This window comes from Somniosus microcephalus, chromosome 10 (assembly GCF_052327205.1).
Source record: "Somniosus microcephalus isolate GS21.2 chromosome 10, FLI_Smic_1.0, whole genome shotgun sequence".
Classification (NCBI taxonomy): Eukaryota; Metazoa; Chordata; class Chondrichthyes; order Squaliformes; family Somniosidae; genus Somniosus; species Somniosus microcephalus.
This window is the reverse complement of record NC_140996.1, coordinates 68,060,792-68,319,114: the sequence shown is the minus strand read 5'-3', so window position 1 is coordinate 68,319,114 and position 258,323 is coordinate 68,060,792.

The following is a 258,323-nucleotide window of genomic DNA, read 5'->3' as shown; positions in this document are numbered from 1 at the left end:
TTTGGAGTTTGGAGTTAGGAGTTTGGAGTTTGGAGTTTGGAGTTAGGACTTTGGAGTTAAGAGTTAGGGGTTAAGAGTTAGGAGTTAGGAGTTTGGAGTTAGGAGTTAGGAGCTTCGAGTTAGGAGTTAGGAGTTTGGAGTTAGGAGTTAGGAGTTAGGAGTTTGGAGTTTCGAGTTAGGAGTTAGGAGCTGGAGTTTGGAGTTAGGAGTTAAGAGTTAGGGGTTAAGAGTTAGGAGTTAGGAGTTTGGAGTTAGGAGTTAGGAGTTAGGAGTCTGGAGTTTGGAGGTTGGAGTTTGGAGTTAGGAGTTTCGAGTTAGGAGTTAGGAGTTTGGAGTTAGGAGTTAGGAGTTCGGAGTTTGGAGTTTGGAGTTAGGAGTTTGGAGTTAGGAGTTAGGAGTTTGGAGTTAGGAGTTAGGAGTTTGGAGTTTGGAGTTAGGAGTTAGGAGTTAGGAGTTTGGAGTTTGGAGTTAGGAGTTAGGAGTTTGGAGTTAGGAGTTAGGAGTTAGGAGTTAGGAGTTTGGAGTTAGGAGTTAGGAGTTTGGAGTTTGGAGTTAGGAGTTAGTAGTTTGGAGTTAGGAGTTTGGAGGTTGGAGTTAGGAGTTAGGAGTTTGGAGTTAGGAGTTAGGAGTTTGGAGTTTGGAGTTTGGAGTTAGGAGCTTGGAGTTTGGAGTTTGGAGTTAGGAATTTGGAGTTTGGAGTTAGGAGTTAGGAGTTTGGAGATAGGAGTTAAGAGTTAGGAGTTTGGAGTTTGGAGTTAGGAGTTTGGAGTTAGTAGTTTGGAGTTAGGAGTTTGGAGTTTGGAGTTTGGAGTTAGGAGTTAGGAGTTTGGAGTTTGGAGATAGGAGTTTGGAGTTAGGAGTTTGGAGTTTGGAGTTTGGAGTTACGAGTTTGGAGTTTGGAGTTAGGAGTTTGGAGTTTGGAGTTAGGAGTTAGGAGTTTGGAGGTTGGAGTTTGGAGTTTGGAGTTTGGAGATAGGAGTTTGGAGTTAGGAGTTTGGAGTTTGGAGTTAGGAGTTACGAGTTTGGAGTTAGGAGTTTGGAGTTTGGAGTTAGGAGTTAGGAGTTAGGAGTTTGGAGGTTGGAGTTAGGAGTTAGGAGTTTGGAGTTAGGAGTTAGGAGTTTGGAGTATGGAGTTTGGAGTTAGGAGCTTGGAGTTTGGAGTTTGGAGTTAGGAGTTAGGAGTTTGGACTTAGGAGTTCGGAGTTAGGAGTTAGGAGTTTGGAGTTTGGAGTTAGGAGTTTGGAGTTTGGAGTTTGGAGTTAGGACTTTGGAGTTAAGAGTTAGGGGTTAAGAGTTAGGAGTTAGGAGTTAGGAGTTTGGAGTTAGGAGTTAGGAGCTTCGAGTTAGGAGTTAGGAGTTTGGAGTTAGGAGTTAGGAGTTAGGAGTTTGGAGTTTCGAGTTAGGAGTTAGGAGCTGGAGTTTGGAGTTAGGAGTTAAGAGTGAGGGGTTAAGAGTTAGGAGTTAGGAGTTTGGAGTTAGGAGTTAGGAGTTAGGAGTCTGGAGTTTGGAGTTTGGAGTTTGGAGTTAGGAGTTTCGAGTTAGGAGTTAGGAGATTGGAGTTAGGAGTTAGGAGTTCGGAGTTTGGAGTTTGGAGTTAGGAGTTTGGAGTTAGGAGTTAGGAGTTTGGAGTTAGGAGTTAGGAGTTAGGAGTTTGGAGTTTGGTGTTAGGAGTTAGGAGTTAGGAGTTTGGAGTTTGGAGTTAGGAGTTAGGAGTTTGGAGTTAGGAGTTAGGAGTTTGGAGTTTGGAGTTAGGAGTTAGGAGTTTGGAGTTTGGAGTTAGGAGTTAGGAGTTAGGAGTTTGGAGTTAGGAGTTAGGAGTTTGGAGTTTGGAGTTAGGAGTTAGTAGTTTGGAGTTAGGAGTTTGGAGGTTGGAGTTAGGAGTTAGGAGTTTGGAGTTAGGAGTTAGGAGTTTGGAGTTTGGAGTTTGGAGTTAGGAGCTTGGAGTTTGGAGTTTGGAGTTAGGAATTTGGAGTTTGGAGTTAGGAGTTAGGAGTTTGGAGATAGGAGTTAAGAGTTAGGAGTTTGGAGTTTGGAGTTAGGAGTTAGGAGTTTGGAGTTAGGAGTTAGGAGTTTGGAGTTTGGAGTTAGGAGTTAGTAGTTTGGAGTTAGGAGTTTGGAGGTTGGAGTTAGGAGTTAGGAGTTTGGAGTTAGGAGTTAGGAGTTTGGAGTTTGGAGTTTGGAGTTAGGAGCTTGGAGTTTGGAGTTTGGAGTTAGGAATTTGGAGTTTGGAGTTAGGAGTTAGGAGTTTGGAGATAGGAGTTAAGAGTTAGGAGTTTGGAGTTTGGAGTTAGGAGTTTGGAGTTAGTAGTTTGGAGTTAGGAGTTTGGAGTTTGGAGTTTGGAGTTTGGAGTTTGGAGTTACGAGTTACGAGTTTGGAGTTTGGAGTTAGGAGTTTGGAGTTTGGAGTTAGGAGTTAGGAGTTAGGAGTTTGGAGGTTGGAGTTTGGAGTTTGGAGTTTGGAGATAGGAGTTTGGAGTTAGGAGTTTGGAGTTTGGAGTTAGGAGTTACGAGTTTGGAGTTTGGAGTTAGGAGTTTGGAGTTTGGAGTTAGGAGTTAGGAGTTTGGAGGTTGGAGTTAGGAGTTAGGAGTTTGGAGTTAGGAGTTAGGAGTTTGGAGTATGGAGTTTGGAGTTAGGAGCTTGGAGTTTGGAGTTTGGAGTTAGGAGTTAGGAGTTTGGACTTAGGAGTTTGGAGTTAGGAGTTTGGAGTTTGGAGTTAGGACTTTGGAGTTAAGAGTTAGGGGTTAAGAGTTAGGAGTTAGGAGTTAGGAGTTTGGAGTTAGGAGTTAGGAGCTTCGAGTTAGGAGTTAGGAGTTTGGAGTTAGGAGTTAGGAGTTAGGAGTTTGGAGTTTCGAGTTAGGAGTTAGGAGCTGGAGTTTGGAGTTAGGAGTTAAGAGTGAGGGGTTAAGAGTTAGGAGTTAGGAGTTTGGAGTTAGGAGTTAGGAGTTAGGAGTCTGGAGTTTGGAGTTTGGAGTTTGGAGTTAGGAGTTTCGAGTTAGGAGTTAGGAGATTGGAGTTAGGAGTTAGGAGTTCGGAGTTTGGAGTTTGGAGTTAGGAGTTTGGAGTTAGGAGTTAGGAGTTTGGAGTTAGGAGTTAGGAGTTAGGAGTTTGGAGTTTGGAGTTAGGAGTTAGGAGTTAGGAGTTTGGAGTTTGGAGTTAGGAGTTAGGAGTTTGGAGTTAGGAGTTAGGAGTTTGGAGTTTGGAGTTAGGAGTTAGGAGTTTGGAGTTTGGAGTTAGGAGTTAGGAGTTAGGAGTTTGGAGTTAGGAGTTAGGAGTTTGGAGTTTGGAGTTAGGAGTTAGTAGTTTGGAGTTAGGAGTTTGGAGGTTGGAGTTAGGAGTTAGGAGTTTGGAGTTAGGAGTTAGGAGTTTGGAGTTTGGAGTTTGGAGTTAGGAGCTTGGAGTTTGGAGTTTGGAGTTAGGAATTTGGAGTTTGGAGTTAGGAGTTAGGAGTTTGGAGATAGGAGTTAAGAGTTAGGAGTTTGGAGTTTGGAGTTAGGAGTTTGGAGTTAGTAGTTTGGAGTTAGGAGTTTGGAGTTTGGAGTTTGGAGTTAGGAGTTAGGAGCTTGGAGTTTGGAGATAGGAGTTTGGAGTTAGGAGTTTGGAGTTTGGAGTTTGGAGTTACGAGTTTGGAGTTTGGAGTTAGGAGTTTGGAGTTTGGAGTTAGGAGTTAGGAGTTAGGAGTTTGGAGGTTGGAGTTAGGAGTTTGGAGTTTGGAGTTTGGAGATAGGAGTTTGGAGTTAGGAGTTTGGAGTTTGGAGTTAGGAGTTACGAGTTTGGAGTTTGGAGTTAGGAGTTTGGAGTTTGGAGTTAGGAGTTAGGAGTTAGGAGTTTGGAGGTTGGAGTTAGGAGTTAGGAGTTTGGAGTTAGGAGTTAGGAGTTTGGAGTATGGAGTTTGGAGTTAGGAGCTTGGAGTTAGGAGTTTGGAGTTAGGAGTTTGGAGTTAGGAGTTGGAGTTCGGAGTTTGGAGTTTGGAGTTAGGAGTTTGGAGTTAGGAGTTTGGAGTTAGGAGTTGGAGTTCGGAGTTTGGAGTTTGGAGTTAGGAGTTTGGAGTTAGGAGTTAGGGGTTAAGAGTTAGGAGTTAGGAGTTAGGAGTTTGGAGTTAGGAGTTAGGAGATAGGAGTCTGGAGTTTGGAGTTTGGGGTTTGGAGTTAGGAGTTTGGAGTTAGGAGTTAGGAGTTAGGAGTTTGGAGTTTGGAGTTAGGAGTTAGGAGTTTGGAGTTAGCAGTTAGGAGTTAGGAGTTTGGAGTTTGGAGTTAGGAGTTAGCAGTTAGGAGTTTGGAGTTAGGAGTTAGGAGTTTGGAATTTGGAGTTAGGAGTTAGGAGTTAGGAGTTAGGAGTTTGGACTTTGGACTTTGGAGTTAGGAGTTAGGAGTTTGGAGTTAGGAGTTAGGAGTTAGGAGTTTGGAATTTGGAGTTAGGAGTTAGGAGTTAGGAGTTGGGAGTTAGGAGTTAGGAGTTTGGAATTTGGAGTTCGAAGTTAGGAGTTTGGAGTTAGGAGTTAGGAGTCTGGAGTTTGGAGTTAGGAGTTTCGAGTTAGGAGTTAGGAGTTTGGAGTTAGGAGTTAGGAGTTAGGAGTTTGGAGTTTGGAGTTAGGAGTTAGGAGTTAGGAGTTTGGAGTTTGGAGTTTGGAGTTAGGAGTTTGGTGTTAAGAATTAGAGGTTAAGAGTTAGGAGTTAAGAGTTTGGAGTTAGGAGTTAGGAGTTTGGAATTTGGAGTTAGGAGTTAGGAGTTAGGAGTTTGGAGTTAGGAGTTAGGAGTTTGGAATTTGGAGTTAGGAGTTAGGAGTTTGGAGTTAGGAGTTAGGAGTCTGGAGTTTGGAGTTTGGAGTTTGGAGTTAGGAGTTTCGAGTTAGGAGTTAGGAGTTTGTAGTTAGGAGTTAGGAGTTTGGAGTTAGGAGTTCGGAGTTAGGAGTTAGGAGTTTGGAGTTTAGAGTTAGGAGTTAGGAGTTTGGAGTTTGGAGTTTGGAGTTTGGAGTTAGGAGTTTGGAGTTAAGAGTTAGGGGTTAAGAGTTAGGAGTTAGGAGTTAGGAGTTAGGAGTTAGGAGTTTGGAGTTTCGAGTTAGGAGTTAGGAGCTTGAGTTTGGAGTGAGGAGTTTGGAGTTAGGAGTTAGGAGTTTGGAGTTAGGAGTTAGGAGTTAGGAGTCTGGAGTTTGGAGTTTGGAGTTTGGAGTTAGGAGTTTCGAGTTACGAGTTAGTAGTTTGGAGTTAGGAGCTAGGAGTTTGGAATTAGGAGTTTGGAGTTAGGAGTTAGGAGTTAGGAGTTTTGAGTTTGGAGTTAGGAGTTAGGAGTTTGGAGTTAGGAGTTAGTAGTTTGGAGTTTGGAGTTTGGAGTTAGGAGCTTGGAGTTTGGAGTTTGGAGTTAGGAGTTTGGAGTTTGGAGTTTGGAGTTAGTAGTTTGGAGTTAGGAGTTTGAAGTTAGGAGTTTGGAGTTTGGAGTTTGGAGTTAGGAGTTAGGAGTTTGGAGTTAGGAATTTGGAGTTTGGAGTTTGGAGTTAGGAGTTTGGAGTTTGGAGTTAGGAGTTAGGAGTTTGGAGTTCGGAGTTTGGAGTTAGGAGTTAGGAGTTTGGAGTTAGGAGTTAGGAGTTTGGAGTTTGGAGTTTGGAGTTATGAGCTTGGAGTTAGGAGTTTGGAGTTAGGAGTTTGGAGTTAGGAGTTGGAGTTTGGAGTTTGGAGTTAGGAGTTAGGAGTTTGGAGATAGGAGTTAAGAGTTAGGAGTTTGGAGTTAGGAGTTTGGAGTTTGGAGTTAGGAGTTAGGAGTTTGGAGTTAGGAGTTTGGAGTTTGGAGTTAGGAGTTTGGAGTTTGGAGTTAGGAGTTAGGAGTTTGGAGTTAGGAATTTGGAGTTTGGAGTTAGGAGTTAGGAGTTTGGAGATAGGAGTTAAGAGTTAGGAGTTTGGAGTTAGGAGTTTGGAGTTAGGAGTTTGGAGTTTGGAGTTAGGAGTTAGGAGTTTGGAGTTTGGAGTTAGGAGTTTGGAGTTAGGAGCTGGAGTTAGGCGTTTGGAGTTAGGAGTTTGGAGTTTGGAGTTAGGAGTTAGGAGTTAGGAGTTTGGAGGTTGGAGTTAGGAGTTAGGAGTTTGGAGTTAGGAGTTAGGAGTTAGGAGTTTGGAGTTTGGAGCTTGGAGTTAGGAGCTTGGAGTTAGGAGTTTGGAGTTAGGAGTATGGAGTTAGGAGTTGGAGTTAGGAGTTTGGAGTTTGGAGTTAGGAGTTTGGAGTTAGGAGTTAGGGATTAAGAGTTAGGAGTTAGGAGTTAGGAGTTTGGAGTTAGGAGTTAGGAGATAGGAGTCTGGAGTTTGGAGTTTGGGGTTTGGAGTTAGGAGTTTGGAGTTAGGAGTTAGGAGTTAGGAGTTTGGAGTTTGGAGTTAGGAGTTTGGAGTTAGCAGTTAGGAGTTAGGAGTTTGGAGTTTGGAGTTAGGAGTTAGCAGTTAGGAGTTTGGAGTTAGGAGTTAGGAGTTTGGAATTTGGAGTTAGGAGTTTAGGAGTTAGGAGTTAGGAGTTTGGACTTTGGACTTTGGAGTTAGGAGTTAGGAGTTTGGAGTTAGGAGTTAGGAGTTAGGAGTTTGGAATTTGGAGTTAGGAGTTAGGAGTTTGGAATTAGGAGTTAGGAGTCTGGAGTTTGGAGTTAGGAGTCTCGAGTTAGGAGTTAGGAGTTTGGAGTTTGGAGTTAGGAGTTAGGAGTTAGGAGTTTGGAGTTTGGAGTTAGGAGTTAGGAGTTAGGAGTTTGGAGTTTGGAGTTTGGAGTTTGGAGTTAGGAGTTTGGTGTTAAGAGTTAGAGGTTAAGAGTTAGGAGTTAGGAGTTTGGAGTTAGGAGTTAGGAGTTTGGAATTTGGAGTTAGGAGTTTGGAGTTAGGAGTTAGGAGTTTGGAATTTGGAGTTAGGAGTTAGGAGTTTGGAGTTAGGAGTTAGGAGTCTGGAGTTTGGAGTTTGGTGTTTGGAGTTAGGAGTTTCGAGTTAGGAGTTAGGAGTTTGTAGTTAGGAGTTAGGAGTTTGGAGTTAGGAGTTTGGAGTTAGGAGTTCGGAGTTAGGAGTTAGGAGTTTGGAGTTTGGAGTTAGGAGTTAGGAGTTTGGAGTTTGGAGTTTGGAGTTAGGAGTTTGGAGTTAAGAGTTAGGGGTTAAGAGTTAGGAGTTAGTAGTTAGGAGTTTGTAGTTAGGAGTTAGGAGCTTCGAGTTAGGAGTTAGGAGTTTGGAGTTAGGAGTTAGGAGTTAGGAGTTTGGAGTTTCGAGTTAGGAGTTAGGAGCTGGAGTTTGGAGTTAGGAGTTTGGAGTTAGGAGTTAGGAGTTTGGAGTTAGGAGTTAGGAGTTAGGAGTCTGGAGTTTGGAGTTTGGAGTTTGGAGTTAGGAGTTTCGAGTTACGAGTTAGTAGTTTGGAGTTAGGAGCTAGGAGTTCGGAATTAGGAGTTTGGAGTTAGGAGTTTGGAGTTAGGAGTTAGGAGTTTGGAGTTAGGAGTTAGGAGTTTGGAGTTTGGAGTTAGGAGCTTGGAGTTTGGAGTTTGGAGTTAGGAGTTTGGAGTTAGGAGTTAGGAGTTTGGAGATAGGAGTTAAGAGTTAGGAGTTTGGAGTTTGGAGTTAGTAGTTTGGAGTTAGGAGTTTGGAGTTAGGAGTTTGGAGTTAGGAGTTTGGAGTTTGGAGTTAGGAGTTTGGAGTTTGGAGTTAGGAGTTAGGAGTTTGGAGTTTGGAGTTAGGAGTTTGGAGTTAGGAGCTGGAGTTAGGAGTTTGGAGTTAGGAGTTTGGAGTTTGGAGTTAGGAGTTAGGAGTTAGGAGTTTGGAGGTTGGAGTTAGGAGTTAGGAGTTTGGAGTTAGGAGTTAGGAGTTAGGAGTTTGGAGTTTGGAGCTTGGAGTTAGGAGCTTGGAGTTAGGAGTTTGGAGTTAGGAGTATGGAGTTAGGAGTTGGAGTTAGGAGTTTGGAGTTTGGAGTTAGGAGTTAGGAGATAGGAGTCTGGAGTTTGGAGTTTGGGGTTTGGAGTTAGGAGTTTGGAGTTAGGAGTTAGGAGTTAGGAGTTTGGAGTTTGGAGTTAGGAGTTTGGAGTTAGCAGTTAGGAGTTAGGAGTTTGGAGTTTGGAGTTAGGAGTTAGCAGTTAGGAGTTTGGAGTTAGGAGTTAGGAGTTTGGAATTTGGAGTTAGGAGTTTAGGAGTTAGGAGTTAGGAGTTTGGACTTTGGACTTTGGAGTTAGGAGTTAGGAGTTTGGAGTTAGGAGTTAGGAGTTAGGAGTTTGGAATTTGGAGTTAGGAGTTAGGAGTTTGGAGTTAGGAGTTAGGAGTCTGGAGTTTGGAGTTAGGAGTCTCGAGTTAGGAGTTAGGAGTTTGGAGTTTGGAGTTAGGAGTTAGGAGTTAGGAGTTTGGAGTTTGGAGTTAGGAGTTAGGAGTTAGGAGTTTGGAGTTTGGAGTTTGGAGTTTGGAGTTAGGAGTTTGGTGTTAAGAGTTAGAGGTTAAGAGTTAGGAGTTAGGAGTTTGGAGTTAGGAGTTAGGAGTTTGGAATTTGGAGTTAGGAGTTAGGAGTTAGGAGTTTGGAGTTAGGAGTTAGGAGTTTGGAATTTGGAGTTAGGAGTTAGGAGTTTGGAGTTAGGAGTTAGGAGTCTGGAGTTTGGAGTTTGGAGTTTGGAGTTAGGAGTTTCGAGTTAGGAGTTAGGAGTTTGTAGTTAGGAGTTAGGAGTTTGGAGTTAGGAGTTTGGAGTTAGGAGTTCGGAGTTAGGAGTTAGGAGTTTGGAGTTTGGAGTTAGGAGTTAGGAGTTTGGAGTTTGGAGTTTGGAGTTAGGAGTTTGGAGTTAAGAGTTAGGGGTTAAGAGTTAGGAGTTAGTAGTTAGGAGTTTGTAGTTAGGAGTTAGGAGCTTCGAGTTAGGAGTTTGGAGTTAGGAGTTAGGAGTTAGGAGTTTGGAGTTTCGAGTTAGGAGTTAGGAGCTGGAGTTTGGAGTTAGGAGTTTGGAGTTAGGAGTTAGGAGTTTGGAGTTAGGAGTTAGGAGTTAGGAGTCTGGAGTTTGGAGTTTGGAGTTTGGAGTTAGGAGTTTCGAGTTACGAGTTAGTAGTTTGGAGTTAGGAGCTAGGAGTTTGGAATTAGGAGTTTGGAGTTAGGAGTTAGGAGTTAGGAGTTTGGAGTTTGGAGTTAGGAGTTAGGAGTTTGGAGTTTGGAGTTAGGAGTTTGGAGTTTGGAGTTAGGAGTTAGGAGTTTGGAGTTAGGAATTTGGAGTTTGGAGTTAGGAGTTAGGAGTTTGGAGATAGGAGTTAAGAGTTAGGAGTTTGGAGTTTGGAGTTAGGAGTTTGGAGTTAGGAGCTAGGAGTTTGGAATTAGGAGTTTGGAGTTAGGAGTTAGGAGTTTGGAGTTAGGAGTTTGGAGTTTGGAGTTAGGAGTTAGGAGTTTGGAGTTAGGAGTTTGGAGTTTGGAGTTAGGAGTTTGGAGTTTGGAGTTAGGAGTTAGGAGTTTGGAGTTAGGAATTTGGAGTTTGGAGTTAGGAGTTAGGAGTTTGGAGATAGGAGTTAAGAGTTAGGAGTTTGGAGTTTGGAGTTAGGAGTTTGGAGTTTGGAGTTTGGAGTTAGGAGTTAGGAGTTTGGAGTTTGGAGTTAGGAGTTTGGAGTTAGGAGCTGGAGTTAGGAGTTTGGAGTTAGGAGTTTGGAGTTTGGAGTTAGGAGTTAGGAGTTTGGAGGTTGGAGTTAGGAGTTTGGAGTTAGGAGTTAGGAGTTAGGAGTTTGGAGTTTGGAGCTTGGAGTTAGGAGCTTGGAGTTAGGAGTTTGGAGTTAGGAGTATGGAGTTAGGAGTTGGAGTTAGGAGTTTGGAGTTTGGAGTTAGGAGTTTGGAGTTAGGAGTTAGGGATTAAGAGTTAGGAGTTAGGAGTTAGGAGTTTGGAGTTAGGAGTTAGGAGATAGGAGTCTGGAGTTTGGAGTTTGGGGTTTGGAGTTAGGAGTTTGGAGTTAGGAGTTAGGAGTTTGGAGTTAGGAGTTTCGAGTTAGGAGTTAGGAGTTTGTAGTTAGGAGTTAGGAGTTTGGAGTTAGGAGTTTGGAGTTAGGAGTTCGGAGTTAGGAGTTAGGAGTTTGGAGTTTGGAGTTAGGAGTTAGGAGTTTGGAGTTTGGAGTTTGGAGTTAGGAGTTTGGAGTTAAGAGTTAGGGGTTAAGAGTTAGGAGTTAGTAGTTAGGAGTTTGTAGTTAGGAGTTAGGAGCTTCGAGTTAGGAGTTTGGAGTTAGGAGTTAGGAGTTAGGAGTTTGGAGTTTCGAGTTAGGAGTTAGGAGCTGGAGTTTGGAGTTAGGAGTTTGGAGTTAGGAGTTAGGAGTTTGGAGTTAGGAGTTAGGAGTTAGGAGTCTGGAGTTTGGAGTTTGGAGTTTGGAGTTAGGAGTTTCGAGTTACGAGTTAGTAGTTTGGAGTTAGGAGCTAGGAGTTTGGAATTAGGAGTTTGGAGTTAGGAGTTAGGAGTTAGGAGTTTGGAGTTTGGAGTTAGGAGTTAGGAGTTTGGAGTTTGGAGTTAGGAGTTTGGAGTTTGGAGTTAGGAGTTAGGAGTTTGGAGTTAGGAATTTGGAGTTTGGAGTTAGGAGTTAGGAGTTTGGAGATAGGAGTTAAGAGTTAGGAGTTTGGAGTTTGGAGTTAGGAGTTTGGAGTTAGGAGCTAGGAGTTTGGAATTAGGAGTTTGGAGTTAGGAGTTAGGAGTTTGGAGTTAGGAGTTTGGAGTTTGGAGTTAGGAGTTAGGAGTTTGGAGTTAGGAGTTTGGAGTTTGGAGTTAGGAGTTTGGAGTTTGGAGTTAGGAGTTAGGAGTTTGGAGTTAGGAATTTGGAGTTTGGAGTTAGGAGTTAGGAGTTTGGAGATAGGAGTTAAGAGTTAGGAGTTTGGAGTTTGGAGTTAGGAGTTTGGAGTTTGGAGTTTGGAGTTAGGAGTTAGGAGTTTGGAGTTTGGAGTTAGGAGTTTGGAGTTAGGAGCTGGAGTTAGGAGTTTGGAGTTAGGAGTTTGGAGTTTGGAGTTAGGAGTTAGGAGTTTGGAGGTTGGAGTTAGGAGTTTGGAGTTAGGAGTTAGGAGTTAGGAGTTTGGAGTTTGGAGCTTGGAGTTAGGAGCTTGGAGTTAGGAGTTTGGAGTTAGGAGTATGGAGTTAGGAGTTGGAGTTAGGAGTTTGGAGTTTGGAGTTAGGAGTTTGGAGTTAGGAGTTAGGGATTAAGAGTTAGGAGTTAGGAGTTAGGAGTTTGGAGTTAGGAGTTAGGAGATAGGAGTCTGGAGTTTGGAGTTTGGGGTTTGGAGTTAGGAGTTTGGAGTTAGGAGTTAGGAGTTAGGAGTTTGGAGTTTGGAGTTAGGAGTTTGGAGTTAGCAGTTAGGATTTAGGAGTTTGGAGCTTGGAGTTAGGAGTTAGCAGTTAGGAGTTTGGAGTTAGGAGTTAGGAGTTTGGAATTTGGAGTTAGGAGTTTAGGAGTTAGGAGTTAGGAGTTTGGACTTTGGACTTTGGAGTTAGGAGTTAGGAGTTAGGAGTTAGGAGTTAGGAGTTTGGAATTTGGAGTTAGGAGTTAGGAGGTTGGAATTAGGAGTTAGGAGTCTGGAGTTTGGAGTTAGGAGTCTCGAGTTAGGAGTTAGGAGTTTGGAGTTTGGAGTTAGGAGCTAGGAGTTAGGAGTTTGGAGTTTGGAGTTAGGAGTTAGGAGTTAGGAGTTTGGAGTTTGGAGTTTGGAGTTTGGAGTTAGGAGTTTGGTGTTAAGAGTTAGAGGTTAAGAGTTAGGAGTTAGGAGTTTGGAGTTAGGAGTTAGGAGTTTGGAATTTGGAGTTAGGAGTTAGGAGTTAGGAGTTTGGAGTTAGGAGTTAGGAGTTTGGAATTTGGAGTTAGGAGTTAGGAGTTTGGAGTTAGGAGTTAGGAGACTGGAGTTTGGAGTTTGGAGTTTGGAGTTAGGAGTTTCGAGTTAGGAGTTAGGAGTTTGTAGTTAGGAGTTAGGAGTTTGGAGTTAGGAGTTAGGAGTTAGGAGTTTGGAGTTTCGAGTTAGGAGTTAGGAGCTGGAGTTTGGAGTTAGGAGTTAAGAGTTAGGGGTTAAGAGTTAGGAGTTAGGAGTTTGGAGTTAGGAGTTAGGAGTTAGGAGTCTGGAGTTTGGAGGTTGGAGTTTGGAGTTAGGAGTTTCGAGTTAGGAGTTAGGAGTTTGGAGTTAGGAGTTAGGAGTTCGGAGTTTGGAGTTTGGAGTTAGGAGTTTGGAGTTAGGAGTTAGGAGTTTGGAGTTAGGAGTTAGGAGTTAGGAGTTTGGAGTTTGGAGTTAGGAGTTAGGAGTTAGGAGTTTGGAGTTTGGAGTTAGGAGTTAGGAGTTTGGAGTTAGGAGTTAGGAGTTAGGAGTTAGGAGTTTGGAGTTAGGAGTTAGGAGTTTGGAGTTTGGAGTTAGGAGTTAGTAGTTTGGAGTTAGGAGTTTGGAGGTTGGAGTTAGGAGTTAGGAGTTAGGAGTTAGGAGTTTGGAGTTTGGAGTTTGGAGTTAGGAGCTTGGAGTTTGGAGTTTGGAGTTAGGAATTTGGAGTTTGGAGTTAAGAGTTAGGAGTTTGGAGATAGGAGTTAAGAGTTAGGAGTTTGGAGTTTGGAGTTAGGAGTTTGGAGTTAGTAGTTTGGAGTTAGGAGTTTGGAGTTTGGAGTTTGGAGTTAGGAGTTAGGAGTTTGGAGTTTGGAGATAGGAGTTTGGAGTTAGGAGTTTGGAGTTTGGAGTTTGGAGTTACGAGTTTGGAGTTTGGAGTTAGGAGTTTGGAGTTTGGAGTTAGGAGTTAGGAGTTTGGAGGTTGGAGTTTGGAGTTTGGAGTTTGGAGATAGGAGTTTGGAGTTAGGAGTTTGGAGTTTGGAGTTAGGAGTTACGAGTTTGGAGTTAGGAGTTTGGAGTTTGGAGTTAGGAGTTAGGAGTTAGGAGTTTGGAGGTTGGAGTTAGGAGTTAGGAGTTTGGAGTTAGGAGTTAGGAGTTTGGAGTATGGAGTTTGGAGTTAGGAGCTTGGAGTTTGGAGTTTGGAGTTAGGAGTTAGGAGTTTGGACTTAGGAGTTCGGAGTTAGGAGTTAGGAGTTTGGAGTTTGGAGTTAGGAGTTTGGAGTTTGGAGTTTGGAGTTAGGACTTTGGAGTTAAGAGTTAGGGGTTAAGAGTTAGGAGTTAGGAGTTAGGAGTTTGGAGTTAGGAGTTAGGAGCTTCGAGTTAGGAGTTAGGAGTTTGGAGTTAGGAGTTAGGAGTTAGGAGTTTGGAGTTTCGAGTTAGGAGTTAGGAGCTGGAGTTTGGAGTTAGGAGTTAAGAGTGAGGGGTTAAGAGTTAGGAGTTAGGAGTTTGGAGTTAGGAGTTAGGAGTTAGGAGTCTGGAGTTTGGAGTTTGGAGTTTGGAGTTAGGAGTTTCGAGTTAGGAGTTAGGAGATTGGAGTTAGGAGTTAGGAGTTCGGAGTTTGGAGTTTGGAGTTAGGAGTTTGGAGTTAGGAGTTAGGAGTTTGGAGTTAGGAGTTAGGAGTTAGGAGTTTGGAGTTTGGTGTTAGGAGTTAGGAGTTAGGAGTTTGGAGTTTGGAGTTAGGAGTTAGGAGTTTGGAGTTAGGAGTTAGGAGTTTGGAGTTTGGAGTTAGGAGTTAGGAGTTTGGAGTTTGGAGTTAGGAGTTAGGAGTTAGGAGTTTGGAGTTAGGAGTTAGGAGTTTGGAGTTTGGAGTTAGGAGTTAGTAGTTTGGAGTTAGGAGTTTGGAGGTTGGAGTTAGGAGTTAGGAGTTTGGAGTTAGGAGTTAGGAGTTTGGAGTTTGGAGTTTGGAGTTAGGAGCTTGGAGTTTGGAGTTTGGAGTTAGGAATTTGGAGTTTGGAGTTAGGAGTTAGGAGTTTGGAGATAGGAGTTAAGAGTTAGGAGTTTGGAGTTTGGAGTTAGGAGTTAGGAGTTTGGAGTTAGGAGTTAGGAGTTTGGAGTTTGGAGTTAGGAGTTAGTAGTTTGGAGTTAGGAGTTTGGAGGTTGGAGTTAGGAGTTAGGAGTTTGGAGTTAGGAGTTAGGAGTTTGGAGTTTGGAGTTTGGAGTTAGGAGCTTGGAGTTTGGAGTTTGGAGTTAGGAATTTGGAGTTTGGAGTTAGGAGTTAGGAGTTTGGAGATAGGAGTTAAGAGTTAGGAGTTTGGAGTTTGGAGTTAGGAGTTTGGAGTTAGTAGTTTGGAGTTAGGAGTTTGGAGTTTGGAGTTTGGAGTTAGGAGTTAGGAGTTTGGAGTTTGGAGATAGGAGTTTGGAGTTAGGAGTTTGGAATTTGGAGTTAGGAGTTAGGAGTTAGGAGTTTGGAGTTAGGAGTTAGGAGTTTGGAATTTGGAGTTAGGGGTTAGGAGTTTGGAGTTAGGAGTTAGGAGTCTGGAGTTTGGAGTTTGGAGTTTGGAGTTAGGAGTTTCGAGTTAGGAGTTAGGAGTTTGTAGTTAGGAGTTAGGAGTTTGGAGTTAGGAGTTAGGAGTTTGGAGTTTCGAGTTAGGAGTTAGGAGCTGGAGTTTGGAGTTAGGAGTTAAGAGTTAGGGGTTAAGAGTTAGGAGTTAGGAGTTTGGAGTTAGGAGTTAGGAGTTAGGAGTCTGGAGTTTGGAGGTTGGAGTTTGGAGTTAGGAGTTTCGAGTTAGGAGTTAGGAGTTTGGAGTTAGGAGTTAGGAGTTCGGAGTTTGGAGTTTGGAGTTAGGAGTTTGGAGTTAGGAGTTAGGAGTTTGGAGTTAGGAGTTAGGAGTTAGGAGTTTGGAGTTTGGAGTTAGGAGTTAGGAGTTTGGAGTTTGGAGTTAGGAGTTAGGAGTTTGGAGTTAGGAGTTAGGAGTTAGGAGTTAGGAGTTTGGAGTTAGGAGTTAGGAGTTTGGAGTTTGGAGTTAGGAGTTAGTAGTTTGGAGTTAGGAGTTTGGAGGTTGGAGTTAGGAGTTAGGAGTTTGGAGTTAGGAGTTAGGAGTTTGGAGTTTGGAGTTTGGAGTTAGGAGCTTGGAGTTTGGAGTTTGGAGTTAGGAATTTGGAGTTTGGAGTTAGGAGTTAGGAGTTTGGAGATAGGAGTTAAGAGTTAGGAGTTTGGAGTTTGGAGTTAGGAGTTTGGAGTTAGTAGTTTGGAGTTAGGAGTTTGGAGTTTGGAGTTTGGAGTTAGGAGTTAGGAGTTTGGAGTTTGGAGATAGGAGTTTGGAGTTAGGAGTTTGGAGTTTGGAGTTTGGAGTTACGAGTTTGGAGTTTGGAGTTAGGAGTTTGGAGTTTGGAGTTAGGAGTTAGGAGTTTGGAGGTTGGAGTTTGGAGTTTGGAGTTTGGAGATAGGAGTTTGGAGTTAGGAGTTTGGAGTTTGGAGTTAGGAGTTACGAGTTTGGAGTTAGGAGTTTGGAGTTTGGAGTTAGGAGTTAGGAGTTAGGAGTTTGGAGGTTGGAGTTAGGAGTTAGGAGTTTGGAGTTAGGAGTTAGGAGTTTGGAGTATGGAGTTTGGAGTTAGGAGCTTGGAGTTTGGAGTTTGGAGTTAGGAGTTAGGAGTTTGGACTTAGGAGTTCGGAGTTAGGAGTTAGGAGTTTGGAGTTTGGAGTTAGGAGTTTGGAGTTTGGAGTTTGGAGTTAGGACTTTGGAGTTAAGAGTTAGGGGTTAAGAGTTAGGAGTTAGGAGTTAGGAGTTTGGAGTTAGGAGTTAGGAGCTTCGAGTTAGGAGTTAGGAGTTTGGAGTTAGGAGTTAGGAGTTAGGAGTTTGGAGTTTCGAGTTAGGAGTTAGGAGCTGGAGTTTGGAGTTAGGAGTTAAGAGTGAGGGGTTAAGAGTTAGGAGTTAGGAGTTTGGAGTTAGGAGTTAGGAGTTAGGAGTCTGGAGTTTGGAGTTTGGAGTTTGGAGTTAGGAGTTTCGAGTTAGGAGTTAGGAGATTGGAGTTAGGAGTTAGGAGTTCGGAGTTTGGAGTTTGGAGTTAGGAGTTTGGAGTTAGGAGTTAGGAGTTTGGAGTTAGGAGTTAGGAGTTAGGAGTTTGGAGTTTGGTGTTAGGAGTTAGGAGTTAGGAGTTTGGAGTTTGGAGTTAGGAGTTAGGAGTTTGGAGTTAGGAGTTAGGAGTTTGGAGTTTGGAGTTAGGAGTTAGGAGTTTGGAGTTTGGAGTTAGGAGTTAGGAGTTAGGAGTTTGGAGTTAGGAGTTAGGAGTTTGGAGTTTGGAGTTAGGAGTTAGTAGTTTGGAGTTAGGAGTTTGGAGGTTGGAGTTAGGAGTTAGGAGTTTGGAGTTAGGAGTTAGGAGTTTGGAGTTTGGAGTTTGGAGTTAGGAGCTTGGAGTTTGGAGTTTGGAGTTAGGAATTTGGAGTTTGGAGTTAGGAGTTAGGAGTTTGGAGATAGGAGTTAAGAGTTAGGAGTTTGGAGTTTGGAGTTAGGAGTTAGGAGTTTGGAGTTAGGAGTTAGGAGTTTGGAGTTTGGAGTTAGGAGTTAGTAGTTTGGAGTTAGGAGTTTGGAGGTTGGAGTTAGGAGTTAGGAGTTTGGAGTTAGGAGTTAGGAGTTTGGAGTTTGGAGTTTGGAGTTAGGAGCTTGGAGTTTGGAGTTTGGAGTTAGGAATTTGGAGTTTGGAGTTAGGAGTTAGGAGTTTGGAGATAGGAGTTAAGAGTTAGGAGTTTGGAGTTTGGAGTTAGGAGTTTGGAGTTAGTAGTTTGGAGTTAGGAGTTTGGAGTTTGGAGTTTGGAGTTAGGAGTTAGGAGTTTGGAGTTTGGAGATAGGAGTTTGGAGTTAGGAGTTTGGAGTTTGGAGTTTGGAGTTACGAGTTACGAGTTTGGAGTTTGGAGTTAGGAGTTTGGAGTTTGGAGTTAGGAGTTAGGAGTTAGGAGTTTGGAGGTTGGAGTTTGGAGTTTGGAGTTTGGAGATAGGAGTTTGGAGTTAGGAGTTTGGAGTTTGGAGTTAGGAGTTACGAGTTTGGAGTTTGGAGTTAGGAGTTTGGAGTTTGGAGTTAGGAGTTAGGAGTTAGGAGTTTGGAGGTTGGAGTTAGGAGTTAGGAGTTTGGAGTTAGGAGTTAGGAGTTTGGAGTATGGAGTTTGGAGTTAGGAGCTTGGAGTTTGGAGTTTGGAGTTAGGAGTTAGGAGTTTGGACTTAGGAGTTTGGAGTTAGGAGTTTGGAGTTTGGAGTTTGGAGTTAGGACTTTGGAGTTAAGAGTTAGGGGTTAAGAGTTAGGAGTTAGGAGTTAGGAGTTTGGAGTTAGGAGTTAGGAGCTTCGAGTTAGGAGTTAGGAGTTTGGAGTTAGGAGTTAGGAGTTAGGAGTTTGGAGTTTCGAGTTAGGAGTTAGGAGCTGGAGTTTGGAGTTAGGAGTTAAGAGTGAGGGGTTAAGAGTTAGGAGTTAGGAGTTTGGAGTTAGGAGTTAGGAGTTAGGAGTCTGGAGTTTGGAGTTTGGAGTTTGGAGTTAGGAGTTTCGAGTTAGGAGTTAGGAGATTGGAGTTAGGAGTTAGGAGTTCGGAGTTTGGAGTTTGGAGTTAGGAGTTTGGAGTTAGGAGTTAGGAGTTTGGAGTTAGGAGTTAGGAGTTAGGAGTTTGGAGTTTGGAGTTAGGAGTTAGGAGTTAGGAGTTTGGAGTTTGGAGTTAGGAGTTAGGAGTTTGGAGTTAGGAGTTAGGAGTTTGGAGTTTGGAGTTAGGAGTTAGGAGTTTGGAGTTTGGAGTTAGGAGTTAGGAGTTAGGAGTTTGGAGTTAGGAGTTAGGAGTTTGGAGTTTGGAGTTAGGAGTTAGTAGTTTGGAGTTAGGAGTTTGGAGGTTGGAGTTAGGAGTTAGGAGTTTGGAGTTAGGAGTTAGGAGTTTGGAGTTTGGAGTTTGGAGTTAGGAGCTTGGAGTTTGGAGTTTGGAGTTAGGAATTTGGAGTTTGGAGTTAGGAGTTAGGAGTTTGGAGATAGGAGTTAAGAGTTAGGAGTTTGGAGTTTGGAGTTAGGAGTTTGGAGTTAGTAGTTTGGAGTTAGGAGTTTGGAGTTTGGAGTTTGGAGTTAGGAGTTAGGAGCTTGGAGTTTGGAGATAGGAGTTTGGAGTTAGGAGTTTGGAGTTTGGAGTTTGGAGTTACGAGTTTGGAGTTTGGAGTTAGGAGTTTGGAGTTTGGAGTTAGGAGTTAGGAGTTAGGAGTTTGGAGGTTGGAGTTAGGAGTTTGGAGTTTGGAGTTTGGAGATAGGAGTTTGGAGTTAGGAGTTTGGAGTTTGGAGTTAGGAGTTACGAGTTTGGAGTTTGGAGTTAGGAGTTTGGAGTTTGGAGTTAGGAGTTAGGAGTTAGGAGTTTGGAGGTTGGAGTTAGGAGTTAGGAGTTTGGAGTTAGGAGTTAGGAGTTTGGAGTATGGAGTTTGGAGTTAGGAGCTTGGAGTTAGGAGTTTGGAGTTAGGAGTTTGGAGTTAGGAGTTGGAGTTCGGAGTTTGGAGTTTGGAGTTAGGAGTTTGGAGTTAGGAGTTAGGGGTTAAGAGTTAGGAGTTAGGAGTTAGGAGTTTGGAGTTAGGAGTTAGGAGATAGGAGTCTGGAGTTTGGAGTTTGGTGTTTGGAGTTAGGAGTTTGGAGTTAGGAGTTAGGAGTTTGGAGTTTGGAGTTAGGAGTTAGGAGTTTGGAGTTAGCAGTTAGGAGTTAGGAGTTTGGAGTTTGGAGTTAGGAGTTAGCAGTTAGGAGTTTGGAGTTAGGAGTTAGGAGTTTGGAATTTGGAGTTAGGAGTTAGGAGTTAGGAGTTAGGAGTTTGGACTTTGGACTTTGGAGTTAGGAGTTAGGAGTTTGGAGTTAGGAGTTAGGAGTTAGGAGTTTGGAATTTGGAGTTAGGAGTTAGGAGTTAGGAGTTGGGAGTTAGGAGTTAGGAGTTTGGAATTTGGAGTTCGAAGTTAGGAGTTTGGAGTTAGGAGTTAGGAGTCTGGAGTTTGGAGTTAGGAGTTTCGAGTTAGGAGTTAGGAGTTTGGAGTTAGGAGTTAGGAGTTAGGAGTTTGGAGTTTGGAGTTAGGAGTTAGGAGTTAGGAGTTTGGAGTTTGGAGTTTGGAGTTAGGAGTTTGGTGTTAAGAATTAGAGGTTAAGAGTTAGGAGTTAAGAGTTTGGAGTTAGGAGTTAGGAGTTTGGAATTTGGAGTTAGGAGTTAGGAGTTTGGAGTTAGGAGTTAGGAGTTTGGAATTTGGAGTTAGGAGTTAGGAGTTTGGAGTTAGGAGTTAGGAGTCTGGAGTTTGGAGTTTGGAGTTTGGAGTTAGGAGTTTCGAGTTAGGAGTTAGGAGTTTGTAGTTAGGAGTTAGGAGTTTGGAGTTAGGAGTTCGGAGTTAGGAGTTAGGAGTTTGGAGTTTAGAGTTAGGAGTTAGGAGTTTGGAGTTTGGAGTTTGGAGTTTGGAGTTAGGAGTTTGGAGTTAAGAGTTAGGGGTTAAGAGTTAGGAGTTAGGAGTTAGGAGTTAGGAGTTTGGAGTTTCGAGTTAGGAGTTAGGAGCTTGAGTTTGGAGTGAGGAGTTTGGAGTTAGGAGTTAGGAGTTTGGAGTTAGGAGTTAGGAGTTAGGAGTCTGGAGTTTGGAGTTTGGAGTTTGGAGTTAGGAGTTTCGAGTTACGAGTTAGTAGTTTGGAGTTAGGAGCTAGGAGTTTGGAATTAGGAGTTTGGAGTTAGGAGTTAGGAGTTAGGAGTTTTGAGTTTGGAGTTAGGAGTTAGGAGTTTGGAGTTAGGAGTTAGTAGTTTGGAGTTTGGAGTTTGGAGTTAGGAGCTTGGAGTTTGGAGTTTGGAGTTAGGAGTTTGGAGTTTGGAGTTTGGAGTTAGTAGTTTGGAGTTAGGAGTTTGAAGTTAGGAGTTTGGAGTTTGGAGTTTGGAGTTAGGAGTTAGGAGTTTGGAGTTAGGAATTTGGAGTTTGGAGTTTGGAGTTAGGAGTTTGGAGTTTGGAGTTAGGAGTTAGGAGTTTGGAGTTCGGAGTTTGGAGTTAGGAGTTAGGAGTTTGGAGTTAGGAGTTAGGAGTTTGGAGTTTGGAGTTTGGAGTTATGAGCTTGGAGTTAGGAGTTTGGAGTTAGGAGTTTGGAGTTAGGAGTTGGAGTTTGGAGTTTGGAGTTAGGAGTTAGGAGTTTGGAGATAGGAGTTAAGAGTTAGGAGTTTGGAGTTAGGAGTTTGGAGTTTGGAGTTAGGAGTTAGGAGTTTGGAGTTAGGAGTTTGGAGTTTGGAGTTAGGAGTTTGGAGTTTGGAGTTAGGAGTTAGGAGTTTGGAGTTAGGAATTTGGAGTTTGGAGTTAGGAGTTAGGAGTTTGGAGATAGGAGTTAAGAGTTAGGAGTTTGGAGTTAGGAGTTTGGAGTTAGGAGTTTGGAGTTTGGAGTTAGGAGTTTGGAGTTTGGAGTTAGGAGTTTGGAGTTAGGAGCTGGAGTTAGGCGTTTGGAGTTAGGAGTTTGGAGTTTGGAGTTAGGAGTTAGGAGTTAGGAGTTTGGAGGTTGGAGTTAGGAGTTAGGAGTTTGGAGTTAGGAGTTAGGAGTTAGGAGTTTGGAGTTTGGAGCTTGGAGTTAGGAGCTTGGAGTTAGGAGTTTGGAGTTAGGAGTATGGAGTTAGGAGTTGGAGTTAGGAGTTTGGAGTTTGGAGTTAGGAGTTTGGAGTTAGGAGTTAGGGATTAAGAGTTAGGAGTTAGGAGTTAGGAGTTTGGAGTTAGGAGTTAGGAGATAGGAGTCTGGAGTTTGGAGTTTGGGGTTTGGAGTTAGGAGTTTGGAGTTAGGAGTTAGGAGTTAGGAGTTTGGAGTTTGGAGTTAGGAGTTTGGAGTTAGCAGTTAGGAGTTAGGAGTTTGGAGTTTGGAGTTAGGAGTTAGCAGTTAGGAGTTTGGAGTTAGGAGTTAGGAGTTTGGAATTTGGAGTTAGGAGTTTAGGAGTTAGGAGTTAGGAGTTTGGACTTTGGACTTTGGAGTTAGGAGTTAGGAGTTTGGAGTTAGGAGTTAGGAGTTAGGAGTTTGGAATTTGGAGTTAGGAGTTAGGAGTTTGGAATTAGGAGTTAGGAGTCTGGAGTTTGGAGTTAGGAGTCTCGAGTTAGGAGTTAGGAGTTTGGAGTTTGGAGTTAGGAGTTAGGAGTTAGGAGTTTGGAGTTTGGAGTTAGGAGTTAGGAGTTAGGAGTTTGGAGTTTGGAGTTTGGAGTTTGGAGTTAGGAGTTTGGTGTTAAGAGTTAGAGGTTAAGAGTTAGGAGTTAGGAGTTTGGAGTTAGGAGTTAGGAGTTTGGAATTTGGAGTTAGGAGTTTGGAGTTAGGAGTTAGGAGTTTGGAATTTGGAGTTAGGAGTTAGGAGTTTGGAGTTAGGAGTTAGGAGTCTGGAGTTTGGAGTTTGGTGTTTGGAGTTAGGAGTTTCGAGTTAGGAGTTAGGAGTTTGTAGTTAGGAGTTAGGAGTTTGGAGTTAGGAGTTTGGAGTTAGGAGTTCGGAGTTAGGAGTTAGGAGTTTGGAGTTTGGAGTTAGGAGTTAGGAGTTTGGAGTTTGGAGTTTGGAGTTAGGAGTTTGGAGTTAAGAGTTAGGGGTTAAGAGTTAGGAGTTAGTAGTTAGGAGTTTGTAGTTAGGAGTTAGGAGCTTCGAGTTAGGAGTTAGGAGTTTGGAGTTAGGAGTTAGGAGTTAGGAGTTTGGAGTTTCGAGTTAGGAGTTAGGAGCTGGAGTTTGGAGTTAGGAGTTTGGAGTTAGGAGTTAGGAGTTTGGAGTTAGGAGTTAGGAGTTAGGAGTCTGGAGTTTGGAGTTTGGAGTTTGGAGTTAGGAGTTTCGAGTTACGAGTTAGTAGTTTGGAGTTAGGAGCTAGGAGTTCGGAATTAGGAGTTTGGAGTTAGGAGTTTGGAGTTAGGAGTTAGGAGTTTGGAGTTAGGAGTTAGGAGTTTGGAGTTTGGAGTTAGGAGCTTGGAGTTTGGAGTTTGGAGTTAGGAGTTTGGAGTTAGGAGTTAGGAGTTTGGAGATAGGAGTTAAGAGTTAGGAGTTTGGAGTTTGGAGTTAGTAGTTTGGAGTTAGGAGTTTGGAGTTAGGAGTTTGGAGTTAGGAGTTTGGAGTTAGGAGTTTGGAGTTTGGAGTTAGGAGTTTGGAGTTTGGAGTTAGGAGTTAGGAGTTTGGAGTTTGGAGTTAGGAGTTTGGAGTTAGGAGCTGGAGTTAGGAGTTTGGAGTTAGGAGTTTGGAGTTTGGAGTTAGGAGTTAGGAGTTAGGAGTTTGGAGGTTGGAGTTAGGAGTTAGGAGTTTGGAGTTAGGAGTTAGGAGTTAGGAGTTTGGAGTTTGGAGCTTGGAGTTAGGAGCTTGGAGTTAGGAGTTTGGAGTTAGGAGTATGGAGTTAGGAGTTGGAGTTAGGAGTTTGGAGTTTGGAGTTAGGAGTTAGGAGATAGGAGTCTGGAGTTTGGAGTTTGGGGTTTGGAGTTAGGAGTTTGGAGTTAGGAGTTAGGAGTTAGGAGTTTGGAGTTTGGAGTTAGGAGTTTGGAGTTAGCAGTTAGGAGTTAGGAGTTTGGAGTTTGGAGTTAGGAGTTAGCAGTTAGGAGTTTGGAGTTAGGAGTTTGGAATTTGGAGTTAGGAGTTTAGGAGTTAGGAGTTAGGAGTTTGGACTTTGGACTTTGGAGTTAGGAGTTAGGAGTTTGGAGTTAGGAGTTAGGAGTTAGGAGTTTGGAATTTGGAGTTAGGAGTTAGGAGTTTGGAGTTAGGAGTTAGGAGTCTGGAGTTTGGAGTTAGGAGTCTCGAGTTAGGAGTTAGGAGTTTGGAGTTTGGAGTTAGGAGTTAGGAGTTAGGAGTTTGGAGTTTGGAGTTAGGAGTTAGGAGTTAGGAGTTTGGAGTTTGGAGTTTGGAGTTTGGAGTTAGGAGTTTGGTGTTAAGAGTTAGAGGTTAAGAGTTAGGAGTTAGGAGTTTGGAGTTAGGAGTTAGGAGTTTGGAATTTGGAGTTAGGAGTTAGGAGTTAGGAGTTTGGAGTTAGGAGTTAGGAGTTTGGAATTTGGAGTTAGGAGTTAGGAGTTTGGAGTTAGGAGTTAGGAGTCTGGAGTTTGGAGTTTGGAGTTTGGAGTTAGGAGTTTCGAGTTAGGAGTTAGGAGTTTGTAGTTAGGAGTTAGGAGTTTGGAGTTAGGAGTTTGGAGTTAGGAGTTCGGAGTTAGGAGTTAGGAGTTTGGAGTTTGGAGTTAGGAGTTAGGAGTTTGGAGTTTGGAGTTTGGAGTTAGGAGTTTGGAGTTAAGAGTTAGGGGTTAAGAGTTAGGAGTTAGTAGTTAGGAGTTTGTAGTTAGGAGTTAGGAGCTTCGAGTTAGGAGTTTGGAGTTAGGAGTTAGGAGTTAGGAGTTTGGAGTTTCGAGTTAGGAGTTAGGAGCTGGAGTTTGGAGTTAGGAGTTTGGAGTTAGGAGTTAGGAGTTTGGAGTTAGGAGTTAGGAGTTAGGAGTCTGGAGTTTGGAGTTTGGAGTTTGGAGTTAGGAGTTTCGAGTTACGAGTTAGTTGTTTGGAGTTAGGAGCTAGGAGTTTGGAATTAGGAGTTTGGAGTTAGGAGTTAGGAGTTAGGAGTTTGGAGTTTGGAGTTAGGAGTTAGGAGTTTGGAGTTTGGAGTTAGGAGTTTGGAGTTTGGAGTTAGGAGTTAGGAGTTTGGAGTTAGGAATTTGGAGTTTGGAGTTAGGAGTTAGGAGTTTGGAGATAGGAGTTAAGAGTTAGGAGTTTGGAGTTTGGAGTTAGGAGTTTGGAGTTAGGAGCTAGGAGTTTGGAATTAGGAGTTTGGAGTTAGGAGTTAGGAGTTTGGAGTTAGGAGTTTGGAGTTTGGAGTTAGGAGTTAGGAGTTTGGAGTTAGGAGTTTGGAGTTTGGAGTTAGGAGTTTGGAGTTTGGAGTTAGGAGTTAGGAGTTTGGAGTTAGGAATTTGGAGTTTGGAGTTAGGAGTTAGGAGTTTGGAGATAGGAGTTAAGAGTTAGGAGTTTGGAGTTTGGAGTTAGGAGTTTGGAGTTTGGAGTTTGGAGTTAGGAGTTAGGAGTTTGGAGTTTGGAGTTAGGAGTTTGGAGTTAGGAGCTGGAGTTAGGAGTTTGGAGTTAGGAGTTTGGAGTTTGGAGTTAGGAGTTAGGAGTTTGGAGGTTGGAGTTAGGAGTTTGGAGTTAGGAGTTAGGAGTTAGGAGTTTGGAGTTTGGAGCTTGGAGTTAGGAGCTTGGAGTTAGGAGTTTGGAGTTAGGAGTATGGAGTTAGGAGTTGGAGTTAGGAGTTTGGAGTTTGGAGTTAGGAGTTTGGAGTTAGGAGTTAGGGATTAAGAGTTAGGAGTTAGGAGTTAGGAGTTTGGAGTTAGGAGTTAGGAGATAGGAGTCTGGAGTTTGGAGTTTGGGGTTTGGAGTTAGGAGTTTGGAGTTAGGAGTTAGGAGTTAGGAGTTTGGAGTTTGGAGTTAGGAGTTTGGAGTTAGCAGTTAGGATTTAGGAGTTTGGAGTTTGGAGTTAGGAGTTAGCAGTTAGGAGTTTGGAGTTAGGAGTTAGGAGTTTGGAATTTGGAGTTAGGAGTTTAGGAGTTAGGAGTTAGGAGTTTGGACTTTGGACTTTGGAGTTAGGAGTTAGGAGTTTGGAGTTAGGAGTTAGGAGTTAGGAGTTTGGAATTTGGAGTTAGGAGTTAGGAGGTTGGAATTAGGAGTTAGGAGTCTGGAGTTTGGAGTTAGGAGTCTCGAGTTAGGAGTTAGGAGTTTGGAGTTTGGAGTTAGGAGCTAGGAGTTAGGAGTTTGGAGTTTGGAGTTAGGAGTTAGGAGTTAGGAGTTTGGAGTTTGGAGTTTGGAGTTTGGAGTTAGGAGTTTGGTGTTAAGAGTTAGAGGTTAAGAGTTAGGAGTTAGGAGTTTGGAGTTAGGAGTTAGGAGTTTGGAATTTGGAGTTAGGAGTTAGGAGTTAGGAGTTTGGAGTTAGGAGTTAGGAGTTTGGAATTTGGAGTTAGGAGTTAGGAGTTTGGAGTTAGGAGTTAGGAGTCTGGAGTTTGGAGTTTGGAGTTTGGAGTTAGGAGTTTCGAGTTAGGAGTTAGGAGTTTGTAGTTAGGAGTTAGGAGTTTGGAGTTAGGAGTTTGGAGTTAGGAGTTCGGAGTTAGGAGTTAGGAGTTTGGAGTTTGGAGTTAGGAGTTAGGAGTTTGGAGTTTGGTGTTTGGAGTTAGGAGTTTGGAGTTAAGAGTTAGGGGTTAAGAGTTAGGAGTTAGTAGTTAGGAGTTTGTAGTTAGGAGTTAGGAGCTTCGAGTTAGGAGTTAGGAGTTTGGAGTTAGGAGTTAGGAGTTAGGAGTTTGGAGTTTCGAGTTAGGAGTTAGGAGCTGGAGTTTGGAGTTAGGAGTTTGGAGTTAGGAGTTAGGAGTTTGGAGTTAGGAGTTAGGAGTTAGGAGTCTGGAGTTTGGAGTTTGGAGTTTGGAGTTAGGAGTTTCGAGTTACGAGTTAGTAGTTTGGAGTTAGGAGCTAGGAGTTTGGAATTAGGAGTTTGGAGTTAGTAGTTTGGAGTTAGGAGTTTGGAGTTAGGAGTTTGGAGTTAGGAGTTTGGAGTTAGGAGTTTGGAGTTTGGAGTTAGGAGTTTGGAGTTTGGAGTTAGGAGTTAGGAGTTTGGAGTTTGGAGTTAGGAGTTTGGAGTTAGGAGCTGGAGTTAGGAGTTTGGAGTTAGGAGTTTGGAGTTTGGAGTTAGGAGTTAGGAGTTAGGAGTTTGGAGGTTGGAGTTAGGAGTTAGGAGTTTGGAGTTAGGAGTTAGGAGTTAGGAGTTTGGAGTTTGGAGCTTGGAGTTAGGAGCTTGGAGTTAGGAGTTTGGAGTTAGGAGTATGGAGTTAGGAGTTGGAGTTAGGAGTTTGGAGTTTGGAGTTAGGAGTTAGGAGATAGGAGTTTGGAGTTTGGGGTTTGGAGTTAGGAGTTTCGAGTTACGAGTTAGTAGTTTGGAGTTAGGAGCTAGGAGTTTGGAATTAGGAGTTTGGAGTTAGTAGTTTGGAGTTAGGAGTTTGGAGTTAGGAGTTTGGAGTTAGGAGTTTGGAGTTAGGAGTTTGGAGTTTGGAGTTAGGAGTTTGGAGTTTGGAGTTAGGAGTTAGGAGTTTGGAGTTTGGAGTTAGGAGTTTGGAGTTAGGAGCTGGAGTTAGGAGTTTGGAGTTAGGAGTTTGGAGTTTGGAGTTAGGAGTTAGGAGTTAGGAGTTTGGAGGTTGGAGTTAGGAGTTAGGAGTTTGGAGTTAGGAGTTAGGAGTTAGGAGTTTGGAGTTTGGAGCTTGGAGTTAGGAGCTTGGAGTTAGGAGTTTGGAGTTAGGAGTATGGAGTTAGGAGTTGGAGTTAGGAGTTTGGAGTTTGGAGTTAGGAGTTAGGAGATAGGAGTTTGGAGTTTGGGGTTTGGAGTTAGGAGTTTGGAGTTAGGAGTTAGGAGTTTGTAGTTAGGAGTTAGGAGTTTGGAGTTAGGAGTTTGGAGTTAGGAGTTCGGAGTTAGGAGTTAGGAGTTTGGAGTTTGGAGTTAGGAGTTAGGAGTTTGGAGTTTGGAGTTTGGAGTTAGGAGTTTGGAGTTAAGAGTTAGGGGTTAAGAGTTAGGAGTTAGTAGTTAGGAGTTTGTAGTTAGGAGTTAGGAGCTTCGAGTTAGGAGTTAGGAGTTTGGAGTTAGGAGTTAGGAGTTAGGAGTTTGGAGTTTCGAGTTAGGAGTTAGGAGCTGGAGTTTGGAGTTAGGAGTTTGGAGTTAGGAGTTAGGAGTTTGGAGTTAGGAGTTAGGAGTTAGGAGTCTGGAGTTTGGAGTTTGGAGTTTGGAGTTAGGAGTTTCGAGTTACGAGTTAGTAGTTTGGAGTTAGGAGCTAGGAGTTTGGAATTAGGAGTTTGGAGTTAGTAGTTTGGAGTTAGGAGTTTGGAGTTAGGAGTTTGGAGTTAGGAGTTTGGAGTTAGGAGTTTGGAGTTTGGAGTTAGGAGTTTGGAGTTTGGAGTTAGGAGTTAGGAGTTTGGAGTTTGGAGTTAGGAGTTTGGAGTTAGGAGCTGGAGTTAGGAGTTTGGAGTTAGGAGTTTGGAGTTTGGAGTTAGGAGTTAGGAGTTAGGAGTTTGGAGGTTGGAGTTAGGAGTTAGGAGTTTGGAGTTAGGAGTTAGGAGTTAGGAGTTTGGAGTTTGGAGCTTGGAGTTAGGAGCTTGGAGTTAGGAGTTTGGAGTTAGGAGTATGGAGTTAGGAGTTGGAGTTAGGAGTTTGGAGTTTGGAGTTAGGAGTTAGGAGATAGGAGTTTGGAGTTTGGGGTTTGGAGTTAGGAGTTTGGAGTTAGGAGTTAGGAGTTAGGAGTTTGGAGTTTGGAGTTAGGAGTTTGGAGTTAGCAGTTAGGAGTTAGGAGTTTGGAGTTTGGCGTTAGGAGTTAGCAGTTAGGAGTTTGGAGTTAGGAGTTAGGAGTTTGGAATTTGGAGATCGGAGTTTAGGAGTTAGGAGTTAGGAGTTTGGACTTTGGACTTTGGAGTTAGGAGTTAGGAGTTTGGAGTTAGGAGTTAGGAGTTAGGAGTTTGGAATTTGGAGTTAGGAGTTAGGAGTTTGGAGTTAGGAGTTAGGAGTCTGGAGTTTGGAGTTAGGAGTCTCGAGTTAGGAGTTAGGAGTTTGGAGTTTGGAGTTAGGAGTTAGGAGTTTGGAGTTTGGAGTTAGGAGTTAGGAGTTAGGAGTTTGGAGTTTGGAGTTTGGAGTTTGGAGTTAGGAGTTTGGTGTTAAGAGTTAGAGGTTAAGAGTTAGGAGTTAGGAGTTTGGAGTTAGGAGTTAGGAGTTTGGAATTTGGAGTTAGGAGTTAGGAGTTAGGAGTTTGGAGTTAGGAGTTAGGAGTTTGGAATTTGGAGTTAGGAGTTAGGAGTTTGGAGTTAGGAGTTAGGAGTCTGGAGTTTGGAGTTTGGAGTTTGGAGTTAGGAGTTTCGAGTTAGGAGTTAGGAGTTTGTAGTTAGGAGTTAGGAGTTTGGAGTTAGGAGTTTGGAGTTAGGAGTTCGGAGTTAGGAGTTAGGAGTTTGGAGTTTGGAGTTAGGAGTTAGGAGTTTGGAGTTTGGAGTTTGGAGTTAGGAGTTTGGAGTTAAGAGTTAGGGGTTAAGAGTTAGGAGTTAGTAGTTAGGAGTTTGTAGTTAGGAGTTAGGAGCTTCGAGTTAGGAGTTAGGAGTTTGGAGTTAGGAGTTAGGAGTTAGGAGTTTGGAGTTTCGAGTTAGGAGTTAGGAGCTGGAGTTTGGAGTTAGGAGTTTGGAGTTAGGAGTTAGGAGTTTGGAGTTAGGAGTTAGGAGTTAGGAGTCTGGAGTTTGGAGTTTGGAGTTTGGAGTTAGGAGTTTCGAGTTACGAGTTAGTAGTTTGGAGTTAGGAGCTAGGAGTTTGGAATTAAGAGTTTGGAGTTAGGAGTTAGGAGTTAGGAGTTTGGAGTTTGGAGTTAGGAGTTAGGAGTTTGGAGTTAGGAGTTAGGAGTTTGGAGTTTGGAGTTAGGAGCTTGGAGTTTGGAGTTTGGAGTTAGGAGTTTGGAGTTAGGAGTTAGGAGTTTGGAGATAGGAGTTAAGAGTTAGGAGTTTGGAGTTTGGAGTTAGTAGTTTGGAGTTAGGAGTTTGGAGTTAGGAGTTTGGAGTTAGGAGTTTGGAGTTTGGAGTTAGGAGTTAGGAGTTTGGAGTTAGGAGTTTGGAGTTTGGAGTTAGGAGTTAGGAGTTTGGAGTTCGGAGTTTGGAGGTGGGAGTTAGGAGATAGGAGTTTGGAGTTAGGAGTTAGGAGTTTGGAGTTTGGAGTTTGGAGTTAGGAGCTTGGAGTTAGGAGTTAGGAGTTTGGAGTTAGGAGTTGGAGTTTGGAGTTTGGAGTTAGGAGTTAGGAGTTTGGAGTTAGGAGTTAAGAGTTAGGAGTTTGGAGTTAGGAGTTTGGAGTTAGGAGTTAGGAGTTAGGAGTTTGGAGTTTGGAGTTTGGAGTTAGGAGTTAGGAGTTAGGAGTCTGGAGTTTGGAGTTTGGAGTTAGGAGTTAGGAGTTTGGAGTTAGGAGTTAGGAGTTTGGAGTTAGCAGTTAGGAGTTAGGAGTTTGGACTTTGGAGTTAGGAGTTAGCAGTTTGGAATTTGGAGTTAGGAGTTAGGAGTTTAGGAGTTAGGAGTTAGGAGTTTGGACTTTGGACTTTGGAGTTAGGAGTTAGGAGTTTGGAGTTAGGAGTTTGGAGTTAGGAGTTTGGAGTTAGGAGTTTGGTGTTAAGAGTTAGAGGTTAAGAGTTAGGAGTTAGGAGTTTGGAGTTAGGAGTTAGGAGTTTGGAATTTGGAGTTAGGAGTTAGGAGTTAGGAGTTTGGAGTTAGGAGTTAGGAGTTTGGAATTTGGAGTTAGGAGTTAGGAGTTTGGAGTTAGGAGTTAGGAGTCTGGAGTTTGGAGTTTGGAGTTTGGAGTTAGGAGTTTCGAGTTAGGAGTTAGGAGTTTGTAGTTAGGAGTTAGGAGTTTGGAGTTAGGAGTTTGGAGTTAGGAGTTCGGAGTTAGGAGTTAGGAGTTTGGAGTTTGGAGTTAGGAGTTAGGAGTTTGGAGTTTGGAGTTTGGAGTTAGGAGTTTGGAGTTAAGAGTTAGGGGTTAAGAGTTAGGAGTTAGTAGTTAGGAGTTTGTAGTTAGGAGTTAGGAGCTTCGAGTTAGGAGTTAGGAGTTTGGAGTTAGGAGTTAGGAGTTAGGAGTTTGGAGTTTCGAGTTAGGAGTTAGGAGCTGGAGTTTGGAGTTAGGAGTTTGGAGTTAGGAGTTAGGAGTTTGGAGTTAGGAGTTAGGAGTTAGGAGTCTGGAGTTTGGAGTTTGGAGTTTGGAGTTAGGAGTTTCGAGTTACGAGTTAGTAGTTTGGAGTTAGGAGCTAGGAGTTTGGAGTTAGTAGTTTGGAGTTAGGAGTTTGGAGTTAGGAGTTTGGAGTTAGGAGTTTGGAGTTAGGAGTTTGGAGTTTGGAGTTAGGAGTTTGGAGTTTGGAGTTAGGAGTTAGGAGTTTGGAGTTTGGAGTTAGGAGTTTGGAGTTAGGAGCTGGAGTTAGGAGTTTGGAGTTTGGAGTTTGGAGTTAGGAGTTAGGAGTTAGGAGTTTGGAGGTTGGAGTTAGGAGTTAGGAGTTTGGAGTTAGGAGTTAGGAGTTAGGAGTTTGGAGTTTGGAGCTTGGAGTTAGGAGCTTGGAGTTAGGAGTTTGGAGTTAGGAGTATGGAGTTAGAAGTTGGAGTTAGGAGTTTGGAGTTTGGAGTTAGGAGTTAGGAGATAGGAGTCTGGAGTTTGGAGTTTGGGGTTTGGAGTTAGGAGTTTGGAGTTAGGAGTTAGGAGTTAGGAGTTTGGAGTTTGGAGTTAGGAGTTTGGAGTTAGCAGTTAGGAGTTAGGAGTTTGGAGTTTGGAGTTAGGAGTTAGCAGTTAGGAGTTTGGAGTTAGGAGTTAGGAGTTTGGAATTTGGAGTTAGGAGTTTAGGAGTTAGGAGTTAGGAGTTTGGACTTTGGACTTTGGAGTTAGGAGTTAGGAGTTTGGAGTTAGGAGTTAGGAGTTAGCAGTTTGGAATTTGGAGTTAGGAGTTAGGAGTTTGGAGTTAGGAGTTAGGAGTCTGGAGTTTGGAGTTAGGAGTCTCGAGTTAGGAGTTAGGAGTTTGGAGTTTGGAGTTAGGAGTTAGGAGTTAGGAGTTTGGAGTTTGGAGTTAGGAGTTAGGAGTTAGGAGTTTGGAGTTTGGAGTTTGGAGTTTGGAGTTAGGAGTTTGGTGTTAAGAGTTAGAGGTTAAGAGTTAGGAGTTAGGAGTTTGGAGTTAGGAGTTAGGAGTTTGGAATTTGGAGTTAGGAGTTAGGAGTTAGGAGTTTGGAGTTAGGAGTTAGGAGTTTGGAATTTGGAGTTAGGAGTTAGGAGTTTGGAGTTAGGAGTTAGGAGTCTGGAGTTTGGAGTTTGGAGTTTGGAGTTAGGAGTTTCGAGTTAGGAGTTAGGAGTTTGTAGTTAGGAGTTAGGAGTTTGGAGTTAGGAGTTTGGAGTTAGGAGTTCGGAGTTAGGAGTTAGGAGTTTGGAGTTTGGAGTTAGGAGTTAGGAGTTTGGAGTTTGGAGTTTGGAGTTAGGAGTTTGGAGTTAAGAGTTAGGGGTTAAGAGTTAGGAGTTAGTAGTTAGGAGTTTGTAGTTAGGAGTTAGGAGCTTCGAGTTAGGAGTTAGGAGTTTGGAGTTAGGAGTTAGGAGTTAGGAGTTTGGAGTTTCGAGTTAGGAGTTAGGAGCTGGAGTTTGGAGTTAGGAGTTTGGAGTTAGGAGTTAGGAGTTTGGAGTTAGGAGTTAGGAGTTAGGAGTCTGGAGTTTGGAGTTTGGAGTTTGGAGTTAGGAGTTTCGAGTTACGAGTTAGTAGTTTGGAGTTAGGAGCTAGGAGTTTGGAATTAAGAGTTTGGAGTTAGGAGTTAGGAGTTAGGAGTTTGGAGTTTGGAGTTAGGAGTTAGGAGTTTGGAGTTAGGAGTTAGGAGTTTGGAGTTTGGAGTTAGGAGCTTGGAGTTTGGAGTTTGGAGTTAGGAGTTTGGAGTTAGGAGTTAGGAGTTTGGAGATAGGAGTTAAGAGTTAGGAGTTTGGAGTTTGGAGTTAGTAGTTTGGAGTTAGGAGTTTGGAGTTAGGAGTTTGGAGTTTGGAGTTAGGAGTTAGGAGTTTGGAGTTAGGAGTTTGGAGTCTGGAGTTAGGAGTTAGGAGTTTGGAGTTCGGAGTTTGGAGGTGGGAGTTAGGAGATAGGAGTTTGGAGTTAGGAGTTAGGAGTTTGGAGTTTGGAGTTTGGAGTTAGGAGCTTGGAGTTAGGAGTTAGGAGTTTGGAGTTAGGAGTTGGAGTTTGGAGTTTGGAGTTAGGAGTTAGGAGTTTGGAGTTAGGAGTTAAGAGTTAGGAGTTTGGAGTTAGGAGTTTGGAGTTAGGAGTTAGGAGTTAGGAGTTTGGAGTTAGGAGTTAGGAGTTAGGAGTCTGGAGTTTGGAGTTTGGAGTTAGGAGTTAGGAGTTAGGAGTCTGGAGTTTGGAGTTTGGAGTTAGGAGTTAGGAGTTTGGAGTTAGGAGTTAGGAGTTTGGAGTTAGCAGTTAGGAGTTAGGAGTTTGGACTTTGGAGTTAGGAGTTAGCAGTTTGGAATTTGGAGTTAGGAGTTAGGAGTTTAGGAGTTAGGAGTTAGGAGTTTGGACTTTGGACTTTGGAGTTAGGAGTTAGGAGTTTGGAGTTAGGAGTTAGGAGTTAGGAGTTTGGAATTTGGAGTTAGGAGTTAGGAGTTAGGAGTTTGGAGTTAGGAGTTAGGAGTTTGGAATTTGGAGTTAGGAGTTAGGAGTTTGGAGTTAGGAGTTAGGAGTCTGGAGTTTGGAGTTAGGAGTTTCGAGTTAGGAGTTAGGAGTTTGGAGTTTGGAGTTAGGAGTTAGGAGTTTGGAGTTAGCAGTTAGGAGTTAGGAGTTTGGACTTTGGAGTTAGGAGTTAGCAGTTTGGAATTTGGAGTTAGGAGTTAGGAGTTTAGGAGTTAGGAGTTAGGAATTTGGACTTTGGACTTTGGAGTTAGGAGTTAGGAGTTTGGAGTTAGGAGTTAGGATTTAGGAGTTTGGAATTTGGAGTTAGGAGTTAGGAGTTAGGAGTTTGGAGTTAGGAGTTAGGAGTTTGGAATTTGGAGTTAGGAGTTAGGAGTTTGGAGTTAGGAGTTAGGAGTCTGGAGTTTGGAGTTAGGAGTTTCGAGTTAGGAGTTAGGAGTTTGGAGTTTGGAGTTAGGAGTTAGGAGTTAGGAGTTTGGAGTTAGGAGTTAGGAGTTTGGAGTTTGGAGTTTGGAGTTTGGAGTTAGGAGTTTGGTGTTAAGAGTTAGGGGTTAAGAGTTAGGAGTTAGGAGTTTGGAGTTAGGAGTTAGGAGTTAGGAGTTTGGAATTTGGAGTTAGGAGTTAGGAGTTAGGAGTTTGGAGTTAGGAGTTAGGAGTTTGGAATTTGGAGTTAGGAGTTAGGAGTTTGGAGTTAGGAGTTAGGAGTCTGGAGTTTGGAGTTTGGAGTTAGGAGTTAGGAGTTTGGTGTTAGGAGTTAGGAGTTCGGAGTTAGGAGTTAGGAGTTTGGAGTTTGGAGTTAGGAGTTAGGAGTTTGGAGTTTGGAGTTTGGAGTTTGGAGTTAGGAGTTTGGAGTTAAGAGTTAGGGGTTAAGAGTTAGGAGTTAGGAGTTTGGAGTTAGGAGTTAGGAGCTTCGAGTTAGGAGTTAGGAGTTTGGAGTTAGGAGTTAGGAGTTAGGAGTTTGGAGTTTCGAGTTAGGAGTTAGGAGCTGGAGTTTGGAGTTAGGAGTTAAGAGCTAGGGGTTAAGAGTTAGGAGTTAGGAGTTAGGAGTTAGGAGTTTGGAGTTAGGAGTTAGGAGTTAGGAGTCTGGAGTTTGGAGTTTGGAGTTAGGAGTTAGGAGTTAGGAGTTTGGAGGTTGGAGTTAGGAGTTAGGAGTTTGGAGTTTGGAGTTTGGAGTTAGGAGCTTGGAGTTTGGAGTTTGGAGTTAGGAGATTGGAGTTTGGAGTTAGGAGTTAGGAGTTTGGAGTTAGGAGTTAGGAGTTTGGAGTTTGGAGTTTGGAGTTAGGAGCTAGGAGCTAGGAGTTTGGAGTTTGGAGGTTGGAGTTAGGAGTTAGGAGTTTGGAGTTTGGAGTTTGGAGTTAGGAGCTTGGAGTTTGGAGTTTGGAGTTAGGAGCTTGGAGTTTGGAGTTTGGAGTTAGGAGATTGGAGTTTGGAGTTAGGAGTTAGGAGTTTGGAGTTAGGAGTTAGGAGTTAGGAGTTTGGAGTTTGGAGTTTGTTGTTAGGAGCTAGGAGCTAGGAGTTTGGAGTTAGGAGTTTGGAGTTAGGAGTTAGGAGTTTGGAGTTTGGAGTTTGGAGTTAGGAGTTAGGAGTTTGGAGTTTGGAGTTAGGAGTTAGGAGTTAGGAGTTAGGAGTTAGGAGTTTGGAGTTTGGAGTTAGGAGTTAGGAGTTTGGAGTTAGGAGTTAGGAGTTTGGAGTTTGGAGTTTGGAGTTAGGAGCTTGGAGTTTGGAGTTTGGAGTTAGGAGTTTGGAGTTAGGAGTTAGGAGTTTGGAGATAGGAGTTAAGAGTTAGGAGTTTGTAGTTAGGAGTTTGGAGTTAGTAGTTTGGAGTTAGGAGTTTGGAGTTTGGAGTTAGGAGTTAGAAGTTAGGAGTTTGGAGTTTGGAGTTAGGAGTTTGGAGTTAGGAGTTTGGAGTTTGGAGTTAGGAGTTACGAGTTTGGAGTTTGGAGTTAGGAGTTTGGAGATAGGAGTTAGGCGTTTGGACTTCGGAGTTTGGAGGCTGGAGTTAGGAGTTGGAGTTTGGAGTTTGGAGTTAGGAGTTAGGAGTTTGGAGTTAGGAGTTAAGAGTTAGGAGTTTGGAGTTAGGAGTTTGGAGTTATTAGTTTGGAGTTTGGAGTTAGGAGTTAGGAGTTAGGAGTTAGGAGTTTGGTGTTTGGAGTTTGGAGTTAGGAGTTTGGAGTTAGGAGTTAGGAGTTTGGAGTTAGGAGTTAGGAGTTAGGAGTCTGGAGTTTGGAGTTTGGGGTTTGGAGTTAGGAGTTTGGAGTTAGGAGTTAGGAGTTCGGAGTTTGGAGTTAGCAGTTAGGAGTTAGGAGTTTGGAGTTTGGAGTTAGCAGTTAGGAGTTTGGAGTTAGGAGTTAGGAGTTTGGAATTTGGAGTTAGGAGTTAGGAGTTTAGGAGTTAGGAGTTAGGAGTTTGGACTTTGGACTTTGGAGTTAGGAGTTAGGAGTTTGGACTTAGGAGTTAGGAGTTAGGAGTTTGGAATTTGGAGTTAGGAATTAGGAGTTAGGAGTTTGGAGTTAGGAGTTAGGAGTTTGGAATTTGGAGTTAGGAGTTAGGAGTTTGGAGTTAGGAGTTAGGAGTCTGGAGTTTGGAGTTTGGAGTTAGGAGTTTGGAGTTAGGAGTTAGGAGTTCGGAGTTAGGAGTTTGGAGTTTGGAGTTTGGAATTAGGAGTTTGGTGTTAAGAGTTAGGGGTTAAGAGTTAGGAGTTAGGAGTTTGGAGTTAGGAGTTAGGAGTTTGGAATTTGGAGTTAGGAGTTAGTTGTTAGGAGTTTGGAGTTAGGAGTTAGGAGTTTGGAATTCGGAGTTAGGAGTTAGGAGTTTGGAGTTAGGAGTTAGGAGTCTGGAGTTTGGCGTTTGGAGTTTGGAGTTAGGAGTTTGGAGTTAGGAGTTAGGAGTTTGGAGTTAGGAGTTAGGAGTTTGGAGTTTGGAGGTAGGAGTTCGGAGTTAGGAGTTAGGAGTTTGGAGTTTGGAGTTAGGAGTTAGGAGCTGGAGTTTCGAGTTAGGAGTTAGGAGTTTGGAATTTGGAGTTAGGAGTTAGGAGTTTGGAGTTAGGAGTTAGGAGTCTGGAGTTTGGAGTTAGGAGTTTCGGGTTAGGAGTTAGGAGTTTGGAGTTAGGAGTTAGGAGTTAGGAGTTAGGAGTTTGGAGTTAGGAGTTTGGAGTTTGGAGTTTGGAGTTAGGAGTTTGGTGTTAAGAGTTAGGGGTTAAGAGTTAGGAGTTAGGAGTTTGGAGTTAGGAGTTAGGAGTTTGGAATTTGGAGTTAGGAGTTAGGAGTTTGGAATTTGGAGTTAGGAGTTAGGAGTTTGGAGTTAGGAGTTAGGAGTCTGGAGTTTGGAGTTTGGAGTTTGGAGTTAGGAGTTTGGAGTTAGGAGTTAGGAGTTTGGAGTTAGGAGTTCGGAGTTAGGAGTTAGGAGTTTGGAGTTTGGAGTTAGGAGTTAGGAGTTTGGAGTTTTGAGTTAGGAGCTAGGAGCTCGGAGTTTGGAGTTAGGAGTTTGGAGTTAGGAGTTAGGAGTTAGGAGTTTGGAGTTTGGAGTTAGGAGTTAGTAGTTTGGAGTTAGGAGTTTGGAGGTTGGAGTTAGGAGTTAGGAGTTTGGAGTTAGGAGTTTGGAGTTTGGAGTTTGGAATTAGGAGCTTGGAGTTTGGAGTTTGGAGTTAGTAGTTTGGAGTTTGGAGTTAGGAGTTAGGAGTTTGGAGATAGGAGTTAGGAGTTAGGAGTTTGGAGTTAGGAGTTAGGAGTCTGGAGTTTGGAGTTTGGAGTTTGGAGTTAGGAGTTTGGAGTTAGGAGTTAGGAGTTTGGAGTTAGGAGTTCGGAGTTAGGAGTTAGGAGTTTGGAGTTTGGAGTTAGGAGTTAGGAGTTTGGAGTTTGGAGTTTGGAGTTTGGAGTTAGGAGTTTGGAGTTAAGAGTTAGGGGTTAAGAGTTAGGAGTTAGGAGTTAGGAGTTTGGAGTTTCGAGTTAGGAGTTAGGAGCTGGAGTTTGGAGTTAGGAGTTAAGAGTTAGGGGTTAAGAGTTAGGCGTTAGGAGTTAGGAGTTTCGAGTTACGAGTTAGTAGTTTGGAGTTAGGAGTTAGGAGTTTGGAGTTTGGAGTTTTGAGTTAGGAGCTAGGAGCTCGGAGTTTGGAGTTAGGAGTTTGGAGTTAGGAGTTAGGAGTTAGGAGTTTGGAGTTTGGAGTTAGGAGTTAGTAGTTTGGAGTTAGGAGTTTGGAGGTTGGAGTTAGGAGTTAGGAGTTTGGAGTTAGGAGTTTGGAGTTTGGAATTAGGAGCTTGGAGTTTGGAGTTTGGAGTTAGTAGTTTGGAGTTTGGAGTTAGGAGTTAGGAGTTTGGAGATAGGAGTTAAGAGTTAGGAGTTTGGAGTTTGGAGTTAGGAGTTTGGAGTTAGTAGTTTGGAGTTAGGAGTTTGGAGTTAGGAGTTTGGAGTTTGGTGTTTGGAGTTAGGAGTTAGGAGTTAGGAGTTTGGAGTTTGGAGTTTGGAGGTTGGAGTTAGAAGTTAGGAGTTTGGAGTTAGGAGTTTGGAGTTTGGAGTTTGGAGTTAGGAGCTTGGAGTTAGGAGTTTGGAGTTAGGAGTTTGGAGTTAGGAGTTGGAGTTTGGAGTTAGGAGTTAGGAGTTTGGAGTTAGGAGTTAAGAGTTAGGAGTTTGGAGTTAGGAGTTTGGAGTTTGGAGTTTGGAGTTAGGAGTTAGGAGTTTGGAGTTAGGAGTTAGGAGTTAGGAGTTTGGAGTTAGGAGTTTGGAGTTTGGAGTTTGGAGTTAGGAGTTAGGAGTTTGGAGTTAGCAGTTAGGAGTTAGGAGTTTGGACTTTGTAGTTAGGAGTTAGCAGTTTGGAATTTGGAGTTAGGAGTTAGGAGTTTAGGAGTTAGGAGTTAGGAGTTTGGACTTTGGACTTTGGAGTTAGGAGTTAGGAGTTTGGAGTTAGGAGTTAGGAGTTAGGAGTTTGGAATTTGGAGTTAGGAGTTAGGAGTTAGGAGTTTGGAGTTAGGAGTTGGAGTTTGGAATTTGGAGTTAGGAGTTAGGAGTTTGGAGTTAGGAGTTAGGAGTCTGGAGTTTGGAGTTAGGAGTTTCGAGTTAGGAGTTAGGAGTTTGGAGTTTGGTGTTAGGAGTTAGGAATTAGGAGTTTGGAGTTTGGAGTTAGGAGTTTGGAGTTTGGAGTTTGGAGTTAGGAGTTTGGTGTTAAGAGTTAGGGGTTAAGAGTTAGGAGTTAGGAGTTTGGAGTTAGGAGTTAGGAGTTTGGAATTTGGAGTTAGGAGTTAGGAGTTAGGAGTTTGGAGTTAGGAGTTAGGAGTTTGGAATTTGGAGTTAGGAGTTAGGAGTTTGGAGTTAGGAGTTAGGAGTTGGAGTTTGGAGTTAGGAGTTTGGAGTTAGGAGTTAGGAGTTTGGAGTTCGGAGTTAGGAGTTAGGAGTTTGGAGTTTGGAGTTGGGAGTTTGGAGTTTGGAGTTTGGAGTTTGGAGTTAGGAGTTTGGAGTTAAGAGTTAGGGTTTAAGAGTTATGAGTTAGGAGTTTGGAGTTAGGAGTTAGGAGCTTCGAGTTAGGAGGTAGGAGTTTGGAGTTAGGAGTTTGGAGTTAGGAGTTAGGAGCTTCGAGTTAGGAGTTAGGAGTTTGGAGTTAGGAGTTAGGAGTTAGGAGTTTGGAATTTGGAGTTAGGAGTTAGGAGTTTGGAGTTAGGAGTTAGGAGTCTGGAGTTAGGAGTTAGGAGTTTGGAGTTAGGAGTTAGGAGTTTGGAGTTAGGAGTTAGGAGTTTGGAGTTAGGAGTTAGGAGTTTGGAATTTGGAGTTAGGAGTTAGTTGTTAGGAGTTTGGAGTTAGGAGTTAGGAGTTTGGAATTCGGAGTTAGGAGTTAGGAGTTTGGAGTTAGGAGTTAGGAGTCTGGAGTTTGGCGTTTGGAGTTTGGAGTTAGGAGTTTGGAGTTAGGAGTTAGGAGTTTGGAGTTAGGAGTTAGGAGTTTGGAGTTTGGAGGTAGGAGTTCGGAGTTAGGAGTTAGGAGTTTGGAGTTTGGAGTTAGGAGTTAGGAGCTGGAGTTTCGAGTTAGGAGTTAGGAGTTTGGAATTTGGAGTTAGGAGTTAGGAGTTTGGAGTTAGGAGTTAGGAGTCTGGAGTTTGGAGTTAGGAGTTTCGGGTTAGGAGTTAGGAGTTTGGAGTTTGGAGTTAGGAGTTAGGAGTTAGGAGTTAGGAGTTTGGAGTTAGGAGTTTGGAGTTTGGAGTTTGGAGTTAGGAGTTTGGTGTTAAGAGTTAGGGGTTAAGAGTTAGGAGTTAGGAGTTTGGAGTTAGGAGTTAGGAGTTTGGAATTTGGAGTTAGGAGTTAGGAGTTTGGAATTTGGAGTTAGGAGTTAGGAGTTTGGAGTTAGGAGTTAGGAGTCTGGAGTTTGGAGTTTGGAGTTTGGAGTTAGGAGTTTGGAGTTAGGAGTTAGGAGTTTGGAGTTAGGAGTTCGGAGTTAGGAGTTAGGAGTTTGGAGTTTGGAGTTAGGAGTTAGGAGTTTGGAGTTTGGAGTTTGGAGTTTGGAGTTAGGAGTTTGGAGTTAAGAGTTAGGGGTTAAGAGTTAGGAGTTAGGAGTTAGGAGTTTGGAGTTTCGAGTTAGGAGTTAGGAGCTGGAGTTTGGAGTTAGGAGTTAAGAGTTAGGGGTTAAGAGTTAGGCGTTAGGAGTTAGGAGTTTCGAGTTACGAGTTAGTAGTTTGGAGTTAGGAGTTAGGAGTTTGGAGTTTGGAGTTTTGAGTTAGGAGCTAGGAGCTCGGAGTTTGGAGTTAGGAGTTTGGAGTTAGGAGTTAGGAGTTAGGAGTTTGGAGTTTGGAGTTAGGAGTTAGTAGTTTGGAGTTAGGAGTTTGGAGGTTGGAGTTAGGAGTTAGGAGTTTGGAGTTAGGAGTTTGGAGTTTGGAGTTTGGAATTAGGAGCTTGGAGTTTGGAGTTTGGAGTTAGTAGTTTGGAGTTTGGAGTTAGGAGTTAGGAGTTTGGAGATAGGAGTTAAGAGTTAGGAGTTTGGAGTTTGGAGTTAGGAGTTTGGAGTTAGTAGTTTGGAGTTAGGAGTTTGGAGTTAGGAGTTTGGAGTTTGGTGTTTGGAGTTAGGAGTTAGGAGTTAGGAGTTTGGAGTTTGGAGTTTGGAGGTTGGAGTTAGGAGTTAGGAGTTTGGAGTTAGGAGTTTGGAGTTTGGAGTTTGGAGTTAGGAGCTTGGAGTTAGGAGTTTGGAGTTAGGAGTTTGGAGTTAGGAGTTGGAGTTTGGAGTTAGGAGTTAGGAGTTTGGAGTTAGGAGTTAAGAGTTAGGAGTTTGGAGTTAGGAGTTTGGAGTTTGGAGTTTGGAGTTAGGAGTTAGGAGTTTGGAGTTAGGAGTTAGGAGTTAGGAGTTTGGAGTTTGGGGTTTGGAGTTAGGAGTTTCGAGTTAGGAGTTAGGAGTTAGGAGTTTGGAGTTAGGAGTTTGGAGTTAGCAGTTAGGAGTTAGGAGTTTGGACTTTGTAGTTAGGAGTTAGCAGTTTGGAATTTGGAGTTAGGAGTTAGGAGTTTAGGAGTTAGGAGTTAGGAGTTTGGACTTTGGACTTTGGAGTTAGGAGTTAGGAGTTTGGAGTTAGGAGTTAGGAGTTAGGAGTTTGGAATTTGGAGTTAGGAGTTAGGAGTTAGGAGTTTGGAGTTAGGAGTTGGAGTTTGGAATTTGGAGTTAGGAGTTAGGAGTTTGGAGTTAGGAGTTAGGAGTCTGGAGTTTGGAGTTAGGAGTTTCGAGTTAGGAGTTAGGAGTTTGGAGTTAGGAGTTAGGAGTTAGGAGTTTGGAATTTGGAGTTAGGAGTTAGGAGTTAGGAGTTTGGAGTTAGGAGTTAGGAGTTTGGAATTTGGAGTTAGGAGTTAGGAGTTTGGAGTTAGGAGTTAGGAGTTGGAGTTTGGAGTTAGGAGTTTGGAGTTAGGAGTTAGGAGTTTGGAGTTCGGAGTTAGGAGTTTGGAGTTTGGAGTTAGGAGTTTGGAGTTTGGAGTTTGGAGTTTGGAGTTAGGAGTTTGGAGTTAAGAGTTAGGGTTTAAGAGTTATGAGTTAGGAGTTTGGAGTTAGGAGTTAGGAGCTTCGAGTTAGGAGGTAGGAGTTTGGAGTTAGGAGTTTGGAGTTAGGAGTTAGGAGCTTCGAGTTAGGAGTTAGGAGTTTGGAGTTAGGAGTTAGGAGTTAGGAGTTTGGAGTTTGGAGTTAGGAGTTAAGAGTTAGGAGTTTGGAGTTAGGAGTTTGGAGTTATTAGTTTGGAGTTTGGAGTTAGGAGTTAGGAGTTAGGAGTTAGGAGTTTGGTGTTTGGAGTTTGGAGTTAGGAGTTTGGAGTTAGGAGTTAGGAGTTTGGAGTTAGGAGTTAGGAGTTAGGAGTCTGGAGTTAGGAGTTAGGAGTTTGGAGTTAGGAGTTAGGAGTTCGGAGTTTGGAGTTAGCAGTTAGGAGTTAGGAGTTTGGAGTTTGGAGTTAGCAGTTAGGAGTTTGGAGTTAGGAGTTTGGAATTTGGAGTTAGGAGTTAGGAGTTTAGGAGTTAGGAGTTAGGAGTTTGGACTTTGGACTTTGGAGTTAGGAGTTAGGAGTTTGGACTTAGGAGTTAGGCTTTAGGAGTTTGGAATTTGGAGTTAGGAGTTTGGAGATAGGAGTTTGGAGTTAGTAGTTTGGAGTTTGGAGTTAGGAGTTAGGAGTTTAGAGATAGGAGTTAAGAGTTAGGAGTTTGGAGTTTGGAGTTAGGAGTTTGGAGTTAGTAGTTTGGAGTTAGGAGTTTGGAGTTTGGAGTTAGTAGTTTGGAGTTTGGAGTTAGGAGTTTGGAGATAGGAGTTAAGAGTTAGGAGTTTGGAGTTAGGAGTTTGGAGTTAGTAGTTTGGAGTTAGGAGTTTGGAGTTTGGAGTTTGGAGTTTGGAGTTAGGAGTTAGGAGTTAGGAGTTTGGAGTTTGGAGTTAGGAGTTTGGAGTTAGGAGTTTGGAGTTTGGAGTTAGGAGTTACGAGTTTGGAGTTTGGAGTTAGGAGTTTGGAGTTTGGAGTTAGGAGTTAGGAGTTTGGAGTTAGGAGTTTGGAGGTTGGAGTTAGGAGTTAGGAGTTTGGAGTTAGGAGTTTGGAGTTTGGAGTTTGGAGTTAGGAGCTTGGAGTTAGGAGTTTGGAGTTAGGAGTTTGGAGTTAGGAGTTGGAGTTTGGAGTTTGGAGTTAGGAGTTTGGAGTTAGGAGTTAAGAGTTAGGAGTTTGGAGTTAGGAGTTAGGAGTTTGGAGTTAGGAGTTAGGAGTTAGGAGTCTGGAGTTTGGAGTTTGGGGTTTGGAGTTAGGAGTTTCGAGTTAGGAGTTAGGAGTTTGGAATTAGGAGTTAGGAGTTTGGAGTGAGGAGTTAGGAGTTTGGAGTGAGCAGTTAGGAGTTAGGAGTTTGGGCTTTGTAGTTAGGAGTTAGCAGTTTGGAATTTGGAGTTAGGAGTTAGGAGTTTAGGAGTTAGGAGTTAGGAGTTTGGACTTTGGACTTTGGAGTTAGGAGTTATGAGTTTGGAGTTAGGAGTTAGGAGTTAGGAGTTTGGAATTTGGAGTTAGGAGTTAGGAGTTAGGAGTTTGGAGTTAGGAGTTGGAGTTTGGAATTTGGAGTTAGGAGTTAGGAGTTTGGAGTTAGGAGTTAGGAGTCTGGAGTTTGGAGTTAGGAGTTTCGAGTTAGGAGTTAGGAGTTTGGAGTTTGGTGTTAGGAGTTAGGAGTTAGGAGTTAGGAGTTTGGAGTTAGGAGTTAGGAGTTTGGAGTTAGGAGTTAGGAGTCTGGAGTTTGGAGTTTGGAGTTTGGAGTTAGGAGTTTCGAGTTAGGAGTTATTGTTTGGAGTTTGGAGTTAGGAGTTTGGAGTTAGGAGTTAGGAGTTTGGAGTTAGGAGTTAGGAGTTAGGAGTTTGGAGTTTGGAGTTTTGAGTTAGGAGCTAGGAGTTTGGAGTTAGGAGTTTGGAGTTAGGAGTTTGGAGTTTGTGGTTTGGAGTTAGGAGTTAGGAGTTTGGAGTTAGGAGTTTGGAGTTAGGAGTTTGGAGTTTGGAGCTGGAGTTAGGAGTTAGGAGTTTGGAGTTTGGAGTTAGGAGTTAGTAGTTTGGAGTTAGGAGTTAGGAGTTTGGAGTTTGGTGTTTGGAGTTAGGAGCTTGGAATTTGGAGTTAGGAGTTAGGAGTTTGGACTTTGGACTTTGGAGTTAGGAGTTAGGAGTTTGGAGTTAGGAGTTAGGATTTAGGAGTTTGGAATTTGGAGTTAGGAGTTAGGAGTTAGGAGTTTGGAGTTAGGAGTTAGGAGTTTGGAATTTGGAGTTAGGAGTTAGGAGTTTGGAGTTAGGAGTTAGGAGTCTGGAGTTTGGAGTTAGGAGTTTCGAGTTAGGAGTTAGGAGTTTGGAGTTTGGAGTTAGGAGTTAGGAGTTAGGAGTTTGGAGTTAGGAGTTAGGAGTTTGGAGTTTGGAGTTTGGAGTTTGGAGTTAGGAGTTTGGTGTTAAGAGTTAGGGGTTAAGAGTTAGGAGTTAGGAGTTTGGAGTTAGGAGTTAGGAGTTAGGAGTTTGGAATTTGGAGTTAGGAGTTAGGAGTTAGGAGTTTGGAGTTAGGAGTTAGGAGTTTGGAATTTGGAGTTAGGAGTTAGGAGTTTGGAGTTAGGAGTTAGGAGTCTGGAGTTTGGAGTTTGGAGTTAGGAGTTAGGAGTTTGGAGTTAGGAGTTAGGAGTTCGGAGTTAGGAGTTAGGAGTTTGGAGTTTGGAGTTAGGAGTTAGGAGTTTGGAGTTTGGAGTTTGGAGTTAGGAGTTTGGAGTTAAGAGTTAGGGGTTAAGAGTTAGGAGTTAGGAGTTTGGAGTTAGGAGTTAGGAGCTTCGAGTTAGGAGTTAGGAGTTTGGAGTTAGGAGTTAGGAGTTAGGAGTTTGGAGTTTCGAGTTAGGAGTTAGGAGCTGGAGTTTGGAGTTAGGAGTTAAGAGCTAGGGGTTAAGAGTTAGGAGTTAGGAGTTAGGAGTTTGGAGTTAGGAGTTAGGAGTTAGGAGTCTGGAGTTTGGAGTTTGGAGTTTGGAGTTAGGAGTTAGGAGTTAGGAGTTTGGAGGTTGGAGTTAGGAGTTAGGAGTTTGGAGTTTGGAGTTTGGAGTTAGGAGCTTGGAGTTTGGAGTTTGGAGTTAGGAGATTGGAGTTTGGAGTTAGGAGTTAGGAGTTTGGAGTTAGGAGTTAGGAGTTTGGAGTTTGGAGTTTGGAGTTAGGAGCTAGGAGCTAGGAGTTAGGAGTTAGGAGTTAGGAGTTTGGAGTTAGGAGTTAGGAGTTAGGAGTCTGGAGTTTGGAGTTTGGAGTTTGGAGTTAGGAGTTAGGAGTTAGGAGTTTGGAGTTTGGAGTTTGGAGTTAGGAGCTTGGAGTTTGGAGTTTGGAGTTAGGAGATTGGAGTTTGGAGTTAGGAGTTAGGAGTTTGGAGTTAGGAGTTAGGAGTTAGGAGTTTGGAGTTTGTTGTTAGGAGCTAGGAGCTAGGAGTTTGGAGTTAGGAGTTTGGAGTTAGGAGTTAGGAGTTTGGAGTTTGGAGTTTGGAGTTAGGAGTTAGGAGTTTGGAGTTTGGAGTTAGGAGTTAGGAGTTAGGAGTTTGGAGTTAGGAGTTAGGAGTTTGGAGTTAGGAGTTAGGAGTTTGGAGTTAGGAGTTAGGAGTTTGGAGTTTGGAGTTTGGAGTTAGGAGCTTGGAGTTTGGAGTTTGGAGTTAGGAGTTTGGAGTTAGGAGTTAGGAGTTTGGAGATAGGAGTTAAGAGTTAGGAGTTTGTAGTTAGGAGTTTGGAGTTAGTAGTTTGGAGTTAGGAGTTTGGAGTTAGGAGTTCGGAGTTTGGAGTTAGCAGTTAGGAGTTAGGAGTTTGGAGTTTGGAGTTAGCAGTTAGGAGTTTGGAGTTAGGAGTTTGGAATTTGGAGTTAGGAGTTAGGAGTTTAGGAGTTAGGAGTTAGGAGTTTGGACTTTGGACTTTGGAGTTAGGAGTTAGGAGTTTGGACTTAGGAGTTAGGCGTTAGGAGTTTGGAATTTGGAGTTAGGAGTTTGGAGATAGGAGTTTGGAGTTAGTAGTTTGGAGTTTGGAGTTAGGAGTTAGGAGTTTAGAGATAGGAGTTAAGAGTTAGGAGTTTGGAGTTTGGAGTTAGGAGTTTGGAGTTAGTAGTTTGGAGTTAGGAGTTTGGAGTTTGGAGTTTGGAGTTAGTAGTTTGGAGTTTGGAGTTAGGAGTTTGGAGATAGGAGTTAAGAGTTAGGAGTTTGGAGTTAGGAGTTTGGAGTTAGTAGTTTGGAGTTAGGAGTTTGGAGTTTGGAGTTTGGAGTTTGGAGTTAGGAGTTAGGAGTTAGGAGTTTGGAGTTTGGAGTTAGGAGTTTGGAGTTAGGAGTTTGGAGTTAGGAGTTACGAGTTTGGAGTTTGGAGTTCGGAGTTTGGAGTTTGGAGTTAGGAGTTAGGAGTTTGGAGTTAGGAGTTTGGAGGTTGGAGTTAGGAGTTAGGAGTTTGGAGTTAGGAGTTTGGAGTTTGGAGTTTGGAGTTAGGAGCTTGGAGTTAGGAGTTTGGAGTTAGGAGTTTGGAGTTAGGAGTTGGAGTTTGGAGTTTGGAGTTAGGAGTTTGGAGTTAGGAGTTAAGAGTTAGGAGTTTGGAGTTTGGAGTTAGGAGTTAGGAGTTTGGAGTTAGGAGTTAGGAGTTAGGAGTCTGGAGTTTGGAGTTTGGGGTTTGGAGTTAGGAGTTTCGAGTTAGGAGTTAGGAGTTTGGAATTAGGAGTTAGGAGTTTGGAGTGAGGAGTTAGGAGTTTGGAGTGAGCAGTTAGGAGTTAGGAGTTTGGGCTTTGTAGTTAGGAGTTAGCAGTTTGGAATTTGGAGTTAGGAGTTAGGAGTTTAGGAGTTAGGAGTTAGGAGTTTGGACTTTGGACTTTGGAGTTAGGAGTTATGAGTTTGGAGTTAGGAGTTAGGAGTTAGGAGTTTGGAATTTGGAGTTAGGAGTTAGGAGTTAGGAGTTTGGAGTTAGGAGTTGGAGTTTGGAATTTGGAGTTAGGAGTTAGGAGTTTGGAGTTAGGAGTTAGGAGTCTGGAGTTTGGAGTTAGGAGTTTCGAGTTAGGAGTTAGGAGTTTGGAGTTTGGTGTTAGGAGTTAGGAGTTAGGAGTTAGGAGTTTGGAGTTAGGAGTTAGGAGTTTGGAGTTAGGAGTTAGGAGTCTGGAGTTTGGAGTTTGGAGTTTGGAGTTAGGAGTTTCGAGTTAGGAGTTATTGTTTGGAGTTTGGAGTTAGGAGTTTGGAGTTAGGAGTTAGGAGTTTGGAGTTAGGAGTTAGGAGTTAGGAGTTTGGAGTTTGGAGTTTTGAGTTAGGAGCTAGGAGTTTGGAGTTAGGAAGTTTGGAGTTAGGAGTTTGGAGTTTGTGGTTTGGAGTTAGGAGTTAGGAGTTTGGAGTTAGGAGTTTGGAGTTAGGAGTTTGGAGTTTGGAGCTGGAGTTAGGAGTTAGGAGTTTGGAGTTTGGAGTTAGGAGTTAGTAGTTTGGAGTTAGGAGTTAGGAGTTTGGAGTTTGGTGTTTGGAGTTAGGAGCTTGGAATTTGGAGTTAGGAGTTAGGAGTTTGGACTTTGGACTTTGGAGTTAGGAGTTAGGAGTTTGGAGTTAGGAGTTAGGATTTAGGAGTTTGGAATTTGGAGTTAGGAGTTAGGAGTTAGGAGTTTGGAGTTAGGAGTTAGGAGTTTGGAATTTGGAGTTAGGAGTTAGGAGTTTGGAGTTAGGAGTTAGGAGTCTGGAGTTTGGAGTTAGGAGTTTCGAGTTAGGAGTTAGGAGTTTGGAGTTTGGAGTTAGGAGTTAGGAGTTAGGAGTTTGGAGTTAGGAGTTAGGAGTTTGGAGTTTGGAGTTTGGAGTTTGGAGTTAGGAGTTTGGTGTTAAGAGTTAGGGGTTAAGAGTTAGGAGTTAGGAGTTTGGAGTTAGGAGTTAGGAGTTAGGAGTTTGGAATTTGGAGTTAGGAGTTAGGAGTTAGGAGTTTGGAGTTAGGAGTTAGGAGTTTGGAATTTGGAGTTAGGAGTTAGGAGTTTGGAGTTAGGAGTTAGGAGTCTGGAGTTTGGAGTTTGGAGTTAGGAGTTAGGAGTTTGGAGTTAGGAGTTAGGAGTTCGGAGTTAGGAGTTAGGAGTTTGGAGTTTGGAGTTAGGAGTTAGGAGTTTGGAGTTTGGAGTTTGGAGTTTGGAGTTAGGAGTTTGGAGTTAAGAGTTAGGGGTTAAGAGTTAGGAGTTAGGAGTTTGGAGTTAGGAGTTAGGAGCTTCGAGTTAGGAGTTAGGAGTTTGGAGTTAGGAGTTAGGAGTTAGGAGTTTGGAGTTTCGAGTTAGGAGTTAGGAGCTGGAGTTTGGAGTTAGGAGTTAAGAGCTAGGGGTTAAGAGTTAGGAGTTAGGAGTTAGGAGTTAGGAGTTTGGAGTTAGGAGTTAGGAGTTAGGAGTCTGGAGTTTGGAGTTTGGAGTTTGGAGTTAGGAGTTAGGAGTTAGGAGTTTGGAGGTTGGAGTTAGGAGTTAGGAGTTTGGAGTTTGGAGTTTGGAGTTAGGAGCTTGGAGTTTGGAGTTTGGAGTTAGGAGATTGGAGTTTGGAGTTAGGAGTTAGGAGTTTGGAGTTAGGAGTTAGGAGTTAGGAGTTTGGAGTTTGGAGTTTGGAGTTAGGAGCTAGGAGCTAGGAGTTAGGAGTTAGGAGTTAGGAGTTTGGAGTTAGGAGTTAGGAGTTAGGAGTCTGGAGTTTGGAGTTTGGAGTTTGGAGTTAGGAGTTAGGAGTTAGGAGTTAGGAGTTTGGAGTTTGGAGTTTGGAGTTAGGAGCTTGGAGTTTGGAGTTTGGAGTTAGGAGATTGGAGTTTGGAGTTAGGAGTTAGGAGTTTGGAGTTAGGAGTTAGGAGTTAGGAGTTTGGAGTTTGGAGTTTGTTGTTAGGAGCTAGGAGCTAGGAGTTTGGAGTTAGGAGTTTGGAGTTAGGAGTTAGGAGTTTGGAGTTTGGAGTTTGGAGTTAGGAGTTAGGAGTTTGGAGTTTGGAGTTAGGAGTTAGGAGTTAGGAGTTTGGAGTTAGGAGTTAGGAGTTTGGAGTTAGGAGTTAGGAGTTTGGAGTTAGGAGTTAGGAGTTTGGAGTTTGGAGTTTGGAGTTAGGAGCTTGGAGTTTGGAGTTAGGAGTTTGGAGTTAGGAGTTAGGAGTTTGGAGATAGGAGTTAAGAGTTAGGAGTTTGTAGTTAGGAGTTTGGAGTTAGTAGTTTGGAGTTAGGAGTTTGGAGTTTGGAGTTAGGAGTTAGAAGTTAGGAGTTTGGAGTTTGGAGTTAGGAGTTTGGAGTTAGGAGTTTGGAGTTTGGAGTTAGGAGTTACGAGTTTGGAGTTTGGAGTTAGGAGTTTGGAGATAGGAGTTAGGCGTTTGGACTTCGGAGTTTGGAGGTTGGAGTTAGGAGTTAGGAGTATGGAATTAGGAGTTAGGAGTTTGGAGTTAGGAGTTAGGAGTTAGGAGTTTGGAGTTTGGAGTTTGGAGTTAGGAGCTTGGAGTTAGGAGTTTGGAGTTTGGAGTTAGGAGTTGGAGTTTGGAGTTTGGAGTTAGGAGTTAGGAGTTTGGAGTTAGGAGTTAAGAGTTAGGAGTTTGGAGTTAGGAGTTATTAGTTTGGAGTTTGGAGTTAGGAGTTAGGAGTTAGGAGTTAGGAGTTTGGTGTTTGGAGTTTGGAGTTAGGAGTTTGGAGTTAGGAGTTTGGAGTTAGGAGTTAGGGGTTAGGAGTCTGGAGTTTGGAGTTTGGGGTTTGGAGTTAGGAGTTAGGAGTTTGGAGTTAGGAGTTAGGAGTTTGGAGTTAGCAGTTAGGAGTTAGGAGTTTGGAGTTTGGAGTTAGCAGTTAGGAGTTTGGAGTTAGGAGTTAGGAGTTTGGAATTTGGAGTTAGGAGTTAGGAGTTTAGGAGTTAGGAGTTAGGAGTTTGGACTTTGGACTTTGGAGTTAGGAGTTAGGAGTTTGGACTTAGGAGTTAGGAGTTAGGAGTTTGGAATTTGGAGTTAGGAATTAGGAGTTAGGAGTTTGGAGTTAGGAGTTAGGAGTTTGGAATTTGGAGTTAGGAGTTAAGAGTTTGGAGTTAGGAGTTAGGAGTTTGGAGTTAGGAGTTTGGAGTTTGGAGTTTGGAATTAGGAGTTTGGTGTTAAGAGTTAGGGGTTAAGAGTTAGGAGTTAGGAGTTTGGAGTTAGGAGTTAGGAGTTTGGAATTTGGAGTTAGGAGTTAGGTGTTAGGAGTTTGGAGTTAGGAGTTAGGAGTTTGGAATTCGGAGTTAGGAGTTAAGAGTTTGGAGTTAGGAGTTAGGAGTCTGGAGTTTGGCGTTTGGAGTTTGGAGTTAGGAGTTTGGAGTTAGGAGTTAGGAGTTTGGAGTTAGGAGTTAGGAGTTTGGAGTTTGGAGGTAGGAGTTCGGAGTTAGGAGTTAGGAGTTTGGAGTTTGGAGTTAGGAGTTAGGAGCTGGAGTTTCGAGTTAGGAGTTAGGAGTTTGGAATTTGGAGTTAGGAGTTAGGAGTTTGGAGTTAGGAGTTAGGAGTCTGGAGTTTGGAGTTAGGAGTTTCGAGTTAGGAGTTAGGAGTTTGGAGTTTGGAGTTAGGAGTTAGGAGTTAGGAGTTAGGAGTTTGGAGTTAGGAGTTTGGAGTTTGGAGTTTGGAGTTAGGAGTTTGGTGTTAAGAGTTAGGGGTTAAGAGTTAGGAGTTAGGAGTTTGGAGTTAGGAGTTAGGAGTTTGGAATTTGGAGTTAGGAGTTAGGAGTTTGGAATTTGGAGTTAGGAGTTAGGAGTTTGGAGTTAGGAGTTAGGATTCTGGAGTTTGGAGTTTGGAGTTTGGAGTTAGGAGTTTGGAGTTAGGAGTTAGGAGTTTGGAGTTAGGAGTTCGGAGTTAGGAGTTAGGAGTTTGGAGTTTGGAGTTAGGAGTTAGGAGTTTGGAGTTTGGAGTTTGGAGTTTGGAGTTAGGAGTTTGGAGTTAAGAGTTAGGGGTTAAGAGTTAGGAGTTAGGAGTTAGGAGTTTGGAGTTTCGAGTTAGGAGTTAGGAGCTGGAGTTTGGAGTTAGGAGTTAAGAGTTAGGGGTTAAGAGTTAGGCGTTAGGAGTTAGGAGTTTCGAGTTACGAGTTAGTAGTTTGGAGTTAGGAGTTAGGAGTTTGGAGTTAGGAGTTAGGAGTCTGGAGTTTGGAGTTTGGAGTTTGGAGTTAGGAGTTTCGAGTTAGGAGTTAGTAGTTTGGAGTTAGGAGTTTGGAGTTAGGAGTTTGGAGTTTGTGGTTTGGAGTTAGGAGTTAGGAGTTTGGAGTTAGGAGTTTGGAGTTAGGAGTTTGGAGTTTGGAGCTGGAGTTAGGAGTTTGGAGTTTGGAGTTAGGAGTTAGTAGTTTGGAGTTAGGAGTTAGGAGTTTGGAGTTTGGTGTTTGGAGTTAGGAGCTTGGAATTTGGAGTTAGGAGTTAGGAGTTTGGACTTTGGACTTTGGAGTTAGGAGTTAGGAGTTTGGAGTTAGGAGTTAGGATTTAGGAGTTTGGAATTTGGAGTTAGGAGTTAGGAGTTAGGAGTTTGGAGTTAGGAGTTAGGAGTTTGGAATTTGGAGTTAGGAGTTAGGAGTTTGGAGTTAGGAGTTAGGAGTCTGGAGTTTGGAGTTAGGAGTTTCGAGTTAGGAGTTAGGAGTTTGGAGTTTGGAGTTAGGAGTTAGGAGTTAGGAGTTTGGAGTTAGGAGTTAGGAGTTTGGAGTTTGGAGTTTGGAGTTTGGAGTTAGGAGTTTGGTGTTAAGAGTTAGGGGTTAAGAGTTAGGAGTTAGGAGTTTGGAGTTAGGAGTTAGGAGTTAGGAGTTTGGAATTTGGAGTTAGGAGTTAGGAGTTAGGAGTTTGGAGTTAGGAGTTAGGAGTTTGGAATTTGGAGTTAGGAGTTAGGAGTTTGGAGTTAGGAGTTAGGAGTCTGGAGTTTGGAGTTTGGAGTTAGGAGTTAGGAGTTCGGAGTTAGGAGTTAGGAGTTTGGAGTTTGGAGTTAGGAGTTAGGAGTTTGGAGTTTGGAGTTTGGAGTTAGGAGTTTGGAGTTAAGAGTTAGGGGTTAAGAGTTAGGAGTTAGGAGTTTGGAGTTAGGAGTTAGGAGCTTCGAGTTAGGAGTTAGGAGTTTGGAGTTAGGAGTTAGGAGTTAGGAGTTTGGAGTTTCGAGTTAGGAGTTAGGAGCTGGAGTTTGGAGTTAGGAGTTAAGAGCTAGGGGTTAAGAGTTAGGAGTTAGGAGTTAGGAGTTAGGAGTTTGGAGTTAGGAGTTAGGAGTTAGGAGTCTGGAGTTTGGAGTTTGGAGTTTGGAGTTTGGAGTTAGGAGCTTGGAGTTTGGAGTTTGGAGTTAGGAGATTGGAGTTTGGAGTTAGGAGTTAGGAGTTTGGAGTTAGGAGTTAGGAGTTAGGAGTTTGGAGTTTGGAGTTTGGAGTTAGGAGCTAGGAGCTAGGAGTTAGGAGTTAGGAGTTAGGAGTTTGGAGTTAGGAGTTAGGAGTTTGGAGTTAGGAGTTAGGAGTTAGGAGTCTGGAGTTTGGAGTTTGGAGTTTGGAGTTAGGAGTTAGGAGTTAGGAGTTTGGAGGTTGGAGTTAGGAGTTAGGAGTTTGGAGTTAGGAGTTAGGAGTTAGGAGTTTGGAGTTTGGAGTTTGGAGTTAGGAGCTTGGAGTTTGGAGTTTGGAGTTAGGAGATTGGAGTTTGGAGTTAGGAGTTAGGAGTTTGGAGTTAGGAGTTAGGAGTTAGGAGTTTGGAGTTTGGAGTTTGTTGTTAGGAGCTAGGAGCTAGGAGTTTGGAGTTAGGAGTTTGGAGTTAGGAGTTAGGAGTTTGGAGTTTGGAGTTTGGAGTTAGGAGTTAGGAGTTTGGAGTTTGGAGTTAGGAGTTAGGAGTTAGGAGTTTGGAGTTAGGAGTTAGGAGTTTGGAGTTTGGAGTTAGGAGTTAGGAGTTTGGAGTTAGGAGTTAGGAGTTTGGAGTTTGGAGTTTGGAGTTAGGAGCTTGGAGTTTGGAGTTTGGAGTTAGGAGTTTGGAGTTAGGAGTTAGGAGTTTGGAGATAGGAGTTAAGAGTTAGGAGTTTGTAGTTAGGAGTTTGGAGTTAGTAGTTTGGAGTTAGGAGTTTGGAGTTTGGAGTTAGGAGTTAGAAGTTAGGAGTTTGGAGTTTGGAGTTAGGAGTTTGGAGTTAGGAGTTTGGAGTTTGGAGTTAGGAGTTACGAGTTTGGAGTTTGGAGTTAGGAGTTTGGAGATAGGAGTTAGGCGTTTGGACTTCGGAGTTTGGAGGTTGGAGTTAGGAGTTAGGAGTATGGAATTAGGAGTTAGGAGTTTGGAGTTAGGAGTTAGGAGTTAGGAGTTTGGAGTTTGGAGTTAGGAGCTTGGAGTTAGGAGTTTGGAGTTTGGAGTTAGGAGTTGGAGTTTGGAGTTTGGAGTTAGGAGTTAGGAGTTTGGAGTTAGGAGTTAAGAGTTAGGAGTTTGGAGTTAGGAGTTTGGAGTTAGGAGTTAGGAGTTTGGAGTTAGGAGTTAGGAGTTAGGAGTCTGGAGTTTGGAGTTTGGGGTTTGGAGTTAGGAGTTAGGAGTTTGGAGTTAGGAGTTAGGAGTTCGGAGTTTGGAGTTAGCAGTTAGGAGTTAGGAGTTTGGAGTTTGGAGTTAGCAGTTAGGAGTTTGGAGTTAGGAGTTAGGAGTTTGGAATTTGGAGTTAGGAGTTAGGAGTTTAGGAGTTAGGAGTTAGGAGTTTGGACTTTGGACTTTGGAGTTAGGAGTTAGGAGTTTGGACTTAGGAGTTAGGAGTTAGGAGTTTGGAATTTGGAGTTAGGAATTAGGAGTTAGGAGTTTGGAGTTAGGAGTTAGGAGTTTGGAATTTGGAGTTAGGAGTTAGGAGTTTGGAGTTAGGTGTTAGGAGTCTGGAGTTTGGAGTTTGGAGTTAGGAGTTTCGAGTTAGGAGTTAGGAGTTTGGAGTTAGGAGTTTGGAGTTTGGAGTTTGGAATTAGGAGTTTGGTGTTAAGAGTTAGGGGTTAAGAGTTAGGAGTTAGGAGTTTGGAGTTAGGAGTTAGGAGTTTGGAATTTGGAGTTAGGAGTTAGGTGTTAGGAGTTTGGAGTTAGGAGTTAGGAGTTTGGAATTCGGAGTTAGGAGTTAAGAGTTTGGAGTTAGGAGTTAGGAGTCTGGAGTTTGGCGTTTGGAGTTTGGAGTTAGGAGTTTGGAGTTAGGAGTTAGGAGTTTGGAGTTAGGAGTTAGGAGTTTGGAGTTTGGAGGTAGGAGTTCGGAGTTAGGAGTTAGGAGTTTGGAGTTTGGAGTTAGGAGTTAGGAGCTGGAGTTTCGAGTTAGGAGTTAGGAGTTTGGAATTTGGAGTTAGGAGTTAGGAGTTTGGAGTTAGGAGTTAGGAGTCTGGAGTTTGGAGTTAGGAGTTTCGAGTTAGGAGTTAGGAGTTTGGAGTTTGGAGTTAGGAGTTAGGAGTTAGGAGTTAGGAGTTTGGAGTTAGGAGTTTGGAGTTTGGAGTTTGGAGTTAGGAGTTTGGTGTTAAGAGTTAGGGGTTAAGAGTTAGGAGTTAGGAGTTTGGAGTTAGGAGTTAGGAGTTTGGAATTTGGAGTTAGGAGTTAGGAGTTTGGAATTTGGAGTTAGGAGTTAGGAGTTTGGAGTTAGGAGTTAGGAGTCTGGAATTTGGAGTTTGGAGTTTGGAGTTAGGAGTTTGGAGTTAGGAGTTAGGAGTTTGGAGTTAGGAGTTCGGAGTTAGGAGTTAGGAGTTTGGAGTTTGGAGTTAGGAGTTAGGAGTTTGGAGTTTGGAGTTTGGAGTTAGGAGTTTGGAGTTAAGAGTTAGGGGTTAAGAGTTAGGAGTTAGGAGTTAGGAGTTTGGAGTTTCGAGTTAGGAGTTAGGAGCTGGAGTTTGGAGTTAGGAGTTAAGAGTTAGGGGTTAAGAGTTAGGCGTTAGGAGTTAGGAGGTTCGAGTTACGAGTTAGTAGTTTGGAGTTAGGAGTTAGGAGTTTGGAGTTTGGAGTTTTGAGTTAGGAGCTAGGAGCTCGGAGTTTGGAGTTAGGAGTTTGGAGTTAGGAGTTAGGAGTTAGGAGTTTGGAGTTTGGAGTTAGGAGTTAGTAGTTTGGAGTTAGGAGTTTGGAGGTTGGAGTTAGGAGTTAGGAGTTAGGAGTTTGGAGTTTGGAGTTTGGAATTAGGAGCTTGGAGTTTGGAGTTTGGAGTTAGTAGTTTGGAGTTTGGAGTTAGGAGTTAGGAGTTTGGAGATAGGAGTTAAGAGTTAGGATTTTGGAGTTTGGAGTTAGGAGTTTGGAGTTAGTAGTTTGGAGTTAGGAGTTTGGAGTTAGGAGTTTGGAGTTTGGTGTTTGGAGTTAGGAGTTAGGAGTTAGGAGTTTGGAGTTTGGAGTTTGGAGGTTGGAGTTAGGAGTTAGGAGTTTGGAGTTAGGAGTTTGGAGTTTGGAGTTTGGAGTTAGGAGCTTGGAGTTAGGAGTTTGGAGTTAGGAGTTTGGAGTTAGGAGTTGGAGTTTGGAGTTAGGAGTTAAGAGTTTGGAGTTAGGAGTTAAGAGTTAGGAGTTTGGAGTTAGGAGTTAAGAGTTAGGAGTTTGGAGTTAGGAGTTTGGAGTTTGGGGTTTGGAGTTAGGAGTTTCGAGTTAGGAGTTAGGAGTTTGGAGTTAGGAGTTTGGAGTTTGGAGTTAGGAGTTAGGAGTCTGAAGTTTGGAGTTTGGAGTTAGGAGTTTCGAGTTAGGAGTTAGGAGTTTGGAGTTAGGAGTTTGGAGTTTGGAGTTTGGAATTAGGAGTTTGGTGTTAAGAGTTAGGGGTTAAGAGTTAGGAGTTAGGAGTTTGGAGTTAGGAGTTAGGAGTTTGGAATTTGGAGTTAGGAGTTAGGTGTTAGGAGTTTGGAGTTAGGAGTTAGGAGTTTGGAATTCGGAGTTAGGAGTTAAGAGTTTGGAGTTAGGAGTTAGGAGTCTGGAGTTTGGCGTTTGGAGTTTGGAGTTAGGAGTTTGGAGTTAGGAGTTAGGAGTTTGGAGTTAGGAGTTAGGAGTTTGGAGTTTGGAGGTAGGAGTTCGGAGTTAGGAGTTAGGAGTTTGGAGTTTGGAGTTAGGAGTTAGGAGCTGGAGTTTCGAGTTAGGAGTTAGGAGTTTGGAATTTGGAGTTAGGAGTTAGGAGTTTGGAGTTAGGAGTTAGGAGTCTGGAGTTTGGAGTTAGGAGTTTCGAGTTAGGAGTTAGGAGTTTGGAGTTTGGAGTTAGGAGTTAGGAGTTAGGAGTTAGGAGTTTGGAGTTAGGAGTTTGGAGTTTGGAGTTTGGAGTTAGGAGTTTGGTGTTAAGAGTTAGGGGTTAAGAGTTAGGAGTTAGGAGTTTGGAGTTAGGAGTTAGGAGTTTGGAATTTGGAGTTAGGAGTTAGGAGTTTGGAATTTGGAGTTAGGAGTTAGGAGTTTGGAGTTAGGAGTTAGGAGTCTGGAGTTTGGAGTTTGGAGTTTGGAGTTAGGAGTTTGGAGTTAGGAGTTAGGAGTTTGGAGTTAGGAGTTCGGAGTTAGGAGTTAGGAGTTTGGAGTTTGGAGTTAGGAGTTAGGAGTTTGGAGTTTGGAGTTTGGAGTTTGGAGTTAGGAGTTTGGAGTTAAGAGTTAGGGGTTAAGAGTTAGGAGTTAGGAGTTAGGAGTTTGGAGTTTCGAGTTAGGAGTTAGGAGCTGGAGTTTGGAGTTAGGAGTTAAGAGTTAGGGGTTAAGAGTTAGGCGTTAGGAGTTAGGAGTTTCGAGTTACGAGTTAGTAGTTTGGAGTTAGGAGTTAGGAGTTTGGAGTTTGGAGTTTTGAGTTAGGAGCTAGGAGCTCGGAGTTTGGAGTTAGGAGTTTGGAGTTAGGAGTTAGGAGTTAGGAGTTTGGAGTTTGGAGTTAGGAGTTAGTAGTTTGGAGTTAGGAGTTTGGAGGTTGGAGTTAGGAGTTAGGAGTTTGGAGTTAGGAGTTTGGAGTTTGGAGTTTGGAATTAGGAGCTTGGAGTTTGGAGTTTGGAGTTAGTAGTTTGGAGTTTGGAGTTAGGAGTTAGGAGTTTGGAGATAGGAGTTAAGAGTTAGGAGTTTGGAGTTTGGAGTTAGGAGTTTGGAGTTAGTAGTTTGGAGTTAGGAGTTTGGAGTTAGGAGTTTGGAGTTTGGTGTTTGGAGTTAGGAGTTAGGAGTTAGGAGTTTGGAGTTTGGAGTTTGGAGGTTGGAGTTAGGAGTTAGGAGTTTGGAGTTAGGAGTTTGGAGTTTGGAGTTTGGAGTTAGGAGCTTGGAGTTAGGAGTTTGGAGTTAGGAGTTTGGAGTTAGGAGTTGGAGTTTGGAGTTAGGAGTTAGGAGTTTGGAGTTAGGAGTTAAGAGTTAGGAGTTTGGAGTTAGGAGTTTGGAGTTTGGAGTTTGGAGTTAGGAGTTAGGAGTTTGGAGTTAGGAGTTAGGAGTTTGGAGTTTGGGGTTTGGAGTTAGGAGTTTCGAGTTAGGAGTTAGGAGTTAGGAGTTAGGAGTTTGGAGTTAGCAGTTAGGAGTTAGGAGTTTGGACTTTGTAGTTAGGAGTTAGCAGTTTGGAATTTGGAGTTAGGAGTTAGGAGTTTAGGAGTTAGGAGTTAGGAGTTTGGACTTTGGACTTTGGAGTTAGGAGTTAGGAGTTTGGAGTTAGGAGTTAGGAGTTAGGAGTTTGGAATTTGGAGTTAGGAGTTAGGAGTTAGGAGTTTGGAGTTAGGAGTTGGAGTTTGGAATTTGGAGTTAGGAGTTAGGAGTTTGGAGTTAGGAGTTAGGAGTCTGGAGTTTGGAGTTAGGAGTTTCGAGTTAGGAGTTAGGAGTTTGGAGTTTGGTGTTAGGAGTTAGGAGTTAGGAGTTTGGAGTTTGGAGTTAGGAGTTTGGAGTTTGGAGTTTGGAGTTAGGAGTTTGGTGTTAAGAGTTAGGGGTTAAGAGTTAGGAGTTAGGAGTTTGGAGTTAGGAGTTAGGAGTTAGGAGTTTGGAATTTGGAGTTAGGAGTTAGGAGTTAGGAGTTTGGAGTTAGGAGTTAGGAGTTTGGAATTTGGAGTTAGGAGTTAGGAGTTTGGAGTTAGGAGTTAGGAGTTGGAGTTTGGAGTTAGGAGTTTGGAGTTTGGAGTTAGGAGTTTGGAGTTTGGAGTTTGGAGTTAGGAGTTTGGAGTTAAGAGTTAGGGTTTAAGAGTTATGAGTTAGGAGTTTGGAGTTAGGAGTTAGGAGCTTCGAGTTAGGAGGTAGGAGTTTGGAGTTAGGAGTTTGGAGTTAGGAGTTAGGAGCTTCGAGTTAGGAGTTAGGAGTTTGGAGTTAGGAGTTAGGAGTTAAGAGTTAGGAGTTTGGAGTTAGGAGTTAGGAGCTTCGAGTTAGGAGGTAGGAGTTTGGAGTTAGGAGTTTGGAGTTAGGAGTTTCGAGTTAGGAGTTAGGAGTTTGGAGTTTGGTGTTAGGAGTTAGGAGTTAGGAGTTAGGAGTTTGGAGTTAGGAGTTAGGAGTTTGGAGTTAGGAGTTCGGAGTTTGGAGTTTGGAGTTAGGAGTTTGGAGTTAGGAGTTAGGAGTTTGGAGTTAGGAGTTAGGAGTTAGGAGTTTGGAGTTTTGAGTTAGGAGCTAGGAGTTTGGAGTTAGGAGTTTGGAGTTAGGAGTTTGGAGTTTGTGGTTTGGAGTTAGGAGTTAGGAGTTTGGAGTTAGGAGTTTGGAGTTAGGAGTTTGGAGTTTGGAGCTGGAGTTAGGAGTTAGGAGTTTGGAGTTTGGAGTTAGGAGTTAGTAGTTTGGAGTTAGGAGTTAGGAGTTTGGAGTTCGGTGTTTGGAGTTAGGAGCTTGGAATTTGGAGTTAGGAGTTAGGAGTTTGGAGTTAGGAGTTAGGAGTCTGGAGTTTGGAGTTAGGAGTTTCGAGTTAGGAGTTAGGAGTTTGGAGTTTGGTGTTATGAGTTAGGAGTTAGGAGTTTGGAGTTTGGAGTTAGGAGTTTGGAGTTTGGAGTTTGGAGTTTGGAGTTAGGAGTTTGGTGTTAAGAGTTAGGGGTTAAGAGTTAGGAGTTAGGATTTTGGAGTTAGGAGTTAGGAGTTAGGAGTTTGGAATTTGGAGTTAGGAGTTAGGAGTTAGGAGTTTGGAGTTAGGAGTTAGGAGTTTGGAATTTGGAGTTAGGAGTTAGGAGTTTGGAGTTAGGAGTTAGGAGTTGGAGTTTGGAGTTAGGAGTTTGGAGTTAGGAGTTAGGAGTTTGGAGTTAGGAGTTCGGAGTTAGGAGTTAGGAGTTTGGAGTTAGGAGTTAGGAGTTTGGAGTTAGGAGTTAGGAGTTGGAGTTTGGAGTTAGGAGTTTGGAGTTTGGACTTAGGAGTTTGGAGTTTGGAGTTTGGAGTTTGGAGTTAGGAGTTTGGAGTTAAGAGTTAGGGTTTAAGAGTTATGAGTTAGGAGTTTGGAGTTAGGAGTTAGGAGCTTCGAGTTAGGAGGTAGGAGTTTGGAGTTAGGAGTTTGGAGTTAGGAGTTAGGAGCTTCGAGTTAGGAGTTAGGAGTTTGGAGTTAGGAGTTAGGAGTTAAGAGTTAGGAGTTTGGAGTTAGGAGTTAGGAGCTTCGAGTTAGGAGGTAGGAGTTTGGAGTTAGGAGTTTGGAGTTAGGAGTTAGGAGCTTCGAGTTAGGAGTTAGGAGTTTGGAGTTTGGAGTTAGGAGTTAAGAGTTAGGAGTTTGGAGTTAGGAGTTTGGAGTTATTAGTTTGGAGTTTGGAGTTAGGAGTTAGGAGTTAGGAGTTTGGTGTTTGGAGTTTGGAGTTAGGAGTTTGGAGTTAGGAGTTAGGAGTTTGGAGTTAGGAGTTAGGAGTTAGGAGTCTGGAGTTAGGAGTTAGGAGTTTGGAGTTAGGAGTTAGGAGTTCGGAGTTTGGAGTTAGCAGTTAGGAGTTAGGAGTTTGGAGTTTGGAGTTAGCAGTTAGGAGTTTGGAGTTAGGAGTTTGGAATTTGGAGTTAGGAGTTAGGAGTTTAGGAGTTAGGAGTTAGGAGTTTGGACTTTGGACTTTGGAGTTAGGAGTTAGGAGTTTGGACTTAGGAGTTAGGCGTTAGGAGTTTGGAATTTGGAGTTAGGAGTTTGGAGATAGGAGTTTGGAGTTAGTAGTTTGGAGTTTGGAGTTAGGAGTTAGGAGTTTGGAGATAGGAGTTAAGAGTTAGGAGTTTGGAGTTTGGAGTTAGGAGTTTGGAGTTAGTAGTTTGGAGTTAGGAGTTTGGAGTTTGGAGTTTGGAGTTAGTAGTTTGGAGTTTGGAGTTAGGAGTTTGGAGATAGAAGTTAAGAGTTAGGAGTTTGGAGTTTGGAGTTAGGAGTTTGGAGTTAGTAGTTTGGAGTTAGGAGTTTGGAGTTTGGAGTTTGGAGTTTGGAGTTAGGAGTTAGGAGTTAGGAGTTTGGAGTTTGGAGTTAGGAGTTTGGAGTTAGGAGTTTGGAGTTTGGAGTTAGGAGTTCGGAGTTTGGAGTTTGGAGTTAGGAGTTTGGAGTTAGGAGTTAGGAGTTTGGAGTTAGGAGTTAGGAGTTAGGAGTTTGGAGTTTGGAGTTTTGAGTTAGGAGCTAGGAGTTTGGAGTTAGGAGTTTGGAGTTAGGAGTTTGGAGTTTGTGGTTTGGAGTTAGGAGTTAGGAGTTTGGAGTTAGGAGTTTGGAGTTAGGAGTTTGGAGTTTGGAGCTGGAGTTAGGAGTTAGGAGTTTGGAGTTTGGAGTTAGGAGTTAGTAGTTTGGAGTTAGGAGTTAGGAGTTTGGAGTTTGGTGTTTGGAGTTAGGAGCTTGGAATTTGGAGTTAGGAGTTAGGAGTTTGGAGTTAGGAGTTAGGAGTCTGGAGTTTGGAGTTAGGAGTTTCGAGTTAGGAGTTAGGAGTTTGGAGTTTGGTGTTATGAGTTTGGAGTTAGGAGTTTGGAGTTTGGAGTTTGGAGTTTGGAGTTAGGAGTTTGGTGTTAAGAGTTAGGGGTTAAGAGTTAGGAGTTAGGATTTTGGAGTTAGGAGTTAGGAGTTAGGAGTTTGGAATTTGGAGTTAGGAGTTAGGAGTTAGGAGTTTGGAGTTAGGAGTTAGGAGTTTGGAATTTGGAGTTAGGAGTTAGGAGTTTGGAGTTAGGAGTTAGGAGTTGGAGTTTGGAGTTAGGAGTTTGGAGTTAGGAGTTAGGAGTTTGGAGTTAGGAGTTCGGAGTTAGGAGTTAGGAGTTTGGAGTTTGGAGTTAGGAGTTAGGAGTTTGGAGTTAGGAGTTAGGAGTTGGAGTTTGGAGTTAGGAGTTTGGAGTTTGGAGTTAGGAGTTTGGAGTTTGGAGTTTGGAGTTAGGAGTTTGGAGTTAAGAGTTAGGGTTTAAGAGTTATGAGTTAGGAGTTTGGAGTTAGGAGTTAGGAGCTTCGAGTTAGGAGGTAGGAGTTTGGAGTTAGGAGTTTGGAGTTAGGAGTTAGGAGCTTCGAGTTAGGAGTTAGGAGTTTGGAGTTAGGAGTTAGGAGTTAAGAGTTAGGAGTTTGGAGTTAGGAGTTAGGAGCTTCGAGTTAGGAGGTAGGAGTTTGGAGTTAGGAGTTTGGAGTTAGGAGTTAGGAGCTTCGAGTTAGGAGTTAGGAGTTTGGAGTTTGGAGTTAGGAGTTAAGAGTTAGGAGTTTGGAGTTAGGAGTTTGGAGTTATTAGTTTGGAGTTTGGAGTTAGGAGTTAGGAGTTAGGAGTTAGGAGTTTGGTGTTTGGAGTTTGGAGTTAGGAGTTTGGAGTTAGGAGTTAGGAGTTTGGAGTTAGGAGTTAGGAGTTAGGAGTCTGGAGTTAGGAGTTAGGAGTTTGGAGTTAGGAGTTAGGAGTTCGGAGTTTGGAGTTAGCAGTTAGGAGTTAGGAGTTTGGAGTTTGGAGTTAGCAGTTAGGAGTTTGGAGTTAGGAGTTTGGAATTTGGAGTTAGGAGTTAGGAGTTTAGGAGTTAGGAGTTAGGAGTTTGGACTTTGGACTTTGGAGTTAGGAGTTAGGAGTTTGGACTTAGGAGTTAGGCGTTAGGAGTTTGGAATTTGGAGTTAGGAGTTTGGAGATAGGAGTTTGGAGTTAGTAGTTTGGAGTTTGGAGTTAGGAGTTAGGAGTTTGGAGATAGGAGTTAAGAGTTAGGAGTTTGGAGTTTGGAGTTAGGAGTTTGGAGTTAGTAGTTTGGAGTTAGGAGTTTGGAGTTTGGAGTTTGGAGTTAGTAGTTTGGAGTTTGGAGTTAGGAGTTTGGAGATAGAAGTTAAGAGTTAGGAGTTTGGAGTTTGGAGTTAGGAGTTTGGAGTTAGTAGTTTGGAGTTAGGAGTTTGGAGTTTGGAGTTTGGAGTTAGGAGTTAGGAGTTAGGAGTTTGGAGTTTGGAGTTAGGAGTTTGGAGTTAGGAGTTTGGAGTTTGGAGTTAGGAGTTACGAGTTTGGAGTTTGGAGTTAGGAGTTTGGAGTTTGGAGTTAGGAGTTAGGAGTTAGGAGTTTGGAGGTTGGAGTTAGGAGTTAGGAGTTTGGAGTTAGGAGTTTGGAGTTTGGAGTTTGGAGTTAGGAGCTTGGAGTTAGGAGTTTGGAGTTTGGAGTTAGGAGTTAGGAGTTAGGAGTTAGGAGTTTGGTGTTTGGAGTTTGGAGTTAGGAGTTTGGAGTTAGGAGTTAGGAGTTTGGAGTTAGGAGTTAGGAGTTAGGAGTCTGGAGTTAGGAGTTAGGAGTTTGGAGTTAGGAGTTAGGAGTTTGGAGTTAGCAGTTAGGAGTTAGGAGTTTGGAGTTTGGAGTTAGCAGTTAGGAGTTTGGAGTTAGGAGTTTGGAATTTGGAGTTAGGAGTTAGGAGTTTAGGAGTTAGGAGTTAGGAGTTTGGACTTTGGACTTTGGAGTTAGGAGTTAGGAGTTTGGACTTAGGAGTTAGGCGTTAGGAGTTTGGAATTTGGAGTTAGGAGTTTGGAGATAGGAGTTTGGAGTTAGTAGTTTGGAGTTTGGAGTTAGGAGTTAGGAGTTTGGAGATAGGAGTTAAGAGTTAGGAGTTTGGAGTTTGGAGTTAGGAGTTTGGAGTTAGTAGTTTGGAGTTAGGAGTTTGGAGTTTGGAGTTTGGAGTTAGTAGTTTGGAGTTTGGAGTTAGGAGTTTGGAGATAGGAGTTAAGAGTTAGGAGTTTGGAGTTTGGAGTTAGGAGTTTGGAGTTAGTAGTTTGGAGTTAGGAGTTTGGAGTTTGGAGTTTGGAGTTAGGAGTTAGGAGTTAGGAGTTTGGAGTTTGGAGTTAGGAGTTTGGAGTTAGGAGTTTGGAGTTTGGAGTTAGGAGTTACGAGTTTGGAGTTTGGAGTTAGGAGTTAGGAGTTTGGAGTTTTGAGTTAGGAGTTAGGAGTTTGGAGTTAGGAGTTTGGAGGTTGGAGTTAGGAGTTAGGAGTTTGGAGTTAGGAGTTTGGAGTTTGGAGTTTGGAGTTAGGAGCTTGGAGTTAGGAGTTTGGAGTTAGGAGTTTGGAGTTAGGAGTTGGAGTTTGGAGTTAGGAGTTACGAGTTTGGAGTTTGGAGTTAGGAGTTAGGAGTTTGGAGTTTGGAGTTAGGAGTTAGGAGTTTGGAGTTAGGAGTTTGGAGGTTGGAGTTAGGAGTTAGGAGTTTGGAGTTAGGAGTTTGGAGTTTGGAGTTTGGAGTTAGGAGCTTGGAGTTAGGAGTTTGGAGTTAGGAGTTTGGAGTTAGGAGTTGGAGTTTGGAGTTTGGAGTTAGGAGTTTGGAGTTAGGAGTTAAGAGTTTGGAGTTAGGAGTTAGGAGTTTGGAGTTAGGAGTTAGGAGTTAGGAGTCTGGAGTTTGGAGTTTGGGGTTTGGAGTTAGGAGTTTCGAGTTAGGAGTTAGGAGTTTGGAATTAGGAGTTAGGAGTTTGGAGTGAGGAGTTAGGAGTTTGGAGTGAGCAGTTAGGAGTTAGGAGTTTGGACTTTGTAGTTAGGAGTTAGCAGTTTGGAATTTGGAGTTAGGAGTTAGGAGTTTAGGAGTTAGGAGTTAGGAGTTTGGACTTTGGACTTTGGAGTTAGGAGTTATGAGTTTGGAGTTAGGAGTTAGGAGTTAGGAGTTTGGAATTTGGAGTTAGGAGTTACGAGTTAGGAGTTTGGAGTTAGGAGTTGGAGTTTGGAATTTGGAGTTAGGAGTTAGGAGTTTGGAGTTAGGAGTTAGGGGTCTGGAGTTTGGAGTTAGGAGTTTCGAGTTAGGAGTTAGGAGTTTGGAGTTTGGTGTTAGGAGTTAGGAGTTAGGAGTTAGGAGTTTGGAGTTAGGAGTTAGGAGTCTGGAGTTTGGAGTTTGGAGTTTGGAGTTAGGAGTTTCGAGTTAGGAGTTAGTAGTTTGGAGTTAGGAGTTAGGAGTTAGGAGTTTGGAGATAGGAGTTAGGAGTTAGGAGTTTGGAGTTTGGAGTTAGGAGCTTGGAGTTTGGAGTTAGGAGTTTGGACTTAGGAGTTAGGAGTTAGGAGTTTGGAGTTAGGAGTTACGAGTTTGGAGCTTGGAGTTAGGAGTTAGGAGTTAGGAGTTTGGAGGTTGGAGTTAGGAGTTAGGAGTTAGGAGTTAGGAGTTTGGAGTTTCGAGTTAGGAGTTAGGAGCTGGAGTTTGGAGTTAGGAGTTAAGAGTTAGGGGTTAAGAGTTAGGAGTTAGGAGTTAGGAGTTTGGAGTTAGGAGTCTGGAGTTTGGAGTTTGGAGTTTGGAGTTAGGAGTTTCGAGTTAGGAGTTAGGAGTTTGGAGTTAGGAGTTAGGAGTTAGGAGTTTGGAGATAGGAGTTAGGAGTTAGGAGTTTGGAGTTTGGAGTTAGGAGCTTGGAGTTTGGAGTTAGGAGTTTGGACTTAGGAGTTAGGAGTTAGGAGTTTGGAGTTAGGAGTTACGAGTTTGGAGCTTGGAGTTAGGAGTTAGGAGTTAGGAGTTTGGAGGTTGGAGTTAGGAGTTAGGAGTTTGGAGTTAGGAGTTAGGAGTTAGGATATTGGAGTTTGGAGTTTGGAGTTAGGAGTTAGGAGTCTGGAGTTTGGAGTTTGGAGTTAGGAGTTTCGAGTTAGGAGTTAGCAGTTAGGAGTTAGGAGTTTGGAGTTAGGAGTTAGGAGTTAGGATATTGGAGTTTGGAGTTAGGAGCTTGGAGTTAGGAGTTTGGAGTTTGGAGTTAGGAGTTGGAGTTCGGAGTTTGGAGTTAGGAGTTAGGAGTTTGGAGTTAGGAGTTAAGAGTTAGGAGTTTGGAGTTAGGAGTTAGGAGTTAAGAGTTAGGAGTTTGGAGTTAGGAGTTAGGAGTTTGGAGTTAGGAGTTAGGAATTTGGAGTTTGTGGTTTGGAGTTAGGAGTTTCGAGTTAGGAGTTAGGAGTTTGGAGTTTGGAGTTAGGAGTTAGGAGTTTGGAGTTAGCAGTTAGGAGTTAGGAGTTTGGAGTTTGGAGTTAGGGGTTAGCAGTTAGGAGTTTGGAGTTACGAGTTAGGAGTTTGGAATTTGGAGTTAGGAGTTTGGAGTTTAGGAGTTAGGAGTTAGGAGTTTGGAGTTTGGACTTTGGAGTTAGGAGTTAGGAGTTAAGAGTTTGGAGTTAGGAGTTAGGAGTTAGGAGTTTGGAGTTTGGTGTTAGGAGTTAGGAGCTAGGAGTTTGGAATTTGGAGTTAGGAGTTAGGAGTTTGGAGTTAGGAGTTAGGAGTCTGGAGTTTGGAGTTTGGAGTTTGGAGTTAGGAGTTTCGAGTTAGGAGTTAGGAGTTTGGAGTTAGGAGTTAGGAGTTAGGAGTTTGGAGATAGGAGTTAGGAGTTAGGAGTTTGGAGTTTGGAGTTAGGAGCTTGGAGTTTGGAGTTAGGAGTTTGGAGTTTGGAGTTAGGAGTTAGCAGTTTGGAGTTAGGAGTTACGAGTTTGGAGTTAGGAGTTAGGAGTTTGGAGTTAGGAGTTTGGAGGTTGGAGTTAGGAGTTAGGAGTTTAGAGTTAGGAGTTAGGAGTTAGGATATTGGAGTTTGGAGTTAGGAGCTTGGAGTTAGGAGTTTGGAGTTAGGAGTTGGAGTTTGGTGTTAGGAGTTAGGAGTTAGGAGTTTGGAGTTAGGAGTGAAGAGTTAGGAGTTTGGATTTAGGAGTTAGGAGTTAAGAGTTAGGAGTTTGGAGTTAGGAGTTAGGAGTTTGGAGTTAGGAGTTAAGAGTTAGGAGTTTGGAGTTAGGAGTTAGGAGTTTGGAGTTAGGAGTTTGGAGTTTGGGGTTTGGAGTTAGGAGTTTCGAGTTAGGAGTTAGGAGTTTGGAGTTTGGAGTTAGGAGTTATGAGTTTGGAGTTAGCAGTTAGGAGTTAGGAGTTTGGAGTTTGGAGTTAGGGGTTAGCAGTTAGGAGTTTGGAGTTAGGAGTTAGGAGTTTGGAATTTGGAGTTAGGAGTTAGGAGTTTAGAAGTTAGGAGTTAGGAGTTTGGACTTTGGACTTTGGAGTTAGGAGTTAGGAGTTTGGAGTTAGGAGTTAGGAGTTTGGCATTTGGGGTTAGGAGTTTGGAGTTAGGAGTTAGGAGTTTGGAATTTGGAGTTAGGAGTTAGGAGTTTGGAGTTAGGAGTTAGGAGTCTGGAGTTTGGAGTTTGGAGTTAGGAGTTTCGAGTTAGGAGTTAGCAGTTAGGAGTTAGGAGTTTGGAGTTAGGAGTTAGGAGTTTGGAGTTAGGAGTTAGGAGTCTGGAGTTTGGAGTTTGGAGTTAGGAGTTTCGAGTTAGGAGTTAGCAGTTAGGAGTTAGGAGTTTGGAGTTAGGAGTTGGAGTTAAGAGTTAGGAGTTAAGAGTTTGGAGTTAGGAGTTAGGAGTTAGGCGTTTGGAGTTTGGAGTTAGGAGTTAGGAGGTAGGAGTTTGGAATTCGGAGTTAGGAGTTAGGAGTTTGGAGTTAGGAGTTAGGAGTCTGGAGTTTGGAGTTAGGAGTTAGGAGTTTAGGAGTTAGGAGTTAGGAGTTTGGAGTTTGGACTTTGGAGTTAGGAGTTAGGAGTTAAGAGTTTGGAGTTAGGAGTTAGGAGTTAGGCGTTTGGAGTTTGGAGTTAGGAGTTAGGAGGTAGGAGTTTGGAATTCGGAGTTAGGAGTTAGGAGTTTGGAGTTAGGAGTTAGGAGTCTGGAGTTTGGAGTTTGGAGTTTGGAGTTAGGAGTTTCGAGTTAGGAGTTAGGAGTTTGGAGTTAGGAGTTAGGAGTTAGGAGTTTGGAGATAGGAGTTAGGAGTTAGGAGTTTGGAGTTTGGAGTTAGGACCTTGGAGTTTGGAGTTTGGAGTTTGGAGTTAGGAGTTTGGAGTTAGGAGTTACGAGTTTGGAGTTTGGAGTTAGGAGTTAGGAGTTTGGAGTTTGGAGTTTGGAGTTAGGAGCTTGGAGTTTGGAGTTAGGAGTCTGGAGTTTGGAGTTTGGAGTTAGGAGTTTCGAGTTAGGAGTTAGCAGTTAGGAGTTAGGAGTTTGGAGTTAGGAGTTGGAGTTAAGAGTTAGGAGTTAAGAGTTTGGAGTTAGGAGTTAGGAGTTAGGCGTTTGGAGTTTGGAGTTAGGAGTTAGGAGGTAGGAGTTTGGAATTCGGAGTTAGGAGTTAGCAGTTTGGAGTTAGGAGTTAGGAGTCTGGAGTTTGGAGTTAGGAGTTAGGAGTTTAGGAGTTAGGAGTTAGGAGTTTGGAGTTTGGACTTTGGAGTTAGGAGTTAAGAGTTTGGAGTTAGGAGTTAGGAGTTAGGCGTTTGGAGTTTGGAGTTAGGAGTTAGGAGGTAGGAGTTTGGAATTCGGAGTTAGGAGTTAGGAGTTTGGAGTTAGGAGTTAGGAGTCTGGAGTTTGGAGTTTGGAGTTTGGAGTTAGGAGTTTCGAGTTAGGAGTTAGGAGTTTGGAGTTAGGAGTTAGGAGTTAGGAGTTTGGAGATAGGAGTTAGGAGTTAGGAGTTTGGAGTTTGGAGTTAGGACCTTGGAGTTTGGAGTTTGGAGTTTGGAGTTAGGAGTTTGGAGTTAGGAGTTACGAGTTTGGAGTTTGGAGTTAGGAGTTAGGAGTTTGGAGTTTGGAGTTTGGAGTTAGGAGCTTGGAGTTTGGAGTTAGGAGTTTGGAGTTAGGAGTTAGCAGTTTGGAGTTAGGAGTTAGGAGTTACGAGTTTGGAGTTAGGAGTTAGGAGTTTGGAGTTAGGAGTTTGGAGGTTGGAGTTAGGAGTTAGGAGTTTGGAGTTAGGAGTTAGGAGTTAGGATATTGGAGTTTGGGGTTAGGAGCTTGGAGTTAGGAGTTTGGAGTTAGGAGTTGGAGTTTGGTGTTAGGAGTTAGGAGTTAGGAGTTTGGAGTTAGGAGTTAAGAGTTAGGAGTTTGGATTTAGGAGTTAGGAGTTAAGAGTTAGGAGTTTGGAGTTAGGAGTTAGGAGTTTGGAGTTAGGAGTTAAGAGTTAGGAGTTTGGAGTTAGGAGTTAGGAGTTTGGAGTTAGGAGTTTGGAGTTTGGGGTTTGGAGTTAGGAGTTTCGAGTTAGGAGTTAGGAGTTTGGAGTTTGGAGTTAGGAGTTATGAGTTTGGAGTTAGCAGTTAGGAGTTAGGAGTTTGGAGTTTGGAGTTAGGGGTTAGCAGTTAGGAGTTTGGAGTTAGGAGTTAGGAGTTTGGAATTTGGAGTTAGGAGTTAGGAGTTTAGAAGTTAAGAGTTAGGAGTTTGGACTTTGGACTTTGGAGTTAGGAGTTAGGAGTTTGGAGTTAGGAGTTAGGAGTTTGGAATTTGGGGTTAGGAGTTAGGAGTTTGGAGTTAGGAGTTAGGAGTTTGGAATTTGGAGTTAGGAGTTAGGAATTTGGAGTTAGGAGTTAGGAGTCTGGAGTTTGGAGTTTGGAGTTAGGAGTTTCGAGTTAGGAGTTAGCAGTTAGGAGTTAGGAGTTTGGAGTTAGGAGTTAGGAGTTTGGAGTTAGGAGTTAGGAGTCTGGAGTTTGGAGTTTGGAGTTAGGAGTTTCGAGTTAGGAGTTAGCAGTTAGGAGTTAGGAGTTTGGAGTTAGGAGTTTGGAGTTAAGAGTTAGGCGTTAAGAGTTAGGAGTTAGGAGTTTGGAGTTAGGAGTTAGGAGTTTGGAGTTTGGAGTTAGGAGTTAGGAGTTTGGAGTTTGGAGTTTGGAGTTAGGAGTTATGAGTTTGGAGTTAGGAGTTAGGAGTTTCGAGTTAGGAGTTTGGAGTTAGGGGTTAGCAGTTAGGAGTTTGGAGTTAGGAGTTAGGAGTTTGGAATTTGGAGTTAGGAGTTAGGAGTTTAGAAGTTAGGAGTTAGGAGTTTGGACTTTGGACTTTGGACTTAGGAGTTTGGAGTTAGGAGTTAGGAGTTTGGAATTTGGAGTTAGGAGTTAGGAGTTTGGAGTTAGGGGTTAGGAGTTTGGAGTTTGGAGTTAGGAGTTTGGAGTTAGGAGTTAGGAGTCTGGAGTTTGGAGTTTGGAGTTAGGAGTTTCGAGTTAGGAGTTAGCAGTTAGGAGTTAGGAGTTTGGAGTTAGGAGTTAGGAGTTAGGAGTTTGGAGTTTGGTGTTTGGAGTTAGGAGTTATGTGTTTGGAGTTTGGAGTTAGGAGTTTGGAGTTAGGAGTTTGGAGTTTGGAGTTAGGAGTTCGGAGTTAGGAGTTCGGAGTTTGGAGTTTGGAGTTTGGAGTTAGGAGTTTGGAGTTAAGAGTTAGGGGTTAAGAGTTAGGAGTTCGGAGTTTGGAGTTTGGAGTTAGGAGTTTGGAGTTAAGAGTTAGGGGTTAAGAGTTAGGAGTTAGGAGTTTGGAGTTAGGAGTTAGGAGTTAGGAGTTTGGAGTTAGGAGTTAGGAGTTTGGAGTTTGGAGTTTGGATTTAGGAGTTCGGAGTTCGGAGTTAGGAGTTCGGAGTTTGGAGTTTGCAGTTTGGAGTTAGGAGTTTGGAGATTAGAGTTAGGGGTTAAGAGTTAGGAGTTAGGTGTTAGGAGTTTGGAGTTAGGAATTAGGAGCTTCGAGTTAGGAGTTAGGAGTTTGGAGTTAGGAGTTAGGAGTTAGGAGTTTGGAGTTTCGAGTTAGGAGATAGGAGCTGGAGTTTGGAGTTAGGAGTTAAGAGTTAGGGGTTAAGAGTTAGGAGTTAGGAGTTAGGAGTTTGGAGTTAGGAGTCTGGAGTTTGGAGTTTGGAGTTTGGAGTTAGGAGTTTCGAGTTAGGAGTTAGGAGTTTGGAGTTAGGAGTTAGGAGTTAGGAGTTTGGAGATAGGAGTTAGGAGTTAGGAGTTTGGAGTTTGGAGTTAGGAGCTTGGAGTTTGGAGTTAGGAGTTTGGACTTAGGAGTTAGGAGTTAGGAGTTTGGAGTTAGGAGTTACGAGTTTGGAGCTTGGAGTTAGGAGTGAGGAGTTAGGAGTTTGGAGGTTGGAGTTAGGAGTTAGGAGTTTGGAGTTAGGAGTTAGGAGTTAGGATATTGGAGTTTGGAGTTTGGAGTTAGGAGTTAGGAGTCTGGAGTTTGGAGTTTGGAGTTAGGAGTTTCGAGTTAGGAGTTAGCAGTTAGGAGTTAGGAGTTTGGAGTTAGGAGTTAGGAGTTAGGAGTTTGGAGTTTGGTGTTTGGAGTTAGGAGTTATGTGTTTGGAGTTTGGAGTTAGGAGTTTGGAGTTAGGAGTTTGGAGTTTGGAGTTAGGAGTTCGGAGTTAGGAGTTCGGAGTTTGGAGTTTGGAGTTTGGAGTTAGGAGTTTGGAGTTAAGAGTTAGGGGTTAAGAGTTAGGAGATCGGAGTTTGGAGTTTGGAGTTTGGAGTTAGGAGTTTGGAGTTAAGAGTTAGGGGTTAAGAGTTAGGAGTTAGGAGTTTGGAGTTAGGAGTTAGGAGTTAGGAGTTTGGAGTTAGGAGTTAGGAGTTTGGAGTTTGGAGTTTGGAGTTAGGAGTTCGGAGTTCGGAGTTAGGAGTTCGGAGTTTGGAGTTTGGAGTTTGGAGTTAGGAGTTTGGAGTTAAGAGTTAGGGGTTAAGAGTTAGGAGCTAGGTGTTAGGAGTTTGGAGTTAGGAGTTAGGAGCTTCGAGTTAGGAGTTAGGAGTTTGGAGTTAGGAGTTAGGAGTTAAGAGTTTGGAGTTTCGAGTTAGGAGTTAGGAGCTGGAGTTTGGAGTTAGGAGTTAAGAGTTAGGGATTAAGAGTTAGGAGTTAGGAGTTAGGAGTTTGGAGTTAGGAGTCTGGAGTTTGGAGTTTGGAGTTAGGAGTTTCGAGATAGGAGTTAGGAGTTTGGAGTTAGGAGTTAGGAGTTAGGAGTTTGGAGATAGGAGTTAGGAGTTAGGAGTTTGGAGTTTGGAGTTAGGAGTTAGGAGCTTGGAGTTTGGAGTTAGGAGTTTGGAGTCAGGAGTTAGGAGTTAGGAGTTTGGAGTTAGGAGTTACGAGTTTGGAGCTTGGAGTTAGGAGTTAGGAGTTAGGAGTTTGGAGGTTGGAGTTAGGAGTTAGGAGTTTGGAGTTAGGAGTTAGGAGTTAGAATATTGGAGTTTGGAGTTAGGAACTTGGAGTAAGGAGTTTGGAGTTTGGAGTTAGGAGTTGGAGTTTGGAGTTTGGAGTTAGGAACTTGGAGTTAGGAGTTAGGAGTTTGGAGATAGGAGTTAGGAGTTAGGAGTTTGGAGTTTGGAGTTAGGACCTTGGAGTTTGGAGTTTGGAGTTTGGAGTTAGGAGTTTGGAGTTAGGAGTTACGAGTTTGGAGTTTGGAGTTAGGAATTAGGAGTTTGGAGTTTGGAGTTTGGAGTTAGGAGCTTGGAGTTTGGAGTTAGGAGTTTGGAGTTTGGAGTTAGGAGTTAGCAGTTTGGAGTTAGGAGTTACGAGTTTGGAGTTAGGAGTTAGGAGTTTGGAGTTAGGAGTTTGGAGGTTGGAGTTAGGAGTTAGGAGTTTGGAGTTAGGAGTTAGGAGTTAGGATATTGGAGTTTGGAGTTAGGAGCTTGGAGTTAGGAGTTTGGAGTTAGGAGTTGGAGTTTGGTGTTAGGAGTTAGGAGTTAGGAGTTTGGAGTTAGGAGTTAAGAGTTAGGAGTTTGGATTTAGGAGTTAGGAGTTAAGAGTTAGGAGTTTGGAGTTAGGAGTTAGGAGTTTGGAGTTAGGAGTTAAGAGTTAGGAGTTTGGAGTTAGGAGTTTGGAGTTTGGGGTTTGGAGTTAGGAGTTTCGAGTTAGGAGTTAGGAGTTTGGAGTTTGGAGTTAGGAGTTATGAGTTTGGAGTTAGCAGTTAGGAGTTAGGAGTTTGGAGTTTGGAGTTAGGGGTTAGCAGTTAGGAGTTTGGAGTTAGGAGTTAGGAGTTTGGAATTTGGAGTTAGGAGTTAGGAGTTTAGAAGTTAGGAGTTAGGAGTTTGGACTTTGGACTTTGGAGTTAGGAGTTAGGAGTTTGGAGTTTGGAGTTAGGAGTTTGGAATTTGGGGTTAGGAGTTAGGAGTTTGGAGTTTGGAGTTTGGAGTTAGGAGTTTCGAGTTAGGAGTTAGCAGTTAGGAGTTAGGAGTTTGGAGTTAGGAGTTAGGAGTTTGGAGTTAGGAGTTAGGAGTCTGGAGTTTGGAGTTTGGAGTTAGGAGTTTCGAGTTAGGAGTTAGCAGTTAGGAGTTAGGAGTTTGGAGTTAGGAGTTGGAGTTAAGAGTTAGGGGTTAAGAGTTAGGAGTTAGGAGTTTGGAGTTAGGAGTTAGGAGTTAGGAGTTTGGAGTTAGGAGTTAGGAGTTTCGAGTTAGGAGTTAGGAGTTAAGAGTTAGGAGTTTGGAGTTAGGAGTTAGGAGTTTGGAATTTGGAGTTAGGAGTTAGGAGTTTAGGAGTTAGGAGTTAGGAGTTTGGAGTTTGGACTTTGGAGTTAGGAGTTAGGAGTTAAGAGTTTGGAGTTAGGAGTTAGGAGTTAGGCGTTTGGAGTTTGGAGTTAGGAGTTAGGAGGTAGGAGTTTGGAATTCGGAGTTAGGAGTTAGGAGTTTGGAGTTAGGAGTTAGGAGTCTGGAGTTTGGAGTTTGGAGTTTGGAGTTAGGAGTTTCGAGTTAGGAGTTAGGAGTTTGGAGTTAGGAGTTAGGAGTTAGGAGTTTGGAGATAGGAGTTAGGAGTTAGGAGTTTGGAGTTTGGAGTTAGGACCTTGGAGTTTGGAGTTTGGAGTTTGGAGTTAGGAGTTTGGAGTTAGGAGTTACGAGTTTGGAGTTTGGAGTTAGGAGTTAGGAGTTTGGAGTTTGGAGTTTGGAGTTAGGAGCTTGGAGTTTGGAGTTAGGAGTTTGGAGTTTGGAGTTAGGAGTTAGCAGTTTGGAGTTAGGAGTTAGGAGTTTGGAGTTAGGAGTTTGGAGGTTGGAGTTAGGAGTTAGGAGTTTGGAGTTAGGAGTTAGGAGTTAGGATATTGGAGTTTGGAGTTAGGAGCTTGGAGTTAGGAGTTTGGAGTTAGGAGTTGGAGTTTGGTGTTAGGAGTTAGGAGTTAGGAGTTTGGAGTTAGGAGTTAAGAGTTAGGAGTTTGGATTTAGGAGTTAGGAGTTAAGAGTTAGGAGTTTGGAGTTAGGAGTTAGGAGTTTGGAGTTAGGAGTTAAGAGTTAGGAGTTTGGAGTTAGGAGTTAGGAGTTTGGAGTTAGGAGTTTGGAGTTTGGGGTTTGGAGTTAGGAGTTTCGAGTTAGGAGTTAGGAGTTTGGAGTTTGGAGTTAGGAGTTATGAGTTTGGAGTTAGCAGTTAGGAGTTAGGAGTTTGGAGTTTGGAGTTAGGGGTTAGCAGTTAGGAGTTTGGAGTTAGGAGTTAGGAGTTTGGAATTTGGGGTTAGGAGTTAGGAGTTTGGAGTTAGGAGTTAGGAGTTTGGAATTTGGAGTTAGGAGTTAGGAGTTTGGAGTTAGGAGTTAGGAGTCTGGAGTTTGGAGTTTGGAGTTAGGAGTTTCGAGTTAGGAGTTAGCAGTTAGGAGTTAGGAGTTTGGAGTTAGGAGTTAGGAGTTTGGAGTTAGGAGTTAGGGGTCTGGAGTTTGGAGTTTGGAGTTAGGAGTTTCGAGTTAGGAGTTAGCAGTTAGGAGTTAGGAGTTTGGAGTTAGGAGTTTGGAGTTAAGAGTTAGGCGTTAAGAGTTAGGAGTTAGGAGTTTGGAGTTAAGAGTTAGGAGTTAGGAGTTTGGAGTTAGGAGTTAGGAGTTTGGAGTTTGGAGTTTGGAGTTAGGAGTTATGAGTTTGGAGTTAGGAGTTAGGAGTTTCGAGTTAGGAGTTTGGAGTTAGGGGTTAGCAGTTAGGAGTTCGGAGTTAGGAGTTAGGAGTTTGGAATTTGGAGTTAGGAGTTAGGAGTTTAGAAGTTAGGAGTTAGGAGTTTGGACTTTGGACTTTGGAGTTAGGAGTTAGGAGTTTGGAGTTAGGAGTTAGGAGTTTGGAATTTGGAGTTAGGAGTTAGGAGTTTGGAGTTAGGGGTTAGGAGTTTGGAGTTTGGAGTTAGGAGTTTGGAGTTAGGAGTCTGGAGTTTGGAGTTTGGAGTTAGGAGTTTCGAGTTAGGAGTTAGCAGTTAGGAGTTAGGAGTTTGGAGTTAGGAGTTAGTAGTTAGGAGTTTGGAGTTTGGTGTTTGGAGTTAGGAGTTATGTGTTTGGAGTTTGGAGTTAGGAGTTTGGAGTTAGGAGTTTGGAGTTTGGAGTTAGGAGTTCGGAGTTAGGAGTTCGGAGTTTGGAGTTTGGAGTTTGGAGTTAGGAGTTTGGAGTTAAGAGTTAGGGGTTAAGAGTTAGGAGTTTGGAGTTTGGAGTTAGGAGTTTGGAGTTAAGAGTTAGGGGTTAAGAGTTAGGAGTTAGGAGTTTGGAGTTAGGAGTTAGGAGTTAGGAGTTTGGAGTTAGGAGTTAGGAGTTTGGAGTTTGGAGTTTGGAGTTTGGATTTAGGAGTTCGGAGTTCGGAGTTAGGAGTTCGGAGTTTGGAGTTTGGAGTTTGGAGTTAGGAGTTTGGAGATTAGAGTTAGGGGTTAAGAGTTAGGAGTTAGGTGTTAGGAGTTTGGAGTTAGGAATTAGGAGCTTCGAGTTAGGAGTTAGGAGTTTGGAGTTAGGAGTTAGGAGTTAGGAGTTTGGAGTTTCGAGTTAGGAGTTAGGAGCTGGAGTTTGGAGTTAGGAGTTAAGAGTTAGGGGTTAAGAGTTAGGAGTTAGGAGTTAGGAGTTTGGAGTTAGGAGTCTGGAGTTTGGAGTTTGGAGTTTGGAGTTAGGAGTTTCGAGTTAGGAGTTAGGAGTTTGGAGTTAGGAGTTAGGAGTTAGGAGTTTGGAGATAGGAGTTAGGAGTTAGGAGTTTGGAGTTTGGAGTTAGGAGCTTGGAGTTTGGAGTTAGGAGTTTGGACTTAGGAGTTAGGAGTTAGGAGTTTGGAGTTAGGAGTTACGAGTTTGGAGCTTGGAGTTAGGAGTTAGGAGTTAGGAGTTTGGAGGTTGGAGTTAGGAGTTAGGAGTTTGGAGTTAGGAGTTAGGAGTTAGGATATTGGAGTTTGGAGTTTGGAGTTAGGAGTTAGGAGTCTGGAGTTTGGAGTTTGGAGTTAGGAGTTTCGAGTTAGGAGTTAGCAGTTAGGAGTTAGGAGTTTGGAGTTAGGAGTTAGGAGTTAGGAGTTTGGAGTTAGGAGTTAGGAGTTAGGAGTTTGGAGTTTGGTGTTTGGAGTTAGGAGTTATGTGTTTGGAGTTTGGAGTTAGGAGTTTGGAGTTAGGAGTTTGGAGTTTGGAGTTAGGAGTTCGGAGTTAGGAGTTCGGAGTTTGGAGTTTGGAGTTTGGAGTTAGGAGTTTGGAGTTAAGAGTTAGGGGTTAAGAGTTAGGAGATCGGAGTTTGGAGTTTGGAGTTTGGAGTTAGGAGTTTGGAGTTAAGAGTTAGGGGTTAAGAGTTAGGAGTTAGGAGTTTGGAGTTAGGAGTTAGGAGTTAGGAGTTTGGAGTTAGGAGTTAGGAGTTTGGAGTTTGGAGTTTGGAGTTAGGAGTTCGGAGTTCGGAGTTAGGAGTTCGGAGTTTGGAGTTTGGAGTTTGGAGTTAGGAGTTTGGAGTTAAGAGTTAGGGGTTAAGAGTTAGGAGTTAGGTGTTAGGAGTTTGGAGTTAGGAGTTAGGAGCTTCGAGTTAGGAGTTAGGAGTTTGGAGTTAGGAGTTAGGAGTTAAGAGTTTGGAGTTTCGAGTTAGGAGTTAGGAGCTGGAGTTTGGAGTTAGGAGTTAAGAGTTAGGGGTTAAGATTTAGGAGTTAGGAGTTAGGAGTTTGGAGTTAGGAGTCTGGAGTTTGGAGTTTGGAGTTAGGAGTTTCGAGATAGGAGTTAGGAGTTTGGAGTTAGGAGTTAGGAGTTAGGAGTTTGGAGATAGGAGTTAGGAGTTAGGAGTTTGGAGTTTGGAGTTAGGAGTTAGGAGCTTGGAGTTTGGAGTTAGGAGTTTGGAGTCAGGAGTTAGGAGTTAGGAGTTTGGAGTTAGGAGTTACGAGTTTGGAGCTTGGAGTTAGGAGTTAGGAGTTAGGAGTTTGGAGGTTGGAGTTAGGAGTTAGGAGTTTGGAGTTAGGAGTTAGGAGTTAGAATATTGGAGTTTGGAGTTAGGAACTTGGAGTAAGGAGTTTGGAGTTTGGAGTTAGGAGTTGGAGTTTGGAGTTTGGAGTTAGGAGTTAGGAGTTTGGAGTTAGGAGTTAAGAGTTAGGAGTTTGGAGTTAGGAGTTAGGAGTTAAGAGTTAGGAGTTTGGAGTTAGGAGTTAGGAGTTTGGAGTTAGGAGTTAAGAGTTAGGAGTTTGGAGTGAGGAGTTAGGAGTTTGGAATTTGGAGTTAGGAGTTAGGAGTTTAGGAGTTAGGAGTTAGGAGTTTGGAGTTTGGACTTTGGAGTTAGGAGTTAGGAGTTAAGAGTTTGGAGTTAGGAGTTAGGAGTTTGGAGTTTGGAGTTAGGAGTTAGGAGCTAGGAGTTTGGAATTTGGAGTTAGGAGTTATGAGTTTGGAGTTTGGAGTTAGGAGTTTCGAGTTAGGAGTTAGGAGTTTGGAGTTAGGAGTTAGGAGTTAGGAGTTTGGAGATAGGAGTTAGGAGTTAGGAGTTTGGAGTTTGGAGTTAGGAGTTAGGAGTTAGGAGTTTGGAGTTTGGAGTTTGGAGTTAGGAGCTTGGAGTTTGGAATTAGGAGCTTGGAGTTTGGAGTTAGGAGTTTGGAGGTTGGAGTTAGGAGTTAGGAGTTTGGAGTTAGGAGTTAGGAGTTTGGAGTTAGGAGTTTGGAGGTTGGAGTTAGGAGTTAGGAGTTTGGAGTTAGGAGTTAGGAGTTAGGATATTGGAGTTTGGAGTTAGGAGCTTGGAGTTAGGAGTTTGGAGTTTGGAGTTAGGAGTTAAGAGTTAGGAGTTTGGAGTTAGGAGTTAAGAGTTAGGAGTTTGGAGTTAGGAGTTAGGAGTTTGGAGTTAGGAGTTTGGAGTTTGGGGTTTGGAGTTAGGAGTTTCGAGTTAGGAGTTAGGAGTTTGGAGTTTGGAGTTAGGAGTTATGAGTTTGGAGTTAGCAGTTAGGAGTTAGGAGTTTGGAGTTTGGAGTTAGGGGTTAGCAGTTAGGAGTTTGGAGTTAGGAGTTAGGAGTTTGGAATTTGGGGTTAGGAGTTAGGAGTTTGGAGTTAGGAGTTAGGAGTTTGGAATTTGGAGTTAGGAGTTAGGAGTTTGGAGTTAGGAGTTAGGAGTCTGGAGTTTGGAGTTTGGAGTTAGGAGTTTCGAGTTAGGAGTTAGCAGTTAGGAGTTAGGAGTTTGGAGTTAGGAGTTAGGAGTTTGGAGTTAGGAGTTAGGGGTCTGGAGTTTGGAGTTTGGAGTTAGGAGTTTCGAGTTAGGAGTTAGCAGTTAGGAGTTAGGAGTTTGGAGTTAGGAGTTTGGAGTTAAGAGTTAGGCGTTAAGAGTTAGGAGTTAGGAGTTTGGAGTTAAGAGTTAGGAGTTAGGAGTTTGGAGTTAGGAGTTAGGAGTTTGGAGTTTGGAGTTTGGAGTTAGGAGTTATGAGTTTGGAGTTAGGAGTTAGGAGTTTCGAGTTAGGAGTTTGGAGTTAGGGGTTAGCAGTTAGGAGTTCGGAGTTAGGAGTTAGGAGTTTGGAATTTGGAGTTAGGAGTTAGGAGTTTAGAAGTTAGGAGTTAGGAGTTTGGACTTTGGACTTTGGAGTTAGGAGTTAGGAGTTTGGAGTTAGGAGTTAGGAGTTTGGAATTTGGAGTTAGGAGTTAGGAGTTTGGAGTTAGGGGTTAGGAGTTTGGAGTTTGGAGTTAGGAGTTTGGAGTTAGGAGTCTGGAGTTTGGAGTTTGGAGTTAGGAGTTTCGAGTTAGGAGTTAGCAGTTAGGAGTTAGGAGTTTGGAGTTAGGAGTTAGGAGTTAGGAGTTTGGAGTTTGGTGTTTGGAGTTAGGAGTTATGTGTTTGGAGTTTGGAGTTAGGAGTTTGGAGTTAGGAGTTTGGAGTTTGGAGTTAGGAGTTCGGAGTTAGGAGTTCGGAGTTTGGAGTTTGGAGTTTGGAGTTAGGAGTTTGGAGTTAAGAGTTAGGGGTTAAGAGTTAGGAGTTTGGAGTTTGGAGTTAGGAGTTTGGAGTTAAGAGTTAGGGGTTAAGAGTTAGGAGTTAGGAGTTTGGAGTTAGGAGTTAGGAGTTAGGAGTTTGGAGTTAGGAGTTAGGAGTTTGGAGTTTGGAGTTTGGAGTTTGGATTTAGGAGTTCGGAGTTCGGAGTTAGGAGTTCGGAGTTTGGAGTTTGGAGTTTGGAGTTAGGAGTTTGGAGATTAGAGTTAGGGGTTAAGAGTTAGGAGTTAGGTGTTAGGAGTTTGGAGTTAGGAATTAGGAGCTTCGAGTTAGGAGTTAGGAGTTTGGAGTTAGGAGTTAGGAGTTAGGAGTTTGGAGTTTCGAGTTAGGAGTTAGGAGCTGGAGTTTGGAGTTAGGAGTTAAGAGTTAGGGGTTAAGAGTTAGGAGTTAGGAGTTAGGAGTTTGGAGTTAGGAGTCTGGAGTTTGGAGTTTGGAGTTTGGAGTTAGGAGTTTCGAGTTAGGAGTTAGGAGTTTGGAGTTAGGAGTTAGGAGTTAGGAGTTTGGAGATAGGAGTTAGGAGTTAGGAGTTTGGAGTTTGGAGTTAGGAGCTTGGAGTTTGGAGTTAGGAGTTTGGACTTAGGAGTTAGGAGTTAGGAGTTTGGAGTTAGGAGTTACGAGTTTGGAGCTTGGAGTTAGGAGTTAGGAGTTAGGAGTTTGGAGGTTGGAGTTAGGAGTTAGGAGTTTGGAGTTAGGAGTTAGGAGTTAGGATATTGGAGTTTGGAGTTTGGAGTTAGGAGTTAGGAGTCAGGAGTTTGGAGTTTGGAGTTAGGAGTTTCGAGTTAGGAGTTAGCAGTTAGGAGTTAGGAGTTTGGAGTTAGGAGTTAGGAGTTAGGAGTTTGGAGTTAGGAGTTAGGAGTTAGGAGTTTGGAGTTTGGTGTTTGGAGTTAGGAGTTATGTGTTTGGAGTTTGGAGTTAGGAGTTTGGAGTTAGGAGTTTGGAGTTTGGAGTTAGGAGTTCGGAGTTAGGAGTTCGGAGTTTGGAGTTTGGAGTTTGGAGTTAGGAGTTTGGAGTTAAGAGTTAGGGGTTAAGAGTTAGGAGATCGGAGTTTGGAGTTTGGAGTTTGGAGTTAGGAGTTTGGAGTTAAGAGTTAGGGGTTAAGAGTTAGGAGTTAGGAGTTTGGAGTTAGGAGTTAGGAGTTAGGAGTTTGGAGTTAGGAGTTAGGAGTTTGGAGTTTGGAGTTTGGAGTTAGGAGTTCGGAGTTCGGAGTTAGGAGTTCGGAGTTTGGAGTTTGGAGTTTGGAGTTAGGAGTTTGGAGTTAAGAGTTAGGGGTTAAGAGTTAGGAGTTAGGTGTTAGGAGTTTGGAGTTAGGAGTTAGGAGCTTCGAGTTAGGAGTTAGGAGTTTGGAGTTAGGAGTTAGGAGTTAAGAGTTTGGAGTTTCGAGTTAGGAGTTAGGAGCTGGAGTTTGGAGTTAGGAGTTAAGAGTTAGGGGTTAAGATTTAGGAGTTAGGAGTTAGGAGTTTGGAGTTAGGAGTCTGGAGTTTGGAGTTTGGAGTTAGGAGTTTCGAGATAGGAGTTAGGAGTTTGGAGTTAGGAGTTAGGAGTTAGGAGTTTGGAGATAGGAGTTAGGAGTTAGGAGTTTGGAGTTTGGAGTTAGGAGTTAGGAGCTTGGAGTTTGGAGTTAGGAGTTTGGAGTCAGGAGTTAGGAGTTAGGAGTTTGGAGTTAGGAGTTACGAGTTTGGAGCTTGGAGTTAGGAGTTAGGAGTTAGGAGTTTGGAGGTTGGAGTTAGGAGTTAGGAGTTTGGAGTTAGGAGTTAGGAGTTAGAATATTGGAGTTTGGAGTTAGGAACTTGGAGTAAGGAGTTTGGAGTTTGGAGTTAGGAGTTGGAGTTTGGAGTTTGGAGTTAGGAGTTAGGAGTTTGGAGTTAGGAGTTAAGAGTTAGGAGTTTGGAGTTAGGAGTTAGGAGTTAAGAGTTAGGAGTTTGGAGTTAGGAGTTAGGAGTTTGGAGTTAGGAGTTAAGAGTTAGGAGTTTGGAGTGAGGAGTTAGGAGTTTGGAATTTGGAGTTAGGAGTTAGGAGTTTAGGAGTTAGGAGTTAGGAGTTTGGAGTTTGGACTTTGGAGTTAGGAGTTAGGAGTTAAGAGTTTGGAGTTAGGAGTTAGGAGTTTGGAGTTTGGAGTTAGGAGTTAGGAGCTAGGAGTTTGGAATTTGGAGTTAGGAGTTATGAGTTTGGAGTTAGGAGTTAGGAGTCTGGAGTTTGGAGTTTGGAGTTTGGAGTTAGGAGTTTCGAGTTAGGAGTTAGGAGTTTGGAGTTAGGAGTTAGGAGTTAGGAGTTTGGAGATAGGAGTTAGGAGTTAGGAGTTTGGAGTTTGGAGTTAGGAGTTAGGAGTTAGGAGTTTGGAGTTTGGAGTTTGGAGTTAGGAGCTTGGAGTTTGGAATTAGGAGCTTGGAGTTTGGAGTTAGGAGTTTGGAGGTTGGAGTTAGGAGTTAGGAGTTTGGAGTTAGGAGTTAGGAGTTTGGAGTTAGGAGTTTGGAGGTTGGAGTTAGGAGTTAGGAGTTTGGAGTTAGGAGTTAGGAGTTAGGATATTGGAGTTTGGAGTTAGGAGCTTGGAGTTAGGAGTTTGGAGTTTGGAGTTGGAGTTGGAGTTCGGAGTTTGGAGTTAGGAGTTAGGAGTTTGGAGTTAGGAGTTAAGAGTTAGGAGTTTGGAGTTAGGAGTTAGGAGTTAAGAGTTAGGAGTTTGGAGTTAGGAGTTAGGAGTTTGGAGTTAGGAGTTAGGAATTTGGAGTTTGGGGTTTGGAGTTAGGAGTTTCGAGTTAGGAGTTAGGAGTTTGGAGTTTGGAGTTAGGAGTTAGGAGTTTGGAGTTAGCAGTTAGGAGTTAGGAGTTTGGAGTTTGGAGTTAGGGGTTAGCAGTTAGGAGTTTGGAGTTAGGAGTTAGGAGTTTGGAATTTGGAGTTAGGAGTTTGGAGTTTAGGAGTTAGGAGTTAGGAGTTTGGAGTTTGGACTTTGGAGTTAGGAGTTAGGAGTTAAGAGTTTGGAGTTAGGAGTTAGGAGTTAGGAGTTTGGAGTTTGGAGTTAGGAGTTAGGAGCTAGGAGTTTGGAATTTGGAGTTAGGAGTTAGGAGTTTGGAGTTAGGAGTTAGGAGTCTGGAGTTTGGAGTTTGGAGTTTGGAGTTAGGAGTTTCGAGTTAGGAGTTAGGAGTTTGGAGTTAGGAGTTAGGAGTTAGGAGTTTGGAGATAGGAGTTAGGAGTTAGGAGTTTGGAGTTTGGAGTTAGGAGCTTGGAGTTTGGAGTTAGGAGTTTGGAGTTTGGAGTTAGGAGTTAGCAGTTTGGAGTTAGGAGTTACGAGTTAGGAGTTAGGAGTTTGGAGTTAGGAGTTTGGAGGTTGGAGTTAGGAGTTAGGAGTTTGGAGTTAGGAGTTAGGAGTTAGGATATTGGAGTTTGGAGTTAGGAGCTTGGAGTTAGGAGTTTGGAGTTAGGAGTTGGAGTTTGGTGTTAGGAGTTAGGAGTTAGGAGTTTGGAGTTAGGAGTTAAGAGTTAGGAGTTTGGATTTAGGAGTTAGGAGTTAAGAGTTAGGAGTTTGGAGTTAGGAGTTAGGAGTTTGGAGTTAGGAGTTAAGAGTTAGGAGTTTGGAGTTAGGAGTTAGGAGTTTGGAGTTAGGAGTTTGGAGTTTGGGGTTTGGAGTTAGGAGTTTCGAGTTAGGAGTTAGGAGTTTGGAGTTTGGAGTTAGGAGTTATGAGTTTGGAGTTAGCAGTTAGGAGTTAGGAGTTTGGAGTTTGGAGTTAGGGGTTAGCAGTTAGGAGTTTGGAGTTAGGAGTTAGGAGTTTGGAATTTGGAGTTAGGAGTTAGGAGTTTAGAAGTTAGGAGTTAGGAGTTTGGACTTTGGACTTTGGAGTTAGGAGTTAGGAGTTTGGAGTTAGGAGTTAGGAGTTTGGAATTTGGGGTTAGGAGTTAGGAGTTTGGAGTTAGGAGTTAGGAGTTTGGAATTTGGAGTTAGGAGTTAGGAGTTTGGAGTTAGGAGTTAGGAGTCTGGAGTTTGGAGTTTGGAGTTAGGAGTTTCGAGTTAGGAGTTAGCAGTTAGGAGTTAGGAGTTTGGAGTTAGGAGTTAGGAGTTTGGAGTTAGGAGTTAGGAGTCTGGAGTTTGGAGTTTGGAGTTAGGAGTTTCGAGTTAGGAGTTAGCAGTTAGGAGTTAGGAGTTTGGAGTTAGGAGTTGGAGTTAAGAGTTAGGGGTTAAGAGTTAGGAGTTAGGAGTTTGGAGTTAGGAGTTAGGAGTTTGGAGTTAGGAGTTAGGAGTTTCGAGTTAGGAGTTAGGAGTTAAGAGTTAGGAGTTTGGAGTTAGGAGTTAGGAGTTTGGAATTTGGAGTTAGGAGTTAGGAGTTTAGGAGTTAGGAGTTAGGAGTTTGGAGTTTGGACTTTGGAGTTAGGAGTTAGGAGTTAAGAGTTTGGAGTTAAGAGTTAGGAGGTTGGAGTTAGAAGTTAGGAGTTTGGAGTTAGGAGTTAGGATATTGGAGTTTGGAGTTAGGAGCTTGGAGTTAGGAGTTTGGAGTTTGGAGTTAGGAGTTGGAGTTCGGAGTTTGGAGTTCGGAGTTAGGAGTTTGGAGTTAGGAGTTAAGAGTTAGGAGTTTGGAGTTAGGAGTTAGGAGTTAAGAGTTAGGAGTTTGGAGTTAGGAGTTAGGAGTTTGGAGTTAGGAGTTAGGAATTTGGAGTTTGGGGTTTGGAGTTAGGAGTTTCGAGTTAGGAGTTAGGAGTTTGGAGTTTGGAGTTAGGAGTTAGGAGTTTGGAGTTAGCAGTTAGGAGTTAGGAGTTTGGAGTTTGGAGTTAGGGGTTAGCAGTTAGGAGTTTGGAGTTAGGAGTTAGGAGTTTGGAATTTGGAGTTAGGAGTTTGGAGTTTAGGAGTTAGGAGTTAGGAGTTTGGAGTTTGGACTTTGGAGTTAGGAGTTAGGAGTCAAGAGTTTGGAGTTAGGAGTTAGGAGTTAGGAGTTTGGAGTTTGGAGTTAGGAGTTAGGAGCTAGGAGTTTGGAATTTGGAGTTAGGAGTTAGGAGTTTGGAGTTAGGAGTTAGGAGTCTGGAGTTTGGAGTTTGGAGTTTGGAGTTAGGAGTTTCGAGTTAGGAGTTAGGAGTTTGGAGTTAGGAGTTAGGAGTTAGGAGTTTGGAGATAGGAGTTAGGAGTTAGGAGTTTGGAGTTTGGAGTTAGGAGCTTGGAGTTTGGAGTTAGGAGTTTGGAGTTTGGAGTTAGGAGTTAGCAGTTTGGAGTTAGGAGTTACGAGTTTGGAGTTAGGAGTTAGGAGTTTGGAGTTAGGAGTTTGGAGGTTGGAGTTAGGAGTTAGGAGTTTGGAGTTAGGAGTTAGGAGTTAGGATATTGGAGTTTGGAGTTAGGAGCTTGGAGTTAGGAGTTTGGAGTTAGGAGTTGGAGTTTGGTGTTAGGAGTTAGGAGTTAGGAGTTTGGAGTTAGGAGTTAAGAGTTAGGAGTTTGGATTTAGGAGTTAGGAGTTAAGAGTTAGGAGTTTGGAGTTAGGAGTTAGGAGTTTGGAGTTAGGAGTTAAGAGTTAGGAGTTTGGAGTTAGGAGTTAGGAGTTTGGAGTTAGGAGTTTGGAGTTTGGGGTTAGGAGTTAGGAGTTTAGAAGTTAGGAGTTAGGAGTTTGGACTTTGGACTTTGGAGTTAGGAGTTAGGAGTTTGGAGTTAGGAGTTAGGAGTTTGGAATTTGGGGTTAGGAGTTAGGAGTTTGGAGTTAGGAGTTAGGAGTTTGGAATTTGGAGTTAGGAGTTAGGAGTTTGGAGTTAGGAGTTAGGAGTCTGGAGTTTGGAGTTTGGAGTTAGGAGTTTCGAGTTAGGAGTTAGCAGTTAGGAGTTAGGAGTTTGGAGTTAGGAGTTAGGAGTTTGGAGTTAGGAGTTAGGAGTCTGGAGTTTGGAGTTTGGAGTTAGGAGTTTCGAGTTAGGAGTTAGCAGTTAGGAGTTAGGAGTTTGGAGTTAGGAGTTGGAGTTAAGAGTTAGGGGTTAAGAGTTAGGAGTTAGGAGTTTGGAGTTAGGAGTTAGGAGTTAGGAGTTTGGAGTTAGGAGTTAGGAGTTTCGAGTTTAGGAGTTAGGAGTTAGGAGTTTGGATTTGGACTTTGGAGTTAGGAGTTAGGAGTTAAGAGTTTGGAGTTAAGAGTTAGGAGTTAGGCGTTTGGAGTTTGGAGTTAGGAGTTAGGAGGTAGGAGTTTGGAATTCGGAGTTAGGAGTTAGGAGTTTGGAGTTAGGAGTTAGGAGTCTGGAGTTTGGAGTTTGGAGTTTGGAGTTAGGAGTTTCGAGTTAGGAGTTAGGAGTTTGGAGTTAGGAGTTAGGAGTTAGGAGTTTGGAGATAGGAGTTAGGAGTTAGGAGTTTGGAGTTTGGAGTTAGGACCTTGGAGTTTGGAGTTTGGAGTTTGGAGTTAGGAGTTTGGAGTTAGGAGTTACGAGTTTGGAGTTTGGAGTTAGGAGTTAGGAGTTTGGAGTTTGGAGTTTGGAGTTAGGAGCTTGGAGTTTGGAGTTAGGAGTTTGGAGTTTGGAGTTAGGAGTTAGCAGTTTGGAGTTAGGAGTTAGCAGTTTGGAGTTAGGAGTTAGGAGTTTGGAGTTAGGAGTTTGGAGGTTGGAGTTAGGAGTTAGGAGTTTGGAGTTAGGAGTTAGGAGTTAGGATATTGGAGTTTGGAGTTAGGAGCTTGGAGTTAGGAGTTTGGAGTTAGGAGTTGGAGTTTGGTGTTAGGAGTTAGGAGTTAGGAGTTTGGAGTTAGGAGTTAAGAGTTAGGAGTTTGGATTTAGGAGTTAGGAGTTAAGAGTTAGGAGTTTGGAGTTAGGAGTTAGGAGTTTGGAGTTAGGAGTTAAGAGTTAGGAGTTTCGAGTTAGGAGTTAGGAGTTTGGAGTTTGGAGTTAGGAGTTATGAGTTTGGAGTTAGCAGTTAGGAGTTAGGAGTTTGGAGTTTGGAGTTAGGGGTTAGCAGTTAGGAGTTTGGAGTTAGGAGTTAGGAGTTTGGAATTTGGAGTTAGGAGTTAGGAGTTTAGAAGTTAAGAGTTAGGAGTTTGGACTTTGGACTTTGGAGTTAGGAGTTAGGAGTTTGGAGTTAGGAGTTAGGAGTTTGGAATTTGGGGTTAGGAGTTAGGAGTTTGGAGTTAGGAGTTAGGAGTTTGGAATTTGGAGTTAGGAGTTAGGAGTTTGGAGTTAGGAGTTAGGAGTCTGGAGTTTGGAGTTTGGAGTTAGGAGTTTCGAGTTAGGAGTTAGCAGTTAGGAGTTAGGAGTTTGGAGTTAGGAGTTAGGAGTTTGGAGTTAGGAGTTAGGAGTCTGGAGTTTGGAGTTTGGAGTTAGGAGTTTCGAGTTAGGAGTTAGCAGTTAGGAGTTAGGAGTTTGGAGTTAGGAGTTTGGAGTTAAGAGTTAGGCGTTAAGAGTTAGGAGTTAGGAGTTTGGAGTTAGGAGTTAGGAGTTAGGAGTTTGGAGTTAGGAGTTAGGAGTTTGGAGTTTGGAGTTTGGAGTTAGGAGTTATGAGTTTGGAGTTAGGAGTTAGGAGTTTCGAGTTAGGAGTTTGGAGTTAGGGGTTAGCAGTTAGGAGTTTGGAGTTAGGAGTTAGGAGTTTGGAATTTGGAGTTAGGAGTTAGGAGTTTAGAAGTTAGGAGTTAGGAGTTTGGACTTTGGACTTTGGAGTTAGGAGTTAGGAGTTTGGAGTTAGGAGTTAGGAGTTTGGAATTTGGAGTTAGGAGTTAGGAGTTTGGAGTTAGGGGTTAGGAGTTTGGAGTTTGGAGTTAGGAGTTTGGAGTTAGGAGTTAGGAGTCTGGAGTTTGGAGTTTGGAGTTAGGAGTTTCGAGTTAGGAGTTAGCAGTTAGGAGTTAGGAGTTTGGAGTTAGGAGTTAGGAGTTAGGAGTTTGGAGTTTGGTGTTTGGAGTTAGGAGTTATGTGTTTGGAGTTTGGAGTTAGGAGTTTGGAGTTAGGAGTTTGGAGTTTGGAGTTAGGAGTTCGGAGTTAGGAGTTCGGAGTTTGGAGTTTGGAGTTTGGAGTTAGGAGTTTGGAGTTAAGAGTTAGGGGTTAAGAGTTAGGAGTTCGGAGTTTGGAGTTTGGAGTTAGGAGTTTGGAGTTAAGAGTTAGGGGTTAAGAGTTAGGAGTTAGGAGTTTGGTGTTAGGAGTTAGGAGTTAGGAGTTTGGAGTTAGGAGTTAGGAGTTTGGAGTTTGGAGTTTGGAGTTTGGATTTAGGAGTTCGGAGTTCGGAGTTAGGAGTTCGGAGTTTGGAGTTTGGAGTTTGGAGTTAGGAGTTTGGAGATTAGAGTTAGGGGTTAAGAGTTAGGAGTTAGGTGTTAGGAGTTTGGAGTTAGGAATTAGGAGCTTCGAGTTAGGAGTTAGGAGTTTGGAGTTAGGAGTTAGGAGTTAGGAGTTTGGAGTTTCGAGTTAGGAGTTAGGAGCTGGAGTTTGGAGTTAGGAGTTAAGAGTTAGGGGTTAAGAGTTAGGAGTTAGGAGTTAGGAGTTTGGAGTTAGGAGTCTGGAGTTTGGAGTTTGGAGTTTGGAGTTAGGAGTTTCGAGTTAGGAGTTAGGAGTTTGGAGTTAGGAGTTAGGAGTTAGGAGTTTGGAGATAGGAGTTAGGAGTTAGGAGTTTGGAGTTTGGAGTTAGGAGTTAGGAGTTTGGAGTTAGGGGTTAGCAGTTAGGAGTTTGGAGTTAGGAGTTAGGAGTTTGGAATTTGGAGTTAGGAGTTAGGAGTTTAGAAGTTAGGAGTTAGGAGTTTGGACTTTGGACTTTGGAGTTAGGAGTTAGGAGTTTGGAGTTAGGAGTTAGGAGTTTGGAATTTGGAGTTAGGAGTTAGGAGTTTGGAGTTAGGGGTTAGGAGTTTGGAGTTTGGAGTTAGGAGTTTGGAGTTAGGAGTTAGGAGTCTGGAGTTTGGAGTTTGGAGTTAGGAGTTTCGAGTTAGGAGTTAGCAGTTAGGAGTTAGGAGTTTGGAGTTAGGAGTTAGGAGTTTGGAGTTTGGTGTTTGGTGTTTGGAGTTAGGAGTTATGTGTTTGGAGTTTGGAGTTAGGAGTTTGGAGTTAGGAGTTTGGAGTTTGGAGTTAGGAGTTCGGAGTTAGGAGTTCGGAGTTTGGAGTTTGGAGTTTGGAGTTAGGAGTTTGGAGTTAAGAGTTAGGGGTTAAGAGTTAGGAGTTCGGAGTTTGGAGTTTGGAGTTAGGAGTTTGGAGTTAAGAGTTAGGGGTTAAGAGTTAGGAGTTAGGAGTTTGGAGTTAGGAGTTAGGAGTTAGGAGTTTGGAGTTAGGAGTTAGGAGTTTGGAGTTTGGAGTTTGGAGTTTGGATTTAGGAGTTCGGAGTTCGGAGTTAGGAGTTCGGAGTTTGGAGTTTGGAGTTTGGAGTTAGGAGTTTGGAGATTAGAGTTAGGGGTTAAGAGTTAGGAGTTAGGTGTTAGGAGTTTGGAGTTAGGAATTAGGAGCTTCGAGTTAGGAGTTAGGAGTTTGGAGTTAGGAGTTAGGCGTTAGGAGTTTGGAGTTTCGAGTTAGGTGTTAGGAGCTGGAGTTTGGAGTTAGGAGTTAAGAGTTAGGGGTTAAGAGTTAGGAGTTAGGAGTTAGGAGTTTGGAGTTAGGAGTCTGGAGTTTGGAGTTTGGAGTTTGGAGTTAGGAGTTTCGAGTTAGGAGTTAGGAGTTTGGAGTTAGGAGTTAGGAGTTAGGAGTTTGGAGATAGGAGTTAGGAGTTAGGAGTTTGGAGTTTGGAGTTAGGAGCTTGGAGTTTGGAGTTAGGAGTTTGGACTTAGGAGTTAGGAGTTAGGAGTTTGGAGTTAGGAGTTACGAGTTTGGAGCTTGGAGTTAGGAGTTAGGAGTTTGGAGGTTGGAGTTAGGAGTTAGGAGTTTGGAGTTAGGAGTTAGGAGTTAGGATATTGGAGTTTGGAGTTTGGAGTTAGGAGTTAGGAGTCTGGAGTTTGGAGTTTGGAGTTAGGAGTTTCGAGTTAGGAGTTAGCAGTTAGGAGTTAGGAGTTTGGAGTTAGGAGTTAGGAGTTAGGATATTGGAGTTTGGAGTTAGGAGCTTGGAGTTAGGAGTTTGGAGTTTGGAGTTAGGAGTTGGAGTTCGGAGTTTGGAGTTAGGAGTTAGGAGTTTGGAGTTAGGAGTTAGGAGTTTGGAGTTAGGAGTTTGGAGTTTGGAGTTAGGAGTTAGGAATTTGGAGTTTGGGGTTTGGAGTTAGGAGTTTCGAGTTAGGAGTTAGGAGTTTGGAGTTTGGAGTTAGGAGTTAGGAGTTTGGAGTTAGCAGTTAGGAGTTAGGAGTTTGGAGTTTGGAGTTAGGGGTTAGCAGTTAGGAGTTTGGAGTTAGGAGTTAGGAGTTTGGAATTTGGAGTTAGGAGTTTGGAGTTTAGGAGTTAGGAGTTAGGAGTTTGGAGTTTGGACTTTGGAGTTAGGAGTTAGGAGTTAAGAGTTTGGAGTTAGGAGTTAGGAGTTAGGAGTTTGGAGTTTGGAGTTAGGAGTTAGGAGCTAGGAGTTTGGAATTTGGAGTTAGGAGTTAGGAGTTTGGAGTTAGGAGTTAGGAGTCTGGAGTTTGGAGTTTGGAGTTTGGAGTTAGGAGTTTCGAGTTAGGAGTTAGGAGTTTGGAGTTAGGAGTTAGGAGTTAGGAGTTTGGAGATAGGAGTTAGGAGTTAGGAGTTTGGAGTTTGGAGTTAGGAGCTTGGAGTTTGGAGTTAGGAGTTTGGAGTTTGGAGTTAGGAGTTAGCAGTTTGGAGTTAGGAGTTACGAGTTTGGAGTTAGGAGTTTGGAGTTAGGAGTATGGAGGTTGGAGTTAGGAGTTAGGAGTTTGGAGTTAGGAGTTAGGAGTTTGGAGTTAGGAGTTTGGAGTTTGGAGTTAGGAGTTCGGAGTTAGGAGTTCGGAGTTTGGAGTTTGGAGTTTGGAGTTAGGAGTTTGGAGTTAAGAGTTAGGGGTTAAGAGTTAGGAGTTCGGAGTTTGGAGTTTGGAGTTAGGAGTTTGGAGTTAAGAGTTAGGGGTTAAGAGTTAGGAGTTAGGAGTTTGGAGTTAGGAGTTAGGAGTTAGGAGTTTGGAGTTAGGAGTTAGGAGTTTGGAGTTTGGAGTTTGGAGTTTGGATTTAGGAGTTCGGAGTTCGGAGTTAGGAGTTCGGAGTTTGGAGTTTGGAGTTTGGAGTTAGGAGTTTGGAGATTAGAGTTAGGGGTTAAGAGTTAGGAGTTAGGTGTTAGGAGTTTGGAGTTAGGAATTAGGAGCTTCGAGTTAGGAGTTAGGAGTTTGGAGTTAGGAGTTAGGAGTTAGGAGTTTGGAGTTTCGAGTTAGGAGTTAGGAGCTGGAGTTTGGAGTTAGGAGTTAAGAGTTAGGGGTTAAGAGTTAGGAGTTAGGAGTTAGGAGTTTGGAGTTAGGAGTCTGGAGTTTGGAGTTTGGAGATAGGAGTTAGGAGTTAGGAGTTTGGAGTTTGGAGTTAGGAGCTTGGAGTTTGGAGTTAGGAGTTTGGAGTTTGGAGTTAGGAGTTAGCAGTTTGGAGTTAGGAGTTACGAGTTTGGAGTTAGGAGTTAGGAGTTTGGAGTTAGGAGTTTGGAGGTTGGAGTTAGGAGTTAGGAGTTTGGAGTTAGGAGTTAGGAGTTAGGATATTGGAGTTTGGAGTTAGGAGCTTGGAGTTAGGAGTTTGGAGTTAGGAGTTGGAGTTTGGTGTTAGGAGTTAGGAGTTAGGAGTTTGGAGTTAGGAGTTAAGAGTTAGGAGTTTGGATTTAGGAGTTAGGAGTTAAGAGTTAGGAGTTTGGAGTTAGGAGTTAGGAGTTTGGAGTTAGGAGTTAAGAGTTAGGAGTTTGGAGTTAGGAGTTAGGAGTTTGGAGTTAGGAGTTTGGAGTTTGGGGTTAGGAGTTAGGAGTTTAGAAGTTAGGAGTTAGGAGTTTGGACTTTGGACTTTGGAGTTAGGAGTTAGGAGTTTGGAGTTAGGAGTTAGGAGTTTGGAATTTGGGGTTAGGAGTTAGGAGTTTGGAGTTAGGAGTTAGGAGTTTGGAATTTGGAGTTAGGAGTTAGGAGTTTGGAGTTAGGAGTTAGGAGTCTGGAGTTTGGAGTTTGGAGTTAGGAGTTTCGAGTTAGGAGTTAGCAGTTAGGAGTTAGGAGTTTGGAGTTAGGAGTTAGGAGTTTGGAGTTAGGAGTTAGGAGTCTGGAGTTTGGAGTTTGGAGTTAGGAGTTTCGAGTTAGGAGTTAGCAGTTAGGAGTTAGGAGTTTGGAGTTAGGAGTTGGAGTTAAGAGTTAGGGGTTAAGAGTTAGGAGTTAGGAGTTTGGAGTTAGGAGTTAGGAGTTAGGAGTTTGGAGTTAGGAGTTAGGAGTTTCGAGTTTAGGAGTTAGGAGTTAGGAGTTTGGATTTGGACTTTGGAGTTAGGAGTTAGGAGTTAAGAGTTTGGAGTTAAGAGTTAGGAGTTAGGCGTTTGGAGTTTGGAGTTAGGAGTTAGGAGGTAGGAGTTTGGAATTCGGAGTTAGGAGTTAGGAGTTTGGAGTTAGGAGTTAGGAGTCTGGAGTTTGGAGTTTGGAGTTTGGAGTTAGGAGTTTCGAGTTAGGAGTTAGGAGTTTGGAGTTAGGAGTTAGGAGTTAGGAGTTTGGAGATAGGAGTTAGGAGTTAGGAGTTTGGAGTTTGGAGTTAGGACCTTGGAGTTTGGAGTTTGGAGTTTGGAGTTAGGAGTTTGGAGTTAGGAGTTACGAGTTTGGAGTTTGGAGTTAGGAGTTAGGAGTTTGGAGTTTGGAGTTTGGAGTTAGGAGCTTGGAGTTTGGAGTTAGGAGTTTGGAGTTTGGAGTTAGGAGTTAGCAGTTTGGAGTTAGGAGTTAGCAGTTTGGAGTTAGGAGTTAGGAGTTTGGAGTTAGGAGTTTGGAGGTTGGAGTTAGGAGTTAGGAGTTTGGAGTTAGGAGTTAGGAGTTAGGATATTGGAGTTTGGAGTTAGGAGCTTGGAGTTAGGAGTTTGGAGTTAGGAGTTGGAGTTTGGTGTTAGGAGTTAGGAGTTAGGAGTTTGGAGTTAGGAGTTAAGAGTTAGGAGTTTGGATTTAGGAGTTAGGAGTTAAGAGTTAGGAGTTTGGAGTTAGGAGTTAGGAGTTTGGAGTTAGGAGTTAAGAGTTAGGAGTTTCGAGTTAGGAGTTAGGAGTTTGGAGTTTGGAGTTAGGAGTTATGAGTTTGGAGTTAGCAGTTAGGAGTTAGGAGTTTGGAGTTTGGAGTTAGGGGTTAGCAGTTAGGAGTTTGGAGTTAGGAGTTAGGAGTTTGGAATTTGGAGTTAGGAGTTAGGAGTTTAGAAGTTAAGAGTTAGGAGTTTGGACTTTGGACTTTGGAGTTAGGAGTTAGGAGTTTGGAGTTAGGAGTTAGGAGTTTGGAATTTGGGGTTAGGAGTTAGGAGTTTGGAGTTAGGAGTTAGGAGTTTGGAATTTGGAGTTAGGAGTTAGGAGTTTGGAGTTAGGAGTTAGGAGTCTGGAGTTTGGAGTTTGGAGTTAGGAGTTTCGAGTTAGGAGTTAGCAGTTAGGAGTTAGGAGTTTGGAGTTAGGAGTTAGGAGTTTGGAGTTAGGAGTTAGGAGTCTGGAGTTTGGAGTTTGGAGTTAGGAGTTTCGAGTTAGGAGTTAGCAGTTAGGAGTTAGGAGTTTGGAGTTAGGAGTTTGGAGTTAAGAGTTAGGCGTTAAGAGTTAGGAGTTAGGAGTTTGGAGTTAGGAGTTAGGAGTTAGGAGTTTGGAGTTAGGAGTTAGGAGTTTGGAGTTTGGAGTTTGGAGTTAGGAGTTATGAGTTTGGAGTTAGGAGTTAGGAGTTTCGAGTTAGGAGTTTGGAGTTAGGGGTTAGCAGTTAGGAGTTTGGAGTTAGGAGTTAGGAGTTTGGAATTTGGAGTTAGGAGTTAGGAGTTTAGAAGTTAGGAGTTAGGAGTTTGGACTTTGGACTTTGGAGTTAGGAGTTAGGAGTTTGGAGTTAGGAGTTAGGAGTTTGGAATTTGGAGTTAGGAGTTAGGAGTTTGGAGTTAGGGGTTAGGAGTTTGGAGTTTGGAGTTAGGAGTTTGGAGTTAGGAGTTAGGAGTCTGGAGTTTGGAGTTTGGAGTTAGGAGTTTCGAGTTAGGAGTTAGCAGTTAGGAGTTAGGAGTTTGGAGTTAGGAGTTAGGAGTTAGGAGTTTGGAGTTTGGTGTTTGGAGTTAGGAGTTATGTGTTTGGAGTTTGGAGTTAGGAGTTTGGAGTTAGGAGTTTGGAGTTTGGAGTTAGGAGTTCGGAGTTAGGAGTTCGGAGTTTGGAGTTTGGAGTTTGGAGTTAGGAGTTTGGAGTTAAGAGTTAGGGGTTAAGAGTTAGGAGTTCGGAGTTTGGAGTTTGGAGTTAGGAGTTTGGAGTTAAGAGTTAGGGGTTAAGAGTTAGGAGTTAGGAGTTTGGTGTTAGGAGTTAGGAGTTAGGAGTTTGGAGTTAGGAGTTAGGAGTTTGGAGTTTGGAGTTTGGAGTTTGGATTTAGGAGTTCGGAGTTCGGAGTTAGGAGTTCGGAGTTTGGAGTTTGGAGTTTGGAGTTAGGAGTTTGGAGATTAGAGTTAGGGGTTAAGAGTTAGGAGTTAGGTGTTAGGAGTTTGGAGTTAGGAATTAGGAGCTTCGAGTTAGGAGTTAGGAGTTTGGAGTTAGGAGTTAGGAGTTAGGAGTTTGGAGTTTCGAGTTAGGAGTTAGGAGCTGGAGTTTGGAGTTAGGAGTTAAGAGTTAGGGGTTAAGAGTTAGGAGTTAGGAGTTAGGAGTTTGGAGTTAGGAGTCTGGAGTTTGGAGTTTGGAGTTTGGAGTTAGGAGTTTCGAGTTAGGAGTTAGGAGTTTGGAGTTAGGAGTTAGGAGTTAGGAGTTTGGAGATAGGAGTTAGGAGTTAGGAGTTTGGAGTTTGGAGTTAGGAGTTAGGAGTTTGGAGTTAGGGGTTAGCAGTTAGGAGTTTGGAGTTAGGAGTTAGGAGTTTGGAATTTGGAGTTAGGAGTTAGGAGTTTAGAAGTTAGGAGTTAGGAGTTTGGACTTTGGACTTTGGAGTTAGGAGTTAGGAGTTTGGAGTTAGGAGTTAGGAGTTTGGAATTTGGAGTTAGGAGTTAGGAGTTTGGAGTTAGGGGTTAGGAGTTTGGAGTTTGGAGTTAGGAGTTTGGAGTTAGGAGTTAGGAGTCTGGAGTTTGGAGTTTGGAGTTAGGAGTTTCGAGTTAGGAGTTAGCAGTTAGGAGTTAGGAGTTTGGAGTTAGGAGTTAGGAGTTTGGAGTTTGGTGTTTGGTGTTTGGAGTTAGGAGTTATGTGTTTGGAGTTTGGAGTTAGGAGTTTGGAGTTAGGAGTTTGGAGTTTGGAGTTAGGAGTTCGGAGTTAGGAGTTCGGAGTTTGGAGTTTGGAGTTTGGAGTTAGGAGTTTGGAGTTAAGAGTTAGGGGTTAAGAGTTAGGAGTTCGGAGTTTGGAGTTTGGAGTTAGGAGTTTGGAGTTAAGAGTTAGGGGTTAAGAGTTAGGAGTTAGGAGTTTGGAGTTAGGAGTTAGGAGTTAGGAGTTTGGAGTTAGGAGTTAGGAGTTTGGAGTTTGGAGTTTGGAGTTTGGATTTAGGAGTTCGGAGTTCGGAGTTAGGAGTTCGGAGTTTGGAGTTTGGAGTTTGGAGTTAGGAGTTTGGAGATTAGAGTTAGGGGTTAAGAGTTAGGAGTTAGGTGTTAGGAGTTTGGAGTTAGGAATTAGGAGCTTCGAGTTAGGAGTTAGGAGTTTGGAGTTAGGAGTTAGGCGTTAGGAGTTTGGAGTTTCGAGTTAGGTGTTAGGAGCTGGAGTTTGGAGTTAGGAGTTAAGAGTTAGGGGTTAAGAGTTAGGAGTTAGGAGTTAGGAGTTTGGAGTTAGGAGTCTGGAGTTTGGAGTTTGGAGTTTGGAGTTAGGAGTTTCGAGTTAGGAGTTAGGAGTTTGGAGTTAGGAGTTAGGAGTTAGGAGTTTGGAGATAGGAGTTAGGAGTTAGGAGTTTGGAGTTTGGAGTTAGGAGCTTGGAGTTTGGAGTTAGGAGTTTGGACTTAGGAGTTAGGAGTTAGGAGTTTGGAGTTAGGAGTTACGAGTTTGGAGCTTGGAGTTAGGAGTTAGGAGTTTGGAGGTTGGAGTTAGGAGTTAGGAGTTTGGAGTTAGGAGTTAGGAGTTAGGATATTGGAGTTTGGAGTTTGGAGTTAGGAGTTAGGAGTCTGGAGTTTGGAGTTTGGAGTTAGGAGTTTCGAGTTAGGAGTTAGCAGTTAGGAGTTAGGAGTTTGGAGTTAGGAGTTAGGAGTTAGGATATTGGAGTTTGGAGTTAGGAGCTTGGAGTTAGGAGTTTGGAGTTTGGAGTTAGGAGTTGGAGTTCGGAGTTTGGAGTTAGGAGTTAGGAGTTTGGAGTTAGGAGTTAGGAGTTTGGAGTTAGGAGTTTGGAGTTTGGAGTTAGGAGTTAGGAATTTGGAGTTTGGGGTTTGGAGTTAGGAGTTTCGAGTTAGGAGTTAGGAGTTTGGAGTTTGGAGTTAGGAGTTAGGAGTTTGGAGTTAGCAGTTAGGAGTTAGGAGTTTGGAGTTTGGAGTTAGGGGTTAGCAGTTAGGAGTTTGGAGTTAGGAGTTAGGAGTTTGGAATTTGGAGTTAGGAGTTTGGAGTTTAGGAGTTAGGAGTTAGGAGTTTGGAGTTTGGACTTTGGAGTTAGGAGTTAGGAGTTAAGAGTTTGGAGTTAGGAGTTAGGAGTTAGGAGTTTGGAGTTTGGAGTTAGGAGTTAGGAGCTAGGAGTTTGGAATTTGGAGTTAGGAGTTAGGAGTTTGGAGTTAGGAGTTAGGAGTCTGGAGTTTGGAGTTTGGAGTTTGGAGTTAGGAGTTTCGAGTTAGGAGTTAGGAGTTTGGAGTTAGGAGTTAGGAGTTAGGAGTTTGGAGATAGGAGTTAGGAGTTAGGAGTTTGGAGTTTGGAGTTAGGAGCTTGGAGTTTGGAGTTAGGAGTTTGGAGTTTGGAGTTAGGAGTTAGCAGTTTGGAGTTAGGAGTTACGAGTTTGGAGTTAGGAGTTTGGAGTTAGGAGTATGGAGGTTGGAGTTAGGAGTTAGGAGTTTGGAGTTAGGAGTTAGGAGTTTGGAGTTAGGAGTTTGGAGTTTGGAGTTAGGAGTTCGGAGTTAGGAGTTCGGAGTTTGGAGTTTGGAGTTTGGAGTTAGGAGTTTGGAGTTAAGAGTTAGGGGTTAAGAGTTAGGAGTTCGGAGTTTGGAGTTTGGAGTTAGGAGTTTGGAGTTAAGAGTTAGGGGTTAAGAGTTAGGAGTTAGGAGTTTGGAGTTAGGAGTTAGGAGTTAGGAGTTTGGAGTTAGGAGTTAGGAGTTTGGAGTTTGGAGTTTGGAGTTTGGATTTAGGAGTTCGGAGTTCGGAGTTAGGAGTTCGGAGTTTGGAGTTTGGAGTTTGGAGTTAGGAGTTTGGAGATTAGAGTTAGGGGTTAAGAGTTAGGAGTTAGGTGTTAGGAGTTTGGAGTTAGGAATTAGGAGCTTCGAGTTAGGAGTTAGGAGTTTGGAGTTAGGAGTTAGGAGTTAGGAGTTTGGAGTTTCGAGTTAGGAGTTAGGAGCTGGAGTTTGGAGTTAGGAGTTAAGAGTTAGGGGTTAAGAGTTAGGAGTTAGGAGTTAGGAGTTTGGAGTTAGGAGTCTGGAGTTTGGAGTTTGGAGTTTGGAGTTAGGAGTTTCGAGTTAGGAGTTAGGAGTTTGGAGTTTGGAGTTAGGAGCTTAGAGTTTGGAGTTAGGAGTTTGGACTTAGGAGTTAGGAGTTAGGAGTTTGGAGTTAGGAGTTACGAGTTTGGAGCTTGGAGTTAGGAGTTAGGAGTTTGGAGGTTGGAGTTAGGAGTTAGGAGTTTGGAGTTAGGAGTTAGGAGTTAGGATATTGGAGTTTGGAGTTTAGAGTTAGGAGTTAGGAGTCTGGAGTTTGGAGTTTGGAGTTAGGAGTTTCGAGTTAGGAGTTAGCAGTTAGGAGTTAGGAGTTTGGAGTTAGGAGTTAGGAGTTAGGATATTGGAGTTTGGAGTTAGGAGCTTGGAGTTAGGAGTTTGGAGTTTGGAGTTAGGAGTTGGAGTTCGGAGTTTGGAGTTAGGAGTTAGGAGTTTGGAGTTAGGAGTTAGGAGTTTGGAGTTAGGAGTTAGGAGTTAAGAGTTAGGAGTTTGGAGTTTGGAGTTAGGAGTTAGGAATTTGGAGTTTGGGGTTTGGAGTTAGGAGTTTCGAGTTAGGAGTTAGGAGTTTGGAGTTTGGAGTTAGGAGTTAGGAGTTTGGAGTTAGCAGTTAGGAGTTAGGAGTTTGGAGTTTGGAGTTAGGGGTTAGCAGTTAGGAGTTTGGAGTTAGGAGTTAGGAGTTTGGAATTTGGAGTTAGGAGTTTGGAGTTTAGGAGTTAGGAGTTAGGAGTTTGGAGTTTGGACTTTGGAGTTAGGAGTTAGGAGTTAAGAGTTTGGAGTTAGGAGTTAGGAGTTAGGAGTTTGGAGTTTGGAGTTAGGAGTTAGGAGCTAGGAGTTTGGAATTTGGAGTTAGGAGTTAGGAGTTTGGAGTTAGGAGTTAGGAGTCTGGAGTTTGGAGTTTGGAGTTTGGAGTTAGGAGTTTCGAGTTAGGAGTTAGGAGTTTGGAGTTAGGAGTTAGGAGTTAGGAGTTTGGAGATAGGAGTTAGGAGTTAGGAGTTTGGAGTTTGGAGTTAGGAGCTTGGAGTTTGGAGTTAGGAGTTTGGAGTTTGGAGTTAGGAGTTAGCAGTTTGGAGTTAGGAGTTACGAGTTTGGAGTTAGGAGTTAGGAGTTTGGAGTTAGGAGTATGGAGGTTGGAGTTAGGAGTTAGGAGTTTGGAGTTAGGAGTTAGGAGTTAGGATATTGGAGTTTGGAGTTAGGAGCTTGGAGTTAGGAGTTTGGAGTTAGGAGTTGGAGTTTGGTGTTAGGAGTTAGGAGTTAGGAGTTTGGAGTTAGGAGTTAAGAGTTAGGAGTTTGGATTTAGGAGTTAGGAGTTAAGAGTTAGGAGTTTGGAGTTAGGAGTTAGGAGTTTGGAGTTAGGAGTTAAGAGTTAGGAGTTTGGAGTTAGGAGTTAGGAGTTTGGAGTTAGGAGTTTGGAGTTTGGGGTTTGGAGTTAGGAGTTAAGAGTTAGGAGTTTGGATTTAGGAGTTAGGAGTTAAGAGTTAGGAGTTTGGAGTTAGGAGTTAGGAGTTTGGAGTTAGGAGTTAAGAGTTAGGAGTTTGGAGTTAGGAGTTAGGAGTTTGGAGTTAGGAGTTTGGAGTTTGGGGTTTGGAGTTAGGAGTTTCGAGTTAGGAGTTAGGAGTTTGGAGTTTGGAGTTAGGAGTTATGAGTTTGGAGTTAGCAGTTAGGAGTTAGGAGTTTGGAGTTTGGAGTTAGGGGTTAGCAGTTAGGAGTTTGGAGTTAGGAGTTAGGAGTTTGGAATTTGGAGTTAGGAGTTAGGAGTTTAGAAGTTAGGAGTTAGGACTTTGGACTTTGGAGTTAGGAGTTAGGAGTTTGGAGTTAGGAGTTAGGAGTTTGGAATTTGGGGTTAGGAGTTAGGAGTTTGGAGTTAGGAGTTAGGAGTTTGGAATTTGGAGTTAGGAGTTAGGAGTTTGGAGTTAGGAGTTAGGAGTCTGGAGTTTGGAGTTTGGAGTTAGGAGTTTCGAGTTAGGAGTTAGCAGTTAGGAGTTAGGAGTTTGGAGTTAGGAGTTAGGAGTTTGGAGTTAGGAGTTAGGAGTCTGGAGTTTGGAGTTTGGAGTTAGGAGTTTCGAGTTAGGAGTTAGCAGTTAGGAGTTAGGAGTTTGGAGTTAGGAGTTTGGAGTTAAGAGTTAGGGGTTAAGAGTTAGGAGTTAGGAGTTTGGAGTTAGGAGTTAGGAGTTAGGAGTTTGGAGTTAGGAGTTAGGGGTTAAGAGTTAGGAGTTAGGAGTTAGGAGTTTGGAGTTAGGAGTCTGGAGTTTGGAGTTTGGAGTTTGGAGTTAGGAGTTTCGAGTTAGGAGTTAGGAGTTTGGAGTTAGGAGTTAGGAGTTAGGAGTTTGGAGATAGGAGTTAGGAGTTAGGAGTTTGGAGTTTGGAGTTAGGAGCTTGGAGTTTGGAGTTAGGAGTTTGGACTTAGGAGTTAGGAGTTAGGAGTTTGGAGTTAGGAGTTACGAGTTTGGAGCTTGGAGTTAGGAGTTAGGAGTTTGGAGGTTGGAGTTAGGAGTTAGGAGTTTGGAGTTAGGAGTTAGGAGTTAGGATATTGGAGTTTGGAGTTTAGAGTTAGGAGTTAGGAGTCTGGAGTTTGGAGTTTGGAGTTAGGAGTTTCGAGTTAGGAGTTAGCAGTTAGGAGTTAGGAGTTTGGAGTTAGGAGTTAGGAGTTAGGATATTGGAGTTTGGAGTTAGGAGCTTGGAGTTAGGAGTTTGGAGTTTGGAGTTAGGAGTTGGAGTTCGGAGTTTGGAGTTAGGAGTTAGGAGTTTGGAGTTAGGAGTTAGGAGTTTGGAGTTAGGAGTTAGGAGTTAAGAGTTAGGAGTTTGGAGTTTGGAGTTAGGAGTTAGGAATTTGGAGTTTGGGGTTTGGAGTTAGGAGTTTCGAGTTAGGAGTTAGGAGTTTGGAGTTTGGAGTTAGGAGTTAGGAGTTTGGAGTTAGCAGTTAGGAGTTAGGAGTTTGGAGTTTGGAGTTAGGGGTTAGCAGTTAGGAGTTTGGAGTTAGGAGTTAGGAGTTTGGAATTTGGAGTTAGGAGTTTGGAGTTTAGGAGTTAGGAGTTAGGAGTTTGGAGTTTGGACTTTGGAGTTAGGAGTTAGGAGTTAAGAGTTTGGAGTTAGGAGTTAGGAGTTAGGAGTTTGGAGTTTGGAGTTAGGAGTTAGGAGCTAGGAGTTTGGAATTTGGAGTTAGGAGTTAGGAGTTTGGAGTTAGGAGTTAGGAGTCTGGAGTTTGGAGTTTGGAGTTTGGAGTTAGGAGTTTCGAGTTAGGAGTTAGGAGTTTGGAGTTAGGAGTTAGGAGTTAGGAGTTTGGAGATAGGAGTTAGGAGTTAGGAGTTTGGAGTTTGGAGTTAGGAGCTTGGAGTTTGGAGTTAGGAGTTTGGAGTTTGGAGTTAGGAGTTAGCAGTTTGGAGTTAGGAGTTACGAGTTTGGAGTTAGGAGTTAGGAGTTTGGAGTTAGGAGTATGGAGGTTGGAGTTAGGAGTTAGGAGTTTGGAGTTAGGAGTTAGGAGTTTGGACTTTGGAGTTAGGAGTTAGGAGTTAAGAGTTTGGAGTTAGGAGTTAGGAGTTAGGAGTTTGGAGTTTGGAGTTAGGAGTTAGGAGCTAGGAGTTTGGAATTTGGAGTTAGGAGTTAGGAGTTTGGAGTTAGGAGTTAGGAGTCTGGAGTTTGGAGTTTGGAGTTTGGAGTTAGGAGTTTCGAGTTAGGAGTTAGGAGTTTGGAGTTAGGAGTTAGGAGTTAGGAGTTTGGAGATAGGAGTTAGGAGTTAGGAGTTTGGAGTTTGGAGTTAGGAGCTTGGAGTTTGGAGTTAGGAGTTTGGAGTTTGGAGTTAGGAGTTAGCAGTTTGGAGTTAGGAGTTACGAGTTTGGAGTTAGGAGTTAGGAGTTTGGAGTTAGGAGTATGGAGGTTGGAGTTAGGAGTTAGGAGTTTGGAGTTAGGAGTTAGGAGTTAGGATATTGGAGTTTGGAGTTAGGAGCTTGGAGTTAGGAGTTTGGAGTTAGGAGTTGGAGTTTGGTGTTAGGAGTTAGGAGTTAGGAGTTTGGAGTTAGGAGTTAAGAGTTAGGAGTTTGGATTTAGGAGTTAGGAGTTAAGAGTTAGGAGTTTGGAGTTAGGAGTTAGGAGTTTGGAGTTAGGAGTTAAGAGTTAGGAGTTTGGAGTTAGGAGTTAGGAGTTTGGAGTTAGGAGTTTGGAGTTTGGGGTTTGGAGTTAGGAGTTAAGAGTTAGGAGTTTGGATTTAGGAGTTAGGAGTTAAGAGTTAGGAGTTTGGAGTTAGGAGTTAGGAGTTTGGAGTTAGGAGTTAAGAGTTAGGAGTTTGGAGTTAGGAGTTAGGAGTTTGGAGTTAGGAGTTTGGAGTTTGGGGTTTGGAGTTAGGAGTTTCGAGTTAGGAGTTAGGAGTTTGGAGTTTGGAGTTAGGAGTTATGAGTTTGGAGTTAGCAGTTAGGAGTTAGGAGTTTGGAGTTTGGAGTTAGGGGTTAGCAGTTAGGAGTTTGGAGTTAGGAGTTAGGAGTTTGGAATTTGGAGTTAGGAGTTAGGAGTTTAGAAGTTAGGAGTTAGGAGTTTGGACTTTGGACTTTGGAGTTAGGAGTTAGGAGTTTGGAGTTAGGAGTTAGGAGTTTGGAATTTGGGGTTAGGAGTTAGGAGTTTGGAGTTAGGAGTTAGGAGTTTGGAATTTGGAGTTAGGAGTTAGGAGTTTGGAGTTAGGAGTTAGGAGTCTGGAGTTTGGAGTTTGGAGTTAGGAGTTTCGAGTTAGGAGTTAGCAGTTAGGAGTTAGGAGTTTGGAGTTAGGAGTTAGGAGTTTGGAGTTAGGAGTTAGGAGTCTGGAGTTTGGAGTTTGGAGTTAGGAGTTTCGAGTTAGGAGTTAGCAGTTAGGAGTTAGGAGTTTGGAGTTAGGAGTTTGGAGTTAAGAGTTAGGGGTTAAGAGTTAGGAGTTAGGAGTTTGGAGTTAGGAGTTAGGAGTTAGGAGTTTGGAGTTAGGAGTTAGGAGTTTGGAGTTTGGAGTTAGGAGTTAGGAGTTTAGGAGTTAGGAGTTAGGAGTTTGGAGTTTGGACTTTGGAGTTAGGAGTTAAGAGTTTGGAGTTAGGAGTTAGGAGTTAGACGTTTGGAGTTTGGAGTTAGGAGTTAGGAGGTAGGAGTTTGGAATTCGGAGTTAGGAGTTAGGAGTTTGGAGTTAGGAGTTAGGAGTCTGGATTTTGGAGTTTGGAGTTTGGAGTTAGGAGTTTCGAGTTAGGAGTTAGGAGTTTGGAGTTAGGAGTTAGGAGTTAGGAGTTTGGAGATAGGAGTTAGAAGTTAGGAGTTTGGAGTTTGGAGTTAGGACCTTGGAGTTTGGAGTTTGGAGTTTGGAGTTAGGAGTTTGGAGTTAGGAGTTACGAGTTTGGAGTTTGGAGTTAGGAGTTAGGAGTTTGGAGTTTGGAGTTTGGAGTTAGGAGCTTGGAGTTTGGAGTTAGGAGTTTGGAGTTTGGAGTTAGGAGTTAGCAGTTTGGAGTTAGGAGTTACGAGTTTGGAGTTAGGAGTTAGGAGTTTGGAGTTAGGAGTTTGGAGGTTGGAGTTAGGAGTTAGGAGTTTGGAGTTAGGAGTTAGGAGTTAGGATATTGGAGTTTGGAGTTAGGAGCTTGGAGTTAGGAGTTTGGAGTTAGGAGTTGGAGTTTGGTGTTAGGAGTTAGGAGTTAGGAGTTTGGAGTTAGGAGGTAAGAGTTAGGAGTTTGGATTTAGGAGTTAGGAGTTAAGAGTTAGGAGTTTGGAGTTAGGAGTTAGGAGTTTGGAGTTAGGAGTTAAGAGTTAGGAGTTTGGAGTTAGGAGTTAGGAGTTTGGAGTTAGGAGTTTGGAGTTTGGGGTTTGGAGTTAGGAGTTTCGAGTTAGGAGTTAGGAGTTTGGAGTTTGGAGTTAGGAGTTATGAGTTTGGAGTTAGCAGTTAGGAGTTAGGAGTTTGGAGTTTGGAGTTAGGGGTTAGCAGTTAGGAGTTTGGAGTTAGGAGTTAGGAGTTTGGAATTTGGAGTTAGGAGTTAGGAGTTTGGAGTTAGGAGTTAGGAGTCTGGAGTTTGGAGTTTGGAGTTAGGAGTTTCGAGTTAGGAGTTAGCAGTTAGGAGTTAGGAGTTTGGAGTTAGGAGTTGGAGTTAAGAGTTAGGGGTTAAGAGTTAGGAGTTAGGAGTTTGGAGTTAGGAGTTAGGAGTTAGGAGTTTGGAGTTAGGAGTTAGGAGTTTGGAGTTAGGAGTTAGGAGTTAAGAGTTAGGAGTTTGGAGTTAGGAGTTAGGAGTTTGGAATTTGGAGTTAGGAGTTAGGAGTTTAGGAGTTAGGAGTTTGGAGTTTGGACTTTGGAGTTAGGAGTTAGGAGTTAAGAGTTTGGAGTTAGGAGTTAGGAGTTAGGCGTTTGGAGTTTGGAGTTAGGAGGTAGGAGTTTGGAATTCGGAGTTAGGAGTTAGGAGTTTGGAGTTAGGAGTCTGGAGTTTGGAGTTTGGTGTTTGGAGTTAGGAGTTTCGAGTTAGGAGTTAGGAGTTTGGGGTTAGCAGTTAGGAGTTAGGAGTTTGGAGATAGGAGTTAGGAGTTAGGAGTTTGGAGTTTGGAGTTAGGACCTTGGAGTTTGGAGTTTGGAGTTTGGAGTTAGGAGTTTGGAGTTAGGAGTTACGAGTTTGGAGTTTGGAGTTAGGAGTTAGGAGTTTGGAGTTTGGAGTTTGGAGTTAGGAGCTTGGAGTTTGGAGTTAGGAGTTTGGAGTTTGGAGTTAGGAGTTAGCAGTTTGGAGTTAGGAGTTACGAGTTTGGAGTTAGGAGTTAGGAGTTTGGAGTTAGGAGTTTGGAGGTTGGAGTTAGGAGTTAGGAGTTTGGAGTTAGGAGTTAGGAGTTAGGATATTGGAGTTTGGAGTTAGGAGCTTGGAGTTAGGAGTTTGGAGTTAGGAGTTGGAGTTTGGTGTTAGGAGTTAGGAGTTAGGAGTTTGGAGTTAGGAGTTAAGAGTTAGGAGTTTGGATTTAGGAGTTAGGAGTTAAGAGTTAGGAGTTTGGAGTTAGGAGTTAGGAGTTTGGAGTTAGGAGTTAAGAGTTAGGAGTTTGGAGTTAGGAGTTAGGAGTTTGGAGTTAGGAGTTTGGAGTTTGGGGTTTGGAGTTAGGAGTTTCGAGTTAGGAGTTTGGAGTTTGGAGTTAGGAGTTATGAGTTTGGAGTTAGCAGTTAGGAGTTAGGAGTTTGGAGTTTGGAGTTAGGGGTTAGCAGTTAGGAGTTTGGAGTTAGGAGTTAGGAGTTTGGAATTTGGAGTTAGGAGTTAGGAGTTTGGAGTTAGGAGTTAGGAGTCTGGAGTTTGGAGTTTGGAGTTAGGAGTTTCGAGTTAGGAGTTAGCAGTTAGGAGTTAGGAGTTTGGAGTTAGGAGTTGGAGTTAAGAGTTAGGGGTTAAGAGTTAGGAGTTAGGAGTTTGGAGTTAGGAGTTAGGAGTTAGGAGTTTGGAGTTAGGAGTTAGGAGTTTGGAGTTAGGAGTTAGGAGTTAAGAGTTAGGAGTTTGGAGTTAGGAGTTAGGAGTTTGGAATTTGGAGTTAGGAGTTAGGAGTTTAGGAGTTAGGAGTTAGGAGTTTGGAGTTTGGACTTTGGAGTTAGGAGTTAGGAGTTAAGAGTTTGGAGTTAGGAGTTAGGAGTTAGGCGTTTGGAGTTTGGAGTTAGGAGGTAGGAGTTTGGAATTCGGAGTTAGGAGTTAGGAGTTTGGAGTTAGGAGTCTGGAGTTTGGAGTTTGGTGTTTGGAGTTAGGAGTTTCGAGTTAGGAGTTAGGAGTTTGGAGTTAGCAGTTAGGAGTTAGGAGTTTGGAGATAGGAGTTAGGAGTTAGGAGTTTGGAGTTTGGAGTTAGGACCTTGGAGTTTGGAGTTTGGAGTTTGGAGTTAGGAGTTTGGAGTTAGGAGTTACGAGTTTGGAGTTTGGAGTTAGGAGTTAGGAGTTTGGAGTTTGGAGTTTGGAGTTAGGAGCTTGGAGTTTGGAGTTAGGAGTTTGGAGTTTGGAGTTAGGAGTTAGCAGTTTGGAGTTAGGAGTTACGAGTTTGGAGTTAGGAGTTAGGAGTTTGGAGTTAGGAGTTTGGAGGTTGGAGTTAGGAGTTAGGAGTTTGGAGTTAGGAGTTAGGAGTTAGGATATTGGAGTTTGGAGTTAGGAGCTTGGAGTTAGGAGTTTGGAGTTAGGAGTTGGAGTTTGGTGTTAGGAGTTAGGAGTTAGGAGTTTGGAGTTAGGAGTTAAGAGTTAGGAGTTTGGATTTAGGAGTTAGGAGTTAAGAGTTAGGAGTTTGGAGTTAGGAGTTAGGAGTTTGGAGTTAGGAGTTTGGAGTTAGGAGTTAGGAGTTTGGAGTTAGGAGTTTGGAGTTTGGGGTTTGGAGTTAGGAGTTTCGAGTTAGGAGTTAGGAGTTTGGAGTTTGGAGTTAGGAGTTATGAGTTCGAAGTTAGCAGTTAGGAGTTAGGAGTTTGGAGTTTGGAGTTAGGGGTTAGCAGTTAGGAGTTTGGAGTTAGGAGTTAGGAGTTTGGAATTTGGAGTTAGGAGTTAGGAGTTTAGAAGTTAGGAGTTAGGAGTTTGGACTTTGGACTTTGCAGTTAGGAGTTAGGAGTTTGGAGTTAGGAGTTAGGAGTTTGGAATTTGGGGTTAGGAGTTAGGAGTTTGGAGTTAGGAGTTAGGAGTTTGGAATTTGGAGTTAGGAGTTAGGAGTTTGGAGTTAGGAGTTAGGAGTCTGGAGTTTGGAGTTTGGAGTTAGGAATTTCGAGTTAGGAGTTAGCAGTTAGGAGTTAGGAGTTTGGAGTTAGGAGTTAGGAGTTTGGAGTTAGGAGTTAGGAGTCTGGAGTTTGGAGTTTGGAGTTAGGAGTTTCGAGTTAGGAGTTAGCAGTTAGGAGTTAGGAGTTTGGAGTTAGGAGTTTGGAGTTAAGAGTTAGGGGTTAAGAGGTAGGAGTTAGGAGTTTGGAGTTAGGAGTTAGGAGTTAGGAGTTTGGAGTTAGGAGTTAGGAGTTTGGAGTTTGGAGTTAGGAGTTAGGAGTTTAGGAGTTAGGAGTTAGGAGTTTGGAGTTTGGACTTTGGAGTTAGGAGTTAAGAGTTTGGAGTTAGGAGTTAGGAGTTAGGCGTTTGGAGTTTGGAGTTAGGAGTTAGGAGGTAGGAGTTTGGAATTCGGAGTTAGGAGTTAGGAGTTTGGAGTTAGGAGTTAGGAGTCTGGAGTTTGGAGTTTGGAGTTTGGAGTTAGGAGTTTCGAGTTAGGAGTTAGGAGTTTGGAGTTAGGAGTTAGGAGTTAGGAGTTTGGAGATAGGAGTTAGGAGTTAGGAGTTTGGAGTTTGGAGTTAGGACCTTGGAGTTTGGAGTTTGGAGTTTGGAGTTAGGAGTTTGGAGTTAGGAGTTAAGAGTTTGGAGTTTGGAGTTAGGAATTAGGAGTTTGGAGTTTGGAGTTTGGAGTTAGGAGCTTGGAGTTTGGAGTTAGGAGTTTGGAGTTTGGAGTTAGGAGTTAGCAGTTTGGAGTTAGGAGTTACGAGTTTGGAGTTAGGAGTTAGGAGTTTGGAGTTAGGAGTTTGGAGGTTGGAGTTAGGAGTTAGGAGTTTGGAGTTAGGAGTTAGGAGTTAGGATATTGGAGTTTGGAGTTAGGAGCTTGGAGTTAGGAGTTTGGAGTTAGGAGTTGGAGTTTGGTGTTAGGAGTTAGGAGTTAGGAGTTTGGAGTTAGGAGTTAAGAGTTAGGAGTTTGGATTTAGGAGTTAGGAGTTAAGAGTTTGGAGTTAGGAGTTAGGAGTTTGGAGTTAGGAGTTAGGAGTTTGGAGTTAGGAGTTTGGAGTTTGGGGTTTGGAGTTAGGAGTTTCGAGTTAGGAGTTAGGAGTTTGGAGTTTGGAGTTAGGAGTTATGAGTTTGGAGTTAGCAGTTAGGAGTTAGGAGTTTGGAGTTTGGAGTTAGGGGTTAGCAGTTAGGAGTTTGGAGTTAGGAGTTAGGAGTTTGGAATTTGGGGTTAGGAGTTAGGAGTTTAGAAGTTAGGAGTTAGGAGTTTGGACTTTGGACTTTGGAGTTAGGAGTTAGGAGTTTGGAGTTAGGAGTTAGGAGTTTGGAATTTGGGGTTAGGAGTTAGGAGTTTGGAGTTAGGAGTTAGGAGTTTGGAATTTGGAGTTAGGAGTTAGGAGTTTGGAGTTAGGAGTTAGGAGTCTGGAGTTTGGAGTTTGGAGTTAGGAGTTTCGAGTTAGGAGTTAGCAGTTAGGAGTTAGGAGTTTGGAGTTAGGAGTTAGGAGTTTGGAGTTAGGAGTTAGGAGTCTGGAGTTTGGAGTTTGGAGTTAGGAGTTTCGAGTTAGGAGTTAGCAGTTAGGAGTTAGGAGTTTGGAGTTAGGAGTTGGAGTTAAGAGTTAGGGGTTAAGAGTTAGGAGTTAGGAGTTTGGAGTTAGGAGTTAGGAGTTAGGAGTTTGGAGTTAGGAGTTAGGAGTTTCGAGTTAGGAGTTAGGAGTTAGGAGTTTCGAGTTAGGAGTTAGGAGTTAAGAGTTAGGAGTTTGGAGTTAGGAGTTAGGAGTTTGGAATTTGGAGTTAGGAGTTAGGAGTTTAGGAGTTAGGAGTTTGGAGTTTGGACTTTGGAGTTAGGAGTTAGGAGTTAAGAGTTTGGAGTTAGGAGTTAGGAGTTAGGCGTTTGGAGTTTGGAGTTAGGAGTTAGGAGGTAGGAGTTTGGAATTCGGAGTTAGGAGTTAGGAGTTTGGAGTTAGGAGTTAGGAGTCTGGAGTTGGGAGTTTGGAGTTTGGAGTTAGGAGTTTCGAGTTAGGAGTTAGGAGTTTGGAGTTAGGAGTTAGGAGTTAGGAGTTTGGAGATAGGAGTTAGGAGTTAGGAGTTTGGAGTTTGGAGTTAGGACCTTGGAGTTTGGAGTTTGGAGTTTGGAGTTAGGAGTTTGGAGTTAGGAGTTACGAGTTTGGAGTTTGGAGTTAGGAGTTAGGAGTTTGGAGTTTGGAGTTTGGAGTTAGGAGCTTGGAGTTTGGAGTTAGGAGTTTGGAGTTTGGAGTTAGGAGTTAGCAGTTTGGAGTTAGGAGTTACGAGTTTGGAGTTAGGAGTTAGGAGTTTGGAGTTAGGAGTTAGGAGTTAGGAGTTTGGAGTTAGGAGTTAGGAGTTTGGAGTTTGGACTTTGGAGTTAGGAGTTAGGAGTTAGGAGTTTGGAGTTTGGAGTTAGGAGTTAGGATCTAGGAGTTTGGAGTTAGGAGTTAGGAGTTTGGAATTTGGAGTTAGGAGTTAGGAGTTTGGAGTTAGGAGTTAGGAGTCTGGAGTTTGGAGTTTGGAGTTAGGAGTTTCGAGTTAGGAGCTAGGAGTTTGGAGTTAGGAGTTAGGATTTAGGAGTTAGGAGTTAGGAGTTTGGAGTTTGGAGTTAGGAGTTAGGAGTTTGGAGTTAGGAGTTCGGAGTTAGGAGTTAGGAGTTTGGATTTAGGATTTTGGAGTTTGCAGTTTGGAGTTAGGAGTTAGGAGTTTGGAGTTTGGAGTTAGGAGTTAGGAGTTTGGAGTTCGGAGTTAGGAGTTAGGAGTTTGGAGTTTGGAGTTAGGAGTTAGGAGTTTGGAGTTTGGAGTTTGGAGTTAGGACTTTGGAGTTAAGAGTTAGGGGTTAAGAGTTAGGAGTTAGGAGTTAGGAGTTTGGAGTTAGGAGTTAGGAGCTTCGAGTTAGGAGTTAGGAGTTTGGAGTTAGGAGTTAGGAGTTAGGAGTTTGGAGTTTCGAGTTAGGAGTGAGGAGCTGGAGTTTGGAGTTAGGAGTTAAGAGTTAGGGGTTAAGAGTTAGGAGTTAGGAGTTTGGAGTTTGGAGTTTGGAGTTAGGAGTTTGGAGTTAGGAGTTACGAGTTTGGAGTTTGGAGTTAGGAGTTTGGAGTTTGGAGTTAGGAGTTAGGAGTTAGGAGTTTGGAGTTAGGAGTTTGGAGTTTGGAGTTAGGAGTTTGGAGGTTGGAGTTAGGAGTTAGGAGTTTGGAGTTAGGAGTTAGGAGTTTGGAGTTTGGAGTTTGGAGTTAGGAGCTTGGAGTTAGGAGTTTGGAGTTAGGAGTTTGGAGTTTGGAGTTTTGAGTTAGGAGCGAGGAGCTAGGAGTTTGGAGTTCGGAGTTAGGAGTTAGGAGTTTGGAGTTTGGAGTTAGGAGTTAGGAGTTTGGAGTTTGGAGTTAGGACTTTGGAGTTAAGAGTTAGGGGTTAAGAGTTAGGAGTTAGGAGTTAGGAGTTTGGAGTTAGGAGTTAGGAGCTTCGAGTTAGGAGTTAGGAGTTTGGAGTTAGGAGTTAGGAGTTAGGAGTTTGGAGTTTCGAGTTAGGAGTTAGGAGCTGGAGTTTGGAGTTAGGAGTTAAGAGTTAGGGGTTAAGAGTTAGGAGTTAGGAGTTAGGAGTTTGGAGTTTGGAGTTTGGAGTTAGGAGTTTGGAGTTAGGAGTTACGAGTTTGGAGTTTGGAGTTAGGAGTTTGGAGTTTGGAGTTAGGAGTTAGGAGTTAGGAGTTTGGAGTTAGGAGTTTGGAGTTTGGAGTTAGGAGTTTGGAGGTTGGAGTTAGGAGTTAGGAGTTTGGAGTTAGGAGTTAGGAGTTTGGAGTTTGGAGTTTGGAGTTAGGAGCTTGGAGTTAGGAGTTTGGAGTTAGGAGTTTGGAGTTTGGAGTTTTGAGTTAGGAGCGAGGAGCTAGGAGTTTGGAGTTAGGAGTTTGGAGTTAGGGGTTTGGAGTTTGGAGTTAGGAGTTAGGAGTTAGGAGTTTGGAGTTAGGAGTTTGGAATTTGGGGTTAGGAGTTAGGAGATTGGAGTTAGGAGTTAGGAGTTTGGAATTTGGAGTTAGGAGTTAGGAGTTTGGAGTTAGGAGTTAGGAGTCTGGAGTTTGGAGTTTGGAGTTAGGAGTTTCGAGTTAGGAGTTAGCAGTTAGGAGTTAGGAGTTTGGAGTTAGGAGTTAGGAGTTTGGAGTTAGGAGTTAGGAGTCTGGAGTTTGGAGTTTGGAGTTAGGAGTTTCGAGTTAGGAGTTAGCAGTTAGGAGTTAGGAGTTTGGAGTTAGGAGTTGGAGTTAAGAGTTAGGGGTTAAGAGTTAGGAGTTAGGAGTTTGGAGTTAGGAGTTAGGAGTTAGGAGTTTGGAGTTAGGAGTTAGGAGTTTCGAGTTAGGAGTTAGGAGTTAGGAGTTTCGAGTTAGGAGTTAGGAGTTAAGAGTTAGGAGTTTGGAGTTAGGAGTTAGGAGTTTGGAATTTGGAGTTAGGAGTTAGGAGTTTAGGAGTTAGGAGTTTGGAGTTTGGACTTTGGAGTTAGGAGTTAGGAGTTAAGAGTTTGGAGTTAGGAGTTAGGAGTTAGGCGTTTGGAGTTTGGAGTTAGGAGTTAGGAGGTAGGAGTTTGGAATTCGGAGTTAGGAGTTAGGAGTTTGGAGTTAGGAGTTAGGAGTCTGGAGTTGGGAGTTTGGAGTTTGGAGTTAGGAGTTTCGAGTTAGGAGTTAGGAGTTTGGAGTTAGGAGTTAGGAGTTAGGAGTTTGGAGATAGGAGTTAGGAGTTAGGAGTTTGGAGTTTGGAGTTAGGACCTTGGAGTTTGGAGTTTGGAGTTTGGAGTTAGGAGTTTGGAGTTAGGAGTTACGAGTTTGGAGTTTGGAGTTAGGAGTTAGGAGTTTGGAGTTTGGAGTTTGGAGTTAGGAGCTTGGAGTTTGGAGTTAGGAGTTTGGAGTTTGGAGTTAGGAGTTAGCAGTTTGGAGTTAGGAGTTACGAGTTTGGAGTTAGGAGTTAGGAGTTTGGAGTTAGGAGTTAGGAGTTAGGAGTTTGGAGTTAGGAGTTAGGAGTTTGGAGTTTGGACTTTGGAGTTAGGAGTTAGGAGTTAGGAGTTTGGAGTTTGGAGTTAGGAGTTAGGATCTAGGAGTTTGGAGTTAGGAGTTAGGAGTTTGGAATTTGGAGTTAGGAGTTAGGAGTTTGGAGTTAGGAGTTAGGAGTCTGGAGTTTGGAGTTTGGAGTTAGGAGTTTCGAGTTAGGAGCTAGGAGTTTGGAGTTAGGAGTTAGGATTTAGGAGTTAGGAGTTAGGAGTTTGGAGTTTGGAGTTAGGAGTTAGGAGTTTGGAGTTAGGAGTTCGGAGTTAGGAGTTAGGAGTTTGGATTTAGGATTTTGGAGTTTGCAGTTTGGAGTTAGGAGTTAGGAGTTTGGAGTTTGGAGTTAGGAGTTAGGAGTTTGGAGTTCGGAGTTAGGAGTTAGGAGTTTGAAGTTTGGAGTTAGGAGTTAGGAGTTTGGAGTTTGGAGTTTGGAGTTAGGACTTTGGAGTTAAGAGTTAGGGGTTAAGAGTTAGGAGTTAGGAGTTAGGAGTTTGGAGTTAGGAGTTAGGAGCTTCGAGTTAGGAGTTAGGAGTTTGGAGTTAGGAGTTAGGAGTTAGGAGTTTGGAGTTTCGAGTTAGGAGTGAGGAGCTGGAGTTTGGAGTTAGGAGTTAAGAGTTAGGGGTTAAGAGTTAGGAGTTAGGAGTTTGGAGTTTGGAGTTTGGAGTTAGGAGTTTGGAGTTAGGAGTTACGAGTTTGGAGTTTGGAGTTAGGAGTTTGGAGTTTGGAGTTAGGAGTTAGGAGTTAGGAGTTTGGAGTTAGGAGTTTGGAGTTTGGAGTTAGGAGTTTGGAGGTTGGAGTTAGGAGTTAGGAGTTTGGAGTTAGGAGTTAGGAGTTTGGAGTTTGGAGTTTGGAGTTAGGAGCTTGGAGTTAGGAGTTTGGAGTTAGGAGTTTGGAGTTTGGAGTTTTGAGTTAGGAGCGAGGAGCTAGGAGTTTGGAGTTCGGAGTTAGGAGTTAGGAGTTTGGAGTTTGGAGTTAGGAGTTAGGAGTTTGGAGTTTGGAGTTTGGAGTTAGGACTTTGGAGTTAAGAGTTAGGGGTTAAGAGTTAGGAGTTAGGAGTTAGGAGTTTGGAGTTAGGAGTTAGGAGCTTCGAGTTAGGAGTTAGGAGTTTGGAGTTAGGAGTTAGGAGTTAGGAGTTTGGAGTTTCGAGTTAGGAGTTAGGAGCTGGAGTTTGGAGTTAGGAGTTAAGAGTTAGGGGTTAAGAGTTAGGAGTTAGGAGTTAGGAGTTTGGAGTTTGGAGTTTGGAGTTAGGAGTTTGGAGTTAGGAGTTACGAGTTTGGAGTTTGGAGTTAGGAGTTTGGAGTTTGGAGTTAGGAGTTAGGAGTTAGGAGTTTGGAGTTAGGAGTTTGGAGTTTGGAGTTAGGAGTTTGGAGGTTGGAGTTAGGAGTTAGGAGTTTGGAGTTAGGAGTTAGGAGTTTGGAGTTTGGAGTTTGGAGTTAGGAGCTTGGAGTTAGGAGTTTGGAGTTAGGAGTTTGGAGTTTGGAGTTTTGAGTTAGGAGCGAGGAGCTAGGAGTTTGGAGTTAGGAGTTTGGAGTTAGGGGTTTGGAGTTTGGAGTTAGGAGTTAGGAGTTAGGAGTTTGGAGTTAGGAGTTTGGAGTTTGTGGTTTGGAGTTAGGAGTTAGGAGTTAGGAGTTAGGAGTTAGGAGTTAGGAGTTAGTAGTTTGGAGTTAGGAGTTAGGAGTTTGGAGTTAGGAGTTAGGAGTTTGGAGTTTGGAGTTAGGAGTTAGGAGTTTGGAGTTAGGAGTTAGGAGTTTGGAGTTTGGAGTTAGGAGTTAGGAGTTCGGAGTTAGGAGTTAGGAGTTTGGAGTTTGGAGTTAGGAGTTTGGAGTTTGGAGTTTGGAGTTAGGACTTTGGAGTTAAGAGTTAGGGGTTAAGAGTTAGGAGTTAGGAGTTTGGAGTTAGGAGTTAGGAGCTTCGAGTTAGGAGTTAGGAGTTAGGAGTTAGGAGTTAGGAGTTTGGAGTTTCGAGTTAGGAGTTAGGAGCTGGAGTTTGGAGTTAGGAGTTAAGAGTTAGGGGTTAAGAGTTAGGAGTTAGGAGTTTGGAGTTAGGAGTTAGGAGTCTGGAGTTTGGAGTTTGGAGTTTGGAGTTAGGAGTTTCGAGTTAGGAGTTAGTAGTTTGGAGTTAGGAGTTAGGAGTTCGGAGTTTCGAGTTCGAAGTTAGTAGTTTGGAGTTAGGAGTTAGGAGTTCGGAGTTTGGAGTTTGGAGTTAGGAGTTTGGAGTTAGGAGTTAGGAGTTTGGAGTTTGGAGTTTGGAGTTAGGAGTTAGGAGTTAGGAGTTAGGAGTTAGGAGTTTGGAGTTTGGAGTTAGGAGTTTGGAGTTTGGAGTTTGGAGTTAGGACTTTGGAGTTAAGAGTTAGGGGTTAAGAGTTAGGAGTTAGGAGTTAGGAGTTTGGAGTTAGGAGTTAGGAGCTTCGAGTTAGGAGTTAGGAGTTTGGAGTTAGGAGTTAGGAGTTAGGAGTTTGGAGTTTCGAGTTAGGAGTTAGGAGCTGGAGTTTGGAGTTAGGAGTTAAGAGTTAGGGGTTAAGAGTTAGGAGTTAGGAGTTTGGAGTTAGGAGTTAGGAGTCTGGAGTTTGGAGTTTGGAGTTTGGAGTTAGGAGTTTCGAGTTAGGAGTTAGTAGTTTGGAGTTAGGAGTTAGGAGTTCGGAGTTTCGAGTTAGGAGTTAGTAGTTTGGAGTTAGGAGTTAGGAGTTCGGAGTTTGGAGTTTGGAGTTAGGAGTTTGGAGTTAGGAGTTAGGAGTTAGGAGTTAGGAGTTTGGAGTTAGGAGTTAGGAGTTAGGAGTTTGGAGTTAGGAGTTAGGAGTTAGGAGTTTGGAGTTTGGAGTTTGGAGTTAGGAGTTAGGAGTTTGGAGTTAGGAGTTAGGAGTTTGGAGTTTGGAGTTAGGAGTTAGGAGTTTGGAGTTTGGAGTTTGGAGTTAGGAGTTAGGAGTTAGTAGTTTGGAGTTAGGAGTTTGGTGTTAGGAGTTAGGAGTTTGGAGTTTTGAGTTTGGAGTTAGGAGCTTGGAGTTTGGAGTTTGGAGTTAGGAATTTGGAGTTTGGAGTTAGGAGTTAGGAGTTTGCAGATAGGAGTTAAGAGTTAGGAGTTTGGAGTTTGGAGTTAGGAGTTAGGAGTTAGGAGTTTGGAGTTAGGAGTTTGGAGTTTGGAGTTAGGAGTTTGGAGGTTGGAGTTAGGAGTTAGGAGTTTGGAGTTAGGAGTTAGGAGTTTGGAGTTTGGAGTTTGGAGTTAGGAGCTTGGAGTTAGGAGTTTGGAGTTAGGAGTTTGGAGTTTGGAGTTTTGAGTTAGGAGCGAGGAGCTAGGAGTTTGGAGTTAGGAGTTTGGAGTTAGGGGTTTGGAGTTTGGAGTTAGGAGTTAGGAGTTAGGAGTTTGGAGTTAGGAGTTTGGAATTTGGGGTTAGGAGTTAGGAGTTTGGAGTTAGGAGTTAGGAGTTTGGAATTTGGAGTTAGGAGTTAGGAGTTTGGAGTTAGGAGTTAGGAGTCTGGAGTTTGGAGTTTGGAGTTAGGAGTTTCGAGTTAGGAGTTAGCAGTTAGGAGTTAGGAGTTTGGAGTTAGGAGTTAGGAGTTTGGAGTTAGGAGTTAGGAGTCTGGAGTTTGGAGTTTGGAGTTAGGAGTTTCGAGTTAGGAGTTAGCAGTTAGGAGTTAGGAGTTTGGAGTTAGGAGTTGGAGTTAAGAGTTAGGGGTTAAGAGTTAGGAGTTAGGAGTTTGGAGTTAGGAGTTAGGAGTTAGGAGTTTGGAGTTAGGAGTTAGGAGTTTCGAGTTAGGAGTTAGGAGTTAGGAGTTTCGAGTTAGGAGTTAGGAGTTAAGAGTTAGGAGTTTGGAGTTAGGAGTTAGGAGTTTGGAATTTGGAGTTAGGAGTTAGGAGTTTAGGAGTTAGGAGTTTGGAGTTTGGACTTTGGAGTTAGGAGTTAGGAGTTAAGAGTTTGGAGTTAGGAGTTAGGAGTTAGGCGTTTGGAGTTTGGAGTTAGGAGTTAGGAGGTAGGAGTTTGGAATTCGGAGTTAGGAGTTAGGAGTTTGGAGTTAGGAGTTAGGAGTCTGGAGTTGGGAGTTTGGAGTTTGGAGTTAGGAGTTTCGAGTTAGGAGTTAGGAGTTTGGAGTTAGGAGTTAGGAGTTAGGAGTTTGGAGATAGGAGTTAGGAGTTAGGAGTTTGGAGTTTGGAGTTAGGACCTTGGAGTTTGGAGTTTGGAGTTTGGAGTTAGGAGTTTGGAGTTAGGAGTTACGAGTTTGGAGTTTGGAGTTAGGAGTTAGGAGTTTGGAGTTTGGAGTTTGGAGTTAGGAGCTTGGAGTTTGGAGTTAGGAGTTTGGAGTTTGGAGTTAGGAGTTAGCAGTTTGGAGTTAGGAGTTACGAGTTTGGAGTTAGGAGTTAGGAGTTTGGAGTTAGGAGTTAGGAGTTTGGAGTTAGGAGTTAGGAGTTTGGAGTTTGGACTTTGAAGTTAGGAGTTAGGAGTTAGGAGTTTGGAGTTTGGAGTTAGGAGTTAGGATCTAGGAGTTTGGAGTTAGGAGTTAGGAGTTTGGAATTTGGAGTTAGGAGTTAGGAGTTTGGAGTTAGGAGTTAGGAGTCTGGAGTTTGGAGTTTGGAGTTAGGAGTTTCGAGTTAGGAGCTAGGAGTTTGGAGTTAGGAGTTAGGATTTAGGAGTTAGGAGTTAGGAGTTTGGAGTTTGGAGTTAGGAGTTAGGAGTTTGGAGTTAGGAGTTCGGAGTTAGGAGTTAGGAGTTTGGATTTAGGATTTTGGAGTTTGCAGTTTGGAGTTAGGAGTTAGGAGTTTGGAGTTTGGAGTTAGGAGTTAGGAGTTTGGAGTTCGGAGTTAGGAGTTAGGAGTTTGGAGTTTGGAGTTAGGAGTTAGGAGTTTGGAGTTTGGAGTTTGGAGTTAGGACTTTGGAGTTAAGAGTTAGGGGTTAAGAGTTAGGAGTTAGGAGTTAGGAGTTTGGAGTTAGGAGTTAGGAGCTTCGAGTTAGGAGTTAGGAGTTTGGAGTTAGGAGTTAGGAGTTAGGAGTTTGGAGTTTCGAGTTAGGAGTGAGGAGCTGGAGTTTGGAGTTAGGAGTTAAGAGTTAGGGGTTAAGAGTTAGGAGTTAGGAGTTTGGAGTTTGGAGTTTGGAGTTAGGAGTTTGGAGTTAGGAGTTACGAGTTTGGAGTTTGGAGTTAGGAGTTTGGAGTTTGGAGTTAGGAGTTAGGAGTTAGGAGTTTGGAGTTAGGAGTTTGGAGTTTGGAGTTAGGAGTTTGGAGGTTGGAGTTAGGAGTTAGGAGTTTGGAGTTAGGAGTTAGGAGTTTGGAGTTTGGAGTTTGGAGTTAGGAGCTTGGAGTTAGGAGTTTGGAGTTAGGAGTTTGGAGTTTGGAGTTTTGAGTTAGGAGCGAGGAGCTAGGAGTTTGGAGTTCGGAGTTAGGAGTTAGGAGTTTGGAGTTTGGAGTTAGGAGTTAGGAGTTTGGAGTTTGGAGTTTGGAGTTAGGACTTTGGAGTTAAGAGTTAGGGGTTAAGAGTTAGGAGTTAGGAGTTAGGAGTTTGGAGTTAGGAGTTAGGAGCTTCGAGTTAGGAGTTAGGAGTTTGGAGTTAGGAGTTAGGAGTTAGGAGTTTGGAGTTTCGAGTTAGGAGTTAGGAGCTGGAGTTTGGAGTTAGGAGTTAAGAGTTAGGGGTTAAGAGTTAGGAGTTAGGAGTTAGGAGTTTGGAGTTTGGAGTTTGGAGTTAGGAGTTAGGAGTTACGAGTTTGGAGTTTGGAGTTAGGAGTTTGGAGTTTGGAGTTAGGAGTTAGGAGTTAGGAGTTTGGAGTTAGGAGTTTGGAGTTTGGAGTTAGGAGTTTGGAGGTTGGAGTTAGGAGTTAGGAGTTTGGAGTTAGGAGTTAGGAGTTTGGAGTTTGGAGTTTGGAGTTAGGAGCTTGGAGTTAGGAGTTTGGAGTTAGGAGTTTGGAGTTTGGAGTTTTGAGTTAGGAGCGAGGAGCTAGGAGTTTGGAGTTAGGAGTTTGGAGTTAGGGGTTTGGAGTTTGGAGTTAGGAGTTAGGAGTTAGGAGTTTGGAGTTAGGAGTTTGGAGTTTGTGGTTTGGAGTTAGGAGTTAGGAGTTAGGAGTTAGGAGTTAGGAGTTAGGAGTTAGTAGTTTGGAGTTAGGAGTTAGGAGTTTGGAGTTAGGAGTTAGGAGTTTGGAGTTTGGAGTTAGGAGTTAGGAGTTTGGAGTTAGGAGTTAGGAGTTTGGAGTTTGGAGTTAGGAGTTAGGAGTTCGGAGTTAGGAGTTAGGAGTTTGGAGTTTGGAGTTAGGAGTTTGGAGTTTGGAGTTTGGAGTTAGGACTTTGGAGTTAAGAGTTAGGGGTTAAGAGTTAGGAGTTAGGAGTTTGGAGTTAGGAGTTAGGAGCTTCGAGTTAGGAGTTAGGAGTTAGGAGTTAGGAGTTAGGAGTTTGGAGTTTCGAGTTAGGAGTTAGGAGCTGGAGTTTGGAGTGAGGAGTTAAGAGTTAGGGGTTAAGAGTTAGGAGTTAGGAGTTTGGAGTTAGGAGTTAGGAGTCTGGAGTTTGGAGTTTGGAGTTTGGAGTTAGGAGTTTCGAGTTAGGAGTTAGTAGTTTGGAGTTAGGAGTTAGGAGTTCGGAGTTTCGAGTTCGAAGTTAGTAGTTTGGAGTTAGGAGTTAGGAGTTCGGAGTTTGGAGTTTGGAGTTAGGAGTTTGGAGTTAGGAGTTAGGAGTTTGGAGTTTGGAGTTTGGAGTTAGGAGTTAGGAGTTAGGAGTTAGGAGTTAGGAGTTTGGAGTTTGGAGTTAGGAGTTAGGAGTTTGGAGTTTGGAGTTTGGAGTTAGGACTTTGGAGTTAAGAGTTAGGGGTTAAGAGTTAGGAGTTAGGAGTTAGGAGTTTGGAGTTAGGAGTTAGGAGCTTCGAGTTAGGAGTTAGGAGTTTGGAGTTAGGAGTTAGGAGTTAGGAGTTTGGAGTTTCGAGTTAGGAGTTAGGAGCTGGAGTTTGGAGTTAGGAGTTAAGAGTTAGGGGTTAAGAGTTAGGAGTTAGGAGTTTGGAGTTAGGAGTTAGGAGTCTGGAGTTTGGAGTTTGGAGTTAGGAGTTTCGAGTTAGGAGTTATTAGTTTGGAGTTAGGAGTTAGGAGTTCGGAGTTTCGAGTTAGGAGTTAGTAGTTTGGAGTTAGGAGTTAGGAGTTCGGAGTTTGGAGTTTGGAGTTAGGAGTTTGGAGTTAGGAGTTAGGAGTTAGGAGTTAGGAGTTAGGAGTTTGGAGTTAGGAGTTAGGAGTTAGGAGTTTGGAGTTAGGAGTTAGGAGTTAGGAGTTTGGAGTTTGGAGTTTGGAGTTAGGAGTTAGGAGTTTGGAGTTAGGATTTAGGAGTTTGGAGTTTGGAGTTAGGAGTTAGGAGTTTGGAGTTTGGAGTTTGGAGTTAGGAGTTAGGAGTTAGTAGTTTGGAGTTAGGAGTTTGGTGTTAGGAGTTAGGAGTTTGGAGTTTTGAGTTTGGAGTTAGGAGCTTGGAGTTTGGAGTTTGGAGTTAGGAATTTGGAGTTTGGAGTTAGGAGTTAGGAGTTTGCAGATAGGAGTTAAGAGTTAGGAGTTTGGAGTTTGGAGTTAGGAGTTTGGAGTTTGGAGTTCGGAGTTAGGAGTTTGGAGTTTGGAGTTAGGAGTTTGGAGTTAGGAGTTTGGAGTTTGGAGTTAGGAGTTACGAGTTTGGAGTATGGAGTTAGGAGTTTGGAGTTTGGAGTTAGGAGTTAGGAGTTTGGAGTTAGGAGTTTGGAGGTTGGAGTTAGGAGTTAGGAGTTTGGAGTTAGGAGTTAGGAGTTAGGAGTTTGGAGTTTGGAGTTTGGAGTTAGGAGCTTGGAGTTACGAGTTTGGAGTTTGGAGTTAGGAGTTTGGAGTTTGGAGTTAGGAGTTTGGAGGTTGGAGTTAGGAGTTAGGAGTTTGGAGTTTGGAGTTTGGAGTTAGGAGTTTGGAGTTTCGAGTTAGGAGTTAGTAGTTTGGAGTTAGGAGTTAGGAGTTCGGAGTTTGGAGTTTGGAGTTAGGAGTTTGGAGTTAGGAGTTAGGAGTTAGGAGTTAGGAGTTTGGAGTTAGGAGTTAGGAGTTAGGAGTTTGGAGTTAGGAGTTAGGAGTTAGGAGTTTGGAGTTTGGAGTTTGGAGTTAGGAGTTAGGAGTTTGGAGTTAGGAGTTAGGAGTTTGGAGTTTGGAGTTAGGAGTTAGGAGTTTGGAGTTTGGAGTTTGGAGTTAGGAGTTAGGAGTTAGTAGTTTGGAGTTAGGAGTTTGGTGTTAGGAGTTAGGAGTTTGGAGTTTGGAGTTAGGAGTTTGGAGTTAGGAGTTAGGAGTTAGGAGTTAGGAGTTTGGAGTTAGGAGTTAGGAGTTAGGAGTTTGGAGTTAGGAGTTAGGAGTTAGGAGTTTGGAGTTTGGAGTTTGGAGTTAGGAGTTAGGAGTTTGGAGTTAGGAGTTAGGAGTTTGGAGTTTGGAGTTAGGAGTTTGGAGTTAGGAGTTAGGAGTTAGGAGTTTGGAGTTAGGAGTTAGGAGTTAGGAGTTTGGAGTTAGGAGTTAGGAGTTAGGAGTTTGGAGTTTGGAGTTTGGAGTTAGGAGTTAGGAGTTTGGAGTTAGGAGTTAGGAGTTTGGAGTTTGGAGTTAGGAGTTAGGAGTTTGGAGTTTGGAGTTTGGAGTTAGGAGTTAGTAGTTTGGAGTTAGGAGTTTGGTGTTAGGAGTTAGGAGTTTGGAGTTTTGAGTTTGGAGTTAGGAGCTTGGAGTTTGGAGTTTGGAGTTAGGAATTTGGAGTTTGGAGTTAGGAGTTAGGAGTTTGCAGATAGGAGTTAAGAGTTAGGAGTTTGGAGTTTGGAGTTAGGAGTTTGGAGTTAGTAGTTTGGAGTTAGGAGTTTGGAGTTTGGAGTTCGGAGTTAGGAGTTTGGAGTTTGGAGTTAGGAGTTTGGAGTTAGGAGTTTGGAGTTTGGAGTTAGGAGTTACGAGTTTGGAGTATGGAGTTAGGAGTTTGGAGTTTGGAGTTAGGAGTTAGGAGTTTGGAGTTAGGAGTTTGGAGGTTGGAGTTAGGAGTTAGGAGTTTGGAGTTAGGAGTTAGGAGTTAGGAGTTTGGAGTTTGGAGTTTGGAGTTAGGAGCTTGGAGTTACGAGTTTGGAGTTTGGAGTTAGGAGTTTGGAGTTTGGAGTTAGGAGTTTGGAGGTTGGAGTTAGGAGTTAGGAGTTTGGAGTTTGGAGTTTGGAGTTAGGAGTTTGGAGTTTGGAGTTAGGAGTTTGGAGGTTGGAGTTAGGAGTTAGGAGTTTGGAGTTAGAAGTTAGGAGTTTGGAGTTTGGAGTTTGGAGTTAGGAGCTTGGAGTTAGGAGTTTGGAGTTAGGAGTTTGGAGTTAGGAGTTGGAGTTAGGAGTTTGGAGTTTGGAGTTTGGAGTTAGGAGTTTGGAGTTAGGAGTTAGGGGTTAAGAGTTAGGAGTTAGGAGTTAGGAGTTTGGAGTTAGGAGTTAGGAGATAGGAGTCTGGAGTTTGGAGTTTGGGGTTTGGAGTTAGGAGTTTGGAGTTAGGAGTTAGGAGTTTGGAGTTTGGAGTTAGGAGTTAGGAGTTTGGAGTTAGCAGTTAGGAGTTAGGAGTTTGGAGTTTGGAGTTAGGAGTTAGCAGTTAGGAGTTTGGAGTTAGGAGTTAGGAGTTTGGAATTAGGAGTTAGGAGTTTAAGAGTTAGGCGTTAGGAGTTTGGACTTTGGACTTTGGAGTTAGGAGTTAGGAATTTGGAGTTAGGAGTTAGGAGTTAGGAGTTCGGAGTTAGGAGTTTGGAGTTAGGAGTTTCGAGTTAGGTGTTAGGAGTTTGGAGTTTGGAGTTAGGAGTTAGGAGTTAGGAGTTAGGAGTTTGGAGTTTGGAGTTAGGAGTTTGGAGTTTGGAGTTAGGAGTTTGGAGTTTGGAGTTAGGAGTTTGGTGTTAAGAGTTAGAGGTTAAGAGTTCGGAGTTAGGAGTTAGGAGTTTGGAGTTAGGAGTTAGGAGTTTGGAATTTGGAGTTAGGAGTTAGGAGTTTGGAGTTAGGAGTTAGGAGTTTGGTATTTGGAGTTAGGAGTTAGGAGTTAGGAGTTTGGAGTTAGGAGTTAGGAGTTAGGAGTTTGAAGTTTCGAGTTAGGAGTTAGGAGCTGGAGTTTGGAGTTAGGAGTTAAGAGTTAGGGGTTAAGAGTTAGGAGTTAGGAGTTAGGAGTTTGGAGTTAGGAGTTAGGAGTTAGGAGTCTGGAGTTTGGAGTTTGGAGTTTGGAGTTAGGAGTTAGGAGTTAGGAGTTAGTAGTTTGGAGTTAGCAGTTTGGAGTTTGGAGTTTGGAGTTCGGAGCTTGGAGTTTGGAGTTTGGAGTTAGGAGTTTGGAGTTAGGAGTTAGGAGTTTGAAGATAGGAGTTAAGAGTTAGGAGTTTGTAGTTAGGAGTTAGGAGTTTGGAGTTAGTAGTTTGGAGTTAGGAGTTTGGAGTTTGGAGTTAGGAGTTAGGAGTTAGGAGTTTGGAGTTAGGAGTTAGCAGTTAGGAGTCTGGAGTTTGGAGTATGGAGTTTGGAGTTTGGAGTTTGGAGTTTGGAGTTAGGAGTTAGGAGTTAGGAGTTTGGAGTTTTGAGTTAGGAGCGATGAGCTAGGAGTTTGGAGTTAGGAGTTTGGAGTTAGGAGTTTGGAGTTTGGAGTTAGGAGTTACGAGTTTGGAGTTTGGAATAAGGAGTTTGGAGTTAGGAGTTAGGAGTTTGGACTTCGGAGTTTGGAGGTTGGAGTTAGGAGTTAGGAGTATGGAATTAGGAATTAGGAGTTTGGAGTTAGGAGTTAGGAGTTAGGAGTTGGGAGTTTGGAGTTTGGAGTTAGGAGCTTGGAGTTAGGAGTTTGGAGTTAGGATTTGGAGTTTGGTGTTAGGAGTTAGGAGTTAGGAGTTTGGAGTTAGGAGTTAAGAGTTAGGGGTTAAGAGTTAGGAGTTAGGAGTTACGAGTTTGGAGTTAGGAGTTAGGAGTTAGGAGTCTGGAGTTTGGAGTTTGGAGTTTGGAGTTAGGAGTTTGGAGTTAGGAGTTAGGAGTTTGGAGTTTGGAGTTAGGAGTTAGGAGTTAGGAGTTAGGAGTTTGGAGTTAGGAGTTAGGAGTTAGGAGTTTGGAGTTTTGAGTTAGGAGCGAGGAGCTAGGAGTTTGGAGTTAGGAGTTAGGAGTTAGGAGTTTGGAGTTAGGAGTTTGGAGTTAGGAGTTAGGAGTTAGGAGTTAGTAGTTTGGAGTTAGCAGTTTGGAGTTTGGAGTTTGGAGTTCGGAGCTTGGAGTTTGGAGTTTGGAGTTAGGAGTTTGGAGTTAGGAGTTAGGAGTTTGAAGATAGGAGTTAAGAGTTAGGAGTTTGTAGTTAGGAGTTAGGAGTTTGGAGTTAGTAGTTTGGAGTTAGGAGTTTGGAGTTTGGAGTTAGGAGTTAGGAGTTAGGAGTTTGGAGTTAGGAGTTAGCAGTTAGAAGTCTGGAGTTTGGAGTATGGAGTTTGGAGTTTGGAGTTTGGAGTTTGGAGTTAGGAGTTAGGAGTTAGGAGTTAGGAGTTTGGAGTTTTGAGTTAGGAGCGAGGAGCTAGGAGTTTGGAGTTAGGAGTTTGGAGTTAGGAGTTTGGAGTTTGGAGTTAGGAGTTACGAGTTTGGAGTTTGGAATAAGGAGTTTGGAGTTAGGAGTTAGGAGTTTGGACTTCGGAGTTTGGAGGTTGGAGTTAGGAGTTAGGAGTATGGAATTAGGAATTAGGAGTTTGGAGTTTGGAGTTAGGAGTTAGGAGTTAGGAGTTTGGAGTTAGGAGTTTGGAGTTTGTGGTTTGGAGTTAGGAGTTAGGAGTTAGGAGTTAGGAGTTAGGAGTTAGGAGTTAGTAGTTTGGAGTTAGGAGTTAGGAGTTTGGAGTTAGGAGTTAGGAGTTTGGAGTTTGGAGTTTGGAGTTAGGAGTTAGGAGTTTGGAGTTAGGAGTTAGGAGTTTGGAGTTTGGAGTTAGGAGTTAGGAGTTCGGAGTTAGGAGTTAGGAGTTTGGAGTTTGGAGTTAGGAGTTTGGAGTTTGGAGTTTGGAGTTAGGACTTTGGAGTTAAGAGTTAGGGGTTAAGAGTTAGGAGTTAGGAGTTTGGAGTTAGGAGTTAGGAGCTTCGAGTTAGGAGTTAGGAGTTAGGAGTTAGGAGTTTGGAGTTTCGAGTTAGGAGTTAGGAGCTGGAGTTTGGAGTTAGGAGTTAAGAGTTAGGGGTTAAGAGTTAGGAGTTAGGAGTTTGGAGTTAGGAGTTAGGAGTCTGGAGTTTGGAGTTTGGAGTTTGGAGTTAGGAGTTTCGAGTTAGGAGTTAGTAGTTTGGAGTTAGGAGTTAGGAGTTCGGAGTTTCGAGTTCGAAGTTAGTAGTTTGGAGTTAGGAGTTAGGAGTTCGGAGTTTGGAGTTTGGAGTTAGGAGTTAGGAGTTTGGAGTTTGGAGTTTGGAGTTAGGAGTTAGGAGTTAGGAGTTAGGAGTTAGGAGTTTGGAGTTTGGAGTTAGGAGTTAGGAGTTTGGAGTTTGGAGTTTGGAGTTAGGACTTTGGAGTTAAGAGTTAGGGGTTAAGAGTTAGGAGTTAGGAGTTAGGAGTTTGGAGTTAGGAGTTAGGAGCTTCGAGTTAGGAGTTAGGAGTTTGGAGTTAGGAGTTAGGAGTTAGGAGTTTGGAGTTTCGAGTTAGGAGTTAGGAGCTGGAGTTTGGAGTTAGGAGTTAAGAGTTAGGGGTTAAGAGTTAGGAGTTAGGAGTTTGGAGTTAGGAGTTAGGAGTCTGGAGTTTGGAGTTTGGAGTTTGGAGTTAGGAGTTTCGAGTTAGGAGTTAGTAGTTTGGAGTTAGGAGTTAGGAGTTCGGAGTTTCGAGTTAGGAGTTAGTAGTTTGGAGTTAGGAGTTAGGAGTTCGGAGTTTGGAGTTTGGAGTTAGGAGTTTGGAGTTAGGAGTTAGGAGTTAGGAGTTAGGAGTTTGGAGTTAGGAGTTAGGAGTTAGGAGTTTGGAGTTAGGAGTTAGGAGTTAGGAGTTTGGAGTTTGGAGTTTGGAGTTTGGAGTTAGGAGTTAGGAGTTTGGAGTTAGGAGTTAGGAGTTTGGAGTTTGGAGTTAGGAGTTAGGAGTTTGGAGTTTGGAGTTTGGAGTTAGGAGTTAGGAGTTAGTAGTTTGGAGTTAGGAGTTTGGTGTTAGGAGTTAGGAGTTTGGAGTTTTGAGTTTGGAGTTAGGAGCTTGGAGTTTGGAGTTTGGAGTTAGGAATTTGGAGTTTGGAGTTAGGAGTTAGGAGTTTGCAGATAGGAGTTAAGAGTTAGGAGTTTGGAGTTTGGAGTTAGGAGTTTGGAGTTAGTAGTTTGGAGTTAGGAGTTTGGAGTTTGGAGTTCGGAGTTAGGAGTTTGGAGTTTGGAGTTAGGAGTTTGGAGTTAGGAGTTTGGAGTTTGGAGTTAGGAGTTACGAGTTTGGAGTATGGAGTTAGGAGTTTGGAGTTTGGAGTTAGGAGTTAGGAGTTTGGAGTTAGGAGTTTGGAGGTTGGAGTTAGGAGTTAGGAGTTTGGAGTTAGGAGTTAGGAGTTAGGAGTTTGGAGTTTGGAGTTTGGAGTTAGGAGCTTGGAGTTACGAGTTTGGAGTTTGGAGTTAGGAGTTTGGAGTTTGGAGTTAGGAGTTTGGAGGTTGGAGTTAGGAGTTAGGAGTTTGGAGTTAGGAGTTTGGAGTTTCGAGTTAGGAGTTAGTAGTTTGGAGTTAGGAGTTAGGAGTTCGGAGTTTGGAGTTTGGAGTTAGGAGTTTGGAGTTAGGAGTTAGGAGTTAGGAGTTAGGAGTTTGGAGTTAGGAGTTAGGAGTTAGGAGTTTGGAGTTAGGAGTTAGGAGTTAGGAGTTTGGAGTTTGGAGTTTGGAGTTAGGAGTTAGGAGTTTGGAGTTAGGAGTTAGGAGTTTGGAGTTTGGAGTTAGGAGTTAGGAGTTTGGAGTTTGGAGTTTGGAGTTAGGAGTTAGGAGTTAGTAGTTTGGAGTTAGGAGTTTGGTGTTAGGAGTTAGGAGTTTGGAGTTTGGAGTTAGGAGTTTGGAGTTAGGAGTTAGGAGTTAGGAGTTTGGAGTTAGGAGTTAGGAGTTAGGAGTTTGGAGTTAGGAGTTAGGAGTTAGGAGTTTGGAGTTTGGAGTTTGGAGTTAGGAGTTAGGAGTTTGGAGTTAGGAGTTAGGAGTTTGGAGTTTGGAGTTAGGAGTTTGGAGTTAGGAGTTAGGAGTTAGGAGTTAGGAGTTTGGAGTTAGGAGTTAGGAGTTAGGAGTTTGGAGTTAGGAGTTAGGAGTTAGGAGTTTGGAGTTTGGAGTTTGGAGTTAGGAGTTAGGAGTTTGGAGTTAGGAGTTAGGAGTTTGGAGTTTGGAGTTAGGAGTTAGGAGTTTGGAGTTTGGAGTTTGGAGTTAGGAGTTAGTAGTTTGGAGTTAGGAGTTTGGTGTTAGGAGTTAGGAGTTTGGAGTTTTGAGTTTGGAGTTAGGAGCTTGGAGTTTGGAGTTTGGAGTTAAGAATTTGGAGTTTGGAGTTAGGAGTTAGGAGTTTGCAGATAGGAGTTAAGAGTTAGGAGTTTGGAGTTTGGAGTTAGGAGTTTGGAGTTAGTAGTTTGGAGTTAGGAGTTTGGAGTTTGGAGTTCGGAGTTAGGAGTTTGGAGTTTGGAGTTAGGAGTTTGGAGTTAGGAGTTTGGAGTTTGGAGTTAGGAGTTACGAGTTTGGAGTATGGAGTTAGGAGTTTGGAGTTTGGAGTTAGGAGTTAGGAGTTTGGAGTTAGGAGTTTGGAGGTTGGAGTTAGGAGTTAGGAGTTTGGAGTTAGGAGTTAGGAGTTAGGAGTTTGGAGTTTGGAGTTTGGAGTTAGGAGCTTGGAGTTACGAGTTTGGAGTTTGGAGTTAGGAGTTTGGAGTTTGGAGTTAGGAGTTTGGAGGTTGGAGTTTGGAGTTTGGAGTTAGGAGTTTGGAGTTTGGAGTTAGGAGTTTGGAGGTTGGAGTTAGGAGTTAGGAGTTTGGAGTTAGGAGTTAGGAGTTTGGAGTTTGGAGTTTGGAGTTAGGAGCTTGGAGTTAGGAGTTTGGAGTTAGGAGTTTGGAGTTAGGAGTTGGAGTTAGGAGTTTGGAGTTTGGAGTTTGGAGTTAAGAGTTTGGAGTTAGGAGTTAGGGGTTAAGAGTTAGGAGTTTGGAGTTAGGAGTTAGGAGATAGGAGTCTGGAGTTTGGAGTTTGGGGTTTGGAGTTAGGAGTTTGGAGTTAGGAGTTAGGAGTTTGGAGTTAGGAGTTAGGAGTTTGGAGTTAGCAGTTAGGAGTTAGGAGTTTGGAGTTTGGAGTTAGGAGTTAGCAGTTAGGAGTTTGGAGTTAGGAGTTAGGAGTTTGGAATTAGGAGTTAGGAGTTTAAGAGTTAGGCGTTAGGAGTTTGGACTTTGGACTTTGGAGTTAGGAGTTAGGAATTTGGAGTTAGGAGTTAGGAGTTAGGAGTTCGGAGTTAGGAGTTTGGAGTTAGGAGTTTCGAGTTAGGTGTTAGGAGTTTGGAGTTTGGAGTTAGGAGTTAGGAGTTAGGAGTTAGGAGTTTGGAGTTTGGAGTTAGGAGTTAGGAGTTTGGAGTTTGGAGTTAGGAGTTTGGAGTTTGGAGTTTGGAGTTAGGAGTTTGGTGTTAAGTGTTAGAGGTTAAGAGTTCGGAGTTAGGAGTTAGGAGTTTGGAGTTAGGAGTTAGGAGTTTGGAATTTGGAGTTAGGAGTTAGGAGTTTGGAGTTAGGAGTTAGGAGTTTGGTATTTGGAGTTAGGAGTTAGGAGTTAGGAGTTTGGAGTTAGGAGTTAGGAGTTAGGAGTTTGAAGTTTCGAGTTAGGAGTTAGGAGCTGGAGTTTGGAGTTAGGAGTTAAGAGTTAGGGGTTAAGAGTTAGGAGTTAGGAGTTAGGAGTTTGGAGTTAGGAGTTAGGAGTTAGGAGTCTGGAGTTTGGAGTTTGGAGTTTGGAGTTAGGAGTTTGGAGTTAGGAGTTAGGAGTTTGGAGTTTGGAGTTAGGAGTTAGGAGTTAGGAGTTTGGAGTTAGGAGTTAGGAGTTAGGAGTTTGGAGTTTTGAGTTAGGAGCGAGGAGCTAGGAGTTTGGAGTTAGGAGTTAGGAGTTTGGAGTTAGGAGTTTGGAGTTAGGAGTTTGGAGTTAGGAGTTAGGAGTTAGGAGTTAGTAGTTTGGAGTTAGCAGTTTGGAGTTTGGAGTTTGGAGTTCGGAGCTTGGAGTTTGGAGTTTGGAGTTAGGAGTTTGGAGTTAGGAGTTAGGAGTTTGAAGATAGGAGTTAAGAGTTAGGAGTTTGTAGTTAGGAGTTAGGAGTTTGGAGTTAGTAGTTTGGAGTTAGGAGTTTGGAGTTTGGAGTTAGGAGTTAGGAGTTAGGAGTTTGGAGTTAGGAGTTAGCAGTTAGGAGTCTGGAGTTTGGAGTATGGAGTTTGGTGTTTGGAGTTTGGAGTTTGGAGTTAGGAGTTAGGAGTTAGGAGTTAGGAGTTTGGAGTTTTGAGTTAGGAGCGAGGAGCTACGAGTTTGGAGTTAGGAGTTTGGAGTTAGGAGTTTGGAGTTTGGAGTTAGGAGTTACGAGTTTGGAGTTTGGAATAAGGAGTTTGGAGTTAGGAGTTAGGAGTTTGGACTTCGGAGTTTGGAGGTTGGAGTTAGGAGTTAGGAGTATGGAATTAGGAATTAGGAGTTTGGAGTTAGGAGTTAGGAGTTAGGAGTTGGGAGTTTGGAGTTTGGAGTTAGGAGCTTGGAGTTAGGAGTTTGGAGTTAGGATTTGGAGTTTGGTGTTAGGAGTTAGGAGTTAGGAGTTTGGAGTTAGGAGTTAAGAGTTAGGGGTTAAGAGTTAGGAGTTAGGAGTTAGGAGTTTGGAGTTAGGAGTTAGGAGTTAGGAGTCTGGAGTTTGGAGTTTGGAGTTTGGAGTTAGGAGTTTGGAGTTAGGAGTTAGGAGTTTGGAGTTTGGAGTTAGGAGTTAGGAGTTAGGAGTTAGGAGTTAGGAGTTAGGAGTTAGGAGTTTGGAGTTTTGAGTTAGGAGCGAGGAGCTAGGAGTTTGGAGTTAGGAGTTAGGAGTTTGGAGTTAGGAGTTTGGAGTTAGGCGTTTGGAGTTAGGAGTTAGGAGTTAGGAGTTAGTAGTTTGGAGTTAGCAGTTTGGAGTTTGGAGTTTGGAGTTCGGAGCTTGGAGTTTGGAGTTTGGAGTTAGGAGTTTGGAGTTAGGAGTTAGGAGTTTGAAGATAGGAGTTAAGAGTTAGGAGTTTGTAGTTAGGAGTTAGGAGTTTGGAGTTAGTAGTTTGGAGTTAGGAGTTTGGAGTTTGGAGTTAGGAGTTAGGAGTTAGGAGTTTGGAGTTAGGAGTTAGCAGTTAGGAGTCTGGAGTTTGGAGTATGGAGTTTGGAGTTTGGAGTTTGGAGTTTGGAGTTAGGAGTTAGGAGTTAGGAGTTTGGAGTTTTGAGTTAGGAGCGAGGAGCTAGGAGTTTGGAGTTAGGAGTTTGGAGTTAGGAGTTTGGAGTTTGGAGTTAGGAGTTACGAGTTTCGAGTTTGGAATAAGGAGTTTGGAGTTAGGAGTTAGGAGTTTGGACTTCGGAGTTTGGAGGTTGGAGTTAGGAGTTAGGAGTATGGAATTAGGAATTAGGAGTTTGGAGTTAGGAGTTAGGAGTTAGGAGTTGGGAGTTTGGAGTTTGGAGTTAGGAGCTTGGAGTTAGGAGTTTGGAGTTAGGATTTGGAGTTTGGTGTTAGGAGTTAGGAGTTAGGAGTTTGGAGTTAGGAGTTAAGAGTTAGGAGTTTGGATTTAGGAGTTAGGAGTTAAGAGTTAGGAGTTTGGAGTTAGGAGTTAGGAGTTTGGAGTTAGGAGTTAAGAGTTAGGAGTTTGGAGTTAGGAGTTAGGAGTTTGGAGTTAGGAGTTTGGAGTTTGGGGTTTGGAGTTAGGAGTTTCGAGTTAGGAGTTAGGAGTTTGGAGTTTGGAGTTAGGAGTTATGAGTTTGGAGTTAGCAGTTAGGAGTTAGGAGTTTGGAGTTTGGAGTTAGGGGTTAGCAGTTAGGAGTTCGGAGTTAGGAGTTAGGAGTTTGGAATTTGGAGTTAGGAGTTAGGAGTTTAGAAGTTAGGAGTTAGGAGTTTGCACTTTGGACTTTGGAGTTAGGAGTTAGGAGTTTGGAGTTAGGAGTTAGGAGTTTGGAATTTGGGGTTAGGAGTTAGGAGTTTGGAGTTAGGAGTTAGGAGTTTGGAATTTGGAGTTAGGAGTTAGGAGTTTGGAGTTAGGAGTTAGGAGTCTGGAGTTTGGAGTTTGGAGTTAGGAGTTTCGAGTTAGGAGTTAGCAGTTAGGAGTTAGGAGTTTGGAGTTAGGAGTTAGGAGTTTGGAGTTAGGAGTTAGGAGTCTGGAGTTTGGAGTTTGGAGTTAGGAGTTTCGAGTTAGGAGTTAGCAGTTAGGAGTTAGGAGTTTGGAGTTAGGAGTTGGAGTTAAGAGTTAGGGGTTAAGAGTTAGGAGTTAGGAGTTTGGAGTTAGGAGTTAGGAGTTAGGAGTTTGGAGTTAGGAGTTAGGAGTTTCGAGTTAGGAGTTAGGAGTTAAGAGTTAGGAGTTTGGAGTTAGGAGTTAGGAGTTTGGAATTTGGAGTTAGGAGTTAGGAGTTTAGGAGTTAGGAGTTAGGAGTTTGGAGTTTGGACTTTGGAGTTAGGAGTTAGGAGTTAAGAGTTTGGAGTTAGGAGTTAGGAGTTAGGCGTTTGGAGTTTGGAGTTAGGAGTTAGGAGGTAGGAGTTTGGAATTCGGAGTTAGGAGTTAGGAGTTTGGAGTTAGGAGTTAGGAGTCTGGAGTTGGGAGTTTGGAGTTTGGAGTTAGGAGTTTCGAGTTAGGAGTTAGGAGTTTGGAGTTAGGAGTTAGGAGTTAGGAGTTTGGAGATAGGAGTTAGGAGTTAGGAGTTTGGTGTTTGGAGTTAAGACCTTGGAGTTTGGAGTTTGGAGTTTGGAGTTAGGAGTTTGGAGTTAGGAGTTACGAGTTTGGAGTTTGGAGTTAGGAGTTAGGAGTTTGGAGTTTGGAGTTTGGAGTTAGGAGCTTGGAGTTTGGAGTTAGGAGTTTGGAGTTTGGAGTTAGGAGTTAGCAGTTTGGAGTTAGGAGTTACGAGTTTGGAGTTAGGAGTTAGGAGTTTGGAGTTAGGAGTTAGGAGTTAGGAGTTTGGAGTTAGGAGTTAGGAGTTTGGAGTTTGGACTTTGGAGTTAGGAGTTAGGAGTTAGGAGTTTGGAGTTTGGAGTTAGGAGTTAGGAGCTAGGAGTTTGGAGTTAGGAGTTAGGAGTTTGGAATTTGGAGTTAGGAGTTAGGAGTTTGGAGTTAGGAGTTAGGAGTCTGGAGTTTGGAGTTTGGAGTTAGGAGTTTCGAGTTAGGAGCTACGAGTTTGGAGTTAGGAGTTAGGATTTAGGAGTTAGGAGTTAGGAGTTTGGAGTTTGGAGTTAGGAGTTTGGAGTTAGGAGTTCGGAGTTAGGAGTTAGGAGTTTGGATTTAGGATTTTGGAGTTTGCAGTTTGGAGTTAGGAGTTAGGAGTTTGGAGTTTGGAGTTAGGAGTTAGGAGTTTGGAGTTCGGAGTTAGGAGTTAGGAGTTTGGAGTTTGGAGTTAGGAGTTAGGAGTTTGGAGTTTGGAGTTTGGAGTTAGGACTTTGGAGTTAAGAGTTAGGGGTTAAGAGTTAGGAGTTAGGAGTTAGGAGTTTGGAGTTAGGAGTTAGGAGCTTCGAGTTAGGAGTTAGGAGTTTGGAGTTAGGAGTTAGGAGTTAGGAGTTTGGAGTTTCGAGTTAGGAGTTAGGAGCTGGAGTTTGGAGTTAGGAGTTAAGAGTTAGGGGTTAAGAGTTAGGAGTTAGGAGTTTGGAGTTTGGAGTTTGGAGTTAGGAGTTTGGAGTTAGGAGTTACGAGTTTGGAGTTTGGAGTTAGGAGTTTGGAGTTTGGAGTTAGGAGTTAGGAGTTAGGAGTTTGGAGTTAGGAGTTTGGAGTTTGGAGTTTGGAGTTAGGAGTTTGGAGGTTGGAGTTAGGAGTTAGGAGTTTGGAGTTAGGAGTTAGGAGTTTGGAGTTTGGAGTTTGGAGTTAGGAGCTTGGAGTTAGGAGTTTGGAGTTAGGAGTTTGGAGTTTGGAGTTTTGAGTTAGGAGCGAGGAGCTAGGAGTTTGGAGTTAGGAGTTTGGAGTTAGGAGTTAGGAGTTTGGAGTTTGGAGTTAGGAGTTAGGAGTTAGGAGTTTGGAGTTAGGAGTTTGGAGTTTGTGGTTTGGAGTTAGGAGTTAGGAGTTAGGAGTTAGGAGTTAGGAGTTAGGAGTTAGTAGTTTGGAGTCAGGAGTTAGGAGTTTGGAGTTTGGAGTTAGGAGTTAGGAGTTTGGAGTTTGGAGTTTGGAGTTAGGAGTTAGGAGTTTGGAGTTAGGAGTTAGGAGTTTGGAGTTTGGAGTTAGGAGTTAGGAGTTCGGAGTTAGGAGTTAGGAGTTTGGAGTTTGGAGTTAGGAGTTTGGAGTTTGGAGTTTGGAGTTAGGACTTTGGAGTTAAGAGTTAGGGGTTAAGAGTTAGGAGTTAGGAGTTTGGAGTTAGGAGTTAGGAGCTTCGAGTTAGGAGTTAGGAGTTAGGAGTTTGGAGTTTCGAGTTAGGAGTTAGGAGCTGGAGTTTGGAGTTAGGAGTTAAGAGTTAGGGGTTAAGAGTTAGGAGTTAGGAGTTTGGAGTTAGGAGTTAGGAGTCTGGAGTTTGGAGTTTGGAGTTTGGAGTTAGGAGTTTCGAGTTAGGAGTTAGTAGTTTGGAGTTAGGAGTTAGGAGTTCGGAGTTTCGAGTTCGAAGTTAGTAGTTTGGCGTTAGGAGTTAGGAGTTCGGAGTTTGGAGTTTGGAGTTAGGAGTTTGGAGTTAGGAGTTAGGAGTTTGGAGTTAGGAGTTAGGAGTTTGGAGTTTGGAGTTTGGAGTTAGGAGTTAGGAGTTTGGAGTTAGGAGTTAGGAGTTAGGAGTTAGGAGTTTGCAGTTTGGAGTTAGGAGTTAGGAGTTTGGAGTTTGGAGTTTGGAGTTAGGACTTTGGAGTTAAGAGTTAGGGGTTAAGAGTTAGGAGTTAGGAGTTAGGAGTTTGGAGTTAGGAGTTAGGAGCTTCGAGTTAGGAGTTAGGAGTTTGGAGTTAGGAGTTAGGAGTTAGGAGTTTGGAGTTTCGAGTTAGGAGTTAGGAGCTGGAGTTTGGAGTTAGGAGTTAAGAGATAGGGGTTAAGAGTTAGGAGTTAGGAGTTTGGAGTTAGGAGTTAGGAGTCTGGAGTTTGGAGTTTGGAGTTTGGAGTTAGGAGTTTCGAGTTAGGAGTTAGTAGTTTGGAGTTAGGAGTTAGGAGTTCGGAGTTTCGAGTTAGGAGTTATTAGTTTGGAGTTAGGAGTTAGGAGTTCGGAGTTTGGAGTTTGGAGTTAGGAGTTTGGAGTTAGGAGTTAGGAGTTAGGAGTTAGGAGTTTGGAGTTAGGAGTTAGGAGTTAGGAGTTTGGAGTTAGGAGTTAGGAGTTAGGAGTTTGGAGTTTGGAGTTTGGAGTTAGGAGTTAGGAGTTTGGAGTTAGGAGTTAGGAGTTTGGAGTTTGGAGTTAGGAGTTAGGAGTTTGGAGTTTGGAGTTTGGAGTTAGGAGTTAGGAGTTAGTAGTTTGGAGTTAGGAGTTTGGTGTTAGGAGTTAGGAGTTTGGAGTTTTGAGTTTGGAGTTAGGAGCTTGGAGTTTGGAGTTTGGAGTTAGGAATTTGGAGTTTGGAGTTAGGAGTTAGGAGTTTGCAGATAGGAGTTAAGAGTTAGGAGTTTGGAGTTTGGAGTTAGGAGTTTGGAGTTAGTAGTTTGGAGTTAGGAGTTTGGAGTTTGGAGTTCGGAGTTAGGAGTTTGGAGTTTGGAGTTAGGAGTTTGGAGTTAGGAGTTTGGAGTTTGGAGTTAGGAGTTACGAGTTTGGAGTATGGAGTTAGGAGTTTGGAGTTTGGAGTTAGGAGTTAGGAGTTTGGAGTTAGGAGTTTGGAGGTTGGAGTTAGGAGTTAGGAGTTAGGAGTTTGGAGTTAGGAGTTAGGAGTTTGGAGTTTGGAGTTTGGAGTTAGGAGCTTGGAGTTACGAGTTTGGAGTTTGGAGTTAGGAGTTTGGAGTTTGGAGTTAGGACTTTGGAGGTTGGAGTTAGGAGTTAGGAGTTTGGAGTTTGGAGTTTGAAGTTAGGAGTTTGGAGTTTGGAGTTAGGAGTTTGGAGGTTGGAGTTAGGAGTTAGGAGTTTGGAGTTAGGAGTTAGGAGTTTGGAGTTTGGAGTTTGGAGTTAGGAGCTTGGAGTTAGGAGTTTGGAGTTAGGAGTTAGGAGTTAGGAGTTGGAGTTAGGAGTTTGGAGTTTGGAGTTTGGAGTTAGGAGTTTGGAGTTAGGAGTTAGGGGTTAAGAGTTAGGAGTTAGGAGTTAGGAGTTTGGAGTTAGGAGTTAGGAGATAGGAGTCTGGAGTTTGGAGTTTGGGGTTTGGAGTTAGGAGTTTGGAGTTAGGAGTTAGGAGTTTGGAGTTTGGAGTTAGGAGTTAGGAGTTTGGAGTTAGCAGTTAGGAGTTAGGAGTTTGGAGTTTGGAGTTAGGAGTTAGCAGTTAGGAGTTTGGAGTTAGGTGTTAGGAGTTTGGAATTAGGAGTTAGGAGTTTAGGAGTTAGGCGTTAGGAGTTTGGATTTGGACTTTGGAGTTAGGAGTTAGGAGTTTGGAGTTAGGAGTTAGGAGTTAGGGGTTTGGAATTTGGAGTTAGGAGTTAGGAGTTAGGAGTTTGGAGTTAGGAGTTAGGAGTTTGGAATTTGGAGTTAGGAGTTAGGAGTTAGGAGTTCGGAGTTAGGAGTTTGGAGTTAGGAGTTTCGAGTTAGGTGTTAGGAGTTTGGAGTTTGGAGTTAGGAGTTAGGAGTTAGGAGTTAGGAGTTTGGAGTTTGGAGTTAGGAGTTAGGAGTTTGGAGTTTGGAGTTAGGAGTTTGGAGTTTGGAGTTTGGAGTTAGGAGTTTGGTGTTAAGAGTTAGAGGTTAAGAGTTCGGAGTTAGGAGTTAGGAGTTTGGAGTTAGGAGTTAGGAGTTTGGAATTTGGAGTTAGGAGTTAGGAGTTTGGAGTTAGGAGTTAGGAGTTTGGTATTTGGAGTTAGGAGTTTGGAGTTAGGAGTTTGGAGTTAGGAGTTAGGAGTTTGGAGTTAGGAGTTAGGAGTTAGGAGTTAGGAGCTGGAGTTTGGAGTTAGGAGTTAAGAGTTAGGGGTTAAGAGTTAGGAGTTAGGAGTTAGGAGTTTGGAGTTAGGAGTTAGGAGTTAGGAGTCTGGAGTTTGGAGTTTGGAGTTAGGAGTTTGGAGTTAGGAGTTAGGAGTTTGGAGTTAGGAGTTAGGAGTTAGGAGTTAGGAGTTTGGAGTTAGGAGTTAGGAGTTAGGAGTTTGGAGTTTTGAGTTAGGAGCGAGGAGCTAGGAGTTTGGAGTTAGGAGTTTGGAGTTAGGAGTTAGGAGTTTGGAGTTAGGAGTTTGGAGTTAGGAGTTTGGAGTTAGGAGTTAGGAGTTAGGAGTTAGTAGTTTGGAGTTAGCAGTTTGGAGTTTGGAGTTTGGAGTTCGGAGCTTGGAGTTTGGAGTTTGGAGTTAGGAGTTTGGAGTTAGGAGTTAGGAGTTTGAAGATAGGAGTTAAGAGTTAGGAGTTTGTAGTTAGGAGTTAGGAGTTTGGAGTTAGTAGTTTGGAGTTAGGAGTTTGGAGTTTGGAGTTAGGAGTTAGGAGTTAGGAGTTTGGAGTTAGGAGTTAGCAGTTAGGAGTCTGGAGTTTGGAGTATGGAGTTTGGAGTTTGGAGTTTGGAGTTTGGAGTTAGGAGTTAGGAGTTAGGAGTTAGGAGTTTGGAGTTTTGAGTTAGGAGCGAGGAGCTAGGAGTTTGGAGTTAGGAGTTTGGAGTTAGGAGTTTGGAGTTAGGAGTTACGAGTTTGGAGTTTGGAATAAGGAGTTTGGAGTTAGGAGTTAGGAGTTTGGACTTCGGAGTTTGGAGGTTGGAGTTAGGAGTTAGGAGTATGGAATTAGGAGTTAGGAGTTTGGAGTTAGGAGTTAGGAGTTAGGAGTTTGGAGTTTGGAGTTTGGAGTTAGGAGCTTGGAGTTAGGAGTTTGGAGTTTGGAGTTAGGAGTTGGAGTTTGGAGTTTGGAGTTAGGAGTTAGGAGTTTGGAGTTAGGAGTTAAGAGTTAGGAGTTTGGAGTTAGGAGTTTGGAGTTAGTACTTAGGAGTTAGGAGTTAGGAGTTTGGTGTTTGGAGTTTGGAGTTAGGAGTTTGGAGTTAGGAGTTAGGAGTTTGGAGTTTGGAGTTAGGAGTTAGGAGTTAGGAGTTAGGAGTTTGGAGTTAGGAGTTAGGAGTTAGGAGTTTGGAGTTTTGAGTTAGGAGCGAGGAGCTAGGAGTTTGGAGTTAGGAGTTTGGAGTTAGGAGTTAGGAGTTTGGAGTTAGGAGTTTGGAGTTAGGAGTTTGGAGTTAGGAGTTAGGAGTTAGGAGTTAGGAGTTAGTAGTTTGGAGTTAGCAGTTTGGAGTTTGGAGTTTGGAGTTTGCAGTTTGGAGTTAGGAGTTAGGAGTTTGGAGTTTGGAGTTAGGAGTTAGGAGTTTGGAGTTAGGAGTTCGGAGTTAGGAGTTAGGAGTTTGGAGTTTGGAGTTAGGAGTTAGGAGTTTGGAGTTTGGAGTTAGGACTTTGGAGTTAAGAGTTAGGGGTTAAGAGTTAGGAGTTAGGAGTTAGGAGTTTGGAGTTAGGAGTTAGGAGCTTCGAGTTAGGAGTTAGGAGTTTGGAGTTAGGAGTTAGGAGTTTGGAGTTTCGAGTTAGGAGTTAGGAGCTGGAGTTTGGAGTTAGGAGTTAAGAGTTAGGGGTTAAGAGTTAGGAGTTAGGAGTTTGGAGTTAGGAGTTAGGAGTTAGGAGTTTGGAGTTAGGAGTTTGGAGTTTGTAGTTTGGAGTTTGGAGTTAGGAGTTTGGAGTTTGGAGTTAGGAGTTAGGAGTTTGGAGTTAGGAGTTAGGAGTTAGGAGTTAGGAGTTAGTAGTTAGGAGTTAGGAGTTTGGAGTTTGGAGTTAGGAGTTAGGAGTTTGGAGTTTGGAGTTAGGAGCTTGGAGTTTGGAGTTTGGAGTTAGGAGTTTGGAGTTAGGAGTTAGGAGTTTGGAGATAGGAGTTAAGAGTTAGGAGTTTGTAGTTAGGAGTTAGGAGTTTGGAGTTAGTAGTTTGGAGTTAGGAGTTTGGAGTTAGGAGTTAGGAGTTAGGAGTTTGGAGTTTGGAGTTTGGAGTTAGGAGTTACGAGTTTGGAGTTTGGAGTAAGGAGTTTGGAGTTAGGAGTTAGGAGTTTGGACTTCGGAGCTTGGAGGTTGGAGTTAGGAGTTAGGAGTATGGAATTAGGAGTTAGGAGTTTGGAGTTCGGAGTTAGGAGTTAGGAGTTTGGAGTTTGGAGTTTGGAGTTAGGAGCTTGGAGTTAGGAGTTTGGAGTTAGGAGTTGGAGTTTGGAGTTTGGAGTTAAGAGTTAGGAGTTTGGAGTTAGGAGTTTGGAGTTAGTAGTTTGGAGTTAGGAGTTAGGAGTTAGGAGTTAGGAGTTTGGTGTTTGGAGTTTGGAGTTAGGAGTTTGGAGTTACGAGTTAGGAGTTTGGAGTTTGGACTTTGGAGTTAGGAGTTAGGAGTTGGGAGTTAGGAGTTAGGAGTTTGGAATTTGGAGTTAGGAGTTAGGAGCTAGGAGTTTGGAGTTAGGAGTTTGGAATTTGGAGTTAGGAGTTAGGAGTTTGGAGTTAGGAGTTAGGAGTCTGGAGTTTGGAGTTTGGAGTTCGGAGTTTCGAGTTAGGAGTTAGGAGTTTGGAGTTAGGAGTTAGGATTTAGCAGTTTGGAGTTTGCAGTTTGGAGTTAGGAGTTAGGAGTTAGGAGTTTGGAGTTTGGAGTTAGGAGTTAGGAGTTTGGAGTTAGGAGTTCGGAGTTAGGAGTTAGGAGTTAGGAGTTAGGAGTTTGGAGTTAGGAGTTTGGAGTTTGGAGTTAGGAGTTAGGAGTTTGGAGTTAGGAGTTAGGAGTTAGGAGTTTGGAGTTAGGAGTTAGGAGTTAGGAGCTGGAGTTTGGAGTTAGGAGTTAAGAGTTAGGAGTTAGGAGTCTGGAGTTTGGAGTTTGGAGTTTGGAGTTAGGAGTTTCGAGTTAGGAGTTAGTAGTTTGGAGTTAGGAGTTAGGAGTTCGGAGTTTCGAGTTAGGAGTTAGTAGTTTGGAGTTAGGAGTTAGGAGTTCGGAGTTTGGAGTTAGGAGTTAGGAGTTTGGAGTTAGGAGTTAGGAGTTAGGAGTTTGGAGTTTGGAGTTAGGAGTTAGGAGTTGGGAGTTTGCAGTTTGGAGTTAGGAGTTAGGAGTTTGGAGTTAGGAGTTAGGAGTTTGGAGTTTGGAGTTAGGAGTTTGGAGTTTGGAGTTAGGAGTTAGGAGTTTGGAGTTAGGAGTTAGGAGTTAGTAGTTTGGAGTTAGGAGTTTGGAGGTTGGAGTTAGGAGTTAGGAGTTTGGAGTTAGGAGTTAGGAGTTTGGAGTTTGGAGTTAGGAGTTAGGAGTTAGGAGCTGGAGTTTGGAGTTAGGAGTTAAGAGTTAGGAGTTAGGAGTCTGGAGTTTGGAGTTTGGAGTTTGGAGTTAGGAGTTTCGAGTTAGGAGTTAGTAGTTTGGAGTTAGGAGTTAGGAGTTCGGAGTTTCGAGTTAGGAGTTAGTAGTTTGGAGTTAGGAGTTAGGAGTTCGGAGTTTGGAGTTAGGAGTTAGGAGTTTGGAGTTAGGAGTTAGGAGTTAGGAGTTTGGAGTTTGGAGTTAGGAGTTAGGAGTTGGGAGTTTGCAGTTTGGAGTTAGGAGTTAGGAGTTTGGAGTTAGGAGTTAGGAGTTTGGAGTTTGGAGTTAGGAGTTTGGAGTTTGGAGTTAGGAGTTAGGAGTTTGGAGTTAGGAGTTAGGAGTTAGTAGTTTGGAGTTAGGAGTTTGGAGGTTGGAGTTAGGAGTTAGGAGTTTGGAGTTAGGAGTTAGGAGTTTGGAGTTTGGAGTTTGGAGTTAGGAGCTTGGAGTTTGGAGTTTGGAGTTAGGAGTTTGGAGATAGGAGTTAAGAGTTAGGAGTTTGGAGTTAGGAGTTTGGAGTTAGTAGTTTGGAGTTAGGAGTTTGGAGTTTGGAGTTTGGAGTTAGGAGTTTGGAGTTAGGAGTTTGGAGTTTGGAGTTAGGAGTTACGAGTTTGGAGTTTGGAGTTAGGAGTTTGGAGTTTGGAGTTAGGAGTTAGGAGTTAGGAGTTTGGAGTTTGGCGTTTGGAGTTAGGAGCTTGGAGTTAGGAGTTTGGAGTTAGGAGTTTGGAGTTAGGAGTTGGAGTTAGGAGTTTGGAGTTTGGAGTTTGGAGTTAGGAGTTTGGAGTTTGGAGTTAGGAGTTACGAGTTTGGAGTTTGGAGTTAGGAGTTTGGAGTTTGCAGTTAGGAGTTAGGAGTTTGGAGTTAGGAGTTTGGAGTTTGGAGTTAGGAGTTAGGAGTTTGGAGTTAGGAGTTAGGAGTTAGGAGTTTGGAGTTAGGAGTTAGGAGTTAGGAGCTGGAGTTTGGAGTTAGGAGTTAAGAGTTAGGAGTTAGGAGTCTGGAGTTTGGAGTTTGGAGTTTGGAGTTAGGAGTCTGGAGTTTGGAGTTTGGAGTTTGGAGTTAGGAGTTTCGAGTTAGGAGTTAGTAGTTTGGAGTTAGGAGTTAGGAGTTCGGAGTTTCGAGTTAGGAGTTAGTAGTTTGGAGTTAGGAGTTAGGAGTTCGGAGTTTGGAGTTAGGAGTTAGGAGTTTGGAGTTAGGAGTTAGGAGTTAGGAGTTTGGAGTTTGGAGTTAGGAGTTAGGAGTTAGGAGTTTGCAGTTTGGAGTTAGGAGTTAGGAGTTTGGAGTTAGGAGTTAGGAGTTTGGAGTTTGGAGTTAGGAGTTTGGAGTTTGGAGTTAGGAGTTAGGAGTTTGGAGTTAGGAGTTAGGAGTTAGTAGTTTGGAGTTAGGAGTTTGGAGGTTGGAGTTAGGAGTTAGGAGTTTGGAGTTACGAGTTAGGAGTTTGGAGTTTGGAGTTTGGAGTTAGGAGCTTGGAGTTTGGAGTTTGGAGTTAGGAGTTTGGAGATAGGAGTTAAGAGTTAGGAGTTTGGAGTTTGGAGTTAGGAGTTTGGAGTTAGTAGTTTGGAGTTAGGAGTTTGGAGTTTGGAGTTAGGAGTTACGAGTTTGGAGTTTGGAGTTTGGAGTTTGGAGTTTGGAGTTAGAAGTTAGGAGTTAGGAGTTTGGAGTTTGGAGTTAGGAGCTTGGAGTTAGGAGTTTGGAGTTAGGAGTTTGGAGTTAGGAGTTGGAGTTAGGAGTTTGGAGTTTGGAGTTTGGAGTTAGGAGTTTGGAGTTTGGAGTTAGGAGTTACGAGTTTGGAGTTTGGAGTTAGGAGTTTGGAGTTTGCAGTTAGGAGTTAGGAGTTAGGAGTTTGGAGTTAGGAGTTTGGAGTTTGGAGTTAGGAGTTTGGAGGTTGGAGTTAGGAGTTAGGAGTTAGGAGTTTGGAGTTAGGAGTTAGGAGCTTCGAGTTAGGAGTTAGGAGTTTGGAGTTAGGAGTTAGGAGTTAGGAGTTTGGAGTTTCGAGTTAGGAGTTAGGAGCTGGAGTTTGGAGTTAGGAGTTAAGAGTTAGGGGTTAAGAGTTAGGAGTTAGGAGTTTGGAGTTTGGAGTTTGGAGTTAGGAGTTTGGAGTTAGGAGTTACGAGTTTGGAGTTTGGAGTTAGGAGTTTGGAGTTTGGAGTTAGGAGTTAGGAGTTTGGAGTTAGGAGTTTGGAGTTTGGAGTTAGGAGTTTGGAGGTTGGAGTTAGGAGTTAGGAGTTTGGAGTTAGGAGTTAGGAGTTTGGAGTTTGGAGTTTGGAGTTAGGAGCTTGGAGTTAGGAGTTTGGAGTTAGGAGTTTGGAGTTTGGAGTTTTGAGTTAGGAGCGAGGAGCTAGGAGTTTGGAGTTAGGAGTTTGGAGTTAGGAGTTAGGAGTTTGGAGTTTGGAGTTAGGAGTTAGGAGTTAGGAGTTTGGAGTTAGGAGTTTGGAGTTTGTGGTTTGGAGTTAGGAGTTAGGAGTTAGGAGTTAGGAGTTAGGAGTTAGGAGTTAGTAGTTTGGAGTCAGGAGTTAGGAGTTTGGAGTTTGGAGTTAGGAGTTAGGAGTTTGGAGTTTGGAGTTTGGAGTTAGGAGTTAGGAGTTTGGAGTTAGGAGTTAGGAGTTTGGAGTTTGGAGTTAGGAGTTAGGAGTTCGGAGTTAGGAGTTAGGAGTTTGGAGTTTGGAGTTAGGAGTTTGGAGTTTGGAGTTTGGAGTTAGGACTTTGGAGTTAAGAGTTAGGGGTTAAGAGTTAGGAGTTAGGAGTTTGGAGTTAGGAGTTAGGAGCTTCGAGTTAGGAGTTAGGAGTTAGGAGTTTGGAGTTTCGAGTTAGGAGTTAGGAGCTGGAGTTTGGAGTTAGGAGTTAAGAGTTAGGGGTTAAGAGTTAGGAGTTAGGAGTTTGGAGTTAGGAGTTAGGAGTCTGGAGTTTGGAGTTTGGAGTTTGGAGTTAGGAGTTTCGAGTTAGGAGTTAGTAGTTTGGAGTTAGGAGTTAGGAGTTCGGAGTTTGGAGTTTGGAGTTAGGAGTTTGGAGTTAGGAGTTAGGAGTTTGGAGTTAGGAGTTAGGAGTTTGGAGTTTGGAGTTTGGAGTTAGGAGTTAGGAGTTTGGAGTTAGGAGTTAGGAGTTAGGAGTTAGGAGTTTGCAGTTTGGAGTTAGGAGTTAGGAGTTTGGAGTTTGGAGTTTGGAGTTAGGACTTTGGAGTTAAGAGTTAGGGGTTAAGAGTTAGGAGTTAGGAGTTAGGAGTTTGGAGTTAGGAGTTAGGAGCTTCGAGTTAGGAGTTAGGAGTTTGGAGTTAGGAGTTAGGAGTTAGGAGTTTGGAGTTTCGAGTTAGGAGTTAGGAGCTGGAGTTTGGAGTTAGGAGTTAAGAGATAGGGGTTAAGAGTTAGGAGTTAGGAGTTTGGAGTTAGGAGTTAGGAGTCTGGAGTTTGGAGTTTGGAGTTTGGAGTTAGGAGTTTCGAGTTAGGAGTTAGTAGTTTGGAGTTAGGAGTTAGGAGTTCGGAGTTTCGAGTTAGGAGTTATTAGTTTGGAGTTAGGAGTTAGGAGTTCGGAGTTTGGAGTTTGGAGTTAGGAGTTTGGAGTTAGGAGTTAGGAGTTAGGAGTTAGGAGTTTGGAGTTAGGAGTTAGGAGTTAGGAGTTTGGAGTTAGGAGTTAGGAGTTAGGAGTTTGGAGTTTGGAGTTTGGAGTTAGGAGTTAGGAGTTTGGAGTTAGGAGTTAGGAGTTTGGAGTTAGGAGTTAGGAGTTTGGAGTTTGGAGTTTGGAGTTAGGAGTTAGGAGTTAGTAGTTTGGAGTTAGGAGTTTGGTGTTAGGAGTTAGGAGTTTGGAGTTTTGAGTTTGGAGTTAGGAGCTTGGAGTTTGGAGTTTGGAGTTAGGAATTTGGAGTTTGGAGTTAGGAGTTAGGAGTTTGCAGATAGGAGTTAAGAGTTAGGAGTTTGGAGTTTGGAGTTAGGAGTTTGGAGTTAGTAGTTTGGAGTTAGGAGTTTGGAGTTTGGAGTTCGGAGTTAGGAGTTTGGAGTTTGGAGTTAGGAGTTTGGAGTTAGGAGTTTGGAGTTTGGAGTTAGGAGTTACGAGTTTGGAGTATGGAGTTAGGAGTTTGGAGTTTGGAGTTAGGAGTTAGGAGTTTGGAGTTAGGAGTTTGGAGGTTGGAGTTAGGAGTTAGGAGTTAGGAGTTTGGAGTTAGGAGTTAGGAGTTTGGAGTTTGGAGTTTGGAGTTAGGAGCTTGGAGTTACGAGTTTGGAGTTTGGAGTTAGGAGTTTGGAGTTTGGAGTTAGGACTTTGGAGGTTGGAGTTAGGAGTTAGGAGTTTGGAGTTTGGAGTTTGAAGTTAGGAGTTTGGAGTTTGGAGTTAGGAGTTTGGAGGTTGGAGTTAGGAGTTAGGAGTTTGGAGTTAGGAGTTAGGAGTTTGGAGTTTGGAGTTTGGAGTTAGGAGCTTGGAGTTAGGAGTTTGGAGTTAGGAGTTAGGAGTTAGGAGTTGGAGTTAGGAGTTTGGAGTTTGGAGTTTGGAGTTAGGAGTTTGGAGTTAGGAGTTAGGGGTTAAGAGTTAGGAGTTAGGAGTTAGGAGTTTGGAGTTAGGAGTTAGGAGATAGGAGTCTGGAGTTTGGAGTTTGGGGTTTGGAGTTAGGAGTTTGGAGTTAGGAGTTAGGAGTTTGGAGTTTGGAGTTAGGAGTTAGGAGTTTGGAGTTAGCAGTTAGGAGTTAGGAGTTTGGAGTTTGGAGTTAGGAGTTAGCAGTTAGGAGTTTGGAGTTAGGTGTTAGGAGTTTGGAATTAGGAGTTAGGAGTTTAGGAGTTAGGCGTTAGGAGTTTGGATTTGGACTTTGGAGTTAGGAGTTAGGAGTTTGGAGTTAGGAGTTAGGAGTTAGGGGTTTGGAATTTGGAGTTAGGAGTTAGGAGTTAGGAGTTTGGAGTTAGGAGTTAGGAGTTTGGAATTTGGAGTTAGGAGTTAGGAGTTAGGAGTTCGGAGTTAGGAGTTTGGAGTTAGGAGTTTCGAGTTAGGTGTTAGGAGTTTGGAGTTTGGAGTTAGGAGTTAGGAGTTAGGAGTTAGGAGTTTGGAGTTTGGAGTTAGGAGTTAGGAGTTTGGAGTTTGGAGTTAGGAGTTTGGAGTTTGGAGTTTGGAGTTAGGAGTTTGGTGTTAAGAGTTAGAGGTTAAGAGTTCGGAGTTAGGAGTTAGGAGTTTGGAGTTAGGAGTTAGGAGTTTGGAATTTGGAGTTAGGAGTTAGGAGTTTGGAGTTAGGAGTTAGGAGTTTGGTATTTGGAGTTAGGAGTTTGGAGTTAGGAGTTTGGAGTTAGGAGTTAGGAGTTTGGAGTTAGGAGTTAGGAGTTAGGAGTTAGGAGCTGGAGTTTGGAGTTAGGAGTTAAGAGTTAGGGGTTAAGAGTTAGGAGTTAGGAGTTAGGAGTTTGGAGTTAGGAGTTAGGAGTTAGGAGTCTGGAGTTTGGAGTTTGGAGTTAGGAGTTTGGAGTTAGGAGTTAGGAGTTTGGAGTTAGGAGTTAGGAGTTAGGAGTTAGGAGTTTGGAGTTAGGAGTTAGGAGTTAGGAGTTTGGAGTTTTGAGTTAGGAGCGAGGAGCTAGGAGTTTGGAGTTAGGAGTTTGGAGTTAGGAGTTAGGAGTTTGGAGTTAGGAGTTTGGAGTTAGGAGTTTGGAGTTAGGAGTTAGGAGTTAGGAGTTAGTAGTTTGGAGTTAGCAGTTTGGAGTTTGGAGTTTGGAGTTCGGAGCTTGGAGTTTGGAGTTTGGAGTTAGGAGTTTGGAGTTAGGAGTTAGGAGTTTGAAGATAGGAGTTAAGAGTTAGGAGTTTGTAGTTAGGAGTTAGGAGTTTGGAGTTAGTAGTTTGGAGTTAGGAGTTTGGAGTTTGGAGTTAGGAGTTAGGAGTTAGGAGTTTGGAGTTAGGAGTTAGCAGTTAGGAGTCTGGAGTTTGGAGTATGGAGTTTGGAGTTTGGAGTTTGGAGTTTGGAGTTAGGAGTTAGGAGTTAGGAGTTAGGAGTTTGGAGTTTTGAGTTAGGAGCGAGGAGCTAGGAGTTTGGAGTTAGGAGTTTGGAGTTAGGAGTTTGGAGTTTGGAGTTAGGAGTTACGAGTTTGGAGTTTGGAATAAGGAGTTTGGAGTTAGGAGTTAGGAGTTTGGACTTCGGAGTTTGGAGGTTGGAGTTAGGAGTTAGGAGTATGGAATTAGGAGTTAGGAGTTTGGAGTTAGGAGTTAGGAGTTAGGAGTTTGGAGTTTGGAGTTTGGAGTTAGGAGCTTGGAGTTAGGAGTTTGGAGTTTGGAGTTAGGAGTTGGAGTTTGGAGTTTGGAGTTAGGAGTTAGGAGTTTGGAGTTAGGAGTTAAGAGTTAGGAGTTTGGAGTTAGGAGTTTGGAGTTAGTACTTAGGAGTTAGGAGTTAGGAGTTTGGTGTTTGGAGTTTGGAGTTAGGAGTTTGGAGTTAGGAGTTAGGAGTTTGGAGTTTGGAGTTAGGAGTTAGGAGTTAGGAGTTAGGAGTTTGGAGTTAGGAGTTAGGAGTTAGGAGTTTGGAGTTTTGAGTTAGGAGCGAGGAGCTAGGAGTTTGGAGTTAGGAGTTTGGAGTTAGGAGTTAGGAGTTTGGAGTTAGGAGTTTGGAGTTAGGAGTTTGGAGTTAGGAGTTAGGAGTTAGGAGTTAGGAGTTAGTAGTTTGGAGTTAGCAGTTTGGAGTTTGGAGTTTGGAGTTTGCAGTTTGGAGTTAGGAGTTAGGAGTTTGGAGTTTGGAGTTAGGAGTTAGGAGTTTGGAGTTAGGAGTTCGGAGTTAGGAGTTAGGAGTTTGGAGTTTGGAGTTAGGAGTTAGGAGTTTGGAGTTTGGAGTTAGGACTTTGGAGTTAAGAGTTAGGGGTTAAGAGTTAGGAGTTAGGAGTTAGGAGTTTGGAGTTAGGAGTTAGGAGCTTCGAGTTAGGAGTTAGGAGTTTGGAGTTAGGAGTTAGGAGTTTGGAGTTTCGAGTTAGGAGTTAGGAGCTGGAGTTTGGAGTTAGGAGTTAAGAGTTAGGGGTTAAGAGTTAGGAGTTAGGAGTTTGGAGTTAGGAGTTAGGAGTTAGGAGTTTGGAGTTAGGAGTTTGGAGTTTGTAGTTTGGAGTTTGGAGTTAGGAGTTTGGAGTTTGGAGTTAGGAGTTAGGAGTTTGGAGTTAGGAGTTAGGAGTTAGGAGTTAGGAGTTAGTAGTTAGGAGTTAGGAGTTTGGAGTTTGGAGTTAGGAGTTAGGAGTTTGGAGTTTGGAGTTAGGAGCTTGGAGTTTGGAGTTTGGAGTTAGGAGTTTGGAGTTAGGAGTTAGGAGTTTGGAGATAGGAGTTAAGAGTTAGGAGTTTGTAGTTAGGAGTTAGGAGTTTGGAGTTAGTAGTTTGGAGTTAGGAGTTTGGAGTTAGGAGTTAGGAGTTAGGAGTTTGGAGTTTGGAGTTTGGAGTTAGGAGTTACGAGTTTGGAGTTTGGAGTAAGGAGTTTGGAGTTAGGAGTTAGGAGTTTGGACTTCGGAGCTTGGAGGTTGGAGTTAGGAGTTAGGAGTATGGAATTAGGAGTTAGGAGTTTGGAGTTCGGAGTTAGGAGTTAGGAGTTTGGAGTTTGGAGTTTGGAGTTAGGAGCTTGGAGTTAGGAGTTTGGAGTTAGGAGTTGGAGTTTGGAGTTTGGAGTTAAGAGTTAGGAGTTTGGAGTTAGGAGTTTGGAGTTAGTAGTTTGGAGTTAGGAGTTAGGAGTTAGGAGTTAGGAGTTTGGTGTTTGGAGTTTGGAGTTAGGAGTTTGGAGTTACGAGTTAGGAGTTTGGAGTTTGGACTTTGGAGTTAGGAGTTAGGAGTTGGGAGTTAGGAGTTAGGAGTTTGGAATTTGGAGTTAGGAGTTAGGAGCTAGGAGTTTGGAGTTAGGAGTTTGGAATTTGGAGTTAGGAGTTAGGAGTTTGGAGTTAGGAGTTAGGAGTCTGGAGTTTGGAGTTTGGAGTTTGGAGTTCGGAGTTTCGAGTTAGGAGTTAGGAGTTTGGAGTTAGGAGTTAGGATTTAGCAGTTTGGAGTTTGCAGTTTGGAGTTAGGAGTTAGGAGTTAGGAGTTTGGAGTTTGGAGTTAGGAGTTAGGAGTTTGGAGTTAGGAGTTCGGAGTTAGGAGTTAGGAGTTAGGAGTTAGGAGTTTGGAGTTAGGAGTTTGGAGTTTGGAGTTAGGAGTTAGGAGTTTGGAGTTAGGAGTTAGGAGTTAGGAGTTTGGAGTTAGGAGTTAGGAGTTAGGAGCTGGAGTTTGGAGTTAGGAGTTAAGAGTTAGGAGTTAGGAGTCTGGAGTTTGGAGTTTGGAGTTTGGAGTTAGGAGTTTCGAGTTAGGAGTTAGTAGTTTGGAGTTAGGAGTTAGGAGTTCGGAGTTTCGAGTTAGGAGTTAGTAGTTTGGAGTTAGGAGTTAGGAGTTCGGAGTTTGGAGTTAGGAGTTAGGAGTTTGGAGTTAGGAGTTAGGAGTTAGGAGTTTGGAGTTTGGAGTTAGGAGTTAGGAGTTGGGAGTTTGCAGTTTGGAGTTAGGAGTTAGGAGTTTGGAGTTAGGAGTTAGGAGTTTGGAGTTTGGAGTTAGGAGTTTGGAGTTTGGAGTTAGGAGTTAGGAGTTTGGAGTTAGGAGTTAGGAGTTAGTAGTTTGGAGTTAGGAGTTTGGAGGTTGGAGTTAGGAGTTAGGAGTTTGGAGTTAGGAGTTAGGAGTTTGGAGTTTGGAGTTAGGAGTTAGGAGTTAGGAGCTGGAGTTTGGAGTTAGGAGTTAAGAGTTAGGAGTTAGGAGTCTGGAGTTTGGAGTTTGGAGTTTGGAGTTAGGAGTTTCGAGTTAGGAGTTAGTAGTTTGGAGTTAGGAGTTAGGAGTTCGGAGTTTCGAGTTAGGAGTTAGTAGTTTGGAGTTAGGAGTTAGGAGTTCGGAGTTTGGAGTTAGGAGTTAGGAGTTTGGAGTTAGGAGTTAGGAGTTAGGAGTTTGGAGTTTGGAGTTAGGAGTTAGGAGTTGGGAGTTTGCAGTTTGGAGTTAGGAGTTAGGAGTTTGGAGTTAGGAGTTAGGAGTTTGGAGTTTGGAGTTAGGAGTTTGGAGTTTGGAGTTAGGAGTTAGGAGTTTGGAGTTAGGAGTTAGGAGTTAGTAGTTTGGAGTTAGGAGTTTGGAGGTTGGAGTTAGGAGTTAGGAGTTTGGAGTTAGGAGTTAGGAGTTTGGAGTTTGGAGTTTGGAGTTAGGAGCTTGGAGTTTGGAGTTTGGAGTTAGGAGTTTGGAGATAGGAGTTAAGAGTTAGGAGTTTGGAGTTAGGAGTTTGGAGTTAGTAGTTTGGAGTTAGGAGTTTGGAGTTTGGAGTTTGGAGTTAGGAGTTTGGAGTTAGGAGTTTGGAGTTTGGAGTTAGGAGTTACGAGTTTGGAGTTTGGAGTTAGGAGTTTGGAGTTTGGAGTTAGGAGTTAGGAGTTAGGAGTTTGGAGTTTGGCGTTTGGAGTTAGGAGCTTGGAGTTAGGAGTTTGGAGTTAGGAGTTTGGAGTTAGGAGTTGGAGTTAGGAGTTTGGAGTTTGGAGTTTGGAGTTAGGAGTTTGGAGTTTGGAGTTAGGAGTTACGAGTTTGGAGTTTGGAGTTAGGAGTTTGGAGTTTGCAGTTAGGAGTTAGGAGTTTGGAGTTAGGAGTTTGGAGTTTGGAGTTAGGAGTTAGGAGTTTGGAGTTAGGAGTTAGGAGTTAGGAGTTTGGAGTTAGGAGTTAGGAGTTAGGAGCTGGAGTTTGGAGTTAGGAGTTAAGAGTTAGGAGTTAGGAGTCTGGAGTTTGGAGTTTGGAGTTTGGAGTTAGGAGTCTGGAGTTTGGAGTTTGGAGTTTGGAGTTAGGAGTTTCGAGTTAGGAGTTAGTAGTTTGGAGTTAGGAGTTAGGAGTTCGGAGTTTCGAGTTAGGAGTTAGTAGTTTGGAGTTAGGAGTTAGGAGTTCGGAGTTTGGAGTTAGGAGTTAGGAGTTTGGAGTTAGGAGTTAGGAGTTAGGAGTTTGGAGTTTGGAGTTAGGAGTTAGGAGTTAGGAGTTTGCAGTTTGGAGTTAGGAGTTAGGAGTTTGGAGTTAGGAGTTAGGAGTTTGGAGTTTGGAGTTAGGAGTTTGGAGTTTGGAGTTAGGAGTTAGGAGTTTGGAGTTAGGAGTTAGGAGTTAGTAGTTTGGAGTTAGGAGTTTGGAGGTTGGAGTTAGGAGTTAGGAGTTTGGAGTTACGAGTTAGGAGTTTGGAGTTTGGAGTTTGGAGTTAGGAGCTTGGAGTTTGGAGTTTGGAGTTAGGAGTTTGGAGATAGGAGTTAAGAGTTAGGAGTTTGGAGTTTGGAGTTAGGAGTTTGGAGTTAGTAGTTTGGAGTTAGGAGTTTGGAGTTTGGAGTTAGGAGTTACGAGTTTGGAGTTTGGAGTTAGGAGTTTGGAGTTTGGAGTTAGAAGTTAGGAGTTAGGAGTTTGGAGTTTGGAGTTAGGAGCTTGGAGTTAGGAGTTTGGAGTTAGGAGTTTGGAGTTAGGAGTTGGAGTTAGGAGTTTGGAGTTTGGAGTTTGGAGTTAGGAGTTTGGAGTTTGGAGTTAGGAGTTACGAGTTTGGAGTTTGGAGTTAGGAGTTTGGAGTTTGCAGTTAGGAGTTAGGAGTTAGGAGTTTGGAGTTAGGAGTTTGGAGTTTGGAGTTAGGAGTTTGGAGGTTGGAGTTAGGAGTTAGGAGTTTGGAGTTCGGAGTTAGGAGTTAGGAGTTTGGAGTTTGGAGTTTGGAGTTAGGAGCTTGGAGTTAGGAGTTTGGAGTTAGGAGTTTGGAGTTAGGAGTTGGAGTTAGGAGTTTGGAGTTTGGAGTTTGGAGTTAGGAGTTTGGAGTTAGGAGTTAGGGGTTAAGAGTTAGGAGTTAGGAGTTAGGAGTTTGGAGTTAGGAGTTAGGAGATAGGAGTCTGGAGTTTGGAGTTTGGGGTTTGGAGTTAGGAGTTAGGAGTTTGGAGTTAGGAGTTAGGAGTTTGGAGTTTGGAGTTAGGAGTTAGGAGTTTGGAGTTAGCAGTTAGGAGTTAGGAGTTTGGAGTTTGGAGTTAGGAGTTAGCAGTTAGGAGTTTGGAGTTAGGAGTTAGGAGTTTGGAATTAGGAGTTAGGAGTTAGGAGTTTAGGAGTTAGGAGTTAGGAGTTAGGAGTTTGGACTTTGGAGTTAGGAGTTAGGAGTTAGGAGTTTGGAGTTAGGAGTTAGGAGTTAGGAGTTTGGAATTTGGAGTTAGGAGTTAGGAGTTAGGAGTTTGGAGTTAGGAGTTAGGAGTTTGGAATTTGGAGTTAGGAGTTAGGAGTTAGGAGTTAGGAGTCTGGAGTTTGGAGTTTGGAGTTTCGAGTTAGGAGTTAGGAGTTTGGAGTTAGGAGTTAGGAGTTAGGAGTTAGGAGTTTGGAGTTTGGAGTTAGGAGTTAGGAGTTTGGAGTTAGGAGTTTGGAGTTTGGAGTTTGGAGTTTGGAGTTAGGAGTTTGGTGTTAAGAGTTAGAGGTTAAGAGTTAGGAGTTAGGAGTTTGGAGTTAGGAGTTAGGAGTTTGGAATTTGGAGTTAGGAGTTAGGAGTTAGGAGTTTGGAGTTAGGAGTTAGGAGTTTGGAATTTGGAGTTAGGAGTTAGGAGTTAGGAGTTTGGAGTTAGGAGTTAGGAGTTAGGAGTTTGAAGTTTCGAGTTAGGAGTTAGGAGCTGGAGTTTGGAGTTAGGAGTTAAGAGTTAGGGGTTAAGAGTTAGGAGTTAGGAATTAGGAGTTTGGAGTTAGGAGTTAGGAGTTAGGAGTCTGGAGTTTGGAGTTTGGAGTTTGGAGTTAGGAGTTTGGAGTTAGGAGTTAGGAGTTTGGAGTTTGGAGTTAGGAGTTAGGAGTTAGGAGTTAGGAGTTTGGAGTTTGGAGTTTTGAGTTAGGAGCGAGGAGCTAGGAGTTTGGAGTTAGGAGTTTGGAGTTAGGAGTTAGGAGTTTGGAGTTTGGATTTAGGAGTTTGGAGTTAGGAGTTTGGAGTTTGTGGTTTGGAGTTTGGAGTTAGGAGTTTGGAGTTTGGAGTTAGGAGTTAGGAGTTAGTAGTTTGGAGTTAGGAGTTAGGAGTTTGGAGTTTGGAGTTAGGAGTTAGGAGTTTGGAGTTTGGAGTTTGGAGTTAGGAGCTTGGAGTTTGGAGTTTGGAGTTAGGAGTTTGGAGTTAGGAGTTAGGAGTTTGGAGATAGGAGTTAAGAGTTAGGAGTTTGTAGTTAGGAGTTAGGAGTTTGGAGTTAGTAGTTTGGAGTTAGGAGTTTGGAGTTTGGAGTTAGGAGTTAGGAGTTTGGAGTTTGGAGTTAGGAGTTTGGAGTTAGGAGTTTGGAGTTTGGAGTTAGGAGTTACGAGTTTGGAGTTTGGAGTTAGGAGTTTGGAGTTAGGAGTTAGGAGTTTGGACTTCGGAGTTTGGAGGTTGGAGTTAGGAGTTAGGAGTATGGAATTAGGAGTTAGGAGTTTGGAGTTAGGAGTTAGGAGTTAGGAGTTTGGAGTTTGGAGTTAGGAGTTAGGAGTTTGGAGTTTGGAGTTAGGAGTTAGGAGTTTGGAGTTAGGAGTTAAGAGTTAGGAGTTTGGAGTTACTAGTTTGGAGTTAGGAGTTAGGAGTTAGGAGTTAGGAGTTTGGTGTTTGGAGTTTGGAGTTAGGAGTTAGGAGTTTGGAGTTTGGACTTTGGAGGTAGGAGTTAGGAGTTGGGAGTTAGGAGTTAGGAGTTTGGAGTTTGGAGTTAGGAGTTAGGAGCTAGGAGTTTGGAGTAAGGAGTTAGGAGTTTGGTATTTGGAGTTAGGAGTTAGGAGTTTGGAGTTAGGAGTCTGGAGTTTGGAGTTTGGAGTTAGGAGTTAGGAGTTTGGAGTTAGGAGTTAGGAGTCTGGAGTTTGGAGTTAGGAGTTAGGATTTAGGAGTTTGGAGTTTGCAGTTTGGAGTTAGGAGTTAGGAGTTTGGAGGTTGGAGTTAGGAGTTAGGAGTTTGGACTTAGGAGTTCGGAGTTAGGAGTTAGGAGTTTGGAGTTTGGAGTTAGGAGTTAGGAGTTTGGAGTTTGGAGTTTGGAGTTAGGACTTTGGAGTTAAGAGTTAGGGGTTAAGAGTTAGGAGTTAGGAGTTTGGAGTTAGGAGTTAGGAGTTAGGAGTCTGGAGTTTGGAGTTTGGAGTTTGGAGTTAGGAGTTTCGAGTTAGGAGTTAGTAGTTTGGAGTTAGGAGTTAGGAGTTCGGAGTTTCGAGTTAGGAGTTTGGAGTTAGGAGTTAGGAGTTTGGAATTTGGAGTTAGGAGTTAGGAGTTAGGAGTTTGGAGTTAGGAGTTAGGAGTTTGAAGTTTCGAGTTAGGAGTTAGGAGCTGGAGTTTGGAGTTAGGAGTTACGAGTTAGGGGTTAAGAGTTAGGAGTTAGGAGTTAGGAGTTTGGAGTTAGGAGTTAGGAGTTAGGAGTCTGGAGTTTGGAGTTTGAAGTTTGGAGTTAGGAGTTTGGAGTTAGGAGTTAGGAGTTTGGAGTTTGGAGTTAGGAGTTAGGAGTTAGGAGTTAGGAGTTTGGAGTTTGGAGTTTTGAGTTAGGAGCGAGGAGCTAGGAGTTTGGAGTTAGGAGTTAGGAGTTAGGAGTTTGGAGTTTGGAGTTAGGAGTTTGGAGTTTGTGGTTTGGAGTTTGGAGTTAGGAATTTGGAGTTTGGAGTTAGGAGTTAGGAGTTAGTAGTTTGGAGTTAGGAGTTAGGAGTTTGGAGTTTGGAGTTAGGAGTTAGGAGTTTGGAGTTTGGAGTTTGGAGTTAGGAGCTTGGAGTTTGGAGTTTGGAGTTAGGAGTTTGGAGTTAGGAGTTAGGAGTTTGGAGATAGGAGTTAAGAGTTAGGAGTTTGTAGTTAGGAGTTAGGAGTTTGGAGTTAGTAGTTTGGAGTTAGGAGTTTGGAGTTTGGAGTTAGGAGTTAGGAGTTTGGAGTTTGGAGTTAGGAGTTTGGAGTTAGGAGTTTGGAGTTTGGAGTTAGGAGTTACGAGTTTGGAGTTAGGAGTTAGGAGTTTGGACTTCGGAGTTTGGAGGTTGGAGTTAGGAGTTAGGAGTATGGAATTAGGAGTTAGGAGTTTGGAGTTAGGAGTTAGGAGTTTGGAGTTTGGAGTTTGGAGTTAGGAGCTTGGAGTTAGGAGTTTGGAGTTTGGAGTTAGGAGTTGGAGTTTGGAGTTCGGAGTTAGGAGTTAGGAGTTTGGAGTTAGGAGTTAAGAGTTAGGAGTTTGGAGTTACTAGTTTGGAGTTAGGAGTTAGGAGTTAGGAGTTAGGAGTTTGGTGTTTGGAGTTTGGAGTTAGGAGTTAGGAGTTTGGAGTTTGGACTTTGGAGTTAGGAGTTAGGAGTTGGGAGTTAGGAGTTAGGAGTTTGGAGTTTGGAGTTAGGAGTTAGGAGCTAGGAGTTTGGAGTAAGGAGTTAGGAGTTTGGTATTTGGAGTTAGGAGTTAGGAGTTTGGAGTTAGGAGTCTGGAGTTTGGAGTTTGGAGTTAGGAGTTAGGAGTTAGGAGTTTGGAGTTAGGAGTTAGGAGTCTGGAGTTTGGAGTTAGGAGTTAGGATTTAGGAGTTTGGAGTTTGCAGTTTGGAGTTAGGAGTTAGGAGTTTGGAGGTTGGAGTTAGGAGTTAGGAGTTTGGACTTAGGAGTTCGGAGTTAGGAGTTAGGAGTTTGGAGTTTGGAGTTAGGAGTTAGGAGTTTGGAGTTTGGAGTTTGGAGTTAGGACTTTGGAGTTAAGAGTTAGGGGTTAAGAGTTAGGAGTTAGGAGTTTGGAGTTAGGAGTTAGGAGTTAGGAGTCTGGAGTTTGGAGTTTGGAGTTTGGAGTTAGGAGTTTCGAGTTAGGAGTTAGTAGTTTGGAGTTAGGAGTTAGGAGTTCGGAGTTTCGAGTTAGGAGTTAGTAGTTTGGAGTTAGGAGTTAGGAGTTCGGAGTTTGGAGTTCGGAGTTAGGAGTTTGGAGTTAGGAGTTAGGAGTTAGGAGTTTGGAGTTTGGAGTTAGGAGTTAGGAGTTAGGAGTTTGGAGTTTGGAGTTAGGAGTTAGGAGTTTGGAGTTAGGAGTTAGGAGTTTGGAGTTAGGAGTTAGGAGTTTGGAGTTTGGAGTTAGGAGTTAGGAGTATGGAGTTAGGGGTTAGGAGTTTGGAGTTTGGAGTTACGAGTTATTAGTTTGGAGTTAGGAGTTAGGAGTTCGGAGTTTCGAGTTAGGAGTTAGTAGTTTGGAGTTAGGAGTTAGGAGTTCGGAGTTTGGAGTTCGGAGTTAGGAGTTTGGAGTTAGGAGTTAGGAATTTGGAGTTAGGAGTTAGGAGTTAGGAGTTTGGAGTTTGGAGTTAGGAGTTAGGAGTTAGGAGTTTGGAGTTTGGAGTTAGGAGTTAGGAGTTTGGAGTTAGGAGTTAGGAGTTTGGAGTTTGGAGTTAGGAGTTAGGAGTTTGGAGTTTGGAGTTAGGAGTTAGGAGTTTGGAGTTTGGAGTTAGGAGTTAGGAGTTTGGAGTTAGGAGTTAGGAGTTTGGAGTTTGGAGTTAGGAGTTAGGAGTTTGGAGTTAGGAGTTAGGAGTTTGGAGTTTGGAGTTACGAGTTATTAGTTTGGAGTTAGAAGTTTGGAGGTAGGAGTTAGGAGTTAGGAGTTTGGAGTTAGGAGTTAGGAGTTTGGAGTTTGGAGTTTGGAGTTAGGAGCTTGGAGTTTGGAGTTTGGAGTTAGGAATTTGGAGTTAGGAGTTAGGAGTTTGGAGATAGGAGTTAAGAGTTAGGAGATTGGAGTTTGAAGTTAGTAGTTTGGAGTTAGTAGTTTGGAGTTAGGAGTTTGGAGTTTGGAGTTAGGAGTTTGGAGTTTGGAGTTAGGAGTTTGGAGTTAGGAGTTTGGAGTTTGGAGTTTGGAGTTAGGAGTTTGGAGTTTGGAGTTAGGAGTTAGGAGTTTGGAGGTTGGAGTTAGGAGTTAGGAGTTTGGAGTTAGGAGTTAGGAGTTAGGAGTTTGGAGTTAGGAGCTTGGAGTTAGGAGTTTGGAGTTAGGAGTTTGGAGTTAGGAGTTGGAGTTAGGAGTTTGGAGTTTGGAGTTAGGAGTTTGGAGTTAGGAGTTAGGGGTTAAGAGTTAGGAGTTAGGAGTTAGGAGTTTGGAGTTAGGAGTTAGGAGATAGGAGTCTGGAGTTTGGAGTTTGGGGTTTGGAGTTAGGAGTTTGGAGTTAGGAGTTAGGAGTTAGGAGTTTGGAGTTTGGAGTTAGGAGTTTGGAGTTAGCAGTTAGAAGTTAGGAGTTTGGAGTTTGGAGTTAGGAGTTAGCAGTTAGGAGTTTGGAGTTAGGAGTTAGGAGTTTGGAATTTGGAGTTAGGAGTTAGGAGTTTAGGAGTTAGGAGTTAGGAGTTTGGACTTTGGACTTTGGAGTTAGGAGTTAGGAGTTTGGAGTTAGGAGTTAGGAGTTAGGAGTTTGGAATTTGGAGTTAGAAGTTAGGAGTTTGGAGTTAGGAGTTAGGAGTCTGGAGTTTGGAGTTAGGAGTTTCGAGTTAGGAGTTAGGAGTTTGGAGTTAGGAGTTAGGAGTTAGGAGTTTGGAGTTTGGAGTTAGGAATTAGGAGTTTGGAGTTTGGAGTTTGGTGTTTGGAGTTTGGAGTTAGGAATTTGGTGTTAAGAGTTAGAGGTTAAGAGTTAGGAGTTAGGAGTTTGGAGTTAGGAGTTAGGAGTTTGGAATTTGGAGTTAGGAGTTAGGAGTTAGGAGTTTGGAGTTAGGAGTTAGGAGTTTGGAATTTGGAGTTAGGAGTTAGGAGTTTGGAGTTAGGAGTTAGGAGTCTGGAGTTTGGAGTTTGGAGTTTGGAGTTAGGAGTTTGGAGTTAGGAGTTAGGAGTTTGTAGTTAGGAGTTAGGAGTTTGGAGTTAGGAGTTAGGAGTTTGGAGTTAGGAGTTAGGAGTTTGGAATTTGGAGTTAGGAGTTAGGAGTTAGGAGTTTGGAGTTAGGAGTTAGGAGTTTGGAATTTGGAGTTAGGAGTTAGGAGTTTGGAGTTAGTAGTTAGGAGTCTGGAGTTTGGAGTTTGGAGTTTGGAGTTAGGAGTTTCGAGTTAGGAGTTAGGAGTTTGTAGTTAGGAGTTAGGAGTTTGGAGTTAGGAGTTAGGAGTTTGGAGTTAGGAGTTCGGAGTTAGGAGTTAGGAGTTTGGAGTTTGGAGTTAGGAGTTAGGAGTTTGGAGTTTGGAGTTTGGAGTTAGGAGTTTGGAGTTAAGAGTTAGGGGTTAAGAGTTAGGAGTTAGGAGTTTGGAGTTAGGAGTTAGGAGCTTCGAGTTAGGAGTTAGGAGTTTGGAGTTAGGAGTTAGGAGTTTGGAGATTCGAGTTAGGAGTTAGGAGCTGCAGTTTGGAGTTAGGAGTTTGGAGTTAGGAGTTAGGAGTTTGGAGTTAGGAGTTAGGAGTTAGGAGTCTGGAGTTTGGAGTTTGGAGTTTGGAGTTAGGAGTTTCGAGTTACGAGTTAGTAGTTTGGAGTTAGGAGCTTGGAGTTTGGAATTAGGAGTTTGGAGTTAGGAGTTACGAGTTAGGAGTTTGGAGTTTGGAATTAGGAGTTAGGAGTTTGGAGTTAGGAGTTAGGAGTTTGGAGTTAGGAGTTAGGAGTTTGGAGTTTGGAGTTTGGAGTTAGGAGCTTGGAGTTTGGAGTTTGGAGTTAGGAGTTTGGAGTTAGGAGTTAGGAGTTTGGAGATAGGAGTTAAGAGTTAGGAGTTAGGAGTTTGGAGTTAGGAGTTTGGAGTTAGGAGTTTGGAGTTTGGAGTTTGGAGTTAGGAGTTTGGAGTTTGGAGTTAAGAGTTAGGAGTTTGGAGTTCGGAGTTTGGAGGTTGGAGTTAGGAGTTAGGAGTTTGGAGTTAGGAGTTAGGAGTTTGGAGTTTGGAGTTTGGAGTTAGGAGCTTGGAGTTAGGAGTTTGGAGTTAGGAGTTTGGAGTTAGGAGTTGGAGTTTGGAGATTGGAGTTAGGAGTTAGGAGTTTGGAGATAGGAGTTAAGAGTTAGGAGTTTGGAGTTAGGAGTTTGGAGTTTGGAGTTTGGAGTTAGGAGTTAGGAGTTTGGAGTTTGGAGTTTGGAGTGAGGAGTTTGGAGTTTGGAGTTAGGAGTTAGGAGTTTGGAGTTAGGAATTTGGAGTTTGGAGTTAGGAGTTAGGAGTTTGGAGATAGGAGTTAAGAGTTAGGAGTTTGGAGTTTGGAGTTAGTAGTTTGGAGTTATTGTTTGGAGTTAGGAGTTTGGAGTTCGGAGTTAGGAGTTTGGAGTTTGGAGTTAGTAGTTTGGAGTTAGGAGTTTGGAGTTTGGAGTTAGGAGTTAGGAGTTTGGAGTTTGGAGTTTGGAGTTAGGAGTTTGGTGTTAAGAGTTAGAGGTTAAGAGTTAGGAGTTAGGAGTTAGGAGTTTGGAATTTGGAGTTAGGAGTTAGGAGTTAGGAGTTTGGAGTTAGGAGTAAGGAGTTTGGAATTTGGAGTTAGTAGTTAGGAGTTTGGAGTTAGGAGTTAGGAGTTAGGAGTTTGAAGTTTTGAGTTAGGAGTTAGGAGCTGGAGTTTGGAGATAGGAGTTAAGAGTTAGGGGTTAAGAGTTAGGAGTTAGGAGTTAGGAGTTTGGAGTTAGGAGTTAGGAGTTTGGAGTTTGGAGTTAGGAGTTTGGAGTTAGGAGTTAGGAGTTTGGAGTTTGGAGTTAGGAGTTAGGAGTTAGGAGTTTGGAGTTAGGAGTTTGGAGTTTGTGGTTTGGAGTTTGGAGTTTGGAGTTAGGAGTTTGGAGTTTGGAGTTAGGAGTTAGGAGTTAGGAGTTAGGAGTTTGGAGTTAGGAGTTAGGAGTTTGGAGTTTGGAGTTAGGAGTTAGGAGTTTGGAGTTTGGAGTTAGGAGCTTGGAGTTTGGAGTTAGGAGTTTGGAGTTAGGAGTTAGGAGTTTGGAGATAGGAGTTAAGAGTTAGGAGTTTGTAATTAGGAGTTAGGAGTTTGGAGTTAGTAGTTTGGAGTTAGGAGTTTGGAGTTTGGAGTTAGGAGTTAGGAGTTAGGAGTTTGGAGTTTGGAGTTAGGAGTTTGGAGTTAGGAGTTTGGAGTTTGGAGTTAGGAGTTACGAGTTTGGAGTTTGGAGTTAGGAGTTCGGAGTTAGGAGTTAGGAGTTTGGACTTCGGAGTTTGGAGGTTGGAGTTAGGAGTTAGGAGTATGGAATTAGGAGTTAGGAGTTTGGAGTTAGGAGTTAGGAGTTAGGAGTTTGGAGTTAGGAGTTTGGAGTTAGGAGTTAGGAGTTAGGAGTTAGGAGTTAGGAGTCTGGAGTTTGGAGTTAGGAGTCTGGAGTTTGGAGTTAGGAGTTTGGAGTTAGGAGTTAGGAGTTAGGAGTTTGGAGTTTGGAATTTGGAGTTAGAAGTTAGGAGTTTGGAGTTAGGAGTTAGGAGTCTGGAGTTTGGAGTTAGGAGTTTCGAGTTAGGAGTTAGGAGTTTGGAGTTAGGAGTTAGGAGTTAGGAGTTTGGAGTTTGGAGTTAGGAGTTAGGAATTAGGAGTTTGGAGTTTGGAGTTTGGTGTTTGGAGTTTGGAGTTAGGAATTTGGTGTTAAGAGTTAGAGGTTAAGAGTTAGGAGTTTGGAGTTAGGAGTTAGGAGTTTGGAATTTGGAGTTAGGAGTTAGGAGTTAGGAGTTTGGAGTTAGGAGTTAGGAGTTTGGAATTTGGAGTTAGGAGTTAGGAGTTTGGAGTTAGGAGTTAGGAGTCTGGAGTTTGGAGTTTGGAGTTTGGAGTTAGGAGTTTGGAGTTAGGAGTTAGGAGTTTGTAGTTAGGAGTTAGGAGTTTGGAGTTAGGAGTTAGGAGTTTGGAGTTAGGAGTTAGGAGTTTGGAATTTGGAGTTAGGAGTTAGGAGTTAGGAGTTTGGAGTTAGGAGTTAGGAGTTTGGAATTTGGAGTTAGGAGTTAGGAGTTTGGAGTTAGGAGTTAGGAGTCTGGAGTTTGGAGTTTGGAGTTTGGAGTTAGGAGTTTCGAGTTAGGAGTTAGGAGTTTGTAGTTAGGAGTTAGGAGTTTGGAGTTAGGAGTTAGGAGTTTGGAGTTAGGAGTTCGGAGTTAGGAGTTAGGAGTTTGGAGTTTGGAGTTAGGAGTTAGGAGTTTGGAGTTTGGAGTTTGGAGTTAGGAGTTTGGAGTTAAGAGTTAGGGGTTAAGAGTTAGGAGTTAGGAGTTTGGAGTTAGGAGTTAGGAGCTTCGAGTTAGGAGTTAGGAGTTTGGAGTTAGGAGTTAGGAGTTTGGAGATTCGAGTTAGGAGTTAGGAGCTGCAGTTTGGAGTTAGGAGTTTGGAGTTAGGAGTTAGGAGTTTGGAGTTAGGAGTTAGGAGTTAGGAGTCTGGAGTTTGGAGTTTGGAGTTTGGAGTTAGGAGTTTCGAGTTACGAGTTAGTAGTTTGGAGTTAGGAGCTTGGAGTTTGGAATTAGGAGTTTGGAGTTAGGAGTTACGAGTTAGGAGTTTGGAGTTTGGAATTAGGAGTTAGGAGTTTGGAGTTAGGAGTTAGGAGTTTGGAGTTAGGAGTTAGGAGTTTGGAGTTTGGAGTTTGGAGTTAGGAGCTTGGAGTTTGGAGTTTGGAGTTAGGAGTTTGGAGTTAGGAGTTAGGAGTTTGGAGATAGGAGTTAAGAGTTAGGAGTTAGGAGTTTGGAGTTAGGAGTTTGGAGTTAGGAGTTTGGAGTTTGGAGTTTGGAGTTAGGAGTTTGGAGTTTGGAGTTAAGAGTTAGGAGTTTGGAGTTCGGAGTTTGGAGGTTGGAGTTAGGAGTTAGGAGTTTGGAGTTAGGAGTTAGGAGTTTGGAGTTTGGAGTTTGGAGTTAGGAGCTTGGAGTTAGGAGTTTGGAGTTAGGAGTTTGGAGTTAGGAGTTGGAGTTTGGAGATTGGAGTTAGGAGTTAGGAGTTTGGAGATAGGAGTTAAGAGTTAGGAGTTTGGAGTTAGGAGTTTGGAGTTTGGAGTTTGGAGTTAGGAGTTAGGAGTTTGGAGTTTGGAGTTTGGAGTGAGGAGTTTGGAGTTTGGAGTTAGGAGTTAGGAGTTTGGAGTTAGGAATTTGGAGTTTGGAGTTAGGAGTTAGGAGTTTGGAGATAGGAGTTAAGAGTTAGGAGTTTGGAGTTTGGAGTTAGTAGTTTGGAGTTATTGTTTGGAGTTAGGAGTTTGGAGTTCGGAGTTAGGAGTTAGGAGTTTGGAGTTTGGAGTTAGTAGTTTGGAGTTAGGAGTTTGGAGTTTGGAGTTAGGAGTTAGGAGTTTGGAGTTTGGAGTTTGGAGTTAGGAGTTTGGTGTTAAGAGTTAGAGGTTAAGAGTTAGGAGTTAGGAGTTTGGAGTTAGGAGTTAGGAGTTTGGAATTTGGAGTTAGGAGTTAGGAGTTAGGAGTTTGGAGTTAGGAGTAAGGAGTTTGGAATTTGGAGTTAGTAGTTAGGAGTTTGGAGTTAGGAGTTAGGAGTTAGGAGTTTGAAGTTTTGAGTTAGGAGTTAGGAGCTGGAGTTTGGAGATAGGAGTTAAGAGTTAGGGGTTAAGAGTTAGGAGTTAGGAGTTAGGAGTTTGGAGTTAGGAGTTAGGAGTTTGGAGTTTGGAGTTAGGAGTTTGGAGTTAGGAGTTAGGAGTTTGGAGTTTGGAGTTAGGAGTTAGGAGTTAGGAGTTTGGAGTTAGGAGTTTGGAGTTTGTGGTTTGGAGTTTGGAGTTTGGAGTTAGGAGTTTGGAGTTTGGAGTTAGGAGTTAGGAGTTAGGAGTTAGGAGTTTGGAGTTAGGAGTTAGGAGTTTGGAGTTTGGAGTTAGGAGTTAGGAGTTTGGAGTTTGGAGTTAGGAGCTTGGAGTTTGGAGTTAGGAGTTTGGAGTTAGGAGTTAGGAGTTTGGAGATAGGAGTTAAGAGTTAGGAGTTTGTAATTAGGAGTTAGGAGTTTGGAGTTAGTAGTTTGGAGTTAGGAGTTTGGAGTTTGGAGTTAGGAGTTAGGAGTTAGGAGTTTGGAGTTTGGAGTTAGGAGTTTGGAGTTAGGAGTTTGGAGTTTGGAGTTAGGAGTTACGAGTTTGGAGTTTGGAGTTAGGAGTTCGGAGTTAGGAGTTAGGAGTTTGGACTTCGGAGTTTGGAGGTTGGAGTTAGGAGTTAGGAGTATGGAATTAGGAGTTAGGAGTTTGGAGTTAGGAGTTAGGAGTTAGGAGTTTGGAGTTCGGAGTTTGGAGTTAGGAGCTTGGAGTTAGGAGTTTGGAGTTTGGAGTTAGGAGTTGGAGTTTGGAGTTAGGAGTTAGGAGTTTGGAGTTAGGAGTTAAGAGTTAGGAGCTTGGAGTTAGTAGTTTGGAGTTAGGAGTTTGGAGTTAGGAGTTAGGAGTTTGGTGTTTGGAGTTTGGAGTTAGGAGTTTGGAGTTAGGAGTTAGGAGTTTGGAGTTTGGACTTTGGAGTTAGGAGTTAGGAGTTAGGAGTTGGGAGTTAGGAGTTAGGAGTTTGGAGTTTGGAGTTAGGAGTTAGGAGCTAGGAGTTTGGAGTTAGGAGTTAGGAGTTTGGAATTTGGAGTTAGGAGTTAGGAGTTTGGAGTTAGGAGTTAGGAGTCTGGAGTTTGGAGTTTGGAGTTTGTTGTTAGGAGTTTCGAGTTAGGAGTTAGGAGTTTGGAGTTAGGAGTTAGGATTTAGGAGTTTGGAGTTTGCAGTTTGGAGTTAGGAGTTAGGAGTTTGGAGTTTGGAGTTAGGAGTTAGGAGTTTGGACTTAGGAGTTCGGAGTTAGGAGTTAGGAGTTTGGAGTTTGGAGTTAGGAGTTTGGAGTTTGGAGTTTGGAGTTAGGACTTTGGAGTTAAGAGTTAGGGGTTAAGAGTTAGGAGTTAGGAGTTAGGAGTTTGGAGTTAGGAGTTAGGAGCTTCGAGTTAGGAGTTAGGAGTTTGGAGTTAGGAGTTAGGAGTTAGGAGTTTGGAGTTTCGAGTTAGGAGTTAGGAGCTGGAGTTTGGAGTTAGGAGTTAAGAGTTAGGGGTTAAGAGTTAGGAGTTAGGGGTTTGGAGTTAGGAGTTAGGAGTTAGGAGTCTGGAGTTTGGAGTTTGGAGTTTGGAGTTAGGAGTTTCGAGTTAGGAGTTAGGAGTTTGGAGTTAGGAGTTAGGAGTTCGGAGTTTGGAGTTTGGAGTTAGGAGTTTGGAGTTAGGAGTTAGGAGTTTGGAGTTAGGAGTTAGGAGTTAGGAGTTTGGAGTTTGGAGTTAGGAGTTAGGAGTTAGGAGTTTGGAGTTTGGAGTTAGGAGTTAGGAGTTTGGAGTTAGGAGTTAGGAGTTTGGAGTTAGGAGTTAGGAGTTTGGAGTTTGGAGTTAGGAGTTAGGAGTTTGGAGTTTGGAGTTAGGAGTTAGGAGTTAGGAGTTTGGAGTTAGGAGTTAGGAGTTTGGAGTTTGGAGTTAGGAGTTAGTAGTTTGGAGTTAGGAGTTTGGAGGTTGGAGTTAGGAGTTAGGAGTTTGGAGTTAGGAGTTAGGAGTTTGGAGTTTGGAGTTTGGAGTTAGGAGTTTGGAGTTTGGAGTTAGGAATTTGGAGTTTGGAGTTAGGAGTTAGGAGTTTGGAGATAGGAGTTAAGAGTTAGGAGTTTGGAGTTTGGAGTTAGGAGTTTGGAGTTAGTAGTTTGGAGTTAGGAGTTTGGAGTTTGGAGTTTGGAGTTAGGAGTTAGGAGTTTGGAGGTTGGAGTTAGGAGTTTGGAGTTTGGAGTTTGGAGATAGGAGTTTGGAGTTAGGAGTTTGGAGTTTGGAGTTAGGAGTTACGAGTTTGGAGTTTGGAGTTAGGAGTTTGGAGTTTGGAGTTAGGAGTTAGGAGTTAGGAGTTTGGAGGTTGGAGTTAGGAGTTAGGAGTTTGGAGTTAGGAGTTAGGAGTTTGGAGTATGGAGTTTGGAGTTAGGAGCTTGGAGTTAGGAGTTTGGAGTTAGGAGTTAGGAGTTGGAGTTCGGAGTTTGGAGTTTGGAGTTAGGAGTTTGGAGTTAGGAGTTAGGGGTTAAGAGTTAGGAGTTAGGAGTTAGGAGTTTGGAGTTAGGAGTTAGGAGATAGGAGTCTGGAGTTTGGAGTTTGGGGTTTGGAGTTAGGAGTTTGGAGTTAGGAGTTAGGAGTTAGGAGTTTGGAGTTTGGAGTTAGGAGTTAGGAGTTTGGAGTTAGCAGTTAGGAGTTAGGAGTTTGGAGTTTGGAGTTAGGAGTTAGCAGTTAGGAGTTTGGAGTTAGGAGTTAGGAGTTTGGAATTTGGAGTTAGGAGTTAGGAGTTAGGAGTTAGGAGTTTGGACTTTGGACTTTGGAGTTAGGAGTTAGGAGTTTGGAGTTAGGAGTTAGGAGTTAGGAGTTTGGAATTTGGAGTTAGGAGTTAGGAGTTAGGAGTTTGGAGTTAGGAGTTTGGAATTTGGAGTTCGAAGTTAGGAGTTTGGAGTTAGGAGTTAGGAGTCTGGAGTTTGGAGTTAGGAGTTTCGAGTTAGGAGTTAGGAGTTTGGAGTTAGGAGTTAGGAGTTAGGAGTTTGGAGTTTGGAGTTAGGAGTTAGGAGTTTGGAGTTTGGAGTTTGGAGTTAGGAGTTTGGTGTTAAGAATTAGAGGTTAAGAGTTAGGAGTTAGGAGTTAGGAGTTTGGAATTTGGAGTTAGAAGTTAGGAGTTTGGAGTTAGGAGTTAGGAGTCTGGAGTTTGGAGTTAGGAGTTTCGAGTTAGGAGTTAGGAGTTTGGAGTTTGGAGTTAGGAGTTGGGAGTTAGGAGTTTGGAGTTTGGAGTTAGGAGTTAGGAGTTTGGAGTTTGGAGTTTGGAGTTTGGAGTTAGGAGTTTGGTGTTAAGAGTTAGAGGTTAAGAGTTAGGAGTTAGGAGTTTGGAGTCAGGAGTTAGGAGTTTGGAATTTGGAGTTAGGAGTTAGGAGTTAGGAGTTTGGAGTTAGGAGTTAGGAGTTTGGAATTTGGAGTTAGGAGTTAGGAGTTTGGAGTTAGGAGTTAGGAGTCTGGAGTTTGGAGTTTGGAGTTTGGAGTTAGGAATTTCGAGTTAGGAGTTAGGAGTTTGTAGTTAGGAGTTAGGAGTTAGGAGTTAGGAGTTAGGAGTTTGGAGTTAGGAGTTTCGAGTTAGGAGTTAGGAGTTAGGAGTTAGGAGTTAGGAGTTTGGAGTTAGGAGTTAGGAGTTTGGAGTTAGGAGTTAGGAGTTAGGAGTTTGGAGTTTGGAGTTAGGAGTTAGGAGTTTGGAGTTTGGAGTTTGGAGTTAGGAGTTAGGAGTTTGGAGTTAAGAGTTAGGGGTTAAGAGTTAGGAGTTAGGAGTTTGGAGTTAGGAGTTAGGAGCTTCGCGTTAGGAGTTAGGAGTTTGGAGTTAGGAGTTAGGAGTTAGGAGTTTGGAGTTTCGAGTGAGGAGTTAGGAGCTGCAGTTTGGAGTTAGGAGTTTGGAGTTAGGAGTTAGGAGTCTGGAGTTTGGAGTTTGGAGTTAGGAGTTTCGAGTTACGAGTTAGTAGTTTGGAGTTAGGAGCTAGAAGTTTGGAATTAGGAGTTTGGCGTTAGGAGTTAGGAGTTAGGAGTTTGGAGTTTGGAGTTAGGAGTTAGGAGTTTGGAGTTAGGAGTTAGGAGTTTGGAGTTTGGAGTTTGGAGTTAGGAGCTTGGAGTTTGGAGTTTGGAGTTAGGAGTTTGGAGTTAGGAGTTAGGAGTTTGGAGATAGGAGTTAAGAGTTAGGAGTTTGGAGTTTGGAGTTAGGAGTTTGGAGTTAGGAGTTTGGAGTTTGGAGTTTGGAGTTTGGAGTTAGGAGTTAGGAGTTTGGAGTTAGGAGTTTGGAGTTTGGAGTTAGGAGTTTGGAGTTTGGAGTTAGGAGTTTGGAGTTTGGAGTTTGGAGTTTGGAGTTAGGAGTTAGGAGTTTGGAGTTAGGAGTTTGGAGTTAGGAGTTTGGAGTTTGGAGTTAGGAGTTTGGAGTTCGGAGTTTGGAGGTTGGAGTTAGGAGTTAGGAGTTTGGAGTTTGGAGTTTGGAATTTGGAGTTAGGAGCTTGGAGTTTGGAGTTAGGAGTTTGGAGTTAGGAGTTGGAGTTTGGAGTTTGGAGTTAGGAGTTAGGAGTTTGGAGTTAGGAGTTAAGAGTTAGGAGTTTGGTGTTAGGAGTTTGGAGTTTGGAGTTAGGAGTTAGGAGTTAGGAGTTAGGAGTCTGGAGTTTGGAGTTTGGAGTTAGGAGTTAGGAGTTTGGAGTTAGGAGTTAGGAGTTTGGAGTTAGCAGTTAGGAGTTTGGACTTTGGAGTTAGGAGTTAGCAGTTTGGAATTTGGAGTTAGGAGTTAGGAGTTTAGGAGTTAGGAGTTAGGAGTTTGGACTTTGGACTTTGGAGTTAGGAGTTTGGAGTTAGGAGTTAGGAGTTAGGAGTTTGGAATTTGGAGTTAGGAGTTAGGAGTTAGGAGTTTGGAGTTAGGAGTTAGGAGTTTGGAATTTGGAGTTAGGAGTTAGGAGTTTGGAGTTAGGAGTTAGGAGTCTGGAGTTTGGAGTTAGGAGTTTCGAGTTAGGAGTTAGGAGTTTGGAGTTTGGAGTTAGGAGTTAGGAGTTTGGAGTTAGGAGTTAGGAGTTTGGAGTTTGGAGTTAGGAGTTTGGTGTTAAGAGTTAGGGGTTAAGAGTTAGGAGTTAGGAGTTAGGAGTTAGGAGTTAGGAGTTTGGAATTTGGAGTTAGGAGTTAGGAGTTTGGAGTTAGGAGTTAGGAGTTTGGAATTTGGAGTTAGGAGTTAGGAGTTTGGAGTTAGGAGTTAGGAGTCTGGAGTTTGGAGTTTGGAGTTAGGAGTTAGGAGTTTGGAGTTAGGAGTTAGGAGTTCGGAGTTAGGAGTTAGGAGTTTGGAGTTAGGAGTTAGGAGTTAGGAGTTTGGAGTTTGGAGTTAGGAGCTTGGAGTTAGGAGTTTGGAGTTAGGAGTTTGGAGTTTGGAGTTAGGAGTTTGGAGGTTGGACTTAGGAGGTAGGAGTGTGGAGTTAGGAGTTAGGAGTTAGGAGTTTGGAGTTTGGAGTTTGGAGCTTGGAGTTAGGAGTTTGGAGTTAGGAGTTTGGAGTTAGGAGTTGTAGTTAGGAGTTTGGAGTTTGGAGTTTGGAGTTAGGAGTTTGGAGTTAGGAGTTAGGGGTTAAGAGTTAGGAGTTAGGAGTTAGGAGTTTGGAGTTAGGAGTTAGGAGATAGGAGTCTGGAGTTTGGAGTTTGGGGTTTGGAGTTAGGAGTTTGGAGTTAGGAGTTAGGAGTTTGGAGTTTGGAGTTAGGAGTTAGGAGTTTGGAGTTAGCAGTTAGGAGTTAGGAGTTTGGAGTTTGGAGTTAGGAGTTAGCAGTTAGGAGTTTGGAGTTAGGAGTTAGGAGTTTGGAATTAGGAGTTAGGAGTTAGGAGTTTAGGAGTTAGGAGTTAGGAGTTAGGAGTTTGGACTTTGGAGTTAGGAGTTAGGAGTTTGGAGTTAGGAGTTAGGAGTTAGGAGTTTGGAATTTGGAGTTAGGAGTTAGGAGTTAGGAGTTAGGAGTTTGGAATTTGGAGTTAGGAGTTAGGAGTTAGGAGTTAGGAGATGGAGTCTGGAGTTTGGAGTTAGGAATTTCGAGTTAGGAGTTTGGAGTTTGGAGTTAGGAGTTAGGAGTTAGGAGTTAGGAGTTTGGAGTTTGGAGTTAGGAGTTAGGAGTTAGGAGTTTGGAGTTAGGAGTTTGGAGTTTGGAGTTTGGAGTTAGGAGTTTGGTGTTAAGAGTTAGAGGTTAAGAGTTAGGAGTTAGGAGTTTGGAGTTAGGAGTTAGGAGTTTGGAATTTGGAGTTAGGAGTTAGGAGTTAGGAGTTTGGAGTTAGGAGTTAGGAGTTTGGAATTTGGAGATAGTAGTTAGGAGTTTGGAGTTAGGAGTTAGGAGTTAGGAGTTTGAAGTTTTGAGTTAGGAGTTAGGAGCTGGAGTTTGGAGTTAGGAGTTAAGAGTTAGGGGTTAAGAGTTAGGAGTTAGGAGTTAGGAGTTTGGAGTTAGGAGTTAGGAGTTTGGAGTTTGGAGTTAGGAGTTTGGAGTTAGGAGTTAGGAGTTTGGAGTTTGGAGTTAGGAGTTAGGAGTTTGGAGTTAGGAGTTAGGAGTTTGGAGTTTGGAGTTTTGAGTTAAGAGCGAGGAGCTAGGAGTTTGGAGTTAGGAGTTTGGAGTTAGGAGTTAGGAGTTTGGAGTTAGGAGTTTGGAGTTAGGAGTTAGGAGTTTGGAGTTTGGAGTTAGGAGTTAGGAGTTTGGAGTTAGGAGTTTGGAGTTTGTGGTTTGGAGTTTGGAGTTTGGAGTTAGGAGTTTGGAGTTTGGAGTTAGGAGTTAGGAGTTTGGAGTTAGGAGTTAGGAGTTTGGAGTTTCGAGTTAGGAGTTAGGAGTTTGGAGTTTGGAGTTAGGAGCTTGGAGTTTGGAGTTAGGAGATTGGAGTTAGGAGTTAGGAGTTTGGAGATAGGAGTTAAGAGTTAGGAGTTTGTAGTTAGGAGTTAGGAGTTTGGAGTTAGTAGTTTGGAGTTAGGAGTTTGGAGTTTGGAGTTAGGAGTTAGGAGTTAGGAGTTTGGAGTTTGGAGTTAGGAGTTTGGAGTTAGGAGTTTGGAGTTTGGAGTTAGGAGTTACTAGTTTGGAGTTTGGAGTTAGGAGTTCGGAGTTAGGAGTTAGGAGTTTGGACTTCGGAGTTTGGAGGTTGGAGTTAGGAGTTAGGAGTATGGAATTAGGAGTTAGGAGTTTGGAGTTAGGAGTTAGGAGTTAGGAGTTTGGAGTTCGGAGTTTGGAGTTAGGAGCTTGGAGTTAGGAGTTTGGAGTTTGGAGTTAGGAGTTGGAGTTTGGAGTTAGGAGTTAGGAGTTTGGAGTTAGGAGTTAAGAGTTAGGAGCTTGGAGTTAGTAGTTTGGAGTTAGGAGTTTGGAGTTAGGAGTTAGGAGTTTGGTGTTTGGAGTTTGGAGTTAGGAGTTTGGAGTTAGGAGTTAGGAGTTTGGAGTTTGGACTTTGGAGTTAGGAGTTAGGAGTTAGGAGTTGGGAGTTAGGAGTTAGGAGTTTGGAGTTTGGAGTTAGGAGTTAGGAGCTAGGAGTTTGGAGTTAGGAGTTAGGAGTTTGGAATTTGGAGTTAGGAGTAAGGAGTTTGGAGTTAGGAGTTAGGAGTCTGGAGTTTGGAGTTTGGGGTTTGGAGTTAGGATTTGGAGTTTGGACTTTGGAGTTAGGAGTTAGGAGTTAGGATTTAGGAGTTTGGAGTTTGCAGTTTGGAGTTAGGAGTTAGGAGTTTGGAGTTTGGAGTTAGGAGTTAGGAGTTTGGACTTAGGAGTTCGGAGTTAGGAGTTAGGAGTTTGGAGTTTGGAGTTAGGAGTTTGGAGTTTGGAGTTTGGAGTTAGGACTTTGGAGTTAAGAGTTAGGGGTTAAGAGTTAGGAGTTAGGAGTTAGGAGTTTGGAGTTAGGAGTTAGGAGCTTCGAGTTAGGAGTTAGGAGTTTGGAGTTAGGAGTTAGGAGTTAGGAGTTTGGAGTTAGGAGTTAGGAGTTAGGAGTCTGGAGTTTGGAGTTTGGAGTTTGGAGTTAGGAGTTTCGAGTTAGGAGTTAGGAGTTTGGAGTTAGGAGTTAGGAGTTCGGAGTTTGGAGTTTGGAGTTAGGAGTTTGGAGTTAGGAGTTAGGAGTTTGGAGTTAGGAGTTAGGAGTTAGGAGTTTGGAGTTTGGAGTTTGGAGTTTGGAGTTAGGAATTTGGAGTTTGGAGTTAGGAGTTAGGAGTTTGGAGATAGGAGTTAAGAGTTAGGAGTTTGGAGTTTGGAGTTAGGAGTTTGGAGTTAGTAGTTTGGAGTTAGGAGTTTGGAGTTTGGAGTTTTGAGTTAGGAGTTAGGAGTTTGGAGTTTGGAGATAGGAGTTTGGAGTTAGGAGTTTGGAGTTTGGAGTTAGGAGTTACGAGTTTGGAGTTTGGAGTTAGGAGTTTGGAGTTTGGAGTTAGGAGTTAGGAGTTAGGAGTTTGGAGGTTGGAGTTAGGAGTTTGGAGTTTGGAGTTTGGAGATAGGAGTTTGGAGTTAGGAGTTTGGAGTTTGGAGTTAGGAGTTACGAGTTTGGAGTTTGGAGTTAGGAGTTTGGAGTTTGGAGTTAGGAGTTAGGAGTTTGGAGGTTGGAGTTAGGAGTTAGGAGTTTGGAGTTAGGAGTTAGGAGTTTGGAGTATGGAGTTTGGAGTTAGGAGCTTGGAGTTAGGAGTTTGGAGTTAGGAGTTTGGAGTTAGGAGTTGGAGTTCGGAGTTTGGAGTTTGGAGTTAGGAGTTTGGAGTTAGGAGTTAGGGGTTAAGAGTTAGGAGTTAGGAGTTAGGAGTTTGGAGTTAGGAGTTAGGAGATAGGAGTCTGGAGTTTGGAGTTTGGGGTTTGGAGTTAGGAGTTTGGAGTTAGGAGTTAGGAGTTAGGAGTTTGGAGTTTGGAGTTAGGAGTTAGGAGTTTGGAGTTAGCAGTTAGGAGTTAGGAGTTTGGAGTTTGGAGTTAGGAGTTAGCAGTTAGGAGTTTGGAGTTAGGAGTTAGGAGTTTGGAATTTGGAGTTAGGAGTTAGGAGTTAGGAGTTAGGAGTTTGGACTTTGGACTTTGGAGTTAGGAGTTAGGAGTTTGGAGTTAGGAGTTAGGAGTTTGGAATTTGGAGTTAGGAGTTAGGAGTTAGGAGTTTGGAGTTAGTAGTTTGGAGTTAGGAGTTTGGAGTTTGGAGTTAGGAGTTAGGAGTTAGGAGTTTGGAGTTTGGAGTTAGGAGTTTGGAGTTAGGAGTTTGGAGTTTGGAGTTAGGAGTTACGAGTTTGGAGTTTGGAGTTAGGAGTTCGGAGTTAGGAGTTAGGAGTTTGGACTTCGGAGTTTGGAGGTCGGAGTTAGGAGTTCGGAGTATGGAATTAGGAGTTAGGAGTTTGGAGTTAGGAGTTAGGAGTTAGGAGTTTGGAGTTCGGAGTTTGGAGTTAGGAGCTTGGAGTTAGGAGTTTGGAGTTTGGAGTTAGGAGTTGGAGTTTGGAGTTAGGAGTTAGGAGTTTGGAGTTAGGAGTTAAGAGTTAGGAGCTTGGAGTTAGTAGTTTGGAGTTAGGAGTTTGGAGTTAGGAGTTAGGAGTTTGGTGTTTGGAGTTTGGAGTTAGGAGTTTGGAGTTAGGAGTTAGGAGTTTGGAGTTTGGACTTTGGAGTTAGGAGTTAGGAGTTAGGAGTTGGGAGTTAGGAGTTAGGAGTTTGGAGTTTGGAGTTCGGAGTTAGGAGCTAGGAGTTTGGAGTTAGGAGTTAGGAGTATGGAATTTGGAGTTAGGAGTTAGGAGTTTGGAGTTAGGAGTTAGGAGTCTGGAGTTTGGAGTTTGGAGTTTGGAGTTAGGAGTTTCGAGTTAGGAGTTAGGAGTTTGGAGTTAGGAGTTAGGATTTAGGAGTTTGGAGTTTGCAGTTTGGAGTTAGGAGTTAGGAGTTTGGAGTTTGGAGTTAGGAGTTAGGAGTTTGGACTTAGGAGTTCGGAGTTAGGAGTTAGGAGTTTGGAGTTTGGAGTTAGGAGTTTGGAGTTTGGAGTTTGGAGTTAGGACTTTGGAGTTAAGAGTTAGGGGTTAGGAGTTAGGAGTTAGGAGTTTGGAGTTAGGAGTTAGGAGCTTCGAGTTAGGAGTTAGGAGTTTGGAGTTAGGAGTTAGGAGTTAGGAGTTTGGAGTTTCGAGTTAGGAGTTAGGAGCTGGAGTTTGGAGTTAGGAGTTAAGAGTTAGGGGTTAAGAGTTAGGAGTTAGGAGTTTGGAGTTAGGAGTTAGGAGTTAGGAGTCTGGAGTTTGGAGTTTGGAGTTTGGAGTTAGGAGTTTCGAGTTAGGAGTTAGGAGTTTGGAGTTAGGAGTTAGGAGTTCGGAGTTTGGAGTTTGGAGTTAGGAGTTTGGAGTTAGGAGTTAGGAGTTTGGAGTTAGGAGTTAGGAGTTAGGAGTTTGGAGTTTGGAGTTAGGAGTTAGGAGTTAGGAGTTTGGAGTTTGGAGTTAGGAGTTAGGAGTTTGGAGTTAGGAGTTAGGAGTTTGGAGTTTGGAGTTAGGAGTTAGGAGTTTGGAGTTTGGAGTTAGGAGTTAGGAGTTAGGAGTTTGGAGTTAGGAGTTAGGAGTTTGGAGTTAGGAGTTAGTAGTTTGGAGTTAGGAGTTTGGAGGTTGGAGTTAGGAGTTAGGAGTTTGGAGTTTGGAGTTTGGAGTTAGGAGCTTGGAGTTTGGAGTTTGGAGTTAGGAATTTGGAGTTTGGAGTTAGGAGTTAGGAGTTTGGAGATAGGAGTTCGGAGTTAGGAGTTAGGAGTTTGGAGTTAGGAGTTTGGAGTTTGGAGTTAGGAGTTTGGAGTTAGTAGTTTGGAGTTAGTAGTTTGGAGTTTGGAGTTTGGAGTTAGGAGTTAGGAGTTTGGAGTTTGGAGATAGGAGTTTGGAGTTAGGAGTTTGGAGTTTGGAGTTACGAGTTTGGAGTTTGGAGTTAGGAGTTTGGAGTTTGGAGTTAGGAGTTAGGAGTTAGGAGTTTGGAGGTTGGAGTTAGGAGTTTGGAGTTTGGAGTTTGGAGATAGGAGTTTGGAGTTAGGAGTTTGGAGTTTGGAGTTAGGAGTTACGAGTTTGGAGTTTGGAGTTAGGAGTTCGGAGTTTGGAGTTAGGAGTTAGGAGTTAGGAGGTTGGAGTTAGGAGTTAGGAGTTTGGAGTTAGGAGTTAGGAGTTTGGAGTATGGAGTTTGGAGTTAGGAGCTTGGAGTTTGGAGTTTGGAGTTAGGAGTTAGGAGTTTGGACTTAGGAGTTCGGAGTTAGGAGTTAGGAGTTTGGAGTTTGGAGTTAGGAGTTTGGAGTTTGGAGTTTGGAGTTAGGACTTTGGAGTTAAGAGTTAGGGGTTAAGAGTTAGGAGTTAGGAGTTAGGAGTTTGGAGTTAGGAGTTAGGAGCTTCGAGTTAGGAGTTAGGAGTTTGGAGTTAGGAGTTAGGAGTTAGGAGTTTGGAGTTTCGAGTTAGGAGTTAGGAGCTGGAGTTTGGAGTTAGGAGTTAAGAGTTAGGGGTTAAGAGTTAGGAGTTAGGAGTTTGGAGTTAGGAGTTAGGAGTTAGGAGTCTGGAGTTTGGAGTTTGGAGTTTGGAGTTAGGAGTTTCGAGTTAGGAGTTAGGAGTTTGGAGTTAGGAGTTAGGAGTTCGGAGTTTGGAGTTTGGAGTTAGGAGTTTGGAGTTAGGAGTTAGGAGTTTGGAGTTAGGAGTTAGGAGTTAGGAGTTTGGAGTTTGGAGTTAGGAGTTAGGAGTTTGGAGTTAGGAGTTAGGAGTTTGGAGTTTGGAGTTAGGAGTTAGGAGTTTGGAGTTTGGAGTTAGGAGTTAGGAGTTAGGAGTTAGGAGTTAGGAGTTTGGAGTTTGGAGTTAGGAGTTAGTAGTTTGGAGTTAGGAGTTTGGAGGTTGGAGTTAGGAGTTAGGAGTTTGGAGTTAGGAGTTAGGAGTTTGGAGTTTGGAGTTTGGAGCTTGGAGTTTGGAGTTTGGAGTTAGGAATTTGGAGTTTGGAGTTAGGAGTTAGGAGTTTGGAGATAGGAGTTAAGAGTTAGGAGTTTGGAGTTTGGAGTTAGGAGTTTGGAGTTAGTAGTTTGGAGTTAGGAGTTTGGAGTTTGGAGTTTGGAGTTTGGAGTTTGGAGATAGGAGTTCGGAGTTAGGAGTTTGGAGTTTGGAGTTTGGAGTTACGAGTTTGGAGTTTGGAGTTAGGAGTTTGGAGTTTGGAGTTAGGAGTTAGGAGTTAGGAGTTTGGAGGTTGGAGTTAGGAGTTTGGAGTTTGGAGTTTGGAGATAGGAGTTTGGAGTTAGGAGTTAGGAGTTAGGAGTTAGGAGTTAGGAGTTTGGAGTTAGGAGTTAGGAGTTAGGAGTTAGGAGTTTGGAGTTTGGAGTTAGGAGTTAGTAGTTTGGAGTTAGGAGTTTGGAGGTTGGAGTTAGGAGTTAGGAGTTTGGAGTTAGGAGTTAGGAGTTTGGAGTTTGGAGTTTGGAGTTAGGAGCTTGGAGTTTGGAGTTTGGAGTTAGGAATTTGGAGTTTGGAGTTAGGAGTTAGGAGTTTGGAGATAGGAGTTAAGAGTTAGGAGTTTGGAGTTTGGAGTTAGGAGTTTGGAGTTAGTAGTTTGGAGTTAGGAGTTTGGAGTTTGGAGTTAGGAGTTAGGAGTTTGGAGTTTGGAGATAGGAGTTCGGAGTTAGGAGTTTGGAGTTTGGAGTTTGGAGTTACGAGTTTGGAGTTTGGAGTTAGGAGTTTGGAGTTTGGAGTTAGGAGTTAGGAGTTTGGAATTTGGAGTTAGGAGTTAGGAGTTAGGAGTTTGGAGTTAGTAGTTTGGAGTTAGGAGTTTGGAGTTTGGAGTTAGGAGTTAGGAGTTAGGAGTTTGGAGTTAGGAGTTTGGAGTTAGGAGTTTGGAGTTTGGAGTTAGGAGTTACGAGTTTGGAGTTTGGAGTTAGGAGTTCGGAGTTAGGAGTTAGGAGTTTGGACTTCGGAGTTTGGAGGTCGGAGTTAGGAGTTCGGAGTATGGAATTAGGAGTTAGGAGTTTGGAGTTAGGAGTTAGGAGTTAGGAGTTTGGAGTTCGGAGTTTGGAGTTAGGAGCTTGGAGTTAGGAGTTTGGAGTTTGGAGTTAGGAGTTGGAGTTTGGAGTTAGGAGTTAGGAGTTTGGAGTTAGGAGTTAAGAGTTAGGAGCTTGGAGTTAGTAGTTTGGAGTTAGGAGTTTGGAGTTAGGAGTTAGGAGTTTGGTGTTTGGAGTTTGGAGTTAGGAGTTTGGAGTTAGGAGTTAGGAGTTTGGAGTTTGGACTTTGGAGTTAGGAGTTAGGAGTTAGGAGTTGGGAGTTAGGAGTTAGGAGTTTGGAGTTTGGAGTTCGGAGTTAGGAGCTAGGAGTTTGGAGTTAGGAGTTAGGAGTATGGAATTTGGAGTTAGGAGTTAGGAGTTTGGAGTTAGGAGTTAGGAGTCTGGAGTTTGGAGTTTGGAGTTTGGAGTTAGGAGTTTCGAGTTAGGAGTTAGGAGTTTGGAGTTAGGAGTTAGGATTTAGGAGTTTGGAGTTTGCAGTTTGGAGTTAGGAGTTAGGAGTTTGGAGTTTGGAGTTAGGAGTTAGGAGTTTGGACTTAGGAGTTCGGAGTTAGGAGTTAGGAGTTTGGAGTTTGGAGTTAGGAGTTTGGAGTTTGGAGTTTGGAGTTAGGACTTTGGAGTTAAGAGTTAGGGGTTAAGAGTTAGGAGTTAGGAGTTAGGAGTTTGGAGTTAGGAGTTAGGAGCTTCGAGTTAGGAGTTAGGAGTTTGGAGTTAGGAGTTAGGAGTTAGGAGTTTGGAGTTTCGAGTTAGGAGTTAGGAGCTGGAGTTTGGAGTTAGGAGTTAAGAGTTAGGGGTTAAGAGTTAGGAGTTAGGAGTTTGGAGTTAGGAGTTAGGAGTTAGGAGTCTGGAGTTTGGAGTTTGGAGTTTGGAGTTAGGAGTTTCGAGTTAGGAGTTAGGAGTTTGGAGTTAGGAGTTAGGAGTTCGGAGTTTGGAGTTTGGAGTTAGGAGTTTGGAGTTAGGAGTTAGGAGTTTGGAGTTAGGAGTTAGGAGTTAGGAGTTTGGAGTTTGGAGTTAGGAGTTAGGAGTTAGGAGTTTGGAGTTTGGAGTTAGGAGTTAGGAGTTTGGAGTTAGGAGTTAGGAGTTTGGAGTTTGGAGTTAGGAGTTAGGAGTTTGGAGTTTGGAGTTAGGAGTTAGGAGTTAGGAGTTTGGAGTTAGGAGTTAGGAGTTTGGAGTTAGGAGTTAGTAGTTTGGAGTTAGGAGTTTGGAGTTAGGAGTTAGGAGTTTGGAGTTTGGAGTTTGGAGTTAGGAGCTTGGAGTTTGGAGTTTGGAGTTAGGAATTTGGAGTTTGGAGTTAGGAGTTAGGAGTTTGGAGATAGGAGTTCGGAGTTAGGAGTTAGGAGTTTGGAGTTAGGAGTTTGGAGTTTGGAGTTAGGAGTTTGGAGTTAGTAGTTTGGAGTTAGTAGTTTGGAGTTTGGAGTTTGGAGTTAGGAGTTAGGAGTTTGGAGTTTGGAGATAGGAGTTTGGAGTTAGGAGTTTGGAGTTTGGAGTTACGAGTTTGGAGTTTGGAGTTAGGAGTTTGGAGTTTGGAGTTAGGAGTTAGGAGTTAGGAGTTTGGAGGTTGGAGTTAGGAGTTTGGAGTTTGGAGTTTGGAGATAGGAGTTTGGAGTTAGGAGTTTGGAGTTTGGAGTTAGGAGTTACGAGTTTGGAGTTTGGAGTTAGGAGTTCGGAGTTTGGAGTTAGGAGTTAGGAGTTAGGAGGTTGGAGTTAGGAGTTAGGAGTTTGGAGTTAGGAGTTAGGAGTTTGGAGTATGGAGTTTGGAGTTAGGAGCTTGGAGTTTGGAGTTTGGAGTTAGGAGTTAGGAGTTTGGACTTAGGAGTTCGGAGTTAGGAGTTAGGAGTTTGGAGTTTGGAGTTAGGAGTTTGGAGTTTGGAGTTTGGAGTTAGGACTTTGGAGTTAAGAGTTAGGGGTTAAGAGTTAGGAGTTAGGAGTTAGGAGTTTGGAGTTAGGAGTTAGGAGCTTCGAGTTAGGAGTTAGGAGTTTGGAGTTAGGAGTTAGGAGTTAGGAGTTTGGAGTTTCGAGTTAGGAGTTAGGAGCTGGAGTTTGGAGTTAGGAGTTAAGAGTTAGGGGTTAAGAGTTAGGAGTTAGGAGTTTGGAGTTAGGAGTTAGGAGTTAGGAGTCTGGAGTTTGGAGTTTGGAGTTTGGAGTTAGGAGTTTCGAGTTAGGAGTTAGGAGTTTGGAGTTAGGAGTTAGGAGTTCGGAGTTTGGAGTTTGGAGTTAGGAGTTTGGAGTTAGGAGTTGGAGTTTGGAGTTAGGAGTTAGGAGTTAGGAGTTTGGAGTTTGGAGTTAGGAGTTAGGAGTTAGGAGTTTGGAGTTTGGAGTTAGGAGTTAGGAGTTTGGAGTTAGGAGTTAGGAGTTTGGAGTTTGGAGTTAGGAGTTAGGAGTTTGGAGTTTGGAGTTAGGAGTTAGGAGTTAGGAGTTAGGAGTTAGGAGTTTGGAGTTTGGAGTTAGGAGTTAGTAGTTTGGAGTTAGGAGTTTGGAGGTTGGAGTTAGGAGTTAGGAGTTTGGAGTTAGGAGTTAGGAGTTTGGAGTTTGGAGTTTGGAGTTAGGAGCTTGGAGTTTGGAGTTTGGAGTTAGGAATTTGGAGTTTGGAGTTAGGAGTTAGGAGTTTGGAGATAGGAGTTAAGAGTTAGGAGTTTGGAGTTTGGAGTTAGGAGTTTGGAGTTAGTAGTTTGGAGTTAGGAGTTTGGAGTTTGGAGTTTGGAGTTTGGAGTTTGGAGATAGGAGTTCGGAGTTAGGAGTTTGGAGTTTGGAGTTTGGAGTTACGAGTTTGGAGTTTGGAGTTAGGAGTTTGGAGTTTGGAGTTAGGAGTTAGGAGTTAGGAGTTTGGAGGTTGGAGTTAGGAGTTTGGAGTTTGGAGTTTGGAGATAGGAGTTTGGAGTTAGGAGTTAGGAGTTAGGAGTTAGGAGTTAGGAGTTTGGAGTTAGGAGTTAGGAGTTAGGAGTTAGGAGTTTGGAGTTTGGAGTTAGGAGTTAGTAGTTTGGAGTTAGGAGTTTGGAGGTTGGAGTTAGGAGTTAGGAGTTTGGAGTTAGGAGTTAGGAGTTAGGAGTTTGGAGTTTGGAGTTAGGAGTTAGTAGTTTGGAGTTAGGAGTTTGGAGGTTGGAGTTAGGAGTTAGGAGTTTGGAGTTAGGAGTTAGGAGTTTGGAGTTTGGAGTTTGGAGTTAGGAGCTTGGAGTTTGGAGTTTGGAGTTAGGAATTTGGAGTTTGGAGTTAGGAGTTAGGAGTTTGGAGTTAGGAGTTAGTAGTTTGGAGTTAGGAGTTTGGAGGTTGGAGTTAGGAGTTAGGAGTTTGGAGTTTGGAGTTTGGAGTTAGGAGCTTGGAGTTTGGAGTTTGGAGTTAGGAATTTGGAGTTTGGAGTTAGGAGTTAGGAGTTTGGAGATAGGAGTTCGGAGTTAGGAGTTAGGAGTTTGGAGTTAGGAGTTTGGAGTTTGGAGTTAGGAGTTTGGAGTTAGTAGTTTGGAGTTAGTAGTTTGGAGTTTGGAGTTTGGAGTTAGGAGTTAGGAGTTTGGAGTTTGGAGATAGGAGTTTGGAGTTAGGAGTTTGGAGTTTGGAGTTACGAGTTTGGAGTTTGGAGTTAGGAGTTTGGAGTTTGGAGTTAGGAGTTAGGAGTTAGGAGTTTGGAGGTTGGAGTTAGGAGTTTGGAGTTTGGAGTTTGGAGATAGGAGTTTGGAGTTAGGAGTTTGGAGTTTGGAGTTAGGAGTTACGAGTTTGGAGTTTGGAGTTAGGAGTTCGGAGTTTGGAGTTAGGAGTTAGGAGTTAGGAGGTTGGAGTTAGGAGTTAGGAGTTTGGAGTTAGGAGTTAGGAGTTTGGAGTATGGAGTTTGGAGTTAGGAGCTTGGAGTTTGGAGTTTGGAGTTAGGAGTTAGGAGTTTGGACTTAGGAGTTCGGAGTTAGGAGTTAGGAGTTTGGAGTTTGGAGTTAGGAGTTTGGAGTTTGGAGTTTGGAGTTAGGACTTTGGAGTTAAGAGTTAGGGGTTAAGAGTTAGGAGTTAGGAGTTAGGAGTTTGGAGTTAGGAGTTAGGAGCTTCGAGTTAGGAGTTAGGAGTTTGGAGTTAGGAGTTAGGAGTTTGGAGTTTCGAGTTAGGAGTTAGGAGCTGGAGTTTGGAGTTAGGAGTTAAGAGTTAGGGGTTAAGAGTTAGGAGTTAGGAGTTTGGAGTTAGGAGTTAGGAGTTAGGAGTCTGGAGTTTGGAGTTTGGAGTTTGGAGTTAGGAGTTTCGAGTTAGGAGTTAGGAGTTTGGAGTTAGGAGTTAGGAGTTCGGAGTTTGGAGTTTGGAGTTAGGAGTTTGGAGTTAGGAGTTAGGAGTTTGGAGTTAGGAGTTAGGAGTTAGGAGTTTGGAGTTTGGAGTTAGGAGTTAGGAGTTAGGAGTTTGGAGTTTGGAGTTAGGAGTTAGGAGTTTGGAGTTAGGAGTTAGGAGTTTGGAGTTTGGAGTTAGGAGTTAGGAGTTTGGAGTTTGGAGTTAGGAGTTAGGAGTTAGGAGTTAGGAGTTTGGAGTTTGGAGTTAGGAGTTAGTAGTTTGGAGTTAGGAGTTTGGAGGTTGGAGTTAGGAGTTAGGAGTTTGGAGTTAGGAGTTAGGAGTTTGGAGTTTGGAGTTTGGAGTTAGGAGCTTGGAGTTTGGAGTTTGGAGTTAGGAATTTGGAGTTTGGAGTTAGGAGTTAGGAGTTTGGAGATAGGAGTTAAGAGTTAGGAGTTTGGAGTTTGGAGTTAGGAGTTTGGAGTTAGTAGTTTGGAGTTAGGAGTTTGGAGTTTGGAGTTTGGAGTTAGGAGTTAGGAGTTTGGAGTTTGGAGATAGGAGTTCGGAGTTAGCAGTTTGGAGTTTGGAGTTTGGAGTTACGAGTTTGGAGTTTGGAGTTAGGAGTTTGGAGTTTGGAGTTAGGAGTTAGGAGTTAGGAGTTTGGAGGTTGGAGTTAGGAGTTTGGAGTTTGGAGTTTGGAGATAGGAGTTTGGAGTTAGGAGTTTGGAGTTTGGAGTTAGGATTTACGAGTTTGGAGTTTGGAGTTAGGAGTTTGGAGTTTGGAGTTAGGAGTTAGGAGTTAGGAGTTTGGAGTTAGGAGCTTGGAGTTAGGAGTTTGGAGTTAGGAGTTTGGAGTTAGGAGTTGGAGTTCGGAGTTTGGAGTTTGGAGTTAGGAGTTTGGAGTTAGGAGTTAGGGGTTAAGAGTTAGGAGTTAGGAGTTAGGAGTTTGGAGTTAGGAGTTAGGAGATAGGAGTCTGGAGTTTGGAGTTTGGGGTTTGGAGTTAGGAGTTTGGAGTTAGGAGTTAGGAGTTAGGAGTTTGGAGTTTGGAGTTAGGAGTTAGGAGTTTGGAGTTAGCAGTTAGGAGTTAGGAGTTTGGAGTTTGGAGTTAGGAGTTAGCAGTTAGGAGTTTGGAGTTAGGAGTTAGGAGTTTGGAATTTGGAGTTAGGAGTTAGGAGTTAGGAGTTTGGACTTTGGACTTTGGAGTTAGGAGTTAGGAGTTTGGAGTTAGGAGTTAGGAGTTTGGAATTTGGAGTTAGGAGTTAGGAGTTAGGAGTTTGGAGTTAGTAGTTTGGAGTTAGGAGTTTGGAGTTTGGAGTTAGGAGTTAGGAGTTAGGAGTTTGGAGTTTGGAGTTAGGAGTTTGGAGTTAGGAGTTTGGAGTTTGGAGTTAGGAGTTACGAGTTTGGAGTTTGGAGTTAGGAGTTCGGAGTTAGGAGTTAGGAGTTTGGACTTCGGAGTTTGGAGGTTGGAGTTAGGAGTTAGGAGTATGGAATTAGGAGTTAGGAGTTTGGAGTTAGGAGTTAGGAGTTAGGAGTTTGGAGTTCGGAGTTTGGAGTTAGGAGCTTGGAGTTAGGAGTTTGGAGTTTGGAGTTAGGAGTTGGAGTTTGGAGTTAGGAGTTAGGAGTTTGGAGTTAGGAGTTAAGAGTTAGGAGCTTGGAGTTAGTAGTTTGGAGTTAGGAGTTTGGAGTTAGGAGTTAGGAGTTTGGTGTTTGGAGTTTGGAGTTAGGAGTTTGGAGTTAGGAGTTAGGAGTTTGGAGTTTGGACTTTGGAGTGAGGAGTTAGGAGTTAGGAGTTGGGAGTTAGGAGTTAGGAGTTTGGAGTTTGGAGTTCGGAGTTAGGAGCTAGGAGTTTGGAGTTAGGAGTTAGGAGTTTGGAATTTGGAGTTAGGAGTTAGGAGTTTGGAGTTAGGAGTTAGGAGTCTGGAGTTTGGAGTTTGGAGTTTGGAGTTAGGAGTTTCGAGTTAGGAGTTAGGAGTTTGGAGTTAGGAGTTAGGATTTAGGAGTTTGGAGTTTGCAGTTTGGAGTTAGGAGTTAGGAGTTTGGAGGTTGGAGTTAGGAGTTTGGAGTTTGGAGTTTGGAGATAGGAGTTTGGAGTTAGGAGTTTGGAGTTTGGAGTTAGGAGTTACGAGTTTGGAGTTTGGAGTTAGGAGTTTGGAGTTTGGAGTTAGGAGTTAGGAGTTTGGAGGTTGGAGTTAGGAGTTAGGAGTTAGGAGTTTGGAGTTAGGAGTTTGGAGTATGGAGTTTGGAGTTAGGAGCTTGGAGTTAGGAGTTTGGAGTTAGGAGTTTGGAGTTAGGAGTTGGAGTTCGGAGTTTGGAGTTTGGAGTTAGGAGTTTGGAGTTAGGAGTTAGGGGTTAAGAGTTAGGAGTTAGGAGTTAGGAGTTTGGAGTTAGGAGTTAGGAGATAGGAGTCTGGAGTTTGGAGTTTGGGGTTTGGAGTTAGGAGTTTGGAGTTAGGAGTTAGGAGTTAGGAGTTTGGAGTTTGGAGTTAGGAGTTAGGAGTTTGGAGTTAGCAGTTAGGAGTTAGGAGTTTGGAGTTTGGAGTTAGGAGTTAGCAGTTAGGAGTTTGGAGTTAGGAGTTAGGAGTTTGGAATTTGGAGTTAGGAGTTAGGAGTTAGGAGTTTGGACTTTGGACTTTGGAGTTAGGAGTTAGGAGTTTGGAGTTAGGAGTTAGGAGTTTGGAATTTGGAGTTAGGAGTTAGGAGTTTGGAGTTAGTAGTTTGGAGTTAGGAGTTTGGAGTTTGGAGTTAGGAGTTAGGAGTTAGGAGTTTGGAGTTTGGAGTTAGGAGTTTGGAGTTAGGAGTTTGGAGTTTGGAGTTAGGAGTTACGAGTTTGGAGTTTGGAGTTAGGAGTTCGGAGTTAGGAGTTAGGAGTTTGGACTTCGGAGTTTGGAGGTTGGAGTTAGGAGTTAGGAGTATGGAATTAGGAGTTAGGAGTTTGGAGTTAGGAGTTAGGAGTTAGGAGTTTGGAGTTCGGAGTTTGGAGTTTGGAGCTTGGAGTTAGGAGTTTGGAGTTTGGAGTTAGGAGTTGGAGTTTGGAGTTAGGAGTTAGGAGTTTGGAGTTAGGAGTTAAGAGTTAGGAGCTTGGAGTTAGTAGTTTGGAGTTAGGAGTTTGGAGTTAGGAGTTAGGAGTTTGGTGTTTGGAGTTTGGAGTTAGGAGTTTGGAGTTAGGAGTTAGGAGTTTGGAGTTTGGACTTTGGAGTTAGGAGTTAGGAGTTAGGAGTTGGGAGTTAGGAGTTAGGAGTTTGGAGTTTGGAGTTCGGAGTTAGGAGCTAGGAGTTTGGAGTTAGGAGTTAGGAGTTTGGAATTTGGAGTTAGGAGTTAGGAGTTTGGAGTTAGGAGTTAGGAGTCTGGAGTTTGGAGTTTGGAGTTTGGAGTTAGGAGTTTCGAGTTAGGAGTTAGGAGTTTGGAGTTAGGAGTTAGGATTTAGGAGTTTGGAGTTTGCAGTTTGGAGTTAGGAGTTAGGAGTTTGGAGTTTGGAGTTAGGAGTTAGGAGTTTGGACTTAGGAGTTAGGAGTTAGGAGTTTGGAGTTTGGAGTTAGGAGTTTGGAGTTTGGAGTTTGGAGTTAGGACTTTGGAGTTAAGAGTTAGGGGTTAAGAGTTAGGAGTTAGGAGTTAGGAGTTTGGAGTTAGGAGTTAGGAGCTTCGAGTTAGGAGTTAGGAGTTTGGAGTTAGGAGTTAGGAGTTAGGAGTTTGGAGTTTCGAGTTAGGAGTTAGGAGCTGGAGTTTGGAGTTAGGAGTTAAGAGTTAGGGGTTAAGAGTTAGGAGTTAGGAGTTTGGAGTTAGGAGTTAGGAGTCTGGAGTTTGGAGGTTGGAGTTTGGAGTTAGGAGTTTCGAGTTAGGAGTTAGGAGTTTGGAGTTAGGAGTTAGGAGTTCGGAGTTTGGAGTTTGGAGTTTGGAGTTAGGAGTTTGGAGTTAGGAGTTAGGAGTTTGGAGTTAGGAGTTAGGAGTTAGGAGTTTGGAGTTTGGAGTTAGGAGTTAGGAGTTAGGAGTTTGGAGTTTGGAGTTAGGAGTTAGGAGTTTGGAGTTAGGAGTTAGGAGTTTGGAGTTTGGAGTTAGGAGTTAGGAGTTTGGAGTTTGGAGTTAGGAGTTAGGAGTTTGGAGTTAGGAGTTAGGAGTTTGGAGTTAGGAGTTAGTAGTTTGGAGTTAGGAGTTTGGAGGTTGGAGTTAGGAGTTAGGAGTTTGGAGTTAGGAGTTAGGAGTTTGGAGTTTGGAGTTTGGAGTTAGGAGCTTGGAGTTTGGAGTTTGGAGTTAGGAATTTGGAGTTTGGAGTTAGGAGTTAGGAGTTTGGAGATAGGAGTTAAGAGTTAGGAGTTTGGAGTTTGGAGTTAGGAGTTTGGAGTTAGTAGTTTGGAGTTAGGAGTTTGGAGTTTGGAGTTTGGAGTTAGGAGTTAGGAGTTTGGAGTTTGGAGATAGGAGTTTGGAGTTAGGAGTTTGGAGTTTGGAGTTTGGAGTTACGAGTTTGGAGTTTGGAGTTACGAGTTTGGAGTTTGGAGTTAGGAGTTTGGAGTTTGGAGTTAGGAGTTAGGAGTTTGGAGGTTGGAGTTTGGAGTTTGGAGTTTGGAGATAGGAGTTTGGAGTTAGGAGTTTGGAGTTTGGAGTTAGGAGTTACGAGTTTGGAGTTTGGAGTTAGGAGTTTGGAGTTTGGAGTTAGGAGTTAGGAGTTAGGAGTTTGGAGGTTGGAGTTAGGAGTTAGGAGTTTGGAGTTAGGAGTTAGGAGTTTGGAGTATGGAGTTTGGAGTTAGGAGCTTGGAGTTTGGAGTTTGGAGTTAGGAGTTAGGAGTTTGGACTTAGGAGTTCGGAGTTAGGAGTTAGGAGTTTGGAGTTTGGAGTTAGGAGTTTGGAGTTTGGAGTTTGGAGTTAGGACTTTGGAGTTAAGAGTTAGGGGTTAAGAGTTAGGAGTTAGGAGTTAGGAGTTTGGAGTTAGGAGTTAGGAGCTTCGAGTTAGGAGTTAGGAGTTTGGAGTTAGGAGTTAGGAGTTAGGAGTTTGGAGTTTCGAGTTAGGAGTTAGGAGCTGGAGTTTGGAGTTAGGAGTTAAGAGTTAGGGGTTAAGAGTTAGGAGTTAGGAGTTTGGAGTTAGGAGTTAGGAGTTAGGAGTCTGGAGTTTGGAGTTTGGAGTTTGGAGTTAGGAGTTTCGAGTTAGGAGTTAGGAGATTGGAGTTAGGAGTTAGGAGTTCGGAGTTTGGAGTTTGGAGTTAGGAGTTTGGAGTTAGGAGTTAGGAGTTTGGAGTTAGGAGTTAGGAGTTAGGAGTTTGGAGTTTGGAGTTAGGAGTTAGGAGTTTGGAGTTTGGAGTTAGGAGTTAGGAGTTTGGAGTTAGGAGTTAGGAGTTTGGAGTTTGGAGTTAGGAGTTAGGAGTTTGGAGTTTGGAGTTAGGAGTTAGGAGTTAGGAGTTTGGAGTTAGGAGTTAGGAGTTTGGAGTTTGGAGTTAGGAGTTAGTAGTTTGGAGTTAGGAGTTTGGAGGTTGGAGTTAGGAGTTAGGAGTTTGGAGTTAGGAGTTAGGAGTTTGGAGTTTGGAGTTAGGAGCTTGGAGTTTGGAGTTTGGAGTTAGGAATTTGGAGTTTGGAGTTAGGAGTTAGGAGTTTGGAGATAGGAGTTAAGAGTTAGGAGTTTGGAGTTTGGAGTTAGTAGTTTGGAGTTAGGAGTTTGGAGTTTGGAGTTTGGAGTTAGGAGTTAGGAGCTTGGAGTTTGGAGATAGGAGTTTGGAGTTAGGAGTTTGGAGTTTGGAGTTTGGAGTTACGAGTTTGGAATTTGGAGTTAGGAGTTTGGAGTTTGGAGTTAGGAGTTAGGAGTTTGGAGGTTGGAGTTAGGAGTTTGGAGTTTGGAGTTTGGAGATAGGAGTTTGGAGTTAGGAGTTTGGAGTTTGGAGTTAGGAGTTACGAGTTTGGAGTTTGGAGTTAGGAGTTTGGAGTTTGGAGTTAGGAGTTAGGAGTTAGGAGTTTGGAGGTTGGAGTTAGGAGTTAGGAGTTTGTAGTTAGGAGTTAGGAGTTTGGAGTATGGAGTTTGGAGTTAGGAGCTTGGAGTTAGGAGTTTGGAGTTAGGAGTTTGGAGTTAGGAGTTGGAGTTCGGAGTTTGGAGTTTGGAGTTTGGAGTTAGGAGTTAGGGGTTAAGAGTTAGGAGTTAGGAGTTAGGAGTTTGGAGTTAGGAGTTAGGAGATAGGAGTCTGGAGTTTGGAGTTTGGGGTTTGGAGTTAGGAGTTTGGAGTTAGGAGTTAGGAGTTAGGAGTTTGGAGTTTGGAGTTAGGAGTTAGGAGTTTGGAGTTAGCAGTTAGGAGTTAGGAGTTTGGAGTTTGGAGTTAGGAGTTAGCAGTTAGGAGTTTGGAGTTAGGAGTTAGGAGTTTGGAATTTGGAGTTAGGAGTTAGGAGTTAGGAGTTAGGAGTTTGGACTTTGGACTTTGGAGTTAGGAGTTAGGAGTTTGGAGTTAGGAGTTAGGAGTTAGGAGTTTGGAATTTGGAGTTAGGAGTTAGGAGTTAGGAGTTTGGTGTTAGGAGTTAGGAGTTTGGAATTTGGAGTTCGAAGTTAGGAGTTTGGAGTTAGGAGTTAGGAGTCTGGAGTTTGGAGTTAGGAGTTTCGAGTTAGGAGTTAGGAGTTTGGAGTTAGGAGTTAGGAGTTAGGAGTTTGGAGTTTGGAGTTAGGAGTTAGGAGTTAGGAGTTTGGAGTTTGGAGTTAGGAGTTTGGTGTTAAGAATTAGAGGTTAAGAGTTAGGAGTTAGGAGTTTGGAGTTAGGAGTTAGGAGTTTGGAATTTGGAGTTAGGAGTTAGGAGTTAGGAGTTTGGAGTTAGGAGTTAGGAGTTTGGAATTTGGAGTTAGGAGTTAGGAGTTTGGAGTTAGGAGTTAGGAGTCTGGAGTTTGGAGTTTGGAGTTTGGAGTTAGGAGTTTCGAGTTAGGAGTTAGGAGTTTGTAGTTAGGAGTTAGGAGTTTGGAGTTAGGAGTTCGGAGTTAGGAGTTAGGAGTTTGGAGTTTAGAGTTAGGAGTTAGGAGTTTGGAGTTTGGAGTTTGGAGTTTGGAGTTAGGAGTTTGGAGTTAAGAGTTAGGGGTTAGGAGTTAGGAGTTAGGAGTTAGGAGTTAGGAGTTTGGAGTTTCGAGTTAGGAGTTAGGAGCTTGAGTTTGGAGTGAGGAGTTTGGAGTTAGGAGTTAGGAGTTTGGAGTTAGGAGTTAGGAGTTAGGAGTCTGGAGTTTGGAGTTTGGAGTTTGGAGTTAGGAGTTTCGAGTTACGAGTCAGTAGTTTGGAGTTAGGAGCTAGGAGTTTGGAATTAGGAGTTTGGAGTTAGGAGTTAGGAGTTAGGAGTTTTGAGTTTGGAGTTAGGAGTTAGGAGTTTGGAGTTAGGAGTTAGTAGTTTGGAGTTTGGAGTTTGGAGTTAGGAGCTTGGAGTTTGGAGTTTGGAGTTAGGAGTTTGGAGTTAGGAGTTAGGAGTTTGGAGATAGGAGTTAGGAGTTAGGAGTTTGGAGTTTGGAGTTAGTAGTTTGGAGTTAGGAGTTTGAAGTTAGGAGTTTGGAGTTTGGAGTTTGGAGTTAGGAGTTAGGAGTTTGGAGTTAGGAGTTTGGAGTTTGGAGTTTGGAGTTAGGAGTTTGGAGTTTGGAGTTAGGAGTTAGGAGTTTGGAGTTCGGAGTTTGGAGTTAGGAGTTAGGAGTTTGGAGTTAGGAGTTAGGAGTTTGGAGTTTGGAGTTTGGAGTTATGAGCTTGGAGTTAGGAGTTTGGAGTTAGGAGTTTGGAGTTAGGAGTTGGAGTTTGGAGTTAGGAGTTAGGAGTTTGGAGATAGGAGTTAAGAGTTAGGAGTTTGGAGTTAGGAGTTTGGAGTTTGGAGTTAGGAGTTAGGAGTTTGGAGTTAGGAGTTTGGAGTTTGGAGTTAGGAGTTTGGAGTTTGGAGTTAGGAGTTAGGAGTTTGGAGTTAGGAATTTGGAGTTTGGAGTTAGGAGTTAGGAGTTTGGAGATAGGAGTTAAGAGTTAGGAGTTTGGAGTTTGGAGTTAGGAGTTTGGAGTTAGGAGTTTGGAGTTTGGAGTTAGGAGTTAGGAGTTTGGAGTTTGGAGTTAGGAGTTTGGAGTTAGGAGCTGGAGTTAGGAGTTTGGAGTTAGGAGTTTGGAGTTTGGAGTTAGGAGTTTGGAGTTTGGAGTTAGGAGTTAGGAGTTTGGAGTTAGGAGTTTGGAGTTTGGAGTTAGGAGTTTGGAGTTTGGAGTTAGGAGTTAGGAGTTTGGAGTTAGGAATTTGGAGTTTGGAGTTAGGAGTTAGGAGTTTGGAGATAGGAGTTAAGAGTTAGGAGTTTGGAGTTTGGAGTTAGGAGTTTGGAGTTAGGAGTTTGGAGTTTGGAGTTAGGAGTTAGGAGTTTGGAGTTTGGAGTTAGGAGTTTGGAGTTAGGAGCTGGAGTTAGGAGTTTGGAGTTAGGAGTTTGGAGTTTGGAGTTAGGAGTTAGGAGTTAGGAGTTTGGAGGTTGGAGTTAGGAGTTAGGAGTTTGGAGTTAGGAGTTAGGAGTTAGGAGTTAGGAGCTTGGAGTTAGGAGTTTGGAGTTAGGAGTATGGAGTTAGGAGTTGGAGTTAGGAGTTTGGAGTTTGGAGTTAGGAGTTTGGAGTTAGGAGTTAGGGATTAAGAGTTAGGAGTTAGGAGTTAGGAGTTTGGAGTTAGGAGTTAGGAGATAGGAGTCTGGAGTTTGGAGTTTGGGGTTTGGAGTTAGGAGTTTGGAGTTAGGAGTTAGGAGTTAGGAGTTTGGAGTTTGGAGTTAGGAGTTTGGAGTTAGCAGTTAGGAGTTAGGAGTTTGGAGTTTGGAGTGAGGAGTTAGCAGTTAGGAGTTTGGAGTTAGGAGTTAGGAGTTTGGAATTTGGAGTTAGGAGTTTAGGAGTTAGGAGTTAGGAGTTTGGACTTTGGACTTTGGAGTTAGGAGTTAGGAGTTTGGAGTTAGGAGTTAGGAGTTAGGAGTTTGGAATTTGGAGTTAGGAGTTAGGAGTTTGGAATTAGGAGTTAGGAGTCTGGAGTTTGGAGTTAGGAGTCTCGAGTTAGGAGTTAGGAGTTTGGAGTTTGGAGTTAGGAGTTAGGAGTTAGGAGTTTGGAGTTTGGAGTTAGGAGTTAGGAGTTAGGAGTTTGGAGTTTGGAGTTTGGAGTTTGGAGTTAGGAGTTTGGTGTTAAGAGTTAGAGGTTAAGAGTTAGGAGTTAGGAGTTTGGAGTTAGGAGTTAGGAGTTTGGAATTTGGAGTTAGGAGTTTGGAGTTAGGAGTTAGGAGTTTGGAATTTGGAGTTAGGAGTTAGGAGTTTGGAGTTAGGAGTTAGGAGTCTGGAGTTTGGAGTTTGGAGTTTGGAGTTAGGAGTTTCGAGTTAGGAGTTAGGAGTTTGTAGTTAGGAGTTAGGAGTTTGGAGTTAGGAGTTTGGAGTTAGGAGTTCGGAGTTAGGAGTTAGGAGTTTGGAGTTTGGAGTTAGGAGTTAGGAGTTTGGAGTTTGGAGTTTGGAGTTAGGAGTTTGGAGTTAAGAGTTAGGGGTTAAGAGTTAGGAGTTAGTAGTTAGGAGTTTGTAGTTAGGAGTTAGGAGCTTCGAGTTAGGAGTTAGGAGTTTGGAGTTAGGAGTTAGGAGTTAGGAGTTTGGAGTTTCGAGTTAGGAGTTAGGAGCTGGAGTTTGGAGTTAGGAGTTTGGAGTTAGGAGTTAGGAGTTTGGAGTTAGGAGTTAGGAGTTAGGAGTCTGGAGTTTGGAGTTTGGAGTTTGGAGTTAGGAGTTTCGAGTTACGAGTTAGTAGTTTGGAGTTAGGAGTTAGGAGTTTGGAATTAGGAGTTTGGAGTTAGGAGTTAGGAGTTAGGAGTTTGGAGTTTGGAGTTAGGAGTTAGGAGTTTGGAGTTAGGAGTTAGGAGTTTGGAGTTTGGAGTTAGGAGCTTGGAGTTTGGAGTTTGGAGTTAGGAGTTTGGAGTTAGGAGTTAGGAGTTTGGAGATAGGAGTTAAGAGTTAGGAGTTTGGAGTTTGGAGTTAGTAGTTTGGAGTTAGGAGTTTGGAGTTAGGAGTTTGGAGTTAGGAGTTTGGAGTTAGGAGTTTGGAGTTTGGAGTTAGGAGTTTGGAGTTTGGAGTTAGGAGTTAGGAGTTTGGAGTTTGGAGTTAGGAGTTTGGAGTTAGGAGCTGGAGTTAGGAGTTTGGAGTTAGGAGTTTGGAGTTTGGAGTTAGGAGTTAGGAGTTAGGAGTTTGGAGGTTGGAGTTAGGAGTTAGGAGTTTGGAGTTAGGAGTTAGGAGTTAGGAGTTTGGAGTTTGGAGCTTGGAGTTAGGAGCTTGGAGTTAGGAGTTTGGAGTTAGGAGTATGGAGTTAGGAGTTGGAGTTAGGAGTTTGGAGTTTGGAGTTAGGAGTTAGGAGATAGGAGTCTGGAGTTTGGAGTTTGGGGTTTGGAGTTAGGAGTTTGGAGTTAGGAGTTAGGAGTTAGGAGTTTGGAGTTTGGAGTTAGGAGTTTGGAGTTAGCAGTTAGGAGTTAGGAGTTTGGAGTTAGGAGTTAGGAGTTAGGAGTTTGGAATTTGGAGTTAGGAGTTAGGAGTTTGGAGTTAGGAGTTAGGAGTCTGGAGTTTGGAGTTAGGAGTCTCGAGTTAGGAGTTAGGAGTTTGGAGTTAGCAGTTAGGAGTTAGGAGTTTGGACTTTGGAGTTAGGAGTTAGCAGTTTGGAATTTGGAGTTAGGAGTTAGGAGTTTAGGAGTTAGGAGTTAGGAGTTTGGACTTTGGACTTTGGAGTTAGGAGTTAGGAGTTTGGAGTTAGGAGTTTGGAGTTAGGCGGTTGGAGTTAGGAGTTTGGTGTTAAGAGTTAGAGGTTAAGAGTTAGGAGTTAGGAGTTTGGAGTTAGGAGTTAGGAGTTTGGAATTTGGAGTTAGGAGTTAGGAGTTAGGAGTTTGGAGTTAGGAGTTAGGAGTTTGGAATTTGGAGTTAGGAGTTAGGAGTTTGGAGTTAGGAGTTAGGAGTCTGGAGTTTGGAGTTTGGAGTTTGGAGTTAGGAGTTTCGAGTTAGGAGTTAGGAGTTTGTAGTTAGGAGTTAGGAGTTTGGAGTTAGGAGTTTGGAGTTAGGAGTTCGGAGTTAGGAGTTAGGAGTTTGGAGTTTGGAGTTAGGAGTTAGGAGTTTGGAGTTTGGAGTTTGGAGTTAGGAGTTTGGAGTTAAGAGTTAGGGGTTAAGAGTTAGGAGTTAGTAGTTAGGAGTTTGTAGTTAGGAGTTAGGAGCTTCGAGTTAGGAGTTAGGAGTTTGGAGTTAGGAGTTAGGAGTTAGGAGTTTGGAGTTTCGAGTTAGGAGTTAGGAGCTGGAGTTTGGAGTTAGGAGTTTGGAGTTAGGAGTTAGGAGTTTGGAGTTAGGAGTTAGGAGTTAGGAGTCTGGAGTTTGGAGTTTGGAGTTTGGAGTTAGGAGTTTCGAGTTACGAGTTAGTAGTTTGGAGTTAGGAGCTAGGAGTTTGGAATTAGGAGTTTGGAGTTAGGAGTTTGGAGTTAGGAGTTTGGAGTTAGGAGTTTGGAGTTTGGAGTTAGGAGTTTGGAGTTTGGAGTTAGGAGTTAGGAGTTTGGAGTTTGGAGTTAGGAGTTTGGAGTTAGGAGCTGGAGTTAGGAGTTTGGAGTTAGGAGTTTGGAGTTTGGAGTTAGGAGTTAGGAGTTAGGAGTTTGGAGGTTGGAGTTAGGAGTTAGGTGTTTGGAGTTAGGAGTTAGGAGTTAGGAGTTTGGAGTTTGGAGCTTGGAGTTAGGAGCTTGGAGTTAGGAGTTTGGAGTTAGGAGTATGGAGTTAGGAGTTGGAGTTAGGAGTTTGGAGTTTGGAGTTAGGAGTTAGGAGATAGGAGTCTGGAGTTTGGAGTTTGGGGTTTGGAGTTAGGAGTTTGGAGTTAGGAGTTAGGAGTTAGGAGTTTGGAGTTTGGAGTTAGGAGTTTGGAGTTAGCAGTTAGGAGTTAGGAGTTTGGAGTTTGGAGTTAGGAGTTAGCAGTTAGGAGTTTGGAGTTAGGAGTTAGGAGTTTGGAATTTGGAGTTAGGAGTTTAGGAGTTAGGAGTTAGGAGTTTGGACTTTGGACTTTGGAGTTAGGAGTTAGGAGTTTGGAGTTAGGAGTTAGGAGTTAGGAGTTTGGAATTTGGAGTTAGGAGTTAGGAGTTTGGAGTTAGGAGTTAGGAGTCTGGAGTTTGGAGTTAGGAGTCTCGAGTTAGGAGTTAGGAGTTTGGAGTTTGGAGTTAGGAGTTAGGAGTTAGGAGTTTGGAGTTTGGAGTTAGGAGTTAGGAGTTAGGAGTTTGGAGTTTGGAGTTTGGAGTTTGGAGTTAGGAGTTTGGTGTTAAGAGTTAGAGGTTAAGAGTTAGGAGTTAGGAGTTTGGAGTTAGGAGTTAGGAGTTTGGAATTTGGAGTTAGGAGTTAGGAGTTAGGAGTTTGGAGTTAGGAGTTAGGAGTTTGGAATTTGGAGTTAGGAGTTAGGAGTTTGGAGTTAGGAGTTAGGAGTCTGGAGTTTGGAGTTTGGAGTTTGGAGTTAGGAGTTTCGAGTTAGGAGTTAGGAGTTTGTAGTTAGGAGTTAGGAGTTTGGAGTTAGGAGTTTGGAGTTAGGAGTTCGGAGTTAGGAGTTAGGAGTTTGGAGTTTGGAGTTAGGAGTTAGGAGTTTGGAGTTTGGAGTTTGGAGTTAGGAGTTTGGAGTTAAGAGTTAGGGGTTAAGAGTTAGGAGTTAGTAGTTAGGAGTTTGTAGTTAGGAGTTAGGAGCTTCGAGTTAGGAGTTAGGAGTTTGGAGTTAGGAGTTAGGAGTTAGGAGTTTGGAGTTTCGAGTTAGGAGTTAGGAGCTGGAGTTTGGAGTTAGGAGTTTGGAGTTAGGAGTTAGGAGTTTGGAGTTAGGAGTTAGGAGTTAGGAGTCTGGAGTTTGGAGTTTGGAGTTTGGAGTTAGGAGTTTCGAGTTACGAGTTAGTAGTTTGGAGTTAGGAGCTAGGAGTTTGGAATTAAGAGTTTGGAGTTAGGAGTTAGGAGTTAGGAGTTTGGAGTTTGGAGTTAGGAGTTAGGAGTTTGGAGTTAGGAGTTAGGAGTTTGGAGTTTGGAGTTAGGAGCTTGGAGTTTGGAGTTTGTAGTTAGGAGTTTGGAGTTAGGAGTTAGGAGTTTGGAGATAGGAGTTAAGAGTTAGGAGTTTGGAGTTTGGAGTTACTGGTTTGGAGTTAGGAGTTTGGAGTTAGGAGTTTGGAGTTAGGAGTTTGGAGTTTGGAGTTAGGAGTTAGGAGTTTGGAGTTAGGAGTTTGGAGTTTGGAGTTAGGAGTTAGGAGTTTGGAGTTCGGAGTTTGGAGGTGGGAGTTAGGAGATAGGAGTTTGGAGTTAGGAGTTAGGAGTTTGGAGTTTGGAGTTTGGAGTTAGGAGCTTGGAGTTAGGAGTTAGGAGTTTGGAGTTAGGAGTTAGGAGTTTGGAGTTAGGAGTTAAGAGTTAGGAGTTTGGAGTTAGGAGTTTGGAGTTAGGAGTTAGGAGTTAGGAGTTTGGAGTTAGGAGTTAGGAGTTAGGAGTCTGGAGTTTGGAGTTTGGAGTTAGGAGTTAGGAGTTAGGAGTCTGGAGTTTGGAGTTTGGAGTTAGGAGTTAGGAGTTTGGAGTTAGGAGTTAGGAGTTTGGAGTTAGCAGTTAGGAGTTAGGAGTTTGGACTTTGGAGTTAGGAGTTAGCAGTTTGGAATTTGGAGTTAGGAGTTAGGAGTTTAGGAGTTAGGAGTTAGGAGTTTGGACTTTGGACTTTGGAGTTAGGAGTTAGGAGTTTGGAGTTAGGAGTTAGGAGTTAGGAGTTTGGAATTTGGAGTTAGGAGTTAGGAGTTAGGAGTTTGGAGTTAGGAGTTAGGAGTTTGGAATTTGGAGTTAGGAGTTAGGAGTTTGGAGTTAGGAGTTAGGAGTCTGGAGTTTGGAGTTAGGAGTTTCGAGTTAGGAGTTAGGAGTTTGGAGTTTGGAGTTAGGAGTTAGGAGTTTGGAGTTAGCAGTTAGGAGTTAGGAGTTTGGACTTTGGAGTTAGGAGTTAGCAGTTTGGAATTTGGAGTTAGGAGTTAGGAGTTTAGGAGTTAGGAGTTAGGAATTTGGACTTTGGACTTTGGAGTTAGGAGTTAGGAGTTTGGAGTTAGGAGTTAGGATTTAGGAGTTTGGAATTTGGAGTTAGGAGTTAGGAGTTAGGAGTTTGGAGTTAGGAGTTAGGAGTTTGGAATTTGGAGTTAGGAGTTAGGAGTTTGGAGTTAGGAGTTAGGAGTCTGGAGTTTGGAGTTAGGAGTTTCGAGTTAGGAGTTAGGAGTTTGGAGTTTGGAGTTAGGAGTTAGGAGTTAGGAGTTTGGAGTTAGGAGTTAGGAGTTTGGAGTTTGGAGTTTGGAGTTTGGAGTTAGGAGTTTGGTGTTAAGAGTTAGGGGTTAAGAGTTAGGAGTTAGGAGTTTGGAGTTAGGAGTTAGGAGTTAGGAGTTTGGAATTTGGAGTTAGGAGTTAGGAGTTAGGAGTTTGGAGTTAGGAGTTAGGAGTTTGGAATTTGGAGTTAGGAGTTAGGAGTTTGGAGTTAGGAGTTAGGAGTCTGGAGTTTGGAGTTTGGAGTTAGGAGTTAGGAGTTTGGAGTTAGGAGTTAGGAGTTCGGAGTTAGGAGTTAGGAGTTTGGAGTTTGGAGTTAGGAGTTAGGAGTTTGGAGTTTGGAGTTTGGAGTTTGGAGTTAGGAGTTTGGAGTTAAGAGTTAGGGGTTAAGAGTTAGGAGTTAGGAGTTTGGAGTTAGGAGTTAGGAGCTTCGAGTTAGGAGTTAGGAGTTTGGAGTTAGGAGTTAGGAGTTAGGAGTTTGGAGTTTCGAGTTAGGAGTTAGGAGCTGGAGTTTGGAGTTAGGAGTTAAGAGCTAGGGGTTAAGAGTTAGGAGTTAGGAGTTAGGAGTTAGGAGTTTGGAGTTAGGAGTTAGGAGTTAGGAGTCTGGAGTTTGGAGTTTGGAGTTTGGAGTTAGGAGTTAGGAGTTAGGAGTTTGGAGGTTGGAGTTAGGAGTTAGGAGTTTGGAGTTTGGAGTTTGGAGTTAGGAGCTTGGAGTTTGGAGTTTGGAGTTAGGAGATTGGAGTTTGGAGTTAGGAGTTAGGAGTTTGGAGTTAGGAGTTAGGAGTTTGGAGTTTGGAGTTTGGAGTTAGGAGCTAGGAGCTTGGAGTTTGGAGTTAGGAGTTAGGAGTTTGGAGTTAGGAGTTAGGAGTTTGGAGTTTGGAGTTTGGAGTTAGGAGCTAGGAGCTAGGAGTTTGGAGTTAGGAGTTTGGAGTTAGGAGTTAGGAGTTTGGAGTTTGGAGTTAGGAGTTAGGAGTTTGGAGTTAGGAGTTAGGAGTTAGGAGTCTGGAGTTTGGAGTTTGGAGTTTGGAGTTAGGAGTTAGGAGTTAGGAGTTTGGAGGTTGGAGTTAGGAGTTAGGAGTTTGGAGTTTGGAGTTTGGAGTTAGGAGCTTGGAGTTTGGAGTTTGGAGTTAGGAGCTTGGAGTTTGGAGTTTGGAGTTAGGAGATTGGAGTTTGGAGTTAGGAGTTAGGAGTTTGGAGTTAGGAGTTAGGAGTTAGGAGTTTGGAGTTTGGAGTTTGTTGTTAGGAGCTAGGAGCTAGGAGTTTGGAGTTAGGAGTTTGGAGTTAGGAGTTTGGAGTTTGGAGTTTGGAGTTAGGAGTTAGGAGTTTGGAGTTAGGAGTTAGGAGTTAGGAGTTTGGAGTTAGGAGTTAGGAGTTTGGAGTTAGGAGTTAGGAGTTTGGAGTTTGGAGTTTGGAGTTAGGAGTTTGGAGTTTGGAGTTAGGAGTTTGGAGTTAGGAGTTAGGAGTTTGGAGATAGGAGTTAAGAGTTAGGAGTTTGTAGTTAGGAGTTTGGAGTTAGTAGTTTGGAGTTAGGAGTTTGGAGTTTGGAGTTAGGAGTTAGAAGTTAGGAGTTTGGAGTTTGGAGTTAGGAGTTTGGAGTTAGGAGTTTGGAGTTTGGAGTTAGGAGTTACGAGTTTGGAGTTTGGAGTTAGGAGTTTGGAGATAGGAGTTAGGCGTTTGGACTTCGGAGTTTGGAGGCTGGAGTTAGGAGTTAGGAGTATGGAATTAGGAGTTAGGAGTTAGGAGTTAGGAGTTAGGAGTTTGGAGTTTGGAGTTTGGAGTTAGGAGTTAGGAGTTTGGAGTTTGGAGTTAGGAGTTGGAGTTTGGAGTTTGGAGTTAGGAGTTAGGAGTTTGGAGTTAGGAGTTAAGAGTTAGGAGTTTGGAGTTAGGAGTTTGGAGTTATTAGTTTGGAGTTTGGAGTTAGGAGTTAGGAGTTAGGAGTTAGGAGTTTGGTGTTTGGAGTTTGGAGTTAGGAGTTTGGAGTTAGGAGTTAGGAGTTTGGAGTTAGGAGTTAGGAGTTAGGAGTCTGGAGTTTGGAGTTTGGGGTTTGGAGTTAGGAGTTAGGAGTTAGGAGTTAGGAGTTCGGAGTTTGGAGTTAGCAGTTAGGAGTTTGGAGTTTGGAGTTAGCAGTTAGGAGTTTGGAGTTAGGAGTTAGGAGTTTGGAATTTGGAGTTAGGAGTTAGGAGTTTAGGAGTTAGGAGTTAGGAGTTTGGACTTTGGACTTTGGAGTTAGGAGTTAGGAGTTTGGACTTAGGAGTTAGGAGTTAGGAGTTTGGAATTTGGAGTTAGGAATTAGGAGTTAGGAGTTTGGAGTTAGGAGTTAGGAGTTTGGAATTTGGAGTTAGGAGTTAGGAGTTTGGAGTTAGGAGTTAGGAGTCTGGAGTTTGGAGTTTGGAGTTAGGAGTTTCGAGTTAGGAGTTAGGAGTTTGGAGTTAGGAGTTTGGAGTTTGGAATTAGGAGTTTGGTGTTAAGAGTTAGGGGTTAAGAGTTAGGAGTTAGGAGTTTGGAGTTAGGAGTTAGGAGTTTGGAATTTGGAGTTAGGAGTTAGTTGTTAGGAGTTTGGAGTTAGGAGTTAGGAGTTTGGAATTCGGAGTTAGGAGTTAGGAGTTTGGAGTTAGGAGTTAGGAGTCTGGAGTTTGGCGTTTGGAGTTTGGAGTTAGGAGTTTGGAGTTAGGAGTTAGGAGTTTGGAGTTAGGAGTTAGGAGTTTGGAGTTTGGAGGTAGGAGTTCGGAGTTAGGAGTTAGGAGTTTGGAGTTTGGAGTTAGGAGTTAGGAGCTGGAGTTTCGAGTTAGGAGTTAGGAGTTTGGAATTTGGAGTTAGGAGTTAGGAGTTTGGAGTTAGGAGTTAGGAGTCTGGAGTTTGGAGTTAGCAGTTTCGGGTTAGGAGTTAGGAGTTAGGAGTTTGGAGTTTGGAGTTAGGAGTTAGTAGTTTGGAGTTAGGAGTTTGGAGGTTGGAGTTAGGAGTTAGGAGTTTGGAGTTAGGAGTTTGGAGTTTGGAATTAGGAGCTTGGAGTTTGGAGTTTGGAGTTAGTAGTTTGGAGTTTGGAGTTAGGAGTTAGGAGTTTGGAGATAGGAGTTAAGAGTTAGGAGTTTGGAGTTTGGAGTTAGGAGTTTGGAGTTAGTAGTTTGGAGTTAGGAGTTTGGAGTTAGGAGTTTGGAGTTTGGTGTTTGGAGTTAGGAGTTAGGAGTTAGGAGTTTGGAGTTTGGAGTTTGGAGGTTGGAGTTAGGAGTTAGGAGTTTGGAGTTAGGAGTTTGGAGTTTGGAGTTTGGAGTTAGGAGCTTGGAGTTAGGAGTTTGGAGTTAGGAGTTTGGAGTTAGGAGTTGGAGTTTGGAGTTAGGAGTTAGGAGTTTGGAGTTAGGAGTTAAGAGTTAGGAGTTTGGAGTTAGGAGTTTGGAGTTTGGAGTTTGGAGTTAGGAGTTTGGAGTTAGGAGTTAGGAGTTAGGAGTTTGGAGTTTGGGGTTTGGAGTTAGGAGTTTCGAGTTAGGAGTTAGGAGTTAGGAGTTTGGAGTTAGCAGTTAGGAGTTAGGAGTTTGGACTTTGTAGTTAGGAGTTAGCAGTTTGGAATTTGGAGTTAGGAGTTAGGAGTTTAGGAGTTAGGAGTTAGGAGTTTGGACTTTGGACTTTGGAGTTAGGAGTTAGGAGTTTGGAGTTAGGAGTTAGGAGTTAGGAGTTTGGAATTTGGAGTTAGGAGTTAGGAGTTAGGAGTTTGGAGTTAGGAGTTGGAGTTTGGAATTTGGAGTTAGGAGTTAGGAGTTAGGAGTCTGGAGTTTGGAGTTAGGAGTTTCGAGTTAGGAGTTAGGAGTTTGGAGTTTGGTGTTAGGAGTTAGGAGTTAGGAGTTTGGAGTTTGGAGTTAGGAGTTTGGAGTTTGGAGTTTGGAGTTAGGAGTTTGGTGTTAAGAGTTAGGGGTTAAGAGTTAGGAGTTAGGAGTTTGGAGTTAGGAGTTAGGAGTTAGGAGTTTGGAATTTGGAGTTAGGAGTTAGGAGTTAGGAGTTTGGAGTTAGGAGTTAGGAGTTTGGAATTTGGAGTTAGGAGTTAGGAGTTTGGAGTTAGGAGTTAGGAGTTGGAGTTTGGAGTTAGGAGTTTGGAGTTAGGAGTTAGGAGTTTGGAGTTCGGAGTTAGGAGTTAGGAGTTAGGAGTTTGGAGTTTGGAGTTAGGAGTTTGGAGTTAGGAGTTAGGAGTTTGGAGTTAGGAGTTAGGAGTTAGGAGTTTGGAGTTTGGAGTTTGGAGTTAGGAGTTAGGAGTTTGGAGTTTGGAGTTAGGAGTTAGGAGTTTGGAGTTTGGAGTTAGGAGTTAGTAGTTTGGAGTTAGGAGTTTGGAGGTTGGAGTTAGGAGTTAGGAGTTTGGAGTTTGGAGTTAGGAGTTAGGAGTTTGGAGTTTGGAGTTTGGAGTTAGGAGCTTGGAGTTTGGAGTTTGGAGTTAGGAATTTGGAGTTTGGAGTTAGGAGTTAGGAGTTTGGAGATAGGAGTTAAGAGTTAGGAGTTTGGAGTTTGGAGTTAGGAGTTTGGAGTTAGTAGTTTGGAGTTAGGAGTTTGGAGTTTGGTGTTTGGAGTTAGGAGTTAGGAGTTTGGAGTTTGGAGATAGGAGTTCGGAGTTAGGAGTTTGGAGTTTGGAGTTACGAGTTTGGAGTTTGGAGTTAGGAGTTTGGAGTTTGGAGTTAGGAGTTAGGAGTTAGGAGTTTGGAGGTTGGAGTTAGGAGTTTGGAGTTTGGAGTTTGGAGATAGGAGTTTGGAGTTAGGAGTTTGGAGTTTGGAGTTAGGAGTTACGAGTTTGGAGTTTGGAGTTAGGAGTTTGGAGTTTGGAGTTAGGAGTTAGGAGTTAGGAGTTTGGAGGTTGGAGTTAGGAGTTAGGAGTTTGGAGTTAGGAGTTAGGAGTTTGGAGTATGGAGTTTGGAGTTAGGAGCTTGGAGTTAGGAGTTTGGAGTTAGGAGTTTGGAGTTAGGAGTTGGAGTTCGGAGTTTGGAGTTTGGAGTTAGGAGTTTGGAGTTAGGAGTTAGGGGTTAAGAGTTAGGAGTTAGGAGTTAGGAGTTTGGAGTTAGGAGTTAGGAGATAGGAGTCTGGAGTTTGGAGTTTGGGGTTTGGAGTTAGGAGTTTGGAGTTAGGAGTTAGGAGTTAGGAGTTTGGAGTTTGGAGTTAGGAGTTAGGAGTTTGGAGTTAGCAGTTAGGAGTTAGGAGTTTGGAGTTTGGAGTTAGGAGTTAGCAGTTAGGAGTTTGGAGTTAGGAGTTAGGAGTTTGGAATTTGGAGTTAGGAGTTAGGAGTTAGGAGTTTGGACTTTGGACTTTGGAGTTAGGAGTTAGGAGTTTGGAGTTAGGAGTTAGGAGTTTGGAATTTGGAGTTAGGAGTTAGGAGTTAGGAGTTTGGAGTTAGTAGTTTGGAGTTAGGAGTTTGGAGTTTGGAGTTAGGAGTTAGGAGTTAGGAGTTTGGAGTTTGGAGTTAGGAGTTTGGAGTTAGGAGTTTGGAGTTTGGAGTTAGGAGTTACGAGTTTGGAGTTTGGAGTTAGGAGTTCGGAGTTAGGAGTTAGGAGTTTGGACTTCGGAGTTTGGAGGTTGGAGTTAGGAGTTAGGAGTATGGAATTAGGAGTTAGGAGTTTGGAGTTAGGAGTTAGGAGTTAGGAGTTTGGAGTTCGGAGTTTGGAGTTAGGATCTTGGAGTTAGGAGTTTGGAGTTTGGAGTTAGGAGTTGGAGTTTGGAGTTAGGAGTTAGGAGTTCGGAGTTAGGAGTTAAGAGTTAGGAGCTTGGAGTTAGTAGTTTGGAGTTAGGAGTTTGGAGTTAGGAGTTAGGAGTTTGGTGTTTGGAGTTTGGAGTTAGGAGTTTGGAGTTAGGAGTTTGGAGTTTGGACTTTGGAGTTAGGAGTTAGGAGTTAGGAGTTGGGAGTTAGGAGTTAGGAGTTTGGAGTTTGGAGTTCGGAGTTAGGAGCTAGGAGTTTGGAGTTAGGAGTTAGGAGTTTGGAATTTGGAGTTAGGAGTTAGGAGTTTGGAGTTAGGAGTTAGGAGTCTGGAGTTTGGAGTTTGGAGTTTGGAGTTAGGAGTTTCGAGTTAGGAGTTAGGAGTTTGGAGTTAGGAGTTAGGATTTAGGAGTTTGGAGTTTGCAGTTTGGAGTTAGGAGTTAGGAGTTTGGAGTTTGGAGTTAGGAGTTAGGAGTTTGGACTTAGGAGTTAGGAGTTAGGAGTTTGGAGTTTGGAGTTAGGAGTTTGGAGTTTGGAGTTTGGAGTTAGGACTTTGGAGTTAAGAGTTAGGGGTTAAGAGTTAGGAGTTAGGAGTTAGGAGTTTGGAGTTAGGAGTTAGGAGCTTCGAGTTAGGAGTTAGGAGTTTGGAGTTAGGAGTTAGGAGTTAGGAGTTTGGAGTTTCGAGTTAGGAGTTAGGAGCTGGAGTTTGGAGTTAGGAGTTAAGAGTTAGGGGTTAAGAGTTAGGAGTTAGGAGTTTGGAGTTAGGAGTTAGGAGTTAGGAGTCTGGAGTTTGGAGGTTGGAGTTTGGAGTTAGGAGTTTCGAGTTAGGAGTTAGGAGTTTGGAGTTAGGAGTTAGGAGTTCGGAGTTTGGAGTTTGGAGTTAGGAGTTTGGAGTTAGGAGTTAGGAGTTTGGAGTTAGGAGTTAGGAGTTAGGAGTTTGGAGTTTGGAGTTAGGAGTTAGGAGTTAGGAGTTTGGAGTTTGGAGTTAGGAGTTAGGAGTTTGGAGTTAGGAGTTAGGAGTTAGGAGTTAGGAGTTTGGAGTTAGGAGTTAGGAGTTTGGAGTTTGGAGTTAGGAGTTAGTAGTTTGGAGTTAGGAGTTTGGAGGTTGGAGTTAGGAGTTAGGAGTTTGGAGTTAGGAGTTAGGAGTTTGGAGTTTGGAGTTTGGAGTTAGGAGCTTGGAGTTTGGAGTTTGGAGTTAGGAATTTGGAGTTTGGAGTTAGGAGTTAGGAGTTTGGAGATAGGAGTTAAGAGTTAGGAGTTTGGAGTTTGGAGTTAGGAGTTTGGAGTTAGTAGTTTGGAGTTAGGAGTTTGGAGTTTGGAGTTTGGAGTTAGGAGTTAGGAGTTTGGAGTTTGGAGATAGGAGTTTGGAGTTAGGAGTTTGGAGTTTGGAGTTTGGAGTTACGAGTTTGGAGTTTGGAGTTAGGAGTTTGGAGTTTGGAGTTAGGAGTTAGGAGTTAGGAGTTTGGAGGTTGGAGTTTGGAGTTTGGAGTTTGGAGATAGGAGTTTGGAGTTAGGAGTTTGGAGTTTGGAGTTAGGAGTTAGGAGTTAGGAGTTAGGAGTTTGGAGTTAGGAGTTAGGAGTTTGGAGTTTGGAGTTAGGAGTTAGTAGTTTGGAGTTAGGAGTTTGGAGGTTGGAGTTAGGAGTTTGGAGTTTGGAGTTTGGAGTTAGGAGCTTGGAGTTTGGAGTTTGGAGTTAGGAATTTGGAGTTTGGAGTTAGGAGTTAGGAGTTTGGAGATAGGAGTTAAGAGTTAGGAGTTTGGAGTTTGGAGTTAGGAGTTTGGAGTTAGTAGTTTGGAGTTAGGAGTTTGGAGTTTGGAGTTTGGAGTTAGGAGTTAGGAGTTTGGAGTTTGGAGATAGGAGTTTGGAGTTAGGAGTTTGGAGTTTGGAGTTTGGAGTTACGAGTTTGGAGTTTGGAGTTAGGAGTTTGGAGTTTGGAGTTAGGAGTTAGGAGTTAGGAGTTTGGAGGTTGGAGTTTGGAGTTTGGAGTTTGGAGATAGGAGTTTGGAGTTAGGAGTTTGGAGTTTGGAGTTAGGAGTTACGAGTTTGGAGTTTGGAGTTAGGAGTTTGGAGTTTGGAGTTAGGAGTTAGGAGTTAGGAGTTTGGAGGTTGGAGTTAGGAGTTAGGAGTTTGGAGTTAGGAGTTAGGAGTTTGGAGTATGGAGTTTGGAGTTAGGAGCTTGGAGTTTGGAGTTTGGAGTTAGGAGTTAGGAGTTTGGACTTAGGAGTTCGGAGTTAGGAGTTAGGAGTTTGGAGTTTGGAGTTAGGAGTTTGGAGTTTGGAGTTTGGAGTTAGGACTTTGGAGTTAAGAGTTAAGGGTTAAGAGTTAGGAGTTAGGAGTTAGGAGTTTGGAGTTAGGAGTTAGGAGCTTCGAGTTAGGAGTTAGGAGTTTGGAGTTAGGAGTTAGGAGTTAGGAGTTTGGAGTTTCGAGTTAGGAGTTAGGAGCTGGAGTTTGGAGTTAGGAGTTAAGAGTGAGGGGTTAAGAGTTAGGAGTTAGGAGTTTGGAGTTAGGAGTTAGGAGTTAGGAGTCTGGAGTTTGGAGTTTGGAGTTTGGAGTTAGGAGTTTCGAGTTAGGAGTTAGGAGATTGGAGTTAGGAGTTAGGAGTTCGGAGTTTGGAGTTTGGAGTTAGGAGTTTGGAGTTAGGAGTTAGGAGTTTGGAGTTAGGAGTTAGGAGTTAGGAGTTTGGAGTTTGGAGTTAGGAGTTAGGAGTTTGGAGTTTGGAGTTAGGAGTTAGGAGTTTGGAGTTAGGAGTTAGGAGTTTGGAGTTTGGAGTTAGGAGTTAGGAGTTTGGAGTTTGGAGTTAGGAGTTAGGAGTTAGGAGTTTGGAGTTAGGAGTTAGGAGTTTGGAGTTTGGAGTTAGGAGTTAGTAGTTTGGAGTTAGGAGTTTGGAGGTTGGAGTTAGGAGTTAGGAGTTTGGAGTTAGGAGTTAGGAGTTTGGAGTTTGGAGTTTGGAGTTAGGAGCTTGGAGTTTGGAGTTTGGAGTTAGGAATTTGGAGTTTGGAGTTAGGAGTTAGGAGTTTGGAGATAGGAGTTAAGAGTTAGGAGTTTGGAGTTTGGAGTTAGGAGTTAGGAGTTTGGAGTTTGGAGTTAGGAGTTAGTAGTTTGGAGTTAGGAGTTTGGAGGTTGGAGTTAGGAGTTAGGAGTTTGGAGTTAGGAGTTAGGAGTTTGGAGTTTGGAGTTTGGAGTTAGGAGCTTGGAGTTTGGAGTTTGGAGTTAGGAATTTGGAGTTTGGAGTTAGGAGTTAGGAGTTTGGAGATAGGAGTTAAGAGTTAGGAGTTTGGAGTTTGGAGTTAGGAGTTTGGAGTTAGTAGTTTGGAGTTAGGAGTTTGGAGTTTGGAGTTTGGAGTTAGGAGTTAGGAGTTTGGAGTTTGGAGATAGGAGTTTGGAGTTAGGAGTTTGGAGTTTGGAGTTTGGAGTTACGAGTTTGGAGTTTGGAGTTAGGAGTTTGGAGTTTGGAGTTAGGAGTTAGGAGTTAGGAGTTTGGAGGTTGGAGTTTGGAGTTTGGAGTTTGGAGATAGGAGTTTGGAGTTAGGAGTTTGGAGTTTGGAGTTAGGAGTTACGAGTTTGGAGTTTGGAGTTAGGAGTTTGGAGTTTGGAGTTAGGAGTTAGGAGTTAGGAGTTTGGAGGTTGGAGTTAGGAGTTAGGAGTTTGGAGTTAGGAGTTAGGAGTTTGGAGTATGGAGTTTGGAGTTAGGAGCTTGGAGTTTGGAGTTTGGAGTTAGGAGTTAGGAGTTTGGACTTAGGAGTTTGGAGTTAGGAGTTTGGAGTTTGGAGTTTGGAGTTAGGACTTTGGAGTTAAGAGTTAGGGGTTAAGAGTTAGGAGTTAGGAGTTAGGAGTTTGGAGTTAGGAGTTAGGAGCTTCGAGTTAGGAGTTAGGAGTTTGGAGTTAGGAGTTAGGAGTTTGGAGTTTCGAGTTAGGAGTTAGGAGCTGGAGTTTGGAGTTAGGAGTTAAGAGTGAGGGGTTAAGAGTTAGGAGTTAGGAGTTTGGAGTTAGGAGTTAGGAGTTAGGAGTCTGGAGTTTGGAGTTTGGAGTTTGGAGTTAGGAGTTTCGAGTTAGGAGTTAGGAGATTGGAGTTAGGAGTTAGGAGTTCGGAGTTTGGAGTTTGGAGTTAGGAGTTTGGAGTTAGGAGTTAGGAGTTTGGAGTTAGGAGTTAGGAGTTAGGAGTTTGGAGTTTGGAGTTAGGAGTTAGGAGTTAGGAGTTTGGAGTTTGGAGTTAGGAGTTAGGAGTTTGGAGTTAGGAGTTAGGAGTTTGGAGTTTGGAGTTAGGAGTTAGGAGTTTGGAGTTTGGAGTTAGGAGTTAGGAGTTAGGAGTTTGGAGTTAGGAGTTAGGAGTTTGGAGTTTGGAGTTAGGAGTTAGTAGTTTGGAGTTAGGAGTTTGGAGGTTGGAGTTAGGAGTTAGGAGTTTGGAGTTAGGAGTTAGGAGTTTGGAGTTTGGAGTTTGGAGTTAGGAGCTTGGAGTTTGGAGTTTGGAGTTAGGAATTTGGAGTTTGGAGTTACGAGTTAGGAGTTTGGAGATAGGAGTTAAGAGTTAGGAGTTTGGAGTTTGGAGTTAGGAGTTTGGAGTTAGTAGTTTGGAGTTAGGAGTTTGGAGTTTGGAGTTTGGAGTTAGGAGTTAGGAGCTTGGAGTTTGGAGATAGGAGTTTGGAGTTAGGAGTTTGGAGTTTGGAGTTTGGAGTTACGAGTTTGGAGTTTGGAGTTAGGAGTTTGGAGTTTGGAGTTAGGAGTTAGGAGTTAGGAGTTTGGAGGTTGGAGTTAGGAGTTTGGAGTTTGGAGTTTGGAGATAGGAGTTTGGAGTTAGGAGTTTGGAGTTTGGAGTTAGGAGTTACGAGTTTGGAGTTTGGAGTTAGGAGTTTGGAGTTTGGAGTTAGGAGTTAGGAGTTAGGAGTTTGGAGGTTGGAGTTAGGAGTTTGGAGTTAGGAGTTAGGAGTTTGGAGTATGGAGTTTGGAGTTAGGAGCTTGGAGTTAGGAGTTTGGAGTTAGGAGTTTGGAGTTAGGAGTTGGAGTTCGGAGTTTGGAGTTTGGAGTTAGGAGTTTGGAGTTAGGAGTTAGGGGTTAAGAGTTAGGAGTTAGGAGTTAGGAGTTTGGAGTTAGGAGTTAGGAGATAGGAGTCTGGAGTTTGGAGTTTGGGGTTTGGAGTTAGGAGTTTGGAGTTAGGAGTTAGGAGTTAGGAGTTTGGAGTTTGGAGTTAGGAGTTAGGAGTTTGGAGTTAGCAGTTAGGAGTTAGGAGTTTGGAGTTTGGAGTTAGGAGTTAGCAGTTAGGAGTTTGGAGTTAGGAGTTAGGAGTTTGGAATTTGGAGTTAGGAGTTAGGAGTTAGGAGTTAGGAGTTTGGACTTTGGACTTTGGAGTTAGGAGTTAGGAGTTTGGAGTTAGGAGTTAGGAGTTAGGAGTTTGGAATTTGGAGTTAGGAGTTAGGAGTTAGGAGTTGGGAGTTAGGAGTTAGGAGTTTGGAATTTGGAGTTCGAAGTTAGGAGTTTGGAGTTAGGAGTTAGGAGTCTGGAGTTTGGAGTTAGGAGTTTCGAGTTAGGAGTTAGGAGTTTGGAGTTAGGAGTTAGGAGTTTGGAGTTTGGAGTTAGGAGTTAGGAGTTAGGAGTTTGGAGTTTGGAGTTTGGAGTTAGGAGTTTGGTGTTAAGAATTAGAGGTTAAGAGTTAGGAGTTAGGAGTTTGGAGTTAGGAGTTAGGAGTTTGGAATTTGGAGTTAGGAGTTAGGAGTTAGGAGTTTGGAGTTAGGAGTTAGGAGTTTGGAATTTGGAGTTAGGAGTTAGGAGTTTGGAGTTAGGAGTTAGGAGTCTGGAGTTTGGAGTTTGGAGTTTGGAGTTAGGAGTTTCGAGTTAGGAGTTAGGAGTTTGTAGTTAGGAGTTAGGAGTTTGGAGTTAGGAGTTCGGAGTTAGGAGTTAGGAGTTTGGAGTTTAGAGTTAGGAGTTAGGAGTTTGGAGTTTGGAGTTTGGAGTTTGGAGTTAGGAGTTTGGAGTTAAGAGTTAGGGGTTAAGAGTTAGGAGTTAGGAGTTAGGAGTTAGGAGTAAGGAGTTTGGAGTTTCGAGTTAGGAGTTAGGAGCTTGAGTTTGGAGTGAGGAGTTTGGAGTTAGGAGTTAGGAGTTTGGAGTTAGGAGTTAGGAGTTAGGAGTCTGGAGTTTGGAGTTTGGAGTTTGGAGTTAGGAGTTTCGAGTTACGAGTTAGTAGTTTGGAGTTAGGAGCTAGGAGTTTGGAATTAGGAGTTTGGAGTTAGGAGTTAGGAGTTAGGAGTTTTGAGTTTGGAGTTAGGAGTTAGGAGTTTGGAGTTAGGAGTTAGTAGTTTGGAGTTTGGAGTTTGGAGTTAGGAGCTTGGAGTTTGGAGTTTGGAGTTAGGAGTTTGGAGTTTGGAGTTTGGAGTTAGTAGTTTGGAGTTAGGAGTTTGAAGTTAGGAGTTTGGAGTTTGGAGTTTGGAGTTAGGAGTTAGGAGTTTGGAGTTAGGAATTTGGAGTTTGGAGTTTGGAGTTAGGAGTTTGGAGTTTGGAGTTAGGAGTTAGGAGTTTGGAGTTCGGAGTTTGGAGTTAGGAGTTAGGAGTTTGGAGTTAGGAGTTAGGAGTTTGGAGTTTGGAGTTTGGAGTTATGAGCTTGGAGTTAGGAGTTTGGAGTTAGGAGTTTGGAGTTAGGAGTTGGAGTTTGGAGTTTGGAGTTAGGAGTTAGGAGTTTGGAGATAGGAGTTAAGAGTTAGGAGTTTGGAGTTAGGAGTTTGGAGTTTGGAGTTAGGAGTTAGGAGTTTGGAGTTAGGAGTTTGGAGTTTGGAGTTAGGAGTTTGGAGTTTGGAGTTAGGAGTTAGGAGTTTGGAGTTAGGAATTTGGAGTTTGGAGTTAGGAGTTAGGAGTTTGGAGATAGGAGTTAAGAGTTAGGAGTTTGGAGTTAGGAGTTTGGAGTTAGGAGTTTGGAGTTTGGAGTTAGGAGTTAGGAGTTTGGAGTTTGGAGTTAGGAGTTTGGAGTTAGGAGCTGGAGTTAGGCGTTTGGAGTTAGGAGTTTGGAGTTTGGAGTTAGGAGTTAGGAGTTAGGAGTTTGGAGGTTGGAGTTAGGAGTTAGGAGTTTGGAGTTAGGAGTTAGGAGTTAGGAGTTTGGAGTTTGGAGCTTGGAGTGAGGAGCTTGGAGTTAGGAGTTTGGAGTTAGGAGTATGGAGTTAGGAGTTGGAGTTAGGAGTTTGGAGTTTGGAGTTAGGAGTTTGGAGTTAGGAGTTAGGGATTAAGAGTTAGGAGTTAGGAGTTAGGAGTTTGGAGTTAGGAGTTAGGAGATAGGAGTCTGGAGTTTGGAGTTTGGGGTTTGGAGTTAGGAGTTTGGAGTTAGGAGTTAGGAGTTAGGAGTTTGGAGTTTGGAGTTAGGAGTTTGGAGTTAGCAGTTAGGAGTTAGGAGTTTGGAGTTTGGAGTTAGGAGTTAGCAGTTAGGAGTTTGGAGTTAGGAGTTAGGAGTTTGGAATTTGGAGTTAGGAGTTTAGGAGTTAGGAGTTAGGAGTTTGGACTTTGGACTTTGGAGTTAGGAGTTAGGAGTTTGGAGTTAGGAGTTAGGAGTTAGGAGTTTGGAATTTGGAGTTAGGAGTTAGGAGTTTGGAATTAGGAGTTAGGAGTCTGGAGTTTGGAGTTAGGAGTCTCGAGTTAGGAGTTAGGAGTTTGGAGTTTGGAGTTAGGAGTTAGGAGTTAGGAGTTTGGAGTTTGGAGTTAGGAGTTAGGAGTTAGGAGTTTGGAGTTTGGAGTTTGGAGTTTGGAGTTAGGAGTTTGGTGTTAAGAGTTAGAGGTTAAGAGTTAGGAGTTAGGAGTTTGGAGTTAGGAGTTAGGAGTTTGGAATTTGGAGTTAGGAGTTTGGAGTTAGGAGTTAGGAGTTTGGAATTTGGAGTTAGGAGTTAGGAGTTTGGAGTTAGGAGTTAGGAGTCTGGAGTTTGGAGTTTGGTGTTTGGAGTTAGGAGTTTCGAGTTAGGAGTTAGGAGTTTGTAGTTAGGAGTTAGGAGTTTGGAGTTAGGAGTTTGGAGTTAGGAGTTCGGAGTTAGGAGTTAGGAGTTTGGAGTTTGGAGTTAGGAGTTAGGAGTTTGGAGTTTGGAGTTTGGAGTTAGGAGTTTGGAGTTAAGAGTTAGGGGTTAAGAGTTAGGAGTTAGTAGTTAGGAGTTTGTAGTTAGGAGTTAGGAGCTTCGAGTTAGGAGTTAGGAGTTTGGAGTTAGGAGTTAGGAGTTAGGAGTTTGGAGTTTCGAGTTAGGAGTTAGGAGCTGGAGTTTGGAGTTAGGAGTTTGGAGTTAGGAGTTAGGAGTTTGGAGTTAGGAGTTAGGAGTTAGGAGTCTGGAGTTTGGAGTTTGGAGTTTGGAGTTAGGAGTTTCGAGTTACGAGTTAGTAGTTTGGAGTTAGGAGCTAGGAGTTTGGAATTAGGAGTTTGGAGTTAGGAGTTTGGAGTTAGGAGTTAGGAGTTTGGAGTTAGGAGTTAGGAGTTTGGAGTTTGGAGTTAGGAGCTTGGAGTTTGGAGTTTGGAGTTAGGAGTTTGGAGTTAGGAGTTAGGAGTTTGGAGATAGGAGTTAAGAGTTAGGAGTTTGGAGTTTGGAGTTAGTAGTTTGGAGTTAGGAGTTTGGAGTTAGGAGTTTGGAGTTAGGAGTTTGGAGTTAGGAGTTTGGAGTTTGGAGTTAGGAGTTTGGAGTTTGGAGTTAGGAGTTAGGAGTTTGGAGTTTGGAGTTAGGAGTTTGGAGTTAGGAGCTGGAGTTAGGAGTTTGGAGTTAGGAGTTTGGAGTTTGGAGTTAGGAGTTAGGAGTTAGGAGTTTGGAGGTTGGAGTTAGGAGTTAGGAGTTTGGAGTTAGGAGTTAGGAGTTAGGAGTTTGGAGTTTGGAGCTTGGAGTTAGGAGCTTGGAGTTAGGAGTTTGGAGTTAGGAGTATGGAGTTAGGAGTTGGAGTTAGGAGTTTGGAGTTTGGAGTTAGGAGTTAGGAGATAGGAGTCTGGAGTTTGGAGTTTGGGGTTTGGAGTTAGGAGTTTGGAGTTAGGAGTTAGGAGTTAGGAGTTTGGAGTTTGGAGTTAGGAGTTTGGAGTTAGCAGTTAGGAGTTAGGAGTTTGGAGTTTGGAGTTAGGAGTTAGCAGTTAGGAGTTTGGAGTTAGGAGTTAGGAGTTTGGAATTTGGAGTTAGGAGTTTAGGAGTTAGGAGTTAGGAGTTTGGACTTTGGACTTTGGAGTTAGGAGTTAGGAGTTTGGAGTTAGGAGTTAGGAGTTAGGAGTTTGGAATTTGGAGTTAGGAGTTAGGAGTTTGGAGTTAGGAGTTAGGAGTCTGGAGTTTGGAGTTAGGAGTCTCGAGTTAGGAGTTAGGAGTTTGGAGTTTGGAGTTAGGAGTTAGGAGTTAGGAGTTTGGAGTTTGGAGTTAGGAGTTAGGAGTTAGGAGTTTGGAGTTTGGAGTTTGGAGTTTGGAGTTAGGAGTTTGGTGTTAAGAGTTAGAGGTTAAGAGTTAGGAGTTAGGAGTTTGGAGTTAGGAGTTAGGAGTTTGGAATTTGGAGTTAGGAGTTAGGAGTTAGGAGTTTGGAGTTAGGAGTTAGGAGTTTGGAATTTGGAGTTAGGAGTTAGGAGTTTGGAGTTAGGAGTTAGGAGTCTGGAGTTTGGAGTTTGGAGTTTGGAGTTAGGAGTTTCGAGTTAGGAGTTAGGAGTTTGTAGTTAGGAGTTAGGAGTTTGGAGTTAGGAGTTTGGAGTTAGGAGTTCGGAGTTAGGAGTTAGGAGTTTGGAGTTTGGAGTTAGGAGTTAGGAGTTTGGAGTTTGGAGTTTGGAGTTAGGAGTTTGGAGTTAAGAGTTAGGGGTTAAGAGTTAGGAGTTAGTAGTTAGGAGTTTGTAGTTAGGAGTTAGGAGCTTCGAGTTAGGAGTTAGGAGTTTGGAGTTAGGAGTTAGGAGTTAGGAGTTTGGAGTTTCGAGTTAGGAGTTAGGAGCTGGAGTTTGGAGTTAGGAGTTTGGAGTTAGGAGTTAGGAGTTTGGAGTTAGGAGTTAGGAGTTAGGAGTCTGGAGTTTGGAGTTTGGAGTTTGGAGTTAGGAGTTTCGAGTTACGAGTTAGTAGTTTGGAGTTAGGAGCTAGGAGTTTGGAATTAGGAGTTTGGAGTTAGGAGTTAGGAGTTAGGAGTTTGGAGTTTGGAGTTAGGAGTTAGGAGTTTGGAGTTTGGAGTTAGGAGTTTGGAGTTTGGAGTTAGGAGTTAGGAGTTTGGAGTTAGGAATTTGGAGTTTGGAGTTAGGAGTTAGGAGTTTGGAGATAGGATTTAAGAGTTAGGAGTTTGGAGTTTGGAGTTAGGAGTTTGGAGTTAGGAGCTAGGAGTTTGGAATTAGGAGTTTGGAGTTAGGAGTTAGGAGTTTGGAGTTAGGAGTTTGGAGTTTGGAGTTAGGAGTTAGGAGTTTGGAGTTAGGAGTTTGGAGTTTGGAGTTAGGAGTTTGGAGTTTGGAGTTAGGGGTTAGGAGTTTGGAGTTAGGAATTTGGAGTTTGGAGTTAGGAGTTAGGAGTTTGGAGATAGGAGTTAAGAGTTAGGAGTTTGGAGTTTGGAGTTAGGAGTTTGGAGTTAGGAGTTTGGAGTTTGGAGTTAGGAGTTAGGAGTTTGGAGTTTGGAGTTAGGAGTTTGGAGTTAGGAGCTGGAGTTAGGAGTTTGGAGTTAGGAGTTTGGAGTTTGGAGTTAGGAGTTAGGAGTTAGGAGTTTGGAGGTTGGAGTTAGGAGTTTGGAGTTAGGAGTTAGGAGTTAGGAGTTTGGAGTTTGGAGCTTGGAGTTAGGAGCTTGGAGTTAGGAGTTTGGAGTTAGGAGTATGGAGTTAGGAGTTGGAGTTAGGAGTTTGGAGTTTGGAGTTAGGAGTTTGGAGTTAGGAGTTAGGGATTAAGAGTTAGGAGTTAGGAGTTAGGAGTTTGGAGTTAGGAGTTAGGAGATAGGAGTCTGGAGTTTGGAGTTTGGGGTTTGGAGTTAGGAGTTTGGAGTTAGGAGTTAGGAGATAGGAGTCTGGAGTTTGGAGTTTGGGGTTTGGAGTTAGGAGTTTGGAGTTAGGAGTTAGGAGTTAGGAGTTTGGAGTTTGGAGTTAGGAGTTTGGAGTTAGCAGTTAGGATTTAGGAGTTTGGAGTTTGGAGTTAGGAGTTAGCAGTTAGGAGTTTGGAGTTAGGAGTTAGGAGTTTGGAATTTGGAGTTAGGAGTTTAGGAGTTAGGAGTTAGGAGTTTGGACTTTGGACTTTGGAGTTAGGAGTTAGGAGTTTGGAGTTAGGAGTTAGGAGTTAGGAGTTTGGAATTTGGAGTTAGGAGTTAGGAGGTTGGAATTAGGAGTTAGGAGTCTGGAGTTTGGAGTTAGGAGTCTCGAGTTAGGAGTTAGGAGTTTGGAGTTTGGAGTTAGGAGCTAGGAGTTAGGAGTTTGGAGTTTGGAGTTAGGAGTTAGGAGTTAGGAGTTTGGAGTTTGGAGTTTGGAGTTTGGAGTTAGGAGTTTGGTGTTAAGAGTTAGAGGTTAAGAGTTAGGAGTTAGGAGTTTGGAGTTAGGAGTTAGGAGTTTGGAATTTGGAGTTAGGAGTTAGGAGTTAGGAGTTTGGAGTTAGGAGTTAGGAGTTTGGAATTTGGAGTTAGGAGTTAGGAGTTTGGAGTTAGGAGTTAGGAGTCTGGAGTTTGGAGTTTGGAGTTTGGAGTTAGGAGTTTCGAGTTAGGAGTTAGGAGTTTGTAGTTAGGAGTTAGGAGTTTGGAGTTAGGAGTTTGGAGTTAGGAGTTCGGAGTTAGGAGTTAGGAGTTTGGAGTTTGGAGTTAGGAGTTAGGAGTTTGGAGTTTGGAGTTTGGAGTTAGGAGTTTGGAGTTAAGAGTTAGGGGTTAAGAGTTAGGAGTTAGTAGTTAGGAGTTTGTAGTTAGGAGTTAGGAGCTTCGAGTTAGGAGTTAGGAGTTTGGAGTTAGGAGTTAGGAGTTAGGAGTTTGGAGTTTCGAGTTAGGAGTTAGGAGCTGGAGTTTGGAGTTAGGAGTTTGGAGTTAGGAGTTAGGAGTTTGGAGTTAGGAGTTAGGAGTTAGGAGTCTGGAGTTTGGAGTTTGGAGTTTGGAGTTAGGAGTTTCGAGTTACGAGTTAGTAGTTTGGAGTTAGGAGCTAGGAGTTTGGAATTAGGAGTTTGGAGTTAGTAGTTTGGAGTTAGGAGTTTGGAGTTAGGAGTTTGGAGTTAGGAGTTTGGAGTTAGGAGTTTGGAGTTTGGAGTTAGGAGTTTGGAGTTTGGAGTTAGGAGTTAGGAGTTTGGAGTTTGGAGTTTCGAGTTAGGAGTTAGGAGCTGGAGTTTGGAGTTAGGAGTTTGGAGTTAGGAGTTAGGAGTTTGGAGTTAGGAGTTAGGAGTTAGGAGTCTGGAGTTTGGAGTTTGGAGTTTGGAGTTAGGAGTTTCGAGTTACGAGTTAGTAGTTTGGAGTTAGGAGCTAGGAGTTTGGAATTAGGAGTTTGGAGTTAGGAGTTAGGAGTTAGGAGTTTGGAGTTTGGAGTTAGGAGTTAGGAGTTTGGAGTTTGGAGTTAGGAGTTTGGAGTTTGGAGTTAGGAGTTAGGAGTTTGGAGTTAGGAATTTGGAGTTTGGAGTTAGGAGTTAGGAGTTTGGAGATAGGAGTTAAGAGTTAGGAGTTTGGAGTTTGGAGTTAGGAGTTTGGAGTTAGGAGCTTGGAGTTTGGAATTAGGAGTTTGGAGTTAGGAGTTAGGAGTTTGGAGTTAGGAGTTTGGAGTTTGGAGTTAGGAGTTAGGAGTTTGGAGTTAGGAGTTTGGAGTTTGGAGTTAGGAGTTTGGAGTTTGGAGTTAGGAGTTAGGAGTTTGGAGTTAGGAATTTGGAGTTTGGAGTTAGGAGTTAGGAGTTTGGAGATAGGAGTTAAGAGTTAGGAGTTTGGAGTTTGGAGTTAGGAGTTTGGAGTTAGGAGTTTGGAGTTTGGAGTTAGGAGTTAGGAGTTTGGAGTTTGGAGTTAGGAGTTTGGAGTTAGGAGCTGGAGTTAGGAGTTTGGAGTTAGGAGTTTGGAGTTTGGAGTTAGGAGTTAGGAGTTAGGAGTTTGGAGGTTGGAGTTAGGAGTTTGGAGTTAGGAGTTAGGAGTTAGGAGTTTGGAGTTTGGAGCTTGGAGTTAGGAGCTTGGAGTTAGGAGTTTGGAGTTAGGAGTATGGAGTTAGGAGTTGGAGTTAGGAGTTTGGAGTTTGGAGTTAGGAGTTTGGAGTTAGGAGTTAGGGATTAAGAGTTAGGAGTTAGGAGTTAGGAGTTTGGAGTTAGGAGTTAGGAGATAGGAGTCTGGAGTTTGGAGTTTGGGGTTTGGAGTTAGGAGTTTGGAGTTAGGAGTTAGGAGTTAGGAGTTTGGAGTTTGGAGTTAGGAGTTTGGAGTTAGCAGTTAGGATTTAGGAGTTTGGAGTTTGGAGTTAGGAGTTAGCAGTTAGGAGTTTGGAGTTAGGAGTTAGGAGTTTGGAATTTGGAGTTAGGAGTTTAGGAGTTAGGAGTTAGGAGTTTGGACTTTGGACTTTGGAGTTAGGAGTTAGGAGTTTGGAGTTAGGAGTTAGGAGTTAGGAGTTTGGAATTTGGAGTTAGGAGTTAGGAGGTTGGAATTAGGAGTTAGGAGTCTGGAGTTTGGAGTTAGGAGTCTCGAGTTAGGAGTTAGGAGTTTGGAGTTTGGAGTTAGGAGCTAGGAGTTAGGAGTTTGGAGTTTGGAGTTAGGAGTTAGGAGTTAGGAGTTTGGAGTTTGGAGTTTGGAGTTTGGAGTTAGGAGTTTGGTGTTAAGAGTTAGAGGTTAAGAGTTAGGAGTTAGGAGTTTGGAGTTAGGAGTTAGGAGTTTGGAATTTGGAGTTAGGAGTTAGGAGTTAGGAGTTTGGAGTTAGGAGTTAGGAGTTTGGAATTTGGAGTTAGGAGTTAGGAGTTTGGAGTTAGGAGTTAGGAGTCTGGAGTTTGGAGTTTGGAGTTTGGAGTTAGGAGTTTCGAGTTAGGAGTTAGGAGTTTGTAGTTAGGAGTTAGGAGTTTGGAGTTAGGAGTTTGGAGTTAGGAGTTCGGAGTTAGGAGTTAGGAGTTTGGAGTTTGGAGTTAGGAGTTAGGAGTTTGGAGTTTGGAGTTTGGAGTTAGGAGTTTGGAGTTAAGAGTTAGGGGTTAAGAGTTAGGAGTTAGTAGTTAGGAGTTTGTAGTTAGGAGTTAGGAGCTTCGAGTTAGGAGTTAGGAGTTTGGAGTTAGGAGTTAGGAGTTAGGAGTTTGGAGTTTCGAGTTAGGAGTTAGGAGCTGGAGTTTGGAGTTAGGAGTTTGGAGTTAGGAGTTAGGAGTTTGGAGTTAGGAGTTAGGAGTTAGGAGTCTGGAGTTTGGAGTTTGGAGTTTGGAGTTAGGAGTTTCGAGTTACGAGTTAGTAGTTTGGAGTTAGGAGCTAGGAGTTTGGAGTTAGTAGTTTGGAGTTAGGAGTTTGGAGTTAGGAGTTTGGAGTTAGGAGTTTGGAGTTAGGAGTTTGGAGTTTGGAGTTAGGAGTTTGGAGTTTGGAGTTAGGAGTTAGGAGTTTGGAGTTTGGAGTTAGGAGTTTGGAGTTAGGAGCTGGAGTTAGGAGTTTGGAGTTAGGAGTTTGGAGTTTGGAGTTAGGAGTTAGGAGTTAGGAGTTTGGAGGTTGGAGTTAGGAGTTAGGAGTTTGGAGTTAGGAGTTAGGAGTTAGGAGTTTGGAGTTTGGAGCTTGGAGTTAGGAGCTTGGAGTTAGGAGTTTGGAGTTAGGAGTATGGAGTTAGGAGTTGGAGTTAGGAGTTTGGAGTTTGGAGTTAGGAGTTAGGAGATAGGAGTCTGGAGTTTGGAGTTTGGGGTTTGGAGTTAGGAGTTTGGAGTTAGGAGTTAGGAGTTAGGAGTTTGGAGTTTGGAGTTAGGAGTTTGGAGTTAGCAGTTAGGAGTTAGGAGTTTGGAGTTTGGAGTTAGGAGTTAGCAGTTAGGAGTTTGGAGTTAGGAGTTAGGAGTTTGGAATTTGGAGATCGGAGTTTAGGAGTTAGGAGTTTGGACTTTGGACTTTGGAGTTAGGAGTTAGGAGTTTGGAGTTAGGAGTTAGGAGTTAGGAGTTTGGAATTTGGAGTTAGGAGTTAGGAGTTTGGAGTTAGGAGTTAGGAGTCTGGAGTTTGGAGTTAGGAGTCTCGAGTTAGGAGTTAGGAGTTTGGAGTTTGGAGTTAGGAGTTAGGAGTTTGGAGTTTGGAGTTAGGAGTTAGGAGTTAGGAGTTTGGAGTTTGGAGTTTGGAGTTTGGAGTTAGGAGTTTGGTGTTAAGAGTTAGAGGTTAAGAGTTAGGAGTTAGGAGTTTGGAGTTAGGAGTTAGGAGTTTGGAATTTGGAGTTAGGAGTTAGGAGTTAGGAGTTTGGAGTTAGGAGTTAGGAGTTTGGAATTTGGAGTTAGGAGTTAGGAGTTTGGAGTTAGGAGTTAGGAGTCTGGAGTTTGGAGTTTGGAGTTTGGAGTTAGGAGTTTCGAGTTAGGAGTTAGGAGTTTGTAGTTAGGAGTTAGGAGTTTGGAGTTAGGAGTTTGGAGTTAGGAGTTCGGAGTTAGGAGTTAGGAGTTTGGAGTTTGGAGTTAGGAGTTAGGAGTTTGGAGTTTGGAGTTTGGAGTTAGGAGTTTGGAGTTAAGAGTTAGGGGTTAAGAGTTAGGAGTTAGTAGTTAGGAGTTTGTAGTTAGGAGTTAGGAGCTTCGAGTTAGGAGTTAGGAGTTTGGAGTTCGGAGTTAGGAGTTAGGAGTTTGGAATTTGGAGATCGGAGTTTAGGAGTTAGGAGTTTGGACTTTGGACTTTGGAGTTAGGAGTTAGGAGTTTGGAGTTAGGAGTTAGGAGTTAGGAGTTTGGAATTTGGAGTTAGGAGTTAGGAGTTTGGAGTTAGGAGTTAGGAGTCTGGAGTTTGGAGTTAGGAGTCTCGAGTTAGGAGTTAGGAGTTAGGAGTTTGGAGTTTGGAGTTAGGAGTTTGGAGTTAGGAGCTGGAGTTAGGAGTTTGGAGTTAGGAGTTTGGAGTTTGGAGTTAGGAGTTAGGAGTTAGGAGTTTGGAGGTTGGAGTTAGGAGTTTGGAGTTAGGAGTTAGGAGTTAGGAGTTTGGAGTTTGGAGCTTGGAGTTAGGAGCTTGGAGTTAGGAGTTTGGAGTTAGGAGTATGGAGTTAGGAGTTGGAGTTAGGAGTTTGGAGTTTGGAGTTAGGAGTTTGGAGTTAGGAGTTAGGGATTAAGAGTTAGGAGTTAGGAGTTAGGAGTTTGGAGTTAGGAGTTAGGAGATAGGAGTCTGGAGTTTGGAGTTTGGGGTTTGGAGTTAGGAGTTTGGAGTTAGGAGTTAGGAGATAGGAGTCTGGAGTTTGGAGTTTGGGGTTTGGAGTTAGGAGTTTGGAGTTAGGAGTTAGGAGTTAGGAGTTTGGAGTTTGGAGTTAGGAGTTTGGAGTTAGCAGTTAGGATTTAGGAGTTTGGAGTTTGGAGTTAGGAGTTAGCAGTTAGGAGTTTGGAGTTAGGAGTTAGGAGTTTGGAATTTGGAGTTAGGAGTTTAGGAGTTAGGAGTTAGGAGTTTGGACTTTGGACTTTGGAGTTAGGAGTTAGGAGTTTGGAGTTAGGAGTTAGGAGTTAGGAGTTTGGAATTTGGAGTTAGGAGTTAGGAGGTTGGAATTAGGAGTTAGGAGTCTGGAGTTTGGAGTTAGGAGTCTCGAGTTAGGAGTTAGGAGTTTGGAGTTTGGAGTTAGGAGCTAGGAGTTAGGAGTTTGGAGTTTGGAGTTAGGAGTTAGGAGTTAGGAGTTTGGAGTTTGGAGTTTGGAGTTTGGAGTTAGGAGTTTGGTGTTAAGAGTTAGAGGTTAAGAGTTAGGAGTTAGGAGTTTGGAGTTAGGAGTTAGGAGTTTGGAATTTGGAGTTAGGAGTTAGGAGTTAGGAGTTTGGAGTTAGGAGTTAGGAGTTTGGAATTTGGAGTTAGGAGTTAGGAGTTTGGAGTTAGGAGTTAGGAGTCTGGAGTTTGGAGTTTGGAGTTTGGAGTTAGGAGTTTCGAGTTAGGAGTTAGGAGTTTGTAGTTAGGAGTTAGGAGTTTGGAGTTAGGAGTTTGGAGTTAGGAGTTCGGAGTTAGGAGTTAGGAGTTTGGAGTTTGGAGTTAGGAGTTAGGAGTTTGGAGTTTGGAGTTTGGAGTTAGGAGTTTGGAGTTAAGAGTTAGGGGTTAAGAGTTAGGAGTTAGTAGTTAGGAGTTTGTAGTTAGGAGTTAGGAGCTTCGAGTTAGGAGTTAGGAGTTTGGAGTTAGGAGTTAGGAGTTAGGAGTTTGGAGTTTCGAGTTAGGAGTTAGGAGCTGGAGTTTGGAGTTAGGAGTTTGGAGTTAGGAGTTAGGAGTTTGGAGTTAGGAGTTAGGAGTTAGGAGTCTGGAGTTTGGAGTTTGGAGTTTGGAGTTAGGAGTTTCGAGTTACGAGTTAGTAGTTTGGAGTTAGGAGCTAGGAGTTTGGAATTAGGAGTTTGGAGTTAGTAGTTTGGAGTTAGGAGTTTGGAGTTAGGAGTTTGGAGTTAGGAGTTTGGAGTTAGGAGTTTGGAGTTTGGAGTTAGGAGTTTGGAGTTTGGAGTTAGGAGTTAGGAGTTTGGAGTTTGGAGTTTCGAGTTAGGAGTTAGGAGCTGGAGTTTGGAGTTAGGAGTTTGGAGTTAGGAGTTAGGAGTTTGGAGTTAGGAGTTAGGAGTTAGGAGTCTGGAGTTTGGAGTTTGGAGTTTGGAGTTAGGAGTTTCGAGTTACGAGTTAGTAGTTTGGAGTTAGGAGCTAGGAGTTTGGAATTAGGAGTTTGGAGTTAGGAGTTAGGAGTTAGGAGTTTGGAGTTTGGAGTTAGGAGTTAGGAGTTTGGAGTTTGGAGTTAGGAGTTTGGAGTTTGGAGTTAGGAGTTAGGAGTTTGGAGTTAGGAATTTGGAGTTTGGAGTTAGGAGTTAGGAGTTTGGAGATAGGAGTTAAGAGTTAGGAGTTTGGAGTTTGGAGTTAGGAGTTTGGAGTTAGGAGCTTGGAGTTTGGAATTAGGAGTTTGGAGTTAGGAGTTAGGAGTTTGGAGTTAGGAGTTTGGAGTTTGGAGTTAGGAGTTAGGAGTTTGGAGTTAGGAGTTTGGAGTTTGGAGTTAGGAGTTTGGAGTTTGGAGTTAGGAGTTAGGAGTTTGGAGTTAGGAATTTGGAGTTTGGAGTTAGGAGTTAGGAGTTTGGAGATAGGAGTTAAGAGTTAGGAGTTTGGAGTTTGGAGTTAGGAGTTTGGAGTTAGGAGTTTGGAGTTTGGAGTTAGGAGTTAGGAGTTTGGAGTTTGGAGTTAGGAGTTTGGAGTTAGGAGCTGGAGTTAGGAGTTTGGAGTTAGGAGTTTGGAGTTTGGAGTTAGGAGTTAGGAGTTAGGAGTTTGGAGGTTGGAGTTAGGAGTTTGGAGTTAGGAGTTAGGAGTTAGGAGTTTGGAGTTTGGAGCTTGGAGTTAGGAGCTTGGAGTTAGGAGTTTGGAGTTAGGAGTATGGAGTTAGGAGTTGGAGTTAGGAGTTTGGAGTTTGGAGTTAGGAGTTTGGAGTTAGGAGTTAGGGATTAAGAGTTAGGAGTTAGGAGTTAGGAGTTTGGAGTTAGGAGTTAGGAGATAGGAGTCTGGAGTTTGGAGTTTGGGGTTTGGAGTTAGGAGTTTGGAGTTAGGAGTTAGGAGTTAGGAGTTTGGAGTTTGGAGTTAGGAGTTTGGAGTTAGCAGTTAGGATTTAGGAGTTTGGAGTTTGGAGTTAGGAGTTAGCAGTTAGGAGTTTGGAGTTAGGAGTTAGGAGTTTGGAATTTGGAGTTAGGAGTTTAGGAGTTAGGAGTTAGGAGTTTGGACTTTGGACTTTGGAGTTAGGAGTTAGGAGTTTGGAGTTAGGAGTTAGGAGTTAGGAGTTTGGAATTTGGAGTTAGGAGTTAGGAGGTTGGAATTAGGAGTTAGGAGTCTGGAGTTTGGAGTTAGGAGTCTCGAGTTAGGAGTTAGGAGTTTGGAGTTTGGAGTTAGGAGCTAGGAGTTAGGAGTTTGGAGTTTGGAGTTAGGAGTTAGGAGTTAGGAGTTTGGAGTTTGGAGTTTGGAGTTTGGAGTTAGGAGTTTGGTGTTAAGAGTTAGAGGTTAAGAGTTAGGAGTTAGGAGTTTGGAGTTAGGAGTTAGGAGTTTGGAATTTGGAGTTAGGAGTTAGGAGTTAGGAGTTTGGAGTTAGGAGTTAGGAGTTTGGAATTTGGAGTTAGGAGTTAGGAGTTTGGAGTTAGGAGTTAGGAGTCTGGAGTTTGGAGTTTGGAGTTTGGAGTTAGGAGTTTCGAGTTAGGAGTTAGGAGTTTGTAGTTAGGAGTTAGGAGTTTGGAGTTAGGAGTTTGGAGTTAGGAGTTCGGAGTTAGGAGTTAGGAGTTTGGAGTTTGGAGTTAGGAGTTAGGAGTTTGGAGTTTGGAGTTTGGAGTTAGGAGTTTGGAGTTAAGAGTTAGGGGTTAAGAGTTAGGAGTTAGTAGTTAGGAGTTTGTAGTTAGGAGTTAGGAGCTTCGAGTTAGGAGTTAGGAGTTTGGAGTTAGGAGTTAGGAGTTAGGAGTTTGGAGTTTCGAGTTAGGAGTTAGGAGCTGGAGTTTGGAGTTAGGAGTTTGGAGTTAGGAGTTAGGAGTTTGGAGTTAGGAGTTAGGAGTTAGGAGTCTGGAGTTTGGAGTTTGGAGTTTGGAGTTAGGAGTTTCGAGTTACGAGTTAGTAGTTTGGAGTTAGGAGCTAGGAGTTTGGAGTTAGTAGTTTGGAGTTAGGAGTTTGGAGTTAGGAGTTTGGAGTTAGGAGTTTGGAGTTAGGAGTTTGGAGTTTGGAGTTAGGAGTTTGGAGTTTGGAGTTAGGAGTTAGGAGTTTGGAGTTTGGAGTTAGGAGTTTGGAGTTAGGAGCTGGAGTTAGGAGTTTGGAGTTAGGAGTTTGGAGTTTGGAGTTAGGAGTTAGGAGTTAGGAGTTTGGAGGTTGGAGTTAGGAGTTAGGAGTTTGGAGTTAGGAGTTAGGAGTTAGGAGTTTGGAGTTTGGAGCTTGGAGTTAGGAGCTTGGAGTTAGGAGTTTGGAGTTAGGAGTATGGAGTTAGGAGTTGGAGTTAGGAGTTTGGAGTTTGGAGTTAGGAGTTAGGAGATAGGAGTCTGGAGTTTGGAGTTTGGGGTTTGGAGTTAGGAGTTTGGAGTTAGGAGTTAGGAGTTAGGAGTTTGGAGTTTGGAGTTAGGAGTTTGGAGTTAGCAGTTAGGAGTTAGGAGTTTGGAGTTTGGAGTTAGGAGTTAGCAGTTAGGAGTTTGGAGTTAGGAGTTAGGAGTTTGGAATTTGGAGATCGGAGTTTAGGAGTTAGGAGTTTGGACTTTGGACTTTGGAGTTAGGAGTTAGGAGTTTGGAGTTAGGAGTTAGGAGTTAGGAGTTTGGAATTTGGAGTTAGGAGTTAGGAGTTTGGAGTTAGGAGTTAGGAGTCTGGAGTTTGGAGTTAGGAGTCTCGAGTTAGGAGTTAGGAGTTTGGAGTTTGGAGTTAGGAGTTAGGAGTTTGGAGTTTGGAGTTAGGAGTTAGGAGTTAGGAGTTTGGAGTTTGGAGTTTGGAGTTTGGAGTTAGGAGTTTGGTGTTAAGAGTTAGAGGTTAAGAGTTAGGAGTTAGGAGTTTGGAGTTAGGAGTTAGGAGTTTGGAATTTGGAGTTAGGAGTTAGGAGTTAGGAGTTTGGAGTTAGGAGTTAGGAGTTTGGAATTTGGAGTTAGGAGTTAGGAGTTTGGAGTTAGGAGTTAGGAGTCTGGAGTTTGGAGTTTGGAGTTTGGAGTTAGGAGTTTCGAGTTAGGAGTTAGGAGTTTGTAGTTAGGAGTTAGGAGTTTGGAGTTAGGAGTTTGGAGTTAGGAGTTCGGAGTTAGGAGTTAGGAGTTTGGAGTTTGGAGTTAGGAGTTAGGAGTTTGGAGTTTGGAGTTTGGAGTTAGGAGTTTGGAGTTAAGAGTTAGGGGTTAAGAGTTAGGAGTTAGTAGTTAGGAGTTTGTAGTTAGGAGTTAGGAGCTTCGAGTTAGGAGTTAGGAGTTTGGAGTTCGGAGTTAGGAGTTAGGAGTTTGGAGTTTCGAGTTAGGAGTTAGGAGCTGGAGTTTGGAGTTAGGAGTTTGGAGTTAGGAGTTAGGAGTTTGGAGTTAGGAGTTAGGAGTTAGGAGTCTGGAGTTTGGAGTTTGGAGTTTGGAGTTAGGAGTTTCGAGTTACGAGTTAGTAGTTTGGAGTTAGGAGCTAGGAGTTTGGAATTAAGAGTTTGGAGTTAGGAGTTAGGAGTTAGGAGTTTGGAGTTTGGAGTTAGGAGTTAGGAGTTTGGAGTTAGGAGTTAGGAGTTTGGAGTTAGGAGCTTGGAGTTTGGAGTTTGGAGTTAGGAGTTTGGAGTTAGGAGTTAGGAGTTTGGAGATAGGAGTTAAGAGTTAGGAGTTTGGAGTTTGGAGTTAGTAGTTTGGAGTTAGGAGTTTGGAGTTAGGAGTTTGGAGTTAGGAGTTTGGAGTTAGGAGTTTGGAGTTTGGAGTTAGGAGTTAGGAGTTTGGAGTTAGGAGTTTGGAGTTTGGAGTTAGGAGTTAGGAGTTTGGAGTTCGGAGTTTGGAGGTGGGAGTTAGGAGATAGGAGTTTGGAGTTAGGAGTTAGGAGTTTGGAGTTTGGAGTTTGGAGTTAGGAGCTTGGAGTTAGGAGTTAGGAGTTTGGAGTTAGGAGTTGGAGTTTGGAGTTTGGAGTTAGGAGTTAGGAGTTTGGAGTTAGGAGTTAAGAGTTAGGAGTTTGGAGTTAGGAGTTTGGAGTTAGGAGTTAGGAGTTAGGAGTTTGGAGTTAGGAGTTAGGAGTTAGGAGTCTGGAGTTTGGAGTTTGGAGTTAGGAGTTAGGAGTTAGGAGTCTGGAGTTTGGAGTTTGGAGTTAGGAGTTTGGAGTTAGGAGTTAGGAGTTTGGAGTTAGCAGTTAGGAGTTAGGAGTTTGGACTTTGGAGTTAGGAGTTAGCAGTTTGGAATTTGGAGTTAGGAGTTAGGAGTTTAGGAGTTAGGAGTTAGGAGTTTGGACTTTGGACTTTGGAGTTAGGAGTTAGGAGTTTGGAGTTAGGAGTTTGGAGTTAGGAGTTTGGAGTTAGGAGTTTGGTGTTAAGAGTTAGAGGTTAAGAGTTAGGAGTTAGGAGTTTGGAGTTAGGAGTTAGGAGTTTGGAATTTGGAGTTAGGAGTTAGGAGTTAGGAGTTTGGAGTTAGGAGTTAGGAGTTTGGAATTTGGAGTTAGGAGTTAGGAGTTTGGAGTTAGGAGTTAGGAGTCTGGAGTTTGGAGTTTGGAGTTTGGAGTTAGGAGTTTCGAGTTAGGAGTTAGGAGTTTGTAGTTAGGAGTTAGGAGTTTGGAGTTAGGAGTTTGGAGTTAGGAGTTCGGAGTTAGGAGTTAGGAGTTTGGAGTTTGGAGTTAGGAGTTAGGAGTTTGGAGTTTGGAGTTTGGAGTTAGGAGTTTGGAGTTAAGAGTTAGGGGTTAAGAGTTAGGAGTTAGTAGTTAGGAGTTTGTAGTTAGGAGTTAGGAGCTTCGAGTTAGGAGTTAGGAGTTTGGAGTTAGGAGTTAGGAGTTAGGAGTTTGGAGTTTCGAGTTAGGAGTTAGGAGCTGGAGTTTGGAGTTAGGAGTTTGGAGTTAGGAGTTAGGAGTTTGGAGTTAGGAGTTAGGAGTTAGGAGTCTGGAGTTTGGAGTTTGGTGTTTGGAGTTAGGAGTTTCGAGTTACGAGTTAGTAGTTTGGAGTTAGGAGCTAGGAGTTTGGAATTAGGAGTTTGGAGTTAGTAGTTTGGAGTTAGGAGTTTGGAGTTAGGAGTTTGGAGTTAGGAGTTTGGAGTTAGGAGTTTGGAGTTTGGAGTTAGGAGTTTGGAGTTTGGAGTTAGGAGTTAGGAGTTTGGAGTTTGGAGTTAGGAGTTTGGAGTTAGGAGCTGGAGTTAGGAGTTTGGAGTTTGGAGTTAGGAGTTAGGAGTTAGGAGTTTGGAGGTTGGAGTTAGGAGTTAGGAGTTTGGAGTTAGGAGTTAGGAGTTTGGAGTTTGGAGCTTGGAGTTAGGAGCTTGGAGTTAGGAGTTTGGAGTTAGGAGTATGGAGTTAGGAGTTGGAGTTAGGAGTTTGGAGTTTGGAGTTAGGAGTTAGGAGATAGGAGTCTGGAGTTTGGAGTTTGGGGTTTGGAGTTAGGAGTTTGGAGTTAGGAGTTAGGAGTTAGGAGTTTGGAGTTTGGAGTTAGGAGTTTGGAGTTAGCAGTTAGGAGTTAGGAGTTTGGAGTTTGGAGTTAGGAGTTAGCAGTTAGGAGTTTGGAGTTAGGAGTTAGGAGTTTGGAATTTGGAGTTAGGAGTTTAGGAGTTAGGAGTTAGGAGTTTGGACTTTGGACTTTGGAGTTAGGAGTTAGGAGTTTGGAGTTAGGAGTTAGGAGTTAGCAGTTTGGAATTTGGAGTTAGGAGTTAGGAGTTTGGAGTTAGGAGTTAGGAGTCTGGAGTTTGGAGTTAGGAGTCTCGAGTTAGGAGTTAGGAGTTTGGAGTTTGGAGTTAGGAGTTAGGAGTTAGGAGTTTGGAGTTTGGAGTTAGGAGTTAGGAGTTAGGAGTTTGGAGTTTGGAGTTTGGAGTTTGGAGTTAGGAGTTTGGTGTTAAGAGTTAGAGGTTAAGAGTTAGGAGTTAGGAGTTTGGAGTTAGGAGTTAGGAGTTTGGAATTTGGAGTTAGGAGTTAGGAGTTAGGAGTTTGGAGTTAGGAGTTAGGAGTTTGGAATTTGGAGTTAGGAGTTAGGAGTTTGGAGTTAGGAGTTAGGAGTCTGGAGTTTGGAGTTTGGAGTTTGGAGTTAGGAGTTTCGAGTTAGGAGTTAGGAGTTTGTAGTTAGGAGTTAGGAGTTTGGAGTTAGGAGTTTGGAGTTAGGAGTTCGGAGTTAGGAGTTAGGAGTTTGGAGTTTGGAGTTAGGAGTTAGGAGTTTGGAGTTTGGAGTTTGGAGTTAGGAGTTTGGAGTTAAGAGTTAGGGGTTAAGAGTTAGGAGTTAGTAGTTAGGAGTTTGTAGTTAGGAGTTAGGAGCTTCGAGTTAGGAGTTAGGAGTTTGGAGTTAGGAGTTAGGAGTTAGGAGTTTGGAGTTTCGAGTTAGGAGTTAGGAGCTGGAGTTTGGAGTTAGGAGTTTGGAGTTAGGAGTTAGGAGTTTGGAGTTAGGAGTTAGGAGTTAGGAGTCTGGAGTTTGGAGTTTGGAGTTTGGAGTTAGGAGTTTCGAGTTACGAGTTAGTAGTTTGGAGTTAGGAGCTAGGAGTTTGGAATTAAGAGTTTGGAGTTAGGAGTTAGGAGTTAGGAGTTTGGAGTTTGGAGTTAGGAGTTAGGAGTTTGGAGTTAGGAGTTAGGAGTTTGGAGTTTGGAGTTAGGAGCTTGGAGTTTGGAGTTTGGAGTTAGGAGTTTGGAGTTAGGAGTTAGGAGTTTGGAGATAGGAGTTAAGAGTTAGGAGTTTGGAGTTTGGAGTTAGTAGTTTGGAGTTAGGAGTTTGGAGTTAGGAGTTTGGAGTTAGGAGTTTGGAGTTTGGAGTTAGGAGTTAGGAGTTTGGAGTTAGGAGTTTGGAGTTTGGAGTTAGGAGTTAGGAGTTTGGAGTTCGGAGTTTGGAGGTGGGAGTTAGGAGATAGGAGTTTGGAGTTAGGAGTTAGGAGTTTGGAGTTTGGAGTTTGGAGTTAGGAGCTTGGAGTTAGGAGTTAGGAGTTTGGAGTTAGGAGTTGGAGTTTGGAGTTTGGAGTTAGGAGTTAGGAGTTTGGAGTTAGGAGTTAAGAGTTAGGAGTTTGGAGTTAGGAGTTTGGAGTTAGGAGTTAGGAGTTAGGAGTTTGGAGTTAGGAGTTAGGAGTTAGGAGTCTGGAGTTTGGAGTTTGGAGTTAGGAGTTAGGAGTTAGGAGTCTGGAGTTTGGAGTTTGGAGTTAGGAGTTAGGAGTTTGGAGTTAGGAGTTAGGAGTTTGGAGTTAGCAGTTAGGAGTTAGGAGTTTGGACTTTGGAGTTAGGAGTTAGCAGTTTGGAATTTGGAGTTAGGAGTTAGGAGTTTAGGAGTTAGGAGTTAGGAGTTTGGACTTTGGACTTTGGAGTTAGGAGTTAGGAGTTTGGAGTTAGGAGTTAGGAGTTAGGAGTTTGGAATTTGGAGTTAGGAGTTAGGAGTTAGGAGTTTGGAGTTAGGAGTTAGGAGTTTGGAATTTGGAGTTAGGAGTTAGGAGTTTGGAGTTAGGAGTTAGGAGTCTGGAGTTTGGAGTTAGGAGTTTCGAGTTAGGAGTTAGGAGTTTGGAGTTTGGAGTTAGGAGTTAGGAGTTTGGAGTTAGCAGTTAGGAGTTAGGAGTTTGGACTTTGGAGTTAGGAGTTAGCAGTTTGGAATTTGGAGTTAGGAGTTAGGAGTTTAGGAGTTAGGAGTTAGGAATTTGGACTTTGGACTTTGGAGTTAGGAGTTAGGAGTTTGGAGTTAGGAGTTAGGATTTAGGAGTTTGGAATTTGGAGTTAGGAGTTAGGAGTTAGGAGTTTGGAGTTAGGAGTTAGGAGTTTGGAATTTGGAGTTAGGAGTTAGGAGTTTGGAGTTAGGAGTTAGGAGTCTGGAGTTTGGAGTTAGGAGTTTCGAGTTAGGAGTTAGGAGTTTGGAGTTTGGAGTTAGGAGTTAGGAGTTAGGAGTTTGGAGTTAGGAGTTAGGAGTTTGGAGTTTGGAGTTTGGAGTTTGGAGTTAGGAGTTTGGTGTTAAGAGTTAGGGGTTAAGAGTTAGGAGTTAGGAGTTTGGAGTTAGGAGTTAGGAGTTAGGAGTTTGGAATTTGGAGTTAGGAGTTAGGAGTTAGGAGTTTGGAGTTAGGAGTTAGGAGTTTGGAATTTGGAGTTAGGAGTTAGGAGTTTGGAGTTAGGAGTTAGGAGTCTGGAGTTTGGAGTTTGGAGTTAGGAGTTAGGAGTTTGGTGTTAGGAGTTAGGAGTTCGGAGTTAGGAGTTAGGAGTTTGGAGTTTGGAGTTAGGAGTTAGGAGTTTGGAGTTTGGAGTTTGGAGTTTGGAGTTAGGAGTTTGGAGTTAAGAGTTAGGGGTTAAGAGTTAGGAGTTAGGAGTTTGGAGTTAGGAGTTAGGAGCTTCGAGTTAGGAGTTAGGAGTTTGGAGTTAGGAGTTAGGAGTTAGGAGTTTGGAGTTTCGAGTTAGGAGTTAGGAGCTGGAGTTTGGAGTTAGGAGTTAAGAGCTAGGGGTTAAGAGTTAGGAGTTAGGAGTTAGGAGTTAGGAGTTTGGAGTTAGGAGTTAGGAGTTAGGAGTCTGGAGTTTGGAGTTTGGAGTTTGGAGTTAGGAGTTAGGAGTTAGGAGTTAGGAGTTTGGAGGTTGGAGTTAGGAGTTAGGAGTTTGGAGTTTGGAGTTTGGAGTTAGGAGCTTGGAGTTTGGAGTTTGGAGTTAGGAGATTGGAGTTTGGAGTTAGGAGTTAGGAGTTTGGAGTTAGGAGTTAGGAGTTTGGAGTTTGGAGTTTGGAGTTAGGAGCTAGGAGCTAGGAGTTTGGAGTTAGGAGTTTGGAGTTAGGAGTTAGGAGTTTGGAGTTTGGAGTTAGGAGTTAGGAGTTTGGAGTTAGGAGTTAGGAGTTAGGAGTCTGGAGTTTGGAGTTTGGAGTTTGGAGTTAGGAGTTAGGAGTTAGGAGTTTGGAGGTTGGAGTTAGGAGTTAGGAGTTTGGAGTTTGGAGTTTGGAGTTAGGAGCTTGGAGTTTGGAGTTTGGAGTTAGGAGCTTGGAGTTTGGAGTTTGGAGTTAGGAGATTGGAGTTTGGAGTTAGGAGTTAGGAGTTTGGAGTTAGGAGTTAGGAGTTAGGAGTTTGGAGTTTGGAGTTTGTTGTTAGGAGCTAGGAGCTAGGAGTTTGGAGTTAGGAGTTTGGAGTTAGGAGTTAGGAGTTTGGAGTTTGGAGTTTGGAGTTAGGAGTTAGGAGTTTGGAGTTTGGAGTTAGGAGTTAGGAGTTAGGAGTTTGGAGTTAGGAGTTAGGAGTTTGGAGTTTGGAGTTAGGAGTTAGGAGTTTGGAGTTAGGAGTTAGGAGTTTGGAGTTTGGAGTTTGGAGTTAGGAGCTTGGAGTTTGGAGTTTGGAGTTAGGAGTTTGGAGTTAGGAGTTAGGAGTTTGGAGATAGGAGTTAAGAGTTAGGAGTTTGTAGTTAGGAGTTTGGAGTTAGTAGTTTGGAGTTAGGAGTTTGGAGTTTGGAGTTAGGAGTTAGAAGTTAGGAGTTTGGAGTTTGGAGTTAGGAGTTTGGAGTTAGGAGTTTGGAGTTTGGAGTTAGGAGTTAGGAGTTAGGAGTTTGGAGTTTGGAGTTTGGAGTTAGGAGTTAGGAGTTTGGAGTTTGGAGTTAGGAGTTGGAGTTTGGAGTTTGGAGTTAGGAGTTAGGAGTTTGGAGTTAGGAGTTAAGAGTTAGGAGTTTGGAGTTAGGAGTTTGGAGTTATTAGTTTGGAGTTTGGAGTTAGGAGTTAGGAGTTAGGAGTTAGGAGTTTGGTGTTTGGAGTTTGGAGTTAGGAGTTTGGAGTTAGGAGTTAGGAGTTTGGAGTTAGGAGTTAGGAGTTAGGAGTCTGGAGTTTGGAGTTTGGGGTTTGGAGTTAGGAGTTAGGAGTTTGGAGTTAGGAGTTAGGAGTTCGGAGTTTGGAGTTAGCAGTTAGGAGTTAGGAGTTTGGAGTTTGGAGTTAGCAGTTAGGAGTTTGGAGTTAGGAGTTAGGAGTTTGGAATTTGGAGTTAGGAGTTAGGAGTTTAGGAGTTAGGAGTTAGGAGTTTGGACTTTGGACTTTGGAGTTAGGAGTTAGGAGTTTGGACTTAGGAGTTAGGAGTTAGGAGTTTGGAATTTGGAGTTAGGAATTAGGAGTTAGGAGTTTGGAGTTAGGAGTTAGGAGTTTGGAATTTGGAGTTAGGAGTTAGGAGTTTGGAGTTAGGAGTTAGGAGTCTGGAGTTTGGAGTTTGGAGTTAGGAGTTTCGAGTTAGGAGTTAGGAGTTTGGAGTTAGGAGTTTGGAGTTTGGAGTTTGGAATTAGGAGTTTGGTGTTAAGAGTTAGGGGTTAAGAGTTAGGAGTTAGGAGTTTGGAGTTAGGAGTTAGGAGTTTGGAATTTGGAGTTAGGAGTTAGTTGTTAGGAGTTTGGAGTTAGGAGTTAGGAGTTTGGAATTCGGAGTTAGGAGTTAGGAGTTTGGAGTTAGGAGTTAGGAGTCTGGAGTTTGGCGTTTGGAGTTTGGAGTTAGGAGTTTGGAGTTAGGAGTTAGGAGTTTGGAGTTAGGAGTTAGGAGTTTGGAGTTTGGAGGTAGGAGTTCGGAGTTAGGAGTTAGGAGTTTGGAGTTTGGAGTTAGGAGTTAGGAGCTGGAGTTTCGAGTTAGGAGTTAGGAGTTTGGAATTTGGAGTTAGGAGTTAGGAGTTTGGAGTTAGGAGTTAGGAGTCTGGAGTTTGGAGTTAGGAGTTTCGGGTTAGGAGTTAGGAGTTTGGAGTTTGGAGTTAGGAGTTAGGAGTTAGGAGTTAGGAGTTTGGAGTTAGGAGTTTGGAGTTTGGAGTTTGGAGTTAGGAGTTTGGTGTTAAGAGTTAGGGGTTAAGAGTTAGGAGTTAGGAGTTTGGAGTTAGGAGTTAGGAGTTTGGAATTTGGAGTTAGGAGTTAGGAGTTTGGAATTTGGAGTTAGGAGTTAGGAGTTTGGAGTTAGGAGTTAGGAGTCTGGAGTTTGGAGTTTGGAGTTTGGAGTTAGGAGTTTGGAGTTAGGAGTTAGGAGTTTGGAGTTAGGAGTTCGGAGTTAGGAGTTAGGAGTTTGGAGTTTGGAGTTAGGAGTTAGGAGTTTGGAGTTTTGAGTTAGGAGCTAGGAGCTCGGAGTTTGGAGTTAGGAGTTTGGAGTTAGGAGTTAGGAGTTAGGAGTTTGGAGTTTGGAGTTAGGAGTTAGTAGTTTGGAGTTAGGAGTTTGGAGGTTGGAGTTAGGAGTTAGGAGTTTGGAGTTAGGAGTTTGGAGTTTGAAGTTTGGAATTAGGAGCTTGGAGTTTGGAGTTTGGAGTTAGTAGTTTGGAGTTTGGAGTTAGGAGTTAGGAGTTTGGAGATAGGAGTTAGGAGTTAGGAGTTTGGAGTTAGGAGTTAGGAGTCTGGAGTTTGGAGTTTGGAGTTTGGAGTTAGGAGTTTGGAGTTAGGAGTTTGGAGTTAGGAGTTCGGAGTTAGGAGTTAGGAGTTTGGAGTTTGGAGTTAGGAGTTAGGAGTTTGGAGTTTGGAGTTTGGAGTTTGGAGTTAGGAGTTTGGAGTTAAGAGTTAGGGGTTAAGAGTTAGGAGTTAGGAGTTAGGAGTTTGGAGTTTCGAGTTAGGAGTTAGGAGCTGGAGTTTGGAGTTAGGAGTTAAGAGTTAGGGGTTAAGAGTTAGGCGTTAGGAGTTAGGAGTTTCGAGTTACGAGTTAGTAGTTTGGAGTTAGGAGTTAGGAGTTTGGAGTTTGGAGTTTTGAGTTAGGAGCTAGGAGCTCGGAGTTTGGAGTTAGGAGTTTGGAGTTAGGAGTTAGGAGTTAGGAGTTTGGAGTTTGGAGTTAGGAGTTAGTAGTTTGGAGTTAGGAGTTTGGAGGTTGGAGTTAGGAGTTAGGAGTTTGGAGTTAGGAGTTTGGAGTTTGGAGTTTGGAATTAGGAGCTTGGAGTTTGGAGTTTGGAGTTAGTAGTTTGGAGTTTGGAGTTAGGAGTTAGGAGTTTGGAGATAGGAGTTAAGAGTTAGGAGTTTGGAGTTTGGAGTTAGGAGTTTGGAGTTAGTAGTTTGGAGTTAGGAGTTTGGAGTTAGGAGTTTGGAGTTTGGTGTTTGGAGTTAGGAGTTAGGAGTTTGGAGTTTGGAGTTTGGAGGTTGGAGTTAGGAGTTAGGAGTTTGGAGTTAGGAGTTTGGAGTTTGGAGTTTGGAGTTAGGAGCTTGGAGTTAGGAGTTTGGAGTTAGGAGTTTGGAGTTAGGAGTTGGAGTTTGGAGTTAGGAGTTTGGTGTTTGGAGTTAGGAGTTAGGAGTTAGGAGTTTGGAGTTTGGAGTTTGGAGGTTGGAGTTAGGAGTTAGGAGTTTGGAGTTAGGAGTTTGGAGTTTGGAGTTTGGAGTTAGGAGCTTGGAGTTAGGAGTTTGGAGTTAGGAGTTCGGAGTTAGGAGTTGGAGTTTGGAGTTAGGAGTTAGGAGTTTGGAGTTAGGAGTTAAGAGTTAGGAGTTTGGAGTTAGGAGTTTGGAGTTTGGAGTTTGGAGTTAGGAGTTAGGAGTTTGGAGTTAGGAGTTAGGAGTTTGGAGTTAGGAGTTTGGAGTTTGGAGTTAGGAGTTAGGAGTTTGGAGTTAGCAGTTAGGAGTTAGGAGTTTGGACTTTGTAGTTAGGAGTTAGCAGTTTGGAATTTGGAGTTAGGAGTTAGGAGTTTAGGAGTTAGGAGTTAGGAGTTTGGACTTTGGACTTTGGAGTTAGGAGTTAGGAGTTTGGAGTTAGGAGTTAGGAGTTAGGAGTTTGGAATTTGGAGTTAGGAGTTAGGAGTTAGGAGTTTGGAGTTAGGAGTTGGAGTTTGGAATTTGGAGTTAGGAGTTAGGAGTTTGGAGTTAGGAGTTAGGAGTCTGGAGTTTGGAGTTAGGAGTTTCGAGTTAGGAGTTAGGAGTTTGGAGTTTGGTGTTAGGAGTTAGGAATTAGGAGTTTGGAGTTTGGAGTTAGGAGTTTGGAGTTTGGAGTTTGGAGTTAGGAGTTTGGTGTTAAGAGTTAGGGGTTAAGAGTTAGGAGTTAGGAGTTTGGAGTTAGGAGTTAGGAGTTTGGAATTTGGAGTTAGGAGTTAGGAGTTAGGAGTTTGGAGTTAGGAGTTAGGAGCTTCGAGTTAGGAGTTAGGAGTTTGGAGTTAGGAGTTAGGAGTTAGGAGTTTGGAATTTGGAGTTAGGAGTTAGGAGTTTGGAGTTAGGAGTTAGGAGTCTGGAGTTAGGAGTTAGGAGTTTGGAGTTAGGAGTTAGGAGTTTGGAGTTAGGAGTTAGGAGTTTGGAGTTAGGAGTTAGGAGTTTGGAATTTGGAGTTAGGAGTTAGTTGTTAGGAGTTTGGAGTTAGGAGTTAGGAGTTTGGAATTCGGAGTTAGGAGTTAGGAGTTTGGAGTTAGGAGTTAGGAGTCTGGAGTTTGGCGTTTGGAGTTTGGAGTTAGGAGTTTGGAGTTAGGAGTTAGGAGTTTGGAGTTAGGAGTTAGGAGTTTGGAGTTTGGAGGTAGGAGTTCGGAGTTAGGAGTTAGGAGTTTGGAGTTTGGAGTTAGGAGTTAGGAGCTGGAGTTTCGAGTTAGGAGTTAGGAGTTTGGAATTTGGAGTTAGGAGTTAGGAGTTTGGAGTTAGGAGTTAGGAGTCTGGAGTTTGGAGTTAGGAGTTTCGGGTTAGGAGTTAGGAGTTTGGAGTTTGGAGTTAGGAGTTAGGAGTTAGGAGTTAGGAGTTTGGAGTTAGGAGTTTGGAGTTTGGAGTTAGGAGTTTGGTGTTAAGAGTTAGGGGTTAAGAGTTAGGAGTTAGGAGTTTGGAGTTAGGAGTTAGGAGTTTGGAATTTGGAGTTAGGAGTTAGGAGTTTGGAATTTGGAGTTAGGAGTTAGGAGTTTGGAGTTAGGAGTTAGGAGTCTGGAGTTTGGAGTTTGGAGTTTGGAGTTAGGAGTTTGGAGTTAGGAGTTAGGAGTTTGGAGTTAGGAGTTCGGAGTTAGGAGTTAGGAGTTTGGAGTTTGGAGTTAGGAGTTAGGAGTTTGGAGTTTGGAGTTTGGAGTTTGGAGTTAGGAGTTTGGAGTTAAGAGTTAGGGGTTAAGAGTTAGGAGTTAGGAGTTAGGAGTTTGGAGTTTCGAGTTAGGAGTTAGGAGCTGGAGTTTGGAGTTAGGAGTTAAGAGTTAGGGGTTAAGAGTTAGGCGTTAGGAGTTAGGAGTTTCGAGTTACGAGTTAGTAGTTTGGAGTTAGGAGTTAGGAGTTTGGAGTTTGGAGTTTTGAGTTAGGAGCTAGGAGCTCGGAGTTTGGAGTTAGGAGTTTGGAGTTAGGAGTTAGGAGTTAGGAGTTTGGAGTTTGGAGTTAGGAGTTAGTAGTTTGGAGTTAGGAGTTTGGAGGTTGGAGTTAGGAGTTAGGAGTTTGGAGTTAGGAGTTTGGAGTTTGGAGTTTGGAATTAGGAGCTTGGAGTTTGGAGTTTGGAGTTAGTAGTTTGGAGTTTGGAGTTAGGAGTTAGGAGTTTGGAGATAGGAGTTAAGAGTTAGGAGTTTGGAGTTTGGAGTTAGGAGTTTGGAGTTAGTAGTTTGGAGTTAGGAGTTTGGAGTTAGGAGTTTGGAGTTTGGTGTTTGGAGTTAGGAGTTAGGAGTTAGGAGTTTGGAGTTTGGAGTTTGGAGGTTGGAGTTAGGAGTTAGGAGTTTGGAGTTAGGAGTTTGGAGTTTGGAGTTTGGAGTTAGGAGCTTGGAGTTAGGAGTTTGGAGTTAGGAGTTTGGAGTTAGGAGTTGGAGTTTGGAGTTAGGAGTTAGGAGTTTGGAGTTAGGAGTTAGGAGTTAGGAGTTTGGAGTTTGGAGTTTGGAGGTTGGAGTTAGGAGTTAGGAGTTTGGAGTTAGGAGTTTGGAGTTTGGAGTTTGGAGTTAGGAGCTTGGAGTTAGGAGTTTGGAGTTAGGAGTTTGGAGTTAGGAGTTGGAGTTTGGAGTTAGGAGTTAGGAGTTTGGAGTTAGGAGTTAAGAGTTAGGAGTTAGGAGTTAGGAGTTAGGAGTTAGGAGTTTGGAGTTTGGGGTTTGGAGTTAGGAGTTTCGAGTTAGGAGTTAGGAGTTAGGAGTTTGGAGTTAGGAGTTTGGAGTTAGCAGTTAGGAGTTAGGAGTTTGGACTTTGTAGTTAGGAGTTAGCAGTTTGGAATTTGGAGTTAGGAGTTAGGAGTTTAGGAGTTAGGAATTTGGAGTTAGGAGTTAGGAGTTAGGAGTTTGGAGTTAGGAGTTGGAGTTTGGAATTTGGAGTTAGGAGTTAGGAGTTTGGAGTTAGGAGTTAGGAGTCTGGAGTTTGGAGTTAGGAGTTTCGAGTTAGGAGTTAGGAGTTTGGAGTTAGGAGTTAGGAGTTAGGAGTTTGGAATTTGGAGTTAGGAGTTAGGAGTTAGGAGTTTGGAGTTAGGAGTTAGGAGTTTGGAATTTGGAGTTAGGAGTTAGGAGTTTGGAGTTAGGAGTTAGGAGTTGGAGTTTGGAGTTAGGAGTTTGGAGTTAGGAGTTAGGAGTTTGGAGTTCGGAGTTAGGAGTTTGGAGTTTGGAGTTAGGAGTTTGGAGTTTGGAGTTTGGAGTTTGGAGTTAGGAGTTTGGAGTTAAGAGTTAGGGTTTAAGAGTTATGAGTTAGGAGTTTGGAGTTAGGAGTTAGGAGCTTCGAGTTAGGAGGTAGGAGTTTGGAGTTAGGAGTTTGGAGTTAGGAGTTAGGAGCTTCGAGTTAGGAGTTAGGAGTTTGGAGTTAGGAGTTAGGAGTTAGGAGTTTGGAGTTTGGAGTTAGGAGTTAAGAGTTAGGAGTTTGGAGTTAGGAGTTTGGAGTTATTAGTTTGGAGTTTGGAGTTAGGAGTTAGGAGTTAGGAGTTAGGAGTTTGGTGTTTGGAGTTTGGAGTTAGGAGTTTGGAGTTAGGAGTTAGGAGTTTGGAGTTAGGAGTTAGGAGTTAGGAGTCTGGAGTTAGGAGTTAGGAGTTTGGAGTTAGGAGTTCGGAGTTTGGAGTTAGCAGTTAGGAGTTAGGAGTTTGGAGTTTGGAGTTAGCAGTTAGGAGTTTGGAGTTAGGAGTTTGGAATTTGGAGTTAGGAGTTAGGAGTTTAGGAGTTAGGAGTTAGGAGTTTGGACTTTGGACTTTGGAGTTAGGAGTTAGGAGTTTGGATTTAGGAGTTAGGCGTTAGGAGTTTGGAATTTGGAGTTAGGAGTTTGGAGATAGGAGTTTGGAGTTAGTAGTTTGGAGTTTGGAGTTAGGAGTTAGGAGTTTAGAGATAGGAGTTAAGAGTTAGGAGTTTGGAGTTTGGAGTTAGGAGTTTGGAGTTAGTAGTTTGGAGTTAGGAGTTTGGAGTTTGGAGTTTGGAGTTAGTAGTTTGGAGTTTGGAGTTAGGAGTTTGGAGATAGGAGTTAAGAGTTAGGAGTTTGGAGTTAGGAGTTTGGAGTTAGTAGTTTGGAGTTAGGAGTTTGGAGTTTGGAGTTTGGAGTTTGGAGTTAGGAGTTAGGAGTTAGGAGTTTGGAGTTTGGAGTTAGGAGTTTGGAGTTAGGAGTTTGGAGTTTGGAGTTAGGAGTTACGAGTTTGGAGTTTGGAGTTAGGAGTTTGGAGTTTGGAGTTAGGAGTTAGGAGTTTGGAGTTAGGAGTTTGGAGGTTGGAGTTAGGAGTTAGGAGTTTGGAGTTAGGAGTTTGGAGTTTGGAGTTTGGAGTTAGGAGCTTGGAGTTAGGAGTTTGGAGTTAGGAGTTTGGAGTTAGGAGTTGGAGTTTGGAGTTTGGAGTTAGGAGTTTGGAGTTAGGAGTTAAGAGTTAGGAGTTTGGAGTTAGGAGTTAGGAGTTTGGAGTTAGGAGTTAGGAGTTAGGAGTCTGGAGTTTGGAGTTTGGGGTTTGGAGTTAGGAGTTTCGAGTTAGGAGTTAGGAGTTTGGAATTAGGAGTTAGGAGTTTGGAGTGAGGAGTTAGGAGTTTGGAGTGAGCAGTTAGGAGTTAGGAGTTTGGGCTTTGTAGTTAGGAGTTAGCAGTTTGGAATTTGGAGTTAGGAGTTAGGAGTTTAGGAGTTAGGAGTTAGGAGTTTGGACTTTGGACTTTGGAGTTAGGAGTTATGAGTTTGGAGTTAGGAGTTAGGAGTTAGGAGTTTGGAATTTGGAGTTAGGAGTTAGGAGTTAGGAGTTTGGAGTTAGGAGTTGGAGTTTGGAATTTGGAGTTAGGAGTTAGGAGTTTGGAGTTAGGAGTTAGGAGTCTGGAGTTTGGAGTTAGGAGTTTCGAGTTAGGAGTTAGGAGTTTGGAGTTTGGTGTTAGGAGTTAGGAGTTAGGAGTTAGGAGTTTGGAGTTAGGAGTTAGGAGTTTGGAGTTAGGAGTTAGGAGTCTGGAGTTTGGAGTTTGGAGTTTGGAGTTAGGAGTTTCGAGTTAGGAGTTATTGTTTGGAGTTTGGAGTTAGGAGTTTGGAGTTAGGAGTTAGGAGTTTGGAGTTAGGAGTTAGGAGTTAGGAGTTTGGAGTTTGGAGTTTTGAGTTAGGAGCTAGGAGTTTGGAGTTAGGAGTTTGGAGTTAGGAGTTTGGAGTTTGTGGTTTGGAGTTAGGAGTTAGGAGTTTGGAGTTAGGAGTTTGGAGTTAGGAGTTTGGAGTTTGGAGCTGGAGTTAGGAGTTAGGAGTTTGGAGTTTGGAGTTAGGAGTTAGTAGTTTGGAGTTAGGAGTTAGGAGTTTGGAGTTTGGTGTTTGGAGTTAGGAGCTTGGAATTTGGAGTTAGGAGTTAGGAGTTTGGACTTTGGACTTTGGAGTTAGGAGTTAGGAGTTTGGAGTTAGGAGTTAGGATTTAGGAGTTTGGAGTTAGGAGTTAGGAGTTAGGAGTTTGGAGTTAGGAGTTAGGAGTTTGGAATTTGGAGTTAGGAGTTAGGAGTTTGGAGTTAGGAGTTAGGAGTCTGGAGTTTGGAGTTAGGAGTTTCGAGTTAGGAGTTAGGAGTTTGGAGTTTGGAGTTAGGAGTTAGGAGTTAGGAGTTTGGAGTTAGGAGTTTGGAGTTTGGAGTTTGGAGTTTGGAGTTAGGAGTTTGGTGTTAAGAGTTAGGGGTTAAGAGTTAGGAGTTAGGAGTTTGGAGTTAGGAGTTAGGAGTTAGGAGTTTGGAATTTGGAGTTAGGAGTTAGGAGTTAGGAGTTTGGAGTTAGGAGTTAGGAGTTTGGAATTTGGAGTTAGGAGTTAGGAGTTTGGAGTTAGGAGTTAGGAGTCTGGAGTTTGGAGTTTGGAGTTAGGAGTTAGGAGTTTGGAGTTAGGAGTTAGGAGTTAGGAGTTCGGAGTTAGGAGTTAGGAGTTTGGAGTTTGGAGTTAGGAGTTAGGAGTTTGGAGTTTGGAGTTTGGAGTTTGGAGTTAGGAGTTTGGAGTTAAGAGTTAGGGGTTAAGAGTTAGGAGTTAGGAGTTTGGAGTTAGGAGTTAGGAGCTTCGAGTTAGGAGTTAGGAGTTTGGAGTTAGGAGTTAGGAGTTAGGAGTTTGGAGTTTCGAGTTAGGAGTTAGGAGCTGGAGTTTGGAGTTAGGAGTTAAGAGCTAGGGGTTAAGAGTTAGGAGTTAGGAGTTAGGAGTTAGGAGTTTGGAGTTAGGAGTTAGGAGTTAGGAGTCTGGAGTTTGGAGTTTGGAGTTTGGAGTTAGGAGTTAGGAGTTAGGAGTTTGGAGGTTGGAGTTAGGAGTTAGGAGTTTGGAGTTTGGAGTTTGGAGTTAGGAGCTTGGAGTTTGGAGTTTGGAGTTAGGAGATTGGAGTTTGGAGTTAGGAGTTAGGAGTTTGGAGTTAGGAGTTAGGAGTTTGGAGTTTGGAGTTTGGAGTTAGGAGCTAGGAGCTAGGAGTTAGGAGTTAGGAGTTAGGAGTTTGGAGTTAGGAGTTAGGAGTCTGGAGTTTGGAGTTTGGAGTTTGGAGTTAGGAGTTAGGAGTTAGGAGTTAGGAGTTTGGAGTTTGGAGTTTGGAGTTAGGAGCTTGGAGTTTGGAGATTGGAGTTAGGAGATTGGAGTTTGGAGTTAGGAGTTAGGAGTTTGGAGTTAGGAGTTAGGAGTTAGGAGTTTGGAGTTTGTTGTTAGGAGCTAGGAGCTAGGAGTTTGGAGTTAGGAGTTTGGAGTTAGGAGTTAGGAGTTTGGAGTTTGGAGTTTGGAGTTAGGAGTTAGGAGTTTGGAGTTTGGAGTTAGGAGTTAGGAGTTAGGAGTTTGGAGTTAGGAGTTAGGAGTTTGGAGTTAGAAGTTAGGAGTTTGGAGTTAGGAGTTAGGAGTTTGGAGTTTGGAGTTTGGAGTTAGGAGCTTGGAGTTTGGAGTTTGGAGTTAGGAGTTTGGAGTTAGGAGTTAGGAGTTTGGAGATAGGAGTTAAGAGTTAGGAGTTTGTAGTTAGGAGTTTGGAGTTAGTAGTTTGGAGTTAGGAGTTTGGAGTTAGGAGTTCGGAGTTTGGAGTTAGCAGTTAGGAGTTAGGAGTTTGGAGTTTGGAGTTAGCAGTTAGGAGTTTGGAGTTAGGAGTTTGGAATTAGGAGTTAGGAGTTAGGAGTTTAGGAGTTAGGAGTTAGGAGTTTGGACTTTGGACTTTGGAGTTAGGAGTTAGGAGTTTGGACTTAGGAGTTAGGCGTTAGGAGTTTGGAATTTGGAGTTAGGAGTTTGGAGATAGGAGTTTGGAGTTAGTAGTTTGGAGTTTGGAGTTAGGAGTTAGGAGTTTAGAGATAGGAGTTAAGAGTTAGGAGTTTGGAGTTTGGAGTTAGGAGTTTGGAGTTAGTAGTTTGGAGTTAGGAGTTTGGAGTTTGGAGTTTGGAGTTAGTAGTTTGGAGTTTGGAGTTAGGAGTTTGGAGATAGGAGTTAAGAGTTAGGAGTTTGGAGTTAGGAGTTTGGAGTTAGTAGTTTGGAGTTAGGAGTTTGGAGTTTGGAGTTTGGAGTTAGGAGTTAGGAGTTAGGAGTTTGGAGTTTGGAGTTAGGAGTTTGGAGTTAGGAGTTTGGAGTTAGGAGTTACGAGTTTGGAGTTTGGAGTTCGGAGTTTGGAGTTTGGAGTTAGGAGTTAGGAGTTTGGAGTTAGGAGTTTGGAGGTTGGAGTTAGGAGTTAGGAGTTTGGAGTTAGGAGTTTGGAGTTTGGAGTTTGGAGTTAGGAGCTTGGAGTTAGGAGTTTGGAGTTAGGAGTTTGGAGTTAGGAGTTGGAGTTTGGAGTTTGGAGTTAGGAGTTTGGAGTTAGGAGTTAAGAGTTAGGAGTTTGGAGTTTGGAGTTAGGAGTTTGGAGTTAGGAGTTAGGAGTTAGGAGTCTGGAGTTTGGAGTTTGGGGTTTGGAGTTAGGAGTTTCGAGTTAGGAGTTAGGAGTTTGGAATTAGGAGTTAGGAGTTTGGAGTGAGGAGTTAGGAGTTTGGAGTGAGCAGTTAGGAGTTAGGAGTTTGGGCTTTGTAGTTAGGAGTTAGCAGTTTGGAATTTGGAGTTAGGAGTTAGGAGTTTAGGAGTTAGGAGTTAGGAGTTTGGACTTTGGACTTTGGAGTTAGGAGTTATGAGTTTGGAGTTAGGAGTTAGGAGTTAGGAGTTTGGAATTTGGAGTTAGGAGTTAGGAGTTAGGAGTTTGGAGTTAGGAGTTGGAGTTTGGAATTTGGAGTTAGGAGTTAGGAGTTTGGAGTTAGGAGTTAGGAGTCTGGAGTTTGGAGTTAGGAGTTTCGAGTTAGGAGTTAGGAGTTTGGAGTTTGGTGTTAGGAGTTAGGAGTTAGGAGTTAGGAGTTTGGAGTTAGGAGTTAGGAGTTTGGAGTTAGGAGTTAGGAGTCTGGAGTTTGGAGTTTGGAGTTTGGAGTTAGGAGTTTCGAGTTAGGAGTTATTGTTTGGAGTTTGGAGTTAGGAGTTTGGAGTTAGGAGTTAGGAGTTTGGAGTTAGGAGTTAGGAGTTAGGAGTTTGGAGTTTGGAGTTTTGAGTTAGGAGCTAGGAGTTTGGAGTTAGGAGTTTGGAGTTAGGAGTTTGGAGTTTGTGGTTTGGAGTTAGGAGTTAGGAGTTTGGAGTTAGGAGTTTGGAGTTAGGAGTTTGGAGTTTGGAGCTGGAGTTAGGAGTTAGGAGTTTGGAGTTTGGAGTTTGGAGTTAGGAGTTAGGAGTTTGGAGTTTGGAGTTAGGAGTTAGGAGTTAGGAGTTTGGAGTTAGGAGTTAGGAGTTTGGAGTTAGAAGTTAGGAGTTTGGAGTTAGGAGTTAGGAGTTTGGAGTTTGGAGTTTGGAGTTAGGAGCTTGGAGTTTGGAGTTTGGAGTTAGGAGTTTGGAGTTAGGAGTTAGGAGTTTGGAGATAGGAGTTAAGAGTTAGGAGTTTGTAGTTAGGAGTTTGGAGTTAGTAGTTTGGAGTTAGGAGTTTGGAGTTAGGAGTTCGGAGTTTGGAGTTAGCAGTTAGGAGTTAGGAGTTTGGAGTTTGGAGTTAGCAGTTAGGAGTTTGGAGTTAGGAGTTTGGAATTAGGAGTTAGGAGTTAGGAGTTTAGGAGTTAGGAGTTAGGAGTTTGGACTTTGGACTTTGGAGTTAGGAGTTAGGAGTTTGGACTTAGGAGTTAGGCGTTAGGAGTTTGGAATTTGGAGTAAGGAGTTTGGAGATAGGAGTTTGGAGTTAGTAGTTTGGAGTTTGGAGTTAGGAGTTAGGAGTTTAGAGATAGGAGTTAAGAGTTAGGAGTTTGGAGTTTGGAGTTAGGAGTTTGGAGTTAGTAGTTTGGAGTTAGGAGTTTGGAGTTTGGAGTTTGGAGTTAGTAGTTTGGAGTTTGGAGTTAGGAGTTTGGAGATAGGAGTTAAGAGTTAGGAGTTTGGAGTTAGGAGTTTGGAGTTAGTAGTTTGGAGTTAGGAGTTTGGAGTTTGGAGTTTGGAGTTAGGAGTTAGGAGTTAGGAGTTTGGAGTTTGGAGTTAGGAGTTTGGAGTTAGGAGTTTGGAGTTAGGAGTTACGAGTTTGGAGTTTGGAGTTCGGAGTTTGGAGTTTGGAGTTAGGAGTTAGGAGTTTGGAGTTAGGAGTTTGGAGGTTGGAGTTAGGAGTTAGGAGTTTGGAGTTAGGAGTTTGGAGTTTGGAGTTTGGAGTTAGGAGCTTGGAGTTAGGAGTTTGGAGTTAGGAGTTTGGAGTTAGGAGTTGGAGTTTGGAGTTTGGAGTTAGGAGTTTGGAGTTAGGAGTTAAGAGTTAGGAGTTTGGAGTTTGGAGTTAGGAGTTTGGAGTTAGGAGTTAGGAGTTAGGAGTCTGGAGTTTGGAGTTTGGGGTTTGGAGTTAGGAGTTTCGAGTTAGGAGTTAGGAGTTTGGAATTAGGAGTTAGGAGTTTGGAGTGAGGAGTTAGGAGTTTGGAGTGAGCAGTTAGGAGTTAGGAGTTTGGGCTTTGTAGTTAGGAGTTAGCAGTTTGGAATTTGGAGTTAGGAGTTAGGAGTTTAGGAGTTAGGAGTTAGGAGTTTGGACTTTGGACTTTGGAGTTAGGAGTTATGAGTTTGGAGTTAGGAGTTAGGAGTTAGGAGTTTGGAATTTGGAGTTAGGAGTTAGGAGTTAGGAGTTTGGAGTTAGGAGTTGGAGTTTGGAATTTGGAGTTAGGAGTTAGGAGTTTGGAGTTAGGAGTTAGGAGTCTGGAGTTTGGAGTTAGGAGTTTCGAGTTAGGAGTTAGGAGTTTGGAGTTTGGTGTTAGGAGTTAGGAGTTAGGAGTTAGGAGTTTGGAGTTAGGAGTTAGGAGTTTGGAGTTAGGAGTTAGGAGTCTGGAGTTTGGAGTTTGGAGTTTGGAGTTAGGAGTTTCGAGTTAGGAGTTATTGTTTGGAGTTTGGAGTTAGGAGTTTGGAGTTAGGAGTTAGGAGTTTGGAGTTAGGAGTTAGGAGTTAGGAGTTTGGAGTTTGGAGTTTTGAGTTAGGAGCTAGGAGTTTGGAGTTAGGAGTTTGGAGTTAGGAGTTTGGAGTTTGTGGTTTGGAGTTAGGAGTTAGGAGTTTGGAGTTAGGAGTTTGGAGTTAGGAGTTTGGAGTTTGGAGCTGGAGTTAGGAGTTAGGAGTTTGGAGTTTGGAGTTAGGAGTTAGTAGTTTGGAGTTAGGAGTTAGGAGTTTGGAGTTTGGTGTTTGGAGTTAGGAGCTTGGAATTTGGAGTTAGGAGTTAGGAGTTTGGACTTTGGACTTTGGAGTTAGGAGTTAGGAGTTTGGAGTTAGGAGTTAGGATTTAGGAGTTTGGAATTTGGAGTTAGGAGTTAGGAGTTAGGAGTTTGGAGTTAGGAGTTAGGAGTTTGGAATTTGGAGTTAGGAGTTAGGAGTTTGGAGTTAGGAGTTAGGAGTCTGGAGTTTGGAGTTAGGAGTTTCGAGTTAGGAGTTAGGAGTTTGGAGTTTGGAGTTAGGAGTTAGGAGTTAGGAGTTTGGAGTTAGGAGTTAGGAGTTTGGAGTTTGGAGTTTGGAGTTAGGAGTTTGGTGTTAAGAGTTAGGGGTTAAGAGTTAGGAGTTAGGAGTTTGGAGTTAGGAGTTAGGAGTTAGGAGTTTGGAATTTGGAGTTAGGAGTTAGGAGTTAGGAGTTTGGAGTTAGGAGTTAGGAGTTTGGAATTTGGAGTTAGGAGTTAGGAGTTTGGAGTTAGGAGTTAGGAGTCTGGAGTTTGGAGTTTGGAGTTAGGAGTTAGGAGTTTGGAGTTAGGAGTTAGGAGTTCGGAGTTAGGAGTTAGGAGTTTGGAGTTTGGAGTTAGGAGTTAGGAGTTTGGAGTTTGGAGTTTGGAGTTTGGAGTTAGGAGTTTGGAGTTAAGAGTTAGGGGTTAAGAGTTAGGAGTTAGGAGTTTGGAGTTAGGAGTTAGGAGCTTCGAGTTAGGAGTTAGGAGTTTGGAGTTAGGAGTTAGGAGTTAGGAGTTTGGAGTTTCGAGTTAGGAGTTAGGAGCTGGAGTTTGGAGTTAGGAGTTAAGAGCTAGGGGTTAAGAGTTAGGAGTTAGGAGTTAGGAGTTAGGAGTTTGGAGTTAGGAGTTAGGAGTTAGGAGTCTGGAGTTTGGAGTTTGGAGTTTGGAGTTAGGAGTTAGGAGTTAGGAGTTTGGAGGTTGGAGTTAGGAGTTAGGAGTTTGGAGTTTGGAGTTAGGAGCTTGGAGTTTGGAGTTTGGAGTTAGGAGATTGGAGTTTGGAGTTAGGAGTTAGGAGTTTGGAGTTAGGAGTTAGGAGTTAGGAGTTTGGAGTTTGGAGTTTGGAGTTAGGAGCTAGGAGCTAGGAGTTAGGAGTTAGGAGTTAGGAGTTTGGAGTTAGGAGTTAGGAGTTAGGAGTCTGGAGTTTGGAGTTTGGAGTTTGGAGTTAGGAGTTAGGAGTTAGGAGTTAGGAGTTTGGAGTTTGGAGTTTGGAGTTAGGAGCTTGGAGTTTGGAGTTTGGAGTTAGGAGATTGGAGTTTGGAGTTAGGAGTTAGGAGTTTGGAGTTAGGAGTTAGGAGTTAGGAGTTTGGAGTTTGGAGTTTGTTGTTAGGAGCTAGGAGCTAGGAGTTTGGAGTTAGGAGTTTGGAGTTAGGAGTTAGGAGTTTGGAGTTTGGAGTTTGGAGTTAGGAGTTAGGAGTTTGGAGTTTGGAGTTAGGAGTTAGGAGTTAGGAGTTTGGAGTTAGGAGTTTGGAGTTAGGAGTTAGGAGTTTGGAGTTAGGAGTTAGGAGTTTGGAGTTTGGAGTTTGGAGTTAGGAGCTTGGAGTTTGGAGTTTGGAGTTAGGAGTTTGGAGTTAGGAGTTAGGAGTTTGGAGATAGGAGTTAAGAGTTAGGAGTTTGTAGTTAGGAGTTTGGAGTTAGTAGTTTGGAGTTAGGAGTTTGGAGTTTGGAGTTAGGAGTTAGAAGTTAGGAGTTTGGAGTTTGGAGTTAGGAGTTTGGAGTTAGGAGTTTGGAGTTTGGAGTTAGGAGTTACGAGTTTGGAGTTTGGAGTTAGGAGTTTGGAGATAGGAGTTAGGCGTTTGGACTTCGGAGTTTGGAGGTTGGAGTTAGGAGTTAGGAGTATGGAATTAGGAGTTAGGAGTTTGGAGTTAGGAGTTAGGAGTTAGGAGTTTGGAGTTTGGAGTTTGGAGTTAGGAGCTTGGAGTTAGGAGTTTGGAGTTTGGAGTTAGGAGTTGGAGTTTGGAGTTTGGAGTTAGGAGTTAGGAGTTTGGAGTTAGGAGTTAAGAGTTAGGAGTTTGGAGTTAGGAGTTATTAGTTTGGAGTTTGGAGTTAGGAGTTAGGAGTTAGGAGTTAGGAGTTTGGTGTTTGGAGTTTGGAGTTAGGAGTTTGGAGTTAGGAGTTTGGAGTTAGGAGTTAGGGGTTAGGAGTCTGGAGTTTGGAGTTTGGGGTTTGGAGTTAGGAGTTAGGAGTTTGGAGTTAGGAGTTAGGAGTTTGGAGTTAGCAGTTAGGAGTTAGGAGTTTGGAGTTTGGAGTTAGCAGTTAGGAGTTTGGAGTTAGGAGTTAGGAGTTTGGAATTTGGAGTTAGGAGTTAGGAGTTTAGGAGTTAGGAGTTAGGAGTTTGGACTTTGGACTTTGGAGTTAGGAGTTAGGAGTTTGGACTTAGGAGTTAGGAGTTAGGAGTTTGGAATTTGGAGTTAGGAATTAGGAGTTAGGAGTTTGGAGTTAGGAGTTAGGAGTTTGGAATTTGGAGTTAGGAGTTAAGAGTTTGGAGTTAGGAGTTAGGAGTTTGGAGTTAGGAGTTTGGAGTTTGGAGTTTGGAATTAGGAGTTTGGTGTTAAGAGTTAGGGGTTAAGAGTTAGGAGTTAGGAGTTTGGAGTTAGGAGTTAGGAGTTTGGAATTTGGAGTTAGGAGTTAGGTGTTAGGAGTTTGGAGTTAGGAGTTAGGAGTTTGGAATTCGGAGTTAGGAGTTAAGAGTTTGGAGTTAGGAGTTAGGAGTCTGGAGTTTGGCGTTTGGAGTTTGGAGTTAGGAGTTTGGAGTTAGGAGTTAGGAGTTTGGAGTTAGGAGTTAGGAGTTTGGAGTTTGGAGGTAGGAGTTCGGAGTTAGGAGTTAGGAGTTTGGAGTTTGGAGTTAGGAGTTAGGAGCTGGAGTTTCGAGTTAGGAGTTAGGAGTTTGGAATTTGGAGTTAGGAGTTAGGAGTTTGGAGTTAGGAGTTAGGAGTCTGGAGTTTGGAGTTAGGAGTTTCGAGTTAGGAGTTAGGAGTTTGGAGTTTGGAGTTAGGAGTTAGGAGTTAGGAGTTAGGAGTTTGGAGTTAGGAGTTTGGAGTTTGGAGTTTGGAGTTAGGAGTTTGGTGTTAAGAGTTAGGGGTTAAGAGTTAGGAGTTAGGAGTTTGGAGTTAGGAGTTAGGAGTTTGGAATTTGGAGTTAGGAGTTAGGAGTTTGGAATTTGGAGTTAGGAGTTAGGAGTTTGGAGTTAGGAGTTAGGAGTCTGGAGTTTGGAGTTTGGAGTTTGGAGTTAGGAGTTTGGAGTTAGGAGTTAGGAGTTTGGAGTTAGGAGTTCGGAGTTAGGAGTTTGGAGTTTGGAGTTAGGAGTTAGGAGTTTGGAGTTTGGAGTTTGGAGTTTGGAGTTAGGAGTTTGGAGTTAAGAGTTAGGGGTTAAGAGTTAGGAGTTAGGAGTTAGGAGTTTGGAGTTTCGAGTTAGGAGTTAGGAGCTGGAGTTTGGAGTTAGGAGTTAAGAGTTAGGGGTTAAGAGTTAGGCGTTAGGAGTTAGGAGTTTCGAGTTACGAGTTAGTAGTTTGGAGTTAGGAGTTAGGAGTTTGGAGTTAGGAGTTAGGAGTCTGGAGTTTGGAGTTTGGAGTTTGGAGTTAGGAGTTTCGAGTTAGGAGTTAGTAGTTTGGAGTTAGGAGTTTGGAGTTAGGAGTTTGGAGTTTGTGGTTTGGAGTTAGGAGTTAGGAGTTTGGAGTTAGGAGTTTGGAGTTAGGAGTTTGGAGTTTGGAGCTGGAGTTAGGAGTTTGGAGTTTGGAGTTAGGAGTTAGTAGTTTGGAGTTAGGAGTTAGGAGTTTGGAGTTTGGTGTTTGGAGTTAGGAGCTTGGAATTTGGAGTTAGGAGTTAGGAGTTTGGACTTTGGACTTTGGAGTTAGGAGTTAGGAGTTTGGAGTTAGGAGTTAGGATTTAGGAGTTTGGAATTTGGAGTTAGGAGTTAGGAGTTAGGAGTTTGGAGTTAGGAGTTAGGAGTTTGGAATTTGGAGTTAGGAGTTAGGAGTTTGGAGTTAGGAGTTAGGAGTCTGGAGTTTGGAGTTAGGAGTTTCGAGTTAGGAGTTAGGAGTTTGGAGTTTGGAGTTAGGAGTTAGGAGTTAGGAGTTTGGAGTTAGGAGTTAGGAGTTTGGAGTTTGGAGTTTGGAGTTTGGAGTTAGGAGTTTGGTGTTAAGAGTTAGGGGTTAAGAGTTAGGAGTTAGGAGTTTGGAGTTAGGAGTTAGGAGTTAGGAGTTTGGAATTTGGAGTTAGGAGTTAGGAGTTAGGAGTTTGGAGTTAGGAGTTAGGAGTTTGGAATTTGGAGTTAGGAGTTAGGAGTTTGGAGTTAGGAGTTAGGAGTCTGGAGTTTGGAGTTTGGAGTTAGGAGTTAGGAGTTTGGAGTTAGGAGTTAGGAGTTCGGAGTTAGGAGTTAGGAGTTTGGAGTTTGGAGTTAGGAGTTAGGAGTTTGGAGTTTGGAGTTTGGAGTTAGGAGTTTGGAGTTAAGAGTTAGGGGTTAAGAGTTAGGAGTTAGGAGTTTGGAGTTAGGAGTTAGGAGCTTCGAGTTAGGAGTTAGGAGTTTGGAGTTAGGAGTTAGGAGTTAGGAGTTTGGAGTTTCGAGTTAGGAGTTAGGAGCTGGAGTTTGGAGTTAGGAGTTAAGAGCTAGGGGTTAAGAGTTAGGAGTTAGGAGTTAGGAGTTAGGAGTTTGGAGTTAGGAGTTAGGAGTTAGGAGTCTGGAGTTTGGAGTTTGGAGTTTGGAGTTAGGAGTTAGGAGTTAGGAGTTTGGAGGTTGGAGTTAGGAGTTAGGAGTTAGGAGTTTGGAGTTTGGAGTTTGGAGTTAGGAGCTTGGAGTTTGGAGTTTGGAGTTAGGAGATTGGAGTTTGGAGTTAGGAGTTAGGAGTTTGGAGTTAGGAGTTAGGAGTTAGGAGTTTGGAGTTTGGAGTTTGGAGTTAGGAGCTAGGAGCTAGGAGTTAGGAGTTAGGAGTTAGGAGTTTGGAGTTAGGAGTTAGGAGTTTGGAGTTAGGAGTTAGGAGTTAGGAGTCTGGAGTTTGGAGTTTGGAGTTTGGAGTTAGGAGTTAGGAGTTAGGAGTTTGGAGGTTGGAGTTAGGAGTTAGGAGTTAGGAGTTAGGAGTTTGGAGTTTGGAGTTTGGAGTTAGGAGCTTGGAGTTTGGAGTTTGGAGTTAGGAGATTGGAGTTTGGAGTTAGGAGTTAGGAGTTTGGAGTTAGGAGTTAGGAGTTAGGAGTTTGGAGTTTGGAGTTTGTTGTTAGGAGCTAGGAGCTAGGAGTTTGGAGTTAGGAGTTTGGAGTTAGGAGTTAGGAGTTTGGAGTTTGGAGTTTGGAGTTAGGAGTTAGGAGTTTGGAGTTTGGAGTTAGGAGTTAGGAGTTAGGAGTTTGGAGTTAGGAGTTTGGAGTTTGGAGTTAGGAGTTAGGAGTTTGGAGTTAGGAGTTAGGAGTTTGGAGTTTGGAGTTTGGAGTTAGGAGCTTGGAGTTTGGAGTTTGGAGTTAGGAGTTTGGAGTTAAGAGTTAGGAGTTTGGAGATAGGAGTTAAGAGTTAGGAGTTTGTAGTTAGGAGTTTGGAGTTAGTAGTTTGGAGTTAGGAGTTTGGAGTTTGGAGTTAGGAGTTAGAAGTTAGGAGTTTGGAGTTTGGAGTTAGGAGTTTGGAGTTAGGAGTTTGGAGTTTGGAGTTAGGAGTTACGAGTTTGGAGTTTGGAGTTAGGAGTTTGGAGATAGGAGTTAGGCGTTTGGACTTCGGAGTTTGGAGGTTGGAGTTAGGAGTTAGGAGTATGGAATTAGGAGTTAGGAGTTTGGAGTTAGGAGTTAGGAGTTAGGAGTTTGGAGTTTGGAGTTAGGAGCTTGGAGTTAGGAGTTTGGAGTTTGGAGTTAGGAGTTGGAGTTTGGAGTTAGGAGTTAGGAGTTTGGAGTTAGGAGTTAAGAGTTAGGAGTTTGGAGTTAGGAGTTTGGAGTTATTAGTTTGGAGTTTGGAGTTAGGAGTTAGGAGTTAGGAGTTTGGTGTTTGGAGTTTGGAGTTAGGAGTTTGGAGTTAGGAGTTAGGAGTTTGGAGTTAGGAGTTAGGAGTTAGGAGTCTGGAGTTTGGAGTTTGGGGTTTGGAGTTAGGAGTTAGGAGTTTGGAGTTAGGAGTTAGGTGTTCGGAGTTTGGAGTTAGCAGTTAGGAGTTAGGAGTTTGGAGTTTGGAGTTAGCAGTTAGGAGTTTGGAGTTAGGAGTTAGGAGTTTGGAATTTGGAGTTAGGAGTTAGGAGTTTAGGAGTTAGGAGTTAGGAGTTTGGACTTTGGACTTTGGAGTTAGGAGTTAGGAGTTTGGACTTAGGAGTTAGGAGTTAGGAGTTTGGAATTTGGAGTTAGGAATTAGGAGTTAGGAGTTTGGAGTTAGGAGTTAGGAGTTTGGAATTTGGAGTTAGGAGTTAGGAGTTTGGAGTTAGGTGTTAGGAGTCTGGAGTTTGGAGTTTGGAGTTAGGAGTTTCGAGTTAGGAGTTAGGAGTTTGGAGTTAGGAGTTTGGAGTTTGGAGTTTGGAATTAGGAGTTTGGTGTTAAGAGTTAGGGGTTAAGAGTTAGGAGTTAGGAGTTTGGAGTTAGGAGTTAGGAGTTTGGAATTTGGAGTTAGGAGTTAGGTGTTAGGAGTTTGGAGTTAGGAGTTAGGAGTTTGGAATTCGGAGTTAGGAGTTAAGAGTTTGGAGTTAGGAGTTAGGAGTCTGGAGTTTGGCGTTTGGAGTTTGGAGTTAGGAGTTTGGAGTTAGGAGTTAGGAGTTTGGAGTTAGGAGTTAGGAGTTTGGAGTTTGGAGGTAGGAGTTCGGAGTTAGGAGTTAGGAGTTTGGAGTTTGGAGTTAGGAGTTAGGAGCTGGAGTTTCGAGTTAGGAGTTAGGAGTTTGGAATTTGGAGTTAGGAGTTAGGAGTTTGGAGTTAGGAGTTAGGAGTCTGGAGTTTGGAGTTAGGAGTTTCGAGTTAGGAGTTAGGAGTTTGGAGTTTGGAGTTAGGAGTTAGGAGTTAGGAGTTAGGAGTTTGGAGTTAGGAGTTTGGAGTTTGGAGTTTGGAGTTAGGAGTTTGGTGTTAAGAGTTAGGGGTTAAGAGTTAGGAGTTAGGAGTTTGGAGTTAGGAGTTAGGAGTTTGGAATTTGGAGTTAGGAGTTAGGAGTTTGGAATTTGGAGTTAGGAGTTAGGAGTTTGGAGTTAGGAGTTAGGAGTCTGGAATTTGGAGTTTGGAGTTTGGAGTTAGGAGTTTGGAGTTAGGAGTTAGGAGTTTGGAGTTAGGAGTTCGGAGTTAGGAGTTAGGAGTTTGGAGTTTGGAGTTAGGAGTTAGGAGTTTGGAGTTTGGAGTTTGGAGTTTGGAGTTAGGAGTTTGGAGTTAAGAGTTAGGGGTTAAGAGTTAGGAGTTAGGAGTTAGGAGTTTGGAGTTTCGAGTTAGGAGTTAGGAGCTGGAGTTTGGAGTTAGGAGTTAAGAGTTAGGGGTTAAGAGTTAGGCGTTAGGAGTTAGGAGTTTCGAGTTACGAGTTAGTAGTTTGGAGTTAGGAGTTAGGAGTTTGGAGTTTGGAGTTTTGAGTTAGGAGCTAGGAGCTCGGAGTTTGGAGTTAGGAGTTTGGAGTTAGGAGTTAGGAGTTAGGAGTTTGGAGTTTGGAGTTAGGAGTTAGTAGTTTGGAGTTAGGAGTTTGGAGGTTGGAGTTAGGAGTTAGGAGTTAGGAGTTTGGAGTTTGGAGTTTGGAATTAGGAGCTTGGAGTTTGGAGTTTGGAGTTAGTAGTTTGGAGTTTGGAGTTAGGAGTTAGGAGTTTGGAGATAGGAGTTAAGAGTTAGGAGTTTGGAGTTTGGAGTTAGGAGTTTGGAGTTAGTAGTTTGGAGTTAGGAGTTTGGAGTTAGGAGTTTGGAGTTTGGTGTTTGGAGTTAGGAGTTAGGAGTTAGGAGTTTGGAGTTTGGAGTTTGGAGGTTGGAGTTAGGAGTTAGGAGTTTGGAGTTAGGAGTTTGGAGTTTGGAGTTTGGAGTTAGGAGCTTGGAGTTAGGAGTTTGGAGTTAGGAGTTTGGAGTTAGGAGTTGGAGTTTGGAGTTAGGAGTTAGGAGTTTGGAGTTAGGAGTTAAGAGTTAGGAGTTTGGAGTTAGGAGTTAAGAGTTAGGAGTTTGGAGTTAGGAGTTTGGAGTTTGGGGTTTGGAGTTAGGAGTTTCGAGTTAGGAGTTAGGAGTTTGGAGTTAGGAGTTTGGAGTTTGGAGTTAGGAGTTAGGAGTCTGGAGTTTGGAGTTTGGAGTTAGGAGTTTCGAGTTAGGAGTTAGGAGTTTGGAGTTAGGAGTTTGGAGTTTGGAGTTTGGAATTAGGAGTTTGGTGTTAAGAGTTAGGGGTTAAGAGTTAGGAGTTAGGAGTTTGGAGTTAGGAGTTAGGAGTTTGGAATTCGGAGTTAGGAGTTAAGAGTTTGGAGTTAGGAGTTAGGAGTCTGGAGTTTGGCGTTTGGAGTTTGGAGTTAGGAGTTTGGAGTTAGGAGTTAGGAGTTTGGAGTTAGGAGTTAGGAGTTTGGAGTTTGGAGGTAGGAGTTCGGAGTTAGGAGTTAGGAGTTTGGAGTTTGGAGTTAGGAGTTAGGAGCTGGAGTTTCGAGTTAGGAGTTAGGAGTTTGGAATTTGGAGTTAGGAGTTAGGAGTTTGGAGTTAGGAGTTAGGAGTCTGGAGTTTGGAGTTAGGAGTTTCGAGTTAGGAGTTAGGAGTTTGGAGTTTGGAGTTAGGAGTTAGGAGTTAGGAGTTAGGAGTTTGGAGTTAGGAGTTTGGAGTTTGGAGTTTGGAGTTAGGAGTTTGGTGTTAAGAGTTAGGGGTTAAGAGTTAGGAGTTAGGAGTTTGGAGTTAGGAGTTAGGAGTTTGGAATTTGGAGTTAGGAGTTAGGAGTTTGGAATTTGGAGTTAGGAGTTAGGAGTTTGGAGTTAGGAGTTAGGAGTCTGGAGTTTGGAGTTTGGAGTTTGGAGTTAGGAGTTTGGAGTTAGGAGTTAGGAGTTTGGAGTTAGGAGTTCGGAGTTAGGAGTTAGGAGTTTGGAGTTTGGAGTTAGGAGTTAGGAGTTTGGAGTTTGGAGTTTGGAGTTTGGAGTTAGGAGTTTGGAGTTAAGAGTTAGGGGTTAAGAGTTAGGAGTTAGGAGTTAGGAGTTTGGAGTTTCGAGTTAGGAGTTAGGAGCTGGAGTTTGGAGTTAGGAGTTAAGAGTTAGGGGTTAAGAGTTAGGCGTTAGGAGTTAGGAGTTTCGAGTTACGAGTTAGTAGTTTGGAGTTAGGAGTTAGGAGTTTGGAGTTTGGAGTTTTGAGTTAGGAGCTAGGAGCTCGGAGTTTGGAGTTAGGAGTTTGGAGTTAGGAGTTAGGAGTTAGGAGTTTGGAGTTTGGAGTTAGGAGTTAGTAGTTTGGAGTTAGGAGTTTGGAGGTTGGAGTTAGGAGTTAGGAGTTTGGAGTTAGGAGTTTGGAGTTTGGAGTTTGGAATTAGGAGCTTGGAGTTTGGAGTTTGGAGTTAGTAGTTTGGAGTTTGGAGTTAGGAGTTAGGAGTTTGGAGATAGGAGTTAAGAGTTAGGAGTTTGGAGTTTGGAGTTAGGAGTTTGGAGTTAGTAGTTTGGAGTTAGGAGTTTGGAGTTAGGAGTTTGGAGTTTGGTGTTTGGAGTTAGGAGTTAGGAGTTAGGAGTTTGGAGTTTGGAGTTTGGAGGTTGGAGTTAGGAGTTAGGAGTTTGGAGTTAGGAGTTTGGAGTTTGGAGTTAGGAGCTTGGAGTTAGGAGTTTGGAGTTAGGAGTTTGGAGTTAGGAGTTGGAGTTTGGAGTTAGGAGTTAGGAGTTTGGAGTTAGGAGTTAAGAGTTAGGAGTTTGGAGTTAGGAGTTTGGAGTTTGGAGTTTGGAGTTAGGAGTTTGGAGTTAGGAGTTAGGAGTTTGGAGTTTGGAGTTAGGAGTTTCGAGTTAGGAGTTAGGAGTTAGGAGTTAGGAGTTTGGAGTTAGCAGTTAGGAGTTAGGAGTTTGGACTTTGTAGTTAGGAGTTAGCAGTTTGGAATTTGGAGTTAGGAGTTAGGAGTTTAGGAGTTAGGAGTTAGGAGTTTGGACTTTGGACTTTGGAGTTAGGAGTTAGGAGTTTGGAGTTAGGAGTTAGGAGTTAGGAGTTTGGAATTTGGAGTTAGGAGTTAGGAGTTAGGAGTTTGGAGTTAGGAGTTGGAGTTTGGAATTTGGAGTTAGGAGTTAGGAGTTTGGAGTTAGGAGTTAGGAGTCTGGAGTTTGGAGTTAGGAGTTTCGAGTTAGGAGTTAGGAGTTTGGAGTTTGGTGTTAGGAGTTAGGAGTTAGGAGTTTGGAGTTTGGAGTTAGGAGTTTGGAGTTTGGAGTTTGGAGTTAGGAGTTTGGTGTTAAGAGTTAGGGGTTAAGAGTTAGGAGTTAGGAGTTTGGAGTTAGGAGTTAGGAGTTAGGAGTTTGGAATTTGGAGTTAGGAGTTAGGAGTTAGGAGTTTGGAGTTAGGAGTTAGGAGTTTGGAGTTAGGAGTTAGGAGTTTGGAGTTAGGAGTTAGGAGTTGGAGTTTGGAGTTAGGAGTTTGGAGTTTGGAGTTTGGAGTTTGGAGTTAGGAGTTTGGAGTTAAGAGTTAGGGTTTAAGAGTTATGAGTTAGGAGTTTGGAGTTAGGAGTTAGGAGCTTCGAGTTAGGAGGTAGGAGTTTGGAGTTAGGAGTTTGGAGTTAGGAGTTAGGAGCTTCGAGTTAGGAGTTAGGAGTTTGGAGTTAGGAGTTAGGAGTTAAGAGTTAGGAGTTTGGAGTTAGGAGTTAGGAGCTTCGAGTTAGGAGGTAGGAGTTTGGAGTTAGGAGTTTGGAGTTACGAGTTAGGAGCTTCGAGTTAGGAGTTAGGAGTTTGGAGTTTGGAGTTAGGAGTTAAGAGTTACGAGTTTGGAGTTAGGAGTTTGGAGTTATTAGTTTGGAGTTTGGAGTTAGGAGTTAGGAGTTAGGAGTTAGGAGTTTGGTGTTTGGAGTTTGGAGTTAGGAGTTTGGAGTTAGGAGTTAGGAGTTTGGAGTTAGGAGTTAGGAGTTAGGAGTCTGGAGTTAGGAGTTAGGAGTTTGGAGTTAGGAGTTAGGAGTTCGGAGTTTGGAGTTAGCAGTTAGGAGTTAGGAGTTTGGAGTTTGGAGTTAGCAGTTAGGAGTTTGGAGTTAGGAGTTTGGAATTTGGAGTTAGGAGTTAGGAGTTTAGGAGTTAGGAGTTAGGAGTTTGGACTTTGGACTTTGGAGTTAGGAGTTAGGAGTTTGGACTTAGGAGTTAGGCGTTAGGAGTTTGGAATTTGGAGTTAGGAGTTTGGAGATAGGAGTTTGGAGTTAGTAGTTTGGAGTTTGGAGTTAGGAGTTAGGAGTTTGGAGATAGGAGTTAAGAGTTAGGAGTTTGGAGTTTGGAGTTAGGAGTTTGGAGTTAGTAGTTTGGAGTTAGGAGTTTGGAGTTTGGAGTTTGGAGTTAGTAGTTTGGAGTTTGGAGTTAGGAGTTTGGAGATAGGAGTTAAGAGTTAGGAGTTTGGAGTTTGGAGTTAGGAGTTTGGAGTTAGTAGTTTGGAGTTAGGAGTTTGGAGTTTGGAGTTTGGAGTTAGGAGTTAGGAGTTAGGAGTTTGGAGTTTGGAGTTAGGAGTTTGGAGTTAGGAGTTTGGAGTTTGGAGTTAGGAGTTACGAGTTTGGAGTTTGGAGTTAGGAGTTAGGAGTTTGGAGTTTGGAGTTAGGAGTTAGGAGTTTGGAGTTAGGAGTTTGGAGGTTGGAGTTAGGAGTTAGGAGTTTGGAGTTAGGAGTTTGGAGTTTGGAGTTTGGAGTTAGGAGCTTGGAGTTAGGAGTTTGGAGTTAGGAGTTTGGAGTTAGGAGTTGGAGTTTGGAGTTAGGAGTTACGAGTTTGGAGTTTGGAGTTAGGAGTTAGGAGTTTGGAGTTTGGAGTTAGGAGTTAGGAGTTTGGAGTTAGGAGTTTGGAGGTTGGAGTTAGGAGTTAGGAGTTTGGAGTTAGGAGTTTGGAGTTTGGAGTTTGGAGTTAGGAGCTTGGAGTTAGGAGTTTGGAGTTAGGAGTTTGGAATTAGGAGTTGGAGTTTGGAGTTTGGAGTTAGGAGTTTGGAGTTAGGAGTTAAGAGTTAGGAGTTTGGAGTTAGGAGTTAGGAGTTTGGAGTTAGGAGTTAGGAGTTAGGAGTCTGGAGTTTGGAGTTTGGGGTTTGGAGTTAGGAGTTTCGAGTTAGGAGTTAGGAGTTTGGAATTAGGAGTTAGGAGTTTGGAGTGAGGAGTTAGGAGTTTGGAGTGAGCAGTTAGGAGTTAGGAGTTTGGACTTTGTAGTTAGGAGTTAGCAGTTTGGAATTTGGAGTTAGGAGTTAGGAGTTTAGGAGTTAGGAGTTAGGAGTTTGGACTTTGGACTTTGGAGTTAGGAGTTATGAGTTTGGAGTTAGGAGTTAGGAGTTAGGAGTTTGGAATTTGGAGTTAGGAGTTACGAGTTAGGAGTTTGGAGTTAGGAGTTGGAGTTTGGAATTTGGAGTTAGGAGTTAGGAGTTTGGAGTTAGGAGTTAGGAGTCTGGAGTTTGGAGTTAGGAGTTTCGAGTTAGGAGTTAGGAGTTTGGAGTTTGGTGTTAGGAGTTAGGAGTTAGGAGTTAGGAGTTTGGAGTTAGGAGTTAGGAGTTTGGAGTTAGGAGTTAGGAGTCTGGAGTTTGGAGTTTGGAGTTTGGAGTTAGGAGTTTCGAGTTAGGAGTTAGTAGTTTGGAGTTAGGAGTTCGGAGTTTGGAGTTTGGAGTTAGGAGTTTGGAGTTAGGAGTTAGGAGTTTGGAGTTAGGAGTTAGGAGTTAGGAGTTTGGAGTTTTGAGTTAGGAGCTAGGAGTTTGGAGTTAGGAGTTTGGAGTTAGGAGTTTGGAGTTTGTGGTTTGGAGTTAGGAGTTAGGAGTTTGGAGTTAGGAGATTGGAGTTAGGAGTTTGGAGTTTGGAGCTGGAGTTAGGAGTTAGGAGTTTGGAGTTTGGAGTTAGGAGTTAGTAGTTTGGAGTTAGGAGTTAGGAGTTTGGAGTTCGGTGTTTGGAGTTAGGAGCTTGGAATTTGGAGTTAGGAGTTAGGAGTTTGGAGTTAGGAGTTAGGAGTCTGGAGTTTGGAGTTAGGAGTTTCGAGTTAGGAGTTAGGAGTTTGGAGTTTGGTGTTATGAGTTAGGAGTTAGGAGTTTGGAGTTTGGAGTTAGGAGTTTGGAGTTTGGAGTTTGGAGTTTGGAGTTAGGAGTTTGGTGTTAAGAGTTAGGGGTTAATAGTTAGGAGTTAGGATTTTGGAGTTAGGAGTTAGGAGTTAGGAGTTTGGAATTTGGAGTTAGGAGTTAGGAGTTAGGAGTTTGGAGTTAGGAGTTAGGAGTTTGGAATTTGGAGTTAGGAGTTAGGAGTTTGGAGTTAGGAGTTAGGAGTTGGAGTTTGGAGTTAGGAGTTTGGAGTTAGGAGTTAGGAGTTTGGAGTTAGGAGTTCGGAGTTAGGAGTTAGGAGTTTGGAGTTTGGAGTTAGGAGTTAGGAGTTTGGAGTTAGGAGTTAGGAGTTGGAGTTTGGAGTTAGGAGTTTGGAGTTTGGACTTAGGAGTTTGGAGTTTGGAGTTTGGAGTTTGGAGTTAGGAGTTTGGAGTTAAGAGTTAGGGTTTAAGAGTTATGAGTTAGGAGTTTGGAGTTAGGAGTTAGGAGCTTCGAGTTAGGAGGTAGGAGTTTGGAGTTAGGAGTTTGGAGTTAGGAGTTAGGAGCTTCGAGTTAGGAGTTAGGAGTTTGGAGTTAGGAGTTAGGAGTTAAGAGTTAGGAGTTTGGAGTTAGGAGTTAGGAGCTTCGAGTTAGGAGGTAGGAGTTTGGAGTTAGGAGTTTGGAGTTAGGAGTTAGGAGCTTCGAGTTAGGAGTTAGGAGTTTGGAGTTTGGAGTTAGGAGTTAAGAGTTAGGAGTTTGGAGTTAGGAGTTTGGAGTTATTAGTTTGGAGTTTGGAGTTAGGAGTTAGGAGTTAGGAGTTTGGTGTTTGGAGTTAGGAGTTTGGAGTTAGGAGTTAGGAGTTTGGAGTTAGGAGTTAGGAGTTAGGAGTCTGGAGTTAGGAGTTAGGAGTTTGGAGTTAGGAGTTAGGAGTTCGGAGTTTGGAGTTAGCAGTTAGGAGTTAGGAGTTTGGAGTTTGGAGTTAGCAGTTAGGAGTTTGGAGTTAGGAGTTTGGAATTTGGAGTTAGGAGTTAGGAGTTTAGGAGTTAGGAGTTAGGAGTTTGGACTTTGGACTTTGGAGTTAGGAGTTAGGAGTTTGGACTTAGGAGTTAGGCGTTAGGAGTTTGGAATTTGGAGTTAGGAGTTTGGAGATAGGAGTTTGGAGTTAGTAGTTTGGAGTTTGGAGTTAGGAGTTAGGAGTTTGGAGATAGGAGTTAAGAGTTAGGAGTTTGGAGTTTGGAGTTAGGAGTTTGGAGTTAGTAGTTTGGAGTTAGGAGTTTGGAGTTTGGAGTTTGGAGTTAGTAGTTTGGAGTTTGGAGTTAGGAGTTTGGAGATAGAAGTTAAGAGTTAGGAGTTTGGAGTTTGGAGTTAGGAGTTTGGAGTTAGTAGTTTGGAGTTAGGAGTTTGGAGTTTGGAGTTTGGAGTTTGGAGTTAGGAGTTAGGAGTTAGGAGTTTGGAGTTTGGAGTTAGGAGTTTGGAGTTAGGAGTTTGGAGTTTGGAGTTAGGAGTTCGGAGTTTGGAGTTTGGAGTTAGGAGTTTGGAGTTAGGAGTTAGGAGTTTGGAGTTAGGAGTTAGGAGTTAGGAGTTTGGAGTTTGGAGTTTTGAGTTAGGAGCTAGGAGTTTGGAGTTAGGAGTTTGGAGTTAGGAGTTTGGAGTTTGTGGTTTGGAGTTAGGAGTTAGGAGTTTGGAGTTAGGAGTTTGGAGTTAGGAGTTTGGAGTTTGGAGCTGGAGTTAGGAGTTAGGAGTTTGGAGTTTGGAGTTAGGAGTTAGTAGTTTGGAGTTAGGAGTTAGGAGTTTGGAGTTTGGTGTTTGGAGTTAGGAGCTTGGAATTTGGAGTTAGGAGTTAGGAGTTTGGAGTTAGGAGTTAGGAGTCTGGAGTTTGGAGTTAGGAGTTTCGAGTTAGGAGTTAGGAGTTTGGAGTTTGGTGTTATGAGTTAGGAGTTAGGAGTTTGGAGTTTGGAGTTAGGAGTTTGGAGTTTGGAGTTTGGAGTTTGGAGTTAGGAGTTTGGTGTTAAGAGTTAGGGGTTAAGAGTTAGGAGTTAGGATTTTGGAGTTAGGAGTTAGGAGTTAGGAGTTTGGAATTTGGAGTTAGGAGTTAGGAGTTAGGAGTTTGGAGTTAGGAGTTAGGAGTTTGGAATTTGGAGTTAGGAGTTAGGAGTTTGGAGTTAGGAGTTAGGAGTTGGAGTTTGGAGTTAGGAGTTTGGAGTTAGGAGTTAGGAGTTTGGAGTTAGGAGTTCGGAGTTAGGAGTTAGGAGTTTGGAGTTTGGAGTTAGGAGTTAGGAGTTTGGAGTTAGGAGTTAGGAGTTGGAGTTTGGAGTTAGGAGTTTGGAGTTTGGAGTTAGGAGTTTGGAGTTTGGAGTTTGGAGTTAGGAGTTTGGAGTTAAGAGTTAGGGTTTAAGAGTTATGAGTTAGGAGTTTGGAGTTAGGAGTTAGGAGCTTCGAGTTAGGAGGTAGGAGTTTGGAGTTAGGAGTTAGGAGTTAAGAGTTAGGAGTTTGGAGTTAGGAGTTAGGAGCTTCGAGTTAGGAGGTAGGAGTTTGGAGTTAGGAGTTTGGAGTTAGGAGTTAGGAGCTTCGAGTTAGGAGTTAGGAGTTTGGAGTTTGGAGTTAGGAGTTAAGAGTTAGGAGTTTGGAGTTAGGAGTTTGGAGTTATTAGTTTGGAGTTTGGAGTTAGGAGTTAGGAGTTAGGAGTTAGGAGTTTGGTGTTTGGAGTTTGGAGTTAGGAGTTTGGAGTTAGGAGTTAGGAGTTTGGAGTTAGGAGTTAGGAGTTAGGAGTCTGGAGTTAGGAGTTAGGAGTTTGGAGTTAGGAGTTAGGAGTTCGGAGTTTGGAGTTAGCAGTTAGGAGTTAGGAGTTTGGAGTTTGGAGTTAGCAGTTAGGAGTTTGGAGTTAGGAGTTTGGAATTTGGAGTTAGGAGTTAGGAGTTTAGGAGTTAGGAGTTAGGAGTTTGGACTTTGGACTTTGGAGTTAGGAGTTAGGAGTTTGGACTTAGGAGTTAGGCGTTAGGAGTTTGGAATTTGGAGTTAGGAGTTTGGAGATAGGAGTTTGGAGTTAGTAGTTTGGAGTTTGGAGTTAGGAGTTAGGAGTTTGGAGATAGGAGTTAAGAGTTAGGAGTTTGGAGTTTGGAGTTAGGAGTTTGGAGTTAGTAGTTTGGAGTTAGGAGTTTGGAGTTTGGAGTTTGGAGTTAGTAGTTTGGAGTTTGGAGTTAGGAGTTTGGAGATAGAAGTTAAGAGTTAGGAGTTTGGAGTTTGGAGTTAGGAGTTTGGAGTTAGTAGTTTGGAGTTAGGAGTTTGGAGTTTGGAGTTTGGAGTTTGGAGTTAGGAGTTAGGAGTTAGGAGTTTGGAGTTTGGAGTTAGGAGTTTGGAGTTAGGAGTTTGGAGTTTGGAGTTAGGAGTTCGGAGTTTGGAGTTTGGAGTTAGGAGTTTGGAGTTAGGAGTTAGGAGTTTGGAGTTAGGAGTTAGGAGTTAGGAGTTTGGAGTTTGGAGTTTTGAGTTAGGAGCTAGGAGTTTGGAGTTAGGAGTTTGGAGTTAGGAGTTTGGAGTTTGTGGTTTGGAGTTAGGAGTTAGGAGTTTGGAGTTAGGAGTTTGGAGTTAGGAGTTTGGAGTTTGGAGCTGGAGTTAGGAGTTAGGAGTTTGGAGTTTGGAGTTAGGAGTTAGTAGTTTGGAGTTAGGAGTTAGGAGTTTGGAGTTTGGTGTTTGGAGTTAGGAGCTTGGAATTTGGAGTTAGGAGTTAGGAGTTTGGAGTTAGGAGTTAGGAGTCTGGAGTTTGGAGTTAGGAGTTTCGAGTTAGGAGTTAGGAGTTTGGAGTTTGGTGTTATGAGTTAGGAGTTAGGAGTTTGGAGTTTGGAGTTAGGAGTTTGGAGTTTGGAGTTTGGAGTTTGGAGTTAGGAGTTTGGTGTTAAGAGTTAGGGGTTAAGAGTTAGGAGTTAGGATTTTGGAGTTAGGAGTTAGGAGTTAGGAGTTTGGAATTTGGAGTTAGGAGTTAGGAGTTAGGAGTTTGGAGTTAGGAGTTAGGAGTTTGGAATTTGGAGTTAGGAGTTAGGAGTTTGGAGTTAGGAGTTAGGAGTTGGAGTTTGGAGTTAGGAGTTTGGAGTTAGGAGTTAGGAGTTTGGAGTTAGGAGTTCGGAGTTAGGAGTTAGGAGTTTGGAGTTTGGAGTTAGGAGTTAGGAGTTTGGAGTTAGGAGTTAGGAGTTGGAGTTTGGAGTTAGGAGTTTGGAGTTTGGAGTTAGGAGTTTGGAGTTTGGAGTTTGGAGTTAGGAGTTTGGAGTTAAGAGTTAGGGTTTAAGAGTTATGAGTTAGGAGTTTGGAGTTAGGAGTTAGGAGCTTCGAGTTAGGAGGTAGGAGTTTGGAGTTAGGAGTTTGGAGTTAGGAGTTAGGAGCTTCGAGTTAGGAGTTAGGAGTTTGGAGTTAGGAGTTAGGAGTTAAGAGTTAGGAGTTTGGAGTTAGGAGTTAGGAGCTTCGAGTTAGGAGGTAGGAGTTTGGAGTTAGGAGTTTGGAGTTAGGAGTTAGGAGCTTCGAGTTAGGAGTTAGGAGTTTGGAGTTTGGAGTTAGGAGTTAAGAGTTAGGAGTTTGGAGTTAGGAGTTTGGAGTTATTAGTTTGGAGTTTGGAGTTAGGAGTTAGGAGTTAGGAGTTAGGAGTTTGGTGTTTGGAGTTTGGAGTTAGGAGTTTGGAGTTAGGAGTTAGGAGTTTGGAGTTAGGAGTTAGGAGTTAGGAGTCTGGAGTTAGGAGTTAGGAGTTTGGAGTTAGGAGTTAGGAGTTCGGAGTTTGGAGTTAGCAGTTAGGAGTTAGGAGTTTGGAGTTTGGAGTTAGCAGTTAGGAGTTTGGAGTTAGGAGTTTGGAATTTGGAGTTAGGAGTTAGGAGTTTAGGAGTTAGGAGTTAGGAGTTTGGACTTTGGACTTTGGAGTTAGGAGTTAGGAGTTTGGACTTAGGAGTTAGGCGTTAGGAGTTTGGAATTTGGAGTTAGGAGTTTGGAGATAGGAGTTTGGAGTTAGTAGTTTGGAGTTTGGAGTTAGGAGTTAGGAGTTTGGAGATAGGAGTTAAGAGTTAGGAGTTTGGAGTTTGGAGTTAGGAGTTTGGAGTTAGTAGTTTGGAGTTAGGAGTTTGGAGTTTGGAGTTTGGAGTTAGTAGTTTGGAGTTTGGAGTTAGGAGTTTGGAGATAGAAGTTAAGAGTTAGGAGTTTGGAGTTTGGAGTTAGGAGTTTGGAGTTAGTAGTTTGGAGTTAGGAGTTTGGAGTTTGGAGTTTGGAGTTTGGAGTTAGGAGTTAGGAGTTAGGAGTTTGGAGTTTGGAGTTAGGAGTTTGGAGTTAGGAGTTTGGAGTTTGGAGTTAGGAGTTACGAGTTTGGAGTTTGGAGTTAGGAGTTTGGAGTTTGGAGTTAGGAGTTAGGAGTTAGGAGTTTGGAGGTTGGAGTTAGGAGTTAGGAGTTTGGAGTTAGGAGTTTGGAGTTTGGAGTTTGGAGTTAGGAGCTTGGAGTTAGGAGTTTGGAGTTAGGAGTTTGGAGTTAGGAGTTGGAGTTTGGAGTTTGGAGTTAGGAGTTTGGAGTTAGGAGTTAAGAGTTAGGAGTTTGGAGTTAGGAGTTAGGAGTTTGGAGTTAGGAGTTAGGAGTTAGGAGTCTGGAGTTTGGAGTTTGGGGTTTGGAGTTAGGAGTTTCGAGTTAGGAGTTAGGAGTTTGGAATTAGGAGTTAGGAGTTTGGAGTGAGGAGTTAGGAGTTTGGAGTGAGCAGTTAGGAGTTAGGAGTTTGGACTTTGTAGTTAGGAGTTAGCAGTTTGGAGTTTGGTGTTAGGAGTTAGGAGTTAGGAGTTAGGAGTTTGGAGTTAGGAGTTAGGAGTTTGGAGTTAGGAGTTAGGATTCTGGAGTTTGGAGTTTGGAGTTTGGAGTTAGGAATTTCGAGTTAGGAGTTAGTAGTTTGGAGTTAGGAGTTCGGAGTTTGGAGTTTGGAGTTAGGAGTTTGGAGTTAGGAGTTAGGAGTTTGGAGTTAGGAGTTAGGAGTTAGGAGTTTGGAGTTTGGAGTTTTGAGTTAGGAGCTAGGAGTTTGGAGTTAGGAGTTTGGAGTTAGGAGTTTGGAGTTTGTGGTTTGGAGTTAGGAGTTAGGAGTTTGGAGTTAGGAGTTTGGAGTTAGGAGTTTGGAGTTTGGAGCTGGTGTTAGGAGTTAGGAGTTTGGAGTTTGGAGTTAGGAGTTAGTAGTTTGGAGTTAGGAGTTAGGAGTTTGGAGTTTGGTGTTTGGAGTTAGGAGCTTGGAATTTGGAGTTAGGAGTTAGGAGTTTGGAGTTAGGAGTTAGGAGTCTGGAGTTTGGAGTTAGGAGTTTCGAGTTAGGAGTTAGGAGTTTGGAGTTTGGTGTTATGAGTTAGGAGTTAGGAGTTTGGAGTTTGGAGTTAGGAGTTTGGAGTTTGGAGTTTGGAGTTTGGAGTTAGGAGTTTGGTGTTAAGAGTTAGGGGTTAAGAGTTAGGAGTTAGGATTTTGGAGTTAGGAGTTAGGAGTTAGGAGTTTGGAATTTGGAGTTAGGAGTTAGGAGTTAGGAGTTTGGAGTTAGTAGTTAGGAGTTTGGAATTTGGAGTTAGGAGTTAGGAGTTTGGAGTTAGGAGTTAGGAGTTGGAGTTTGGAGTTAGGAGTTTGGAGTTAGGAGTTAGGAGTTTGGAGTTAGGAGTTCGGAGTTAGGAGTTAGGAGTTTGGAGTTTGGAGTTAGGAGTTAGGAGTTTGGAGTTAGGAGTTAGGAGTTGGAGTTTGGAGTTAGGAGTTTGGAGTTTGGACTTAGGAGTTTGGAGTTTGGAGTTTGGAGTTACGAGTTTGGAGTTAAGAGTTAGGGTTTAAGAGTTATGAGTTAGGAGTTTGGAGTTAGGAGCTTCGTGTTAGGAGGTAGGAGTTTGGAGTTAGGAGTTTGGAGTTAGGAGTTAGGAGCTTCGAGTTAGGAGTTAGGAGTTTGGAGTTAGGAGTTAGGAGTTAAGAGTTAGGAGTTTGGAGTTAGGAGTTAGGAGCTTCGAGTTAGGAGGTAGGAGTTTGGAGTTAGGAGTTTGGAGTTAGGAGTTAGGAGCTTCGAGTTAGGAGTTAGGAGTTTGGAGTTTGGAGTTAGGAGTTAAGAGTTAGGAGTTTGGAGTTAGGAGTTTGGAGTTATTAGTTTGGAGTTTGGAGTTAGGAGTTAGGAGTTAGGAGTTAGGAGTTTGGTGTTTGGAGTTTGGAGTTAGGAGTTTGGAGTTAGGAGTTAGGAGTTTGGAGTTAGGAGTTAGGAGTTAGGAGTCTGGAGTTAGGAGTTAGGAGTTTGGAGTTAGGAGTTAGGAGTTCGGAGTTTGGAGTTAGCAGTTAGGAGTTAGGAGTTTGGAGTTTGGAGTTAGCAGTTAGGAGTTTGGAGTTAGGAGTTTGGAATTTGGAGTTAGGAGTTAGGAGTTTAGGAGTTAGGAGTTAGGAGTTTGGACTTTGGACTTTGGAGTTAGGAGTTAGGAGTTTGGACTTAGGAGTTAGGCGTTAGGAGTTTGGAATTTGGAGTTAGGAGTTTGGAGATAGGAGTTTGGAGTTAGTAGTTTGGAGTTTGGAGTTAGGAGTTAGGAGTTTGGAGATAGGAGTTAAGAGTTAGGAGTTTGGAGTTTGGAGTTAGGAGTTTGGAGTTAGTAGTTTGGAGTTAGGAGTTTGGAGTTTGGAGTTTGGAGTTAGTAGTTTGGAGTTTGGAGTTAGGAGTTTGGAGATAGAAGTTAAGAGTTAGGAGTTTGGAGTTTGGAGTTAGGAGTTTGGAGTTAGTAGTTTGGAGTTAGGAGTTTGGAGTTTGGAGTTTGGAGTTTGGAGTTAGGAGTTAGGAGTTAGGAGTTTGGAGTTTGGAGTTAGGAGTTTGGAGTTAAGAGTTTGGAGTTTGGAGTTAGGAGTTCGGAGTTTGGAGTTTGGAGTTAGGAGTTTGGAGTTAGGAGTTAGGAGTTTGGAGTTAGGAGTTAGGAGTTAGGAGTTTGGAGTTTGGAGTTTTGAGTTAGGAGCTAGGAGTTTGGAGTTAGGAGTTTGGAGTTAGGAGTTTGGAGTTTGTGGTTTGGAGTTAGGAGTTAGGAGTTTGGAGTTAGGAGTTTGGAGTTAGGAGTTTGGAGTTTGGAGCTGGAGTTAGGAGTTAGGAGTTTGGAGTTTGGAGTTAGGAGTTAGTAGTTTGGAGTTAGGAGTTAGGAGTTTGGAGTTTGGTGTTTGGAGTTAGGAGCTTGGAATTTGGAGTTAGGAGTTAGGAGTTTGGAGTTAGGAGTTAGGAGTCTGGAGTTTGGAGTTAGGAGTTTCGAGTTAGGAGTTAGGAGTTTGGAGTTTGGTGTTATGAGTTAGGAGTTAGGAGTTTGGAGTTTGGAGTTAGGAGTTTGGAGTTTGGAGTTTGGAGTTTGGAGTTAGGAGTTTGGTGTTAAGAGTTAGGGGTTAAGAGTTAGGAGTTAGGATTTTGGAGTTAGGAGTTAGGAGTTAGGAGTTTGGAATTTGGAGTTAGGAGTTAGGAGTTAGGAGTTTGGAGTTAGGAGTTAGGAGTTTGGAATTTGGAGTTAGGAGTTAGGAGTTTGGAGTTAGGAGTTAGGAGTTGGAGTTTGGAGTTAGGAGTTTGGAGTTAGGAGTTAGGAGTTTGGAGTTAGGAGTTCGGAGTTAGGAGTTAGGAGTTTGGAGTTTGGAGTTAGGAGTTAGGAGTTTGGAGTTAGGAGTTAGGAGTTGGAGTTTGGAGTTAGGAGTTTGGAGTTTGGAGTTAGGAGTTTGGAGTTTGGAGTTTGGAGTTTGGAGTTAGGAGTTTGGAGTTAAGAGTTAGGGTTTAAGAGTTATGAGTTAGGAGTTTGGAGTTAGGAGTTAGGAGCTTCGAGTTAGGAGGTAGGAGTTTGGAGTTAGGAGTTTGGAGTTAGGAGTTAGGAGCTTCGAGTTAGGAGTTAGGAGTTTGGAGTTAGGAGTTAGGAGTTAAGAGTTAGGAGTTTGGAGTTAGGAGTTAGGAGCTTCGAGTTAGGAGGTAGGAGTTTGGAGTTAGGAGTTTGGAGTTAGGAGTTAGGAGCTTCGAGTTAGGAGTTAGGAGTTTGGAGTTTGGAGTTAGGAGTTAAGAGTTAGGAGTTTGGAGTTAGGAGTTTGGAGTTATTAGTTTGGAGTTTGGAGTTAGGAGTTAGGAGTTAGGAGTTAGGAGTTTGGTGTTTGGAGTTTGGAGTTAGGAGTTTGGAGTTAGGAGTTAGGAGTTTGGAGTTAGGAGTTAGGAGTTAGGAGTCTGGAGTTAGGAGTTAGGAGTTAAGAGTTAGGAGTTTGGAGTTAGGAGTTTGGAGTTATTAGTTTGGAGTTTGGAGTTAGGAGTTAGGAGTTAGGAGTTAGGAGTTTGGTGTTTGGAGTTTGGAGTTAGGAGTTTGGAGTTAGGAGTTAGGAGTTTGGAGTTAGGAGTTAGGAGTTAGGAGTCTGGAGTTAGGAGTTAGGAGTTTGGAGTTAGGAGTTAGGAGTTCGGAGTTTGGAGTTAGCAGTTAGGAGTTTGGAGTTTGGAGTTTGGAGTTAGCAGTTAGGAGTTTGGAGTTAGGAGTTTGGAATTTGGAGTTAGGAGTTAGGAGTTTAGGAGTTAGGAGTTAGGAGTTTGGACTTTGGACTTTGGAGTTAGGAGTTAGGAGTTTGGACTTAGGAGTTAGGCGTTAGGAGTTTGGAATTTGGAGTTAGGAGTTTGGAGATAGGAGTTTGGAGTTAGTAGTTTGGAGTTTGGAGTTAGGAGTTAGGAGTTTGGAGATAGGAGTTAAGAGTTAGGAGTTTGGAGTTTGGAGTTAGGAGTTTGGAGTTAGTAGTTTGGAGTTAGGAGTTTGGAGTTTGGAGTTTGGAGTTAGTAGTTTGGAGTTTGGAGTTAGGAGTTTGGAGATAGAAGTTAAGAGTTAGGAGTTTGGAGTTTGGAGTTAGGAGTTTGGAGTTAGTAGTTTGGAGTTAGGAGTTTGGAGTTTGGAGTTTGGAGTTTGGAGTTAGGAGTTAGGAGTTAGGAGTTTGGAGTTTGGAGTTTGGAGTTAGGAGTTTGGAGTTAGGAGTTTGGAGTTTGGAGTTTGGAGTTAGTAGTTTGGAGTTTGGAGTTAGGAGTTTGGAGATAGAAGTTAAGAGTTAGGAGTTTGGAGTTTGGAGTTAGGAGTTTGGAGTTAGTAGTTTGGAGTTAGGAGTTTGGAGTTTGGAGTTTGGAGTTTGGAGTTAGGAGTTAGGAGTTAGGAGTTTGGAGTTTGGAGTTAGGAGTTTGGAGTTAGGAGTTTGGAGTTAGGAGTTCGGAGTTTGGAGTTTGGAGTTAGGAGTTTGGAGTTAGGAGTTAGGAGTTTGGAGTTAGGAGTTAGGAGTTAGGAGTTTGGAGTTTGGAGTTTTGAGTTAGGAGCTAGGAGTTTGGAGTTAGGAGTTTGGAGTTAGGAGTTTGGAGTTTGTGGTTTGGAGTTAGGAGTTAGGAGTTTGGAGTTAGGAGTTTGGAGTTAGGAGTTTGGAGTTTGGAGCTGGAGTTAGGAGTTAGGAGTTTGGAGTTTGGAGTTAGGAGTTAGTAGTTTGGAGTTAGGAGTTAGGAGTTTGGAGTTTGGTGTTTGGAGTTAGGAGCTTGGAATTTGGAGTTAGGAGTTAGGAGTTTGGAGTTAGGAGTTAGGAGTCTGGAGTTTGGAGTTAGGAGTTTCGAGTTAGGAGTTAGGAGTTTGGAGTTTGGTGTTATGAGTTAGGAGTTAGGAGTTTGGAGTTTGGAGTTAGGAGTTTGGAGTTTGGAGTTTGGAGTTTGGAGTTAGGAGTTTGGTGTTAAGAGTTAGGGGTTAAGAGTTAGGAGTTAGGATTTTGGAGTTAGGAGTTAGGAGTTAGGAGTTTGGAATTTGGAGTTAGGAGTTAGGAGTTAGGAGTTTGGAGTTAGGAGTTAGGAGTTTGGAATTTGGAGTTAGGAGTTAGGAGTTTGGAGTTAGGAGTTAGGAGTTGGAGTTTGGAGTTAGGAGTTTGGAGTTAGGAGTTAGGAGTTTGGAGTTAGGAGTTCGGAGTTAGGAGTTAGGAGTTTGGAGTTTGGAGTTAGGAGTTAGGAGTTTGGAGTTAGGAGTTAGGAGTTGGAGTTTGGAGTTAGGAGTTTGGAGTTTGGAGTTAGGAGTTTGGAGTTTGGAGTTTGGAGTTTGGAGTTAGGAGTTTGGAGTTAAGAGTTATGGTTTAAGAGTTATGAGTTAGGAGTTTGGAGTTAGGAGTTAGGAGCTTCGAGTTAGGAGGTAGGAGTTTGGAGTTAGGAGTTTGGAGTTAGGAGTTAGGAGCTTCGAGTTAGGAGTTAGGAGTTTGGAGTTAGGAGTTAGGAGTTAAGAGTTAGGAGTTTGGAGTTAGGAGTTAGGAGCTTCGAGTTAGGAGGTAGGAGTTTGGAGTTAGGAGTTTGGAGTTAGGAGTTAGGAGCTTCGAGTTAGGAGTTAGGAGTTTGGAGTTTGGAGTTAGGAGTTAAGAGTTAGGAGTTTGGAGTTAGGAGTTTGGAGTTATTAGTTTGGAGTTTGGAGTTAGGAGTTAGGAGTTAGGAGTTTGGTGTTTGGAGTTTGGAGTTAGGAGTTTGGAGTTAGGAGTTAGGAGTTTGGAGTTAGGAGTTAGGAGTTAGGAGTCTGGAGTTAGGAGTTAGGAGTTTGGAGTTAGGAGTTAGGAGTTCGGAGTTTGGAGTTAGCAGTTAGGAGTTAGGAGTTTGGAGTTTGGAGTTAGCAGTTAGGAGTTTGGAGTTAGGAGTTTGGAATTTGGAGTTAGGAGTTAGGAGTTTAGGAGTTAGGAGTTAGGAGTTTGGACTTTGGACTTTGGAGTTAGGAGTTAGGAGTTTGGACTTAGGAGTTAGGCGTTAGGAGTTTGGAATTTGGAGTTAGGAGTTTGGAGATAGGAGTTTGGAGTTAGTAGTTTGGAGTTTGGAGTTAGGAGTTAGGAGTTTGGAGATAGGAGTTAAGAGTTAGGAGTTTGGAGTTTGGAGTTAGGAGTTTGGAGTTAGTAGTTTGGAGTTAGGAGTTTGGAGTTTGGAGTTTGGAGTTAGTAGTTTGGAGTTTGGAGTTAGGAGTTTGGAGATAGAAGTTAAGAGTTAGGAGTTTGGAGTTTGGAGTTAGGAGTTTGGAGTTAGTAGTTTGGAGTTAGGAGTTAGGAGTTTGGAGTTTGGAGTTTGGAGTTAGGAGTTAGGAGTTAGGAGTTTGGAGTTTGGAGTTAGGAGTTTGGAGTTAGGAGTTTGGAGTTTGGAGTTAGGAGTTACGAGTTTGGAGTTTGGAGTTAGGAGTTTGGAGTTTGGAGTTAGGAGTTAGGAGTTAGGAGTTTGGAGGTTGGAGTTAGGAGTTAGGAGTTTGGAGTTAGGAGTTTGGAGTTTGGAGTTTGGAGTTAGGAGCTTGGAGTTAGGAGTTTGGAGTTAGGAGTTTGGAGTTAGGAGTTGGAGTTTGGAGTTTGGAGTTAGGAGTTTGGAGTTAGGAGTTAAGAGTTAGGAGTTTGGAGTTAGGAGTTAGGAGTTTGGAGTTAGGAGTTAGGAGTTAGGAGTCTGGAGTTTGGAGTTTGGGGTTTGGAGTTAGGAGTTTCGAGTTAGGAGTTAGGAGTTTGGAATTAGGAGTTAGGAGTTTGGAGTGAGGAGTTAGGAGTTTGGAGTGAGCAGTTAGGAGTTAGGAGTTTGGACTTTGTAGTTAGGAGTTAGCAGTTTGGAATTTGGAGTTAGGAGTTAGGAGTTTAGGAGTTAGGAGTTAGGAGTTTGGACTTTGGACTTTGGAGTTAGGAGTTATGAGTTTGGAGTTAGGAGTTAGGAGTTAGGAGTTTGGAATTTGGAGTTAGGAGTTAGGAGTTAGGAGTTTGGAGTTAGGAGTTGGAGTTTGGAATTTGGAGTTAGGAGTTAGGAGTTTGGAGTTAGGAGTTAGGAGTCTGGAGTTTGGAGTTAGGAGTTTGGAGTTAGGAGTTAGGAGTTTGGAGTTTGGTGTTAGGAGTTAGGAGTTAGGAGTTAGGAGTTTGGAGTTAGGAGTTAGGAGTTTGGAGTTAGGAGTTAGGAGTCTGGAGTTTGGAGTTTGGAGTTTGGAGTTTCGAGTTAGGAGTTAGTAGTTTGGAGTTAGGAGTTCGGAGTTTGGAGTTTGGAGTTAGGAGTTTGGAGTTAGGAGTTAGGAGTTAGGAGTTTGGAGTTTGGAGTTTTGAGTTAGGAGCTAGGAGTTTGGAGTTAGGAGTTTGGAGTTAGGAGTTTGGAGTTTGTGGTTTGGAGTTAGGAGTTAGGAGTTTGGAGTTAGGAGTTTGGAGTTAGGAGTTTGGAGTTTGGAGCTGGAGTTAGGAGTTAGGAGTTTGGAGTTTGGAGTTAGGAGTTAGTAGTTTGGAGTTAGGAGTTAGGAGTTTGGAGTTTGGTGTTTGGAGTTAGGAGCTTGGAATTTGGAGTTAGGAGTTTGGAGTTAGGAGTTAGGAGTTAGGAGTTTGGAGTTTGGAGTTTGGAGTTAGGAGCTTGGAGTTAGGAGTTTGGAGTTTGGAGTTAGGAGTTGGAGTTTGGAGTTTGGAGTTAGGAGTTAGGAGTTTGGAGTTAGGAGTTAAGAGTTAGGAGTTTGGAGTTAGGAGTTTGGAGTTATTAGTTTGGAGTTTGGAGTTAGGAGTTAGGAGTTAGGAGTTAGGAGTTTGGTGTTTGGAGTTTGGAGTTAGTAGTTTGGAGTTAGGAGTTAGGAGTTTGGAGTTAGGAGTTA